This window comes from Lissotriton helveticus, chromosome 9, assembly GCF_964261635.1.
Source record: "Lissotriton helveticus chromosome 9, aLisHel1.1, whole genome shotgun sequence".
NCBI classification, from domain to species: domain Eukaryota; kingdom Metazoa; phylum Chordata; class Amphibia; order Caudata; family Salamandridae; genus Lissotriton; species Lissotriton helveticus.
Window position 1 is genome coordinate 355,599,558 of NC_136070.1, and position 288,358 is coordinate 355,887,915.

General features: G+C 44.8%; 1 protein-coding gene across 2 annotated transcripts; it reads left to right on the forward strand.

Moving 5' to 3' along the window:
• Positions 1-6,556: 6,556 nt before the first annotated feature.
• On the forward strand, positions 6,557-193,050 carry OTUB2 (OTU deubiquitinase, ubiquitin aldehyde binding 2). 2 transcript variants are annotated; one of them, XM_078660093.1, is made up of 6 exons: positions 6,558-6,715; positions 63,203-63,298; positions 109,960-110,078; positions 141,518-141,602; positions 145,135-145,329; positions 192,184-193,050. In XM_078660093.1, exons 1-6 carry the CDS (start codon positions 6,713-6,715, stop codon positions 192,382-192,384), a joined length of 699 nt encoding a protein of 232 aa, XP_078516219.1. In that variant the 5' UTR covers positions 6,558-6,712; the 3' UTR covers positions 192,385-193,050. The 2 variants fall into 2 exon arrangements, with proteins under 2 accessions (XP_078516220.1, XP_078516219.1); XM_078660094.1 differs by lacking the exon at positions 63,203-63,298 and having other exon boundaries at positions 6,557-6,715.
• Positions 193,051-288,358: the final 95,308 nt, after the last annotated feature.

A 288,358-nucleotide genomic window follows, 5' to 3' on the forward strand; every position in this document is an offset into this window, starting at 1 on the left:
CTGGCCAATAGTGGTGGGGTCCAGGAGTCATGTGTAAGCACCAATAAATAGGGGCCCAGGCAGATGTGACGTCAGGGATGCACTTGAGCCGGGACTCCGTGAGCACAAACACCCTATATGTGGTTTATTATCTACGCGCCGTGGTAACAGCGACCCCCTGGGCAGAGCAATACATTTTTCGGTGTCTCGGACGCAAGGTGCATTCACGACACAACACTGGCACGGGGACGTGGGTGGAGCACCACTACAACTGCTACGTGGCTGCAGCAAGTGCTGAGTGAACGCACGTGGTGCTCGAGCCACGAAACTTGAATGTGAGCGGCTCTGGAACAGTCCTGTGCAACACTCCACTGCCGCCAAGAAAGCTAGAAGACTGGTGGCCTCAGGGCTGCCCAGTTACTGGAGTCATCTCACCAGTGGCATTGTGCTGGAAAGCCAGAGCACGTGGCAGAGTGAACGTAAGTGCCTGTCTCACACGTGCAGGGCCCCACTGAAGCAGGTGGCCTCTCCTACACAGGAGTGCACATCAGCTCCCCCATCGGCTAAAGGCACTCAGAGATAATCACACAGTCGGAGCTGCCATTAGAATCCCAGGGGTGTGGACCTGCTCAGTGCCATCGGCAGTGTGAGCACCTTGCTGCCCCAATCCCCTGGCACAGAACTGCGCAGCGGGACACCAGAGAGGGTTCACCATCCACGTTGCGGCACGTCCCGCCACCACTGTGAGTGGGCGCAGGAGGGGTATCATGGCCACAATACTGCCCATTGAGCCGTTCCTGGTGGAGGGGCCACCCTCTGCCCAAGCATCCATATGGAAAGAATGGGTAGAGCGGATCCTCTGGTTCTTCGAGGGCACTAAGGTGGCTAATGACTAGAAGAGGGCCATGCTCCTGCATCTAGGGGGAAAGGACATCTACAAGATCGCCAAGTCAATAAACGAAGCAGCCCCCAAGACGCAGCTCACCTTAATTGCCACCCTTTCAGCACACCTCGAGCCCATGACAAACCAAGATTACGAACGTTTTTGTTTTTCGTGAAGTGCGCCTACAAGCAGGCGAGTCCTTTGATGCGTTCCATGCTCACCTGAAGGACTTAGCAAGCACAGGCGGATTTCGCGATGAAGGGGAGGAGAAAAGGGGACAAATAAAACAAGGATGCGCTTCCACCAAATTCTTAGAGAGAATACTAGAAGAGTCCAGAAAGTCACTGGCAAACATCCTGACCCTAGGACGAACCAAGGAATTGCCACAGGCCAGGGTGGCCCACATGGAGGCGGCCCTACAAACTTCAGTGAAGATGGAACCGGTCAATGCTGTTGTGACACGCCCGTGACCAAGCCAAGCCGGAAGGACAACGTAAATGCCCCAAGGTGTGGGTACTGCGGAGGAAGCCCTCATGGGCCGGCAGAATGCCCAGCGCGCGGAAAGAGATGCACAGGATGTGGAAAAATGATTAATTGCGAGCGAGTATGTCGATCCCGGAAGAATCGTGGATCCTGGCCCACCGTCAAGATGATCCCTGAAGCACGGAGCGGGGACAGTGATATGGATGATGATGAAGTGGAAGAGCACACCGTTCATTCAGCATATATGATGGGCACAGCCACACAAGCATTGCGACGACTCCCACAATGTCGGGTGCTTGTTGGCGACCAAAACACCACGGCTATCGTGGACATGGGAGCATCAATATCATGTCCCAGGCCCTCGTCAGCAGCAGGTTGGACTAGGGGAACGCCCTCTACGCAGGAGCCTCGGCTAAACTCCTGAAACGGCTTCAACACATCCAGAATGCCTCTGCACTCCTGATCCTCGACATCCCTCGCTGCAGCCAAGTCACACCCCACCTGAGAGACCTGCACTGGCTCCCCGTCAACAAGAGGATAACCTTCAAGCTCCTCACCCACGCACACAAGGCACTCCACAACACCGGACCAGCGTACCTCAATAGCCGACTCAGCTTCTACACCCCCACCCGCCAGCTCCGTTCCGCCGACCTCGCCCTCGCCTCAGTCCCCCGCATCAGAAGAGTGACCTCCGGTGGCAGATCGTTCCCCACCTCGCCGCCAACACCTGGAACACCCTCCCCATCCACCTACGGCAGACCCAAGACCTGCTGACCTTCTTCAGACTCCTCAAGACCTGGCTTTTCGCGCAGTAGCAGCCTTCCCCACCCCCCAGCGCCTTGAAACCCGCACAGGTAAGTAGTGCGCTTTACAAATGCTATGATTGATTGATTGATTCTCCGCGGAAGCTTATGAGACGTTGAAGCAGGCTCCCTTTCTGAACGCTGCAACCATAAAAGTATTTGCATATGGGCAAGATCAGCCACTGGTAATGCAGGGAAAGTTGAAAACGACCCTGTCATACGGCTACAACTCCATACGGTCAAAAATGTACGTTGCTGAGGATGGGCATGGCATGCTGCTAGGATGCAGGGCACCGGAAGACCTAGGAATCGTAACGTTTGCCTTGGGAGTTCACCAGGAAACGGTTTAACACATTTTGGCTGAATTCCCGGCAGTCTTTGAAGGGATCGTACGACTGAAGGGGAAAGCAGTACATCTACACATAGACCCCACGGTACAGCCTGTAGCCCTGCGCCATAGATGCATCGCCTTTCATCTGAGGATATTGGTCGAGAAGGAGCTGGCCAAACTAGAGGCCGCCGGAATCATGGAGAAGGTGACGGGACCAACAACGTGGCTGTCCCCCATCGTCTTCACCCGAAAGCCGAAGCAGCCTGGAGGGGTACAGATCTGTGTCGATATGAGACTGCCTAATGCTGCCATAAAAAGGGAAAGACACCTCAATCCCACGATAGATGGTCTTATCGGGGAGCTGAGCGGAGCGTGCCGGTTCGCGAAGCTCGACCTCCGATCCGGATACCATCAAAGAGTGCTAGACGAAGAGTCACGATACATCACTACCATTTCCACCCATGTGGGGCTGCGGAGGTGCACCCGGATGAGCTTTGGTGTGTCAAGCGTGGCAGAGGGGTTTCAAAACATCTTTCGAGAGCTGTTGATGGATTTCCCCGGAGTCGTGAACGTCTGTGATGACAATCTCATCTATGCTAGAACTATCGCTGAGCACAACACAAGATTGACCAAAGTACTCCAGAGAATTCAAGAGACCTGCCTCACCCTTCAATGCAACAAATGTGAGTTTCTCAAACAATGACTCCAATTCTTTGGATATGTCTTCTCGGCATCAGGTGTCACCCCAGATCCTGACAAGGTACGAGACATAAAAATGGCACCTGCTCCTACCACTGTCTCCGAAGTGAGGAGCTTTCTGGGCATGGTCAACTACTCTGTGGGCGGTTCATCTGAGACCTCACCACACTCACCAAGCCTCTAAGGGAGCTCACCAAAGGTTCTGTTCCGTGGACCTGGGGTCCAGAACATGAGACTGCATTTCAGGCGATCAAAGATGCTCTGCCCTCCAACACCACATTGGCCTACTTCGACCTGCAAAAGTTTACCATGGTTGCTGTGGATGCTGGCCCCCAGGGGCTAGGAGCCGTTCTGCTGCAGAGAAGGCAGGCGGAGGAAGATTGGGCTCCCGTGGCTTTAGCTAGTCGATCCTTGACGGACACAGAGCAGAGATATTCACAAATCGAAAAGGAAGCAATAGCTATTCATTGGGAGTGTCGCCACTTCCACTTGTATGTGTATGGACATCCTTTTTCGTGGCAACCGACAAGCCTCTCCTCCCACTGTTTGCAGGTACAGAGGCCAAACCACCACCTCAAATCGAAAAATAGATGCTGCAGTTGCAGGAGTGCAATTGCTGAGTAGAATACCATCCCAGGGCACTGAATCCAGCAGACTACCTGTCGCGCTACCCACAAGCGGCCATGCCGGAGCAAGAAGCTGAAGCAGAGGAGACGGAGGAATATGTTCAATGCGTGACAGCAAGGTCATGCTCTCTGCCATTGTCCATCTAGGTGTTGGGGCAAGAAACATGCTGCAATGAGTGTCTCCAACAAGCAATACGGATCATGAAGCACGGTCGCTGGTAGAACGCCAAGAAGGAATGGAGTATGCTCACCATGGAAGTGAGACGGATCATGGAGAGTTTGTATCATGTCCGACAGGAGCTGACTGAAAATTCCACGGGGTGTCTTCTCAGAGCCCATCGCCTAGTCATCCTACTGCTTTGACAGAACGAGTCATCCAACTTGCACATGCCGGACATCAAGTGATGTTAAAGACCAAGAGTCGCCTGAAAACCAAGGTGTGGTTTCCTCTGATGGACAAAAAGGTAGAGGAGGCGGTGAGATCCTGTTAGTGGTGCAAGGCCACCGGGGAAGTCAGCCAGCCGGCTCCTGTAATAACAGAACCCAGACCGCGCCGTCCGAGGTCATATGTCAGCTTCGACTCCCGGAGTCTCCCGGACGGGAGGTACACCTTCGTACTAATTGACGATCATTCGAAGTATCCTGAAGTGGAAATAGTCTTGTCATTGAGTGCGGGTGATGTCATCCCCAAACTGGAGAAAGTGATGGGCATTCACGGGCTGATCAAGGAACTGAGAACTGAAAATGGTCCTCCCTTCCTCACTCGGCATCACCCTCAAGAAAATCACACCCAGGTGGCCTCAGGCCAATGGTGAGGCTGAGAGGTTCATGCGTACTTTAAACAAAGTAATTTGCAATGCCCATGACTGCCACCAATGCCTGGAACTGGCGATCTTTTCATTTCTTCAAGTGTACCGCCAAATACCACACTCCAGAACGCTCCAGGACATCTGTCCATGGGACAAGTGGTCGCTGATTCTATTCCGCATCACCGACTGTGGCGGCCGGAGGCACTAGATGAGAACAAGGTTCAGGCCCTCCGGCAACTTTAAAATGATCAGGCCAGTTGACGACGAGGAGCCCTACCCTCTGATCTCAAGGTGGAGGAACCTGTACTCTTGCAGAATTGCAACACTGGTAGCAAATTTAGACTGCCTTATGAAAGAGAACCCTGGGTCATCACTCACCACAGGATGACTGCGCAGTGAGGTTGTGAGACTGTCACAAAGAACGTGTAATTTTTCATGAGATTCCACCCTTCAGGGGAAGTGCTGAGAGACTTGGCAGTGGCAGGACTCACCATAGATGACACCCAAGACCCGGAGGAGTGGGGTGTTTCGGAACCGGACTCACCTGTTACTGCTGCTCCTGCACCTGAAGCTCCTTTGACTAGCCCGGGTTCCACAGTAAGTTCCACTGTGGCACCCTCTAACAGTGTACAGGGGTGTCTTGCCTGCACCCGGTATCGCCTGCGAAGGAACCCAGAGCCCTCCTGTAGACTGAGAGTTCACTTCATGTAGGACTATTCCAGTTATTTTCAGAATGAGTGCGTGGCTCGCAGGTTCGAGTTTGATTTACAGTCCTTAAGTATGTTTGTGTGCCTATATTGGGCAGTTGGGTGGGTTTTCACTGTTTGTGTTGTTTGCTCCAGTATATTACATTTTTTAAATCTGTTTGGGGAGGAATGTAGTGTCGCCCCTGTGATGCAACAGGTGCGACACAGGACGAACCACTAGGAAGGCAGGTCAGAGGGAACTGTATGTGAACCACCCCTCTGGCCTGGCCAAGAATGGTAGGGTGCAGGAGCCATGTGTAAGCACCAATATATGGTAACCCAGGCGGATGTGACGTCAGGGATGCACATAAGCCGGGACTCCTTAAGCACAAACACTGTGTCAGCGCTTTTTATTATCTATGCGCCGTAGTAACAGTGACCCCCTAGGCAGCGCAATACATTTTCCTGTGTGTCAGAAGCAGGGCGCGTTCTCTACACAACAGTCAGTTCCGGGACCGCGCTTCCAGAGAATTTGCGTGTGTCCTTTTATTTTAACTGCAGCGTCACCTGTACAATACACCTGCCACATTATTTGGTCCTCTACTGCAAAATAAACCCAGTAGACAATTTTTACTGGTTTGTCACCTTTCAGAAGTGATTTACCAGTAATCTTCATTGCAATTAAGGGATAGTTATAATGAGAACACCCTCTTTTGTGGGGAGGTGTGGCGTTCTTTTATGAAAATAGGGACACAGTCAGTTTCGACTCTTTATTGAGCTGAACACTTCGCAATCGTGAATCGCGGCAGCCATCTTTGAATAACATACCATTCACCCCAACTCGCCAGAAATTCGAAAGAATAATACAAGGTAACTAACTGCCTAGAAGAGACGCAATTGAAGCGTGCCTGTTAGGAATAATGATATGCACACAGAAAAAAACATTCCAAATACAATATTTACGGTTTGCTTTTTCCTACATTCCACGGTATTTAATATCCAGTAAGCGGGTCAGTTAACTCGTGCGGTATTCACGGTTTCCTAAAAGCAAACATACCGTTGTTTTGATTAAAATATACGTTAAGCATGACCAGTTTGCGTGCAAACGCCTAAAAGGCGGAAGTAAAGAGTCCTGCAGTTTACAGAACATTAGCTTATATGAGGCCTCAACAAGGGAGAGACTTGTGCGTGTTCGATATGCAACGTTCAGCATGATCTTTTCTCCCCCCTGCGGTAACAGTATGAACAATCACCTTCTTTCCACACCTAATATGGCCGCGACTTGAGTTCAGCACTCGAAATGCAACTCGGGTGTAGAAACTTCTTTCGCTGTTTCTTAGAGAGGATACCGTGAATCAGAGGTTTGCCTAGTGACGCAGTGGCTTCCACTTCTGACACAGGGGGAACGACACCATGGTTAGTGTGCGTTTTGTATAATCCGATGTGTTAACGGGGCAGTTTCTTGTCTCCCAGGGTTACGTAGGAACTAGCCAATCTGGGCGGTGCACGCGCAACAGGGTACCAACCATCTCGCGAGATTTATCCGGTTAGGCAACTAACAATACTTTTGCAAAGTCTTCCTGAAATAGTTCACCTTAAATAAAATTTAAAAAAAGTAGTGCATTGGTGCTAATATGAAGATGTTATTTCTCCTGCGATGATAGTTGTATTCCAGAAGTTAACTTTATTAATCTTCTATGCAGGAATGTTTGCACAAATTCTTTATAAACGATGAAGTTTCTCAGTATCTCAAATAGCGAAGCAAGGTGTGCGTTGAGTAATAATGGTGAGAGTAGGGAACCTGCGTCGCCTCCCCAGGGACATAGCAGCTAAGTTTTCATATTGCTTAAGTGTGACATTTCTAAGATTTTAGTGTGGTTATGTATGACATTCTACTGCCAAATGTGTGACACTTGTCACTAAATTAAATCAATGACTAATATTTGGTGCTAAAGCAGTAGATAATTTACTGGCATACTTCCTTTACTGTACTATGGCTAAGGTCAAGGAAAGATTAAGCATTACTACAGAAGTTCGAATATTCTCCGCTAAAGCCTATCCTGAAATCATGCCCCATAGACTGCTGTCTTGCAGCAAGTTCAGGCTCGGCTGCCAGAGATGAAAAGTACAATTCAGGGGACTGAGAACAACACATAGTAGCTTTAGCCCAGTCGCTCGGGCTGCTGTTTAATTTTATACTCCACCCTTGCAGTTTCGCACACGGGGACGTCGAAGTTTTAATGCGTGACTAATGCATTTTGGTGTGGTGATGTGGACAACAGTATTAAAATGCTTTAGACTAACCCCTGATGCGTGATACTTGGCAGGGCTGCCGGGGATCTTAACTGGTCGGCTGGAGTAGAGGTCAGCTGGAATAGAGGTGAAAGAGCTCAATTTGATCAAGTGTTGCCTGCTGGGTAGAAAGAAGTTAAACTATTTGCTTCCAACACTGTAGCCAGTCTCACTAAGAGAATAGGATGGTCCATGGGTTTGAACGTGGCTGGTAGGCAGGGCACAAGTCCTAAAAAAAGAGGTGGGGGGGACTAACCAAGTTAAACAGTATGCAAGCGACATCACAGTGCCTGACATCACAGCATGTGTCATCACATGAAGTAGCATCACATTCCATGACCTCAAAGGAAGTAAAGTCACAAGAAGTACCATCAGATCTTAAGACCTCACATATATGTTTAGCAGGTCTATCATGAGTACATTTGAGCGCATTAAAATAGTTAACAAATTAGATTTTGCGTTGTGCCAAAAAAGTGACGCAATCCTGACGCAAAATCTGGGCATCAACTTACACATTTATTTTGAAAAACTCTGCCACAAAGAAATTGGCAACAAGGGAAACACATATCTGTTCTTCTTAATTAGTTGCGAAGACTGCATTTTAAAATATCTTATGGGGTTAAATTATCTGTTGCAGAGATCTTTTATTTTTTTCTCGGAGTTTTATATAACGTGAACTTGACCCGAAGGTATCAGAGTGCTTTACATGAGTACCAGTTATGTTACATAAGGACAAATTCATTTTTGTTAAGCACTAGGAGATTAAGTGATTTGCCCATAATCACAGGATGTTGAACATTGTTGCTTAGACTCAAACCCAGTTCCCCAGATTTGAGGTCGACCACCCTAGCCGTTAGGCCACACCCTCTCCCCTTTGTGTGTCCAGTAAATCTCTGGGAATAATAATAATGGTAAGATAACTCTGGAAGTTAACATATTTTCTGGAGAGATCTGTGTTTAGTCTAGTTCCAATTTTGAATCACAGTAGCATAGAGTGTTTATGTGTCTCCTGCTAAGCACACTATGTAATTTACAGATGACAACATTTTATTGTATGTAGATATGTAAGTGGGTTACTGCTTTCAACACAGAGTTCCTTATGTTTTGCAGTTCATAATTGTAATCATTTTAATATAGCACAGTGAGCTATGAAGGACATGTGACTCCTATACCTTGCAACACTCACTGTCTAATGTAACACATCCTGTACATTGATTTACACACTGATATGATTCATTGTCAATGTTAATGTGTATGGTTGATGTACAGCGCTCTGACACTATGCTTTGCGATGAGTAGCGCTTTAAAAGAAATAAAACCCCATGGTGGTATTCTAATTGTTATTTGAGTAAATACTGGGACAGACCTACACATCAGACACCTTACAATGCATGCATATCTCCCATATATATATATATATATATATATATATATATATATATATATATATATATATATATATATATATATAAATATATATATATATATATATACAGGGACTGAAGAAAGTCAAAAGAATGCTTCTCAAGTACTTGTGAAGTAATGTTAAGGTGTGTGTCTTTGGCTCCCCTCCATTGCATTTGCATCTAGGTATGAGGGTCCAGATAGATCCCAGCCAGAACACAATAACAAAAGGAGGCGAGATTGCTCCTCAAATTTGTCCTTTGTTTTGGGCCAAGCTCATATTTAAAATAAAAAAGCCCCTTCACTGCCTGTTTATTGCTGCTCGGAACAAAAGCAGACAATGTGCAGGCACTGTTGAATGTGTCCTGGTGTCTGCAAATTTCCCTGGGAGGAGTTAATTATATTTCTTTGGGGCACAATGTCTTTGTGAAAAGAGTGGGTAGACGTCGTCTACCCACGTGTTCCCTCGACTTGTGCCCTGATGGTAGGTACAGTGTGAACTGGGGAGCCAGGTTTGAGTCTCTGCGTCATTTCATGGTCCCGTGATTCTGGGCAAATCACTTAATCTCCCCATGCCTAAAAACAAAAAAACAAAAAAAATGATTGCATCCTTGTGTAACATAACTAGTACTCATGTAAAGCGGGTCGAGTTTATGCTATATGAAACTGGGGGAAAAAATCCAAGAACTAATAAAGCAGACTTCATTACATGCTTTGGTTGAAATCAAGTTTGTAGCGTAGACAAATGACAGTGGGAAATTCAAAAGCAGTTGTTGTACCATAGCTATCATGTTTTTGGGGACCCTATGTGTGAAATATCCAAGGGTTTAGTGTTGTTATGTGTGACATTTCCATGAGTTTAATGTGTGACATGTCAATGCATTTTGTGTGGCACTTATCTCCAGGTCTTGAAATCAATTTAAGTTATTAGTACCTTGTGCAGTATTGTGATCTGGAAAAGACATTAAAAACAATGCAACGCTCCCCAAATACTTATGTAAGATAAGTAACCTATGCCTCTTTCCTAACATGATCGTACCGCTTGCCTTCTGGAAATTAGGATGGGCTGAGATGTAAAAGCAACTGGCAGAATGCAAGTTCTTCTTGGTTAACCAGCCAATGTATGTCAAAGGTGTAAGTCATTCAAGAAACAACAGCTTGGAAGCAATTTCATGACCTTAACTCGTCAAACCCTGACAGCTCCCACAAAAACACTATATTGTTTATCTACAAGTATTTCAGTTGAATGATGGCCCCATCATAGCCCACAGCATGTATACATGGCAACATTTCACAAGAGGAAAGTGGGAGATTTTAAAAAACATAATCAGGAAAATAATCAAAACTTTTCGCCCTAAGTGGGATGGGTATGCTCAGACGTGGATCCCTTGCTCAGTGTGCCACTGGCTTCAAGCTAGCCTGGCTGGAGAAGGGTGACATACCCTGAAACCGGTCCCAGGATGCTTGTTTCCGGGCCAGGGAGGACCTGGCCTTGGAGTTCAGTCTGGACTGTCCCCATGGGGCACAGGGTCAAGAATGATTTGCATATGGCTGGCTCCAAACTGGGGTGGCGTAGTGGGCAAAAGAACAATGGATTTAACCCAAAACGTTTGACTGGGGGAGAATGTTTGCATTGTCAGCATTCCGTCCGTCCTTTGTTTGCTGTAACACTTTTCGCCCTAAGTGGGATGGGTATGCCCAGACATGGATCGCGTGCTCACTGTGCCACTGGATTCAAGCTAGCCTGGCTTAAGAAGGGTGACATACCCTGAAACTGGTCCTAGGATAGGATGCTTGTTTCTGGTCCAGGGAGGACCTGGCCTGGCAGTTCGGTCTGGACTATCCCCATGGGGCACAGGGTCAAGACTGATTTGCATATGGCTGGGTCCAAACTGGGGTGGTGTAGTGGGCAATATAATGATGGATTTAACCCAGATCTTTTGACTGGGGGAGATGTTTGCATTGTCAGCATTCTGTTCATTATTTGTTTGCTCTAACACTTTTCGCCCTAAGTGGGATGGGTATGCCCAGACGTGGGTCCTTTGCTCGCTGTGCCACTGAATTCAAGCTAGCCTGGCTGAAGAAGGGTGACATACCCTGAAACCGGTCCCAGGATGCTTGTATCCGGCCCAGGGAGGACCTGGCCTGGCAGTTCGGTCTGGGCTGTCCCCATGGGGTACAGGGTCAAGACTGATTGCATATGGCTGGGTCCAAACTGGGGTGGCGTAGTGGGCAAAAGAACGATGGATTTAACCCAGATCTTTTGACTGGGGGAGAATGTTTGCATTGTCAACATTCCGTCCATCATTTGTTTGCTGTAACACTTAGGTCACAAAACAGAGCCCGATAGAGACCTGATTCGAGGCCTCCTTTAAAAAACTGCTGTTGCTCAGCACCGGTGAGACCCGGCACACTTAAAGCCCTGCATTTAGCAATAACCAGTAAGCCTCACTTATAGTAGAAAATATATTGTGAAAATAAAGTGTTTAGTTTTACATGCAACTTGAGACAAAGTAATTTTTGGTTGACATAATTTATCAAACATCTGGAACACAGACCATGGTTTATGGGTGTCTTGATACATTTTATACCGAATTCTCTATTTTGGTAAGTGTTAGAATCCCCAAGATCCCTGATTGGCTGAGGTAGGTACCGCAGGCCAAGCAGGGACCCGTGAACCCCAACGTTAGGGAAAATACAGGTCGCCTCCAGAGTTGGCCCCCGCTCCACCCCCTTGGTAGCTTGGTACGAGCAGCCAGGCTTATCTTCTAGGCATAATATGTAAAGTAATTGCAATTACGCTCACAGCAATCCAATGATGACACTGCAAATAGATTCCAATAGAAAACAAGTATATGTTTATAAAACAATATACGATGCAACCACACAATACTAAACCAACATATTCGTCGGGGTAATGTTCCCCCTGGCCTATTATTATTGAGCTAAACTAAACAATCCTACATAATCCTAATGTCGTAATATGCAGTTCAATATGCAACAGTCAGGTACTTCACAACATAAGAGTAATGCAGATCGTAATACGGTTATCTGGCAATTTGTACTGTCACTGTAATGCAATGCAATGCGTAAAGCAACAACGTGGTAAACTGTTATGCCCCCGTAATGCAATGTGTACGGTCCCCCTTCAGGTACTCTGGTGGGAAAAAGCAATGCAACGTGTAATACAGTTGTCAGGCAATTCGTTATGCGAAACTAATGCAATGTGGAACACATGTATCCGGCAGTTCGGTATGCAACACCAATGCAATGTGTATTACGACAATATGGCAGATCGTCGTGCAGGATTCAAACAAGGCGTAACACATCTATCAGGCAGTTCATTATGCAAACATAGTGCAATGCATAACACACCTATGAGGCAGTTAGTTATGCAAACTAATACAATGGGCAATACTACAAAACAGGCAGTCCGTTGTGCAGAAATAAAGCATTGCGTTATACAATCATCAGATACTCCGCTACGCAGAAGTTATGCAATATGTAAGTTACTCCAGCACCGTTTACGGTGCCTCCTGTGGTCTCTCCGCCAGTCGCGCTGGCTTGCGGTAAATCTCCGGCCACAGTTGCCCCACACGGGTGTGGTAGAACACAGTAACTGAGGCTTCGCACTCAGGCCCTGGTGCTGCCACTCCCTTGGCACACAGGCCTCAATCTGAGCCGAAGCCGAGGCTTGCACTGCAGAACAGAGAGAGAGGCCGAAGCGTCTCCCTCCGAGCCCACACCCCACCTCAGATGTCGACACACGTTACCTAGGGGGCGCGAACCCACTCTCCTCTCCTCGTCCACCGACTTGGCCCTCTGATGCAATCTCTGACTTTCCGGGCAATGGGAAGATCCCAGGCTGCACACTACACCCGCACTCAGAGTCACTAAGACTCATGGGAACTTCGGGTGCACGTTAACCAGACAACTCCTCAGGCTACGCACAACACATGCACGCAGCATAGTTGAGGCACACTTGATCTTCTTGTGCCCACAATCAGAAGGTACAACTTGTGCAGGTCTCGGGTAGTAGAAAACACACGTACTCCGCGTCGCTGAGACACACTTTATCCTCTGGCGCCCCCGATCACAAGGCACCTCTTGCGTAGGTCTCAGGCAGTACAAGGTACTCACACACAGCGTCGCTTGAGACACACTTTATCTCCCGGTGCCCCCGATCACAGGGCACCTTCAGCGAGGGTCTCAGGCTGCGAACGCACAAGCACACAGCGTAGCTGAGGAACTCACTCTTCTGGTGTGCATGGTCATGGGCCAATCCACACGAAAGTCTCAGGCTGCCCCCTAGCACACTCACACAGCGTCGCTGAGACTTACTTGGTCTCGTTTGTAACTCCTGGTGCCCAAGATCACAGGGCATAACTTGCAAAGGTCTCAGGCTAGACAGAGCACACGTACCCACGGCGTATCTGAGAGTCTTCTCTGGAAATTTTTGTGTTCCTGTATTTCCAAACAGGGAGCCAGTTCACCTCAGGCCCTTGGGGATTGTTACTTCAGGACACAGCACACAGCACACAGCAAAGTCCTTCAAGCAGGGGGACATAGCACACAGCAAAGTCCCTACAGCCTTTCCTTGGTTAAAACAGCAAACTGCAGGCCAGCCCCAGATTACACAGCAAGAGCAGACCTATCTAGCAGTCTATTCAGTTGTTTCTTCCTTGGCAAAGGTTCCTCTTGATCCACAAAGTAACTCCAGGCTTGTTCACACTTGATCAAGCCATTCTCCAACGTTCAGGGACTTCAGTTCGCATAGTTATACCCCTCAATGGCTTTGCAGTCCTGGTGTTACAGGGGGCACTGACCCCTGCTCAAACCAGTTCTGGGTGCCTTCCTACCAGTGACACCTTCTACCTTTGATTAGCGGGGGTCTGGATTCTCAATCACTCAGCAGGAGATGGGATAATATTATTATAGCACCAGCCCAAGCCTATTCACATCTAGGCCAACTCCTCCTCCTACATACCAGATGCAGGTCAGCCTGTGCTGTCTCACTTCCTCCCCTGGGTCAAGACATTCCCCAGATCATATCACTTTCAAATCCAGCCAATCAACCCACAACCAGGCAGAGACACACAGAAATGTTTAAAGCACAAAAACCCAGAGCGTCTAAAAGAGTGGCTTACAAACACACAATGCAAAAACCATCTTAATAAAAAGATGTGTTATTGCACGGTGAGTTCAGGCACATAAAACGTCACCTTTCCATCTTAAGCCCTTGGGAGATAGGCTGGAAAACATATTACACAACCTCCCCATTCTATTCTAATGGGCAAGATGGCCTTTCAGCAGTGAAAACGAAATGGAGATTATTTCACTGCCAGGACATGGCACACACCATGGTACATGTCCCACTTTTCACATGCACTGCACCCTGTCCAGGGGGTACCCTAGACCTACCATAGGGGTGCCTGATGTGTATGGAAAGGGAAAGTCAGGGTCTGCTAAGTGCGTGCACTTGCCAGAACAACATGGCAGTTTAGGAAACTGCGCGCAGGCCTTGCAAGGCTACTTGAGTGGGTGGCACAATAAGTGCTGCAGGCCCACCAGTAGCATTTGCATTACTAGCTCTGGCACACATAGTGCACTTCACTAGGGACTTTACTAGTAAAGCAAATATGCCAATAATGGACAACCAATCACCATTACACTTTACACAGGGAACACTTGCACTTTGACACTGCTTAGCAGCCGCAAAGTGTCCAGAGCATCTAAGTTGGCAACACCATTTCCATTACAGTACCAAAAATAGAGGAGGTGGAGGCAAAAAGTCCGGGATATTCACGCTAAGAAATGCCTTGCCTAACAGTAAGGGTGATAGATTCTTTGTTAAAAGCTACAAGGTGTGTGTAGTGAGTTTTATCTTTACGCTGACTATGTGTAAATCGTTTACGTTTGGCTCCATGATACTGGTGTTTCAATGTTTCTAACTTTAAGGAATGTTATGGGTCAGGCCTTGTGAATTCCACGTGGGCTATACAGTGCATTGGGAGTGTTGAAAAGATGAGTTAAAATGTACTAATGCCTCTTCACATGTTCTGAAATGTAGGTGAAATTATACATTTTTAACAAATTGGATAAGACTAGAGTAAGATTAATTGGAGCTTTAGAACATGTAATGATAGTTGGGGGTTTCAGTTTTATTAGGGATGGTTGTTGTATGTTAGAGCAAAGCTAATCAGAAAGTAATGCAACCATATGACTTGTGTCACAGAGTGAAGTAACAGGTTGTGGTTAGAGTAGATGCCATGGCACCCCGCTCTTAACATACCCCACTGATGGCAACTTTCAGGTCTAACGTGAAAGGCCTTTTTGATTAAAGTCATGGTTCTTTATCATATAAGGAAAAGTTTGGACATAAATGAACGCCAGGAAGTTAATATTGCACTTCAATGAAATGTCTTTCCATCATCCTCCTTCCAGTTCTTTCTGAGGTGGACTCCACCTCCAGTAGAGGAGAAAATCATGACCGTGTCGTTATGAATACTGTTCCTAGTCCGGGGCATTTATTTAATAACCTAGTGCATTCTCGGTACTGTAGTCTTGTTATGACTCCATTGCACTAATTAGACTAACACATGCAGGTAAAAAACAACAGGACTAGAAGCACAATGTCTAAGATGGCCTGGAGCGATGTGGCGTTATATTATTGCTGTCAGGAATTTAACAGTGGCCAGTGAAACAGGTTCTAGATAAAATGTTCCATTCCTTTCTCTTAATGTCCCACCGGACTGGAAGAAGGAAGTAGTTTGGAGAGTATGTTGGGAGTAGTCAGCTGGCTCTGCATTGGTGATGGGATGACGGGGACATCGTGCAAAGGATGCTAGCCAGGTAGCACCACTGGTGGAAAGAGGCTGATGAGGACAACAACTGTGACCCAATAGTGTGCTGTGGTGCAGGAGCAGGATGGATGAAGTCTGCACTTGATGAAATTCAACAGGATAACACTGACCAGGTGGAGTCTCAAAGCTACAACCAATTGGCAGCAAAGGAGCAGGCTATTCTGCATTTGCGGGACATAAGAGGGCTGTAATGTACAGATAAGTGTGCATGCCATCTTCGTTCATGCTGCGCAACCTGAGCTTATGCAGCTCAGCAAGTGCTCTCTTGATATCTCTCTGAAAGCAGGATAAGGGCAGAGGTTCAGGAAGCAGTGATGACTGCACCGAAGGCAAATATCACAGAGGACGAACATCACTCTCCTTCAGCATTGCTCTTGTCATTAAGTAAAGGAAGGGGGCACATCAGTCATACAGGCTGTGGACAAGGGCTATAATATCAAGGAGGACACCCTCACTCATGTGCTGGCTCATGTGGATGATAACATTGACTTTAAAAAGAAAGGAGATTCAGTCTCATCAAAGCACCCAATCGTGTGGCAGTTACAGAATCCACAACAAATGAGATCTCCCCCTTCAGGGGGAAATCAGAAAAGTGATTCACAGAGAGGGGGAGAGACACTGAGAAAATGTCGCTTCACGACTCATGGCACAACAATACCATCTGCTGAGACTAGAAGTTTTGTGTCAGAAGATGGTCAACGTGAATTTATTTCAGACCGGTATCCAAGGATACCCATTCTTCATCTTAAAGGGTTACAGAACATAGCCTATAGTAATGAACTTTTTAGAACCTAGTCCCATTCAAACCTGTGTGTTATAGTACTGAATGATCAGCTTTCCTGGAAATGAGATAAAACAAGCACAGCTATTGTTGGATACTGTGTGATGGAAAGATTACCTAGCTTTGTGTTGGGGTGGTAAAAGACATGTGAACATTTGTGAATGGAAGACTATGAGCCAGAAACCGGCATCCCTTAAAATGCCTTTTTTGGAGGAACCTGTATCTTGGGGAAAAAAGTCTATAAGGAAAGTTAAAGAATGTGTATATGTCTATGCGAACCTGGATCATAATAGAGGATCATCCTCTATATGTAGACAAGCATCCTTTCGACAAGCATCCTTTCAACAACCATACACTGTCAGTCATCTTAGGGAACAGAGAGATCCAACTAGCAGGTGAAGCAGCCAGCACCTATTTTCCAATTCAGAGGACTGTCTCCAGCTCCCTGGAAGAAGACTCGGCCCTCCTATCCATGGAGCTTATAAACTTGAACAGACAAGGGGAAGGTCCCTTCTTTGAAGCAGTCTGGGAGATTTGGATCAATAGGCATTGAATATAGCCCATCAGGATTACCAAAAATAGTTCAAAGAACTTTTTCTTGGATCAGGGACGATTTTCTCTTGACTGAAGGTTCCCGAGAAAAGTGCAGCAATGTTGGATGATGTTAACAAATTGAAGGAAAAATGTAGCACGGCTTTGCTTCTGGATCGGGGACATGGAATGGCTGCAGGGTTCATACTAATCATCGATCTCTAGAGCTTGAAAAACAGGGTCGTATTGAATTCAGAACGTAGATGTTACAGCGAATTGTCTCTTTTGCAGATCCAGGATGCCTATTGTCGTAATTGGGTCTGTGGGATGCTTACTTACATATGCCACTCCATCAAGACGGTCAGAAGTTTGCACTGAAGAAAGGCCACTTCAAGGTTACATTGCCATTTGGATTGAAGACGTCACTAAGAGTCTTTACGGTAGTGCAGGATTCATTGATGGCTCCCTTGCACAAGCAACCGTTGTTTGTATCCTTAAATCCTGGGGTTTTTGCATTTCCAGGTTTCATCAGCAGAAGCAGCACACATAGCAGTGCTGACATTTTTCTGTGTGTTATGGGTGAAAGGCTTCATAATCAACTAAGAAAAATCCTGCTTGACTCCATCTCAACATCTTTTATATACATGGGCCAGATTTTGCACTGACCAAGGATTCATGATATCAAGAGGACTTTGGCTTTATAGCCATCTGATACTGCAGACGTCTGTGTTCATTAGAAGGAACAGCAGTGGCACAAGCTTACTAAAACCAGCAAATGGGGGACTCAAATTGAAAAAATAATTAGTGTTGACTTTGGGTAAGTGGTCTTAGCAATCTATTCTGTCTTGCAGTTGTTGACATCATGGACAGGTCTGTAGTAGAAAGCCCCAGAAAAGTGGTGTTTGCCAACAGCCTCGTACTGAGCTCATTGTTGTGTGTTAAGACCTGCAGGCCCTTTGGTACTCAGGTCTTGGGCTTCCTTGACCAGGTATCAACCAGGCTACTAATGACTTGCTTAAAATATTTATTGTGTAGATTTAGTAAATTATTATTATAATAGAAAAATAAATTAAAAAACAGACAGTAATTTCAATAAACAGCCTTAAAATACTAAGAATATAAAAACTAGGACAATGGATCTAAAACAGCTCAAACAATTCAAAAACAGCAATATATACGATCCACATTTTTGTGAGTTTCCCAAGGAATGTCAGTCATTCGACAAAAAGCAGTATCTAATAGCATCATGTATTGTTCTGTAGTTTGCTTTAATAAAGCCAGACTTCAATTATTTTTTTCTTAATACCTTATTAGCTTGAGGTATATATGAAAAATATGTTCTATGGATTGAAGCCAACATGATTTCGTTGGAAGGAACTTACTATTCCACAAGTCTTCTACTGGGCGATTGGGATATACATATGGCAAAATATTAAATATCTGGTTTTGCAACCTGGGTTTAAAGTGTCAGACAATTATTTCTGGTATTTTTACATGTAGGTGTTAACAATGTAGTCGGAATGCTTGCATGGCTGTAAATAAATTGAGTCTAACTGTCTAAAAATTTCCCTCAGAGTCTGCCTTATTAGAACCTTCCGAGCTGAGCATGACAGGCTAGAGAGCAATGATTTGCTCCATCTTTCCAGAGTGTGGAGCATGGGGGTTTCACAGACTAGCATTTGTTTGGCCCTGCATTATGATGCATACATTTCTTCCAGTACACCTAATTCATTGGGGTCTCATCACAATAAGGGAAAAAAGGGCAGACGTTGCATACTACTGATTAAGGCGTGGGCAGCTTTAGGCCTTGACTCAGAAGGCAGTATCCACAGTTTTTTATTTTTTTTATTTTTTACGGAGTTTTATATAGCGTGAACTTGACCCGAAGGTATCAGAGCGCTTTACACGAGCACCATTTGTGTTTACATGAGGACCCATTCATCAGCATGGGGAGATTAAGTGATTTGACCAGAATCACAGGATGTTGGCGTCCTTGCCGAGACTAGAACCTGGTTCCCCAAGATTTGAGGTCGACCTCCGTAGCAGTTAGGCCAACTCCTCTTCCCCTTACTTTTCTCCAGACTACTCATACTGGCTGGAGTATGAAAGTTGTGCTGGGAGGGTTGCAAATAATGGGACTACGCAGACATTGAGGAGGTTATAACACAGTCCCAGGGATGCTCCACTGTGAAGGTCCACTGCAACGGCTAGAAGATTTCCCACAACTGGGATCTCGAATGATCTTTCAGCCCCATGTACTATCCAGTATTTGATGTTTTCAATTCCTGAAGCATGATCGTATATTAAGGATTTTCCTGGCTTCGCTGCAGCTGCAGTGAGTAGTGTTGCATACAGTAAAGATGAACCTGGAGACGCTGGTCTGAGTGTGAGAATGTGGTGGGCATTTTTATTATGGTGTTATGCTATGTCTACCCTTCACATAGATCCTTGATCTCCTCTGGAATATCTAGAGTTGGGGATGCTGAAGGTCCCCCCATTGAGCTACTTGATGGTATTGGCTTGAAATAAATGTATGGCCAGGCTGGTTTTTTTTTCTAGGCTTCTTCACTTCAGCTGATAATTTGGGAGAACTATGGGCCATTCTTATTAGGAAGCCGCCTTTGGCAATCTGATGAGGCCCTTAATGTAGGATTGGATCCAGTCTTCTTCCCAAGTTCTTGTCGAAATGTCATGGTTCCTCAGTCTGTGAATAATGAGGGAACTTCTCATGGAGAACTGTAATTTCAGATTCTGGATGTGTTTCTTCCTGTCTGTATTTATTTGGCAGGGCCATCTTCATACAGACTGCCTCAGCATCACTTTCTGACTCTCTGTATGTACATCTAGGTCAGAATGACAGGCTTAAATAGTGTCAAATAGTAAAAAAAATTGAACTATGACAAATTTAGCATATATCCTGGCTCAAGTCCCTTGGCTGGCAAGGATCCTGGAACCATGTAATTGGTGTGTGTGACATGGAGCAAGATGGAAACCCAAGATATTGAAGATAGCTGCCGCATGACAGCCAGGGAATAGAAGGGCAAGAGGCTAAATGTACGAAAAGAGGAGATGCCCTGGGCAGAGAAATGGGGTACTTCCATGGTGGCGGATAGAAGAACAGATAGTCATGAGAGAAGTAGCGCAGGGAGCTACCAGGGACAAAAAAGTGGGAGAAGAAGACAGATCTACTAGAGGTGCAGAACACAGAAGGAGATGACATCGGAGAACCCAAGCAGCCAACTGCGCGATGAGACGGAGTTCATACCCAGAGTTCGGAGAAGGGGAGAGAACTACAATGGAGACAGTCCCAGCCATGCGCAGGGCTCCAGAGCAAGGTCTTGCAGGGACCAGGAGGACCACAGACCTCCTTTAATACCGGTGTGCGAAGCCAGTTGCCAGAAGGGAGCATGAGTTGTGTTCCCGATTGCCACTGTACCTGTTTAACCATTTGTTTTTTACTGTTTCCATTGGTGGGATTAAGGAACTGGGTTAATGGGCAAGGATAAACCAAGCATTTGTTTGCATTACCTATCTCAGCTGTGATCAGCCAGGTTGAGGATAGAGATCCCAACCACATGTGTGTACACAAGGGTGTAAGGTGACGGTATCAATAATGGCAGAAACAGAGGGCAGTATTCCACAAGACTTTTTTTATGAATACAAATCCCTCTTATAAACTATTCAGACTCCTGCCCTGTTTATGGAAGGCGATATAGGGTGGCTCAGCCTCATTTGGGGGAGGCCACACAGGCTTCTTTGATAAACATTTGTAGAGCAGCAACCAAGGCCAGTCTTAACACTTTGTGCAATATATCTGATTCTCAGTAGGTAGGTCATGGGACTTTACTTTTGGTGTTAATGTTCTTAATGCTTGTCCACGATGACTTCATGGTGTTGGGGATAAATACATAGGGTATTTTATAGCACTTCAGCGCGTAGTGTGTTTTCATCCAAGGTCTGCAAATCACGTGGTAGCTTGGGTAGACCTCAATTAGTATGGACTAGGATGGAGGAAGGAGGCACACAAGCAATTCTTACATTACTTAGGGAAATTCAGTTTTACAACTCTGCCTACATATGCTGCCCCATAAGCTTCTTTACAACAGCCCTTACATTTTCTGCTACAACTTGGTGTCTTATTGGGTATATATTTTCAAGATAATTCTGAGTATTGCCGGTATGCATCCTCACCCCAGAGGATGGTTGGCTCTGTTTGGATATGAAACCTTTGGCATTGGAAAGTGTTGGCACTTTGCTGGCAGTGGAACCCACCTAAATTAGTGCAGACTGGGACGAAGAGGGGTATGACTAAGGGCTATAAGATTATCATAAATAATGAAGGTATATTATGGTTAGGATGCATATATTAGGGTCAGCTGGTAACTTTGCATAGAAGAGGTTTTAAATTACTGATGCCTTGGCATTAAAATAGAGACTGCTTAATGTTAACTAGACATGTTGGGCTAACAATATTCAATGGCTCTGAAATAGGCATATTGTATGTACAATAACGCACTGTGTGACCTTGCATGTATTCCCTAAGAAAGTGAATCAGCAGACTTGTATGCTTTCCAATTAAAGTCCAAGTTTTCTATTTCCACCTGTAGAGTTGCTGCATGGAAGTTTAAGCACACTTTGTTTGGCTTTTAGAGCTCATCTTGGAGTAAAGCATGTGCTGGCCTATGTGAGGGATGATGTGGTTACAGTAATGACTGCATGCCAGGCCTTTTCCCCAGATCTGTAAAGTTTTAGATACCTCCTGCCAGTATCAAAGACAGGACTGCATATGCTGCCTTTTTGACCAGGATGCTGAGCACCTGGTCTGAGATAAAAAAAAACCCACAATATTGGCTTTTAAAGCTTTTTTATATCTCATATAGATATAGCTTAGATGAACAGTCAAGTACCTCGCTAAAATTAAGATGGGCGATGTTAGATTTGGGGGTCTCTAGTTGGCACAGGTAGGTACTTCTGACAAATAGGGACCCTTGCCTCTAGTCAGGATAAGGGGATTACACTCCTAAAAGCATTTGTGACCACATACAGTAACCCAGTGACAACACTACAGTTTTATATAAAAAATAAGTATACTTTATATAGAGTTACCACAAGACCATAAACGACAAAAATACACAATACTGTTACTTTAAGATTGTAGATTTAGCTTAGTTCAGTTTAGTTCTTAAGATGCGACACTTTGCGTCAATGTACCTTATGATGCTTTGCGCTTCCACGACAAGCAATGTCGCAGCGAGGGAAATGCGGCAAAGCTCAGGTGCAAAGAAATAAAGACGTGAAGATCTTCCAGATGTGGTACGCTTCTCCGGGGATGCTAGAAGTTCTCGGTTCGATGCGTGGACTGCAGCAGCGACACCCTTGTTCAGAAGTGCAACAGCTTCAGCTGCGACACTCTTCTCCCTCGCTTGCGTGAAGCTTCTGCACGATGCGACAACTAAAGCGGCGACATCCTTGTTCAGAAATGCGACGGCAGCAGCTCCGATGGCGGCGCACTTCTCGGGGGATGCGAGGCACTTTCCTCGATGCGGTGCAATGCGACAGTTCCAGCGGCGACACTCTTGTTCAGAAGTGCAACGTCAGCAACAGCGATGGCGACACGCTTCTTCCTCGTTGCGAGACTCTTCTCTCGATGCGGTGCAGTGCGACAACTCCAGCGGCGACACCCTTGTTCAAAAGTGCAACGGCAGGCAGCAGCAACAGCGACACGCTCCCTCTTCATTACGAGATGCTTCTCTCGATGCGGTGCAGTGCGACAACTCCCGCGGCGACACCCTTTGCAGAAGTGCGGCAGCAGCGACGGCGACACGCTTTGGCTTTGTTGAGTCGCGCTTCCAGCTCCTTGCGATACGCAGTCCCTCAGAAGGCCCAAAACAGCAGCAGGCACTTCCAACGAACTCTGGGGATCTGGGAGTTGAAGTCTGTTGTCCCTGAGACTTCAGCAGAAGGCAAGCTCTTTTCCAAGCCCTTGGAGATCCTTCACAAGTTGAAAGCAAAGTACACAAAGTTCCTTTCTCCTTCCTTTAAAAGTAAGGCAACCACTGCAGGCTAATCCCCTAAGCAGCACATCAGCTTAGGAATAGTCTCTCCTCAGTTTCTTCAGGTTCTTCTTCTCAGTACAGGTTTCTTCTTGTAGTCCAAAAGTGATCTTATTCCGTGGAATTAGGGTCCCTATATTTATACCCCAAAATCCTTTGTTCTTTGAGAGGAGAGGGGCATTTGCCCAGTCCAAACCAGTTCTGAAGCACTCTGTTTACCAGACTTCTCCTTTCCTTTCACAGTGCAGGGCAGAAACATCAGACACCCACAGGAGGTGGAGCCAGCATTGTGGAAGGCAAGTACAATCCTGGAGCACTTTGTTGACAGGACTCCTTCTCTTCTTTCAGTGTGCAGGGCAGAGACATCAGCCGCACCACAGGAGGTGGAGCCAGCATTGTGGAAGGCAGGCACAGCGCTATTCAAGGTTCAGGTGCAACTCCTCCCTCCCATCTAGATGCAGATCTCTCTATTCACCACTGGGCTGACTCATCCTGTCTCTTGTAATCCCCCACCCTGTCACTCACAAAATCAGACAAAGGAATACACAGCCTAGCAGAGGCAGGCTTTGGATAGTTAGACAAGAAAATACCTACTTTCTAAAAGTGGTATTTTCAAACAGAGAATGTTAAAACCAACTTCACTAAAAGATGTATTTTATCATTCTGAGTCCAGGCATACTGAACTCAAATTTCTACCATGTTCTCTGAGTCCGTGAGGATTATATAATGTAATAATCTAACAGCCCATTCTGGCCTATGGAGAACAGGTAGCCTTGCAATAGTGAAAAACGAAAATGGCTGTAATTCACTATTAGGACATGCCACACACATCAGGGCTTGTCCTACCTTATACTTACAATGCACCCTTCCCTTGGGCCTACCATAGGGATGTCTGATATGAAGAAAAGGGAAGGTTTAGGGACTGGCAAGTGGGTGCACTTGCCCAGTCAGCATGACAGTACCAGACTGCACGCAGGCTCTGCAATGGCAGACCTTAGACACATTTTACAAGGCTGCTTCTCTGGGTGGCACAACCAGTGCTGCAGGCCCACCAGCAGCATTTGGATTTACATGCCCTGGGCACACTCCATGCACTGTACTAGGGTCTGACAAGTAAACCAAACATCCAATCATGGAATCACTAATCCATACATCAATTTACAACAGGGAGCACACTCACTGCGGCACTGGTCAGCAGTGGCACAGTGCCCAAAGCATCTGACACCAGCAAAAATACGAGGCTACAGCAAAAATGGAAGGGAGACCCACGCCAATGGTGCCAGGTCTAACAGGCGATGAATGAAATTACTTACTGTATAACACATTTATTAAAATGCATCATCAATTCATGTCATTAGCCACCACATCCTAGGTATCATTTGCACAATGAAGTCATGATTTCCATATTGATATCAGGATTGCTGCTCATTAGAGGACACACTATAGTCAGTTCTCGTCTTTGTACCTCATGTAGCCGTCCCACAGTCTACCCTGTTTCCGGGGTCAACCTCTAGCCTCTATACAGTCTATTTGAGTGTGCAGCACTTGGCTATGCTCGCTCTCCATCTCGCTGCTGACAGGATATGGGGGGATCTTCTAGTTATTACAATGTTAATGAAGATGGAAAGTCAAATGAGAGTTTTTACTTAGTTAAATTAATGCTTTAACAACACCATGTAATATATAAACAGTAAAAAGGAAACCAAATAGTAAGAAATTGCATACCAAGCTAAACATTCAAAATGTCAACAAGGAACACAAAAGGTCAACAACTAGTATCCAGGTTAGAGTCACAGTGTATTGTTTATGATCATTACAGTGCTCATGGTCACTGTGCTGTCAGCGTTCTGGGGTTCTCCCATCATTAGGATCACATCCTCATAAGTTACATTTACCAATGTTTTCCTATAGGATGAGCTTGGATGACCCATCCCACTCCCAAAAAGTCTAAGTCTCACTATGCTGGTAGCAATCACGCAAATGATTGTTCAACACTTCACAGTGTGTAGACTGCAATCTACTCTCATAGCAGACAACAATGGACTTAAGTTATCCTCTGGGAGGAGATCTGAGTATGCGATCTGCCTGCCAGACCTGATCCATATTACTCTACTCTTCATTACTATTACATTTATAACAGATTAAATACACTTGATGCAACCTGCTGAAAAACCTAAAACCCATGATAATATTTGTATCTTTGGTTTCAGGGTTCTCAATTTAGTTTCCACAGCAGACCTTTGATCAGAAGGCACCAGACCTTTTCTCTGTGGCCCGTAGCAACAGGTACCGACAGTCACTGTAAAAGTGAGAATGATTGGGTCCCTAGAAACCAGGGCTCTGGATAACTGGTCCACATCTGAAATATAACCACACTATGCCTCCTTGACTTGTAAGGTAGACGAGGGCAAGTAGTCAAAACCTTATTTATGGGAGCGGATGTAGAGCAGGCTTCTCCAACAAGTAGCTCAAGATACTTATAACTCTCCAACTACCTATAAGTAGCTCTCCTGTACATGCCAGCCTACTAAGCTGAAACATTTGACTTGGATAAATTCATGTATGTATGCCGAATTGCATATTCAAGACGAAAATGTGTGTATTTTCAGAACTCATAAGCTGATGTTTGAAGAAAAATGGCTGAATTTCCCCAATATTTTTTAATCTGTTTTTTTGCGTGATAAATCACGCTGGTAAACATATAACTATTATTATTACTTTTGTGCTGGGACACTGCGCTGCGGCTGGCATATATTACCTGCGTAGAGGCATTCCAAACAGACAAAGCAATTTTAAGATTACTCTTAAATAAAGTTGCAGTAAAGTGCATGACAAATAGGCCACAGAACATTATAGTCAATTGATTAAGTTTACCACAGTGCATCAAACCTAGATACAAACCTCATATATATCTAATACGATGGCCCAATGGGGGTGAGGGAAGTGAGCATAGTACACAGGCCTCCCAATTCCAGTGTCTGGCCGCGTATAAGAAAGGTTGTAATAGCCTTAAGGAAAATGAGGGCACCTGGGGCACTAGGCCCAAATTGCCTCCCAGCAGCCCTACTAAAATCTGATTTGAGTCTTTGGATGGCCATCTTAAACCCCATTTTCTCAGATTGCTATGCTACGGCCACAGTTCCCGATAGCTGGAGGGGTTCAATCTTGATATCTATACATAAAAAATTAAATGGAGCCTCACCCGAGAACCACAGAATGATAGCGCTATGGTATGTGGAAGGAAAGTGCTACACAAGGTTACTGTACGAAGAGCTGGAAACCTGGGCAAAAGAGAAGAAACTGATCCCAAGATTTCATACTAGTTTTCAAAGGCATAGTAACATTGAGGATAATCTCCTCACCTTAGCCTGCTTAATCGATGAAGCTATGCTCCCCAAGACCCGACCTCTTAATGTAGTGTTAATCAAGTTTGCAAACGTCTTTGATAATATCCCACAAGGCCGGCTCTGGGCAAATTTAAGGAAGTGGGAGATACTATCTTACTTCCTGAAGGCCAGAGAATCACTATACAGTAACATGTGGGTGAAAGTTAAACTATCATCTAACTGGGTAACCTCAGTGAAAATCTTTAAAAACAAAGGATTGAAACATGGCTGTATCCTTGCGCCCTTCCCCTAGTTTTTACTTGTATATGGCAGACATAGAAAGCCATCTAGCAGTCCCAAGGATCTGCCCACTCCATTTGATGAAGCAAAAAATACAAATCCTGCAATACGCAGATGACATGATGGTACTTAATAGCAGCCAAATTGCCCCCAGAGGTCGCTTGAATTGCTTGCACAGTACTATGCACTAAATAATATTTCCATCAATCTAAAGGAGACAAAAAGTGATCTTTGGTAGAAACCTCACAAAAAAGGGTGCTTGGTTCATTGGAGGCTCAAGATTAAAAAGAGTACCAAGCTTTAAATATCTTTGCATTACGCTCAATGAAAGTGGGGGCAGGAAAACTCAGTCAGGCTCCCTGAAATCGATGGCGAAACATTTGATATGCAGAATGGGCCAACTCAAGAGAAGTCTTGCATGCCAAAACACTATTCATTAAACTACTGATGATGGTGGCAACTGAGTTGATGTCCACAATAACTTGTGGTGCAATGGTGTTTAAGGATCAACTCTATGAGTGGCTAGATAAATAACAATATATCTGCTATCGCCGTCTATTTGCACTCTCATCCTGCGTTAGCCAACCACAAATAAGACTGGAACTTAAAATTACAAAAAGCATAATTTGTTACTGTGTGCCAAATTTGTCTCATGCAGTAAAAATTTAAAAATGGTGCCAATTGGCTCAATAAAACACCTTCAGCGGGAGAAATTCCAGGCGTCCGGCTCTACATGGGGCTTGCACTTTGTGACCTCTATTAAGGCCCTGAGCCTGAAGGAACTAATAAATAACACCTTATCGTGGAGAACAACAGCAAAGCTATTCATTTTCATGGGATCAGGACCTCGGGAATCTAAAAGCTACATTTCACAGCAGCTGGGCTGTGACTCTCTACACCCCAAGCACCCAACCTGAATATCTGAATCTGCCCCTCCCAAACCATGCAAAGTTTACAGTTATGAGAATGCGTTTTGGCCTTATTCCCCTAAGGTGCTTGTTGGGATCTAGTCTGTGAACCTGGGTGCATGAACTTTCCCTGCGTGGAACATTGTGTGTGTAGAGTTCTTATTTCGGGAGTTGCTGCCGGGGAGTCCCTGCATCTGGCACGAATAAAGTATCCTCCGACTTACCTTTGTGTGGAGCTCTTCTTCTCTTCACTGGCGACGATTGATGCCAGATTCAGCTTCCCCATCGTCTATTTGAAGTACTCCAGTCTACAATTCTTCGTGTTTGACTTCTTGGGATCACAGAATTCTGCGCTTCGTTTGTCACCTCTAAGGGGTGATCCCTGCTTCTCTTCTACAATCCTGGTGATCTCCTTTCACTTTGGCTAGCCAAGAGTCTGCATGGTCTGCATGGTCTGCATTTGAAGGTACTTTTTTTTGGAATTATCCTTATACGCGGTTGAGCCGTTTCTGCTCTCGCGTCACCGCGCTTGCCTGACTTTTGTCCCGCAAGTCCGCCTGACCTTCACGCGATGTTCTCACGTTGCGTGCAGCCATTTTAGGTTGCCGATTCCATAGCAACCTCGCTGACGAGCACAGCTTTCAATTCAGCGCGATCAGCCGACGAAAGTGTCTGTCACATTAGTCTTCCGCTGATGCGCACAGCTCTTTTCTCGTGTGCTTATCAACGGCAGCATCTCATTCTGCTGTTGTGCACTGCTGCTGCATCTGTAATACCAATTTATATTGCTTTTCACCGCTGACGTGCACAGCATTCATTATTGTGCACACCATTATGTATTTCCTTGTTGTTTGATTGCACTGTTTAATTTTTCAGGGTTCGTTTTCTCATTTTTAGTATTAGTGTGGGGCAGCAACTCGCCCCGTGCCACTATGGATCACGTTTTAGCACCTCCACCCTTTTTACAGACTGCTGGCACGCCTCCTGTGAAGTGGGACGATTGGAAGGACACGTTTGAGGCGTATTTGTAGGCAATTGATGGAGATACTTTTACTTAAAAAAAAAAAGAAAGCCTTATTGATTTATAATCTTGGGGCTGAAGGCAGGAGTGTCTTAAAAACTCTTCCCATGGAAACTGTGAGCACTTTAGTGACTGGTGGGGATAGTGGTGATTCCATGTTGGTGGATGATTATGCCACAGTCATCAAAACTTTGGACAAGCGTTTTAGTCCGAAAAGGAACATTGTTCTTGAACGACACAAATTTCTTCAGCGAGCTCAAATTCCAGGTGAATCGATCGATGATTTTGTGGCCGGGCTTAGAATTCTTGCAGTTAATTGCAATTACAGGGAATTTAGAGATGAAATCATCCGGGATCAATTAATTGAGAAGACCTCCAACAAGAAAATTCAAGAGAAATTACTATCGTCTGATGATCCTGATTTAGAAACTGCTCTAACTCTTGCTAGATCTATCGAACATTCCCAGTTTTGTGTGAAAGAGATGAGCAATCCTACCTCCACCGAGGTTAAACTTTTGAAATCCACTTCCAAACCCTCCAAGTCTCCTCCTTCTGGGATTTCACGTTCCTCCGTTGTGACTTCTAACCAATCCAAGGCTATACCAAAGGATGTAATATGTTTCCGTTGTGGTAGTACTACTCATCTTGGAAATGCTAAGTTCTGTTTTGCATTAAATCAGACCTGTTACAATTGTGGAAAGAAGGGCCACTATTCTAGGATGTGCAAAGTTGCTTCCACCAAGAGAACTCTAGATCAAACTGTAAAAACTATTACTGATGACTCTGATGAAGAGAGCTATGAATTGCTTATGCTGTCCTCCTCTGCATTTCTTGGGGATGGTGTGGTAAAATTAGCTGCCTTGGGGGGTGTCCACAAAAGAAAATCACCTTCCTGCAATATTTCTGTAAATGATACCTGTCTGACCTTTTTAGCTGATTCTGGTTCTCCTTTTACCTTAATTAATGCTGCGGATTATGACAAGATAGGTAATGTGCAACTGGGGGAATCCTGTATAAAAATCTTTGCGTATGGTGGTAAGCGGGTTGAAGTTTTAGAGAAATTTGTTGCTAATCTCAGATTTCATTCTGATCTTGCTTCTGGTACTGTATTCGTGGTCAAGGAGGGAGCCAATCTTTTAGGTTGGGATGATCAGGGAAATTTAAACATTGTGCTGGATCCCAATCATCCTGATATGGTGATTTCCCGTAGCAAATTTTATAAATCTGTTCCTGCTTCTTCTCATATTGTGACCCAATTGTCTGGTGTCAAGTGGGAACATATGTTTCCTGAAGTTTTCGATGGGAAGCTTGGGAAACTCATAGGTTTCCAACACCAGATTGTTCTCAAGGATGATGCTAAGGCTGTTGCGCATAAGGTTCGTAGGGTGCCTTTGAGTCTTCGTCCTAAGCTCAAAAAAGAAATGGAACGGTTGTGTGCGGCCGGGGTAATTGAGCTCATTGAGGGTTCTGAGTGGCTCGCACCAATTGTTTTGGCACGAAAATCAGACAATTGTCTGAGGATGTGTGTTGATTTGCGTGAGCTCAACGCTAACATCTGGGTCGACCGTCAACCCCTCCCTAATATCAATGAATTGTTGACCACTTTAGACAGTGCCAGATTCTTTACTTCCCTTGATATTTCTTCTGCGTACCATCAGATTGAACTTAGCAAAGAGTCTAGGCATTTGACTTCCTTTGTTACTCCTGAAGGCGCTTACCGTTACATTCGAATGCCCTTCGGCCTTGCCTCAGCTTCGGCTGTTTATCAACGATTAATGAAAAACCTATTTAAGGATATTCCTGGAGTTGTTTTTTTTCAGGATGACATCCTTATTCATGGGAAAACTGAACTTGGGCATGATGAGAGAGTTAAACATGTTTTGAGCATCATTAAGGCGAGCGGGTTTACATTGAGGGCTGACAAATGTACGTTTTTGCAAGATGGCGTTGATTACTTGGGTCACCACATTTCTCACAAAGGTATCGAACCTAAATTTAAGATCATTGATGCTATTCAAAACGCATCCACGCCTACGAATAGGGATCAGCTGCGTTCATATGTGGAGTTAGTAGAATATTATTCGAAATTTGTCAGCAATTTTTCCAACAAGACTGCTTCTATGCGCAATTTGCTTAAAAAGAATGTGAAATTTGTATGGGATGAGGATTGTCAGAATAACTTTGTATCGATTAAGAATGAGATTGTACAAGCTGGTCCACTCAAACTGTTCAATATTAATAACGTATGCATTATTTCAACTGATGCTAGCAATGTGGGTCTAGGTGCTGTTCTTCTTCAAAAAAGAAGTGATGGGCGTGAGGAAACAATTGCTTTTGTTTCCAGATCCTTGAGGGGTGCAGAGGGGACTTATCCTACTATTGAAAGGAGGCTTTGGGTTTGTGGTGGGGTGTGCAACATTTCAAAAACTTTCTATGGGGTAATGAATTCATTTTGAGGACCGACCACAAACCCTTAGTTGACTTATTCACTACAAAGGGCGGTGGTAGGGCCACACCTCGGGTTGCCAAATTGCAAGAGTTCCGTTATTGTCTTGAGTATGTGTCTGGTGTTAAAAATCATGTTGCGGATTGCCTGTCAAGGTTGCCCCTTTGTTCTGAGAATGATGTTCCTGTGCGTGATGATTTGGAGATGGTGTGTGCTGTGTGTTCTTTAACCGACACTGTTGGCTGTGCACTTTCTGAGCGGGAGTGGTTGGATGGTGTAACCGAAGATGACGTTGTCTTGAAGGTCATTGACTGTTTATCCGGTGTGTGGCCGTGTGATAAGGATTGTCCATCTGAATTGGTTCCTTTTAAAAGAGTCAAAGATGAATAGTCTGTTGTGGATGGTTTGTTACGTAGGGGTGGTTTACTCGTGGTTCCTTTTTCCATTAGGAACAGAATTCTTAATTTGGCTCACGAAGGCCATCTTGGCATCCGCGCTATGATGCGTAGGGTTAGACAAGATTTTTGGTGGCCGGCACTTGATAAGGATGTGGAACATTTTGTTCGAGATTGTTGTACATGTGTCACTAGTGACAAGTCTCAAGTGACAAGACCTTCTCCTGTTGAACCTATTGTTGTAAAGAATATACCTTGGTCTAAACTGGCTTTTGATATTGCTGGTCCTTTTGGTCTCATTGGTTGCTCTCCCAAGTATGCTCTGGTTCTTGTTGATTTCATTTCTAACTGGCCTGAAGTGAGGTTTGTTGGCAATGCCAACTCGTCATCCATCATTGATTTCTTTCTTGATGTTTTTCTTAGGGAGGGTTTTCCGGATGAACTAGTTTCTGATATTGGCACTCAGTTAACTTCGTTTGAAATGCAGGGATTTTTTAAGGATGCGGGGATTAAGCATATTTGTACTTCCCTTTATCACCCGCGGAGTAACGGTTTGGTTGAACGGTTCAACCGTGTGGTCAAGGAACATGTGCAACTTGCTTTGGTGAATGGGTTGCATTGGCGCAAGGCACTTTGTGATCACCGGAGTTGCCCCGTTCACTTTGCTTCGGGGTAGAGTCGCGGGTTCCAAACTTAACAAAGAATGGATGTCTAGGAGAATAGTTGATTCTAGTAAATTGTCTGGGGTGACTGATGTCAGAGCTGCTGTACAATTGAAGTATGATACTAGGTCTGGTGTGCGTCATTCCCTGGATGTTAAGGTGGGTGATTGGGTGAGATTAAAAAAACCCGGTTTTCTCCGCAAAGGTGAATCTCGTTTTTCGTCTCAGAAAAGGGTGTCTCTGGTGAAAGAACGGGTGGTGGTATTGATGGATGGTAGTGTGTGGAATAAATCTTGCATTACCATTGTTCCTAAACCTATGATTGATGAGGTCGACAGAAGAATGGGCACTCATTTTCCTTCTATGTCCACTGATGTTTCTGGGAGGGATGACATTGTTCTTCCAAGTCGTGCTTCTCCCATGAGAGTGTCATCCAGGACAAAACGTTTACCTGTCAAGTTCCATGATTATAATATGCAGTAATTGGAAGAGTGTCATCCTGGTTTATACGTCTTTATCAAATTCATGTTATATTGTGCTGAAGTCTGCGGTCATTATTTCTCTGTCTTTTCTTCATGGCTTCCGTATCTTTGTTTTCTTCTTCCTCCTATTTATCTCACTTGTTTCTTTTATCTTCTTTTCTGTCTTTTTTTCTTTGCTTATTTTATTGAAGGAGGAGAGGTGTTTTGGGATCTAGTCTGTGAACCTGGGCGCATGAACGTTCCCTGCGTGGAACATTGTGTGTGTAGAGTTCTTATTTCGGCAGTTGCTGCCGGGGAGTCCCTGCATCTGACACGAATAAAGTATCCTCCGACTTACCTTTGTGTGGAGCTCTTCTTCTCTTCAGTGCTATTGGTAGGGTCGCAAGGATGGTGACGGTGATACGCAGTGCATACGGTGCGGACCAACAGAAGAGCCTATAATACATGTGACTTGCATAAGTGCACTCTTTAACACCTGTGAAATGCCGTTGACTTCAACCAATATTTCAAACTCTAAATGTGAGGCCATTTTGGGAATCTGTTTTAACTTGCTTAAAGGGATTATCATGTCCTGGATGCGGACTGGCTATAACCTGTTTAAAAGGAGAATCCTGCCAGCTAGCCGGGCGTTTTTATTTCTAAAATCTATGAACGCTGCATTTGGTAATTTTAAAATGCGTATGATTGTTTTTGCACTGACCATTGTGTATTTCCACAGAGCACTTTCAGTCCTGGGGTCACACCCGCCTATCAAGGAGCACTTTAATCAGTGGTCTCCGTAACTAATGTTCCTTGTGAGGCGAAGGTAGAAGAGTCATGTCGGACTATTGGGGATGGGTGCTTGCAGCTCCGAAAGGGGACCACAAACTGGAAACCTTTTCCCTTCTGAAAACAGTGTATTAATCATGTTGAATATCTATTTGTGTTGAGATGTAATTATTTTAATTAATCGAACATCAATAAACTTAATTCATTCAATAACAGCAACAAAGAACAGCAAAACCGGGGTTCTTCTTTAGGTACACTATGTATTGTCTGTGATCACTACAAGGTCTTTGACAGAACCTTCCAATGAAAAGCTGAGTACTGCAAAGAATGCAGTTATGGAACAGTGGAGAAGTTAAACAGTGTTTGCAAATAATGGCAGCTGGGACTCACTAGCTGACTGCTATGGTAAACAGAGGTTTCACAATCTTCCTGTCAAAAGGCTACTTTGTTACAAATAGGTTACGTTTTACTGTTCTTAAAGTCACGTTTTTAAAGGCATAAAACAAAGCAAAAGCAATTAAAAAATATAAGGTCTAATCTTAACAAGCTGTCATTATAGTTATTGTTTAAATATATTTTTTATTGCAAGCATTTGCAACTAAAAAATGAAAACATTCCTCTAACTAAATGCGGCTGTTCTATCCTTTCATTAAAAAATATAAATTAAAAAAGAATAACTTTGGATATATTTATTAACATATGAGTGCTTCGTAGCAGGCAGGAGTACTTAGAACAGGTTCAAAAAACTATTTTTGCTTTAATGCACGTTACAGGAAAATATAAATGTTTTTTGTGCAAAGAAATAGTAGTGCTGACTTTGCATCATTGTAACCTAGAGACATGGGGCTAGATGTAGGTAACTTCAATTTACCGACTCATAAATACCGAATTTTACCGATTCGGTATTTATGAATCGGTAAATTAGAAGGAGGGAGATGTAGGAAAATTATTTTTTAGAATTACTGAATCTGTAAAAATCGGTATTTACCGATTCGGTAAATACCGATTCGGTATTGCCCATTGATTCAATCAATGGGCATCAATGGGCATTACCGAACCGATTTCTGCAAGGGTGCAGGGGGTATCACTTTGACACCCTCTAGCACCCCAAATGCAGGCACGTCTAACATGTGGCACACATACATGCCCTAAGGGCATGTCTGTGTGTCACATTGCACAGGTGTGCATGCACAGATGTTCATGCACACCTGTATTCGGTATTTTACCACCCAATAGGATTGGGTGGTAAAATACCGACTCTTAAGGGCCTGTTGCACTTTCTGAAGTGCCACCTACATCTCATTTACAGAATCGGTAAATTTACAGAATCGGTATTTTACCGATTCTGTATATTTACCGAATCGGTAAATTTACCGATTCTGTGAATGACATGACCCCTACATGCCAAATCCTAAATACCGGTCGGTAACGGCCGAAATCGGCCGTTACCGACCGGTATTTTGGCTCCTACATCTGGCCCATGGTCTTTATTTAGTTGACATGAGGGATAGATTGTAAGTGCTATTGGCTATAAGGTACTTGTAACATGTTGGGCACAGTGTGTGCCTCATCTGTGTCATAGTGTGCTCCTTTTGGAAAACTTTCATTAAAAACATGCATTTTAGCTTCTCAATAGTAGTGTCATTTTCACATAATTTGCATACATACATGTATTAGTATAATTATGCTGCAAACTTGCTAGGAAGCAGTAGAACGCCTCATATTACATTGGGGAGTTAGGAGACGATCAACAAGATTGTGTACATTAAGTGCGGATTACACAAATACATTTCACAAATTACATTTCACATTTTTTAGACACAGGGAGATTAAGTGATTTGGTACTCAGATGTGTTGAAAAGAGGAAATCCATAGAAGTATAGTATAAATATGTTTACAGCAGCACCACAGCATCCACAGATTGACAGTCTGAACATCTACTACACAAGTGATCCTAAGGATTCTACATACTAAATCGTAAACTCAGCTATAGTTCAGAACATGCAAAAAGAACAATTGATGGACAGAACGCAGAACAATGTCATACATTCACCCCCGTACAGAGATCTGGGCCTAAATCCATAGTTTTTTGGCTCACAATGCCATTCCAGTTTGGACCCAGCCATATGCAAATCAGTCTTGACCCTTCGCCCAATGGGAACAGTCCAGCCCGAACTGCCAGGCCAGATCCTCCCTGGACTGGAAACAAGCATCCTAGGACCGGTTTCGGGCTTTCAGGCCTCATCAGCCAGAATAGCTTGACTCCAGTGGTATGGGGAGCACGGGACCCAGGTCAGGGTATACCCTTCCCACTCGGGGTGACAAATGCAAAAAGAACAATTGATGAACAGAATGCAGAACAATGTCATACATTCACCCCAGTACAGAGATCTGGGCCTAAATCCATAATTTGTTTGCTCACCATGCCATTCGCCCGAAGTGGGATGGGTATGCCCAGACATGGGTCCCTTACACACTGTGCCACTAGATTCAAGCTAGCCTGGCTGATGAAGGGTAATAGCCAAGAAACCGGTCCCACGATGCTTGTTTCCGGTCCAGGGAGGACTTGGCTTGGCAGTTCGGTCTGGACTGTTCCCATGAGGCACAGGGTCAAGACTGATTTTCATATGGTTGGGTCTAAACTGGGGTGGCACGGGGAGCAAACAAACAATGGATTTAACCCAGATCTCTTGACTGGGGGTGAAAGTTTGAATCATTCAGCATTCCGTCCATCATTCGGTCCATCATTTGTTTGCGTAGAATACTTCAGAACATAGTCAAACATAAACAATACAACAACTATGTCTAATACATGCATAATAATCACAACCTAAATATACAACAAGAGGTTAATCAAGCAATGTGTGACCAAAGAGCTTCTTTCACTGGCAGTTTATAAGCCATTCAAGGCAGCAGCAAGCCATGGCAGACATCACGACTAGGTGGCACACGATTAGTCACAGGTGTTAAATAAAGGTCTACCTTAAATATACAATGACCATTTATTTGAGTTATTAGTTCAATTTGAAGTTTGTTATATTTAAACTTGTTCCATATATTCCCACGAGTAATTCTCTGTTACCCGCATACTGGTATTTATATTGTCTTTTGAACAAATGCTTAAGTTTGAACTGATAAGCCTTTATGAATTTTAAATTGCTACCTGCCGAAAACCTTTTCAACAGCTAATCAGGTGTAACAAGCTCTATGTAAATGCAAACCCTTCCCTCTTCTATCCCTCCACTATTCTTTTCAATCCAAATAACAGACTGACCTGTCCACCGCTCAAATTAATTTAATATCTCTCTATACTAATTCACCACTAATCCTTTTTGGGTCCCGGAGTAGCGTGCTACTTACCGGAAAAGTGCTTTGAAGCCTCGTCAGGGGTAGTAAGTGCTATATAAATGCAATTACTTTATATAGAATTGAATGGATACATTCATACAGACAAAAACCTGTGGGAAAGGATGCAATTTGAAAACCACGACAGCGCCGAGGGAAGAGAGATTGTTCACCATGCACTGTGTTTGGGGCTACGATGGCTGTTATCTCACAAAGGACAGTGTGGGTTTGCTTGAATGTAAGCCACATTTTGAACATTTCGTTTTTTACCCTATGCAAGTATTAATATTGCACTGTCTATGAGAGACTTATAAACTTAAACTTTAAAAGTCTTTTTTTGCTTGCCATTTTTTTACGTTGCACCAATTAAATCACTTTTGCAGCAATTTAAACGTGTTACTCTCAATAAAGTTTGAACCACTTTTATGCACCCTTCTGAAGGTTAATGGATGTCTAATAAACAAAATCTTTAATTTGTTAAAAGGCTCTAGGCATTGTATTGATTCCCATATAACATTGTCAAGTGCAAAGGCATCAGATATTATGAGCAATGTAGGTTACCAAATAAGATATTGGATAAGCTATTAAATATCTTTTGGGAAGATATGGAACAACTTTGTATATATGACGTATTTTAAATCAAGCTAATAACTCGGATAGTCCTTGCCATTTGTGAATGGCCTTCTCTTGAGCTGTATTAAAAAATGGTCACATGAAACTAAGGTAAATTGCATTGATATTGTATTGTATTGTCTTTTAATTGCTTTTATATAGCGCTTACTACCCCTGACGAGGTGTTGAAGCGCTTTTTTTGCAAAAGCACACTCCTCCGGAACTCATTAAGGCTTAGTGGTGAATTAGTATAGTGAAATATGAAAGTAATTTGAGTGGTGGATATGTTAGTCAGTTACTTGGATTGAGAAGGATAGTGGAGGGATAGAGGGAAAATGGTTTGCATTTATATAGCGCTTACTACCCCAGACAAGACGTCAAAGTGCTTTTTCTGGGGGTAGCATGCTACTCCAGAACCCATAATGGATTAGTAGTGAAGTAGTATCGTGAAAATATGAAAGTAATTTGAGTGGTGGAAATGTTAGTTAGTTATTGGAGGGATAGAAGAGGGAAAAAAGTTTGCATTTACATAGCGCTTGCTACTCCTGATAAGGAGTTGAAGTGCTTTTTTGGCGAGTAGCACGCTACTCTGGAACCTATAATGGACTAGAGGTGAATTAGTATAGTGAAAATATGAAAAGTAATTTGAGTGGTGGCTATGTTAGTGATTTGGATTGGGAAGGATAGTGGAGGGAAAAGATTTTCATTTATATAGCGCTTACTACCCCTAACAAGGCATCAAATCACTTTTTCTGCGAGTAGCACGCTACTCCAGAACCCTTAAAAGATTAGATGCGAATTAGTATAGTGAAATATGAAAGTAATTTGATTGGTGGATGTGTTAGTTAGTTATTTGAATTGAGAAGGATAGTGGAGCGATAGAAGAGGAAAAAAGGTTTGCATTTATATTGCACTTACTACCCCTGACAAAGCATTGAAGCGCTTTTTCTGAGAGTGGCATGGTACTCCGGAACCCATAAAAGATTAGGAGTGAATTAGTATAGTGAAAATAGGAAAGTAAATTGAGTGGTGGATAAATTAGTCAGTTATTTGGATTGAGAAGGATAGTGGAGGGTTAGAGGGAAAAAGGTTTGCATTTATATAGTGCTTGCTACCCCTGATAAGGTGTTGAAGTGTTTTTTTTGCGAGTAGTACGCTACTCCAGAACCCATAAAGGATTAGTAGTGAACTAGTATAGTGAAAATATGAAAGTAATTTGAGTGGTGGATATGTTGTCAACAATTCTGAACCACATTCAGAGAGGATTTCTTCAAAATTTCCTTTAAAATATGTTATGATAAAAAAAAGTTTAAACAGCATGTGCACACTAAATAGATTTTCTCATTGTTTCCTTTTTGATGAAGACAGATAGGAAACATGATGCTGGTATTTATAACAATGTAAGTTTTTAATACTTTGTGCAAAAGTAGAATTTGTGGGTGTTATGACTGTTATTATCGTTTGGGTTTTTACCCATTACCATGGATTGTACGTATTAAATTTTTTTATGAAATGTATGCATTTTAATATATATTCACAATCAAATGTGGCTACGGATTAACAGGAAATCATTTTGTAAGATACTGTGTTTATCCTTTTTGTGTCTGATCAGTTATAGCCCTGAAGTTACTCCCAGTCTGTGAAACGAAACACCTAATATGATTTGCAACGGAATTGAAATTTGCCTAGCGGCGTAACGGTAAGTTTCAATTCTATTAAGGACTCGGAGGCGAGGATTATGCTTTTCTCTCTTCGCTTTAATTTCATTAACAAACACAGCAGCCAGAAAAGCAATAACAGCGACTTTTTTCCTCACAAAAGCCAAGAAAAAAACGCCATGAACCCAAAACTTTCAACAACGGAGTCCATGAACCACAAGTCCCATCAGTCTCTGCCATCTCGCAGCGTAGTCCTTTCACATTGTCCATGGCCTTCCAGTGAAAAGGTCCTCCATCTTATGCAGCCCTCCTCTTTCTTCGCGTAAGGCACGCTTGAATCTTACTGATCTTGTTTTGCGCCGTCATTGCCTGCAAAACAAGGAACGTCGAGGAGTTAATCTGTCCGCAAACAGACGACCACCACAGCATATTGTCAAAATGTAACCATGCCAGAATCATAACAGAGTCAAAACTAGTTTACTTACGTCCATACGGGTGGGTTCGCACCAACGGTGCCGTGGGAGGGATAATCCTCGCCTCCGAGTCTTTAATAGAATTGAAACTTACCGTTATGCCGCTAGGTAAATTTCGATTCTACGTCAGGACCGGAGGCTCGGATTATGCTTGTTCAAAGCTTACTTACCACCAACTGTGCTACATCCACCACTGGTTTGAAATAAAACCGTTTGAAGGTGGAATCCGAGGACCAATCCGCCGCGCGCATAAGGTCCTCCAGACGGGCGCCCAGGGAGAACACCTTAGATGCCATTGCGCCCCTAGCCGAATGTGCCCCAAACTGCTTGGTATTAATACCCGCCTCCTGCATGATCCATCTCACCCATCTGGCAATTGTGGGGGACGAAACTGCTTTATGCGGTTTCCGTAAAGCAATCAGAAGTTGCCTTTCGCCCGGAGGGCGTAATTCAATCGTCATATCCTCGTATGACTTCAAACAATTCACCACACACAATTTGGGCACATCGGAGAACTCCGGGTATGAGATCGTCCTTGATGCTGACTTGGTTCGACGACCAAGTGTGAATGTAACCCCATCAGGAGAAAAAACCCTCGCCGTAATGTCCAAGGCGCGTACATCCAATACTCTACGACATGAGACTAAACAGCATGGCCAGCTTAGCAGAAATTTCTTTCAGAGAGAGATACCTGATATGTTGCCAAGATAAGAAAAGATTTAGCACCAAATTGACGTCCCAAAGGACAGAATATCATGGCTCTGGAGGCAAAGAAAGGCGAATTCCCCGAAGGAGACGGCAGATTAGCGGGTATTCCCCAATCGGGGCACCCTCCACCGGACCGTGTCCTGCCGAGATCGCCGACCGAATCGCATTGATGGAACGGTAAGCCAGCCCATCCTTAGCCAATTCAGCTAGGAAATTTAGCACGGGAACCACTCCGGCGACCACGGGATCGAAGTCCCTTCGAAGACACCAACGCAGCCACTTGGTCCACGCGGAGCGGTATCGCTTTGTCGTGCTGTCTGCCCAGGCCTTTGAAAACAGGTCCTGAGCCGGTCCCGAAAGCCCTGGGAGCGTCCAGCGTCTCCGGAAAGCCTCCATGCCATGAGGCGGAGAGACCCCAGAAGGATGAGTGGGTGTTGCTCCCCGTCCGGGTTCCGAAGAAGATGAGGAAATGGGGGGGCGGGGGGGTGGGGGGGAGTAGGATCGGTAAATCCCAGGAAAGTTCCAGAAGAACTGGAAACCACACTTGAGAACTCCAAAACGGCGTCACCGCCACCACCTCTGATACCAGAAGCCGGATCCGAGCCGCCATCCTCACCACCATCGAGAACAGGGGAAAGGCATACCCCGTCTCCTGGCTCCAATCCTGCAGGAAGGCATCCGTGGCCTCCTGCAAGGGATCCGGCCTCCAGCTGAAAAAGCGCGGGAGCTGGTGATCGAGGCGTGACGCGAAGAGGTCCATCGAAAACGGACCCCAGAGGTTGTTCAACCACCGGAAGACCTGAGCATCCAGCTTCCACAGGCTGGAATCCCGCAGGTGTCGTGAGTGCCAATCCGCCACTTGGTTGGCCTGCCCCGGCAGGTACTCCGCTGTCACTGAGATCTGGTGCGCCAAGCAGTACTCCCAGAACTCTTTTGCTAGGTCTGCCAAGGCCCGAGAGCGAGGACCCCCTAGGCGATTGACATAGCGGACTGCCGAAACGTTGTCCATTTTCAACAGGACGCACGCATTCGCCCGCTGCCCCGTCCATCAGCGCAAGGAGCCCGCCAGAAGCTCTAAACAGTTGATGTGTAGTCTTTGCTCCTCTAATGACCAAACGTCGCCTGTGGAGAACTCCCCACAACATGCCCCCCACCCTGACCTGCTGGCGTCTGACTCTATGACCAAGTCCGGGACGGAACCGAAAATCGCACGCCCTTTCCAGGCCTCATATGTGTCAACCACCAAGCCATCTCCTCTTTCGCCTCCACCGATAGGGGGACCGACTGGTCGTAGGACAGACCCTTCCGGAGATGTTGCGCTTTGAGGCGCTGCAAGGCCCGGTAATGCAAGGGCCCGGGAAAAATCGCCTGAATGGACGAAGACAGGAGGCCCACCACCCGGGCTAGCTGACACAGAGAAGTCTGCGGCCTGGAAAGCGTTTGACGCAGGACATGCCGAATCTTTGCCACTTTCCATGGCGGAAGGCTCAGAGAAGCTTGAACCGAGTCCATGACGAACCCCAGAAAAATCAAGCTCTGAGTGGGGCAAAGGACCGATTTTGGCCCGTTGATGGCGAATCCCAGAGTCTCCAATAGGGACACCGTGCGCTGTAACTGGTCCATCAGGACCTGGGGACACTTGGCCATAAGAAGGATATCGTCCAAGTACACAATCATTCTTATTCCCTGTCCCTTCAAAGTCTCCACTACTGGGTGAAGCACCTTCATGAAACACCAAGGCGCTGAAGACAGACCGAAAGGAAGAGCCACGAATTCGTAAATCTGACCCCACCAGAGAAACTGGAGGAAGCGACGATGGGGGGGTGGATTGGAACCACCAGATACGCGTCCTTGAGGTCCAATCTGACCATCCAATCGCGCGCCAGGAGGACATCCCGAAGAAGATGAATCCCCTCCATTTTGAAGTGGCGGTAAACCAGCCAACCATTGAATTCCTTCAGATTTATCACCGGGCGACGACCGCCGTCTGTCTTCTCCACCAAGAAGACGTTGCTGAGGAAACCGCTTGGATGTCGAGTGGATCGACAAATGGCCCCCTTCTCCAGGAGATTGGCTACCTCTTCGTCGATCAACTGGGCATCGACAACAGAAAAGGAAATTGGTCTTGGATCTGCCACCTGAACGGGTTGGTTGTAAAATTCTATGTGGAACCCCTTGACTGTCTGCAAGACCCATGCGTCTGATGTCAGCCGCTGCCATGCAGGCAGAAAAGACGTCAAACGACCCCCAATGTGAACCTGCTCCGCAGGCCTGACACTTACCGTCAGAGCGGCCACCTCCGGCACCATTCTTGTAGCCACCTCGGCCGCGGAACCGCTGCCCTCGGGTCGGGTAAAAGTTAGTGAAGTTTGCTGAGGAATTGTACTGTCCCCATCCGGAGCCTTGTCCTCTGCCACCAGATTGCTGGCCGCCACCACGGCCGGTCGCGCGGCCCCTACCGCGACCGGCCCCTTGGGAGAAACTTGTCTCGAACACCTTTTTAATGCTCGATTGGGCTTTGTCTAAAGACGTAAAGGTGGCAACAAATTTGCCGAGTTCCTTCACAAAAGGCTCCCCAAATAGGCCTCCTTGGGCCACGGCGCCCGCCTCCGAAGAGGCCAAATCGCCAAGCTTTGGATCCAACTTTATCAGTAAGGACCGCCTGCGCTCCGTAGAGCGAGCGCAGTTGGCATTCCCCAAGAAAATTATAGCCCTCTGCGCCCAATTGGACAAGACCTCCGGGGAAATGACTGAACCAGTGACCTTAGCCTCCTCCGCCATGACCAGGATTTTCATCATGGGACCAACGGCGTCGAGGAGTTTGTCCTGGCATGAGCGCCAGGACCTATCTATCCCCTTCCGTGGATCCTTGACATACTTGGCCACAAAAGTGGCCATCTTAGAGTCCAACTCTGGTGTTAGGGCTACTTTACCCTGGAGCGTTGGACGCGGACATTCCGCCCGGAGACACCCCCGCGCCTCCTTCTCCAGCGGTTTTCGAAGGCGCCCTGCCACAAACTTGGCCACCTTGTCTCCGGGTGCCCAGGCAGCGGAGCGCGGATGTATACATTCATCCGGGTCCAGCATGCCTGACTCATCCTGAGGCAATGCGGACGAAGAACCGGCCGGACGCCAAGAACGAGAAGACCCCTCCTCATCGGTGTCTGTCTGCGAACCCCCGTCATGAGACGGGGACGGAGGCGCCGTGGACATAGCCGGGTCGGGGTGCTGAGGGGGGGACGACACGGGTGGTGTGGTAAATAAATAAATAAATAATACCTCTATTTTTGACTGGATATACAATAACAGATAGCTCAATAAATAAGAGTCAAGATTCGAGGTAACTGGAGTTTGCAGGTTTAATACAGCATAAAGGACAGGAACAGGACAACCTGCACGGGAATAGGATGGCAGCGCTGCACGGGGCAGCGACAAAGGAATGGCATGGCGGCTTTTAATAACAGTGCACAAGTATATATACTTAAACAAAATACATGGTATTCAATACAATAGGCGTAGCAGTGGGCAGGGCCTGTAGCAGTCGCGAAAGATAAGGCAGAAAGTAGGTGTAACAAGAGGCGTATACATAGACATGTGATGTAAACGTAACGGAATATGTCACAAATGGGGCGGAAACATGGAGGGGGCTACCGAAGGAGCCGGGACCTCTAACCTAGTGGTGCGCGCAAGCTGGCAATGACGTGTTACTAGGAGGAACTGGGGGCTATGACTTCTGAGCTAGAAGAGAGACGAAAGTCTGGAGAGTCAGAGCGACATGTACCTAAACACTATCTAGTATCTGATGTTTAGAGAACATGTTGATAGAATCCAAAAGTTATCAGGGCAAAGGCTAACAGACACTAAGACTGGTGCATGCATTATTCTACATGTAGTGTGTGTTGAGGAATATTAAATGACCATAAATACAGTATTTCTCTTACATGGAGACGTAAAGGCTAGACGATGACTGAAACTATTGATGCGATTCAGTAGCTTAGGAATGCAGAGAAGGAGGAATGCAGAGAAGGAGAGCTGGACTGATAACTAGAATCATAACATACTCTTGGCAGACTGGCAGGCAGAGCCAGGCCGAGCCGGGCACTGTGAGGCAGGAAATAAGTGAAGGGTCAGGGATACAGGTGGGGGCTGTATCGCTCCTCGGAGAGGGTTCAGGAAACGAGCTGAATCTGAGTCCGGGCCCTTTTGAGGCCTAGAAACGGGGATAATTCAATGAAATAACGTGCACACTGAGAAACGTGGCAACGTAGATTTACATAGACCTAACACTCGTAGCTTTCACGAGAACTGGAAACTGGCATACTAGAGATGGACACAACTGTAATTGCGTCTTTAATCGATCATGGGGAAGTACATATGCATATTAATCATGCACATACAACATAACATGGGGAACACGTAGGGACACAGAACATGGCAAAATTTACTTTTCCACATTCCCTCCTTGTGCCCTACGTTTCCATCAGGAAACATCAATATTCATGATACCATCTATCATTTCATACAGTATCATTTGCTCGTCTCGAATTGTCTTGGAACGGGATCTAGGACGGGACTTGGGACTAGGAATACAAGAGGTAGCACAAATGCTGCAAATCGCAGGGCCACATTGTATACAGAGGCAGCAACTGAATATGATCGCTACTGCAATACCTAGAAATGACAATACTTTCCATCCCCAGGCAGAAATTATACTCCAAAACCAACCGGACCATGTCCAGGTGCCTGGATTCTGGTGTAACTGATGGGCAATTTTATGAAGTCTGGTTATAGCTGAATAAACAGACGGCGCGTTATTAGGAATGAAAATGCAGCAACTAGATCCGATGACTTTACATGCTCCTCCTCTATCGGCCAGTATGACGTCAAGAACGAGACGATTTTGGAGCACGACAAATCTCATAGCAGATTGCTCTTCGGTTAAGTTACCTAGGGCAGAGGCAGTCTCATTCACTACTGCTTCAAGGGTTCTGGTTAGTCTACGTATTAACTTACTATTCTGGATAGGTCCTATAAAGAAAAAGAAACCTTTATTGAAATCTGTATACTGTTCTAGAGCAGTTTCAGTTTGATCGACAATTGGGGACTCAATCTCCCTTCTATGTCTAATGTGTACTAGATGTGTGTTTCTGTGATAATCAGATGGGGCTAGAAAAACTGGTGGCAGTAGGAAGGCAATGTAACATGTTCCATCCCAATCGAGGGGCAGACGAACATATGCGGTCTGACCACAAACAAAATAAGAATGACGTGAGGCTTTGAAAATAGATTTCCCACTGTCACTATACTCGACAGTAGTAGTACAATCACTATGTCCTACATGTGCGGAACCATTCTTTCTGACACATAATTCGCCTTTGACTGGTAGTACTGAAATAGCAGGTAAGTCTGGAGTAGTATCAGACTGAACATTCAGGACCATAACATTCGAAGAATAATTACCCAAATTATAAACTTCATTTTCTAGGTCTAACCCTGTTCTGTGGGGAAGACCTTGCTTGTCTGGAAAACATGTACTGTTCAGAAGGGACATATCATTGGAGGATGACGTTAACATGGACCAGGCTCCACACGAACCATTATGTGAAAATGGATAAGGAAACAGTGGCAGCACTCCCTTCGGTGTCTGGAAAGGGGGGAGTCGACCACACACCCAACAATTAGTGGCATTGCTGGTCTGGTGTGAATAATGTAACATACGGATAAACGTATTATTGCGCATAGCAAGACGATAGGATAGCTCGTGAGGAGGCAGATCACTAAATGTGTGCTCTACTGTAGCATTAGAAAACTTATTTACATGAGAAATTGGAAAACATAAATAAAATGCATAACTTGTGCAGGTAACCATCAAAGTTAAAAACAAAATAAAACTTAGAAAAGTGATACATCGGATTGAGTTTTGACTAACTCTCTCACTATGGGGGTCTATCTCATACATGTCAGATACCTGTCTAACCGTTTCACCCAGGGGGACTTAGACAATTAAACTGGCTGACTTATTTTACTAGACCGGAGCTTACTTTTATACTCCTGCTGTGGAGTTTTCTCTAACAGGGAATCCTTTGAATCAGAGTCAATAGCGGGACAGTCCTTGATAATAGTATCTTGGCAGTCTTTAAAATCTTGACAATCCTTGGAAATGTTCTTGGAAACAGTTTTTAGTCGGAGTCCGTGAAATTTCTTGACATGCGACAGGTGCACCCACCCCTTCCTGCCTTCCAACTTGACGGCAGTGTGGGTGGTCAAAAGGACTAACTTCGGCTCCTTCCAGCGAGGCTCCAGCGGACTTGAACGATCGAAATTCCGGACAAGCACTAGACTTCCTGGAACGATTTCATGCGGTTTCACCTCGGTATTGTCTGGAAATGCGGCGGCAACCTGTGAACGACAAGAGTGTAGGGCAGACATCAAGGAAGCTAGGTAATCTGTCAGCATATTACTGGAAACATCTGTAATACTGCGGGGCCTAGGTGTACCCCACATATTTGGGGGGCGGCCGAATACGACCTCATAAGGGGACAGACCTGATCTGGAATGTGCGACCATGCGCATATAAAATAGGGCGACTGGCAGAGCTACTAGCCAGTCTACACCTTTCTCTTTACAAACTTTGGCGATGCGGATTTTTAGGGTCTGGTTATGTCTCTCTACGAGACCGGCTGCTTCTGGATGGCGTACACAATGGAACTTCCACTGGTACCCTAACAAAAGGGAAACATGCTTCATGAGTTCAGATGAGAATGGCTGGCCGTTATCAGAATACACGACCCTAGGGAGTCCATAGCGGGGGAAGAATTCACGAACCAACTGCTTGGCAGTGGTCGCGGCTGTATAATCTGGGACTGGGTATGCTTCTGTCCACCTGGACAAAGCGCATACAACTACAAGGACATACTTGAAACCTCGACATCGCTCCATCTGAATATAATCCATCTGGAGGACTTCAAAAGGGTGGTCAGGGGGCTGGAATCCACCTTGTTCCACCGGGACACTTTTACCTGGATTGAACTGGCAACATATCATACAGGTACGGACTTTCTGCTTGGCTGCAGCTCGTAAATGCTTGTTGAACCAAATGTTCTGGATACTGTCTAACATGGCTTTTTCTCCTAAATGTGCAGGACTATGTGCGGTATTAATAATGACTTGAACCATTGAGTCGGGGAGAAACCATGTGGCTTTTCCCTTCGTCAACCATCCCTGATCTGTCTGGACCCCTCCTTGTTCGGACCATTTCTTAATTTCCTCGGGAGTAGCGTGTGACTGGATATCTATGACATCTTGAGTAGGGTCCTTAACTGTCATACAGGTAGTCTGTTCTAGAGTGGATGTCGGTGTCTTGTTAACTGGTATGTCTGGTGTCTGTGCTGTAAGCTTGGCTGTTCGATCCGCTAGATCATTACCTTGGGAAATAATGTCAGTAACTTTAGTATGTGCTTTGCACTTCATGATAGCGATAGCTGTCGGTAAATGTATTGCATCTAACAGAGCTTGAATAAGGAAACCATGCTGAATCTTGGTTCCATGAGAAGTCATGAAACCTCTCTCTTGCCAGAGCACTCCAAAGTCGTGTACGACTCCGAATGCGTAGCGTGAATCTGTGTAGATATTAACTTTCAGGTTCTTGGCACGTATGCAGGCTTGGGTCAGAGCAACTAGCTCTGCTGCCTGAGCAGACAGGGTGTCAATACGGTGTGTTTCAATAACTTCAGTGTCAGTAGTCACTGCATACGCGGTTACTAGTTCTCCTGTACTTGTTCTCATACATGAACCATCCACATAAAGTGTCAGGTCCGGATCTGGTAACGGAATATCTGTCAGGTCTTGTCTTGGCTTTGTCATGGTGTTAACTACTTCCACACAGTCATGTGTGGCAGGATTTGAAGTAACTGACGGTAACAGTGTAGCAGGATTTAGAACGTTGCAGCGTCTGATTTCTATGTGTGGCTGGAACAGTGTCAATTCATAACCTGTTAAACGTGCAATTGTCAAGTGCTGAGTCTGTGTTCGGTTTAAAAGAACTTCCACGGAGTGTGGAACTTGTACTGTCAAGGAATGTCCTAATACTATAGAATCACTTTGTCTGATAGCTAGTGCTGTGGCTGCAACTGACTTGAGGCACGCAGGCAGAGCCTGGGCTACTGGATCTAGTGTGCTCGAAAAATAAGCACAGGGCTTGTATTGTCCTGCTTGATCTTGTGTGAGAACAGATAATGCTGTACCTTCGCGTTCTGTGACAAAAAGTGTAAAAGGCTTACTGTAGTTCGGTGTTGCTAGAACAGGAGCTTGACATAAGGCTTTCTTTAATTCATTAAAAGCAAGTGTATGTTCAGATGTCCAAGGGAGGACAGTCGATACGGCTGCCTCCTGTGTCGTTAACTGTATCAGTGGTTTGGCTAGAAATGCATACTGAGGAATCCATTGTCGGCAATAAGAAGTGAGGCCGATAAAAGCACGTACCTCCTTCTGTGTCTTGGGCTGAGGAAGACTCGCTATTAACTGGATACGGTCAGGTGTCAACTGCCTACCCCTCTTGGACAGTAAGTGGCCTAAGTAGATCACTTGCTGGACACAGAATTGAAGCTTTGAAGGGGACACCTTGTGCCCCATCTCGGCTAGGAAGTACAGAACTGTAAGTGACGCTCGCTCGCAGTCACGTTCAGAACGGGCTGTGATCAGTAGATCATCGACATATTGGAGCAGGGCAGTGTCAGTTGGCATGTGAATATTGTCTAGTTGTCTCTTAAGTGCTTGACTGTAAATACTAGGACTTCTGTGAAACCTTGAGGAGCTCGTGTAAATTTATAGCTCCTTCCATTTAAACAGAATCCGAAAAGAAACTGACTGTCTGGATGAATGGGGACACTGAAAAATGCGTTTTTGAGGTCTATGACTGTGAAAAATGTAGCTTCAGAATCAATGGCTGTCAATAGGGAAGAAATATCTGGAACAACTGGGTACTGGGGAATGATACATTTATTGAGTTCTCGAAGGTCAATCACTAATCGATATACTGGGGGTGCATTTGGATCAGTACGTTTCATGACTGGAATGATAGGAGAATTACATACATTGGAGTCAGTTTCTACAACCACTCCTTGAGCAATGAGCTCGTCAATAATTTTGGATAAGGCTGCTGCAGCCTCAGGTGGCAATCTGTACTGTCTGATTCGTGGTAACACTACACCTGGTTTGAGAGTCACACGATGGGGTGTGATTTGCATAAAACCAACATCAGTTGGACCTTGTGCCCATAGATGCTGCGGAACATTAGACAATCTCGGATCAAAATCTCGTAAAACATAGTGACCCTTGAAGTCACGTAAAAACAAACGTATTCCCTCTGGGGAACAACAAATAACTGCACCTAATTCTTTCAATGTCTTAATGCCTAACAAATTTTCTGGACATGACTTCGTAAGTAATAGATCAGTAGTTCGGGACAATGGACCTACTTCTAGAGTAACTGGTTTGGAAATCTCGTTAACTATTGGCTTTCCTGAAAATCCAAGGGAAACATTTCTAGAGCCTGAGAGCGGAGCCCCTGGAACCTCGTCATGACTAATAGTCGTCCTACTTGCCCCTGTATCAATCAGAAACTTTCTGTCTTTCCCTAATACTTGACTGTGAACATAGGGACCCTCTTGATCTACAGGAATCTCGATGAGAGGCAAGCCTACCTCCCTCTCTAGGCTGTTTCATGAATACGCTTGATACTCTGGATACTCGGATTGTGCATACTGGTACATCTGCTGTGTAACATGCTGTGTTGCAGCGATAGGCTGCGGTGCTGTAACTGTCTGTTGTGCATTCTGTGGCTGAGAAGTCTGTGAAACTTGTTCTTGTCTAGGCGGACGTGGTCTTTCTTTAGTCTTACCAGTGGCTATGTTGTGTTTCAGAACTGCACACTCGTTTATAAAATGACCTGGCTGTTTACAGTAATTGCATGTCCCTTTAACGGGAGCTGCAGGATGACTGGCTTGATTCGGACCCCTCTTCTGACTGTCTTGTGGAACAGATTGTGCAACTAGTACTTTCATTTTCGTGTCTTTCATACGTCTTCTCTCGTGTTCTTGCTCTTCCCTGATTCTATTCTGGTGATACTGGAGCATCTGGAGCATTTGGGACGGAGTATTAGCTTGCCAGGTACTCTCGACTTTCAAAACTCGATTTTTAACTTGTGGACTTGAATTCTCGACTAATTTAGTAACAAAAAGATGAGGGTATGACTCACTACTCGTCTTCAAACCACTGTTGATGCTAAAACATTTCTCGAATCTAGAATAGAAATCACTAGTATCTTCGTCTTGTTTCTGTTTACAGGCTGAGATTGCATCCCAGTCTTCCTTTTTAGTGGCTAATAATCTAGGCAAAACTTGTATTAACAGTTCAGGTAATTCTTTACATTTGTCTCCAAGACCGGTACCTGGTACTCGTATCTTATCTTCAGCTTCTAGAGCTGTCCAATCGATCTTTTTCTCTCCCACCTCCCAATCCTTTTCCTTGAGTTTTTCATATATGCCCGCAGGCAACAGGACTTTTAACATTTTAATTATATCTGGATACGTGTATTCTCCCATACGGAGCATGTCTTTTAATTCACGGTGGAACCCTGCTGGATCTTTGTCGTGACAGGGAATTAATTTCTTCATCTCTAAGAGTTCCATCTTTGTAACTGGGGTGTAAACAAATACTCGTTGCATTTCACCACCCGCTGTCCTAACTGGGTGTACTTCTCGTAACGGATGCTGTCTGTCTATGTAAAACGGTTTACTTTCTGGAGGTGAGACATGAACAAAATGTGGGTTCAAAAACGTTCTATATTTATGGCGCTGTTCTAGAATGACACTAATTAAATCGGTACCTAAACCTTTCCATCTATACTGGAGTAACTCGTTCAGGATATCATGTAACGGACCTGGATCAGAATGTTGACCCTCATACAGCGTAATGAGGTGCTGGATCATATACATACCCACCAGTCGCTGCTCGGCTGGGGGCAGTTTCAGAAACATTTGTGCCACTATTTCGTCTGGAAAAGTGGTAGAATCAGTAATCCATCGAACTGCTGATCGGGCTAGTTCTTGTTCATGCATGGTACTAAGTTCACTATAACCGATTCGTGATTTCAGAATGTGATCGGTAGCTTGAAATACTTGCTCTAGAGAACCTTGTTCTGGGGCTGGAAGAGGAACAGTTTTCTTGTGTTCTAGGCGTAAATGTCGGTCTGGAAATCTAGATTTACCTACATACGCTATTCTGGCGGTATTCTCGTCGTCTACCTCTTCAGTAGGAGAGTCATTTTCTTTCTCGCTTCCTAGAGCTTCTTTACGTTGTTCGTGTAACCTTATTATTTCTTTACGTATTTTCTTGTACATACTCTCTATACTATTGAGTGTCTTGTGCTTACCCTCGGCTATATTATCACTCCACCTTGTCAGAATTTTCATTTCGGTCGGATCTTTAGTCGGGGAATCTTGTTCCCGTATTAAACAATTGATCAGAAACTTTAATAACATGAACTGGATCTCAGCTTTCCTGAGAGACATGACTTCACCAATACTTTCTGGATCTTGTCCTGTACGAATGAAACGATACATTCTGTCTAGATCTTCTTCCATATTTGGTAGGGTGTCCAAATACTCGGTCACCCGTCTTACACGTAATGAATATATAACCATACTATCATCACCTGGGACCGGATCATAACGGCATTCGGTAAGAGCTCGTCTGATATCTGCAACAGACTGATGTTTGGGCGTGCGCTGTAACGCACGTTCATGTAACTCGACTGACGTTACACGTTTGTGTGGCGGCGGGGTACCCGGAGGACCTCCTCCCGCGGCCCCTAAGCTGGAATTGTCGATTGATACTCTTCGTGCTGGCAGAGTGACTGATGTGGCGGGAATTTGTACTACGGGCTGGACCGGGGGTACCGTAACAGGTGCTGTAACAGGTGCCCCGGTGACTGGAGGACCATGAATTACATTATTTACAGGAGCTGGTGGAACAGGATTTGCATATTCTGGGACTGTGTCGTCCAAATAGGACGAGAGAAAAATATCAGCTGCGGTCGGTTTGTGACGTAGCTTGGTCAGAACTAAAGGTGGCGGAAAATTACTGGATGCCTCCGGGGTTGCCTTTGGCAAGCCCTCGGCAAGAAGAGGATACATACCCTTAATAAGGGCATTCCTCTGTCTGTCTGACTGTTCGGTTTTAACTCGTTCACCTATTTCGATTAGTTCCCTTTCTTGGGCTCTTTCTGAGGATTCTCTACTTAATTCTGACTGTCTGATTTCTTTTTCGGTTCTTTTATGAGATTCTTTGCGCCATAACTCGATGGCATCTTTCTGTGACTGTCTGGCTTTCTTTTTCCATAATGCTTCTTCTACTCGCATGATGCACTCGGCATCCCATGTACCCGATACGGGCCATCTATACTTTTCTTCTAACTGTTTGGTGTACTCCACCCATAAATCTAGATACAATATGGCACTTATGCCATGCTTTTGATACATAAAATGACCTGGACTGTCCCTAGACGGGACAGGAACTGCCTCTTCTAACAGACCTTTTCTAGTTTTTAACTGACGTAACTTGAAAAATAGAGGCATGACTGGGCTGGAGTCTAGACACAATACAATACACAATGAACACGATGATTACTGAACAACACATTCATACCACGACATTGAAATACATGAATGACATTTAAGATAACAGTTCGGACAAAATACTACCTGGAATACTGAAAACAGAATACATGAATTTCTCGAGAACAGAACGGGCTAGAACAGAAACTAGATGCACTGCTAAAACAGTACGAAACTTACCGGTCTCATAAAGAGACACGTCAGGACCCGCATCCACCTAAGTGAACACTTCGTGTTGGATCTGTGTACCCAAACCCACGGACCAGAGACAATGCAATTGACCCTGTCTAGATACTACCCCAGCAACGGTACTCACCGGGCAGCAAGAACGGAAGGCCTCGGACTGGACTGGACTGCTACGACGACGGACGGACTTCGGACTTCTGTTACGGGTGGGCCTCTGGATACCTCGGACCTTGGACTCTCGGCTTGGGCTCTGGTCGGGACTCGCCGCGTTCCTCCACCGCCTCGTCTGGATGCTGGACCGCAACCTCCGTCTCCTCCGTGGGCCTGAGGGATACTTGAAGCAGAAATATCTGCACGTGCACGGTATGGTTCCGTCACGGCTGCAGAGGATCAGGGGGCTTGCGTGGCTTCACCGGCGCGTGGGGAAAGGGCAAGTCCCTATTCGGGCGCCATTATGTGGTAAATAAATAAATAATACCTCTATTTTTGACTGGATATACAATAACAGATAGCTCAATAAATAAGAGTCAAGATTCGAGGTAACTGGAGTTTGCAGGTTTAATACAGCATAAAGGACAGGAACAGGACAACCTGCACGGGAATAGGATGGCAGCGCTGCACGGGGCAGGGACAAAGGAATGGCATGGCGGCTTTTAATAACAGTGCACAAGTATATATACTTAAACAAAATACATGGTATTCAATACAATAGGCGTAGCAGTGGGCAGGGCCTGTAGCAGTCGCGAAAGATAAGGCAGAAAGTAGGTGTAACAAGAGGCGTATACATAGACATGTGATGTAAACGTAACGGAATATGTCACAAATGGGGCGGAAACATGGAGGGGGCTACCGAAGGAGCCGGGACCTCTAACCTAGTGGTGCGCGCAAGCTGGCAATGACGTGTTACTAGGAGGAACTGGGGGCTATGACTTCTGAGCTAGAAGGAGAGACGAAAGTCTGGAGAGTCAGAGCGACATGTACCTAAACACTATCCAGTATCTGATGTTTAGAGAACATGTTGATAGAATCCAAAAGTTATCAGGGCAAAGGCTAACAGACACTAAGACTGGTGCATGCATTATTCTACATGTAGTGTGTGTTGAGGAATATTAAATGACCATAAATACAGTATTTCTCTTACATGGAGACGTAAAGGCTAGACGATGACTGAAACTATTGATGCGATTCAGTAGCTTAGGAATGCAGAGAAGGAGAGCTGGACTGATAACTAGAATCATAACATACTCTTGGCAGACTGGCAGGCAGAGCCAGGCCGAGCCGGGCACTGTGAGGCAGGAAATAAGTGAAGGGTCAGGGATACAGGTGGGGGCTGTATCGCTCCTCGGAGAGGGTTCAGGAAACAGGAGCTGAATCTGAGTCCGGGCCCTTTTGAGGCCTAGAAACGGGGATAATTCAATGAAATAACGTGCACACTGAGAAACGTGGCAACGTAGATTTACATAGACCTAACACTCGTAGCTTTCACGAGAACTGGAAACTGGCATACTAGAGATGGACACAACTGTAATTGCGTCTTTAATCGATCATGGGGAAGTACATATGCATATTAATCATGCACATACAACATAACATGGGGAACACGTAGGGACACAGAACATGGCAAAATTTACTTTTCCACAGTGGGACGGTCTTAGCCAAAAAAGCGCTCTTCAGGCGTTCAAAGGCGTCCGAGTCCACTCCGTGTGCCCCATCCGATGCCCCTTCCGCGCAAACCTTCTTATGGGGAGGGGGACCCCCTGCTGGAGCTGGTATCGGGGGAAGGGGGGGCCCCCGGGGAACCCTGAACTAATTTGGCGCACTCCGCAACAATGCGGTTCAAAAGTCGCTCTTCCATAGGGGCAACCACCTCCGTAACACACTTGTATATGGAGCTATCCACTGCCTCAAAGAAATCATCATCAAGAGGCAAATATTGCGTGGACTCCTCCACTTCATAGTAACCATTCTGCTCCATCCTGCCCAGGACCCTACCTGCTGACCGTATATGTCCCCAAACACCTACACCAACAACACCCTGGTGAGTGGGGTACAGGCTACAAGCGCCTGAGAATTTGGGGCAGACCAGAGGTTGCAAACTTCGAGCGCGGACAGGCCGCCGTGGGGGTGTACACGATCTCCCCAAAGCGCGCCGGTCCTCTTAATAGACCGGGCCAGCCACCACCCAGCGTGCTGTAAATGTGTGTGGCAAGGAAACAACCGCCCGTAGGCGCTCAGTGTACAAAAGAATAAAAAATTTGCTAGCATTCGCGACAAGAATTTTCAATTCTATTAAGGACACGGAGGCGAGGATTATGCTTCTCAATCTTTACTGCCTAAAACACAGCAGCCAATGAAAATGTGTATTTTCAGTAAACATTAACAACAAAACTTCATTACCCATGAACACCCATGAGTATAGGCACGCCCCCACAGTCCATAAGAACCCCTTGCGTGCTCCCATCATCCTCTTTCTTTGAGGCGAAACAAGTCCAACAAAACTTGAACGGTCACAATCCTCCAACGTGGAAGAACATCTTCAGGCGGAACATCCTGACCTCCGGAGTCGATCAGTCCGACTTCTTATCAGATCCTGAAATAAAGGAAATAACACCACCGTAATCCTTGCATAAAAGGGTGGGTAAGCTTAATACATACAGTACATTAAGCCGGGTGGGATAATCCTCGCCTCCGTGTCCTTAATAGAATTGAAAATTCGTGTCGCGAATGCTAGCAAATTTTTTATTCTATTACAGGACCGGAGGCTTCAGATTATGCTAGTTTAACGCTGATTAAATACCACTGAAGTAATATCTCCCACCGGCTTATAATAAAACGTCTTAAACGTTGAATCAGAGGACCAATCTGCACAACGCATGATATCTTGGATACTTGATCCTAAACCATATGACTTTGACGCCATCGCGCCTCTAACTGAATGAGCACCAAAAATGTTTGTATCAACACCTGCTTCCTTCATAATGAATCGAAGCCATCTAGCAATAGTGGCAGCCGCCACTGGTTTAAAGGGCTTTTGAATAGCAATCAATAATTGGGAACAGCCCTGCGGCCGCAAGGCCTTCGTACATTCCTCGTAGGTCTTTAAACATTGGACTACACACAGTTTTTCATTTTCAGGAAAAGCATTATAAGATATATGTCGAGACAATGTTTTAGTACGACCTGTAATATGAAAAGAAACCCCTTCCGGGGTAAACACTCTACCTGTTACGTCGAGTGCTCTGACATCCGAAGATCTTCTGCAAGATGATAAACAAAGCAACATGGCCAGCTTAGCCCACAATTGCTTCCTGGACAGGAGAGAATTAACCGGCCATCTGTTAAGCAAAGAAATTACAACTGAGACATCCCACAAACCCGTATACTTGGGTTTGGGAGGGTTGGCTACCCTGATGCCTTTCAACAACTTACAAACAACCGGATGCATGCCCACTGGCTTACCGTCCACCTGGGCATGCCCCGCTGAGATGGCTAAGCGAAAGTTGTTGACCGAACGATATGCTAGGCCTCCCGCCGCTTTTTCGGATAGAAAATTCAAGACTTGGGGTAACTCTGCCCCCACGGGATCCAGACGTCGTCCCACGCACCAATCCACCCAGTTCTTCCAGGCAGCGGAATATCGCTTCCTGGTGGAAGGTGCCCAAGCCTGTTTGATAAAGTCAGCAGTCTTGTCCGAAATTCCTGGCATCTGCCATTGTTCCCTGAAAGCCTCCATGCCATCAGGATTAACCTGCCCTCCAACAGCAACGGGTGCTGCTCCTGACGAGGGCCCTGCAACAACCACTTCAAATCCGGTAGTAGCCGGGGGCGGTCGCAGCTCCACTGCAACAATTTGGGAAACCACGCTTGTGATGTCCACCACGGAGTCACCATGACAATTTCCGCCTCTTGTCGTATCACTTGAGTCATTACTCTGGGGATCAACAGAAAGGGGGGAAAGGCATACTGGGTCCCCATCGACCAATCTTGGAGAAATGCATCCGTTGCCGTTGCCATCGGATCCGGTCTCCAACTGAAGAACCGGGGAAGTTGATACGTCAACCTGGAGGCGAGCAGGTCCGTCTGAAAAGGACCCCAAATCGCCTGCAACCAGAGAAAGACCTGGGGAAGCAGCTTCCAGTCGCTGTAATCCCTCAAGTGTCTGGAGTGCCAGTCTGCCACTTGGTTGGCCTGACCCGGGATGTACTCCGCTATGACTGATATCTGGTTCTGCAGACAGTAATGCCAGAAATCCTTGGCTATTTGGACAAGAAGAGACGACCTCGTGCCGCCCAACTTGTTGATATACCTCACTGCGGACACATTGTCCAGACGCAGGAGGATGCAACATGACGTCTGCTTCGGGGATAACGTGCGGACCGCGAACGATCCTGCCAGTAGCTCCAAACAATTTATGTGGAGTTCCAGATCCTGTGATGACCACCTGCCGCCTGTGGAAACATTTCCACAGCGCGCGCCCCAGCCCCATCTGCTGGCGTCCGACTCGATTACCACGTCCGGTCGCGACCCGAAGATCGCCCTGCCGTTCCAGGCATCCACGTGGCCTAGCCACCATTGGAGTTCGTGCCGAACCTCGTCCGTAAGCGGGACCGAGTCCGTATATGAGAGACCCCTCTGAAGGTGCCTGATCTTCAGGCGTTGGAGGGCTCTGTAGTGTAAAGGACCTGGGAATATCGCCTGGATTGATGACGCCAGGACCCCTACAATCCTGGCCAGGGTTCTGAGCGTGACCAATTGACTGTCCAGCAATTTCGTGATCTCTTTCTTCAGCTCCCTCAACTTCGCCTGTGGGAGACACAGTTGCGCCGTGAGGGAATTGATCGTGAATCCCAGAAAATCTATCACCTGAGACGGGATCATCACAGACTTCTTCAGATTGATCACAAATCCTAGGCGCTGCAACAGTGACGTAGTCATGGTCAGCTGTTGCTGTAAGACCGACCGGTCCTGCGCCATGATCAGGACGTCGTCTAGATAAATGATCAGACGCACTCCCCTCTCTCTGAGGTAGGCTACCACTGGCTTCATGACCTTGGTGAAACACCAGGGAGCCGAGGAGAGACCGAAAGGAAGAGCCAAGTACTCGTACCAACGGCCGTTCCAAAGAAACTGTAGGAACCTGCGGTGTGGCGGAAAAATTGGAATAGAAAGATACGCATCTTTCAAGTCCAAACGAACCATCCAGTCTCCTTCCTGTAACAAGTCTGCTAACATGTGAATACCTTCCATTTTGAAATGGTTGTATAACAGATACTGATTGAAATCTTTCAGGTTGAGCACTAGTCTGTTGCCACCTCCTTTCTTTTGAACTATAAAGACATTGCTGGAGAAGCCGCGAGGGCTTCGCTGACACTGAGCGATCGCGCCCTTCCTCAGCAAGTCTGCCACCTCTGCGTCTATGAAACTGTGATCTAGTTGGGAAAAACGGAGAGGTGGCGGGGGTAACGCTTGCGCAGGAGGAGAATAGAATTCCAGCTGGAACCCCTGAATTGTCTGCAAAACCCAAGCATCCTGAGTCAACACCTGCCAGTGTAGAAGACAATGCTGTGTGCGACCCCCCAATGGAAGAAGAGACACATCCGTGACACTCACCGGAACTTTGGTGGGCCTTGAAACTCGCCCTGTTGTTTCCCGACTGGAAACGTCCTTTGCTGAAGCCTCTCCGAGACGGATAGAAGGTGCCGCCGCGGGTCGAGTCCCACTCGCCCCGGCCTCGTCCAAAATCACCTCTCTGGGAGCCTCTCTGGAACCCACGGCCTGACGAGCGACCCCCGCCTCGCCCGGCCCTGTTGAAAACACCCTGCGTGAGCGCTCGCTTGATACCGCTCTGGGCCTTGTCCAATGCGGTGAAAGTACCAACATATTTGGTGACATCCTTAACGAAACGGTCACCGAAGAGACAACCACCCGCCAGGGGACCCGGCTCCGCTTCCGCAAGTTCTGTCAAATTGCCATCCATTCGTAGCAGCAAGGACTTGCGCCTCTCAGAAGAGACGGCGCAATTCGCGTTGCCTAGAAAGCAAATCGCGCGCTGAGTCCATTCAGCCAAGATGTCTGGGTCCACAGGTGTTGCCCCTTCCTTGGCCGCCAGGGCCATCTCTAAGATCTTGGCCAGGGGGCCAATAACATCAAGCATCTTGTCCTGACAGCCCCGCCAGGCCCTGTCAAGCCCTCTTTCGGGGTCTTTAGAAAACTTTTTCAAAAAGGTCAGCATACTGGCGTCAATTTCCGGAGTGTCGGCGACATTGTCCGGTATATCTGGACGCGGGCACTCCGACCGCAGCCGGTTGCGCACTTCCCTCGTGAAACTCTTCCGGAGGTGATCGTGAATGTACTCCGAAACCTCCGCTGGCGGGACCCAGTCCGAAGACCGAGGGTGAATTATGTCGGACGGATCAAAATGAAAGGCCCTGGGTGTCTTGTCCTCAGCCGCCTTGGGAGCCGGCTTGGCCTTCTTAGGGGGAGGAGGCTGCTCCTCCGATGAATCAGTGCCTGTACTGGTATCAGTATTGGAGGTGGTGGTATCTGTGTCCACTACTATTTGGCGCTTACTCTTCGCCTTACCACCAGAACGTGGCTGAGTTGGGGCGTCCCGATCTTGCAAGGAAGCCATGGACTGAGCATGCGGCCACAGGTGGCGGTCGTCCGAAACTGCTGTAGAGGTAGAGGGGATAGGCCGCTTCTGCTTCTTGTGCTTGCCATAGCCGTGGCGCTTAGCAAAGCCCTCCAATTGTTTTTTAATGGGGCGCAGGGCCACTGCGAGTGCTTGTTGCACAGTCTGGGGGACTTTCGTCTCCATGGCTCTATTCACGGAAGCCTGGACCGAGGCATTCAATGCTTCCACAATATTATCTTCTAGGACAGCGTCCTGCTGTCCTTCTGATGTTTCCTCCCCTTCTGCCTGTTCCTCCTCAGGGTACTTAGCCCAATTTTCCATGGTGCTATATAGCCAATCACACAAGGGATTAAACCCTGGCAGAACTGGGGGTGGTGGGGGGGGGTCAGCCCACTGCACACAAGTAATTAAGTAAACTTAAAACGATACCCAAACCCCCTCAGCAAAGCTGTATTCAACAGGGCCAGAGACCCAGGTCCACACAATACACAGAGCGTGTGCTCACTCAGGACCTCGTATTTTTTACAACCAGAACTGGCGGTGACACGAGAGGCAAGCCGGTGTGTGAAAACGCGCAAAACGCGCGTTCCTGTCAGCCTTGGTAACGTGCCGAGGCGCGCCGCCCAAAACGCTACCAAAATCCACTGAAAACAAGCCCAAATGGTCAGCGTTTTTGGGCGCGCGCGTCGGCCGTGAGCCACCCGGGCTGTACGCAGGGCGTATCAGGGAGCTCCTGCGCGCCCTCAGGCTGCCGGTAACGGGCTCATCTGGAAGACGCGGCGGCCCCTCGCCGGTCAAAGACCGTCGTGATCGCGCTGAAACGCGCACGCTCCCCAGCGGAAGCTGCCCCAGTGTCAAGACGGCCCAACAACGAGTGTGCAGCGAGGTGAGAGGACCCCTCGCGAGCAATACACAATTACCAGAAATAACCACATACACCAGAATGAACACCTATGTCCTCAATCAGGGAGCGGACCGAGCCGCAGCAACTCAAAACAATCGCAATAAACACAATCAATCGCAATAATCTCCCAAAGGACCCCCAAACCGACAAGCAGAGTGAGGGGACAGGGAAGGTGCACTTAACTCTGGCTTGTGAGCAGCAAAGAAAGAGGATGATGGGAGCACGCAAGGGGTTCTTATGGACTGTGGGGGCGTGCCTATACTCATGGGTGTTCATGGGTAATGAAGTTTTGTTGTTAATGTTTACTGAAAATACACATTTTCATTGGCTGCTGTGTTTTAGGCAGTAAAGATTGAGAAGCATAATCTGAAGCCTCCGGTCCTGTAATAGAATTTTACTGCCCAGCGGGCGTCACAGCACTCTCGGTGCTCAATACAGACCCGGGGGGGGGGGGCGTTCAAGGTGTGGTGGCAGGGGGACAGGCTCCGACGCGTCTAGCTCCCTCAGCGCGGTCTCCACAGAACGGAGATCCGCGCTGGGAGCAACGAGACGTGCGGGCGCCCCCTGGCGGGCAGACAGCGCCGCCGCAAAACGGGCCAGCCTCGAAAGGAGCTCGAAACGCTCCAGCGGCAACAAAACGGGGAATCTGCAGGAGAAAAACCTGCCTGCACAGCAAGAACCTACATCCCCACAATAACCGGCCCAAAACTGTAAATAACACAGAAATAGATAAGGGAAGAAAAATATAGCACTTATCTCCAGCTGCAGCAGCGAAGAAAAAGGAGGGCTGCATAAGATGGAGGACCTTATCACTGGAAGGCCATGGACAATGTGAAAGGACTACGCTGCGAGATGGCAGAGACTGGTGGGACTTGTGGTTCATGGACTCCGTTGTTGAAAGTTTTGGGTTTATGGCGTTTTTTTCTTGGCTTTTGTGAGGAAAAAAGTCGCTGTTAATGCTTTTCTGGCTGCTGTGTTTGTTAATGAAATTAAAGTGAAGAGAGAAAAGCATAATCCAAGCCTCCGGTCCTGACATAGAATTTGAGGCTATTTTTTGCACAAGCAAGCAGTTGAGCTCAGATTTCTTGGAGCCACTGTGGATTCCTGTACTATGATTTATTGATGCTGCTTATGCTAATACAATTATGTGTAATGGTGCATGTAAGAGCGCCACCGCAGCACCCTAGCCAACTGATTTTTGTAACATATAATAAGACAGCAGTGCCCAAACGTGCCAAAGAAAAATAGATGAATATTGCTGAATAACAAATTAAAGACAATGCTTAATTTGAGCTGGTGGTTGCAGGTGGGCCCTTATATTTATCATCAATGGACATGAATCCAAAGCAAGAGAGAGAACAACACGAAAGAGGGAGGTAGAGAAAGATGACAAACCGATTCCAAAGGGAGAGAGCATGGATGAAAATCCCCAAGAGTGAGATAACGAGCCAGAGGGTCTCTTATGATGGATTAAAGAGGCACGTGGTAAAATCAAGAATTTGCATTCTTGGCATTCGGCATACCAACCTTCGATAGCACTGGCCGCGGACTTCTAGGATAAAGCTTTGGGCACCACCCCACAAATTAAGCACTGCTTTGATTCCATATGTTTCCAAGGTGAACTAGCTCAGCATTTTCTGTTGCATATGGCACTGTCGAAAACCACTTGATCCGACCTTGGACTTTTCCAAATAATGTCCTGGGTGTCCTGCGGACCGCAGAATAGTAGGAAGTGACCAAGCATGTTGCAGACTACTGAGAGGCCTATAGGTATTAAAGAGGCAAGTAATATATCCCAGCAACTTCACACACACTTTGAACATGAGTAATCAGCAATTAGGCTTTTAGACTCTGAAAGTCATATGCAAAGGCTTGACACACGGAAAACACTGCTGCACAATGTGTAATAGTTTAGTGTAGAAAGAATCCAATAGACCGCAGTTCCTTTCACCCCTGATATTAAAAGTGATTACATATCCAGACATAGGGCCTTCAAGTGTGGCCGCGAGAGAGTCCGAGATCAACCCTCTGTCCTGAAATGAGCTCTGAGGCCAAAATAAGTCATTTCGGATCACGGCCATTTACAAGTTAAGTTGAGGCAACAAACAGAGTCTCTCTGTTCTGTCGACAGTGGAAGATACTTCTCTGGCAAGTCCATGTGTAATGCAGATTTCAATAGTGACGTGCAGTGTTATTGTAAGAAAGAAATGGAAACGTCATTTAAATGAGTCCGAAACCAAAAGTCCTTATACAGGGAGGGTTGTCCATGCTGGGTGTGGTCAGATATACTCACATAATGGACGATTCTATTTTTGATGTTAAGACGCCAATTCAAAAATTATAAGATCAAACACTCTGCCAGTTTTTGACGTTAGTAGCCTCTTTAATGCATAAAGTTGTGGCCTAGTTAATATAATATATCAGTATGAGAGACGCATCTCTAAAAGTCGTGTTTTTGTTGTTGTTTTTTTTAATAGGGCGACTGTGCCTTCCACCTAATATCAGAAAAGGTCGATATTTTATCAATTCTGAATGATCACCCTGAAGATGGAATTTACCAAAGAAAAATAAGGGTAAACTGTTGATTTTTTTTTACAAGAGATATTAACATAACACCGGTTTTATTGGTATTAAATGTAACCGATTAATTCCAGATATGTTGGGAAGTCTTGAAAAAGAAACAGGGTAACAGCAATCTGCCCCACTTATTATGCACAGTACTTGCGTAGGGTCGTCATATATCTGTCAAACCGCGAAACACGAGTTTTGTGACCCTGACAAACAAATAATTATTTTACCCAAGCATTAACATGACCGTTTGTCTAATCTTCCCCGTTAGGAAGAAATGCTATGATTACTTTAGGTAATCCCCATTACTCTTAGTCCTACTCATCCTCGACCCAGTCATCACACATGAGTTATTCCACAAGACAGGAAATAAAACAAGAAACGCTTTTTAGACTCCACCCACCCTCCTGCCAGTGCTATAACATACCTTACCACTAGAAGCACATCCTGACATACCAAGCAACAAAGGACTGGAAAGGGAGGGAGGGCGGGCGGGAGGGAAGTATGACTGGGTCAAGCACAAGTAGGACTAAGAGTAATGGGGATTACCTAAAGTAATCATAGCATTACCTCTACGTCCCTCGTCCTCGACCCAGTCATCACACATGAGGCATACCAAAGCAACCCCCCACGAAGGACTTTGGCATACCACAAAACTGAAACAGACCAGACACCAAGGAGTGCAGCAAGTGAAATGTTTAATAACAAACAGAATCAGACAGAGGGGGGAACCCCCACATCTTGCAACACACCGGAACCAAAATTTGTCCGACCAGACAGAGCACAATTCAAGCGATAATGCCTCACAAAGGTGGACTCGGACGCCCAAGTCCCCGTCCGACAAATCTCCTCAAGGGGAACCCCATGGAAAGCAACCCACGAAGCAGACACACCCCTGGTGAACCTCGCCTGAACCCCCGAAGGGCATACCAAATCAGAGCCCTGATAGGCCAACAAGATCACCGCTTTAATCCAGCGACCCAAAGTGAGACGAGAGGCAGCCTTACCCCTACCAGCCAAACCAAAGGTCACAAAGAGGGAGTCAGAAGACCGAAACTCAGCAGATCGAGCAACATAGACAGACAAGGCACGCCTCACATCCAAAGAATGGAGCAAGAGGTCAGGAGGAAGGAGATGGACAGAGAGAAGGAAGAACAAACTCCTGAGAAGAATGGGAACGAGAACGAATCTTAGACAGAAACCCGGGATCCAAAGAGAGGACCACCGCGTCGTCCAGAAAACACAAAAAGGGGGGAGAGCAACGCAAGGCCGTAAGCTCCCCCAACCTCCTCGCAGAAGTAACAGCAACCAAAAACGCCACTTTGAAAGACAGGAACTTGAGGTCCACGGACTCCAAAGGCTCAAAAGGAGAGGACTGCAAAGCACCCAAAACCAAAGAAAGATCACAAGGAGGAACCGGAGAGCGGACAGAAGGAGCAGAGAGAGAGAAACTCCGAAACGGACGGAAAACCAACAACCCATCCGAAGGCAGTAGAGAAGCCGGATCCCGAAAAGCCCGAATAGCAGTCCACTGTCCCTTCAAGGTGGACAGAGCATAGCGCTTCTGAAAGCCATCCAAAAAAAATTGAAGTACAGGAGAAACAGCACAAGAGGCAGGAGACAGGCCCAGGGCAGCACGCCAAGAAGAAAAAGAAGCCCAGTGCTTGGAATATGAGGCCAAAGTGGACTTCCGACGAGAAGCCTGCATCACAGTGATGAGGTGGTCGGGCAAACCCCGGACCCCAAGAGACAGCTGTTCAACCTCCAGACTGCCAAGGTGAAAGGAACCAACAGGGAGGGAGACGGGGACCCCAGTGGAGACGGGCTGCGGGGCAGAATCCATGGAGGGCCCACCGCCAGACTCAACAGCAGAGGAAACTAGGACCGGCGTGGCCAATAAGGGAGAACAGCCACTACCTGAGCCCCCACCCGCTGAACCTTCAGCAAGAAAGCAGGAATCAGAGGAAAAGGAGGGAAGGCATAAAAGAACCAAGGGGGCCAGAGGACAGACAATGCATCCACCCCCCAAGCCCCTCTCTCCGGAGACCGGGAGCAGAACAGGGGAAGCAGGGCATTGGACTAGGAGGCAAACAGGTCCAGCACTGGAGTCCCGAACCTCCGGCAGATCAACCTGAAAATCCAAGGGGCGAGACACAGGGAGAGAGAGGACGGAACCTCTGACTCAAGGAATCCGCCACCAGGTTGTCCACACCCCAAATGTGCAGAGCAGAGAGGGCCAAAAGATGACGTTCCGCCTAACTTGCAATCGCACATGCCACCAGGTTCAGGGAAAGACAGCGGGTACTGCCCTGGTGGTTGATGTAGGCCACAGTCACAGTGTTGTCCGATCTCACCAAGACGTTACACCCCTGAAGACGATCCAGGAAGAAGCGAAGCGCCCTCTCCACAGTGGACAGTTCCTTCCAATTGGACGACCGGCGCGACTCTGACGGAAGCCAACGAGACTGCACCGCCCAAGGACCCAAATTTGCACCCCAGCCTGGTGTGCTGGCATCCGTTGTCAACACCAAAGGGGGTGGGGGATGGAACCACATTCCCTTCGACAGATTTGAAGAATCCAGCCACCACTGCAGAGCAGACACCAACTCCAGAGACACAAGCACCAGAACCGAGAAGTCCTGGACAGGAAAGCGCACCCAACGCTGAACATGCCACAACAGCGGCTGAAGATGAACCCTGGCCCAGGGCACCGTGAAGACAGTGGCAGACATGTGACCTTGAACCACCAGCCACTGCAGGAGAGGAGCAGAATCCCAGGAAAGCAACCTCCTCAGCAACGACTGAAGACGCAGAATCCTGGACTCCGGGAGAAACAGTTTGCCCAGAGTGGAGTAAAAAACGGCCCAATGAAGGCCCTCCCCTCCGAGTGGCAGGCACGAGGTGACACTTTGGTAAATTGATGAGGAAACCATGATCCTCGAGCGTACGCATGGTCAAGGAAAGGTGGCGAGACATGACCTCCGGAGATGGAGCCTGGAGCAGCCAGTCGTCCAGATATGGAAACACAGACACCCCCAGGAGATGGAGGTGAGCCACCAAGGGAGTCGCCACCTTGGGGAACACCTTGGGGGCGGACCGGAGACCAAAGGGAAGGACGCAGAACTGCCAGTGACGACCCTCCAGGCAGAAGCGCAGGAACCGGTGATCCCCCAATGCCATTGGTACATGGAGGTAAGCATCTTGGAGATCGAGCGAGGTGAACACCCAGCCCTCCTGGATCAAGGGAATCACCTTCTGCAAAGTCTCCATTTTGAACAGGATTTTCTGCACAAACAAGTTCAGGGCCCGAAGATTGATGACCACCCGGTAACCCCCCGTGACCTTCGGGACCAAAAAGATGATGGAATAGGACCCCAACCCATGCTCCAAGGGGGGGACAGGGACAATCGCCAGCTTTTCGGACAGAAACCGAACACCCTCCAGTAACGCCAGACGGCGAGATGGGTCCAAAGGCATCGGGGTCACCACAACACCGGTGGGAGGAGGAGGAGACAGAAACTCTATCCTGTAACCCCTGGAAAGAACATCCAGCACCCACTGGTCGGAGGTCGTCAACAGCCAAGCAGGGAGGAACAGCCGCAGTCTCCCACCAACCGCAGGCGGACCACCAACGAGACCGGGCACCGGAACGGCATAGTCAGGAACGCTGTGTGCCAGACCTTCCCATCCGGCGGGGGCTTCTTCTGGAACCTCCTCGGAAAGGACCTACCAGCACCCCGCTGGCCCTTAAACGAGGACTGCTGAAATCTGGAAGGCTGGCGAAAGGACCTGGCATTCGAGAAGGAGGCACTCTTCTGAGAAGGATGATGACGGAACGACAAATAATGCTTCCTCGCCTTAAAGACCTTAAGCAGCCAATCCTCCAGAGCGTCCCCAAAAAGATGAGTACCAGAAAATGGCAACCTCAATGCCATGGAACGCTGAGCCGCATCCCTCTTCCAACCCCGCAGCAGCAAGTTCCGACGGGCAGCAACATAGGAACCACAAGACAGAGCAGAAGCCCTGACAGAGTCAAAGGCGATGTCAGAAAGGAACTCGGTCTGACGCTCCATAGATTTCAGCAACTCCGGACAACTGCCCCCCTCCTGCATCGTGGAAAACAAAGTCTTAAAGTTAGCCAGCAAAGACTGAGCAACGTAGGCACCATACACCCTTGAACGAATAGCCCGGTGAGAGCTAGCATAGGATTTCTTCAGAACAGAGTATATCTTCTTATCCACGCCATCCTTCAGGATATTATCTTCCGCCATAGAAGGCCGACCCACCAGAGAAGCAACAATCGAATCCACCTGCACAGAATCGGACAAGGCAACCTCCATATCCTGTAAAGGATAGAGCTTCGACATAAACCTGGGCATCGCAATATGGTCCGGATCCTTCCATTCTTTCAGGAGAACATCCATCACAAAGGGGTGGATAGGCATGGAAGAAGCAACAGGCTTCCGAAACTGCGGCAGAACAGTGTCCCGGGAGGTGCTGGGCACAGAGTCATCAGGGAAACCCATATTCACCCGAACATGGGAAAGAAGGTCAGGCAACAGTTCCCTGGAAATGTACTTGCCCTTGAGATCCACCGCACCCAAGGAAGACTCATCAGAGGAACCAGATGAAGAAATATCAGAATAAAGGTCAGCAGCAGGCTCAGAGCTACCCCCAGCTCCCTTCTTGGAAGCCCGAATATCAGACAATGTCTCCAAAATCAGGCGTTTCAAACGCTTGGTATCATCCAAACTGGCATGCTTAGCAGATGGAACAGAATCCCCACTGTCCGGGGAAGAAGAGGAAGACCGAACAGGAGAGACATGCTTTCTCTTCCTGTGGTGTTTCCCCATAGCGAAGGAGATCCTCAGCAAACAAGCAAACAGAGCAGACTTGGGACGCACAGCCTGCACCACAAGCAACTCCACAGTAAATGAAACAACCACCAGACTCCCGCCAAAATAAAGGAAAGCAGCACTCACCCATCAGCTGATTCCGAGCGGCAAAAGGAACGAGGAAGAAGGAGGGGCCGAAGACGAGCCCTCAATCAGCGGCCGCCGAAGGACAAAAGCGGAAGGCAGATTCCGATAGCAAAACAATGACGTCACAGCGCCAAAAACCCTCGTCCAATCAGGCAGGAAAGATGAGCACCCGGATCCCAACCAGGTGCCCGAACAGGCGAAAGGGAGCAGAGGAGCCATTGAAGCAAAGCGTCCGGTCCCTCTGGATCCGGGAGCAAAGAGCCGAATGAGCCCAGAATCGTCGACCACAGGGAAGAAACAGGAATCCTTGCATTCATTGTGGCCATCCAGGAAGAAAACCTGTGGACCCGAGAAGCCCCGCAACCCAGGTCCCCCGCATCCAGGGGAAGTCCAGGAGGCCCAGCAGCCCGACTCCCAAATCCCACGAAGGTCCACGAGCACCCCCAGAGCTCGGCAGAGGAGGAAACCACAGGACAGGGGTAGCAGGTAAGTGCCCGGCACTCACCCAAGCGTCACCCATCAGCATCCACCGTCAGGAAACAAAACAGGATGTGCTTCTAGTGGTAAGGTATGTTATAGCACCTGGCAGGAGGGTGAGTGGAGTCGAAAAAGCGTTTCCTGTCTTGTGGAATACCTCATGTGTGATGACTGGGTCGAGGACGAGGGACGTAGAGGTAATGACCTAGCCCAACTACGCGCATTCCTTCCAACACACGAGTCCTTTCTCCATGTTTACATTAGGACAGTGGACTTGAGTCAAAAAGTGCAAACATCAGGTCACACTGAATTGGATTCCACCCTGCTTGCTACAATACCGATATCCAATACACGCTGAATGGCATTGCCAGTAGAAGGAAATGATTCAGTGAGTCTTGGGACAGTGGTGTAACATAAGCCCCTGCACGGAAGAGGGCCCCCATGCTCTAGGGCCCCCCTCAACAAAAGTGCTAGGTAGTGGGCCAGGGAGGGGGCGGGGACCTCCATGCACTTTGCAGGAGGCCCCCCTCAAGTTTCGTTACACCACTGGCTTGGGAAAAATGATTGTGTCTGTGCCTTTGCCTCATTCCTGTTCACTCAAACGTGCGGCCTTTTAACTAGGATAAAATGGGACCGTAATATGGCTGACGGCATATCCTTCACATTTGTGACAGAGTATTCCCCGCCACCAAGATCTAAATTAGGTCTTAAGTCTGAACATAGGAATCTTCACCCATCTTCATCCAGCTGCTCCCTGACAACGATGCCTCCTTCTTGGACACCACTATATGTCTTAACCCGCTGAACTTTACATTCTCAGACATTTTTTCTTGAAATTTCCTTCTAAGTCCGAAGGAAAGTGAAGACCGGTCCCAATCCACTTTGTGTAGCTGAACCGCAGTCTCCCATAACTTGTGATTTTACCCTGGTCTAGTGCAAACAAATAACGATGAGCGACTGTATGTGCTTTTTGGCTCTATTTTCACCTGAAAAGTTAAAAACTCATAACTCCGGTTCTAGTGATCAGATCTTTCTCATTTTGGTGTAATTTTATTTGTTCAATTTTTCTCTATTCAGACCACCCAGGATATTGTGGCATGGATTGGCAAATTTAACGGCACAAATACTTTAGTGTACTCATAATCATTCATTTTCAGCCTTAAATCAATGGAAACTGATTTAGCAGAGTATTCCACTTTGAAGTAGGCAACCAGTGATATGGAACAGAGGAAGCAGCCCACAGGTGAAGGCTGTTATTCCTTGGAAATGCAGTCCTCCATTTGCTTTAGTATAGGTTCTGAGAAGCCCATCAAAGATGATCTGGTAGAATCCCATAGGAAATGACATTCTAGAACCTACCTTAGTGTATGCTCTTGGGGGCCAGATTGGAGGGACAGGGAGCTACCCAAAGAAATTGGAAATTATGCAACCAGTCACAGTATGTGACCTGTGGAATCTACTTGGGAGCAGCAGAGGAGAAACTCATAATAAAGGCACTATACAACTGTGCAATACTTCAAAGCAAATTACTACACATGGATTAAATATCTTGGCATATGACATACTGTCCAGTGCAACGAACAATGGATTGTGATGCTCCCCTTTAGAATGGCGTGCACTGCACCCTGTATCAATAGCTATTATGTACTTTCTGTGAACCAGTAAGCACATTACATTTTTTGTGTTACTGATCAGAGTGGAAGTTGAGCTCTGGATTTTCCTGAGCTTGAGATTTAGGGATAGCCCATTGGAAGAGTAGTGAGAACAGCCTGGGAAGGCGCTGTAGCGGGTTGTAGAAATCACAAGACTGAATAGAGCAGCGGTCTCCAACCTTTTGTGTAGTCAGAGCTACTTCTGGCCAGTGAAAATCGCCGTGAGCTACTGAACCTGAATCAACTCGCGCATTTTTCCAAGTGACCCCACACGCCCAGTTTCATTGACTTTAAGCCTAATTTCATCAGAGCCCATACTGTGGTTTGAACAAAATACCCAAGACAAGCCTGACTTAGGAGTTCCCTAGAACACCAAAAGGAATGACTTTGGATTTGTGACGCATTTGACACAATCTCACCCCCCATCCTCATCAGGCACCTGCATGAGATTGGCTTCAAAGGACCCGCTCTCCACTGGATCTGCTCCTTCTTAACACAGCTGTATGCCTGACATCTTACTCATCTGTGGAGTGCCTCAAGGCTCCTCGCTCACCCCCCACCCTCTTCAATGGAAACATGATCCCTCTGGCCAAAATAATTCAAGCACACATCAACATACTCTCCTGCACAGACGACACGCAACCCATACTCTTTTTCTCGGACAAGACCATTAACAAAAGAAACAAGCTTGTGGCCTGCATGACTGAAGTCGGTAACAGGATGAAACCCAACTGCCTCTAACTCAACACCAACAAGACAGAAGTAGTTGTTTTCGGCAAGAACACTTCACAATGAGATTCCAACTGGTGGCCAGCCGTACTTTGACCTACTCCCAGCACGCACGCAGGAACCTCGGAATAATTATCAACGCCAAACTGAACTGACCGCACCAGTAAACGACGTCACTGCATCCTGCTTACAGACCCTGAAGATGCTTTGGAAGTTCTTCAAATGGCTCACAAGCAACACTTAAAACACTCTCGAGCCCTGGACCCCAGCTAGGACTGCAGGAACACCCTCTACACTGGCAGGGGAGAGGTGTGGTGCAGCGGCCAGGGCAGCTGACTTCGGAGCACAGGGTTCGCGATCCGAGACCTGCCTCCAGCTGCAACTCAGCTCAGCACCATGTGACGCTGGGCAATAGCTCATTTAATTTCCACAACGGCCCCAGCGCCTTGAGATCTGTAAGGGGGAGTGTTAGACCTGTCTGATTTTTTTGCGTAGTCCCTCCAATTTATTTATTTTGTCCCCTTTTTGCCCCTCATGCCTTTATTAATTTTTGTGTCCACTAGCTTTTTCAAGGTGTTGGTCAAGGGGATAGGTGTTCTTTCACCCTCATAGTTTTTTACCTCAGGCCTAGAGGCCTTTCCTGATAGGGAAATAGTTGGAGTCACAAAATGGTGGCTACCAACTGTCCCAACTGACAAACCTAGAATCTGTCCCATAGGATAGAGTAGGGCATTCCAGAACCTTCTGGTCCCTTCTGGACCTCTGAGGGTCAGCCTATAAAAGGCGGAATGCTGGTCAGCCATTTTGTCTTACTAGAGAGAGTCAGCTGGAGGACAGGCTGTAGCTGAAGGTGGGGGTAGGATAGTCAAAGGGTTGACCTATTGATTCACCACCCTTCCTCCCTTGGGTTATTTGTCCTGACCCTGCTGCTTTGGAAGGCTGGAGACCCTGGGCGCCTGACCAACCCCTAGTCTAGAAATACAGGGGTGTGAAAAGGAGAAGGAGACTGCAGCACTGCGGAGCGCAGTCCTCTGCCCAGTAGAGGGACTTTAGAGAGACTAATGCTGAGAGTTGTCCAGTAGGTGAGGGGTTAATCTTGGTGCCCCCCCCCCTTGTTCAGCTCGTCAATTGAATTATGTCTCCGGTTGCCGTGGCTTCCCCCTAGTAACAAAATCCCACAGAGTGTCATCTCTTACTTGCTGTGGCCGATTTCTGGTTGTGGAGAGGAGCCAGCGCTGAGGGAGCGGAAGCGAGGTGAGGCTGAACCGGTCTACCCCCGAACCAGCGCGTGGTGAGCAGCGCAGGAGCAGAGCTGTGGCCACCGGTACCGTGGAGAGGGGAGAGGTGAAGCGAGGAAGTCGCTTATTGCAGGAGCAGCCCTGTGTGTTTTTCCCCGGTCCCGGAGTGAGAGGAGCGGAAGGGGAGGCGCCGTCAGTAGAGCGCGATCTCCGCTGAGGAGACACTGCACCCCTGCGCATGACCGGTGGAGCCGACGGGCTCTGAGAGGAGGAGTCGGCCGGAAACGAGGGCACGGTATAGAGCGGCTCCTGTCAGCGGAGGCGCGCCCTGCCTGCGCCAGCCCAGAGAGCGAGTGGCTGAGGAGGCGGAAAGACTTCAATCGTCCCTGGGAAGAGGGGAATTGGCATTACCGCTTCTCCCCGCGCCAGCACCGAGTTGAGCAGCTGGCTGGGCGGGAAGTAGCGGACTCGACAGCTGCCGGCTGGGACCTCTAAAGAGCCGTCTGTCAGCCCAGATACCTGAAGACTCGGGCAGTACAGCCCCCACAAGACAGTAAGGAGTGAGTGGGTGAAGGGGAAAACTGAGCACTCCCAGGGATTAATCACCTTGTGAGTTAGAGGAGTGGGGTTCAAGAAAAGGTCTTCCCCTTCTGGGGGAAAATTAGTTCTAGTGCATATGAAAAGTGCCCTGGCTCACTGTTCGTTTTTCCTTCCACTGTGTTCCATGAGGTGGGGAGTAGCTTGATGGCGCAAACCTAAACAATTGCCAGTCCAGGGAAAAGAAGCCACTTAATCAGAACCTGGGAGTAAAAGCAACTGCCAATGTGGTGTTGAGAGTACCTTTGGTCTAAGGAAAATTATAAGATCCTCATAGAAGTTTTTGGTGAAAACATAGAACTTGTGTATTTCCTACACTTCTCACTGGGTGTGCACCCTCTTTGTGGTTAAAGGTACAGAGGGGGGGGTAAAGGTATAAGCACTTCAGAGAAGTCAAAGTCAGTAAAGTTTGGAGTCTAATGTAATGTAATGTACTGTTGATGCTGGGTGATGATATGATTTAGCAGCTTTAAAAGTATTATTATTATTTTCAAGACAAACTGTAATGTACTAAACTGTGATTTCCAAAAGATAAAAGAGCAAATACTATTTTTATAAACAAGCTCGTATTTTTCCAACATTGGTGTAGCGTCCTTTTTGAGTGAAATTGCGTTAATTTATTGCTGGGTGGTTTGCAACCTTTACACATGTGCCTCTAATGATTGTGTCTTACCCTAGGCCAGGCTACCCTAGGTGACCTGACAAAGTTTGGTTCCAACAAGTTGGTGTCTAGCGGTGGGATCCTGACTGTGGTTGCAGCTACTCAGTAGTAATTGAACGTAATTCACTAGCCTACACCAGGAGTTCTCTCCTAGCGGCCCTCCTAATTTGTCCTTTTGTTTTTCAAAATTTGTTCCTGGTGGTGGGGTGGAGGTAGCTTCAGGTTGCCCTTGCAACTCAAATTTCCTGGTGTGTATAACTTGGTATTGCCTATTGTAAAATGGAGTTTGCACTAGAAAACCTAGACACCTATTCTGTGGCTCAGCTGAAAGATTTCTGCCAGAAAATGGGGGTATTTTTTAAGCATGGTGCCAGGAAGGGGGAACTCCAGACCAGTCTAAGGGCTTGGGTGGAGGCACACAAAGAAGGAAAGGAGGAGGATGAAGGGACAGACCGGGACACGGTTGTGGAGATAGAAGGATTATTCCACTTAGAGGGGGAAAACCTACTCCCAGGACCAGTGTCCTACTCCAGGAAAAGCAGTAGTGTCTCCGGGGGAGGCTTAACCGAAGCAGAGCTCGCTGACAGGAGGGAAAAGAGGAAATTAAAATGGGAGTTGGCTAAGCTGGAGCAGGAGAAGGAAGAAAAGAGGATGGTTCATGAGTTCAGGTTGAAAGAGTTGGAACTCCAGGCCCTGCAACGGGGGCCCTCTCCTGTAATAAATGGTGGCAGCGAATCCAAAGAACCAGCCAGGGAGTCCAGACCCTATTTACCAAAAGATCTCATTGCCAGCTTTAGTCAGGGAGATGACATAGCCAAGTGGTTGGCTGCCTATGAGGTCTCCTTAAGAGCCCATGGGGTGCAGGAGAAGCACTGGGGGGGTGGTTTGTATAGGTACATGCCTCCCGCTGGTCGGGACACCTTGCTGGCCCTGGAACCAGAGGAGCAAACCAACTACCCCACCATGAAGCTAGCATTGGTAAGGAAGTTTGGGCTTACCCCAGAAAGGTACCGTCAGAAGTTCAGGGGGAGCCACAAGTTGAGCACCCAGAACTGGATGGACTTCCTTGATTACGCAAGAAAGGCGTTAGAGGGCTGGGTCAAGGGCAGTGAGGTGAAGGATTATGAGGGGTTGTATGATCTATTTTTGAAAGAGCACCTCCTCGAGAAATGTTTTCCCGAGCTGCGCCAACACCTGGTGGACAGCAAGCTGACCAATCCCCGGAAGCTTGCAGAGGAGGCGGACATCTGGGCAAGTACCCGGGTGTCCTCAAAGGGGACTGGAGGGGATTCCCAAAAGGCCGGACAGGGCGCCCCCCAGAAGAAGGAGGGGGGAGACAAAAAGAGGGAGTTCTCTAAAGGTCCCCAAAACAATATCCAAGGAAAGGGAACAGGTTCCACCCCTAAGGCAAACCCGCCCAGAAACCCTAATCCTGGCCAAAGCCAGCAGCCAAGGGTTCTCCACTGTTTTCAGTGTGGTGGTGTTGGACATTATAAGGGAGATGTCAGATGCCCAAAGAGACCACCCCCTCCCACCGGAGGAAAACCACCGGGAGTAGCTAGTGTAGCGCTCGGGGAGGAGTTGCCCTTAGATAAGGGGGGTGAGTGGGCGGGTGTCACCTTAGTGTCCCTGGGAGAACGGGAGATGGTTCCAAAGATCCAGGTGCCCCCAAATACTGTTAAGTATGGGCAATGGGTCACCATCAATGGCCAGAGAGGTGAGGCTCTGAGAGATACAGGAGCCAGTATGACTATGGTGAGAAGTCGACTGGTGTCTCCAGAGCAGGTGATTCCCAATGTACTCCACCCCGCCGCGATGGCTGACGGCAGAATGGGCCACTATCCAGTGGCTGAGGTTCCCTTTGAGTGGGAAGGGGTTGCAGGTTCACTTCGAGTTGCCGTAAGCCCTGCCGTGCCAGTTGATTGTCTGCTGGGAAATGATATGGAGCACAACACTTGGAGAGAGGTGGAATACCGGACGCACTCTGCGATGCTGGGTACACCTGACTGGGCCTGTGTGAGCACACGGTCTGCGACTGCCCGGAGAGGGAGTTTGCCTGGGTTGGAGCCTGGAACAATGGCCCAACCCACTGCCAAAAAGGGACAGACCCGAAGACAGGAAGAGCCTGCTTCGGCTTCCACCCCCCATGTGACAGATCGGCCACCGGCGGTGGTGGACCAGGAGTCCGTGGAGGGGGAAGTAGACTCTCTGGAGGATTTACCCATCCCTCCTGAGTGGCATGTGGAGGGAGGACCTACCAGAGAGGAATTCTGTAAGGGGCAGAGGGAGTGCCCTACCCTTGAGGGACTGAGGCGACAGGCTGAAGCCCAGGCAGCAGGTGATGTTACGGGACACTACCATATTTACTGGGAGGATGGACTCCTCTACAGTGAACCCAAGGTACCCTTACCTGGTTCATCAAGGGCCTTGGTAGTCCCGCAACAATACCGAGCCTTTCTGCTGGAATTGGCTCATGCTATACCCTTGGCAGGACACTTAGGTCAGGACAAGACCTTTGCTCGGCTTGTCCTCCACTTTTACTGGCCTCAGATGAAAGTGGCGTCCAACACCTACTGTCGGACATGTGTATCCTGCCAGGCCAGTGGGAAAACAGGGGTGAAGCTGAAGGCTCCCCTGGAACCACTCCCAGTCGTTAGCACCCCCTTTGAAAGGGTGGGCATCGACATTGTAGGGCCTTTAGATCCACCAACAACAGCTGGTCACAGGTTCATCCTGGTCCTGGTGGATCATGCCACACGGTACCCAGAGGCAATTCCTCTGAGGACAGTCACTGCACCTGTAGTGGCTAGAGCCCTAATGGGGATCTTTACCCGAGTGGGTTTCCCCAAAGAAGTTGTGTCTGACAGGGGGACCAACTTTATGTCAGCTTATATGCGGGCAATGTGGAAGGAGTGTGGAGTGACCTACCGGTTCACCACTCCTTATCACCCCCAGTCAAATGGACTGGTTGAGAGGTTCAACAAAACCTTGAAGGGCATGATCAGAAGTCTGCCCGAAAGCCTGCGGAGGAAATGGGACGTCCTCCTACCCTGTTTGCTATTCTCTTACAGGGAAGTGCCACAGAAGGGAGTGGGCTTCAGCCCCTTTGAACTTCTGTATGGGCACCCTGTACGCGGTCCTCTCAGCCTGGTGAAGGATGGTTGGGAGAAGTCTCCCAGGAAACCCCCCCAGGATGTGGTGAGCTACATGCTGGCCTTCAGGAGCCAAATGGCGAAGTTGTGGAAGCAAGCTTCTGACAACTTGGAGGCCAGCCAGGCATTCATGAAAGAGTGGTATGACCACAATGCTCACCAGGTGGAATTGGAGCCTGGCCAGAAAGTGTGGGTGATGGAACCTGGGGAGCTTAGTGCCCTCCAGGATCGTTGGACAGGCCCATTTGAAGTGTTGGAAAAGAAGGGTAAGGCCACATACCTGGTAGACCTTAAGACCCCTCGACAGCCCCTACGGGTGCTGCATGCCAACCGACTCAAACCCCACCATGAGAGGCCCGAGGTCATTTTGATGATGGTGACTGATGGGGAAGAGGAAGCGGAAAGCGAACCTCTCCCGGACTTGTTCTCGTCTCAAGAGAAGGATGGGTCAGTGGAGGGAGTGATTCTCTCTACCACTCTAGCTCCTGAGCAGCGGGAGGACTGCCGCCAGATACTGGAGCAGTACTCTACGTTGTTCTCCCTTGTCCCGGGAAGGACTCACCTGTGTACCCATGATGTGGACACAGGGGACAGCCCACCAGTGAAGTCAAAGACCTACCGGCTGTCCGACAAGGTGAAGGCTAGCATCCATGGAGAGGTTGCCAAGATGCTAGAGCTGGGAGTTATAGAACCTTCCAACAGCCCTTGGTCCAGTCCGGTGGTGCTAGTGCCAAAAGCCGCTCCACCAGGCACCACACCAGAACTGAGGTTCTGTGTGGATTACCGGGGACTGAACTCAGTTACAAAGACTGATGCGCATCCGATCCCTAGGGCGGATGAATTAATCGACCGGCTAGGAGCTGCCCAATACCTAAGTACCTTTGACCTCACTTCAGGGTACTGGCAGATCTCCTTGACAGATGGAGCAAAGGAAAGGTCAGCCTTCTCCACGCCTGAGGGACACTTCCAATTTTGTGTAATGCCCTTTGGGCTCAAAAATGCCCCTGCCACATTTCAGCGGCTGGTGAACCAGGTCCTCTCTGGAATGGAGAGTTTCTCTGCTGCTTACCTGGATGACATTGCTGTCTTCAGTAGCAGTTGGGAGGACCATTTGCAACATTTGCAAGCAGTTCTCCAGGCCCTGAAACAAGCTGGACTGACAATCAAGGCCAGCAAATGCCAGATTGGGCAGGGATCGGTTGTGTACCTTCGACACTTGGTGGGTAGGGGGACTGTGCAGCCCCTGCAGGCAAAGATTGAGGCAATCATGGCCTGGGAACCCCCCAAGACACAGACTGAGGTCCGAGCTTTCCTGGGCCTCACAGGCTACTACCGTCGCTTTGTGAAGGGGTATGGCACTATTGTAGCGCCCCTCACAGAGCTCACCTCCAAGAAACAACCTCGACGGGTAGTTTGGACGAATGCTTGTCAGCAAGCTTTTGAGAAACTGAAGCAGGCAATGTGTGCAGCACCAGTCCTGAGAGCTCCAGACTTCTCCAAGGAGTTCATTGTCCAGACAGATGCATCAGAACATGGCATTGGGGCAGTGTTATCGCAACTAAATGAAGAGGGCCTGGATCAGCCTGTGGTCTTCCTATCCAGGAGACTGCTTCCCCGGGAACAGAAGTGGAGTGCAATTGAGAGGGAAGCTTTTGCGGTGGTGTGGGCTCTGAAGAAGCTGCGGCCATACCTGTTTGGCTCGTACTTCCTGGTTCAGACTGACCACCGACCCCTTCGTTGGCTAATGCAGATGAAGGGGGAGAATCCCAAGCTGTTGAGGTGGTCCATCTCCCTACAGGGAATGGACTTCCGGGTGGAACATCGACCTGGAGTTGACCACACCAATGCAGACGGTCTCTCCAGGTATTTCCGCCTTAGTGATGAGGACTCCCAAGGGGTTGGGTAGTTCTCCCCACTTTCAGCTGGGGGGGACGCGTGTTAGACATGTCTGATTTTTTTGCGTAGTCCCTCCAATTTATTATTTATTTTGTCCCCTTTGTGCCCCTCATGCCTTTATTAATTTTTGTGTCCACTAGCTTTTTCAAGGTGTTGGTCAAGGGGATAGGTGTTCTTTCACCCTCATAGTTTTTTACCTCAGGCCTAGAGGCCTTTCCTGATAGGGAAATAGTTGGAGTCACAAAATGGTGGCTACCAACTGTCCCAACTGACAAACCTAGAATCTGTCCCATAGGATAGAGTAGGGCATTCCAGAACCTTCTGGTCCCTTCTGGACCTCTGAGGGTCAGCCTATAAAAGGCGGAATGCTGGTCAGCCATTTTGTCTTACTAGAGAGAGTCAGCTGGAGGACAGGCTGTAGCTGAAGGTGGGGGTAGGATAGTCAAAGAGTTGACCTATTGATTCACCACCCTTCCTCCCTTGGGTTATTTGTCCTGACCCTGCTGCTTTGGATGGCTGGAGACCCTGGGCGCCTGACCAACCCCTAGTCTAGAAATACAGGGGTGTGAAAAGGAGAAGGAGACTGCAGCACTGCGGAGCGCAGTCCTCTGCCCAGTAGAGGGACTTTAGAGAGACTAATGCTGAGAGTTGTCCAGTAGGTGAGGGGTTAATCTTGGTGCCCCCCCCCCTTGTTCAGCTCGTCAATCGAATTATGTCTCCGGTTGCCGTGGCTTCCCCCTAGTAACAAAATCCCACAGAGTGTCATCTCTTACTTGCTGTGGCCGATTTCTGGTTGTGGAGAGGAGCCAGCGCTGAGGGAGCGGAAGCGAGGTGAGGCTGAACCGGTCTACCCCCGAACCAGCGCGTGGTGAGCAGCGCAGGAGCAGAGCTGTGGCCACCGGTACCGTGGAGAGGGGAGAGGTGAAGCGAGGAAGTCGCTTATTGCTGGAGCAGCCCTGTGTGTTTTTCCCCGGTCCCGGAGTGAGAGGAGCGGAAGGGGAGGCGCCGTCAGTAGAGCGCGATCTCCGCTGAGGAGACACTGCACCCCTGCGCATGACCGGTGGAGCCGACGGGCTCTGAGAGGAGGAGTCGGCCGGAAACGAGGGCACGGTATAGAGCGGCTCCTGTCAGCGGAGGCGCGCCCTGCCTGCGCCAGCCCAGAGAGCGAGTGGCTGAGGAGGCGGAAAGACTTCAATCGTCCCTGGGAAGAGGGGAATTGGCATTACCGCTTCTCCCCGCGCCAGCACCGAGTTGAGCAGCTGGCTGGGCGGGAAGTAGCGGACTCGACAGCTGCCGGCTGGGACCTCTAAAGAGCCGTCTGTCAGCCCAGATACCTGAAGACTCGGGCAGTACAGCCCCCACAAGACAGTAAGGAGTGAGTGGGTGAAGGGGAAAACTGAGCACTCCCAGGGATTAATCACCTTGTGAGTTAGAGGAGTGGGGTTCAAGAAAAGGTCTTCCCCTTCTGGGGGAAAATTAGTTCTAGTGCATATGAAAAGTGCCCTGGCTCCCTGTTCGTTTTTCCTTCCACTGTGTTCCATGAGGTGGGGAGTAGCTTGATGGCGCAAACCTAAACAATTGCCAGTCCAGGGAAAAGAAGCCACTTAATCAGAACCTGGGAGTAAAAGCAACTGCCAATGGGGTGTTGAGAGTACCTTTGGTCTAAGGAAAATTATAAGATCCTCATAGAAGTTTTTGGTGAAAACATAGAACTTGTGTATTTCCTACACTTCTCACTGGGTGTGCACCCTCTTTGTGGTTAAAGGTACAGAGGGGGGGGGGTAAAGGTATAAGCACTTCAGAGAAGTCAAAGTCAGTAAAGTTTGGAGTCTAATGTAATGTAATGTACTGTTGATGCTGGGTGATGATATGCTTTAGCAGCTTTAAAAGTATTATTATTATTTTCAAGACAAACTGTAATGTACTAAACTGTGATTTCTAAAAGATAAAAGAGCAAATACTATTTTTATAAACAAGCTCGTATTTTTCCAACATTGGTGTAGCGTCCTTTTTGAGTGAAATTTCGTTAATTTATTGCTGGGTGGTTTGCAACCTTTACACATGTGCCTCTAATGATTGTGTCTTACCCTAGGCCAGGCTACCCTAGGTGACCTGACAAAGTTTGGTTCCAACAGGGAGTAGTTACAAATACAGATTTACTGGCATCACCAAGCAACTCACTAGAAGAAAACAAATTGCCCAGAACAAGGGTTGCAGCAGTTGCCGGATTGTGCCTGATGTGGGTTATCACAATGGTGCAACAGCAAGAATATAACTGTTAGTGAGAAGCCTGAAAAAAGGTGGCTCACTGAGGTAAGCACTTCCTCCTGACCTGCATAAATAACTTAGTGCTTCACTCCCTTCTTGGGCACCAGGCACACTTAAGAAAAATTACTCATTCATCCTTTCAGGGTCAATATGAGCATTACTAGTACAATGAGCTATAATAGTACTAGTTACTTACAGTGTGGTGAGATGACCGATGCGACAGCAAGACGTACATCAAAAAAAGCTAAATGTTCCCATTTATATTATCCAAAAGGATAAAAATACATAAATGGTGATGGATACAGAGCCAAGAAGCAAACGATTCAAGAGAAACGCATGCGCCGGGACACACAAGTAGAGGAAACATCACGTGAACGAGAAGGCTTATTATGCAGGAGGCAGTGGCAGTAATTAAGCACAGTTTTTAATTATTGCTCTGCACTCCCCATCTAAGCCTTCACAGCAGGCAGAGGAGTGTTCTTGCTCGGAGCACCCACGGGCCCTGCAGAATTCCTTGCTCCCATGTCAATTCTATGGTAACACTCCCCATTCCACACAGATCCTTCCCTGAGAATGCCCAAGAGACCTGCAGCTCCGATTCTAGCTCTCAACAACAGCTCCTAGCCCAGGTACACACAGCCTTTTTTATTGTTTTATATAGCGCGAACTCGACCCGAAGGAATAACAGCGATTTACATGAGCACCAGTTGCATTACACAAGGACACATTCATCTTTGGTAGGCCTGGGAGATAAGTGATTTGCCCAGAATCACAGGATGTTGAGCTTCTCGGCCGAGACTCGAACCTGGTTCTGCACAGGAAGGCAGAGAGAAGTGGTATTTTTATAGACCAGATATTTCCGTCTTAAACCCACTACAGTGATGTTTCTCTGCAGAGAGATAATTGTTGGAAGATCTAAAATGTGTGTTACATCAATTCCTAAAATACAAGAAACTTCGAAGAACACACTTGGCAACCAAACTGCTTCTGTCTGAAAGTGCGTTGCCAGACAGCACGTTTGGTGCTGTCACCCACGCACACCCGAGACACTCAGAGCAGCCTGTGCGGGAAGTGTCAGAAGTCTCCCCACAGAGGAGCGGAGGCAAGGAGGAGGCCAAAACAGCAGCCCGGGCTGGGGCAGAGGGAGGGGGCCCTGGCTACTGGGGAGGGAGCGGGGCAGGAAAGCAGCCCGAGCGGGGGTCAGCAGGAGGGGCCTTGGCTGCTGGAGCCCAGAGGGTCACCAGATGTGAGGCACGAAAAACGGCACAATCAGGGGGAAGAGAGACACGAAAAAAACGAGCCTACCTGCAGTGGCTGCTTCTGGTGGAAGTCACGTCTCCTACTGCTCCGCGCTGGCACCCCTCGCACAATGGCAGACAGTGCGATGCCAGCGCGGTTTCAGTACATAATGACGTCAGACTCTCACGAGAGAAGTCGGAAGCTCCAGGAGAGGAGCGTCATCGCGTCATCCTCTTCTTCCGGCCCGCTATCCACAGATCTCCTCCAGTCAGAGCAAGGGCTAGGCGAGCTACTCCCGGGGTCTCCGCGAGCTACCGGTAGCTCGCGATCGACCGGTTGGAGACCCCGGGAATAGAGTCTGTGGACACTTTTATTGCCAACTTTAACAACATTGTAAATCAAAGTCTCTTCCTTTCCCGGGGAATAGCACTTTTCTTCTTTGGTATTTTTCTCCACCAAATGTGTCCAGGGTATGCGGGTCAGGTTGCAGAGAAAGAAAAGAAAAGAAACAGGTGTCAGCGCCACACTCTATGCCACTTTCAATAAAGGGAAGGGAGTGGGGGAATATATACACCCTTCATGCAGACGCTTACTTGTATTTTGTCCAGGAGACCACCACCGAGAGTGAAGAAAACGGAAAGGGTGCCAATGAAACACCCGGACGAGGGTTTTTAAGGCTTCCCCCTAGAAAGGACCGGGTCCTTTCTTCTACCCGCCGCCCGCTCCATAGGAATCGAGCACGCACCTGTGCGAGCCACGCTCCTCCTGGAACGCGGCTGGGCGGCTTGTGGGGTCGTTGGCCTCCAGATGTTGCCGTCTGTACTTCGCGGCTGGACTCCGTCTTCCTGGAACCGTGCTCGGCGTCTTTCTCACCTCAGGACTGCTCTGCAGCGACCTCGGTTCTTGGTTTGTGTGCTTCCACACCCTGTTCCAGACAGTAACTCTATTTTTCTTCCTTTTCATCCAGCACTCCTCCTCCCGGCTCAAGTGATCCCCTCCTCCAGGGAGCATGGCTCCCTTCTTCGTTGGTGGCCGGTAGCCGGGTTTTAAAGGGCCCATAACAATCAAACTCCGGGTCCTCTGCTAAGTACATTACAAATGTCTGATTGCACTTACTGATGCTGGGTGGCAGTCATGATGGTTGTTGCCGCAAACGTACATGATCGGGGCTCGACAAATCCACTCGCATTTGCAAGTAGAATTAATGAGGATGAGCTATCTTTAGGTCCTACTTGCCCTTTCTGGCGATTAGGAAGACAAACTAACTTTTGTCCTATGTCTCTGAAAACGGAGCAAATGTGACAAGATAACAAGATATAAAGGCATTTTTATTGGTCACAAAGTGACTGAGCAATAAAGAGACCTTTAAATCTTGTCACATTTGTCACATTTGCTCCGCTTTCAGAGATGGAGGTCAAGTAAGTTGCAGTTAGGTCGAGGAGACTTTTCAAGGTACTAGATCTGCAGGACTAGTACCATTTTCGGATTTTTCAAGCCCCAATGATCAGTCTTGGATGCTGTGAGTGAGGAAGCAGGTTCATATTTAAGAGCAGATTATCACGACAGGTGTCAGTCAATGCCATCAGTATCATTGAAACCGTCAGAAGTGGGATAGATTTTTCTCCTCCACACATAAGCACGCATTCCTATGTGTGAAGAGCAGCTGAGTCACCAGATCATATTATCAGCATAAATGTTTTCAAATCAGACTTTGGCCAGCATGTGAGAATCCCCTACGTGCATCCAAGACCACCATATAAGACTCCTCATAAATGTCCTAGTACCTTCTGTGTTTTTTGTTTATATAGTTTTAGGTCTGGGTTTTGTTAGTGCAGCTATTACTAACAATATACCAATGAGGAACCCTTGCATCCAGCCCTTTCAACCACTGGCTTTGGTCAGGCTTTACACTACATTTATCGCCTGCGTCTCTGGGGAGAATGTCTGAGGCCTGTTGCAGTTGGATCTAGTGCCGTTTTAGTTTGTCTCGCATTCCTTCAATTTCGCGGGTACTTTTGTAAAAATCGCAGCATTCTTACAAAAGTGCAGATTTCGCTGCAAATTACAAAATCCTGAAAGTTTTGTCTATTGTTCGAAACTGGGTTGAGATATTTTGTGTGTTGTGTTTTCACTATATTACTGTTTGAGTGCTGCAAAAATACTTTGCCCATTGCCTCTAAGTTAAGCATGCCAAGTGCATCTCTAAGGGTATTATACAGCAGCGAAGTTTGAGCAAAATGGCCCATAAGATTCAACTCGCAGAATATATGTTTTTAGGACGTATTTTGCGGGTTCCACAAAGTACCCCATCCTTCCCTGTTCAAAAGGAGCTGGGTGTTGGATACATCAGCGACTTTGTTGCTCTCAGGCCTTTGCTATGCTGGATTTAGATATGTACTGAGGAGGGCTCTAAGTTGAATAGATTGATTTTATCGAATTGCTTATCCTATCATATGTATAAAATCCCTTGGGTTGCCTACATGAAAGCAACTTTTATTAGCTTACGGAGTATGGATATGTTTTACAACTATCACTCTCTGCGCCCCTTGGAGCATAAAAGGGTGAAGGACGTGTTCTCTGAACGTGCCTTAACACAGCGTGTACATATAAAGCTTGTGAAACCAATGGTACTGGGTCATCTACTGCTTAGAACTGTTGATAGATATTGAGCCATACCTTTCTCGCCTATGCAATGAAAGGGACAGATTTGTGGTGGAACGATTCAGGTTTAACTTGTTACATCCTCTTTTAACCAGCCCGAAGGATTGGTCTCACCCAGGCACTCTAGGGCCCTGTGGCTGTGACAAGTTGCCTCCACAGGATACCTTGCATTTTATGGTGTTGTGCAAATATTTTAGTGTGCCCAGGAAGCAATTCCTCCTCCCATTACTGAAAGCTCAAAACTTATGTATCTGCAGCACCTGTCGAACGAGCACATTCTTTTTGCTGTTTCAAGTTTTCTACGTGCTGCTTTGAGATATAGATGATCTAGGCCGGACAAACTCTGACGTGGTACCAGACATCATCTAATGCATTTTACTGTTGATATTATTTTATTTTTTTAACCTGGTATATGAATGTATGTGTGGTTGTTTCTATTGTGTTAACAAATGTGTGATCTTGTAACGTTAAGATGTTTTATGATGGTATCTACAATCGAATAAAGATTTGGATGATGATGATGAAGCCGGCCTGCTTTTGTGCCAAGCTACGGAAGGGTTAAGCCCAGGTTTTTTTAGTGACTTTTGTGGTTTAACCTGACAAAGTTTGTTTATTTGAGTGGGCTTCCACCCTCTCAATTAATCATTTTTTACAGGTTATATTTGGGTTTCCCAAACTATTGCTATTCTTTCCTTGTGCAGTCCATCAGTTTTCCCTCTTCACTCAAGTTAAGTTATCTGCCTCCCTTTACATCAAACCAACTGCTATCTGTAACAAATGGAGCTCAGTACCCATTCCACTTCTTGGTATTTAAGTTTGGTCCTCCCATATCTGTTAGAAACCTTCTCTTGTCACGGCTTCGTCCTCTCCTGTCACGTGCCAGCCAAAGAGTATCCCTGTTACCAAACCCTCCTGTGCACAATCTCACTGTCACTTCCTCCACCTTCTTCAACCGCTTTATTTGAGTTCCCTCCACATCACCATCTGGACCGTACCATCCCTTCTTGTTTTTATAACCACCTTCAAGACACATCTGACTAACGGTGAGCCTCTCCTGCTGATTTTCTATGGTGTATATTTTTAGATGTGCAAGCATTTGTGAACTGTGCACAATGCCCTGAACTTTATCAGCATGAGAATAGGGAGCCATTGAAAGTAAACTAATGCTGAAGTAATTTGAGCTTGTTGGCACAGGCCAGGTAAGTGAGTTGGCAGTTTAAGTCAGAAGATCGAGCTAGTCTCAAGCATATAACATCACCTTATGAGGAATGAAAAAAAGAGGGTTCCTCTTATCATCGGCAGTAGGATGAAATAGCAGGTGCGACGGAGTATACACAGCACCAAGATATAATTGCGTCTCTTTCTTAGACACCGTGGGGTTAAAGTGAAGTCAAGTATAAGCATGGATGCAAAGATCAGTGCTGTTAACTTGCACCTTCTTTTTCAACTTCAACCGTATGATGATAAACTCTTTAATGTATATATGACCATATTATTGCAATGAATAGCATCTCTATCTTTCAAAAACTTCATTACATAGACTTCAACTCATGCTAAGCACAGATGCTAGTCTCCTCCCTGGCCTGTGTCAACAAGCTCACATTAGTTTACTTTTACAGGCTTTCGATTCTCAAGCAGATAAAGTTCGGGGCATTGTGCCTAGTCCACAAATATTTGCACATCTAAACTGATCCAATCACTTGAATTGTATCAGGAATATAATCTGTATTTGTAATGGGGTGGGTGTTATTATAAGGCATATTCCTACACCCAAAGGCATCTCGGCGCTACAAAGTCTAAGAGCTTAAGAGCAAAGGCTGTGTAGAATACAAATAATGTCCGAGATTCTATGGTCACTTCCTTCTTTGCGTTCCTAAATAGAAATGTGTTAGTATGGGTGGCAGAGTCTTCTCCATTATAGCTGCCGCACTCTGGAACGCATTCATTCTGTCTCTGAACATGATCCTCATTATGAGGACCCTGGCAGTCCTGATTCGTTCAGTATCTGCAGTTACCAGATTAATTAGATTAGAAGATTTGTGTTAATTTAGCACTTCAGGAATATTTCACCCAGGGGTACAACCTGCTAAAAGGATGTGGGCTTTACCATTGAGATACTGGGTGAAAAATTAGGAAAGACCGCGGCAATTGTGATCAAAATTATTAATTTCTCCTGTAATTTCTAATTTCTAACAGGACTTTAACAGGCCCCTTGGTCATGCTCGGTAACTCCAATCCCCAGATTTACTGATTCTCCTGGTATTAGTAATTCCTGGGGTGGAGTTTCTTGGCATAACTAAGGGGCCCTATTACTGATGACCTGAGTGAAGTGTACGACAGCCTTAAATTCATGGCTGGATACATCATTTGTATTATGCGCCGCCTTTGTTTTTCAATTCTCAGACACTCTGTAGCACCAAGATTCCTTTGGGTGTAAGAATATCACTTATAATACACCCTTTCCCCTATTACAAATAAAAGTTAGGTTCAACCATATGGCTGTATGTGACCACTCACTCAATATTGATGTTATATAAAGTTTTGGTTTTGAGGTAAAACGCTTCCTGGTGAAAAACTATTGCTCACTGTAGTGTTGCTGTGCCTGACCTGGCATGCTACGTCAGGGTCAGACACGGCCGGAAGGGGAGGAAAAAGGGCGGGGGGAACGGAACGGCAGATAGGGCTGCAAAAGCAAGCAATAAAGACGCGTTGAAGCGTAGCTGATGTCGGCGTCTTTCTTTCCAGCCCCGACACAAAACCTGGCGACGAGGGTGGGATGCGAGACACCCACCTCGAATTTGCCTACACCGACGATGCGCTGCAGTTCCTGCAGTGAACAGGTCGTCATTTTGTGCCAACGCGAATGCGCGCTGTGGATCACGCGGAAGCTGAGCGCCGCCCCACCCTACATTGCCTGCCACTCAAGCGCTGACAGATACTCCAGCGCTCAGAAGAAGGAAATGCCACCTCGAGCAGGGCTAAGCTTTAATGCTCAATGCAGCATGCAGCCATTGCGCCCGGCGGCCATCTTAATGTCAGGCCACAACACTGAAGAGGCCTAGTCACTAGTTTGGTGGCCATTTTAAAGTCAGGCCACAGCACTCAAGAGGCCTAGTCACCAATCCGGCGGCCATCTTAAAGTCAGCTAAAGATTGCCTGCGATCTCATGGTGATCTACTGCACCTCTCCACCATCAGACGCCCCACTGACCGCCAAGACAGGAAAGGGGAAGCGGAGTCAGTTGCACATCATCATGCCCACACTACCAGTTTCTTCGCAAAATGTACGACCCGGTCCCGCGCAAGGTACACAGCCAGTACCAGTGCTGATGGGGGTATCATTCCTGTGTCCCCCTGAACCCCTGTTGCTGACTTCCGGAACCAGCATGGGCTGGAAGTGGCAAAGCTGGCTAGGAGATTTTGAGGACTTCATGAAGGGCTCGCAGGTCAGTAACCCTGATCAGCAACTCATTGTTTTGCAGAACTTAGTGGGCAAGGACGTCAGACAGATCATTAAATCCTACCGTCGGCCAATTCTGCGTCATACGCAGATGTGAGGGAAGCACTAAACAGGATATTGCTCCACAAACGAAACCTGGACTATGAGCGCTACACCTTCAATCTCGCGTCTCAAGAAAAAGACGAATGAATGGGTGATTTTATCTCGCGCCTCAAGTGTTTAGCCCGATACTGTGAATTCAACAATCTTAGCACTGAAGATGCACTTCGGTTACGAAGCATTGAAGGGTGCAAGTCGGAGTCACTGCTGCTGAAGAAGCACTACTCACTTGATGACATTTAGGAGCTCACACGAATAAACGACCAAGCAGAAGAACACGCATAGAAGATGGAAACTAGTAAGACAGAGAAATGCGAACAAGCCTTCCGAATACAGACTTGAGCAGATTCAAAACGTCAATCGGATTGCCCAAAACCCTTACAACTCACAAATTCACCCCGCAGTGGAAACAAGAACCGCAACTCCCGGAAACAAGTGCCACAATGCTATCGCTGCGGCCAGGACTACTCCCATACGGGTCCATGCTCAGCCATCGGACAACAGTGTCACAGATGTGGGAAAGACAACCACTTCGAAGCGATATGCCAAACCCGCAGCGAAGAGTCTGGTTCGAGCTAGCGAATAACCGGGCCCGTTACCATGCAAGGGCAGTACAAGAGAGAAGAGATTTCTCAACAAGCTCGTCGAGGTTTAGCACCCAGTTGCGAGGTTCATATCGGTCTCGACGATCGTCCTCAAGAGAATCGTCTGCTCTTACTCCCATATCACAAGACAGTTACTAGTACGTATGCATGGTAGCAGACCCCGACCGACTAAAGAAGTATCCCCAGCTACACATTCAAATGGGAAATTACCCAGCGGAGTTCATTCTGGATACCAGACCATCACTTAATTACGTATGCATGACTGAGTACAAGAAGATGACGCCAAAGCCCAAGCTAGAACCGGCTGCTGTACGTGTATACACATGGATGTCCAAAGAACCCCTGCCGTGCCTGGGTCAATTTCGCACATCTCTGACTTACAAGGACAGGACAGTTCATGCGCAAATCCATGTGATAGAAGGCCCGAAGCAGCTGATTGTCTCCTCAGCTTATCTACAGCTGAACGTCTGAAACTAGTGGAAATTCTATATAAAGTTGACGACTCACCTGATATCATCAGCAAGTTGCCAAAACTGTTTTCTGGTCCAGGAAAACTAGCTCACTTCAAAGTATGACTACATATCAATGTACAAGTGACGCCTGTGGCCCAGCACCACCGGAAAGCACTGTTCCACCTCCAACAGGCAGTGGACGAAGAGCTACAGGACTTACTGAGAGCTGACATCATAGAGAGGTCAACGGGACCCACTCCCTGGATATCACCAGTTATGGTTGTGCCCCTATAAGGACTATAAAACAAAGTGCGCCTGTGTGTGGACATGCAAGCCCCAAAGACAGCCATCGAGCGGGAGCGGCATCCAGGCCCCCATATCAGCGACATGATCACTCGCCTAAATGGAGCCAAGTTCTTCTCAAAACTAGACTTGAACAAAGGGTACCACCAACTTGAGCTCCACAAGAAGTCTCAATACATTACCACTTTCACCACACATCAAGGACTCTTCAGATGCAAGCGCCTCAATTTCAGAATTTCCACGGCAGCGGAAATCTTTCAAGAAGCGGTACGGCGCGTCATCCAGCATATCCTGAACTCATTCAATTACAGCTACGATATCTTGGTATTTGGTGAAACTCGCAAGGACCACGACAAAGCACTGGATCGAGTATGTCATGCCCTCCTCAATGCCAATCTCACACTCAACCAAGACAAGTTCCACAAGTCCACTCTAAAATTCTATGGTCACATCTCCAAAGATGGAATGAGACCGCATCCTGAAAAAGTCTCGGTGCTAGCTGACACGCCACAGCCCCGAGATGTCAGTGACATACAATTCTTCCTAGGCATGGCTAGCTACTGTGCACATTACATTAAAGACTATGCGACCTTTAGCTATCCTCTGCGAGAACTCACAAGACAAGGTCAAAGTTTCCACTGGCCAGCCAAGTGTGAGCACGCCTTCAATCAAATCAAAACAGCAGTGCGTTCCGCCATCAACCTAGCATACTTCAACCCCCGGAAAAAGACGGAGATCACAGTAGATGCGAGTCCTGTCAGACTCGGGGCTATTTTAGCCCAGTATGATGATGAAGGAAAACAACGTCACATCGTGGCATACGCTAGACGCAGCCTCACCGACACAGACAAAGCATACTCGCAGCCCGAAAAGGATAGCCTGGCGGCAGTATGGGCGTATGAGCACTTCCATCTGTTTGTCTACGGGAAACACTTTACACTCATCACTGATCATCAGGCCCTAATAACAATCTTCGGAAACCGCTGTGCGAAGATGCCACCACGGGTCAAAAGGTGGGGAATTTGCCTTCAAGACTACACGTACACCATCATTCACAAACCGGGTAAGTCGGAAAACCGGGCAGATTACATATCGCGACATCTGCAAGCCTCGACGCAGAAAAGGTGCTAGCTGGCAGAAGAATATCTCCATTTTGTCATTAATCAAGCACGACCACCTGCTGCCCCACTCGATGCCATCATAAAAGCTACGGCCAAGGATGCCACACTCCAAAACATCATGCATCGAATCCGCATGGATTCTTGGAGGCATCTAGAGAGCTCGTCCTGTGATAACACGGTCAACATGCAAGGCCTTATATCATTCAGACACGTCAAAGACTATTTCACGATCAGTGCCAATGGGCTATTACTGAGAGACAGGAGAATAGTCATCCCTCAACAACTGAGACAAGGAACTGTCAATTTAGCATATGAAGGACACTGAGGCGTTGTGGCAAGAAAGAAAGCATTGTGGAGCGAGTCTGGTTCCCATCCCTTGACCAGATGGTAGAAGCCACACTCCAAGACTGCCCTCAATGTCAACTTGTAGGATGTGAAGAACCGCATCCTCCACTGCAAATATCCGACCTCCCAAACCAGGTGTGGCAACAAGTAGCTGTCGACTCCTTTGGCCCACTGAAGTGTGGGAAATACATCATCGTCTTCATGGATGAATATTCCAGATTTCGCTACACATCTCATTCACTAGAGCAGCTGCAGTCATACCAGTCATTGATGAAGTGTTTGCTGCATGGGGAATCCCAACAGTAGTGAAGACGGACAATGGGCCACCATTCAACAGGCACAAGTTTGCAAATCACCTGAACTTCAAACACAGAAAGATCACTCCCGTGTGGCCGAAAAGCCAATGGGATGGTTGAAAGGATCATGGCAACCATAAACAAAACAATACAACAAGCCAAACTGACTCAACGCGACATACAACCAGCGCTGAATAAAGTATTACGAGCGTACAGGACCACAGCACACAACACCACCAACAGGTGCCCTGCCACTCTGATGCTTGGAAGAACACCATGCACCAGAATACTAACTGTGGACGTTGCCATGCAACCCAGATCCCCGACCTCGGACCACGAAATTCTAGTGAACATTGACAAGACCAAGAAAGCAAAAATGAGTATGCAGACGATCGTTGACATGCCAAGGTATCCGACTTCCGAGAAGGAGACTGGGTACTAGTAAGACAGGAGTGGAAGACCAAGGCTGACAGTCGATATGGTGTCCAACCATTGCAAGTGATGAGGCAGAAAGGAACCATGATCACAGCCGCCTCTGGGACCAAGAGAACAACACGAAACGTGTCACACTTCAAGAAATGCAATCCTGTGGCGTACACCTGAACAAACGAACCTGAATGGGATACAGACAAATCAAACACAGAAAGCAAAAAGCAAGAAGAATATTAACCGATGGTGAATCTGAGTGAGCTGAGAGAAGGGCGCCTCTCTCACCGCCCACGAAGAACCATCCGGAGACCCACCTGGCTTATCGAAGAACTGTAAGAAAGCATGTGAGAAGTTGGCCTGGTATATGATGTCCACAGTTCTGTGGGCACCTTGTATCAGTCCAAACAATCCCTTATGGTGGTGGTTGTAAGTAAACCTTATAGACAAGCTATCCTAGGGGTAGCATGGACTAAGCAGCCTTAAAGGCTTAACTCCAAAGGACATGTGAAGCCAGCTGTTTTACCATATGCAATCCTGTAATATCAAATGAAAGGACACCACACAAGTTATATATTATCAAAATATATGTATTTATTCTTATAATAATCCCCACTACTCTTTATGAGCAATGAAGCACAAGCGTTTAAATAAAAGCACAGTTAAACATAGACAAGTTGCACGTTTTGGATGAGGCCGGTGGCCACTCAAACCATATATCACAAAAGTGGTATAACAATCACTAATCGATCTGGGGTAAGGCCTAGGGCCTTGTGAATCGCTTGGACTACGGGGCACTAACAGCAGTTAGGGCGGGAGTAGCCCGCGGGATTCGGGTGCAGTGCGGGAAGCACGGCTTGCACCAATGCAAAGTCAATGGTGCGTAAAAGTTACAATGTTATTGCAAAAGGAGTCTTCCGACTGGACTAGGACTACCAAACTTTAGACTTAGACACTAGAGGTGTGTACCAGTGTGGGAACACCGGCGCTAGTAAGTTACCTCACCCACAGGACGCGGGTGCACAGGTGCCAACCTGTGTCAGGTTTCGTCACGCAGTTCGATGGTGCCTGAGGATGAAGATGCTGCAGGCGTCCAGAAGAGAAGTGTCCGGTGCGATCCAAGGGTGGATCGAAGTTGAAGGGTATCTGAAAACAGAGGGGACATAGTCTGGGTCACTAGCCAGTGACCAGGAAGGAACCAGGCGATGTCGGGCGCAGTCAGGTCCGTTGTCGGGTGCCTTGTCTCCGCTGCCACGTGGAATCTGGGGCACCGAGGATGTCCTGGAGTGGATCACGAGCTGTCCCACGAAGGCTCTCGCTGTCGGCGGTGTCGGCTTCCGGATCGGAGTCAACAAGCCTTGGCAAAGGCAACCCACGCAGGATTCGAAGAAGGCTTAACACTCGGACCAGCAAGGTCTGAGCGGGTGCTCCTTTTCAGGGGAGCGAGTGCCAATCTGGAGCAACCAGATCAGCTGTTCAAATTCGTAGGTTCGTCGGTTCTGGGGTCACTAGCCAAGGGGCAAGCGACCGGACCAACGCGTCGAGCAGGACAATGCAAAAGGGCCCCACGCAGCACTCGTCGAGTGTGGAGGGGTGAGCTTCGGTGCACAAGCTGCTCGGGGCTGGAGCTTCTCAGACTCCAATGCACAGCTTCGAGGGAGCCTCGGGTGCTGCACGGTCAGCGCTTCGTTGTTCCTCCAAGATAGCCGCTCCCACGCTTCAGGTCGCCTCCACGGGTCTCAGCTCTGCATAGACTGTGGATCGGGCTGTTGGAAGGCAGGAAAGCTGGCTCTTGTCGATCTCTGTCGCTCGAGTTCCAGTGGGAACTGCAACAAAGCAAACGTCGAGGTGCTGGATGGTGCCTGTTTGCACAGGGTGGTCAATCCTTGACCACAAGGGAGATTCTTCAGTCTTCCACGTTGAGTGGGATGTCGAAGGGTCCAGAGTTTCGTTTCATAAGTTTCAGTCAGGATAATCTGATGTGCATTGGCACTGCTCCCACCTATATTCCAAATCTGGGGGCTGGATTACCTGCTAGGTCCCTCCTATGGGTGGGACCCAGGAAGGGGGTGGTTACACCCCTTTCCTTTGTCCAGTTTCGCGCCAGGACTGGGGCTGGATGGCCCCAGAACCGGTTTGACTGGAATCTGCCCAGGGACACCTTGTGCGCCCCAGGCAGTGTCTAGTTTCTTTCAAACCTCCCTGCTACAATCCACTATCTCCTGTCTGGGGTGGTGTGACACCTCCCTGTGACAGGAAACTCTTTGTCCAGGCGTCCTCTGCCAGGTTTCGGCCAGCAGCAGGAGGTTAGACATGTGTCTGTGGCAGCAGCATGCATTTTGTGATGCTGGGGCTCTGGTTAGGATTAACTGCGTTTTCAGTAATGTAACATGTCTTCTCCCTCTAGAAGGGTGGAATGCAACCCCCGTCGCCAGAACTGGCGAGGGGGTAGTATTCCAAAATGTATGACACCAAACACGACATGTTTTGATAAAGCCAAACCAAAGTTAGCAATAACCGCGAGGATTATAATGCACTTAAGAGTATATGGTATGGCAGTATCACTGGAACAGCAGTAAGGAAATGGTTCCGAACACTGCAGACAGGCTCAGCTCATGCTAGAGCACCATCTCACATAAAACCAAGCACTCTGCCTCCGGGATTGTAAAGACCTGCCATAGGAGTGACTTATAGGTATATATGTGCCAGATATAGGTTTAGACATAGGTATACTATATCTAAGCAAGGGGTGATTACACCACATTGCCCCAGCTGTGTTGAACAGCCAGTTGTGTTGATTTAAGTACCAGCCAGGGGTGGCAAAAGATATGCTGCAGCCCCTGGTAGGCCTTGGATGCACCTATGCCCTTGGCACCTATAGTGCACTGTATAGGAGCTGACAAGGTGTTCAGTACCAATTTGGTTATGCACCTAGGGTGCATGGAGTCCATTTTAAGAGAGAGCAGATAGCCTGGGGCCCTGATTAGCAGGATCCCAGGCCAACTAAGTCGAAAACCAGCTAAACACAAGGCAAACAAAATCACCATAGTCCGGTATCCACCTTCCTACAAAGCACAACTTGGAACACTTAAAATAAAAAGGAGGGAGATGTAGTGTCGCTGTGCCTGACCTGGCATGCTACGTCAGGGTCAGGCACAGCCGGAAGGGGAGGAAAAAGGGCGGGGGAACAGAACGGCAGATAGGGCTGCAGAAGCAAGCAATAAGGACACGTTGAAGCGCAGCTGGTGTAGGCGCCTTTCTTTCCAGCCCCTACACGAAACTCACAAATAAATTAAGTTGCTATTCTTTAATATAAGAACTCTCCACTCTCCTCTCTCTCTTTGAAAATGTTTGCGTCGGTCAGACAGACCTCTATATCCCTATATCCCTGAAAGGCTGCTCCCAACCCCTTCTTGACCAAAACTTAGTAAGGCCGCTGAGTTGTGCTAATACAGTAATTTTATGTCTGTATGCAGACGCCATGCTCTACAGATCTTCTTTTTAATGGCGTTCACAGGATCGATTTACAAAGAGAAATGATTACTAGTTTTTAATATTGGCAAAAAAGAGGGAAGTGCAGTGGAAAACCAAGCTGGCAGATCAGTAAGGAGTTGGCGCACCACCGCAGTAACATTCCAACTTTATGAACGCCTCCTGCAATTTTAGCTTTAGTTCTGCCATTTTCTTCAATGTTAAAATTCCCAATCATTTAATTGAGCCGGTGGTACTGTTTGTAGTGTACTAAATGTCTGCTATACCTTTAGGTAGCACTGAATCCAAATAGGTTCTCAAAATAAAGAGAAGGCATTAATGCAGAGTGGGTTGGACTGGTGCTGTGTATCTCCAGAGGATTGAGACGACGGAAGAATTGCCTGCATTTCCCTTTACTGCCCCTGGGTAGCAGGGGCGTTTCATATACATATCTGCACCGTGGTTTTTCACTTGAAGTTCGAGTCTGGTCATTGTTAACCTTTGTTTAGGTCTCCAGGCATAATGTATGTTACAGCTGCCAGTTGCTGGTGCTCCACATGGGTGATGTGAATTAGAGAATGAGATTTATGTTCCTTGGGGGTTTATTGTTTATGTTTCGGATGGTGATGTTGGTGTTGTTTGTGGCTGGTCTTCTCCATGTATCACTTCCCTCTCTGTTGGAGCTCAGTGTGAAGAAAGAGTAGTTCTGCATCATATTTCTTTCAAATCTGTTTATTGAATATACTTTGAACAAAGAAGATCAAAGGAGGATATAAAGTAAAAAACATCCCAAAAAGCATAACACACTATTGAGTTCTTGCAAAAAACAGACAATAAAGCAAATACCAAATCAGGGTATGAGGGCACTAAAAAGTAGAAGGGAGGGAATAAAACGCTGACACCTTATCTTAAGTTGCAACTAAACATCGTTTTTGAAAGGAAAAGGTACATAAAACACAATTTTAAGGGGATATCATGTGCCCAACCCCAGTGGCTAGGTGAAACGAGTGGCGTTCATACATGTCTAAGTAATGCTTCACTTCTGTATACACCGCTCCGCATTTTAATTAGCTGGTTTTGGGCAAAGGCTGTGTATAGCCCAACCAACAAACAGGGGAGTAATGAACGGACCCCCAAGAAAGGGGACAGATGATTAAATCCTCCTAGCGGGGTGATGAGGACACATCCCTTTACGGGTCCGGTGGGGCAGGAGAAGTCGGCTGTGCACCTCTAGCATAGGGAACGAGGGGGTCGTCCAAGAGCTGTAAATCTCACAAGCCAAGAGGAACCAAACGGGAATGCTCTGCCTGAGAGAGATGCCGAATTAAAGGCTGCCAAGTGCGAGCAAATATAGTGTCCATATGATTAATATCTCAAGTAGCGCTGCTCAAGAGCCAGAACGTGCCATTGGCGGAGGAACCACGTGCCAATGGGTGGGGGTTTGGGTTTCTTCCTGTATAAAGCTATGGATTGCCGAGCTGCTCCTAGCATTTGTGTTATTAATCGCCAGTCCGAGTGAGTCATGGCTACCAACAGGGCTGCTCCTAGCATTTGTGTTATTAATCGCCAGTCCGAGTGAGTCATGGCTACCAATGTTGAAGGTCTGATGACTGACAGGGTCACTAGTGGAGAGCTAGGAATAGGGAAACGCACGTGTCCTTGATATGACTAAGGATTTCTTTCAAAAATAGAGTCAGCCTGGGGCAGGTCCACCAGATGTGGGTGAGGTCCCCTCTTTCTCCCTGACACCTCCAACAAGTTGGGGGAAAGCCCGGTCTCATCCGCTGGATACGGGCGGGGGTAAAGTACCAGCGTGTCATAAGCTTATAGGCCGACTCCCGCTGTGGAATGCTCTGGAAGATTTTTGGGATGTCTCGCCTGACGGTCCCAGCTGTCTGAGAGAGTCTCCTCACAAAGTTCTATATTGCACTGTTTTTGATATGTATGGGGTTGTAGCTGTTGCACGTGTTGCAATACCTTGTAAGTGTAAGAGATCAATCCCTTCCAGCCCTCAAAGTTACGAACTAGAGTCTCAAAGGCAGTAAGTTGCCTAGTTCTCCTTGCGTATAGGTGGGGGAGAGTAACCAGTGACGAAGTTGATAGTATTGCATGTGTGCTCTGTCGGTTAGGTGAAATGCTTTTTTGCACTGGTCAAACGTGATATATTTGTTACCCTGAAACAAACCCTGTATTATGCGACACTCGCCATCCGTCCAGGCACTAAAGACTCGTGGTTGCAAGGCAGGGGGAAAGGTCGGGTTGGGTGCCATGGGGGTGTTACGGGAAAGAAAGAAGAACAGGCACTGGGATATCGCCAATTTGTCCCATAAGTCTAAGACCGTTCTTGTGGGAGTGGATATGTATGCACTATGGGGGCGAGCCCCACGAGGAAGGCAGGCTAGGTCCCACAGGGGTCTGCATGCTACCGCCCGGTCCATATGGAACCAGTTTTTTTCATTCTCCAGAACCACCCATTCTGAGATGTATCTAAGGAGGCAAGCCCAATAGTACCCTAGAAGGTTAGGACACGCTAGCCCCCCCCAGTCTCATGGCAGCATCAGGACCTTATTGGAAAAGCGGGCTGGGACTTGCCCCAGATACAATTGGTAAAATCACATTGAAGGGACAAAATGTCTTTTCGTGGAATTGGGAAGGAAGGGATTGGAATAAATATAGTATATTTGGAAGGAGTGACATTTTAACAATGTTAATGCGTCCTATCCAGGAAAGAGGGAGGTTACGCCATCTGTGAAACTCTTCCCGTATGGCGCATCTATATGTCAGCCAGTTAGCCTGAGTCCAGGAAGACAGCGAAGGTGTCAAGTCCAGACCTAAATATTGTATCGTCTTTTCAGACCATTTCAAGGGAATCAGGTTTAGTAGATCTTGTATCTCCGAGTTTGGTAAGGTGAGATTCAGGGCATGAGATTTAGCTAGGTTGATCTTAAAGCCCGAGGTGCTCTCAAAAGAGCTCAGGGGTGCAGCCAGTGCTGGAAGGGATGAGGACGGATTAGTAAGCAATAGGAGGAGGTCATCCGCAAACAAAGAAATCTTGTGTTCGCATCCTCCAAGGAGAATGGCCAAGATAACGGGCAAACGGTGAACTGCGATCGCCAGTGGTTCCACCACTAGAGCAAATAAGAGTAGAGACTGCGGGCACCCCTGCCTGGTGCCACAATATATGGCGATGGGGGAGGCAAGATGGCCATTAATGCGAATGCGCGTGGTCGGCTGTGTGTATGAGGCCTTCAACCTGGAAATCTTGCTAAGGCCTAGTCCTATGCATCTCAGGACCTCCTTAAGAAAGTGCCAATCTACCCGATCAAAGGCTTTCTCTGCGTCTAGTGACACCAGGCAAGCCGGGATGTCTCTATAGTGGACCTTTTCAATGCGATGGGCGGTGCGGCGAACGTTGTTCGCACCCTGGCGATGTTGGATAAAGTCAACCTGGTCTGGGTCTACGATGCCTGGCAGATGGGGTTCCAAGTGATTCGCAAGGATCTTTGTGTAGGTCTTCGCGTCTGTATTTAGGAGGGCAATGGGATGGAACGAAGTACAAAGGGAGGGGTCTTTCCCTGGCTTCGGGACTTCCACAATCTCAGCTTCAGACATAGTTGGAGTAAGGCCAGTGACGTCCGTGAAATTATTCAAGAGGCGAAGAAGATTATCTTGGGGCTGCGGATAAAAAGTGCGATAGAAGATAACAGGAAGACTGTCAGGGCCAGGAGCCTTCCCTATCGGAAGCTGTTTCAGGGCTTTTTGCTATTTCCCCTTGTGAAATTGGTTCTTCTAAGAGATTCATGTGGTGGGGACTAATAGGGTCCCAGGGGCAGAAATCAAGAAAGGCCGTGATAGCCTCCAGAGGGCAGGCTTTATCCGCGTATAACTCCCAGTAAAAATCCGAAAGAGTTAAGCTCTTGTTGAGTTCCGATATGGCCCAAGTGCCGTCTGTTCGCAGGAGTTTAGAGATATGAGCGCGCGTGGTTTGGGACCGTAAGTGCCTCGCTAGGCTCGACCCACCCTTATCACCCCCTGTATAAAACTTTTGTTTGAGAGTGAGCAAGAGGCGTTCTGCTTTATTCGTACGGTGTAACCTAGCTGGCTTTGCAACACAGCCAGCTGCTGTTTATTATGAAGGGAAGGTTGTTCATGATCCATTCGCTCTAGGGCTTTAAAATTGGCCGTGAGGGTCGATTCTAAAAGACGGGCTTCCTGAGATTGGGCTATTGCTATAGAGGATATGACTCCCCGGATGGTTGCCTTAAAAGTGTCTCATCTGACCACTTCCGGTGTTGCAGATATCTTTTGTGATGAAGAAGGCCTCCATTTCTGTATGGATGTTTGCTAGGTCGACTGGATCGCGGAGAACCTGGGAAGGTACTCTCCAAAGGGGTTGAGTGGTACGCTGAGGATTGAGAGGCTGAAGTGATGTTGAAATGTGGGCATGGTCAGATAATGAGATGTTGGATATCTCTGCCTTAACTAGTGATTGAAGCAAGGGGAAGGGAAGGAAAGTAAGAGTCAAATCGAGAATATGAACGGTGTGCGTGAGAGAAAAATGAGAATTCTTTAGAGTCAGGGTGCAAATATCTCATAGCATCCACGAGCCCTAAGTCAATTATGGCGTTTTAAGAGCTGCACATGTGGCACCAGAGCCCGGGTACACCTGTGCACTATGGTCCCAGTCAGGGTCCCAGACCAGATTAAAGTCACCCCCAAGAATGATGGTTTTAGCAGATCACTAAGATGAAAGCTGAGTAATACATCCTGGACCTGGTTAGGGGTGCACATATTTAAGAGAGTCAGAGTTCTCGTGCCCCAGTGTATTTGAATTTTAAAATAGCACCCTCCAGTGTCTCTTATCGCCTTAGAGACTTTTCCAGCCAGACCAGCCTTAAGGAATATGGCTACTCCAGCAGTTTTAGTAGAAGAACAGGCCCAGTATTGCATTGGATATTTAGGATGTGACATGAGGCAAGTGTCAGTAGAGAGAAGGTGGGTCTCCTGGAGGAATATAATATCAGGGTCCTGAAGAAGATGATGTTGCCAGATTTGGCGTATCTTATTAAGAGAGTTAAGACCCTTAACATTGAGAGAAAGGAGTTTATAGTGATTACTCATCATCGGCCCAGTGTGAAGACCCTTTTATCAAGCCCTTCAAATGTAACAGTGGAAGGCCAACCACCCCCAGCCTGAGGATCCCTGGTACACTTAGGTAGATAATAACATGTGTGGAGCATTTGGATCACCAGGGTGTTCCCCAACGACGTCCAAACTACCAAGGCTGGGAGCACCCGGCCAAGTTTCCCCCAGAAGTAGTGCATCCAAGGGATCAGTGACAGGGAAGGAAGAGGAAGGTAGGGTAATGTTTCCAAGAAGGGGCGGCCAACTGGTCCAAACAAAGTCAATGTCTAACAGGAACAGCCCATTGTCCAAAGGACGAGCCATTCTGAAGAAGTCACTCTTTAAGGGGACACTGTAAATGTGGGGTAGATGGCAGGCGCAGGTAGATCTTCACGTCTCCTCTGCCGTCGACCCGCTGCAATGAGACACTCAAAAGTCACCCACTGCCGGAATGCCTCAGAGAGGGCTGAGAGCCTGCGAGAAAGCGGGCAGAGCCGAAGTCAAAAAGCTCAGATCTATGCCGCCATTGTCCGTGTAACAGTTTCAGGGAACCCACTGTTCCCCAGTGCGCTAGGGCGATTCGGCATATTATAGGTAGTGGAGTTTCCCCTGTCATGTCGAGGCCCTACGGAGTCAAGTGAAATTTGAGAAGCTTAAAGATCTCAGCCCTCCATATTTGGATCATTCCTTTTGCTCAGGGGATCGAGAATGCAGGGAAGAATCGCTCAATGTCCGGATGTGGTTGATGATGTCCTGTTTCACCTGGGAGGAGTCCTGTTCCTGGAGACATCTCCTATGCTTGGGCGACGGGACAGCAGACCATTCCAGGCAGAAAGGTTTTCCAGAGCTCCCATGTGGGGAGGGAGGACCCCATCCTCCCAGGTGAAGATCAGCGCGAATGGATGGCACCACTGGTATTTAATATTGAGTTTGCGAAGCTTGTCTGTGACTGGCTTAAAGTCTTTTCGCCTCCGTAGAGTAGCAGGGGCCAAGTCTTGGAAGACTTGAATCGAATACCCATTATAGAAGTGGGACTTGGCTCCCTGAATCTCTTTCAGCAAAGAAGTGGACCGGTGTGAGAATGTCCAGGATGAAATCTGTGCAGGCTCTAGGGCAGAGAACACAATGTGCTCTGTCCAGCACAGGTGGAGATGCTTCGTCATTCTCTTGGATCGCCTGTAGAAGGTCCGCCGTGAAGGTCATGATGCCTTTGCCTTCCGCCCCATGAGCAACCCCTCTAATGCGTAGATTATTATGCCGCCTTCGATTCTCCAGGTCTTCCTGTTTGCGCTGAAGGCTGAAGTTTTGATCTTCCAGCTCCGCCATCCGTCGCCATAGGCTTTCGTGGTCCTCCGCTCTAGCATCCATGGTGCGCTTGAGATCGTCTACGCGTCCACCGATTTCCGTGACTTCCCTCTGGTTATTCTGCAAGCCAGACTTAAAATCTTGTTTAAGTGACCCTATTTCGGCCTTGATTTCTTGCAGGAAAGAAGTCTTAAAGGCCTGTGTAATCGGTGTATTGGTCCCTTTCCATCGCAGACTCCAAAGAGGCGCATGTAGACTGTGACTGTGTCTGTGGGTTGGAATTTAACCAGAGAGAGGTTACTGAATTATCTCTAGACACAGAGGGTTCCTGCTCCTTGTTCATTTTGTTTTTAGGAGGCATACTTGAAAATTGGTCTCTGGCGGCGCCTCGACGGCTCCGAGTGAGGTAACGCTTCAGCATAGTAGGAAAAGGCAGCCAAGAATCGGTCCGGGCCAGCTGTGGCCCAGCCTAGACCGAATCCCCTTAGAGGCAAGCTATAGGCAATGGAGGGAGGGGTGTTAGCGGTTTTTCAAGCCGAAGCGCCAGGTCCAGGTCACTCCACTAACCTGTCAACTAGTAGACGCAGGCCACTGAAGTCACCATTAGGGGGTACTGTCTCACCAATAGGTCCCATACGTCCTCCTGGATAAATTCAGGCTAGGCCAGCGACCGGAGCAGGGGGAGCAGCACGTGAGGCAGTCTAGTAAGAATAATGTCCACAGCTCACGGCAAGATCAGTAGGGGGCCCCCAGTGGATAGGTAAGGGACAAAAGAGGTGAGGAGTTCCCAGCACCTAAGTCCCGACCAACCTGCACCAGCCAAGCCTCGCTCATGGCGGTCCATGCCTCCCTTAGTCCAACGGGCTATGTTTCACAGTATTCAAGAGCAAGGGGGCTCCCACCATCTCCAAGCAGCTAATCTCGAGGCTCCAGAAATGATTGGCCCACCAGGCAATCACATGGGCACGTCATCAACACGCCCCCTTAGCTGTACAGATCCACTCCAGTAAAGGGGAAGAGCACACCCCTCCAGCACCCAGGTGACAGCCGGGGGTTCACTAGCTCTCCAATTGGGCCGTTATTGACACATAACATCCAGGGTGTCTGTCGCACAGCTCAAGCCCCTCTCACGGGGAAGCCAGCCCAGCAGGCGGTCCAGGCATCCGCCGCAGTCCACGCCACTTCAAAGATGTAAAGCCCTGGATTTAAGGCTCGGGGGCAAAGATTATCCACCTTTAGTGGCCCTTCCAATGATCTCCCAGAGCACCGGGCTGAGATAATAGGGACCCCAATGGGGCGGTACAATCCGCAGGAGCTCCACTCAGCGGGAGGCCCAAACCCCCCGGCAACCAAGGGATGAAGCTGGCCTCAGCAAACAATGCTCACCTACTTCGCGGCGTGGCAGAGGATCAAGGCTGCTATGTCCAGGAGGCACCTCAGATCGCCTCGGGCTCCGGCACCTTGCAAACAGCTACGTAGATGGCTCCACTGGCTCGCCCGCCTCCACTCGCCGCAGGAGCTACAGATTCCAGATCAAGGTCCCGGGGGTTCACAGCTCCCCCGGAGGTTTACCCAGCGGTTTAAGTACCCTCAAGTCCCTCTGGGCGAGACAACAAGGCAGCGAGCCCAGGGGCAAGGATGAGGGACAGGATTCTTCTTGCCACACCCAAAGCAAGATGGCGGCGGCCCAGCTGGCGACAGCTCCCTCCAAGGGCGATCTGCAGCCCCCTCGATGTTCAGGCAGTTTACATGTAGGCGAGGGCACCCCTTATCCGTCTGACAACAGACTAGACCCCCCGTGTAGAACGGCGTGTCAGGCGGACGGGTTACAAAGTTTAGCAGGCCGCGGTGGAACAAACTCAGCAAAACACGTCTCACTCCATTCGCGTCCTGGCCACACCCCTCTGCATCATATTTGGCATCTGCTCTGTGTATGTTACAGCGATATAAAACATGTGCGTTCCCGACACTGTGAGCTGGGTTTAATTGTTCCTCACGCCGAGCTAAAGAAACACATCTGCTCCAGGATAGTTTTCCTGCTTACTCCCTACTACTTATCTTCCTCCTGTTGCTGGGTCTGCTTGTACATAACGAGTGCTGTTGTTTTTGTGCTTACTGGAGTCCAGAGCTTCATTCCTGCAAATCAACCCACTTTGTTACAATCAACCCACTTTGTTACACATTCCATTTTATGAGAAAGACGTTTACTCAGAAATCAGAATCTAATAAACTGCACCTAGAACAACAACAACTGAATGGCCAGGGAAACCACACAGATATATCAATTGGCATAGAGTTCCAATGAACTCTATGCCAATTGCTCTATGCGGCTAGTGTGGGTGGTGGCAGCCCCCATACGGATCCGTTTTTGATGCACTGAGGCGACTGCTTTGTTCTTTTAAAATTGTACTGTATTTTATAACATTCGGTGCATGAGTCTTGCACGGAAGCGCAGAGACGCTTTTTGCCTATTTTTTAAAAAACGCTTTGCTCAGTCTAAATCTTTGGGGGATATACACTTACCTGTTTTGTTCTGTTCTGTCACCTGGTGTGCCTTGCCTGCCCCGTTCCACCGTGGCTGGTGTGCCGTTTGAGTGGAGGGCGGGCGGCCATCTTGGGTGTAGCCCCGGACCCCTGTTAGACCAGTGGCAGCGTTCTAGCTGGGGGAGGGAGGTGCACCCATAAATTGAGCCTGGGTGTGCGATCCTGGCGGCTAGTGTGGGTGGTGGCAGCTCCCATATGGATGCGTTTTTGATGCACTGAGGCGACTGCTTTGTTCTTTTAAAATTGTACTGTATTTTATAACATTCGGTGCACAAGTCTTGCACAGAAGCGCAGAGACGCTTTTTACCTATTTTTTTAAAAAACCTTTGCTCAGTCTAAATCTTTGGGGGATATACGCTACCTGTTTTGTTCTGTACTGTCACCTGGTGTGCCTTGCCTGGCCCGTTCCACCGCGGCTGGTGTGCCGTTTGAGTGGAGGGCGTGTGGCCATCTGGGGTATAACCCCGGACCCCTGCAAGACCAGTGGCAGCGTTCTAGCTGGGGGAGGGAGGTGCACCCATAAATTGAACATGCCGTTTCGAGCGCGCAGCGTTCGCGGGCCGCAGGCACGCCACAGGCGCGCCGAAGGTAAGCCAAAGGTCTGCCCGTCTGCGCCCGTCCGCGCCGCTGGTGCGCCCAGCGCGGGGCATGCTGTCTGTGATTTCTACGATCCCAAAGACATTGCAATAAGGTACTCGCGTGAAGAATTAATTGCTCTCAATACGGTGGAGTGCAGGGGCATGTCTCCGTGGGTTCTCTCGGATGGCTTACTTAGCCTTTGCCCCTTATGTGAGTTTGGCCCTTCACCAACCATTGCGGGTCCCATAAACGTTTCTAGCCATCCACAGGGGATTGGGGCTTCTCTTATAAATGCCCAATCTATGAGCAAACACACCCCTGACATATTTGAGCTCCTGTCGGACGGCTGCTTGGATATCCTGTTCATAACAGAAACATGGCTTAATAATCCCAGTGCCCCGGTTGTGGAGCTTGCCATCCCGAGAGGTTTTAAAATCATCCGGGCTGATCGAGGAACGGGGAGAGGGGGGGGGGGGGGGGGGGGGTGGCCATTGTTTTTAAAGACACATGGTCTTTTAAAATTGACTCCTCCTATTAGTTAGGTGATAGCGAGGTCCTTCATTTTTCTCTCACCCTCTCACCGCATTTTACGCTGGGAGGCACGCTGGTTTATCGTCCCCCGGGTCCCGCTGGATCTTTCCTTAAAGCACTGGTTGACGTCATTCTGCCACACGCTCTGCGGTTCCCCAGATTCCTGCTCTTAGGCGACCTTAACATCCACACAGAGGTGGGTGAATCATCAGACTCCAAAAATCTGTTGGAATCGCTTGACCTGGCCCAACTAACTCAATGGGTCTTGATGCCCACACACTCCGGGGGTCATACCCTGGATGTGGTGTGCTTCAATTTTTCTTCAGCAGTATCTGACCCTGAAATTCTTACTTGGTCGGATCATAGATTGATCAGGTTTTCTTGGCCCTTAGAAAAACCCCCTTCTAAACATAAGTTTATTTCCTGTCCCAGGAAGATCAACTTGTCTGCCCTCTCCAATGCCCTTTGTATCGATCGTCCTATGTTAGGCCAGGATGTGACCACCGCTGTGCAGACCTTTAACACCTGGATCTGCTCGGGGGTGGAATCCTCTTCTAAAGGGAGTAGTAGATCCAGAATGCGGTCTACCCCCTCTAAGCCCTGGTTTTCATGGACTTAGCGAGAGCTCCAATTAGGCCGGAAAAGACTGGAAAAACGATGGCGGCTTGCCTATTGCCCTGCTGCTAAGGTGTTACTCCGATCTGCTCATAGGGAGTACTATGCTAGCATCAGGTTGGCTAAGAGTGAATATTTCGCGGGTAGGATCTCTAAGGCCAAGAACAACAGTAGGGAAATGTTTGCTATTGTTAACAGCTGTCTTGCCCCTTGCGCCGAGCAACCAGTATTGCCTTCTTCTGGGCGCTGGTGTGAGGATTTGTCGTCATTCTTTGAAAACAAAATAGCAGTGATTCAGGCGAGCCTGCGGACGATTTGCCTTGGTCAGAGCCTCTTAGCGCCGGTCTATTCCTCTCCTTCCTCTTCTACGGCCTTCACCTTTGAGGAATTTGTTCCACCCTCTGAAGCTGACATCTTAGCAGTTTTAAAATCCTTGAAATCGGGATCTCCTACTGACCCTTGTCCCGCTCGTGTTCTCGGCGGTGTGGCCGAGGTGGTTTGTCATGAGGTTACTGAAATTGACAGTCTTTCTTTTAAATCGGCGATAGTGCCGGAATGCTGGTAGCAAGCTAAACTTTTGACACTGCTGAAGAAAGCAGGTCTGGATTCCGAAGTTCCAGCCAACTACCGGCCAGTTTCCTTGCTGCCAGTGTTGGCCAAAGTTGGGGAAAAGATCGCCTTCCGCCAATTGAACACCTTTGTAGAAACATCTAATGCCCTCCATCCGGCTCAGTCAGGTTTTCGTGCTGCTCACAGCACTGAATCGGCTTTGGTGGAAATTTCTGAGGCCATCAGGGACTGTTTGGACGCAGGCAGTAGAGCGACCTTAACATCCACACAGAGGTGGGTGAATCATCAGACTCCAAAAATCTGTTGGAATCGCTTGACCTGGCCCAACTAACTCAATGGGTCTTGATGCCCACACACTCCGGGGGTCATACCCTGGATGTGGTGTGCTTCAATTTTTCTTCAGCAGTATCTGACCCTGAAATTCTTACTTGGTCGGATCATAGATTGATCAGGTTTTCTTGGCCCTTAGAAAAACCCCCTTCTAAACATAAGTTTATTTCCTGTCCCAGGAAGATCAACTTGTCTGCCCTCTCCAATGCCCTTTGTATCGATCGTCCTATGTTAGGCCAGGATGTGACCACCGCTGTGCAGACCTTTAACACCTGGATCTGCTCGGGGGTGGAATCCTCTTCTAAAGGGAGTAGTAGATCCAGAATGCGGTCTACCCCCTCTAAGCCCTGGTTTTCATGGACTTAGCGAGAGCTCCAATTAGGCCGGAAAAGACTGGAAAAACGATGGCGGCTTGCCTATTGCCCTGCTGCTAAGGTGTTACTCCGATCTGCTCATAGGGAGTACTATGCTAGCATCAGGTTGGCTAAGAGTGAATATTTCGCGGGTAGGATCTCAAAGGCCAAGAACAACAGTAGGGAAATGTTTGCTATTGTTAACAGCTGTCTTGCCCCTTGCGCCGAGCAACCAGTATTGCCTTCTTCTGGGCGCTGGTGTGAGGATTTGTCGTCATTCTTTGAAAACAAAATAGCAGTGATTCAGGCGAGCCTGCGGACGATTTGCCTTGGTCAGAGCCTCTTAGCGCCGGTCTATTCCTCTCCTTCCTCTTCTACGGCCTTCACCTTTGAGGAATTTGTTCCACCCTCTGAAGCTGACATCTTAGCAGTTTTAAAATCCTTGAAATCGGGATCTCCTACTGACCCTTGTCCCGCTCGTGTTCTCGGCGGTGTGGCCGAGGTGGTTTGTCATGAGGTTACTGAAATTGACAGTCTTTCTTTTAAATCGGCGATAGTGCCGGAATGCTGGTAGCAAGCTAAACTTTTGACACTGCTGAAGAAAGCAGGTCTGGATTCCGAAGTTCCAGCCAACTACCGGCCAGTTTCCTTGCTGCCAGTGTTGGCCAAAGTTGGGGAAAAGATCGCCTTCCGCCAATTGAACACCTTTGTAGAAACATCTAATGCCCTCCATCCGGCTCAGTCAGGTTTTCGTGCTGCTCACAGCACTGAATCGGCTTTGGTGGAAATTTCTGAGGCCATCAGGGACTGTTTGGACGCAGGCAGTAGAGCGGCTCTAATATTATTGGACCTTTTAGCCGCGTTCGACAAGGTTTCCCATCAGCTTATTCTTGCACGACTATCAGCTATTGGGGTCTCTTGAGTGGATGACTTCTTTTCTTTCTTTTCGGACTCAGCAGGTTTGGATGCCTCTGTTTGAGTCAATGGCCAAGCTTCTTGCCACCGGGGTGCCCCAGGGATCAACTTTGAGCCCATTATTGTTTAACGAATATGTGACACCTCTGATCATTTTGGCTGAACAGCTGGACGCCAAAATAATAGCCTATGCCGATGACACACAGCTGTTGTTCACCTTGCCGGCTACGGACTTGGATGTCGCCCCTGCCCAGACTTGTCTCTCCTCAGTTTTCACCTGGTTAGCTGCCGCCCAGTTAAAATGCAATGAAGATAAAACCGAAATTCTTCTGTACGGGCAGTTTCCTTCAGACTTTAAAGAATCCCTGTGGCCCGTGGACTCTCCCTTTCCTAGTTCCATGGGTAACCCTTCAAAAAATCTCGGGGTGTGGTTTGGGGAGGACTTAAAATTTGAAGCCCTTATTAAAAAACGGACCCGCGGGTGCTTCGCCAGCCTTGTGGCTCTTCGGAAATTGTTTCCTCTTCTACCTAGAACGGCGAGAGAAACAGTGGCGAGAACACTTATTCTCTCTCACCTGGACTACGCCAACTCCCTGTTTTGTGGCTCAACGGCATATCTGACTAATCGTCTTCAGATAATCCAAAATGCGACAGCCAGACTCCTTTTTCACATCTCAAGGAGGACTAGTGTCCGTCGCCACTTGCGGAGTCTACATTGGCTTCCAGTGGCTCAACGGATTATCTTTAAGACCCTTACTCTCGCCCACAGAGCCATCTATGATCAAGGTCCCCTGTATTTGAGGAAACGCTTTTCTTTCTACTTTCCCAATCGGTCCTTGCGCTCTGCCACCCAATTTCGGTTGGCGGTTCCACGATTAAAGCGTTCCCGTGTGGGTGGACTATCCATTGCGGTTAAAGCAGCTGTGGCCTGGAACTCTCTACCTTTGAACCTTCGGGCTAATCAGAACTATTCGCTCTTTAAAAAAGCACTTAAAACTCATCTGTTTAAAATGTCAGCTTAATTCTTTGTTTTCTTTTTTCTTAAGTAGCCTCAGCATCACCCCCCCGCGCCAGTATACTCCAGTAGTAATTGAGCGCGCTACAAAATTTTATATAACATAACATAACATAACATGGGGTACTTTTGTAGCACTCAAAATAACCCTAATCCGTTGATGTTCCAAAGTGAAAATCTGCTTATTCTTCCTATGTTATTGACATATGTTATTGAAATGTGTTATTGCCACATGGTATTGGCGCTTTAGATCTGTGGGGAATACTACTTGGTGGTAAACGTGTTTCAGTATGAATGAAAAGATTTTTGCAAGGGATGTAAATTGATAATATTCTTACCTGGCCAAGCCGTCATTCCAAGGGTCTCCCTGTATACTGCTTTTGACTGGCGCAGGCATCATATTGTAAAGGTGATTTGTAATTAACTGTACTGTGTTCTTTTTGAAGTGTCCTCGTCTCGCTCCCTCCCTACTTGCTATGGGTGCGCGGACCAAGTCCTCCCCAAACGTCTTTTCAGATCCTTAAGAGCTCTGCATGTATTTTGGACGACATTTTAATAGAATGGGGGAATCCTCCTTAATCCAAGTATAATATATGTATTACTTTATTATCACAAGTATGATGTAATTAAATACAATTATTGCTTTACTTCCCAAGGACCTCAGCCACAGATATAAATTTGTTAGAAGAACCAGAGGAGACGGAAATTGTTTTTATAGAGCGTTGGCATTTTCCTACTTGGAGTCAATTCTTGGCAATCACAGAGAGATAAACAGGTAGGTTATACGTTTTGTGTTGACTTTTATTGAATGAGAAATCTATTTTCACCATCATTAACATTTGCATATATTAAACAAATATATATATATACTACACAGTCCGAGTGGGTTTTTAATTCTGATGGGGAATTACCACCCCCATTGTAATTACGAGATATGTGGTACTACTGCATATCTCCTGTCTTTCTCCCAGAGATTCACTCGCTTTAAACAGGTGCATTTAGGCATTGACTTACCTCCCAAACAGCCCATGTCTTGTGTGAAAACTTCACATGGTCCTTACTTTTTGTCTAAGGGAAATTTACATTCTGAGCTTGCACTTTTTCTTTTGCAATTTTAAGCATGGAATAAAGCATCCTTGTGTTCAAGGCGTTCTTGCACAAAAAACCAGAATAGGCTGAAAGTTTCACACATGAAAGGGTAACTTGACTACTGCAGATGAGTGAATGGATTTTCATCTGCGAGTTCTGTGTGTGCTAGTATACCTGTCCCTGTGTCAGGACAAACGTGACCGACTGGCTGTGCAGCTGCCTCATCAATGCTATTTTTCCCTGCTGTCCCTGAAGTTCTTCTGCAGTTTCCACTTTTGACTACATTTGAATGGACCTTAATTTCGAGGAGCAGTCTAGCTATAAATAAAGTGCTCCCTAGGAAACCCTCGGCATACCCTAATATAAGAAGACCCTAAATTGATTCCCTACCCTGTAGCCTTGAGGGTGTAGCCCCCTTAATCCCCTTTTCCCAGGTCTGGCTTAGGCCGCATTTTTGGGTATGCTAGCTTCAGCCTGTGTGATGCCTGCTACCCTCTCAATCTAAATTAATTTCAGCTTAGATCAATTGAGCCTCTTCATTTTTAATATTTTTAATGATCACGAATGTTCACAAACAAAACCAGGATCGCTTTTGTACTCGTGATTGGATGACTGATCACAATCATCTTTGACACACATGACATAACATGTACCCTTAGATGACTGTGAACATAATTTTAGTATCAATATTGACTGGAAGATGGAAATCCTCAGTCAGCCTAAGGTGTGTGGGATGTATAAGCTGATACCGAGCATTAGGAAACCACTATGCCCCCTCACCAGCGACCTAAGGAGGGCTGTCTAAGAATCATTTATCTACAACCGTAGACATAGGTGTGCTTCCATTACTCTGACTTGCTCTTTACAAGTATTCAGTAGTCTCTGCTTTTCTTGATAAGAGCCCAAGTCCATCACTAGCTATTCCGTGAAACCATACATTCTATTACATACACAAGTACAAATCATTTCACATGTTATCATCAGCAAACTACCTACCATCTGCAAACCATCTACTCATACCAATGCACCCACCTTAAACCACATTTGTTGACCATTTACTGATTCACCATTGACCTAGTCAGTCACCTACCCATATATGCACCTACACATGCCCATCTACCTACTCACTTCATCTACCCTCTCAGCCATTCATGTATTTACTCACACACCGTCCACCACACATACCCAAATCTATAATTTCAGCCTCCACTCACATACTCATCCACTCACTTTATCACCACAGACACATTTGTACTCATTGACGGCACACTTAGCCAGTTCTCACTCAGTTATCCACCTTAACAGTCATCCATCCACCTGTACACTTGTCCACTCACTCAACTCCTAGTGTATCTATCCACCTACACAGGCACCTACTGACTCATTGATTTACAAACACATTCATCCACCTAGTTATCCATCCATCCACTTATTTATCCACCCACTAATCCATTGACCCAGTCATACACTCACCATTATTGCTTGCCTACCTCGTTCAGCCATACACACCCACAGTGCATGGTTGCTCATATCCATACCTGTTTCCTTACCAATTAAGGATTTGCTTGTCAGTAATTTACCCAAACATTTGATTGCTGTCCATGTTCCATTTTTCTATTGTCTAAAAAGTTCTTTATAGGCTGCCTTAATTGATATCTTCTGTAAGAAATTAGAGTATTAGTTGAGGAGTAGTGAGAACCCACCTCAAATAATAATTACAATCTTTGTCTGGGTGAACCACAAAAGTTAGCAAATAAATCAGTGCTTAAACCTTTGGTAGCTTGGCTCAAAGCACTCAGGCTTAACTTAGAAGCAATGTGTAAAATATTTACGCAGTACTAAAACAGTCAACATTCAAAACAATAAAAATCTAAAAATCAATTAGATAAATAGAGTGTAATTTGATAAACAAAATGACACGAAAAGAACATCAATCCAATAAAAGGATTACATACAAATAGGGCCAGTCAAGAAGCAAAAAGTACCAATAATACTCAATGGTCGTTGTAGAAAGGGAACTAGATGCAATTTTACGCTGACCGTGATCGCGAAGGAGACAGGTCAGATACACCAACCACATTTGTCATGATAGAAGATTTTACCTTCTGACTTTAGTCCTTTATGTCCCAATCCACCACATGAGTGCAATTCTATAGCCCCGAGCACCTCAGGAGAAGCACTTAAAGACTCGCAGGGTGGCAAGTAGGGGTCACAGCAGGGTCCAGCCTGATCATCTGGGCAGTTGTAGGAAAAGCCCTCTTGAAGCTTCTTATGTCCTTCTAGTTTTAAAATGAGGTCAGCCAGCTGACCCATGAAGTCACTTATGGGTTCAAGGCAAGCAAATGTGGGTCGGGGCAAAGCCTTTGTCTACCCTCTTAACTGGTTATGGTTAGTTTTTCCATTTTCTCTGGGTTTGGCTCCAGCCTAGCTTGTGAAACAAAGGCAGGGGCAGGCTGGGTGTCTGGCTTCTTTGTATGTGCTTTGACTGGTCCTTTTGCAGTGTGATCATGGCGGGGCACAGCTCCTCCCCAATCAGCCTGTCTGGAAGACCCACTTCCATCTACACCAATACCTTTGAAACTCTCTGGCTTCAATACACACTTCCCAGTGGGGGAGCCATCAACAGGCCAGGGCAGCTGGCTACTAACACAAATGTCCCCAGAAACGATTGGCAGGGAAATAACAACTTTCTAAAAGTGGCATTTCCAAAATAGTAATTTAAAATCCAACATTCCCATTACAGAGGATTTTAAGTTACAATTAGAATGAGTGGAAGAAGCTTTTTTATGCTGTTCTCAAACAACACTTAGCAATAATTAAATGTAATAATGCAAACTAGTGTTAGTCTATGGGAGGCCATCCTAGCCACAGTGAAAAACGACTTTGGAAGTCTTTCACTCCTGAAATTGTAAAACATTAAGTATACATGTCTATTTTTTAAATATCACGCACCCTGCCCTATAAGCCCTTATGGCCTGCTTTAGGGGTGACTTATAAGTATTAAAAAAGAAGGTTTAGGCATGGCAAAATGTTTATTTTGCCAGGACAAAATGGCAATTTTAAACTGCACTACAGGCTGCATTGGTAGGCCTGAGACATGTTTTTCAGTGCTACGTTGGTGGGTGGCACAATGAGTGCTGCAGCCAACTTGTAGAATTTAATTTACAGGCCTTAGGGAAATATAGTACCATATACTAAGGACATATAACTAAATGAAATGTGGCAATTCGGTATTTGCCAACTATACAATGTTTAAAAGGGAGAGCACAAGCACTGCACAACTGGTTAGCAGTGTACAGAATTTAAGGCCAACAAAAACGGGTTCAGCAAAAAGAAAGTAAAAACCTAGGAAGGGCAAATTTCCAACACCGCCCTTCGTGGCATGCTACATTTGTCTCTTTGGGTAAGAGGTATAATGTTACGAACAAAAACTTTTGGAATGGAATAATTGTGCACAGACTGTATACATCTATATTGTTTAGCAGTTTTGTGTAGGGTTACTGCACCCTAGAGTATTAGTGTGATTTGAATAGATGCAAGTGGTGAAAAAACAACACACCACACATAGAGTTAGTTATTAGATTGCAAGGATCAAATAAGCAAAAGCATAACGTTTTAACAAATAGTCAAATATATCGTTTACAGTGGGGAAAAAGTGCTCTGATTAGTTCAGGGATAGCCTGGAGAGAGGATTTTCAGTCCTTTCGTAATGAAGATTAAGAGAATTAAAAAAATGATTACCCATCACTGATAAAGTTTTAGTTTGTGCATGGGAGGCTTTATATTTCAGGATTTCCAAAATCCACTTAGTTCCAGAATGTCCTTACTTTGAAGTCCTCTTTGACCTCCTGAAATAGAGAGCACATTTTTAGATAGAATGGGCTCTTCAGCTGCATGGTTTTGAATATCAGGTATCCAGTCCTATATTTAATTCTGCATTTCATGGGTAGACACTATAAGTCTTTCAAAATACAAAAGATGTAGTCAAGTTTCTCTGTCACTGTTAAATGCCTGGCTAAGGAATGAAGAGATACTTTCAATGGTGCTAGTAATAGTACTTGTATATCTGTTAATATGGTCGTACGAAAGTAGAGTGTAGAAATTAACATTGGCATGTTCTGCAGTTCTTGTTCAGTGGTGGATGGAATTTGTTTTATCTTTTTAAATGAGCAAAAGTTAGAATTGCCATCCTTCGATATGTTGTAGGTATATGGCCAGAGAGGATGGAGACGACTAAACTCTAGTGCTTAGCAACTGGTGTTGGCTAAAACAGTTTCCTGAGAGTCCTAAGGGCATGGTAACTCTTAATTAGGGAGACATGTTGCCATTATGCATGCTGTTAAAATGAAAGCTAAAAATATTAGAATATTTGTACGTTCACTATAAGGCTGAATTAAATTTGTAATACCCATATTTCTTGTGTTTGGAATCCCAGTTTTGTCTCTACTCAATCAATCAATCAGGGGTTTAAAGCGCAGCTACTCACTGAAAGGGTCTCAAAGCACTGGGGACGGGGGTGGTGGTGGGGGGGGGGGGGGGGTTGCAGCTCCTAGGCACTCGCGGAGAATCGTAGAAGGCCAAGTGGGTTCAGAGGTCTGCCATGGTCCATCAGGGTATGTGCGGTGCCGGACGCTTATGGTGATTGGTCGAAGAGCCAGGTCTTGATGTCCTACAGGAACGTGGAGAGAGTTGGTGTCTGGCGGATGTGGAGAGGGAGGGTGTTCCCTGCCTTGGCTGCGAGGAAGGAGAATGAATGACCTCCTGTTCTGGTCTTCTTGATGCGTGGTACCATGGCGAGGGAAAGCTGGGCTGAGCGGAGGGATCTTTGGGGTGCGTGGAACGAGAGGCCATGGTTCATGTAGGCGGGGCCGGTGTTGTGGAGGGCTTTGTGGACGTGGGTGAGAAGCTTGAAGGTGATTCTCTTCTCGACAGGGAGCCAGTGTAGTGCCTAGAGGTGTTGGGTGATGCAGCAGTGGCGCGGTAGGTAAAGGACTAGTGTGGCGGTGGCATTCTGGATGTTCTGGAGTTTGCGGGTGAGGTTCTTGTTGATCCCGTTGTAGAGTGCATTGCGGTAGTCTAGTCTGCTGCTGATGAGGGCGTGGGTGGCGGTTTTCCTGTGTTCGAGGGGGATCCAGTTGAAAGTCTTACGTAGGGTGGGAAAATAGGAAGAGGTGACAGCGTTGATCTGGTGGTCCATTTTGAGTTCAGAGTTCAGGATGAATCCAAAGTTGCGTGCGTAGTCCATGGGTCAGGCTCTGAGGGCAGGGGGCCACCAGGTGTTGTTCCTGTCATCGGGATGAGGGCCTATGATGAGTACTTCAGTTTTGTCTGTGTTCAGTTGTAGGCAGCTGTTTTTCATCCACCTTGCGACTGGTTCCATTTCTTCTTGAAAGTTGTGTTTCGAGATGTTGGGTTAGTTGGTTAGTGAGAGGATGAGTTGTGTGTCGTCTGCGTACGATACGATGTTGAGTCTGTGTGCTCTGACAATGGAAGCGAGAGAGGTCATGTAGACTTTGAACAGGGTGGGGCTGAAAGGAGGATCCTTGGGGGATTCCGCAGGTGGTTGGCGTGGGCACTGGGATGAAGGGAGGGAGTCTGACCGGCTACATTCTGCCGGAAAGGAATAAGCGGGTCCAGTCGAGGGCTTTGTTCTGGATTCTTGCATTGTGGAGTCTGCGGGCTAGGGTGCGGCGTGAGACTGTGTCGAAGGCCGCGGAGAGGTGCAGGAGGATGAAGGTCACAGTCTCTCCTCTATCGAGGAGGAAGCGGATGTCGTCTGTCGCAGCGATGAGGACGGTCTCTGTGCTGTGGTTCTTCCTGAAGCCTGATTGGGAGGAGTCGAGGATGTTGTTCTCATCGATGAAGTAGGTGAGTTGGCTGTTGACAGCTTTTTCAATGACTTTTGCCAGATAGGGAAGTAGGGAGATCGGTCTGAAGTTCTTGTGGTCGGTAGGGTCCGCCGAGGGTTTCTTTAGGAGAGGGTTGACCTTGGTGTTTGTCCAGTCATCGGGGAAGGAGGCAGTCTCGAAGGATCGGTTGATGATTCATTGTAGTTCGTGGGCGATGATATCTGCGGCTCTGTGGTAGATGTGGTGGGGGCAGGGTCCGTGGGTTCCCCAGAGTTGGTGGTCCTCATTGTCTTTAGAGTTTCTTCGATGCTGAGGGCTGTCCAGCTGTCCAGTGTCAGCTGTGTGGTGCAGGAAGCGGTGAGTGTGGGTTCCGCGTGGAGGTTGTTGTTGCCGAAGTTGTCGTAGATGGTCTTGATTTTGTGATGGAAGAAGGCGCTGAGTTTGTCAAAGAGGTCCTGGGAGGGTGGGTTGTTGGTGGACTCACTGTTGGGTTGGGCAAATTCTTTGATGATCCCGAAGAGTTCCTTGCTGTGTGCATGGGTAGAGATTTTGGTGGGCAGTGGTGGCTGTTTTGTAGTTGTCGAGGTTCGCTGGGGTTTTGGAGTTCCTCCATAGTTTTTCGAGACAACTGCAGGATCGTCTGGATTCCCGGAGTTCGTAGAGAACCAGCTGGCCTTCTTGGCGTGAGGGTTGGAGGATTTCATCAGGGGGCAATTGTTTTGGCGCAGTTGGTGATCCATTTATGTAGGGTACAGGCGGCGGTGGTGGGGTCGTTGTCTGAGGCAGTGGAAGCGGAGTAGCTGAAGGTGGCAGTGAGCTGCTTGGCGGAGATCTTGTTCCAGTTCCTGCTTTGGAGCTGGGGTGGGCATCTGCGGGGGATGTTCGCTCTGTAGGTGAAGTGGATGCGGCGGTGGTCCGTACATGGGAGTTCGGAGGTGTGGCTGAAGGAGATGGAGTTTCCTGCTGTGTGCGTTGGTCCTGGTACGATCTGATTGAGTCCGATGACATGGATGTTTTCCAGGAGGGAGATGGTTTTGGGGTCTTGGCGGAAGTTGAGGTCTCCTAGCAAAATTTAGTTGTGGAGGTGATGGCATGCGGGGTGATAATGTCAGTGATGGAGTAAGAGAAAGGTGCACGGGGTCCGGGGTCGTAGATGAGGGTGGTGGTCGGATTGACCTGTATCTTGAAGTGGGGGTGTTCCATGAGGTCCATAGGCCCGTTGGTGTAGGTGCTAAGGTGGAGGGTGGCTTTGTGGGCGATGCCACCTCTGGGGCAGTTTGGGCGGTCCTTCCGGGGATGGCGATAGCAATGTCAGGTCCCAAGGTGGCGCTTGTCCAGGTTTTGGGGAGAAAATCGACATCGGGAGAGGTGTTGTCCAGGAGGTGCCAGATATCCGTAGCGTGTCTGTGGAGGGAGCGGACGTTGAGGAGGATGCATTGCAGGATTTGGGGTGCGGTGGGGATGTTGCTGGTCAGCGGAGGTGGGTCCTGGGTTTTGGTGAAGTTGAAGGAGTGGCAGCAATTTCGGCAGGTGAAATAACCTCAGGTGTTGAGAAGTGAGAAGAGCTTGAAGTTGTTATTCTTGCTGCCGTTGAGTGCGTGGACAGCCGGTGAACTGTAGCATTGGTAGGGTGGAGGACCAGGATTCCTGGCGCTGGTTGCGGACAGGCGCAGACGGTCTTGCCTTTGGCGCGCCGGTGGCGTGGCCGCACCATGGCCTCCATTAGGTAGAGGTCGGGAAAAATTGCAGGAGCGGGAAAAAACGCAGGAGCAGAAGGGGCCTCGGGGGCAGCAGTGGTGGGAAGCGGCAGAAGGGGTGGGACGCGGGGAGTAGGAAGGAAGCCCAGAGGAAGGAGGGCTAAAAGACTGAAACAAAAAATAATGCAAATAAAATAAAGCAAGCAACTGTCTGAAAAAACAAAACCTCAAAAAATAAAGTAAATAAAATGAAGCCGGCAACTGGCTAAAAAACTAACAGCTAAAGGCTAGAGGAGTCCAGGGGCGAGCCAGGGGCCTAGAACCGTGGTCTGAGATGGGCTGCTGACCGAGGCAGAGCACTGCCTGAGGGAGCTATGGAGCTGCGCGCTGGGAGAGGAGGAACCCAAGGGGTTTAGCTCTACTCTTACACTGCAAACATTTCTCCTTAACTAGACACATCAATCAGATGAGTCATACATAATTTCATAAAGCATTTCCAATGTAGCTGTCAGAACCATTTCTTCATATATGCAGAACCACGCTAGAACTTGGCAAGTATTTAAAAAAAAGTAAACATAAACCTCTTCAGACTCATCCAGCGTATAAAAAAGCCTTCAGTGTCTGAACCTCCTGGATTAGTCTCCAAATGAAAAAAGTTGCCAACTGAATGTTGAGACCTAGATGGGATCAACCCTTCCCTAAAGTGCTCCAACATTGCTGAAGTTTCACAGACAACTTTCTTATGACTATCCACTTACTCAAAGCTCTCAAATGAAGAGACTGCCAATCACATGCATCATTTTTAGGTATCACCCCTGAAACAGTGCATGTGGTCTCACTTGCGAGAGATATTGGATACAACCATGAGCTTGCAGCCTGCCCATTGCATTTCATGTGTTTGCTTGATTGTCACTGTTATTCGCTGCCTTCTGATTGGTCAGCACATGCTGACTTCATTTCCTCTTCTTTCGGCTAGAGCATGGACCAAATATTGAATGCTTCAGCTTGATTGCTGTCCTTCCGCTGATCGTGTTGTGATTGAGGCACTACTTTTATTTTTCTTCTTCCCTGTCAATCTCGTTGAACCTCTTTCTATTTGTAGTTATGTTTTATAATAGCACACACACTTCAAAGAAGCCCTTTTCTCTTTTGAAATGGATATTTATTGTAGCAACAGATGTTATCTGCTTTTATAGTGCCAACAGATGTTATCTGCTTCCAAATGTATTTTCAATAAGTCACGGACATAGATGCAATTGTTTTCTTTATGGTTGTAGTACTTTATTCGATAAAAAATTTATCATAAAAGTAGAAATATACTCCAAGTACAAACAACCCATAAAATTCATAAAAACAAGAATACAGATCATAAATACAATAAAAAAAGACTTATATACAATTAAAAGAAAAAGACCCCGAAGGCACATAAAACTAGTATGGCAATAGGGTTACGAACAATTAATCTGGATTATATTTTATTTGCCTCGCTCAGAATCTACTTTATCTGCTCTGTGCGTATCTGCCAGGCTTTTCCCAAAAATTTTGCAACCCCACATACAATAGTCAGAGATGTTACATCTGTTGTGATGATGGGCAGGGCCTTGTGATGTTGTCTAAAGCCCAACTCTCTACATATCGGCTTTAGCCATCGACTTCTGGCCCCATTATAGGCTTTACAAGCGAACAGAAAGTGGGATAAAGACTCTTTAGGGCATGGACAGCGTGGCATGTAGCATGATCATGCCGTAAAGTTTTCCAATTCCCAGTAAATGAGTTTATTGGTAATGTTTCATGCCTGAACTTTAAGAAAAGAGTTCTATCTCTGGGGGATTGGATAAAGTCCAAAAACGGTTCAAGCTTTCTAACAGACTTATGATCCAAAAATTGGTCGGTTAGAGACCCCCACTTTGGCCCCTGTAATTCCTCCTTCTGCACCCAGTCCCAGTATATTTTCTTGACAGTCTCTTTCGGTGGGGGGATTGGGACCGCCAAGACTCACCCAACCCCATGTGTATGACCAACTCCCTCAACTTGCTCAGCCACCGGATCTTGTTGCAGCTGTTCAAGTTGATAAGTTTGTCAAGCAACGCTGCATAGTTAGCCAGTTCTGGTGACCTTCTTAGATGCACCCAGAACAATAGTGGACGAAGGCGAACTATGCCATTGATTGAACGTCTACCCATATCAAAAAGAAGGGGCTTTAAAGGGGTTGAGACTGGAAGGGAGACTAAATCTCTGAAGAACTTGTTCTCAGCTTTAACCAGGTCCGAGGTGTTCTCGAACCCCCACAGTTCCGAACCATAGACTGCTGAGGCCAGTTCCTTCCCTTCATATACTGCGAGGGCCGGGGCTATAGGTCTACTAATGGAGCCTCGCTGGTCTCTTAGAATGGCTCCCGAAACTCTCTTGTGGTATAAAAGCATTTTCGATACATGGGAATTCCAGTTCATTTTGATATTAACTCTTATTCCCAGGTAATCGAATACCTCAACTACCTCCAAGGGCGACCCATTAAGGGAAATATTAAGCCTTTTTGATTTTTTGGATGAAGACAATGCCATCAGCTTTGTTTTGAAGGTGTTGATAGTTAATCCACTCTCTTCACAAAACAAGCTAAACCTGTCCAGGAGTTTTCTGGAGACCCATAGGTGTTTTGGACATCAGGAGGGTATCGTCTGCGAAGAGGAGGGTTGGTGTTTTCTCCCCCGCCAGGACTGGGGCGTCGGCCGGGTCCTCCCTCAAATGGTCCACCACCCCATTCACGAAGAGAGAGAACAAAGTCGGCGCCATCACACAGCCCTGTCGGACCCCTCTATTCACAGGAACACTCACTGTCAACTCTCCCTGACTCCCCCATCTCCTTTTGGCATAGTTGCCCTTGTGTAATCTCTTGATTAGGTCAAGGAGATAGCCCGGGAATTCCATATCGTGTAACACCTGCCACAATTTGTTGCGGGGCACCAGATCGAATGCGGTTTTCAAATCGATAAAGGCCAGGTAGAGGCAGCCTTTCCCGATGGACACAGATTTCTAGAATACCGCAAAGAATCTGAAAACCTGGTCCATCGTACCCACCCTCCGCCTGAAACATGCTTGGAAATGCAACAGGATATTCCCTTCTTCTAACCACGACCCCATTCTGGAAACAATGACCCTGCCAACTACCTTCTGAATTACATCGATTAAACTAATCAGTCAGTCAAAATACTCTTTATTCGATTTTTGTTAAAATCATAAAAGACATAAAGCAAACACAAATACAATTTCTTTAAAACATCACTCTGATTAAACTAATCGGTCTGTAGTTGCAGGGTCCTCTCTGTCACCTTTCTTGTAAATTGTTACCACTTTAGCCACCTGCCAGGACTCAGGGATATCTTGGCCCTGTACAATCAAGTTCAACAAGAGGCTGATGTAGTTAGCCCAAGGGGCAGGGTCATTTAGGAGTAAATCACCAGGCAGGCCGTCCGGACCTGCAGCCTTGCCTAGGTCTATGTTCTTAATGGCTAGTTCAATCTCTTTTAAAGTAAAGGGATCAGGTCCGGAAGAACTTTTAAAACCAGATTCTAGATGGGAACCAAGCGCTGGCTCTAGCTCTAATTCCGCCTCACCACAATACAACTTAAAAAAATGGTTATACCATTGTTGTTCCGTAATGTGGTTTACGATGGGGTCAGATCCTCTTCTTTTGGAAATGTTTATTAATTCCCAGAATGTGGTCGAGTCTTTTAATTGGGCCGCAGTTGTAAGGTCCTGCCAATGGTCTTCCTTCCATTCCCGCTTTGCTAGATTTATGGTCTGTTATAATCCTTTCTAGCCTCCCTTACAGCTAGCACATTTTTTTGCCGTAATGCTAAGTGACTTCTGCTGACTACGAGCAGGTATTTTAATTCATTCCGGTCCTGCTGATTGCAAGCAGCGACCTCTATTTTTAAACATCCTACCTTCCTCCGCTGAGCACAAGCGGGGACGCTCTTCTCCTGACTACATCGCCTCCCGCGTGGTGCCTGGCCGCCTGCTGTGGTTGCTCCGCCTAACGGGCTCCCCAGCGGCCGCGGGCGCCATCTTGTAACGGGTTGGCCGCGAGCTAGAGCCTCGCCACACCCCCTCGCCATCCTCCTATTTTAGGTCCCCCCCCCCGCTCCCCTGTGATTGCTAAGCAGCCCTGTGGCAGGGGGCTGACACGCAACTGCTGGTGCGCTGCCTTTTGTTATTTTATGTGACTTCTGCTGACTACGAGCAGGTATTTTAATTCATTCCGGTCCTGCTGATTGCAAGCAGCGACCTCTATTTTTAAACATCCTACCTTCCTCCGCTGAGCACAAGCGGGGACGCTCTTCTCCTGACTACATCGCCTCCCGCGTGGTGCCTGGCCGCCTGCTGTGGTTGCTCCGCCTAACGGGCTCCCCAGCGGCCGCGGGCGCCATCTTGTAACGGGTTGGCCGCGAGCTAGAGCCTCGCCACACCCCCTCGCCATCCTCCTATTTTAGGTCCCCCCCCCGCTCCCCTGTGATTGCTAAGCAGCCCTGTGGCAGGGGGCTGACACGCAACTGCTGGTGCGCTGCCTTTTGTTATTTTATGTGACTTCTGCTGACTACGAGCAGGTATTTTAATTCATTCCGGTCCTGCTGATTGCAAGCAGCGACCTCTATTTTTAAACATCCTACCTTCCTCCGCTGAGCACAAGCGGGGACGCTCTTCTCCTGACTACATCGCCTCCCGCGTGGTGCCTGGCCGCCTGCTGTGGTTGCTCCGCCTAACGGGCTCCCCAGCGGCCGCGGGCGCCATCTTGTAACGGGTTGGCCGCGAGCTAGAGCCTCGCCACACCCCCTCGCCATCCTCCTATTTTAATGGCCCCCATGTGTCAGCGCAGCGGACGAGCGCAGCGGGCGCGTCGTAGGCGCGCCGGAGTTGCGCCTGAGTTAAGCCCGTCTGCGCCCATCCGCGGCCGACCGGGGCTAGGGGCGCGTTACTCTGTCCCTCTTCTCACGTACACCCGCGCATCCCTCGTCTTATGTCATAATCCCGCGCTTCCCCCACCTGAGTCTGTTCCCAGGCTGGTCTCTTTAGGCCTGCTCACTACCCGCAGCTCTTTTCCCGAAATAACATGGCCATATTCTACTCCAAGGCCCCTGATCACAGACTCCAGACCTGCTACCCACTTATTGACAAAACCCGTCCATCATTCCCTCTCGGTCTTCTACCTTAATACCCGGTCTCTGGTCAGTCATCAACTCGACATCTTCCATCTCTTGGAGTCAGAACAACCTGACATCTTATTTTTGACCGAGACCTGGTTAACAGATGATTCTGCCCCCGATATCTTGGCCGCCACCCCCCCTGGTTATCACATACTACAAGCTAATCGTGCCCCCGGCAAAGTCGGAGGGGGAGTTGCCGCTATCTTTAAGCACCCGATCCGCTTTTCCATAGTGCCTACTACCAGCATTCCTTCGGTAGACTGCCTGGTAATCAGACTGGAACTGTCAGGATGCTCTCTTATATGTGCTCTGACCTACCGTCCCCCCTCATCTATGCCCAACTTTCCTGCCCAGTTTGGTGACCTCATCGCCCAGCTCACCATTAACAATTCTAACATCTTGGTTTTAGGCGATTTTAATTATTGGCCTTTGGACACCCCCGAATCTCCCAGCTCACAAGCCTTTTCTGACCTCATGTCAGGCCTGAATTGCATTCAGCATATCCATTCGCCCACGCATACAAAAGGGCACATCTTAGATCAGGTGTGGACATCTGGCTTGGACATTTCAGTCCCTCTCATCCTGCCATGCTTATGGTCAGACCATTTTTTAATCACATTTACGTTAGGGATCCCCTGCCCTACCGTTAAGCCTCAAGAGACGAACTTTCTGGCCCGTAATTGGAACAGGTCAGATTTAAACACTTTTCACTCTATTCTTAGCTCCTCCGTCCCTTCTACCCCTGATCCACCTGCCTCTATTGACACCCAGTCATTAAATCTTACTCGCTGGCTTACTTCTGCTGCTGACGCATTAGCTCCGCTAAAATTAGTTAGAGCCAGACGCTGCCACGACGCTCAAAGGTGGTTCACCGAGGACCTGAGAGCCCTTAAATTAGGCCTCCGCCAAGCAGAACGACGTTGGCGCCGAGGGTACTCCCCTGAGAATAAGGAGGTATTTTCCTCTTTACTTAAAAATTATAAAACCGCTATAGCCCTTGCCAAATCTACTTATTTTTCCACTAAAATTATGGATTCCACAAATAAGTCGAAGGACATATTTGCCATTGTGGAAGAACTATCCAACCCAGCCAGACTTACATTAGGGCCACTCCCCTCCCAAACTCTGTGCGATTCCTTGAACGCATTTTTTGTCGAAAAAATAGCAAAAATTAAATCCAGCATTGCTGCTCAAACTTCGTCTGCTCACCCCCTAACCACTGACCTCTCCAAATATTCCAATTTTCACACTCTTACTGCTATTCCTCCCATTTCGACGGCTATTTTTTCCTCGCTCCTGCACAAAATTTCCTCTGGCTCTCCTCGTGATTGCTGTCCTCCCTCGGTTCTTCGAGCAGCTTTCATCTCCTGCCCCGAGCCCCCTCTGGCCCTCATAAATAGCTCTCTGGCCACCGGGGCTGTTCCGTGCTCTTTTAAACAAGCCGAGGTGGTTGCCATTTTAAAAAAACCTTCAGCAGACCCCTCCATTCTGAGCAATTACCGCCCTATATCCCTCCTCCCTTTCCTCAGCAAAGTCCTGGAATCGCACGTGACCCACACACTCAGTTCCTTTATCGAGGACTCGTGTGTTTTAGATTCTAAGCAGGCAGGGTTCAGACCTGCGCACTCAACGGAGGCTGTCATTCTCTCCGTGATGGACGAACTGCGCAGAGGGGCTGATGTTAACACCCGACAAGCCCTTGTCCTTCTGGACTTATCGGCCGCCTTCGACACGGTCGACCACGGAATTTTGGTCGACCGTGTCGAAGAGGCCGGCATCCGAGGGACCGCCCTTGACTGGGTTCAGTCCTTCTTGACGGAACGACAACAAGCTGTCAGGCTGTCTCAGTTCTCCGCCACTCAGGTTGAGCTGTCCTGTGGCATCCCCCAGGGCTCTTCACTATCCCCTCTCCTTTTTAATTTGTACTTAGCCCCGTTACTTCGTGCTCTCCGCGGGTTGAGCATTACTGCATTCAACTACGCGGATGATATTCAATTGATTTTTAATATTGATTCTTCCGAGGACTCCACCTCTACTTTCCAAAATACACTCTGCTTCATCAGTGACTGGATGAGCCTAAACCACCTGAAGCTTAACCCCGACAAGACTGAATTAATTCTTGTCGGGGGAGCCTCCAACCCCTGGCAATCTTCCATCTGGCCTGCCAGTCTTGGAAGCTCTCCCTCTCCAGTCAACTCTGCCAAAAGTCTGGGTGTCATTATTAGTAATGACCTCTCAATGACTCCCCAGATCAGTGCAGTGGTGTCCGCCAGCCACTTCCAACTCAGGAAACTCCGGAAAATATCCCGCCTTCTTACCACCGAAGCGCTCACGTTAGCACTCCTGGCGTTAGTGATCAGTCGACTCGACTATGCTAACGCGCTGTACGTCGGCATCCCTGAGTACCAACAGAGAAGACTCCAGCTGATACAAAATCAGGCTGCTCGCCTGATTTTCCACCAGCCAAAAGATCAGCATGTCCGTCCACTCTTAAAGAGTCTTCACTGGCTGCCGGTATCCGCCCGCTGCAAATTTAAGCTAGGCTGCACTATCTTTAAATCTCTTTCTGGTCTAGGTCCCTCTTTTATTTCCTCCCTCCTCCATTCTTACACCCCGTCCCGCAACTTACGTTCATCCCAAATGGCCCTGCTATCCGTCCCCAGGTTCAAGAGGAAAAAACACGGGGGCCTGAGGTTTTCTCTTCTGGCCCCATCCCTCTGGAACTCCCTTCCACTTTCCCTCAGACTTGCACCTTCATACTCTGGTTTCAGATCACTTCTTAAAACCTTCCTCTTCACTATCTCATATCCTTAGATCCTGTTTCTTTTTCACTTCTTTTCACCACGCCCCAGCACAGCGCCAAGAAACCTAATGGTGTTAGCCGCGCTCTATACATTTTTTTCAAATCAAATATAGCCTGCCTCTTTTTCCTACAAAGAGCAGTGTACCATATATTGCCTTGCTTTAATCCTTTACTTTTGTGCCCTCTAGGATCCTTTATAGTAAAAACAAACCCAACTTCTCCACCATAGTCCTATAGAGATTACTCACATGTAAGCTCTGCTTGGTGCCTGGGACTGCATTAAAAGAAGCAAGTTCTGAATTTCCTAGCTCTACTAATTCTCTAATGCTGTCTAATGTATCCTCTTGGTAAACAATCGTATTCCATTTCAATCTGCGGTTGCAGTTGGAGAGGACTACTTCTTTTGATAATAAAATCGGGGCTTTAGATGCTTTTCTGATCAATCCCCATCTAAATTTCATACACAGTGGATTGTGGTCACTATCCTGTGATTGCTTGACCTCCATATCAACTAAGTCTCCCCATAAACGCATATCCAACAATAGATAGTCGATGCGCGATGGGCTACTGATTCTATTATATGTATTGGCACCATTTGGATCCGATGTTGTCCTGCCATTCAATGCTCGTAGATTAAATTCAATTGTCAGGGCGTTAATTTGTATTGCCCTGGATGACCACTTTTTAATTGGGGGCAAACTCAACGTGGGGATGGAGTATGTCACATCACTCTCGCTAATTCCCAAAAGATAGTCTTCACTTAAGGGTTCAAAGGTGCAATTTAAGTCTCCCCCCACAATAATTTTGGACAGGGGCCGGATACTCGCCAATGCTGTTTCTAGAAGTGATATAGTGGCTGAGGTTTGGGCCCCTGCCGTTCCTCGAGCATACACATTAAAGTGTTCCACCTTGTTACTATTATGGGAACCTTTAATTGATAGGTGTAAAATGTCTTCTGAACCATAGTCATTCATGGTGATGGCCCAATTTAGAGCCACATTAACCCATATAACAAGGCCCCCTGCTGGCCACCCCTTCCCTGAGCTTGTCGCCGGGATAAAGTAGGTGGTATACCCCGATTTATATAGGGGAGTCATACTCCAGGTTTCCTGGAACATGCAGACATCATAATTGGAGATGAAATCATTCCAATCAGGAATTGCCAATTTTTCTGAAGACCTGCTATGTTCCAGGAAAGGAGCTGAATTACCTTAGCAGTGCCACTCTTCAAATTAGATATACCCTGAACAACATGACCCTGGGCTACCCCACTGGAGGGACTTATGGTCATATGCACCGTGGGGAGCAGAGACTCGCGCTTCCCCGATGTGTGTGTTTCCACTGGGAGGATCTGGAAGATGTCATTAGATAGTCAATCTATTCTATTGAGCTCAGAATCATCCCGTTCCCTGTCTAAAGTCGTCCAGAGTGGCTGGCTTCTAATTTGGATATTTGAATGCTTAGGAGGACAAGTCCGAAACTCGAGGGCCAGCAAGTTCTCCGCAATTTCTTGATTGCATAGCTCAATTTTAATGCAATCAGTTAGGGAACGAAACAAGGACACTCTTTCGACACTAATCATATCTTCTCTAATAATTGATCTACACCCTCTCACGTGGCGGAGCCAGTGAATAGCTTTGTTCTTCATTGCTTCCCCACTTTCTTGGGCAGCACTTCTACTGAGCTTTGGCACTTTGGTCATATATACAACTGATGCCACATTTCTAGTGAGGATGTGGTGATTTGATGGAATGCCCTGATCAACTCCTACATTCATTCTTCCTGTCGTTGAGGACATGTTACTGTTACTTGCTTTGTTAATGTGGGGACCCTTGCGCTTGTCTACCTCAGTCCTGGATTTCATAATTCCCGCATAAGTACTAGGGGTGGGCTGCCCTGTTAAAGTGTTCTTACTAGAGGGCCTTTGTCCTAAACTCCCTTTCAATCCGGGCCCTCCTCCTGGCATTAGAGTGGTAGGAACAATTAGCCCACTCTTAACAGCTATGGGCGGTGGCATAGGTGTTTGGTGAAGGGGATCATTAATCTTGTCCAGTTCCCTCTTCTGTACAAACTCCTTCAGTGTGTTTTTAATGAAGGCCATTTCGCTCTCTAACTTCTCCATTTTCAGCACTAGTATCCTACTCAAATGGAGGCAATTAGAGCAACCTAGAACCCCAACGCCACTTGGCTCTGGCTCCCTGGTACCTTGAACTGGATTATCAAGTGGATCGCCTGAATCCCCCTCTAAGGAGGCAAATCTATTAAAACAGTTAATGCCTTTATCCGATAGTTTCGCACACCTCCCCTTGAAGCCCGGTCTCTGATATTTTATTCAGAGTAATCTTATCATTTGGGGACTCTGCTAACCCTTCGGAGGAACTGTGGACCTCACAAATGGGGGGTATATGGGGACTTTTTGCTAAAAATTGCAGGAATCACTCTTTTGCGAGGTTGCTTTAGGACGTCAGTGAGTGAGTCAGAAATCCCAACATCATTCACACTCATGTTTCCAGCTAATAAATCCTCACATTCACTAACAATGCTTTCGATTCTAGCGAGGGCACAGTTATACGCCGCATGTGGTGCTTTTCTACAATTTTTCCCTTTTTTTGCATGGACGAGTGTAAGTCCCCTTTCCGTCGACTTTCTTTTGCCCATTGTTTTAGCAACTTTATAGATGGACCACTCCCCTACAATTCGACACACAGGGGAACTATCTCGCTGCAATAATGCAGCACAAGCAACAGATGTGTCCTTACAAATCCCTCCCTCTTCGGAGCTCCACAGTACCTTGTTCCCTTCAAAGGGCTCTCTTTGTCCAGGTGTTAGAGAGGGGGCCCCGCCCTGCCTCTTCCTTCCGCTGACGGGCACGGGACGGGCCCGCCCTTGGCCCGGGCGAGCCCGCACGCGTCCCGCGGCGCGTTACCCCGTGGCGCGTTACCCAGCGCTGTATTTAAAGGTCCCTGGGGGGGGCGGGGCTACTGCCGAGCACCACACGCGAGACCGCGCTGCCCCCTGGATGTTGTGGTCGGGCAGCGTGCAGTCCGCGGCTGACGAGAGGCGCGTCTGGCAGTGTAGCTCACCAGGACAACAGGACCCCCAACAGTCTGGGGAGTGGTGGGCAGCAACAGAGGTAAAGACCCAGCAAAAGTTCTCCTTCCAAGGCGTCTTTATGTGATAGGATACTTTGCCCAATGTCATATGTTTTTCTTTGTCATACATGAGAAGATTAAGAGCTTAATTACGATGTCGGTCAGAGTTGCCTCCGGCCGACACCGATTCAGTGCATGAACCGCACGACCATAGGTCAGCAGTTACGCACACTGAATTTGGGTGGTCGGAAACTCCCATTTCTCAATGGGAGCTTGTGCAGCGGGCATAAACCGCCCATAGAACACGCTTCCATTGAAAAATGGGAGTTTGTGAACATCCCTGCACCATGTGGCAGGCACCTCACGGACATTGCCTGCCACACGGTGCAGGGATGTTTAGAGGGCCACCGTAGAAGCCCTCCAGGCCCAGATATGGAGGGCCAGGGGGAAGGAGACCTTGAAAGGGGCCCCCAATGTCACTTTCTGACAGCCTTTAAATGTCAGCCTTTCTGACATGGAAAGGCTGTTGTAGAGCACATCATAATCCCCACGGTGGATACACCATTCTTAAGGGATTATGGTGAGTTTCTGACTGGAAAGCGTCAGTCTTTCCCTCCGACCGCACACATCTTAATGCGTCGGTCGGACCGCAGCAGTAGAATCGGTTCAGACTGCAACTGTCAAGCCCTTGGTTGCTGTCCGAACCGCATCATAATTAGGCCCTAACTGATTTTCTCAGAATTGCAGGGGTATTGTGTTGAGACTGAACAAGCATTGGTGGAGTCAAAAGGTCATACCTTTGAGACTATTGGCTTCGCCTTTGGTTCATGCTGTATAGCATGGGCATTGCCAAATTTGGCAATGATTTGTATCTATGCTATATAGCAGTGTCGCAAAAAATAATAACAAAAGAAGGAATATGATGCATCCAGCACTGATGCGCTATTCTTTTTTCTAAAGTGTATTGTTCGTTTCATAGTGCTTCTTTAAATGAGTTATAGTTATACTACAAAGCATCCGCTCTACTGTACAGCATGGATACAAAACATTGCCAAAGCCAATAGCTCTCGTAGGCGAAACCTATTGGCTTTTCCAATAGTTGTTTCATTCTGGCAAATGCTTGGGAAGCAAAACAATTCCCCTTTCTACACAGTTACCTTATCTTAACTCCTTTGCCATCACTACGAGTTCATTCTGACCTTTCAACTAGTTAACAACCTTTCCTAAGGAAGCAGTTTTCAGTGTCAATAAGGTGCAGCCATCCGCATGTTATGTGCTAAACACTTCACCCCAAAGCGCAAAGTCAAGAGACATTGACAATTAATTGATTTGTAGATTATTCTGAGCTCTAGACATTTGAAGGAAAATCTAGTTATAAACATTTCTGCTAGGCTGCCTGCTGCTTTATATCAAACAAATACTTTAATTTCATTCAACTGTTTATGGACTACATATAGATTATCTAAAGCCAAACTTTAGATACTCCTCATGCGGGCATTGCAAAATGATTGAAGGCTCTTTAAAACATGTATTTTTTGAATTTAGTATCATTTCAGATTATTGAAACGTTGTTTGGAATATTATTACATTACTCTAGTTTCAAGTTTAATGTTTATTGCTTGATTAATTAAAATCATCACAAACCCCCCCCCCCAACATGAAATGAATAAAAAGCATCTTCACAGGCAGCTAAGATTGTCATTATGCGAGCGATCGTATTACATCTGTGCTCTGTCTGCCGTACATTTCGAATGTATAAAATTCTGTTATTATAAAATCACACTAAAACTGTGTTAAACGTCAAGTTACAGCAAAAAAGTAAAAATATGTACCCCTAAGTAAAAGTGTGGGGATGTTTTACATGTGATTTTGATTAGTCATCATCCGCCTGCGCTAGGCAACTGTTCACAAGTTTCATATACTTGACTCCTCGGCAAGCCAGGATGCATGACGAGCCCTCCAGCCAGCTTATCACTGCTTGTCTGCTAGAACGGATGTTCAGGTTGATAAAAATTGCCTTTAGGTACTGTCTCCTTTGGCTTAACATGGCTGGACAGGCGCACAACAGATGGGTCAGGGTTTCTTTTTGGAATCCGCATAAATGACAAACTTCTGAATCAAAACCTGTCACCCATGAGGGGGATAAATCCTTGGAGATATGCACCGCCATCCTGAACTTTAAGAAGCACATCTTTAAGTACGAGCTAAAATGGGCAGATAAATAGGCTTGTGGCTTTGAAGTCCTATATGATTTTATAACTGTCCATCCGTGCCGCCTCTTTGTGAGCGCCAATTTATCTTCCAGTAGAGATTTCTTTTTGCTCGCAACGTTCACAATTTTGTTAAAAGAAACTCGATCCATCTTGTTGTCCCATGCTGGATGAAGTTCCAGCATGGCCAGAGATGTATTCAGGAAACCCCCCCAAGAATTTGGAATTTCTTGCTCCTTCTTGACCTAACTTCGTCCCAGCAGAGTCTATTCAAAGTGTCCGCTTCGGATAACCGGAGAGTGTGGCAGAATTTAATAAAGTTGCTTATTGCCCTGTATTTATAATCCTGGAGCCCAAATTCCAGTCTTACCTGGGCAGACGAGGCGCATTTTGGCAGTACAAAAACCGATTTGTAGATTTTTGACTGTAATTCATTCTGAAAATGCAAATCTTTGCCACACCAGGGGACAAGGCCGTAGGACAGACTGGGTTGGATTTGGGCAGCCATAACTTTTAACAGATGAAAGTAGTTTGGGCATTCCAATTTTCTGCGCAAGGATCTATAGGCATAGATCAAGGACTGGGTCTTTGCTCTAAGGGCCAGTTTGTGTTCTCTATGACTTGTGCCCTGCCCGATTATTACGCCCAGATATTTGTATGAGCTTTTTTCTTCTACGTGAGCCCCCTTAACCATTATTATTACATTACTCTGATTAGTTCTCTTATGAATTTCTTATTTGTAAATCCCTTGCCTTGTCTCAGATATTCATTGCAAACTATTTGACTTACTGCTATCCTTAAATAAATTACATAAAATTAGAAAATACTAATCTATTGTCAGGTCGTACTTGGTGGTCTTCGATCACCTCTACCAGACAAAGTGCCCATTTATCGTTTACTGATTCTTCTAGTAATAACCACTCTTTCAGCTGTTTTGGAAACCATTTGAAGATTATATTTCATTGTATATGTAACGTTTAATAATGTTGTATAAGGGTTGCTCATACTTCTCTTAAATTGTTCCTTATAAATGAAATGGCTTTTGTTTGTTTTCTTACTTTTAAATTCTTTAAACCCTATTTATAAGATCACTTAATTTTTACAGCTACATTCATATATGAATATTTTAAATTTTACTATCTCTTTGTATTATGCAGCTTTTCTCTATTATTTTTTTGTATATGTGCATCACTTTGAAAAAAAGGCATTTGAATATGCATTGTCTTCAACACCTGCCACTCCCTGAAATACTGCCTGAAGTGACTCAGCCTAAAGTGACACAAGTAACGCTTGATTCACCCTTTAATAGAGGAGATATACATTATATGCATAAGTATTAGTACCACGTGGGGTCAGTACTAAATGTCACACTGTTAATTCTTCTTCCCTTCTAAAATTATGTATACAAATTGACTATATTTAATGCTCTGCCTGAGGAAAAAAGCACATCTAAAAAAATTCGACCGATGCCAACCACATGTGATAGTATCCTCCAAGAAAGCCAGCTCTGCACAACAGTTCTTCTCAGATCCCTGCGAATCCTTCTCAATTTTTCTTTTGGTAATTGTAATAAACACTTCTATTTTTCTAGCATAAATTCCTAAAACAGAGTGCCATTGTTATATTGGATTCGCTGAGGTATTCCAGAAAACACAGATACTGTTAACCTGTCTGTCATCAAATTAAACACTGTTGTTCTTGCCATAATCAATATGCCAATCAGATAGCCAATCAAATTGATAACCTTTGGACACAAGCATTTCACAAATGCTTTGTGACCTTGAGATAGTGCATGAGGGCCGATGACAGCTTGAATTGAAGACCAGTCATCCTGAATTCTTCCTCTACGCACCCAAAGAACTTTGAGGTTATCATGATGCTGAAGCCAAATCATAACAGCCAGATACGCACACCACAACAAGTCTAAACTGGGTATCCTGTCTCCCTTTCAGTAAGTGACCTGGGGAGATGAATCGTGCATCCCCTTCATTCTAGAAGGACTTATGTTTCAACCAGCTGTTCAGTACAGGTCTCAAGCATTATAAATTTGGGACATCTTCCTTAACTTGAATTATTTTACCAATAACCATAGCCTTAAACATAGCATCTGCCTCATTAATAGATCCCACTCAATAAAACACTTTGCCCTAGCCTTCCCATAAACTCTCTGTGAAACCCCTACTCTGTTTCCGACCAAAGGATCTTGAAGTATTTTCAGTCATGACTGAGCCAGTCTCCCTCTCAGCTTTGGAGGTATTGATTTATGAAGTTAATTTATTTATAAATTATTCAACTCCTGCTCTCTTTCACGTATGAATGCTACTCCCAAAGTCTCTTTACCTTTCAAGAGAGAATTTTGTGGTCTCCTGATTGAAATTGGTTCTTTGCTTCTGTGAATATGGCCTATAGCTAATTCCTTGCCTTCTGCTAGAGAACCCAACCAGTGTCCTCTCAGCTCTGCGACAATTATATTCTAAAAACACACTCTGCATATAATGCTAAGCTTTTTGGTTTCTGGTGAATGCAACTATAAATGTCTCCATTTCTTTCAAATTTTCATTCCAGAAAAGCATTTGCTGAAGGGCTTCCCTCATTGCTCAGACAACATTGGCATTGTTTCAGTTGAGATACTCCTCCCTATTGCAGTTAAAATAAGGAACTGTATCTTGTTCAAATTGCATTTTCAAGAGACATGCAGCCCTATAAATCCAATGAGGCTTGCCAGCTGCCATACCAGACTTCTAAGCATTTACTGCGTCTCTTTAGTCACATTGTTTAAGAATCCAGTTGATATATTATTTTATCTTGACTATTCGTAAGCATTTTTCACATCCCCTAACAGGGTCTCTGCCATAAGTGTGCTAAAAGCACCCACTTCAGAATGTAAAATATGGTATTAAATCTCCATTCCTTCGATATCTGTCTTTGGTTCCAGAATGCTACATTTTGTGCCACGTGCTGGTCAGAAAGCCACTCAAATTCACTTTAGTGACCCTAGAAGCTGGGTTAAGGATATCAACTTGTAGTCCCACTAGAGATATAGTCTCCAGCTGCGGTTATTCTCTTTCATGCTTGTTTTTCTTAATGTGTTCTTCAGCCCTAGAAATTAATCTCAATCAAAATCAGAATAGGAGAGCAACCTAAGCGGCCTCTGGTTGACTCATTATGAATCAAACAAGAGTGGACCTTCTAAGGCTGCTCCATTTCTGCTTACTCTGCAGATTCGGTTGTCAACGAGCCTTTTCAAAATTAACTTTTATATCCTCGCACTGTTTATTCCCAGAGCAACTTGGTCCTGTGTGCACCACCATGAATCAACCTACTCTTTTTGCTCTGTGTGGTCACTTCTGCATATGCTTTCTTTTCGGAAAGTACTTTTGGTATTTTCTAGAGTCATCATGCTACAGCTCTTCTTACCATTTCCTGCTGCCAAAATACCTCTCAATCTATGCTATCCAAGGACATGTAACTCGATTATTCCTCTCTAGACTAGGTCTAGAACAAAGACATTAATATCCATTGCATTACCCAACCTGTTGCTCTTGAAAAACTCCTCATGCATAGATGTCTTAACAGATAATTCTCTAATTTTGTCAGAATTTCTATGCTATAATCATCCGTCCCAAATCTCTGACTCCATCATAATCCCATGTTTTATCCTAACTGCAAAGAAGACTTCTTCTTAACTTGCCATTTGCACCCTCATGAATTTGCTCTGGCTCTTTGCCAATTTCTGTTGAATACAGCTAGCCAGTAACTGTCAAAATGGACCAATTTCTAAAAAATGCTACTACTTAGAACCAATAATACAAGCATCTGAACCTTCCAAAATAGCTGCTACTCTTTTACACGTAACATCATGCAAGGCATTTAATATGGAAGCATATGGGGCACAACCACACTCCTCCAAAAGCCGCAAAATATGCATTCACAGAGAATGTTCTTGTCATGCACTCCCAAACCATTCTTATGTATACAACACCCACCGCATGCATCTGCTCTGACCCAGCTAGTCCCAGTTAGCCAAATAAATGCTTGATGACTGACCTGATACCTCACATCTGTAACCTAGAAAAGAGGCCCCATGCAACAATGCATCCTCATCTCTCTAGAGAACCATTAACATTCACCTGAAATACTAAAGCATTCATCATACATACAGCTGACCCGCCACCTCGAGGACAACAACATCCTAGACCCGTCGCAATCCGGATTCAGACGGAACCACAGCACCGGGACAGTCCTCATTGCCGCCACAGACGACATCCGACGCCAACTAGACAACGGCGAAACCTCAGCCCTCATCCTCCTGGACCTGTCAGCCGCCTTCGACACGGTCTGCCACCACACACTAAGAACACGCCTCCAAGAAGCCGGAATTCGGGACAAAGCCCTGGACTGGACCACTTCCTTCCTCTCTGGCAGAACCCAGAGTGTCCGCCTCCCACCCTACCGATCCGAAGCAACCAACCTCATCTGGGGCGTCCCCCAGGGCTCATCCCTCAGCCCGACGCTGTTCAACATCTACATGGCCCCCCTCGCACAAGTGGCCTGCCAACACGACCTGAACATCATCTTCTACACCGACGACACCGAGCTCATCCTCTCCCTTACCAAGGACCCGCATACCGCCAAAACCAACCTCCACGAGGGTATGAAGGCCGTCGCCGAGTGGATGAGGAGCAGCCGTCTGAAGCTGAACTCGGACAAGACGGAAGTCCTCATCCTCGGCCCTACCCTGTCTGCCTGGGACGACTCCTGGTGGCCGACAACACTAGGAACAGCACCCACGCCCGCGGACCACGCACGCAACTTGGATTCATCCTCGACTCCTCCCTCTCCATGTCCAAGCAGGTCAGTGCCGTCTCCTCCTCCTGCTACAATAACCTCTGTATGCTTCGCAGGATCTACAAGTGGATCCCGATCGAAACCAGAAGAATGGTGACCCAAGCCCTCGTCAGCAGCCGGCTGGACTACGGCAACGCACTCTACGCAGGAATCCTGACCAAACACCTACAGCGACCACAACGCATCCAGAACGCCTCGGCCCCCCTGATCCTCAACCTTCCCCAACGAGCCACATCACACCCCCGACTTCAGAGCCCTTCACTGGCTCCCCGTCAACAAGAGGATCACCTTCAAGCTCCGCACCCACACACACAAAGCACTCCCCAACTCCGGACCAGCCTACCTGAACAACAGACTCAACTTCTACACCCCCGCCCGCCAGCTCCGCTCCGCCAGCCTCGCCCTCGCTGCCGTCCCACGAATCCAGCGTACTACCTCCGGAGGCAGATCCTTCCTCGCTGCCAAGACCTGGAACACCCTCCCCACCCACCTGCGGCAGACCCAGGACCTGCTCACCTTCAGGAAGCTCCTCAAGACCTGGCTCTTCGAGCAGTAGCAGCAGCCCTCCCCCCCCCCCCCCCCCCACCCTCAGCGCCTTGAGACCCTCACGGGTGAGTAGTGCACTTTACAAGTTCTGTGATTGATTGATTGATTGATCAGTAGACAGACACAATTGATGTAAATGTCTTTAAATACCTTTGGGAAGTGCTGCGGTGAGTCGTGACAAGAAAGGATTACATATTGTTAAATGCTGTACCTTTACATTAAAGCACAGTCTCAATTGTTTCATTAGGAATCACAGCTTTTTTGTGTGTCCTGTAACTTTACCAGTAGGGAACTCGGGACTTACTGGATGTTTGTAAGTTAGTGATTTCCATTGTTTAGTATATTTATTTACTTATTTATGTAGCTTATGTGTAACACATTAACATGTTGACAAGCCCCCTTCACAGAAAAAGGTGAGCAGATGAAATTTCAGTTATATTTGTAAGGGAGTAGGAGCAAGTTTCAATTGAGGACAAATACAAAGGGAAAGTCTGAGATGTTTAAAGGGGCTTGAGTCCCATAAAAATTAATAATAAGAGTCTGATCAGTAGTCGATCGTTTCTCTGAAGAGCTTTGTTTTCAAAACATTTTTGAACATGTTAAGGTAGGTATCGGATTCAAATGAGGATCCAGTGAGTTCCATAAGGGGGTTCCTTTTACTTCGATGGAGCAAATTTGCGTTGCTCTATCTGAGGTCATGGGAAGGGTTGTAGAGGAGGTTCATGACTCAGAGGTACTTGGTACCTTCACCCCAGTCAGATTTTAAAACTAGACTCAGAACTTTCAATTTTAGCCTTTGTTTCACTGGGAGACAGTGATGTTTTGTTTATGACTGGAGTGATATAATCGTGTTTCCTCAGACTGAGCCTTGTAGCTTGGGTTTGCATACTTTGGAGTTTTGGAGTTTGCATACTTGCATACTGTTTGGGAGTTTTATATAGTTTTATATAGCTTGCATATGTATGTATATATTCTATATTGCAGTAGTTCCTTAAGATAGAACCAGGGCTGTTTAGAGTTAAATTTAGTGGTGTACATGCAACAAATAATGAGTTGAACGTTGGTGTCCTTTGCGACTACAATGCTCTGCAGAGTGGACAAGTGTTTGGAGTTTACCCAAACTTCCATTTTATTTACAGACCTTACTGGTGTTGGGTTTCTTCCATATCCTTTGTCTAGTTGAATGGTGGAACATAGTCTAGTGGGTTTCCTGTATTCTTTGGTGTGTTCAGACAAATATCGGAGAAATATGTCATGTGGACAAAATATCGTGTCGAGAATATAAATGACAAAAAATATTGTAAACATAAGTTTTTATAGGTAAGCAAAGTTTCACACAAATGTATCTTTCAATATATATGTTTCACACAAATGTATCTTTCAATATATATATATATATATATATATATATATATATATATATATATATATAGAACTCCACCTCCACACTCGACTTGAAGAGGAGAGGAGATGACGCAATGTGGTGCAATATAAATCCTTTATTGCCGCTTTCCAACGCGTTTCGCCTGACCCAGCAAGTTAGGTAGATGTGGAGTAAAGAATAGTAAATCTATACTTACCTACTTGCACTTACCTCATCATTATTTTTGTCCTTGATATTTTTCATACGATATTCTGTCCACGCAATATTTTTTGTTTCCAATATCCTGCCAGTAATCTGTAAACTTCATGTCTATTTTGGAATCATTCAAGCGCAAGAAGTTTTTTCTCATCCAGAAATATATATAAGTATATATGCTTTAGTTCATTTGAGAGACTACCACAACTCTGCTCTGCACTGGCATCCTGACATCATGCTGTCACACTCTCCCCATGCTATTGTCAATGATCACTGTATTACTTCACCCACACCCTTCCACTTACACCTTCCAACAAAACACTGTCAGTCCCTAGCTCCTTCTCACACAACACCCTCAATACCATCCGTTCATCTACATTGCCAAGAAACTACCATCACGTTTTTTAATATTGCTATCTTCAAACCACATTGATTCCCTCCATGCCACCCCACTAGCAACCTCCAGCATCGTGCCACTTTCAGCTCTTCACTACCACCAACATCACCACGTTCCTCTCTCCCACAACCCTTCCCATCTCCCACAACCCTTCCCGACAACAATTCAATATCAGACATGGTACCACACACATTTCACAATAACAGCCATGCTGCCTTCCCACAAATATACATAAAACACACCTTCATGTTCCAATACGAAAATCCCTCTCCCGTTGGATTTGTGAACATATGTTTCATCTGGCTGCAATCGGGACAGCACTAATGGGGTTAAAGTAAAAAAAAACGCAATTGACTGCTAGTAAGTGGCAGTCAAAATATGTAAGTAGAATCTTAAGTGCAACGTTTTGTGGCTGAAGTAGGGGCATGGAAGGTTGCTACTATTTACTGTTTCCTACATTTTTGCCAATTAATAACTACATTTACAGAATTTGGACAAGTACAAACGCCCATTGCTCACACTTAATAAGTTCTTTTTTCTCAATACTATCAATGATCCATTGGTTTATGTCACTCGCCGGTGAATTGTTGGTTGTGTATTTTCCTATGAATGCAGCATGCATTACGACTAAGAAAATGTACCTCAATAGTACCTCAGTAGCTACATTTCTGAGGAGGAGGAATATGGCAAAGACTGTTGAGTTATTTGTCTCTCTGCCCTTATTACTTGTCTTTTTCACTATTCTTGTTTTTCCTCAGATTTCCTTTTTTGCTGATTGTATGGTGTCAACCACTCCTTCATCAGGATCGCTCTTAAAGTTGTACCCAGAAACAAGGCGCTATAATTTGCGCCCATGTTTATTTGACACGAGTTATCAAAAATATTTCTCATTGCATTGCTGATAATCAGCTGTAAGGGTGTGGGACAAATTTCCAATTTCTCTCTCGCTGCAATTCTCGAGAACACATTTCTGCTTTTTAAGTGGATCTGCATACCTCGAAAATCTTTAAAAGATCCAGTTGCTGGCAGTAATATTCCCAACTCCTGTACTATTCCCACTTGGATTCCAATAATAAATGCATTTAGAATATTAATGTGTTACTGATTTTATTAACACTTCTATAGGAATAGTATTTAAAATTGTTTTATAAAAAGCTAATAATAAAAATGCTATATTTCTTATATTTTACATTAATTTTCATCGTCACATTTCAACTTTTAAAACCATTCTTATCTAGATTTTAGCACTTTCAAGACTGTGTGTCATTTATTAAAAAAATTATAAACCTGTTTCATTTTTAAAGCGATCGTTTCCTCACTCGGTTTTGTTGGCTTCTACTCTTTAACAGCTCCTACATAAATGTAATGACTTTTAGATGTGATAAAACCGAGAATGTGACTATGGATGTGAAAGCTAAATATTTTTAAAATAAATAGGTGCAACGACGTTTGGAAGTAAATAAACATTTCATATGGTTAGAAAAATATTCCAAGGCACTTGCTGTTGAAATAAGACTTCTGCTTTACCAAGAATTATCCATTATACAGATAAAAAAGACTGCAAGCCCTAATTTGTACAATTTGTTCCAGCAGAAAACTCCCCTTAAGGAATCTGAACTTTAATTAGAAAATATGTTTTTATCATTTAATGGAATGACTCAACATTTCGCTTCTTAGAGACAAGATTCGTCTGTAGTCAAGCCGCATGATGCCTCGATGCGCACTTAGCAGCGTTCCTAATGGATGGATTGACGAATGTTTGCACACAGGCATACTTTGCAAAGGAATAAAACAATAGCAGAACAGTGAAGGCAAGCATGATTAGACTGACATTTTGCCTATATCTTTGTTAAAGGAAATATGGGTCTGATGTACTGTATGTTTTGCAGTAGCAAATCCTGCATCTCGCATAACATCAGGCTTTGCACCTGCAAAACCACAAACCACAATGTACAAAAGAGAGTTTGCTAGCCGGAAATGTATTTTCATTGTGCAATGTGCACTTTGCAGGATGTTATGCTTTGTTTGGAGTGAAGAGTAGACATGTAAGTGGCATAACCCCTCCTTTTGAATCACAGTGACATGTATCAATGCTTTGTGACCACAACTGCAGCCATAAGCCAATCGCACCATTCTGCTCCTCCAAAGGAGGTGGTGTTGGAATTGCAAGTGTCCTCGAGGGACAGCTTCCATTTTGTGAACCTGTACTTAGGCATTGGGGAGGACCATCCATTGGTCCTTGTGGCCAATGCATGCTGCCAGCAATGCATTCCCAAAATATGTTTTTGTAGGTGTCTGTTGTAAACACTAATGTCATTAATACAGGGGCATGCAACATTGCTGCAGACAGACCCTTCATTTTTCGTTTTTTCCACACTTGGAATAATGATACCATCCTCTGTTTACTCGAGAGTATTAAAGATATACATTTCAGTGCAAGCCATATGTCATCGTCAAATCCTGATTTTTGTTGCAGAATGGTCATTTCAAGAGGCAGAGGCTCCAACCTGAAAAAAGTTTGCATTATGTGAATGAAGATATGGAGGTCTGTTGTCTCTTGCGAGGCTTGTCGCAGCATTCAGAACAGTCTTAAAAGAGTTGCAAGCTGATTTCAACCCTGTTAGCAGTAATGAGATGGGAGATGTACACATTTTTGTAACCTGTCCCTTTGCAGCACTAGTGCTTTATAGATCCTTAGCACCACAGATGCAGAGACAGGTTGCAGCACAACAGAGAAATTGTTCTGTGAGTAGCCTCTTTTGTACATATGGCCTATATATCTTTTTACTGAGAATGTGGTTGTTATAGTTGTATGATTTAGAGATCATAGAGATCTTTATATTTCTATACCATCATAGAAAACATTTTCATATATTAAGATTTACATATGCATCTTTTTTTAGGTTCAAAGACATTGTGTTGCAAAGCAAACATGAACTCACGTTAGCTGGATTTGAAGATCATGAATTTAGAAATGTGTTTAATCATGTGAGTAAGCCATGTTTATCTTATACCTTTATATGATTTTATGAATGTATGTGCATTTTATATAATAATTTATTTATATTAGTATCATTTCCTCTCTCATGGATTGACTTGTTTTGATTTTTGATATTTGTTCAATTAATGCATGGTTGATTGAAAAAGTCATAATTCAGTCTTGAACTCAATTATGGTGCTTTTGAGTCAATGGACCACCATCAAACATTAACAGTAATAGTTACATTTTCATTTTGCGAGAATGGTAAGCCATTATTTTCATTGTTACCAACATTCATGCCCTATGCAGCTCCCATATTCAGAAATTATGTTTGTAGCAAACTGTACAAAAGTTAGGGCTCTCAGATGAAAGTTACTCTGTCTGCTTGCTTTCTCTACCTTCTTTGTATTTTCCGCAAACAAACATTCTAAGAGGAGACTTATTAAAAAACTTCTTTAATCACTGAGTAGCATCTCCACAAAACAATGTATCTTGAATATGACTTTTCTATAGACTTTCTAAACCTACGGACATATAGTTTGATTTCTACCTCATTACTAAAGAGTGTAACCAAGAGTCAAGCCTTTCTGATCAACATCCAGACTTCCTTAAAAAAGAGCAATATCTGTGGTGCTCACAAATAAGTTTGTGTATTGATCCTACTCCTTTGTTTATGTAGTGAAAAAGTGGGAAGTAGGTGTATAGAATGTAGAGAGTAAGCAAGTTGGAAAGATATTATCTGTGTAAGACTTGATTTCGTCATTGCATCAGTTTGATCGTTTTTTCATGAACACAAAAAAGGGTATATTGGCTGCTTAAGAGAAAACGAAGTGGGGTGCTCTTTGCTTCGGTTTTAATTGATCCAGTACACCTCTCCAGACTTTGGAGGAACTGTAAACTTGGTCTCCTATCTGGAAAAGGTCACCCTTAATGGAAGAGGAAACCTCGCACACTTAATGGTGGCATGCTTCATCATGAGAATCCTCTCCCATCCCGGTGGGGCAGTACCTGGATTCCTGGCCATAGTGAATTCCCCAGTAGCAATCAGGGAAAAACTGCTTTTGTCTGTCTCAACACATAAGCCTTGATGAAGCTTGTGATCTATGACCAAAACGTGTTGGCTGCGTGGCAGTGTTTTATGTGAAGAATCAGAAGCACAATAAAGCATCCATTTTCACTAGCTCAATAAGTTTCCTAGAATTCTTTTTCTGTGAGTGAATGAACTGTCTTATGTTTGACGTTGCCTCTCCATTTTGTATCATTTCTGAAGTTTGGGTATCAGGTGACTAGCCCAGGGAGGTGGGCAACATGTATGTTTAATGAATGTAAGTAGCTGCTAAGTGCGGTTTGAGAGCCCTTCGCTGTCCAAAGGGAGTTTAATTTGGAAATTGGTCTCACCAGCAGTGATCAATTAGATCCACTTTACTATTACCATGTTTATTTGAAGGTTGGTGTTGCATTCCGTCCATCAGTAGAGGGCTGTTTCATAAGAGAGATGATTGGATTATACGGCTAAACTTCAAGAGGTCTTTGTGAATGGTATTTTTATGCTACCACCTCAGTGCCCCCTTTAATTCTTTTCCATCATCATAAACTTGCTATGAGCTATCGGCATTGAATGAAATCGAGGGCCAGATGTTCAAACATTAGGTATACCGATTTCCTAATTGCGATTTTATCCGAATTACAATTAGGAAATCGGTATTCCTGATGTATGAAACTCCTTTGAGTTTCATCAGTGATTCCTAGTGGGCCACAAATAGACCTACGTCGTGCATATTAATGAGGTAGATCAGAATTTTCGACCTACTAGAAATCTCAGCCATTACAGGGATGGTGGCCTGCTGGGGTTAGCAGACCACTATGTCTGTGATTGTTTTTATTAATCAATCAGGATTTATAAAGCTTGGCTATTAACCCAATAGGGTATACAGGCGCTTGCGGGTCCCCGAGGTGTATTTAAACAGCCAGGTCTTGAGGGCCATTCGGTATTCTGGAAGTGAGGTGATGGTCCGGAGGTGCGTGAGGAGGCTGTTCCAGGTCTTTGTTGTGATGTGAGTGAAGGAGCATCCTCCACTTCTGCTTCGGTAGATGTGGGAATATGGGAAAGTGAAAGGGAGGCAGAGTGTAGTCTTCTCAACAGCTGGTGGAAGTTCAGGCGGTGGTTAATGTATGCGGGTCCTTGGTTGTGTAGAGCCTAGTGCGGGGGTCACAGCTTGAATGGGCATCTCTTCTGTACAGGGAGCTACAGCAATCTTCTTTTTAAATGCTGCCCATTGGGGTGCGTTTTAAAAAGAAAAAGTGAAACCCTGCAGTTTCAAGAGTAGGCAGTGGTCTGTGGGACCACTAGCTGCTCTTAAAAATTATTCTTTTTTTAACATTGTCAAAGGGAAGGGGTCTCCAAGCGACCACGCCCCTTTTGCGAATGGGCGAATTGTATTACTATTTTGCAACCGGACTTCAGTCGCAAAACAGTGATATACACCATACCGATTCAATTTATGGACAGGACGTCCTAAACACGCCCCTTCCAAATACCGAATCACGTATTCATAATGTGATTTAGTAACAAGTTGCTGAATTGTATTTTGCAATCTGTACATTTAGAATCGAGTCATTTGCGAATGGAAACATGCTTTGTACATCTGGTCCTAAATTGTGTAATTCTGTCTCTTATTTTATGCCCTGACGTTCCAGAACATTAAATCTGATCAATAATAAAATATGCCGTAGCTGTGTTGCTATATTGTTGTCTGCCACCTGGTTTGGTAAATCTGAAAGTCAAAGAGTCAGTAATTCTAAAATATAATGGATGATTGTGCTTTGTATTTGGTTGTTTGATATTACACCTAAAGGAATGAACAAGGATTTTAGTAAGGAGCTTCATCACTGAAATAGAGACACTCAAGATACACTGCTAGCATGCTTCCTTTCACTCTCACTATGTCAAATAGAAGAAAACAAGAAAAAGAACAGTAACACAAGAACTGACAAAAAGGCACTGTTTTCAGTTGATGATTTTTTTGTAACATGAAGATGAGCCAGTACCTTTGCCAGTTTGCGCCCCAGTTAGTCACACTGTCTATTTGAATTAGAAACGTATACGGGTAGCCGTAGGAGACACACTCTTGATGGTACTCATGATTATGAAGGGCTGCTTCTGTCCCCACTTCAAGACTGTTAGACTGGAGACTGAACTGCTGGATAAATTACCATTTTACTGTCTGGATTGCAATCAGTTGTTCACCACTTAAAAAAGTAAGTTTAGACAAACCTTTATCCTACTGTTCATGGGTTATTATGTTTGACCTACTTAATAACCAACTGATTTCCACTTCATGTGATTGCTTGTACTTTTCTTTTCATCCTCTTGGTTGAGAGAGCATTGCGAGTGGTGTGCTTGAGCCAAGAGGTTGCTGCAGCCATCATTGATGTATGTGTTTTAACTTATGGACACATATTAAAAAATTGAGATTTGAATCTTCCTTATCAAAACTTTTTGAAGGCAACAAGTATTGTGTTCTTAGTTTGTGTTCTTAGTTTTTCAGTGTCATTGAACTGGTGGAGACTGATGGCTCGATTTCAGACCTCCTCAAAGCATTCAACGATGAGAGCTGCTCAGATGGCATCGTCCAGTACCTTCGGCTGCTGACTGCAGCAGTCCTTAAAAACCATGCAGAGTTTTTTCAACAATTCATGGAAGATGGATTTGACATCAAAGATTTTTGTGCTCAGGTTTGTGAGTAAGAGTTACTGAAGTTGGAATTAAAAATGTTCTTATACTAACCAGTTATGTTGTTTCCCCTTTCCAGGTCAGTTGATCAGGGCCGTCTTTAGAGCTGATGGCGCCCTGTTTGTTGGCACCCCCCAATGACCAGCTTTGTCACTGATTCCCCACTACCACTCTTTAACAGTGCTTCTCAAGTCTCCATAACCACTCTCTCACTCACTTAACATCACACAAACATTACAAAGAGTCAATTAATCATACGTGTGTAAATCAGTGTATAGGAATGTTACATAAGACAGAGGACTGCAAGGTGTAAGAGGCACATGTCATCCATACTGATTGACAGTATAGTTTAAGAGTGCTCGGTCTGGTGAAGCACAAACTCAGAATTTAAAACATAACACCATGGTTGGGGGGTTACATCTAATAAGCAGAATTGATATTTTATGCTTTTATTTTACCGAAATGAACCCCTTTTGCAAAATTAGAATAATAAATGACTGGGGGAAAATCATAACGCGCTAATCTATACCTTGCAGTTTGCCTGTAGCTCTTTGATGATAGTTATTAGCTCACTGTTCTATATTAGGATTTTAACTTATACGCTGTTAAGTAACAAAAGGATTTCTCAGACAAAAGCACTGACCTATTTACAATATATGCACTTTGTGATCTGCATGGTACAGGTCCTTTGCATCAGCCATATTAGACCTATGCACAAATAATAATCATGACAGTTTATTGTTGTATGAAAGTTGTTGGAGGCAAGGAAGGGTGCAGCAGGTGCTTTTAAAACTATAACACACTCGCAAAAAACATCATTCCCGATGTCAGCACCCGGTGCAGTGACACCGTTTACCCCGCCCTAGAGCCAGCCCTGTAGTTTATATTAGGCAGTACCTGTTCAAGGGGATCCGTAATTTCATTAATTGCGTTCATGGCAAAATTAGTGAGCAGTAACAATGCGAATGCCCAGAACTTGAGTTGTCATCGGAGGTACTTGTGTTTTTTATGCTCCTTTTTTAACACAACATGGGTCCTTGCATGAGACACAAGGACACATTTCATACTGAAATATTTCGTGTAATTAAACAAAAGCAAATGACACAAATATTGCACACCCTTATTGTGGGGCTGTTTTATATCATTTTTTGTGTACATATAAACTGGGCATACAATTCCAGAAGGACTCTGTGCGTGACGCAAACAGTGTCATTCCATTCCTAGTACAATTCAAATCAGTTAATAATGCATTCGAGGGCCTTCTGTTTTAAAACAAGTATTGGCAGAAGTTGAACCAAAAGGTACGTCTTCAAAGTTCCAACGCATGTGAACACATATATTCACAAATATTGGGTGCGCAAATGCTGTTACTCACGCAAATTACTTTCATATTTCACTGTACTAATTCATCGCTAATCCTTTGTAGTTTCGGAGTAGTGTGCTACTCGTAGAAAAAGCACTACGACGCCTCATCAGGGGTAGCAAGCGCTGTATAAATGCAAACCTTTTTCCCTCTTCTAACCCTCCACTATCCTTCTTAATCCAAATAACTGACTAACTAACTTATCCACCACTCAAATTACTTTCATATTTTCACTATACTAATTCACTACTAATCTTTTACGGGTTCTGGCGTAGCGTGCAACTCACCGAAATAGCACTTTAGCACTTTAAGCTCCATATAAATGCAAACCTTTTTCCCTCTTCTATCCCTCTACTGTGCTTCTCAATCCAAATGACTAACTAACATGTCCACCACCCAAATTAATTTCATATTTCACTATACTAATTCACCGTTAATCCTTTATGGGTTCCGGAGTAGCGTGATACTCGCAGAAAAAGCGCTTTGGCACCTCGTCAATGGTAGTAAGCGCTATATAAATGCAATTATAATACAATAGAGTGGCTTTGCTATGGTTGACAAAACAGTAGCAGAAATGTATTTCTTTTTAGGTTTCGCCTGGGGCACGGAGCTTTAGCTCCGCCCCCAGGAGAAATCTTTAGTTTTCAGTATGGGGGACTTGAATACGCCCTCTGTTCCATTGGCTAGCTCCATAAATGGAGGCTAGCCATTGGAACAGAGATCTGTCCATCATTCACGGACCAGATTCGTGGGCGTTCCCGCGATTTTTTCCCTGGGCGTTCCCTCTGTGTAGTCATGCGGCGGTGGGCGGAGTTGTTTTTTTTTTTTTTTGTCTCGGCATCCAGCTCATTCCGCGGCCGACCGCCGCCGCCAGAGGAAGTCCAGTTCCAGGTGAGTGCTTTTGATTCCGCCCCCCCTCCCGCTGTCCGTGTGCCCCTTCCCGCCCCACCTCCCGCTGTCCATTTGCCCGTTACCGCCCCCCCCTCCCGCTGTCCGTCCGTAAATGCTTGTTCCCTTGGTTTTCGAATTTTCTCTGTTAGCTTTTGGTATATGTTCATGTTTGTCTTTCTTGCTCCTGGTTCAGTTGTGGGGTGCACTTTTCCCTCCGTGGTCGTCTGGTGTGTTGGCGGCCCAGTGTTGGGGGGCAGAGCCACACCGATAGCCGCCTTTGATTGGCTACCTAATCCTATTTCCCTGCCAGCCTTTCATGGCCTGCTGCTCGGGCTTTGTCTGCGGTGGGAACCCTGCCGCTCTGGCTGGCAGTCCTGAAAAGGGATTTGCTCTTTTATCTCCGCGTCCCCTTCCTGCTCCGTCATCCTCTGTCCTCTGATCCAGCTTAGTGGGCGGCGGCGGCGGGATTTTGTAGCAGGGATTGCAGACCTCGCGACTCCAAGTCACGTCATTTACATGGCCACGCAAAGGCTCACTTGTTTTGGGGGGACCTTTCGCTCGTATAAGTTATTTGCCAACTCTTGTGTTGAAAAAACGAAACAAATGTCTTCCTCACATCCTCACCTTCTCTCCAGCCTGCTAGTGTGCAGAACAAACATCAGGAGCAGTGTTTGGAAGATTGGCTTCTGGTCTTCCCTTGAAGGTGCATGTAGGGGCAGCCGAGTGACTCCCCGTGCACTGACCGTCCCTGCAAGCGAGGGGTCCTTTGGAAAAGTAGCTGAGTCTGGTGAGGTATGAACTTTCCAAGCTCCCATCTCACTCACTGACCACTTCTGGGGGCTCCTCCTCAAGATGTTTAAGTAGCCTGTTGGCGGCCCAGTGTTGGGGGGCAGGGCCACACCGATAGCCGCCTTTGATTGGCTACCTAATCCTATTTCCCTGCCAGCCTTTCATGGCCTGCTGCTCGGGCTTTGTCTGCGGTGGGAACCCTGCCGCTCTGGCTGGCAGTCCTGAAAAGGGATTTGCTCTTTTATCTCCGCGTCCCCTTCCTGCTCCGTCATCCTCTGTCCTCTGATCCAGCTTAGTGGGCGGCGGCGGGATTTTGTAGCAGGGATTGCAGACCTCGCGACTCCAAGTCACGTCATTTACATGGCCACGCAAAGGCTCACTTGTTTTGGGGGGACCTTTCGCTCGTATAAGTTATTTGCCAACTCTTGTGTTGAAAAAACGAAACAAATGTCTTCCTCACATCCTCACCTTCTCTCCAGCCTGCTGGTGTGCAAAACAAACATCAGGAGCAGTGTTTGGAAGATTGGCTTCTGGTCTTCCCTTGAAAGTGCATGTAGGGGCAGCCGAGTGACTCCCCGTGCACTGACCGTCCCTGCAAGCGAGGGGTCCTTTGGAAAAGTAGCTGAGGCTGGTGAGGTATGAACTTTCCAAGCTCCCATCTCACTCACTGACCACTTCTGGGGGCACCTCCTCAAGATGTTTAAGTAGCCTTGCTCCCCCTAGCTTTGAGAGGATTCAGACATTTATCCTGTGATGCTGTTCAGTGACTGACACAAGCATCTTGTTGTGGGAAGTATTTGCCGCAAATGTAGTCTCTACACAGCTTTGTTTTACTTACATGTCCTCGGGGGTCTCAATGGCGATTTAGAGAAGAGACGAAAACCGTCATGCAAAAACAAGAGCCTGTAAAGCCAACATTGTCCACTATTACTCCTTTCAAGCTCCCAACATGTAAAGCGCTTTGAACCTTGTATATTTAATAATCCTCGAGTGTAAGCCTCAGTGTTACCACAGGAGGTCAGGCCCCTAAAGCTTTCTTCTACTTTCCTCTGATTTGCCTACTACCAGAGCCCAGATTAGACTGCCTTCTTGTAGGTGCTCGAGCAGGAACCCCAGCTGGTGTGCTGCTGTAGGGAATGAGAGGAAGGACATCTCCCAGGGATGCAGGGGGCAGCCCTAGCTGCTCCGTTCTCTGTCATATCTGTTCCTCCACAGGTTATGCAGCCAGCTGGGATCCGAGGTGTTGTGATCCTCCTGAGTTGCCCCTTAGTTAAGACTCCATAGTGCTTCCTCTCAGTGGGAGAAGTGCCACACTGAAAAACAAGCATTGGCATAGCCAACAGGTCTCGCCTTTGGGACCTTATAAGTGTTTAGCCAAAGGCGAGACCTATTGGGTATGCCAATGCTTGTTCTGTTGAATGCATCTAGGCAATTGAATGTACTTTTCAGATGTAAAATAGTACTATATGTATTCTAATGGAAACACTTCCGGGATTGCGGAATGATATACCAGACAGTTAATAAAATGAGTTGCAAGAGTAGTATTCCTCTCAGTGGAGCCAAAGCCCATCTATATATGTTTTAAAGAATTGTTAAACAATGTGTACTGCAAGCAGCTGTGCCGGGAAGCCAGACCTACACAGGTATTGATTGCCTTCTTTGCCCATCGAATGCAGTTTCTGATATACCTACTTTTGGTCTCGCTTAATTTGAATTCCTCCACCCGCATCTTGGCTCTTTTAATAAAGGAAGCTGAGCCCCCATTGTTGCAAGTCGTTAATGCATTTGAACTAGAGTGTTGAAGTTACTGGATTTAAGTACAGTATGATAACTCCTTCTTTGGGCATAGCTGAAGAAAAATGTTACCCGAAGTTTAGAGAATCAGTCTACTGGATCCAATTACAAAAAATACATTTCAGCAGCCCTGCTAATTACAGGGACTTGGCTCTGCTGGAAAAAGCAGCAAAACTGGGTTAGAGCAGAGAATCATATCTAGCTTGATAATAAACCTTACAGCACAAACACATCTTGAGCCAAAACTTAGCTTTGATGTGCTACAAAGTTTGATTGGCAAAATAATAATGTATGCCTACTGCAAGTCCGAAGCCACTGGTATTTGTAAATCCAAAAACTCTGAAACTGAAATATGGTTCAACTGTGTAGCTTAACGGTGATGGATCAAGCCCTGATCTTTGGACTGGGTAAGAGTGGTCTTCTTAATTCAGACACTCTGTTCATCACCACCCCCTTTTCTGTATCGTTTTTGGCCACTATAGGTGTGGCAGGGTATACTCAGACATGAGTCCCTTTCTCACTGCTCCATCAGGATTCAAGCAAGCCGGGCCGAAGAGGCTGAAATGCCAGAAACCGGTCCCCGGTAGCTTGTCTCCTTTCTGGTGAAGAATTGGCTTGGTAGTTTGGTCTGCCCTGTTCCCATGATGCACTGGGCCAGGGACAGACTAATTTGCATATAGCCAGGTTCTGAGCTGGGATGGGGCAGTGAGATAAATAACGGTGATGGATCAAGCCCTGATCTTTGGACTGGGTAAGAGTGGTCTTCTTAATTCAGACACTCTGTTCATCACCACCCCCTTTTCTGTATCGTTTTTGGCCACTATAGGTGTGGCAGGGTATACTCAGACATGAGTCCCTTTCTCACTGCTCCATCAGGATTCAAGCAAGCCGGGCCGAAGAGGCTGAAATGCCAGAAACCGGTCCCCGGTAGCTTGTCTCCTTTCTGGTGAAGAATTGGCTTGGTAGTTTGGTCTGCCCTGTTCCCATGATGCACTGGGCCAGGGACAGACTAATTTGCATATAGCCAGGTTCTGAGCTGGGATGGGGCAGTGAGATAAATAACGGTGATGGATCAAGCCCTGATCTTTGGACTGGGTAAGAGTGGTCTTCTTAATTCAGACACTCTGTTCATCACCACCCCCTTTTCTGTATCGTTTTTGGCCACTATAGGTGTGGCAGGGTATACTCAGACATGAGTCCCTTTCTCACTGCTCCATCAGGATTCAAGCAAGCCGGGCCGAAGAGGCTGAAATGCCAGAAACCGGTCCCCGGTAGCTTGTCTCCTTTCTGGTGAAGAATTGGCTTGGTAGTTTGGTCTGCCCTGTTCCCATGATGCACTGGGCCAGGGACAGACTAATTTGCATATAGCCAGGTTCTGAGCTGGGATGGGGCAGTGAGATAAATAACGGTGATGGATCAAGCCCTGATCTTTGGACTGGGTAAGAGTGGTCTTCTTAATTCAGACACTCTGTTCATCACCACCCCCTTTTCTGTATCGTTTTTGGCCACTATAGGTGTGGCAGGGTATACTCAGACATGAGTCCCTTTCTCACTGCTCCATCAGGATTCAAGCAAGCCGGGCCGAAGAGGCTGAAATGCCAGAAACCGGTCCCCGGTAGCTTGTCTCCTTTCTGGTGAAGAATTGGCTTGGTAGTTTGGTCTGCCCTGTTCCCATGATGCACTGGGCCAGGGACAGACTAATTTGCATATAGCCAGGTTCTGAGCTGGGATGGGGCAGTGAGATAAATAACGGTGATGGATCAAGCCCTGATCTTTGGACTGGGTAAGAGTGGTCTTCTTAATTCAGACACTCTGTTCATCACCACCCCCTTTTCTGTATCGTTTTTGGCCACTATAGGTGTGGCAGGGTATACTCAGACATGAGTCCCTTTCTCACTGCTCCATCAGGATTCAAGCAAGCCGGGCCGAAGAGGCTGAAATGCCAGAAACCGGTCCCCGGTAGCTTGTCTCCTTTCTGGTGAAGAATTGGCTTGGTAGTTTGGTCTGCCCTGTTCCCATGATGCACTGGGCCAGGGACAGACTAATTTGCATATAGCCAGGTTCTGAGCTGGGATGGGGCAGTGAGATAAATAACGGTGATGGATCAAGCCCTGATCTTTGGACTGGGTAAGAGTGGTCTTCTTAATTCAGACACTCTGTTCATCACCACCCCCTTTTCTGTATCGTTTTTGGCCACTATAGGTGTGGCAGGGTATACTCAGACATGAGTCCCTTTCTCACTGCTCCATCAGGATTCAAGCAAGCCGGGCCGAAGAGGCTGAAATGCCAGAAACCGGTCCCCGGTAGCTTGTCTCCTTTCTGGTGAAGAATTGGCTTGGTAGTTTGGTCTGCCCTGTTCCCATGATGCACTGGGCCAGGGACAGACTAATTTGCATATAGCCAGGTTCTGAGCTGGGATGGGGCAGTGAGATAAATAACGGTGATGGATCAAGCCCTGATCTTTGGACTGGGTAAGAGTGGTCTTCTTAATTCAGACACTCTGTTCATCACCACCCCCTTTTCTGTATCGTTTTTGGCCACTATAGGTGTGGCAGGGTATACTCAGACATGAGTCCCTTTCTCACTGCTCCATCAGGATTCAAGCAAGCCGGGCCGAAGAGGCTGAAATGCCAGAAACCGGTCCCCGGTAGCTTGTCTCCTTTCTGGTGAAGAATTGGCTTGGTAGTTTGGTCTGCCCTGTTCCCATGATGCACTGGGCCAGGGACAGACTAATTTGCATATAGCCAGGTTCTGAGCTGGGATGGGGCAGTGAGATAAATAACGGTGATGGATCAAGCCCTGATCTTTGGACTGGGTAAGAGTGGTCTTCTTAATTCAGACACTCTGTTCATCACCACCCCCTTTTCTGTATCGTTTTTGGCCACTATAGGTGTGGCAGGGTATACTCAGACATGAGTCCCTTTCTCACTGCTCCATCAGGATTCAAGCAAGCCGGGCCGAAGAGGCTGAAATGCCAGAAACCGGTCCCCAGTAGCTTGTCTCCTTTCTGGTGAAGAATTGGCTTGGTAGTTTGGTCTGCCCTGTTCCCATGATGCACTGGGCCAGGGACAGACTAATTTGCATATAGCCAGGTTCTGAGCTGGGATGGGGCAGTGAGATAAATAACGGTGATGGATCAAGCCCTGATCTTTGGACTGGGTAAGAGTGGTCTTCTTAATTCAGACACTCTGTTCATCACCACCCCCTTTTCTGTATCGTTTTTGGCCACTATAGGTGTGGCAGGGTATACTCAGACATGAGTCCCTTTCTCACTGCTCCATCAGGATTCAAGCAAGCCGGGCCGAAGAGGCTGAAATGCCAGAAACCGGTCCCCGGTAGCTTGTCTCCTTTCTGGTGAAGAATTGGCTTGGTAGTTTGGTCTGCCCTGTTCCCATGATGCACTGGGCCAGGGACAGACTAATTTGCATATAGCCAGGTTCTGAGCTGGGATGGGGCAGTGAGATAAATAACGGTGATGGATCAAGCCCTGATCTTTGGACTGGGTAAGAGTGGTCTTCTTAATTCAGACACTCTGTTCATCACCACCCCCTTTTCTGTATCGTTTTTGGCCACTATAGGTGTGGCAGGGTATACTCAGACATGAGTCCCTTTCTCACTGCTCCATCAGGATTCAAGCAAGCCGGGCCGAAGAGGCTGAAATGCCAGAAACCGGTCCCCGGTAGCTTGTCTCCTTTCTGGTGAAGAATTGGCTTGGTAGTTTGGTCTGCCCTGTTCCCATGATGCACTGGGCCAGGGACAGACTAATTTGCATATAGCCAGGTTCTGAGCTGGGATGGGGCAGTGAGATAAATAACGGTGATGGATCAAGCCCTGATCTTTGGACTGGGTAAGAGTGGTCTTCTTAATTCAGACACTCTGTTCATCACCACCCCCTTTTCTGTATCGTTTTTGGCCACTATAGGTGTGGCAGGGTATACTCAGACATGAGTCCCTTTCTCACTGCTCCATCAGGATTCAAGCAAGCCGGGCCGAAGAGGCTGAAATGCCAGAAACCGGTCCCCGGTAGCTTGTCTCCTTTCTGGTGAAGAATTGGCTTGGTAGTTTGGTCTGCCCTGTTCCCATGATGCACTGGGCCAGGGACAGACTAATTTGCATATAGCCAGGTTCTGAGCTGGGATGGGGCAGTGAGATTAATAACGGTGATGGATCAAGCCCTGATCTTTGGACTGGGTAAGAGTGGTCTTCTTAATTCAGACACTCTGTTCATCACCACCCCCTTTTCTGTATCGTTTTTGGCCACTATAGGTGTGGCAGGGTATACTCAGACATGAGTCCCTTTCTCACTGCTCCATCAGGATTCAAGCAAGCCGGGCCGAAGAGGCTGAAATGCCAGAAACCGGTCCCCGGTAGCTTGTCTCCTTTCTGGTGAAGAATTGGCTTGGTAGTTTGGTCTGCCCTGTTCCCATGATGCACTGGGCCAGGGACAGACTAATTTGCATATAGCCAGGTTCTGAGCTGGGATGGGGCAGTGAGATAAATAACGGTGATGGATCAAGCCCTGATCTTTGGACTGGGTAAGAGTGGTCTTCTTAATTCAGACACTCTGTTCATCACCACCCCCTTTTCTGTATCGTTTTTGGCCACTATAGGTGTGGCAGGGTATACTCAGACATGAGTCCCTTTCTCACTGCTCCATCAGGATTCAAGCAAGCCGGGCCGAAGAGGCTGAAATGCCAGAAACCGGTCCCCGGTAGCTTGTCTCCTTTCTGGTGAAGAATTGGCTTGGTAGTTTGGTCTGCCCTGTTCCCATGATGCACTGGGCCAGGGACAGACTAATTTGCATATAGCCAGGTTCTGAGCTGGGATGGGGCAGTGAGATAAATAACGGTGATGGATCAAGCCCTGATCTTTGGACTGGGTAAGAGTGGTCTTCTTAATTCAGACACTCTGTTCATCACCACCCCCTTTTCTGTATCGTTTTTGGCCACTATAGGTGTGGCAGGGTATACTCAGACATGAGTCCCTTTCTCACTGCTCCATCAGGATTCAAGCAAGCCGGGCCGAAGAGGCTGAAATGCCAGAAACCGGTCCCCGGTAGCTTGTCTCCTTTCTGGTGAAGAATTGGCTTGGTAGTTTGGTCTGCCCTGTTCCCATGATGCACTGGGCCAGGGACAGACTAATTTGCATATAGCCAGGTTCTGAGCTGGGATGGGGCAGTGAGATAAATAACGGTGATGGATCAAGCCCTGATCTTTGGACTGGGTAAGAGTGGTCTTCTTAATTCAGACACTCTGTTCATCACCACCCCCTTTTCTGTATCGTTTTTGGCCACTATAGGTGTGGCAGGGTATACTCAGACATGAGTCCCTTTCTCACTGCTCCATCAGGATTCAAGCAAGCCGGGCCGAAGAGGCTGAAATGCCAGAAACCGGTCCCCGGTAGCTTGTCTCCTTTCTGGTGAAGAATTGGCTTGGTAGTTTGGTCTGCCCTGTTCCCATGATGCACTGGGCCAGGGACAGACTAATTTGCATATAGCCAGGTTCTGAGCTGGGATGGGGCAGTGAGATATATAACGGTGATGGATCAAGCCCTGATCTTTGGACTGGGTAAGAGTGGTCTTCTTAATTCAGACACTCTGTTCATCACCACCCCCTTTTCTGTATCGTTTTTGGCCACTATAGGTGTGGCAGGGTATACTCAGACATGAGTCCCTTTCTCACTGCTCCATCAGGATTCAAGCAAGCCGGGCCGAAGAGGCTGAAATGCCAGAAACCGGTCCCCGGTAGCTTGTCTCCTTTCTGGTGAAGAATTGGCTTGGTAGTTTGGTCTGCCCTGTTCCCATGATGCACTGGGCCAGGGACAGACTAATTTGCATATAGCCAGGTTCTGAGCTGGGATGGGGCAGTGAGATAAATAACGGTGATGGATCAAGCCCTGATCTTTGGACTGGGTAAGAGTGGTCTTCTTAATTCAGACACTCTGTTCATCACCACCCCCTTTTCTGTATCGTTTTTGGCCACTATAGGTGTGGCAGGGTATACTCAGACATGAGTCCCTTTCTCACTGCTCCATCAGGATTCAAGCAAGCCGGGCCGAAGAGGCTGAAATGCCAGAAACCGGTCCCCGGTAGCTTGTCTCCTTTCTGGTGAAGAATTGGCTTGGTAGTTTGGTCTGCCCTGTTCCCATGATGCACTGGGCCAGGGACAGACTAATTTGCATATAGCCAGGTTCTGAGCTGGGATGGGGCAGTGAGATAAATAACGGTGATGGATCAAGCCCTGATCTTTGGACTGGGTAAGAGTGGTCTTCTTAATTCAGACACTCTGTTCATCACCACCCCCTTTTCTGTATCGTTTTTGGCCACTATAGGTGTGGCAGGGTATACTCAGACATGAGTCCCTTTCTCACTGCTCCATCAGGATTCAAGCAAGCCGGGCCGAAGAGGCTGAAATGCCAGAAACCGGTCCCCGGTAGCTTGTCTCCTTTCTGGTGAAGAATTGGCTTGGTAGTTTGGTCTGCCCTGTTCCCATGATGCACTGGGCCAGGGACAGACTAATTTGCATATAGCCAGGTTCTGAGCTGGGATGGGGCAGTGAGATATATAACGGTGATGGATCAAGCCCTGATCTTTGGACTGGGTAAGAGTGGTCTTCTTAATTCAGACACTCTGTTCATCACCACCCCCTTTTCTGTATCGTTTTTGGCCACTATAGGTGTGGCAGGGTATACTCAGACATGAGTCCCTTTCTCACTGCTCCATCAGGATTCAAGCAAGCCGGGCCGAAGAGGCTGAAATGCCAGAAACCGGTCCCCGGTAGCTTGTCTCCTTTCTGGTGAAGAATTGGCTTGGTAGTTTGGTCTGCCCTGTTCCCATGATGCACTGGGCCAGGGACAGACTAATTTGCATATAGCCAGGTTCTGAGCTGGGATGGGGCAGTGAGATAAATAACGGTGATGGATCAAGCCCTGATCTTTGGACTGGGTAAGAGTGGTCTTCTTAATTCAGACACTCTGTTCATCACCACCCCCTTTTCTGTATCGTTTTTGGCCACTATAGGTGTGGCAGGGTATACTCAGACATGAGTCCCTTTCTCACTGCTCCATCAGGATTCAAGCAAGCCGGGCCGAAGAGGCTGAAATGCCAGAAACCGGTCCCCGGTAGCTTGTCTCCTTTCTGGTGAAGAATTGGCTTGGTAGTTTGGTCTGCCCTGTTACCATGATGCACTGGGCCAGGGACAGACTAATTTGCATATAGCCAGGTTCTGAGCTGGGATGGGGCAGTGAGATAAATAACGGTGATGGATCAAGCCCTGATCTTTGGACTGGGTAAGAGTGGTCTTCTTAATTCAGACACTCTGTTCATCACCACCCCCTTTTCTGTATCGTTTTTGGCCACTATAGGTGTGGCAGGGTATACTCAGACATGAGTCCCTTTCTCACTGCTCCATCAGGATTCAAGCAAGCCGGGCCGAAGAGGCTGAAATGCCAGAAACCGGTCCCCGGTAGCTTGTCTCCTTTCTGGTGAAGAATTGGCTTGGTAGTTTGGTCTGCCCTGTTCCCATGATGCACTGGGCCAGGGACAGACTAATTTGCATATAGCCAGGTTCTGAGCTGGGATGGGGCAGTGAGATAAATAACGGTGATGGATCAAGCCCTGATCTTTGGACTGGGTAAGAGTCGTCTTCTTAATTCAGACACTCTGTTCATCACCACCCCCTTTTCTGTATCGTTTTTGGCCACTATAGGTGTGGCAGGGTATACTCAGACATGAGTCCCTTTCTCACTGCTCCATCAGGATTCAAGCAAGCCGGGCCGAAGAGGCTGAAATGCCAGAAACCGGTCCCCGGTAGCTTGTCTCCTTTCTGGTGAAGAATTGGCTTGGTAGTTTGGTCTGCCCTGTTCCCATGATGCACTGGGCCAGGGACAGACTAATTTGCATATAGCCAGGTTCTGAGCTGGGATGGGGCAGTGAGATAAATAACGGTGATGGATCAAGCCCTGATCTTTGGACTGGGTAAGAGTGGTCTTCTTAATTCAGACACTCTGTTCATCACCACCCCCTTTTCTGTATAGCTTAACAGGAAAGCAGCATTGCTGACCCGAGGCTTCAAAAGACTCTGCAATTAGCAAAGGCAGCTATTGTTAATTACTGTGGGCATGATTCTTAAAGAAAGTCATAAATCTGTCTTAGCATGCTTACTACCCAGTATCAAAAAGAACAATCCTGCACAATATCAATTCACCCCAGTGCAGAGATGTGGGCCTAAATCCATTGTTTCTTTGCTCCCCATGCCTTTCCAGTTCAGACCCAGCCATATGCAAATCAGTCTTGACCCTATTCCCCATGGGAACAGTCCAACCCGTACTGGCAGGCCAGTCCTTCCTGGACTGGAAAGCAAGCTCAACACTGCTGGGAAAAGGATTGTGATAGGGGCTAGCACCCAATGGAGGGTTACCAGCTCGGTCGCCTGCTTTCCAGGTACGATAGAGCCCATGGGATGAGATCCAAGAGCTCATCGAGCATTTTCCAGATGAGTATAGGAAAAGAGGGAAGAGTTGGTGGTGAAAGAAAAGACTATTTCCATTGCTACTATCCACTGCGGCCTAGACGCGGCTGACACAATGGGTTTAACACTAGAGTTCTGATTATACGCCATGCATTCTGCCGCATCGCGGTTTTTAAACCCAAGGTACAGTAGCATCTGCTCAACCTGCCTTTCGATGGCGAACACCTCTTTGGGCCGCAGTTGACCAGATGCTGGAAAAAAATAAAGAGGCCATGGACACTGCCAAGACCATGGGTGCCCTTCAGACTTCAACCTCTATTGGCTCCTTTCGGAGGCACCTTCCCTAGAACCTACTCCCTCCTACCAGAAGCAAAAGCACACTTTCCAGCAGCAGTCACCATGGACGAACACCAGGGGTGCCTACATGGTAAATGGCCATCATTACCAGTTCAAATTACCAATCGGCATCACCACTCCCTCAAGAGTCTTCACCAAGTGCCTGGCAGAGGTCACTGCCCACTTAAGGAGGAGAGGCATCCATGTCTTACCCTACCTCAACGACTGACTGATCAAGAGTGCAACCAGACAACAATGCCTAGCGCATACTCAGGCTACCATCTCACTCCCTGACAGTCTTGTGTTCACAATAACTGCCACCAAATCCCACCTACAGCCCCTTCAGAGCCAACTTTTCTTAGTGGCAGTACTCTATTCAGTCATGGGCAAATCCTGCCTCAGCCCTCCAGGGGTTTTCGGCAGCCAGAACTGTAATGCACCTCCTGAGCATGATAGCCTCATGTATGCCATTGTACCCCAGTTGCGGCTACACATGAGCCCACTGCAGCAGTGCCTCTCAGCATGATGGTCTTAGTCAGCGGGTCAGATGAAGTACCTAATGTTGGTAAAGGCCAGCATACAATGCTCCCTGCAGTGATGGAATGGCAAGTTTCAAGACCCTATTCCACAAGTCACCATTATCATGGACGCTTCTCAAGTGGAATGGGGAGCTCATCTCAATCAGACTGCAGTACAGGGAGCGTGGACCTCTCACCAACAGGACCCCCACATGAAGTACCTCAAGGTCTTGTCCATTTGCCTGGCTCTCAAGGCCTTCCTTCCAATCAGCCATGGGCAAAGTGATTCTAGTCAGGACAGACAACATGAGCTGCAGAAACAGGGTGGCTCTCTGTCTCTCCCCTCTCCCTGCTGGCGCAGACCATTTAGCATTTGGCACTGTGTCACTGCATCCACTTGATGGCAGTGCTTCCCCCGGGGATGGACAGCGACCTAGCGGACTTGCTCAGCAGGCTGCTTCAATAATTCCATGAAAGGGAACTCCACTCACAAGTCTTGCTCAACTACTTCCAGTGTTGGGGTATTCCACACATACACCTCTTTGCAACTCCAGAGAATACACAATGCCCAGGCTTTGCCCATAGGTAAACACACCCGCAATTTGTATCCAATGCTCTATAGATTAATTGTTCAATTACATTTGCTAATGCTTTTCCACCTCTCGTGCTCCATCCCTTTGTGGTCCACAAGATGCAACAAACCTCCCAGATCCTCATTTTCGTAGCCCCACCTGGTCCATATAGCCCTGGTACTTTGAAATCATGAGATGTCAAACATTCACATAAGAAGCTCCCCAACAGGCTGGAACTTCTCACCTAGAACCAGGGTCAGGGCAGGCACCCAGGCCGCAAAAAACTCTGTCTAGCAATCTAGAGTTTGGCTACTTATGCCTCCCACAGGTGCGCATGAACTTCCTTCGAGGATCCCACAGGCCACTGTTAACCAGTGCTAAAGTGCTTGTGCTGTCTGCTTGTAACAGGGTAACATTGTCTTATTCTAAATTAGCATATTTAATTTACTTATACGTCCCTATTAAAGTGCTCTACATCTTCCCAGGGCCTGTAAATTAAATGCTACTAGTAGACCTGTAGCACTGGCTGTGCCACCAACTTTAGTAGCCCTTTAAACGTGTCTCAGGCCTGCTATTGCATAGTCTGCATGTGCAGTTTAAACTGCCATGTCAAAGTGGCAAACTAAACCTTTTTGCCAGGCTCAACCCTCTCTTTTTGATACATAGAAGTCATCCCTAAGGTAAGCCTGGGACAGCCACATTTAGAAAGTTGCATTTTCTTGCCTTAGACGATTGGTGACTGCATCCTGTCTCTGGGTCACAGGACTGGGTGTGGGTGACAGTGGGCTTTGTGTATTTCTCCTAGACAGCCACACACAATGGTGTGACTGAATAGGCAATCCCTGGCAGGTTGGGAAGGAGGAGCTGGGCACACCCCACCTACACTTGAATAGGCTGTGTCCTGTCTCCACATGGGCTGCATAACCCTGTAGTTAATGTGGAGCCAGAGCAGGTAAGGCAGGGCATATGTACGCTTCAAAGTCATGCCTCTAGAAGCGTCTCCCACTTCAAAGGCACAACTGTACAAAAGGACCCCAGACAACACCACTTCAATACTCTTCTTGGCCGCTGAATACTCTGTCAGGAAGAAGGACTGCTGCGCTTCTACAAGGACTGCCACTCTGCTGGACTGCTGCTCTACTAGGGACTGCTGCCCTGCCATGCTACCTGCTGCCCGCTTGCTTGGGAAAGAAGAACTGGACCTCTAACTACATCTTGAATCCAGCACCCGAGATTGGCTCAAAGGGCTAGTCTGGAGGCCTCCTGATCTGAACCTCAGAGACATAAAAGCCTCCACAACAGCTCCTGGGCCTGTCTTTATCACGTTCCAGACCCGCAAGTGGTGCCTCCTAGGTTCTGGACCCTTGGTATGCTCTCGAGCTCTTGAAATCAAGCATTTGTGCTATTCACAACTGCAACTAGTCCCTTTCACACGGGTATTGCGCCGCCTGCACCGAAAATCAGCGCGAGCCGTTGCCAGCCTGGCTCTTCTCACAACAGTATCGATAGCCCACATGGGACCGCCAACACAAAACTCTAGCCTGCATGTCCATGATGCCCAGCCTGCTCTTCGTGCCACGCCGATCACCACCTGCCACTCTCTCCATGCTCTTTGTGGCCCTCTCCGAGGCAAAGGGGACTCTTGACACAAAACGTGAGAAGGTAAAACTTCAGCAGGAGTAATTTGAGACTATATCCTACACATGCTCCTTTGTGGTCGGCCTTAACTTTTGACTTTGGCACGGTCCAACGTGACCAGATAGCCACGGTTTGCACTTTATGCTTTTAGGAGTGGTCTTACAGTTTATTCTTTAAAAAATCATAATTCTGGTTCTACTAATTGGATTATTGTTGTTTTGGTCTTGTTTTATTCATTAAGTAGAGCTCAATTCTTCTAACCTGGTATTGGATCTTTTTGTGTTGTGTTTTTACTGTCTTACTATTTAAAGTTTAGTGCAAATACTTGCCTCCAAATTGCTCTGTGCCAAGCTACCGGGGGTTGAACACTGGTTAATTTGGGCTTTGCTTGTGCCTTACCCTGGCTTGGATTGTGGTTGCTGCTTGACCAGGGCTCACACCCCAGTCAACCAATGGCTGTATTTTTAACACAGAGCTACCCAGTGTGAGGCAGAATCCAGTTATTTTTACCAGGCTGGCAAATGTTCACATCATATAGAACTCACTACACGAGAAGGACAAAAAAACAGCTACCTTAGTAGAGGACAGGGAATATTGAGAATAAATATCATCAGAGGGTGCAGAGTGGCAAGGACGGAGATACCGCACCTTGATGAAAGTGTCACAATAGGGCGACCTTCCCACTGTGAACCCGAGTTTGGAGAAGTAATAATGATACTCAAGTACTCATCCTGAATGTGTCTACTAAAGGCAAGTATTGCCAAATACTTATCTCTATCATCTGGTTAATTAAACCAGGAGGGATTAGGACGGTAATAAGGGATCTGTATCCTGAAGAAGGCCAGTGACGCAGGAGGTCGTTTGGAATTGGCGTAAACATGTTGATACAAGCAGACAGGGTAATGGAGATGTAGCTCTTTCTATCTACCCGTTCACCATACTTTTAACCCTGTCAAGGGGGGGGGGGGCATAATGAAAAAAAATAAGAGCACCCACTTAAACAGTTTTAAATATCTTTTTCTCTGTGATAGGGATCCTTCTCATGAAAATATTATTTTCTATAAAAAATATGCACTCCTGAGGGATTTGATGGGACGCAAAGGTACGAGCACATGGCTGACACTGATTGGATAGGGCTACAGGACCCAGAGCTACGAACGTTGTGGACTTGGGCGAAACTGCTGGATGAACTATTGGAAATCAAACACTGTGTCAGGGAACAAGATATGGGAGGTGAGGGTGGGGGGGTTGGGAATGTGGGAGTGGTGCTTGATACTGACATGCTTATTGTTTGTTGTTATGCTGCAAAATGACAATAAAAATGTTTAAAATAAATAAATAAATATGTACTCCACTCAGCGTTGGTCTGCGCCAGGGTGTGTTAGTGGCCCTATGAAGAAAACTATGGGTTTTCCAGTAGGTTTTTCTTTATTCTCAATATTCCCAGTCATCTACTAGAGTAGCTGGTCTTTTGTCCTTCTCATGTAGTGAGTTCTGTAGTTTGGTTGGGAGAGTGAGGGAAGGCTCAATGATGTGCCTCAATCACGGTGTAAACCTTGCAAACTGAATGTTTGCAAGGTATACACCATGAGCCACTGATTGAGGGCCTTCTCTCCATTTTGAGGCAGAAAGTGAAGGTCCTTCTGGCCAAAGGGACTGTTTAGAGTGTGCCGGTGCCAGAAGTAGGGTGTGGTTGTCATTCCCGCTACTTTTTGATCCTAAGAAGGATGGGGATCTTCAGCCTATTCTAGATATGTGCCCTGACAATGCTTCCTCCAGAAAGTGAAATCAAAATGCTCACTCTGGCCCAGTTCTTGCCTGCCCTCAACCCTGAAGACTGGATGATACTATTGGACCTGCAGAACACCGAATTCCATATTACTGTCCTGTGGCCCATTGGCACTACCTGCAGTTTGTGGTGGGAGAGGAGCATGTTCAGTTTGCTGTGCTCCCCTTTCATCTCACCAGCGCCCCTTGGGTGTTCACAAAAGTGATAACAGTGGTGGCAGCACACCTTCGGAGGCCAGGGGTGCCAGTCTTTTCCTACCTCGACAACTGGCTGTTGAAGGCAGGCTCACCCCTGGTAGTCGTCAACCACTTTTAGTCTTTGGTGAACCTCCAGTAATTTTTGGGATCCAATAGCAACGTGCCAAAGTCACACCTGACTTATTCTTAGACTCTACCTTTCATCAGAACTATTCTGTGCACAATTTGGTTTTGTGCATTTTTCCCAGGAAAGAGAGTCTAGGCTATTATCCTGATCTTTCAGCCACAGTTCTGCATTTCAGTGAGGTTGACTCTGAGGCTGCTGGACTGATGGCCTCTTGCATCCTGGTGGTTGAGAATGCCAGATGGCATATGCAGGCTATGCAGTGGGTTCTGAAGTCCCAGTAAGCCCAACATCAAGGGGAGCTCTCCAACCACGTTCAGATTTCGGAGGAGACTGTGAAAAGATATCCAGTAGTGGTTACTGAATCGTGATTTGGTCAGTGGCAGGCTCCTCTTCCTTCCTCATCAAGAGCCGACAGTGGTGACGAATGCATTGCTTCTGGTTTGCAGCAGCCATTTGAGAGAGGTGGAGATCAGAGGCCTTTGGTAGAGACCTAGCCATACATCAGCCTTCTAGAGCTAAGGGCCAACCGATTTGCGTTGAAAGCCCTCCTTCCGTCTTAAAGGGGAGGCTGGTGCAGATGCTCATGAACAACCCCACTGCCATGTAGTACAGCAACAAACAGGGCAGGATGGGGGTGCCAGGAGACCTTGCGCCTCTGGAAATGGCTGGATGACCAAGACATTTTCCTTGTGGTGTACCATCTGGCAGGATCATTGAGTGCCAGGGCGGACGAGCTCAGCCGTTGACTACTGGCGGATCATAAATTGCAACAACACCCAGAGGTGGTGCATGGTCTCTTCCGTGAATGGAGAGAGCCCTGACTTGATCTTTTCACCTCCGCCGAGAACATGCTATTTCAGTGCATTGAAGTTTGCTAGGTGTCTCTCACTCTGAGACGCATTCCGCCTCAAGTGGAACTCGGGACTCCTGTATGCCTTTCTGCCAAAGATACTCTTGCTGCAGGTTCTCAAGAAGATTAGGACAGACCAGGCCCAAGTCATCCTAGTGGATCACGATTGACCAAAGAGACTATGGTATCGAAAACTACTGGGCTTGAGCATATGTCCTCCAATGAGACTGCCCCGCCAAGAAAACATGCTGTTGCAGCAACAGGGCAGGGTTCTGCACCTGGGTCTTCACAATCTCCGCCTCCATGCTTGGAGATTGAGTGGCAACAGCTGAACACCTTCAACCTTCCTCCAAATGTAATTTGTGCCATATTGGCAGCCAGGCATCCCTCAACAAACACTGTATATGCCTGTCGGCTCAGTGTGGCCCTCATTAGATTGCCCCCCTCAAGGCCAAGTTATCTGACATTCTGGTATTTGTTTTGACTCTTTCCCTGCAAGGTGTGCTTTAGGAACAGGTAAGGGTTATCTTTCGACCCTACAGCTTTCTAGGGTTGCCAGATCAGCGCTTGTTCTTTAAGTCACTGGTTGTAATGCAACAGGTTTCCCCCTTCTCCTTTTGTTATGCCCCAGTATGACCGTAATCTAGTCCTGATGTATCTAATGCATACTTTGTTTGAGCCACTTCACTGCTGTCCTTTACTGCTCCTTGCTATCAAGCAATCAAGTAACAATCATACACACGAGCTACATCTCTGTGACAGAAACCGACACCTTCAACTACAACACCTTTGAATATCTAGCCGCCAACATTAAGTCAAGAGACAACAAATCCCTACTCTGCCACCTCTTCTACCATCCGCCTGGCTACACCGCCGCATTCGGGGAACACCTATCTGACCTGATAACCCACAGTTCACTCCGGGACACCAACAACCTAATTTTAGGTGCACTCAACCTTCACTGGAATAAGGAAAACAACTCGCAAATCCAAAGCCTGAACGCGCTTCTACACAACAATAACCTTACTCAACACTGCGCAGAGGAAACCCACAATGGAGGATCAATCCTTGATGCCATTATTGCCCAACCCTCATCAAAGCATGAGAAATCTAACTCAGATTTCTAGGGCTGACCTGGAGGAAAGGATAAGCTCTCTCCTCCCCATCTCGACCGAGGATCTCACCACAATAGAACTCACTTCCCACTACAACACTACTATGACTGTCATTCTAGACGAAATAGCGCCACTGAAACAAAAACGTGTCAGAAACACCCCATCCAGATCCTGGTTCAACACAGACATAAACTCCGAAAGAAGACAACTAAGAGCTGCTGAATGACTACGGCGGAACAACCCGTCCTCAATCCTCCAAGACCAACTAAAAGCAATACGCGGGATGTACAAAAACCACATCAAGAATGAAAAAACGTATTTGTTTTCCAATGCCTTAGACAATGCAAAAAATAGGCCCAAGGAACTCTACAAGCTCATTCGGCAACACACCTCCTTACTCCCTGCATCCTTAGTTCTGGCCTCCAAAGACTTGTGTGAGAACTTTGCTATCTTCTTCAATGTCAAATTCACCAGGATTGAGCTTTCCCTAAACGTCAACCGCAGTCCCCTTACAGTAGTGCGTCCCCAGGGACAGTAGCTATCACACCCAAGCTCCCTCCAAAACACTGGAAATCCTTCAACCCCATCTCCGAAGCAGAGATAGCTAGAATGATCTCCACCTCCAAACCTTCATCACACGCCTCTGACCATATACTGGCCCAGTTGGCCAAAAAGCTCTATCTCTCCCTAGCCCCGCTCTGGACCAGGATCATCAACAGCTCCCTTACAACCAGCGTCATACCGGACTGCCTCAAAGTCGGCCAAGTCACGCCATTACTGAAAAAAACGGGCTTAGACACTAATGATCTGAATAACTTTAGACCCGTCTCTAATCTTCCTCTACTAGCTACAATCCTGGAAAGGGTTGTTCTCCTGCAACTGACTCAACACATAGACTGTACTAACCTCTTAGACACCAACCAATCAGGTTTCAGAAAAGGCTGCAGCACAGAGACTGCAATCCTCAATGTCATGGACGATATACACAAATCACTTGATGCAGACCAATGCTCCCTACTCATACTCCTGGACTTATCGGCTGCTTTCGACACAGTGGACCACAACCTACTGATCAAGGCACTTCAAGAAAGGGTAGGTGCAGAAGAGGTGGTTTTAAAGTGGTTCTCCTCCTTTCTCCAGACCCGCACCCAAAGAATAAAGTTCAGAAACTTCTCATCGGACCTACACCCTGTCAACAGAGTTGTCCCCCAAGGATCCGTTCTTTCCCCTTAACTGTTCAACATCTACATGGAAACCCTCCCGCCATACTCAAAAAGACAAACATCCCCTTCCACCTCTAGGCTGACGACACCCAGATCTACCTTGAAACCTCCTCCATTGATGACATTCACAGACTCAACCACACTCTAAGAGAAGTCCAACATTGGCTATCACTAAACCACCTGAAACTCAATAAAGACAAAACGGAAATCCTCCTCATTTCCAACAAAGAGGAGAACCCCCAAATCATAGAATGGTTAAAAGCAATTGATGCTCTAAACAGCAAAGAGTGCATTCCTCAACCTGAAGCTACTCAACAAAACAAAACCCTTCATCCCGCCAAACGACCTTAAACAAGCTACTTAATCCCTGGTGCTGTCCAGACTTGACTACGGGAATGCCTCTCTCACAGGTACAGCAAAATCCCACACAGCCCCCCTCAGATCAACTCTCTATGCAGCAGCTAGAATGGTCACCGGAGTTAAGAAGTATGATCACGTCTCGCCCGCACTCAGAGAGCTAAAATGTCTCCCAATTGAAATGCGTGCCAATTTCAGAATGGCTAGCCTCCCGCACAAAGCCCTGCACATAGGGAAACCCGCATACCTGGCTGCCAAACTCAAGAAGGCTGGGCAGTCTAGGATCCTCAGAAGTACCAACACTCTACTCCTCATCCCGCTGAAAATCAGAAAACAAAAAAACGCTTCCCGTTTCTTCTCTGGAAATGCGCCTAAAATCTGGAACTCAGTCCCAGTACAGATCAGGACTACTACTTCCTTTACACAATTCAAAAGACAGCTCAAAGACCTCTTCCTCAACCGTTCTCTCCCGAATGGATAGCCGCTGCCGCATCGCTTAAGCTGGCACTTTGCAGGACACAGTCACTCCATCACTAAGACTTCTACCTCACTCCCTTCCTGACCTCTCCCTCCCCCCCTAAGGAGGCTCGGCAAAAAGGCATTTCGCTCAATAATTTGATTTTCTCTGTCTTCCTTACCTGCAATTTTGTTCAGTGCGCCAAGACTGCCAATTGCGCCTTGAAACATTATGCTTACGACTGCCAAACTATGTGTTTTTACCCATGCTGTGAAGCGCTCCGATACCTTTGTGTCTGGCCACGCTATATAAAACTCTTCAATAAATAAATAAAAACTGTACTTCTTATTCCCATCAAATCGGAACAGAGTGTGAAGGAGTTTCAGGCTCTGTATGTTAATCCACATTACACTTCCTTTTTTCAGACAAACTGGTTCTGTGGACACAGGCATCCTTCCTGCTGTAAGTTGTGATGCTGTTCCAAATCAGTCAAACCATCATACTACCTGCATTCTATGCTCCTCCTAACCCCTCTAAGAAAGGAGAGGTAGGGTAAGGTAAGGTAAAATTTATTGTGCAGTTAATTAAAACCATTACAAACAATCTCCGTTTTTACATAGTTTCAAGCTAAGAAAGAAAAGACAACAAATTACAATAATAGTTCAACGCTAAAAGGCTATTTGTTCAGAATATAAGGTAAAAACTATGAAACATGCAGTTAATAATTTGTAAGCCTCAAATAAACATAAAGGCTAGCCCAGAAATTCCCCTATCAGAACCCTTTCTACTACAGGGAATGTTGGAAAGGGAATAAAGTACCATTCGTTCAGATTTTTAAGAGCTTTAATAAGGCAACCAGTGGGCCGTTGGAACGATTTCATTACTCAATGCCCATATGAGGCTATTCTGGTCTTGAGAGGAGTTAGCCAGATCTATATATGAGAGATTGCCTTGCATATAAATATGAGACAAAAAAAGCCAGTGCATGATTTAAGTTTGTGCTTAGATGCTTGATTTACATATATTTATGAGGTTAGTCGTCTTGATAGTCTCGGCCCTGCATGGGCCAAGAGATAGAGGGTACTTAATTCCCAAATTATCCTTGAAGGGGGATGCAGTGCCTCAAAAATTGGCATTTGGGGCTTAGCTCGGAATGAAAAGTATACTTAAGTTGCAGATATTTATAGAAACAGAGTACCTTGCCAGAATGGGCCTTATTACGAGAAAGGGCATTGACAGTTGTTGTAGTGGATCTAGGGTTAGCCCCCCCCCCGGAGTAAATTATGCTTGCTCGATCTCCCATTCCGCCCAGCTAATTATTAGAACCTTTGGTACAACAGAGCGGCATGAGATAACCCACCGCATGGTCTTAAGCTTAGGCTCTGTATGTTAAACCACCTTACACTTCCTTTTTCCAGACAAACTGGTTCTGTGGACACAGGCATCCTTCCTGCTGTAAGTTGTGATGTATTTCCACGTCAGTCAAACCATCATACTACCTGCATTCTATGCTCCTCCTAACCCCTCTAGGAAAGGAGAGAGACTTAATCGCTTGGACTCCAAGAGAATGCTGAGCTTCCCTATAGATCTACTAAAAGACCATGGGAGGATGATCTGCTCTGTGTGGAGTTCTCTCGAGCTACAATAAGTCAAAGCAGTGTAGAAGAGAACTATCTTCCACTGGAACAGGCTCTCCATTAAGATCTCCTATACATTGGAAAAAAACAGCCTCCGGAACGACTGTGTGCTAATTCCGCCAAGGCCAAGGCTGATATCACTGCGTTGGCATACGGAGTCCCTGTACTAGACTGATGCCAGGTGGCTACATAGCCATCCCTCCATACATTTGCAAAGCATTATTGCCTGGATAGTCAGTCTCACTGGGAGGGGAATTTGGTCCGCTCAGTCCTGCAGGAATTTCTAGTCCTCCAAATAGGTGTTGCTTTGATATCTATTCTAAAGGTGAGAAATCTGCGGCTAGAAGTCCCTATCAGAAGAAGTTACTTTCCTTTGGTAATGCTCTTTCTGGTAGAGTCTCTGTCTAGCTGCAGATTCCACACCGACCCTTCATCCTCCCTATTCTGTGATTATACTCTATCCATTATTAAGATCCAAAGTCTAGGAATGTGCACGCTGAATTTGTTTTTGGGACTCTGCGTCTAGCGGTTTGGACAGTCTTAAAAGCTGATGACGCCAGTGTGCTGGAGGGGTGCCTATGTAGCCCAGCACATCATTTGTGGAGCAAAACAGCATCAGTGCGATACTGTATCCTACCCAGAAACCACCTTCCAGCACTACTGCTCAAAAGTTTCCAGATCCAGTCTGACGCAAGGGGAATATTCAAAATGTGAGAAATCTGCAGCTATCTAGCATCTCTACCAGAAAGAGGGTTACCAAAGGTGAATAACTTCAGGGTAAACTTTTTCTTCCATGTGGAGTAACTGCTTTCCAAACATAATTTTTTAGGATGTTTCCTTCCCCATCCTTCCCTTGCCAGTGGTTCATTTTCAGGTTTAGAAGGTGGGTGTAAGCCGTATTACAATATCCTCAAACATACAAGTGTGAGGTCACCTTTTGTGAATACCTTTCTCTTGTAAATTGTCTCATTTGCATTTGTAGAACTAAGTAAAGTGGACTTCATCCTGACCAGTAGTTGTAGAGTAAAATTAACATGAAATTAAATATCTTAATGTGTAAGATCATGAGTAATTTTATTGCTGTCAGCTGACTACCGAGGCACAGTTGTGAATGAAGTTTAACTTACCCCCGTCAGTGCACAAGTTGATCAGGTTTGTGTCTCGTACGTTTGTAAAGTCTGAGTCTTTAAGACTTAAAATTTCTGTTGTAAAATTATGGATTAACACTGTCTGACCTTGGGCAATCAGTAAAACATCTGGTCCACTGCATGGTGGCATAAAGACCTGGGCCCAGAATCTGTCCCCAAACCCAAGGTCAAGAATCTTGGTGTTTGGTTTGATGAAAAAATATCTTTTGACAATCAAATCACTGCAGAAGCTTGAAATTGTTTTGGACTGCTTAAGATGCTGAGAGAAATCCTGTGCCTACTGCCAGAGTAAGCAAAAAAATATAGTAGTTTGTACCATGATCATGTCCAGGCTCGACTACGGTAATGTTTTGTATGTTGGAGTCACACAGGGGTGGATCAAGAGACTTCAGTGAGTGCAGAACTCTGCTGCATGTCTTCTATTGAAATTACCTAAGCGCACACTGATTGGGAGCCTCTTGAACCTGTCCCTGCCAGCGTGTGGATTTATGGATTGCTGCTCTATCTCCACGCCTTGCGGTACCCGCTGCGTGGGTCCCGCTTCGCCGAGGGGCGCTTGATGTACCTGGGAGCTGCTGTTGTTGGGTGCAATCAGGGCTGAGGGCTGCGAGCAGAAGGGCTGGACTCAGTCTCCCAAGAGACCCAGCACATCTCGCGCCCGTACCACCTGGGCCGCTCTCCCTCATCGCCCCGCCCCCAACAGAACCTGTGAAATATCTCGGACTGCCTCTACTTCCTGGGAGCCTCTTGAACCTGTCCCTGCCAGCGTGTGGATTTACGGATTGCTGCTCTATCTCCACGCCTTGCGGTACCCGCTGCGCGGGTCCCGCTTCGCCGAGGGGCGCTTGCTGTACCTGGGAGCTGCTGTTGTTGGGTGCAATCAGGGCTGAGGGCTGCGAGCAGAAGGGCTGGACTCAGTCTCCCAAGAGTCCCAGCACATCTCGCGCCCGTACCACCTGGGCCGCTCTCCCTCATCGCCCCGCCCCCAACAGAACCTGTGAAATATCTCGGACTGCCTCTACTTCCTGGGAGCCTCTTGAACCTGTCCCTGCCAGCGTGTGGATTTACGGATTGCTGCTCTATCTCCACGCCTTGCGGTACCCGCTGCGCGGGTCCCGCTTCGCCGAGGGGCGTTTGCTGTACCTGGGAGCTGCTGTTGTTGGGTGCAATCAGGGCTGAGGGCTGCGAGCAGAAGGGCTGGACTCAGTCTCCCAAGAGTCCCAGCACATCTCGCGCCCGTAACACCTGGGCCGCTCTCCCTCATCGCCCCGCCCCCAACATCTCTACCATCGACTCCACGGACATAAGTAAGTGCACGAATCCCGCTGCGCGGGAGTGCGCGGGAGGGTGCCGGGAGAAGCCCGGGACAAGGGCGGGACCGTCTGTGGCCGTCCGGGGCCGAAGGAGGCAGGGCTGGGCCCACTCTCTTCCGCCCGCTTTCCCTTGCTAGCAGCTGATCCAAGGATTAGATTACGGATATGCCCTCACCAACATTATGTGAAACCCCTTTAAGGGCAGGGGGAAGCAACACAGGGACTCTCGACAATTATTTTAAATCTACGAAAGGAGATGGGGGAAAAGAAAGTTCCTTAGAGAAGCGCAGGGCAGAGCGTCGCCGCTCCATTGAATCCATGAAAAATAGACCCCTCATTGAGATAATCCCCTATCCGACCTCCCAAGAGGAAGCCACCCCCATGGATAGCCAAGACCCATCAACTCAAGGGGATGTCCCACTATTGCTACGGGACACTCCCATCACGCCCGGTACATTGTCCGACAAGAGCACAGAGATTATTACTCCCCTAACACTCACTATTAGGGCTGTTGACTTGGTCACCCAAACTCCCCTGCCAAATAAAAGTAAGAAAAGTAAACCCAAGCAAACTGTCCGCGCAGAAATTCACGGCCCTCCACCTAATAAACGCAGTAGGTGCACAAGGGGTGGTCAGGGGAAAACCAAAATATCTCATCTAGATTTTGGTAAAAAACATAAGACCACACTATCCCCTGTTAGGGTGAGAGACAATGTGCAGACTGCCACCCCCCCCAAGGACACAAATGCTAGCACTGTAGTTACTAATAGTGACCCAGGGGTTAATCCGCCCAATTTAGCTCCCTCTCTCATATCTCTAGGGAGTATCGAATTTCTACTTCGTTCACTTTTGCTGCCTATCAGTGAAAGTATGAAAAAAGTCGAGATCAGGCTTACTATCTTAGAGGCAACCCTAACTACACTGAATACCTTAGTTAGTAAGCAATCCGACAATAAGGGGCCCAATTCATCTATAGGAACCTTATCAAACAAACAAAATCCCCCTCCCAACACAGGAGTTTTACGGGGTGCCAGTAAAGGAACCTCCCAGGGCACTCCCATCGCCTTGCCCCTGCAGCCACTTATGGCCATTTCTGTCCCGACCCCACGAAACATCATAACCAATATACCTTCACAGATAATAGATCATGACCCCTATAGCTTACAGTCTGGCATTAATCCTGAGCTCCCCAAAAACGCCAGTACTTCTTTTCCCCCCCCCGGACAGCCCGCCCAAAGAGCAGGGAGACCAGATCTGCCTCCGGATGTCAACAGTCTCATGGTGGTTTTAGCGGGTGCCCCCCCTTTACATAGAGGAGAAAATGAAGATTTCCAATCCCTTAAGAAGAAAGTCATCAAATGGCTGAATTGGAACAGACCCCTACCACCACAATTCAACAATGAGATTATAATGGTCAGAAGGGTACCTTGGCTGGGGAAGACGAGGAAAACAATTATAGGGGATTGCATATTGGTGACTTTTAGGGACCCAGGTACTGTTTTACATATTTGTGCAGGGATGAACCGATCATTGGATTCTACTATACAGACCCTGCCAGTCTCCTTCTTCTTTCCACCCATCCGTATGCATTATAACCCGTTTCATGAAGACTGGACTACGGTGGAACGGAGATCCAGACCAAAAGGATACGTCGAACGCCTCAATTATCAACCACCTGATACCCCCTACTCCCACTACAATCGCTTCAACTGTCTGAGTGGACTCGAGGGGGTTGATTGACTGCCCACCAACAACCCCGTGACCTTGGACATTGGTCCCTGTAGTCTCCCTGCTCCATCTAGTTCTACTGCTGAAAATGTCCCCGACGCAGTGTCTGGTCTAATATTTGAAACTGTTCTGTCCCACTCTTCTATCCCGGCAAATCCCACCCCTGATCATCTGAGATTAATCTGGTGGAATGTTCCGGCTTAGCCAACAAACTGGCCGCCGAAGATTGGGAAACCTATATTGAGACTGGGGACGTTTGTATGTTCCAGGAGACCTGGGCAAGAGAAGACATTGGGCACCAGGGATATCAGTCATTTTTTATTCCAGCGAGGTGGGAGGGCAAAGGTCGCCCTTCAGGCGGGCTCACAACCTGGGTTGCATCTCATCTAGGCTGTGAGGCAACACGACTACCAGTCACATCTGACGATATCCTTGTGGTGTTGCTGTCCTGGCCAAACCAAGCAAAGCTTGTCTTAATCAACATCTACTCCAGGCCAGTTGGAACTGCCAGGGAATCACCTACTATAGAGGAACTCACGAACTATTTATTTGAATTATCAAGTGACTTACCCTATGTAGTGGGAGGGGACTTAAACTCTCATTTTGAGCCATTGCCAGGTCTTTTGGAGGGTTTTCCAATGGAGGAAGAGGTTAGATGGTTAGTGCCTTCGACAGACGCCCCCCCCCCCCCGAAAGCATGGTCTCCCTTAGCATTACAGATCACAGCCCTCACCCTGAAATTTGGAATCAGAGCCTGTAATGGGCGTATTAGATCTGACATACCGAGCAGAACCACCTATAATAGAGTGGGAAGAGAATCTCGCTTGGTTATGTTCTGGTCCAAATAGCGAATTGGGCAGCCATCCGGGACATCAGGGTGAGGGAAAGGTTAGATAGTGACCATAATGCTCTTGAGCTTGACCTCACTCACCCCGGCCTCGGAATTTCCACAACATCCCATGAGGGGACCAAACCTGAACTCCTCCTGGAAAACAACAGGAGAAGAATCAGATGGGAACACCTGGTCTCAAGTAAGGAGAAATTGTCGAGGCTTTATGACGGGATAATTCCTATTTTGGAGGTTGTGGGAGATTTGGATATCGTAGCGGACAACAAAGATTCCCAGGCCAAACTACATCAGGCCCATGAGGATCTTATAAAGGCTGCGGCTCCCAACCTCCATAGTAACGTACAGAACTCAACCAGGGGGCGGCTATGCAAGTCGTCATGGTATAACTCAGCCTGTAGAAGGGCAAAAGGGGATCTTCTTAGATCCATTAAGGAGGGCCTAGGGGGGGATAAGATAAGAGAAAGCAGATGTGCCTATAAAAAACTCATCACTCATGCCAAAGCAGAATGGGAGGAAAAGCAATGGGAAGAGCTCACTAAGTCCCTAGCGATAAAAGATCACCGCTTGTTCTGGAGAATAGTGAGCGGGGGGTCGGAAAATCTCCATCCGGCGATTGAGCCAAATATTGCACCAGGGGTGTGGCAGGCACACTTTCAATCCCTATATAGCGCTGAGCCAGGAGAACTTACCACCGACATCGGCGCTGGTTGGCCGGACTATGAGGGGGATCCAATAAACTTGGGCGAGGTTACGGCCGCAATAGCAGGACTTACCTCGGGAAAGGCGCCTGGATTGGATGGCCTACCCGGGGACCTGTTTAAACAGGAGCCCGTTGTCTGGGTCCCCTACCTTGCCGCTCTGTTTAACGGAGTTCTTAGTGGCATGGAAATCCCTAACACTTGGCTGGGGGCGGAGGTGGTACCCATATTTAAAAAGGGCTCGCCTCTCCTCCCAGCCAACTACAGGCCTATCAGCCTGATTGATGTGGCACAGAAATTGTTCGGTAGGGTATTGCTGAATCGGCTCCAGGACTGGGCAGAAGAGGTGGGCGCCCTTAGCCCCTTTCAGGCGGGTTTCAGAAAGGGGGTCTCCACAGTGGATCAGGTCTTTCGACTGAACATCATATACTGGAGGACAGCACTACTCGAGGGCGGCAGCCTTTACACAATCTTTGTGGACTTGCGGGCCGCCTTCGACCTGGTGCCCAGAGGGAAACTTTGGAGCGTTCTGGCAGAGATGGGCGTCCCCCCGGACATTTTGATAATCCTGCAGAGATTACACCATAACAACTACGCTCGAGTAAGGTGCGGGCGGTCCGGGGCACTTACGGACAAATTCCCCGTTGACCGAGGGGTGAGACAGGGCTGTGTGCTGGCACCGACCCTGTTCTGCCTCTTCGTCAACGGGGTAATCGCCCACCTAAATGCCACTGAACACACTGACGCCCCCAGGTTGAACGGCAGCAGGGTGCCTGCAATTATGTTTGCAGATGACACCCTGCTGCTGTCCAAAACCCCAATGGGGATACAGAGGATCCTCGACTCATTTGTGGCCTTTTGCACTGATAGGGGGTTAGAAATCAATGCGGCCAAGACAAAGTTTATGGTTTTGAACCCAAGCCAAAAACTACGGCCGAATCCACTACTGGGCGCCTCACGGCTTGAGAGAGTGTCCACCTTCGAATAACTCGGTGTGACTCTCAATGAAACTATGTCCTGGGGAACACATCAGAACAGGGCTAACCTCAAACTGGTACAGACGACAGGGGGCATCGCGCGAATGATGAAGGGCTCTTCCTATCGTCCGCTGGGATCGCTTATACAGATCTACAAGGCACAGGCCAGGGGTGCGACCATGTATGGGGCGGAATTGTGGGGACATACATCTTGTCGTAGTCTGTCCCTAATGGAAAACAATTTCATCAGACAGATTGCCGCACTTCCGCCCAGCACCCCCCTCCTCCCTTTGAGGCTGGACCTGGGTCTGCGACCAATAGCGGACGAATTAGGTTTGAGACCCATAGCTTTCTGGCGGAGGCTATGGAGTAGTGATGATCTTTCTGTCTATAGGGCGGAATTGAGGGAGCTATTGACCCACCCGAACGTGCTCCGGATCCCCTGGATAAAATATATCCAAAATACCTGTACGACATTGGGGTTTCCTGACCTCTGGTCTAATTCCGCTAATGCCTCACTGATTATCTCCAAGAGAGCCCTGGCCAATGCATATCATGAACAGAAATTAGCTATGACAATAGACAGTCAGGGTGAAGGGTCATTAGCTTCTGTATTCGTACAAAGCAAGGACTTGTACAGGTTTGAGAGGGTTCTAGACGATATCTGCCCCGTGTTGTCCAGGAAGCTATTTCTCCAATGGAGATATGGCACGCTGCTCCTACGATCTTTTACTAGCTCCTGGTCAACACCCCCCTCCACTAAGCAGTGCCTGGCCTGTACTGCAGCGGAGGAAAGCGACTTGCATGTGGTCCTGTTTTGTCCAGCCTATAAAGCAGCGAGGAAGAATTGGCTCCTTCCATTGATTAGAAATCTGGGTGGTAGGGAGTACATCCCTATGTACAGAATTCTAAAAACTGATGCCACAAGCCTAACTGTGTTTGCACTTGCAAAATTCCTCACCAATGTCTGGCACACTCGCAACCGTATTTTGAAAATGCAGGCTCCCTTGCAATCGTAAGGTCCACAGCTTTTAAATGAAATTTTAGCATTAACAATCTGGAGGTTTTATATTGCTAACTGTGTATTGATTGATTATGAATGTTGATTTTATAGTAATTGTATGTGTTTTATTGCATATCTTTGATGGCCAATGGCCGAAATAAAGATTGAATAAGATAAGATTGGTGCCTGCACTTTAGAAGCTGTATTGGCTTCCGGTGAAGTAGAGATCCTCTTTCAAAGTCTTGTGTTATTGTCAGAAGGCTTTGGCGAACAAAGGGCCACATTACATTCAATCTTTGGTTAGACCATATGTACCATAGAGAAAACTAAGATCAATAGGGGAGATGTTCCCAAGGTAAAGAAAGTGCGCACAGGTGGCTATTCTTTCAGTTATTAGGCTCCAAAACTCTGAATGCTTTACCCCTGATGGTGCATCAGGCTCACTCAGAAAGATCTTTTTAGGAAACAAAACTCAAAACCTGGTTCTTTAGCTCAGACTTCATGAGGGTTTAATAGGTGCATGTAGGCTTGCTGACCTGTAACTAGCGCAAGGACACCTCGTGTGAGGTAGCTACATGCTTTATTAATTGCATTATAATCATGGAACAATCAAGATATGCGCCCAATGACTTTAAAACAAATGATGAAATATTCTTTGCAGAAGAGTTCTTTCGAGCCGGTTTGGTAAGCAGTGAAAAGATTAAATTCCATCAGTTATTCATATGAAATGCCCTAGGATCACAGGGACCCATGACATACTTTGTTTATATTCATTGCATGCTGGTCCCTCAAGTGGTGTCTTTTTCTACCAACAAGGTCCGCCGTGGGTAGAGCACTTGACTTGTTGAGCCAAGTGCTTATCGCACCGGCAACGGGAAACAGTTCTTGTGACCAATCTTTAATGACGGATTTGGTTATGCTTGTTCACAGTTTTAGTCAATTTTTGTTGGCTTGTTAGATGTGTGTCAGTGGGCTCCAGTACATTTCAAAATTTACTCAATTCAGGAATGTCTCCTCGCTTTCCAGTAAGTCATCAAGAAAGTACAGCCTGAAATACAGTGGCAGTTTCTGGTTAAGGGCGTCATCCCCCCAGCGTCGGCATTGCTAAAGTAAAAAAACTCTTTAAGGGAAGTCTATGATAAAAAAAATGTACACACATTTGTTGGGGGCAAGGCAGTTGATGTGCTAACACACTGCCAGCCAGTCCGATACATTCCTAAACTTTCTGCCTCTGGGCGAGCCCTGGCGCCTGAGTCTAATGTATTTGCCGGGCAGATGAGCTCACATCCCTGAGGTCTGTGAGGTCATCAGCTCGGCAAAGACATAGACTCGAGCTCCAGTCTCCACCCCCTGATGACGTGTGGGTAAAGTTTGGTCCGGGCACTTCAGGTTGAAGCCCTGAAGCACCGGGGATCCACGTCAGTCAGGGAGAGGAGATGATGGTTACCCCACCCTTTCTCGATTCGTCACAGGGGGTGGTACCTGCCCTATGACGAGTTGTGAAGGGGTGGGGTAGAGGCTGCAAGCAGGCGGGAAGCGCAAAAGTCGATTGTGCGCAGTTTGCCATAATGACTTCTGAAAAGACACTTTGCAGCCTCGAGGAGGTGTCGGTTGCCTGTGCTGCTAACTGCGGGACTTTATTGAGCCCGCCATTTGATCTCCAGCGCTTCAGCTCTGGACTCGGAGACAGGTCTGAATGGATTATTTCGGGCCTGTAGTCAGAGAGGGGACAGAAGCCATGCTGACAGGACAACTCCCCTGGAACCTAGCAGGGGTCACTCACACTGGCATTGTAGAACAAGCCCTCAGGAAGGTAAGCGCCATGGGAAAGTTTGGCAGTGAATACATTTGATTTAATTTGAAAAATAAGTATTTTTCTGTTTTTGTGCACGTCGTAATTGTATTTCAGAACACCTTTGTTGAAATGTTTTAAGGGAATGGCATGCTACTGGGACACAACATCCTAATTTAGTTTTGCAGGATTTGTATAAGAGGTCAACAGTAAAGTTTAAAAAGGAAGATATGCTTTTTACAACAGAGGTAATGAAATACTGCCTAAATGGTCTCTATTTAAAAAAAAAAACTGCATGCTTCATTGCCAAATGTAATGGTATTAGTTTACCCTTATCCGGACGATGGAAATTGAAGTACTTCTTGCTGGTATTCGTGCCATGCATTGAATGTTGTTGACAAAACCTGAAACTCTCACATCAATCTTGTTTTTTGTTTTTGCTAATACATATTTCCTCTATTCTGTACAGCTATTTTCAATTTATCATATAATTTAGGGGCCAATTATGATTGCGGATAATCCGCATCCTCCGGGCCGGCGGAATCCACCGCCGGCCCGGAGGATGCGGCTTACCTGCTTTTCCGCCGCGGTCGCCTTCCGACCGCGGCGGAAAAGCACTAACATGGCTGGCGGTGTCTATCAGACACCGCCAGCCATATTAGGATAGCTGCGGTCATATGCCTTTCCACGGCGGCATTTCTGCCGTGGAAAGGCATACGGTGTTGTCTTCGGGGGCCCGTTGCGGGCCCCCAAGGGTGAAGGGGGGGCGGGGGTGCACATGGGGGGTACCTATGGTACCCCCCTGCCTTTGCGTGCACGAAGCGGCAGGCACCACGCGGTGCCTGCAGCTTCGTGCATGCAAGGGTAAACATACATTTTTTAACAGGGAGGCTTCAAACAATGAGGGAAAAAGTGAAATAAGGAGCGAAAAAGGAAATTAAACACATTTCAGATTTGTAGAATGTGTGCCTTTCCACATATGCCTTAAGATTTGTTGCAGATGACAGTGAAGTTTTTTGATTCTTTGTCTCTGTAGTACTTGCTAGATTTGTTGGCCTTGGCAGAACTTTTTTCTTCCCTGAGTTGGTGTGCCTTAACCCTAGATTTTGAGGCACTGCTTTCCGAGCACTGCAGCACTGCCGCTCCAAGCCTTCCTCCAGGACTAGTATTGCGGCCAAAACCCATCTGTCTACATATATGGTTCTGGTCTGGCGGCCCCCTTCTGATCGTATGGCCAACTGTGGACATCCACAAACGACTGCCTGTGCACACCCCAACTTACTGCATCCGCTGCCACTGTTTCTTCTAGGCCTGCCTTTCCAGAACCAACACACAGTGCAATAATGGCTTATCTCTGGAGGCTCTAAACAGCACTACTTGTAAGGCTGCGCCTCTTGTTTCACACCTTTACGTTGCACATTGTCCTTATTTTTACAGTATTGTTGTTGCTAACTGAGCACTGCTCAATCCCCCCACCTTTCCACTCCCCTTTGGGGAAGCCAGGTGACAACAGAGGGCAGGTGGGAGGGCATGGGAGAGCAAACTGAAAACAGGGGGAAAGCAATCATGAGGTGTTGCCCAATAAGGAATGAAAAGATACATTTTGCCCCAAACGTTTGGTCCTTTTTTTCCAGTGGAGAAGCCTAAATGTAGGATTCCAAGTGAAGGCAGGGTGAAGAAGCAGTGGTAAGCATGAAGGATGCCTTAGAAGAGCCCCAGTCACCAGCTAAGGCTAGGCAGCATAGATCACAGCCCATATCAAGTTCCTAAAGGTGTTGTTGCACCAAGGATATTGTTAATGTTTTTCCTAGAGAGAGATCAGAGCTTTGTCTAATGGAAGTTTTGACTCATGGAAAGGTAGCACAGAAGGTTAATGTGCCTGCTGCAAAGAACATGTACTTGATGCATATCACAAAATGCACATGATATAAATAGGTCAGTGAGTCACTGCTTTTGTTAGAGAGATCCTTTTGTTACTTGCAGTTTGTAAGTTAAAATCCTAACATACAACTGCTAGCTAATAACGGTCATCTAAGAGCTGCATGCAAACTGCAAGGATAAAATTGGAGTGTTATGTATGAAGCTCTGTGGTTATACTGAATAAGCGGCTACCTATGTTATGACATCTATTAATGTAATAACTGCACGTTCACAATTGCTTTATTAACCTTCCTGCTTTCTCAAATTTGCTTGAAAATGCACCATTTGTCCACGCTTTTTTCAAAATTTTCTCGGGGGGAAATCCCCCCCAACCCTCCTTATTGGGTTTGAGCTCGCTCGCTGCGCTCGCTCGCTACTGTGCAGTATGGTGATCATTTTACGGCTCACCACTTTCAATTGTCACCAGCCACCACTGCTGAAAAAAATCAGCAGGTCCTTGATTTAGGTACAAGTTCCTGAGTTTTTAAACCCTTAAATACTATGGGATGTAAATGAGGCCCAGCTATTCATGTGTGTGCCTTGAAATTGCTTATGATTAACGCTCCCAGTTTTATAATATTTATTTATCCAGATTTGTTTATTGACCAACTAATTAGTATTTATCCATATATATTTTGTGATTGAATAAAATAAGTTGTAAAAATGTATATTTCCATATTGATTTTACTGATAAACGTGCGCACAAAATATACTATGGAAGCGTTTATATGTGCAAAAGTGGCTATATATTTGCTATGAGACCAAAAAGTATTAGGCACATTTGAACCCTAAAGTGTACACGTATTTCAGAAAAGATTACTGCATGTTTGTTGTTTTTGCTATTAATCCGGGTCAGTGTTTTAATGTTCAAAAGACTTTATGAATTTCAATATATACTGCATAACAGCAATACAAAGGAGCAACAATAACAATCTGAAGTGAAAATGCAGTATCAGATATCAATAAGAAAACCATAAGAGTCTTTATAATTATATGGGATAGGGGAGAAAATGGAGGGAAGGGAGGAAAGGGAGGGAGGGCAAGGAGAGATCCATAATAATTGCACATTATGAGAAGATGTACATTGTGTAGCATACATAGTAGCTAACTTTTGATGGGAACTCACCGAATCCCACCACATTTTACAGGATAATTTATCTTATGTTTTCCAGTTCATACAAATCTGGTGAAAGGCATTCGCTAATCAAATACCTAATAATTTATTTTTAAGGAAAGATGGAGTGAGCAAATTGGACAGTGAACGCAAAAAGAGATAAACAATATTAAAAGGGCTATCAAAATTAAAAATCCTCTTAATCTGAGCCCAAATTTTGTACCAGAAATTACGGATATTGGGACAATTACATAAGATATGCATTTAATCTGCATCAGCAAAAGCACAAGACTAACATTTAGCAGGACGATGAGAGGAGAATTTGGAGCATTGCAAAGGAGTAAAATATATGGGATGATAAACAAAAAATAGAGATTGTGTAATGCCAGCAGACCGTGAGATTTTATATATGCGTGCCCATACCTTATTCCAAAAAGAGCTTGTCCAAGAAACTCCCAGATCTCTCTTCCATAAAAGCTCAGACTTGGATTTGGTTCTAGAGGGATCAGGGATGGAGAAATTCTTATAAATAGCCGAAGCCCTAGGGCCAAAATTTCAGTAATGCCAGAAGAGGAAGGAATCTTTTTATTGAGGAAATCTGTAAAGAGGCATATACCTCAAGAATTACATTAATCAATAATAACAAGCATTAGAAATGCAATCGGGCTCGGATTTTTTGAGTTTGAGCTAATGGCATTGTAAATGCCAATGTATTGTTGCTATGTGTTATGGAGTGTGTTCATGTGGTGTGTACTGCCAGTGATCTCCTTGTGAGTGTGAGAATATTGCACCGTTACTGCCTGTGATGTCCTTCTTGTGAGTGTGAGGAGCTTGCACCTCTGCTGCCTGTGGTCTCCTTGTGAGTGCAAGAAGATTGCACTGCTGCTGCCTGTGATGTCGTTCTTGTGAGTGTGAGAAGCTTGCACCACTGCTGCTTGTGATGTCCTTGTGAGTGGGAGAAGCTTGCACCTCAGCTGCCTGTGGTCTCCTTGTGAGTGTAAGAAGCTTGCACAGCTGCTGCCTGTGATGTCCTTCGTACGAGTGTGAGAAGCTTGCACCGCTGCTGCCTGTGAGTATGAGAAGATTGCATTGAGCATCTCTGTGCTGTGCCTGTTCTTTGTAAGGGACTCTTGCTCTGTTGCTGCTGCTGCCTTGGCACAGTACCTGCTGTGAGTGTGTAAGGGAAGCTTGCACCACTGCTGCTTGTGATGTCGTTCTTGCGAGTGTGAGAAGCTTGCACCTCTGCTGCCTGTGGTCTCCTTGTGAGTGTAAGAAGCTTGCACTGCTGCTGCCTGTGATGTCGTTCTTGTGAGTGTGAGAAGCTTGCACCGCTGCTGCTTGTGATGTCCTTCTTGTGAGTGGGAGAAGCTTGCACCTCAGCTGCCTGTGGTCTCCTTGTGAGTGTAAGAAGCTTGCACAGCTGCTGCCTGTGATGTCCTTCTTGTGAGTGTGAGAAACTTGCACCGCTGCTGCCTGTGAGTATGAGAAGATTGCATTGTGCATCTCTGTGCTGTTCCTGTTCTTTGTAAGGGACTCTTGCTCTGTTGCTGCTGCTGCCTTGGCACAGTACCTGCTGTCAGTGTGTAAGGGAAGCTTGCACCACTGCTGCTTGTGATGTATTTCTTGCGAGTGTGAGAAGCTTGTACCTCTGCTGCTTGTGGTCTCCTTGTGAGTGTATGAAGCTTGCACTGCTGCTGCCTGTGATGTCGTTCTTGTGAGTGTGAGAAGCTTGCACCGCTGCTGCTTGTGATGTCCTTCTTGTGAGTGGGACAAGCTTGCACCTCAGCTGCCTGTGGTCTCCTTGTGAGTGTAAGATGCTTGCACAGCTGCTGCCTGTGATGTACTACTCACTACTCTACTCTACTCACTACTCTGCACTCACTACTCACTACTCTGCACTCACTACTCACTACTCTACTCACTACTCTAGTCACTACTCTGCACTCACTACTCTACTCACTACTCTACTCACTACTACCTACTCTACTCACTACTCTACTGACTACTCTACTCACTAGTCTACTCACTACTCACTACTCTGCACTCACTACTCACTACTCACTACTCTCCACTCACTACTCTACTCACTACTCACTACTCTACTCACTACTTTCTACTCACTACTCTACTCACTACTCATTACTCTGCACTCACTACTTTACTCACTACTCTACTCTACTCACCTCACTACTCTACTCACTACTCTACTCACTACTAACTACTCAACTCACTACTCTACTCACTACTCTGCACTCACTACTCACTACTCACCTCACTACACTACTCACTACTCTCTTCTCACTACTCACTACTCTGCACTCACTACTTTACTCACTACTCTACTCTACTCACCTCACTACTCTACTCACTACTCACTACTCTGCACTCACTACTCACTACTCACCTCACTACTCTATTCACTACTCACTACTCTACTCACTACTCACTACTCTACTCACTACTCTACTCACTACTCTACTCACTACTCACTACTCTACTCACTACTCTGCACTCACAACTCACTACTCTAGTCACTACTCTGCACTCACTACTCCACCTACATCTGGCCCTATGTGCACTAACACATAAAAACAAAGCCTTTACATACGGAAAGGCAAATAGATACCCATTTACTGGATTTGTACCGAATGAAACCAGGAAACCTCTTTTGAATTTGTCAGTTCAGGCTACTGGTTTTACAAAAATATTACTTTTAATAAGTACTTCTCTGTGCAGTGCTATATTGTGCCATGGTAATGTCTAAGTTACATCATATTGAAGACATCATTTTTTTCAACTTTGTAGTGACTTTAGCATACTTTATGTGGCTTGTTGTATGTTTATTTAACACACATTTACAGCGCTCGGCTCGTGCACACGCTCTACGATCCGAGCCAGACCCGTGGCTCGGCTCGACTCCCCCTGTTCATGTGTTGCCTCGCCCCCCTCTAGTTGAATGTACATTTAAGTTGTCCGGGATGGTTCAACAGCCCAAAATTTCAGAATTCTAAGCAGGATGTGAATTTGAAATGCAACATAGGCACAAATCAGACTGCACTATACAGAGTGGGGTGGGATCATTAGACGGCATCAAGGAGTCCAGCTCCATCGCTGTGCCTTGCACATGCCTCGGGAGGAGAGCAGCCCGGATCCTCGGTGCCTCTGCTCATTCTCGCGCACGCCCGTCATCTGCAGACTAGAGCGCCTCGCAGTTCGGTGCTTCTGCTGCCGCTGCCCTGCGCGTGCCCATTACCCAGTGCGGATGGGCTCGGGGGCCATACGGGAGCACAGCGGCGCTGCTGCTGCCACTTGCACGTCACCATACATAAACTGCAGAGAGCACCGCAGCACATCTACTGCTCCTGGCACGTGCCCATAAACTACAGACTAAATCAGGCGGGGAGACGGGGGGTGAGCCAGAGAGCGGCAGAGCAGCTCCCCGGGCCGCCAGGAAGGAGCCGCACACGGCGTCTATGCCTGTGTGCACGTGAGGAGGACGCGCGCCAGACAAACACACTGCTAGATGGTGAACGCGCGCACACCATCTGGAATGCATTACACGGCCACCCTGACAGCTCCTAATTATAATTAATGTACTTCTTTGCGCGAGCACGAACGAAATATGCCCAAAATGGCGGAACAAAACTACATTTACCCTATCACTTCAAGCCTATTAAAACGACAACACAACGAAGACGAATCACTGGCCAGATGACAGAACACGCTAAGGAATGTGTGGAATTTGTCTCGGCCAAAGCCCTAGGAGATACTTCTTTTTTTTCTTCTTTAACATTAGTTCTCGAAACTCCTCCCACTTTCAGTGGGGAGGAGTCCGAGCCCTAAAAAGCGAGTATAAAAGGATTTGGGGCAATGATAAATAAGGCAAAATTGAGGAAAAGAGATTGGGGAGCCGTTATAAGGTAAGCCATAAAAAGGGCCTAATATTTATCTTAAATATCTTAAATAAGGAGCTGTACCATATCAGCATTTTCAAAAATAAGACCATAGCCAGAGTGCCCAGAATAAAAGTCGATTTGAGCAGCGATATTGTGTTCCATAAAATAAGGGAATGAACAAACAACATCTTATAAATCAGAGATAAAACTTCTTTGAAGCTAAAAGGGAGAAGAGAAGTACGTACAATATCTAGCCATGATGGAGAAAAGGACGAGGATGAATCCTCAGTCCAAAGAGCTGCTTGGCTTAAGGAAAAATTTCTGTGATAACCAAAAAAATAAGGAAAATTAACCCATCCCGCCAATTTCGCTTTTTGTAAGGTAACTAACGTTACTCTCGTCTTTTTATGTCTCCAAATCATTTTAACGAGTAAAGTGTTAATTTAAAAAAAAAATGTTTAGGAATGTGTACTGTCAAGATAGAAAGAAGATATAACAATAAGGCGGAAATCATTATTTTAATAGACTCTAAATGACCTCACCATGATAAAAATAAAGGATTTCAGGAGGAAAGAATCTCATTAATTTTGATACTAAGTTCTGTAAAATTGATCTTAACCATATCTGGAACAGAATTTGAGAACCATATGCCCAAATACTTGATTTTTGCAGAAGTGGACCATTGATAACTGGTAAGAGAGTAAGAGCTACTAAAAGTGTATTTAGTTAGTGGGAGACTTTCCGTTTTATCCTTATGTATTTTATATTCATAGACAGAAGAAAATAGTGAAATTTCATGTAACAGAAAAGGTAGCGTATCCGCAGGAGAAGAGATAAATAGGAACATTTTGTCTGCATATGAACCCAAGAAAGAAAGGGCTCGAGAGCTAAAACGAATAACAAAGGCGAGAGAGGACAAACTTTTGTAACCCTCCTAGTGAGAGGAAAATATGAGTTAATCATGCCATTAACCATTACAGCAGGGGCGCAACTAGGTCTTAAGTTCGGGGGGGGCTGACATGGCATAAAAAGGGGCGTGGTTAACATTGTTAATGGGGCGGGGCTAAAATGGCAGACAATCAGGATCGGATAATGCTCAGGCCAAGCTAAGAAAAAGAAGTGGCAAATTCTGCATTCAAAACTGGACAACAATCAGTTTTATGAGAAGTAAATTGGAGAACAGAGGGTAATGTGAACCATTTATATAACAGACAAGGGATTTGTTCATCTTGCAATAAAGTGTCACTCAAATACATTATATTGTCTCACAACGATATTATGTAGACGGTTAAAATTACACCCTTTTTTCTAATGGAATGCCCATGAAACTGGGTCTAAAGAGCCCAGAACAACATGCTACTCTCTGAAAAACCTAGACTGTTCACAGATATAATTCACACAAAAAAGGGGATTCTGTCCACCCCCCAAAGACAAAGAAGGAATTTGAGATTTTGCAATGTGTACATTTGCAGTGTTGTTACAAACTACAGTATCAATAAACATTAATTTATTGGCAGTACAGACATTAAAGCATGGTGCTTTAATGTACAGGCATAATAATCATGCTGGAATTCAGAAGGTGCATGAGAAATAATTAAGCATTTACATTTTGATAATATCATGTTACATTTGCTGTTCTTCGCACTTACTACCCCATATGAGGTGTTGAAGCGATTTTTGGTGGGTAGCACACTACTCTGGAACCCAAACAGAATTAGTGGGGACTGATATAGGGAAATATGAAATTAATCTGAGTGGTGGAGATCTTAGTCTGTTATTTGTATTGAAAATGAATAGTGGAGCAATAGAAGAAAGAAGGAAGGGTCTGGAATGTTTTTTTTTGGGGGGGGGGTAACAGCAGTAGGAAGGGGTTTGGGATGGAGGTGGAAGAGTCAGAGTGAAAGGTTTAGAAAGGCTTATTTGGGCGATCTGAATACTAAAAGAGGTATGAGATGATGGAAGGAGGGGTAGAGGATAGAAGAGTATGGGGTTTAGGATGAATGAAAGAGTGTAGGTAGAGAATATACTGATAGAGGTATGGGGTTAAAAATAGGTCAGTGCATTGGAGAGAGTAGTAGAGTGAGGTTTGAGATGAGTCGGGTGGAGGTAGAGAATATATTGCAAGAGATATATGGTGACATCTAGGGTAGTGCAAAGTAATAAACATAAAGATACTTAAGTACATGAAAGGTATCTAAATGCATAAGGAAGGAAATCTATGTAGAATAAAGTTGCATTTAATAAACTAAGACTTTCAAATGTTGTTGTACTTGTGTGTTTGTGTAAGGTGTTAGATTATTCTGTACCATTACAGACCACTATCCCGCCTGAAATAAAGGAAAAAGCTAAAAACCTGTATTTTCACACTATAGTTCCTTCCACCAAGCTGAATCTGTTATAAGTTTCATATCTATAGCACCAAGAGGCTCCTAGCGTACATGTTTAACAAATGGCCAAATAATACCAAAGAATGAAGAAAATAACAAAATGAGACCACACACAAGCCAATTTATCTAGTAAACAAAATATGAAATGAAACTAATAAAAAGTAATTATCACAGTCTAGACTCATGGCCTGGGAACAAGCCTGGTGTTATATATCAGCTTAACACATTGGGCCTGGCTTCAGATGGAGGAAATTCTTACAAAGAACCAGTAGCGGTCGGTGGTGGGAGTGCTGCCGGGCGGTGATGTGGGGTGGGGCAGGGTGAGGGGTAGAAAACTATGGAATACGGCCAAATACAGGTAAGTAAACATAAAAATAAATAAAATGAATTTCATTGCACGCACTGCATCGCCAAATGCGATGCAGTGCGCACAACAAAATTTGTTTTATTTATTTTCATGTTCTTAAAATGTGTATTATGATGATGTAACAATTGAATTACTGCACAGTGAATATTTAAGATTGGCAGGTATTATCGGTCTTTATTGAGATAGAGGGTGAATCGAAGAAAAACAAGAAAATAAACTAAAAATACACAAATAAACTTACAAACCTGTCTACAATACACATACTCCCAATCCAAACCTAGGACATGGTAGACATATTCGGCCATCATCTGTTTTTACAGTACTGCAGACTTCTTTAAAAAGGCCGATCCTACTCCTTGACTGGATGTAGTAGAAGTGGGCCCCATATGCTTCAAACATCATCCCGGACAGGGACACCCCACCTGTGGCACCACTTGCCGGGGCCACTCTGCAGATAAGGGGGCGTGTTCTGCTTCACATCAGCATCACATCTCTTGCAAGGACATGCCAGGGCCACCACCGCCTCAAGGCCACTTGCTGAGAATGCGGCTACGATCTGCTTCGCAACAGCATTACTTGGAAGTACCACCCATCCATAGTACCTCTGCTTCGCAACAGCATCACTTGCAAGTACCACCCATCCATAGCACCTCTGCTTCGCAACAACATCACTTGTAAGTACCACCCATCCATAGTACCTCTGCTTCGCAACAGCATCACTTGCAAGTACCACCCATCCATAGCACCTCTGCTTCTCAACAGCATCACTTGCAAGTACCACCCATCCATAGTACCTCTGCTTCGCAACAGCATCACTTGCAAGTACCACCCATCCATAGCACCTCTGCTTCTCAACAGCATCACTTGCAAGTACCACCCATCCATAGCTCCTCTGCTTCGCAACAGCATCACTTGCAAGTACCACCCATCCATAGCACCTCTGCTTCTCAACAGCATCACTTGCAAGTACCACCCATCCATAGTACCTCTGCTTCGCAACAGCATCACTTGCAAGTACCACCCATCCATAGCACCTCTGCTTCTCAACAGCATCACTTGCAAGTACCACCCATCCATAGCTCCTCTGCTTCGCAACAGCATCACTTGCAAGTACCACCCATCCATAGTACCTCTGCTTCGCAACAGCATCACTTGCAAGTACCACCCATCCATAGCACCTCTGCTTCTCAACAGCATCACTTGCAAGTACCACCCATCCATAGTACCTCTGCTTCTCAACAGCATCACTTGCAAGTACCACCCATCCATAGTACCTCTGCTTCGCAACAGCATCACTTGCAAGTACCATCCATCCATAGCTCCTCTGCTTCGCAACAGCATCACTTGCAAGTAACACCCATCCATAGTACCACTGTCCGGCCCACTCAGCAGACACGGGGGCAGGTATGTGTGGCATCACTGCCCCAAGCCCACACAGCTGAACTGAGGCCTAGCACGCGCCCCTGACCACCACCTCCATCACACTTGTGGTGTAAGGTGAGGACACACCAGGTGTTGCAAAACTTCACAGCCATAATTCTCAACGCAGGATCTCTGCTCTCACTTCACCATGTTACCCTACAGCCCACCCAGGAGTGCAGAAACCAAATCAAAGCACCTACATCCATCGATAAAAACATTGTGGGGATCCAGGGCCTAACATTTTATTTCCAACCAAGTAACACCCTTCAGTGGCAAGATTTGTTAAAAATAATAAAATCGGATTGATCATAGAACGGACCAGTCAAGCATTAAATTGAAGAGTTGCTTTCCCCTCGGCTGCTAGCACCTTCCTATTAGAAGTTGGGCCACTGTTGACAGCATCTGGTGACAGCCCCACCCCAGGCACCAACTGTAGGTGCTTCCATTCTCCCTACCTCAATGTGCCGCTTTCATAGCCAGCACAAGCACTGAAACCAGTGCCAAAACCCACTAGGAGCTATATCCGTGCTTACGCACATTCACAGCTCCTCTCCACCCCAACAATCCCTTCCAACCAATGAAGGGGCCATAGGACGCAATGAGCAGCACTATCGTGCACCCCTATTCACTGTGTCCAGTCAGGAAACTGATAATGCTTGTAAACCTGGGATGTAATGGCGCACAGCGGCGGGTCGCATAAAGAATGACAGTACATTACCCACAGGACGCGAGTGTAGTGCTCTTCACAGAGCCCTCTAACATTTACCATTGCAATGTGTCTCCCCTCCTCACGTAGATCTGCGGTTTGAGCAACGCTCCAAGTACAGGCTGGATACAAGTAAGGACAGCTCCTAAGGAAAAAAAATCAGTTGAGGTGTTCCTCGAAAAGCTGTGTCCAAAATGCCCAGGGCAGGTGGGGCCTCACTTGAGAGAGTGTGAAGATGTGCTTAGCAGGGGTAAAGGGATGGCCAGTGCAGGTGACGCTTTTCCTTTGTAAAGGAATTCCTGCTGGCGTCATATCTCCCTGCTGTGCACATCTTCACACTCCATGATGCACAGCACATCAAACGTGCTTAAGTGAAATCTCCTGCTTCAGGCAAGGAAATCACCTCGGTGGCACCCCTCTGAAAGAGAACAAAAGGTAGGGGGCAGGGAGGGTTGCTGAAACCGTCAGAGGATAGCTGCCTCCGGCTGGTTCTGGGCCTCTCTGAAGGGGTCATTAAAATCACAATCTCGGATTCTAAACCATCCGAGAATAAATGTGGAGCCTTAATGCAAATGAAAGTGGGAAAACGGTTTTCATACTTTCCTTATTTTACATCATTGTAAATCAGGAAAGTATGTTGTGCTGTCATCTGAACCTTGGCAGCCCGGGCTGGAGATTACGACGGGGGGGGCTGAAGCCCGCTCAGCCCAATGGGTGTTGCGCGCCTGCATTACAGACACTAGGGGAGCATAGTATAAAAGGGAGGTAAAATCTATAATCTTAGGCCCAAACCCAAGCCATTTTAAAGAGTGAAATAAAAAATCCCATTTTACTCTATCAAATGTCTTCTCCGCATCAATTGTTGTAGCTGCAAGAGAAGACTTAAAAGAAGAAGCTTTACTGAGAACATTCATAATCAGTCTCACATTATCAGAAATAAGCCTTCCCTTGATAAACCCGGATTGTTCTTTTCCTAGAAGATGGGGAAGAAGAGGAAGGCTGGATTCTAACCAGAGGGCTGTGAGCTTAGCAATGGGGGGTCAGTGTTTTAAAACATTATAAAATGTCTAAATTGTGCATCTGTTGGGCGACTGTGTTTATTTTGATGGATTTTAAGATTTGTGATTTAAATTAGGGTGTTACGTTTTTAAATCGCTTTGTACTCAAACTATGACAAATGGCGGTTTGATATCTGCACGAGGAACAAGCAGTTTTTGGGTGTCGTTTTGCAAGGGGAGAGGGTATTTTATAATCCTAAACACCTTGCGTAATTTAAATGAAATGCCTTATTCCTGTTTTGTCTTTTGAGAAATTGTGTATGGTTTATTTTATGTAAACAATAAAATATGTAAACGACCATAGTGAGTGCATCCTGCTCCCTAAATTGATTTTTTTTCCCAACTAACATTTTCAGGAAGTGCAGCCCATGGCCATGGAATGTGATCATCCTCAGATCGTGGCTTTGACGCAAGCCCTGTGTATACCTCTACAAGTGGAATATGTTGACGATACGAACACTACTGTAAACCACCACAGGTTTCCAGAGGAGGCAAATCCGCAGGTGTTTATGCTCTTCAGAAGACAGCACTATAACATTCTTTATTATGCTTCCTAAGGCGATGTTCATGTTTTAATCTTCATTGAATACGGCAAAGCTTCAGAATAATGTCAAAAAGTGGCGTTCACACATATCTCTCAAATGTATTCAACAATCACAGACCTGTTCTGCCTATTTTGGTGCTCTTTGTTGGGATGCATTGGACATGCTTAGAGAGAAATTCTGCTCCAAACCACCTCAATGGGATTGTAAATAAATATTTTGGGGAGAAGGTCTTATCCTCCTTGTCAAATCAGCAAGTCATCAAATACGGTAGGTTAAGATGTAGCACTTTATAAAAGATTGAGCATCCTACCCAGTAACCACCTCGGTCACTTAGCACAGAATGTAAAGTTGCATTTGCTCTCAGGAACTGGTGTAATGGATATTATGCAGAGAGGAGCTACTGATAAAATATTTGTAAAGAACTCTGCAGTTTTTTCCTATGAAATTAAATCTGCTGCTATGGATATCAATATACCTTTTACTCAACTTTTTACAGTAGGTAATGAGCTGCTTTCACTTTTTTTAAATTGAAATCTTGGAGTTTCGTTTGAAGGATTTTAAAAATACATTCATTAACACAAAATGTAAATTGTTATGATGTCGGGCAGTGAATGTAAACAAACAGATATAAATTCAAACTCTTTAGCTCCACTTACAATAAAATGCTTAACAATTGTGTTTCATAATTGAGGAGTGTCGTTATTAATTTGTGTGTAGTTCAGTATTCCCTTGTCGAGCCAGAGTATAGTGGCTTCTCTACAGTAGCTGTCTAGGCAACCTAGGGTAATGTGTGGTACTCTGGCAGCCAAATCAGGTCACCCTAGGTTAGGGGGGTGCCAGAGAACGGCTTTCACCACCTGGAGGTGCTCTCTTTTTGACCATGATACGTCTGTACCCACCACCACCTGCTCGAGGTTAAAGCACTTAGGGAATGAAAGTGAGCGTATCTAGTAGTCCTAAGATCTAACTCTGGCGAGTTTCGTATTCATCTTATGGTCTCCATATGTACATTTGCACATAGGGAGATTCAGCTGGCTGAGTTCTGATTGCAGAATCGTTTATCTTTCTTTAACAAAAAGCTGTCAGCCTTTTGATCTTCTGGGTTGGACTTTTTCTGGGCCAAGTATCTCTAGGGGTGTGGCTTGGTTAGTAAGATTAGGGGGTGGGGTTGAGCTTCAGATTATCCAATGATCAGTATGGCATATATAAAGTTTAAATACCGTGTATGACAGGCAGCGTGCACAAATGAGGCCTAAGGAATAGTGGAAAGGGAAAGGAATGTGGATTGGTAGGAGCACTGAGAGAGAAAACACAATATTTGGTAAAATAACCAATATGTTTAAGGACTTTCAAAACAGAGAAGGCGAGTGTGTGTGTGCGTTTTTGTCTGTGTGTATGGAAAAATTTCTGGTGGAATCTGACAGACATCTCACCATACCCGACTGAATGCACCCGGACCCAACTATTTGTCGGAAAATATATTTACTAGGGGGGGTGTAACACCGCAAACATAGCTCCCCCCCCCCCCGAAGCTACGCCCCGGAGTATCTCTCCAAAAGGATACCTTGATTCATAATCTTCCTGACGGGCACAAATTCCACCACCAGGTCGTCATATACCCATAAGAAAACACGCTCATTCAGTCTCTATTTCTCTCTTTCTCCCCACCAGTCTACCACAACTGTCTTCAGGTCCTGATTCCTCTCTCCTGCACTGCCCTTTCCAGATCTCATTTGGATCTCATACCCTCATCCACTCCCTATTTCTTAGTTACCCAGCTTTCTCTTGACCCTTGATCTTCCATCTTTCTATATGCTGAACAGACACATATGTTTGTTGACTATTACACACCACTACTCCACCCCCACATGTGATATGAGCATTTTAGTCTTCCTCTCACCCTCCGAGTGCTTTGAAACAGTCTAAGGCCTGTAATTAGTGGCTTAGAAGCAATCAGAGCAAGATACCAAATTCGTTTTTCATATGCAATCAGAATAATATGCCAAATAAAGAATTAAAGACCTCCATGTATTGTTTTCCAGGCAACTTCATGTAACTGAAAAATCTGGAGTGTTAAGAGACTTATCATGCTTTTCTATTTCTTGTTTTTAAACTAGCATTTTCTCAGGTTATACACTTCTTTTACTTCTTTCTATGTGAACCTCTTTGATTCATAGTGATGTTCTTGTATTACATAGTAAGTAAACCAATAGAGGCCTTTCAGACAAATTGCACTTTGTAGTATGTTTAGTAGTACTACAGTAGTACTACTCCTGTATCATAAAATGCCATTCACAAACCAATGTGAAGGTTCTAAGCCTCCGCTTTGCTTATATCTTCTCTGCGGTGATCTCTACCCCGGTTGCGTAGATCTCTGCACAGGTAAACAAACGTTTCTGTAGTAAATGTGAGAGGGACAGAGTAGTGGCAGGAAAATGGGTAATACTTACTGCAAAATGAGAGGGGTTTAGGGATGGGTAAGGAGCGGTTTATATAAGTTTAAGAAAGGGATTGAGTATGGGGCAAACACCCACTCACTAAAGAGTAAACCATTGCAATTCACAAATGGCACTTCTAAAATTCCTACTGCCACGATTGCCTAAAACAGTAGTAATTGTACTCAAGCCCTCTCATGGAGTAAGTTCATCGAAACACATGGCCAACCACCAGTACTGCAACAGAATAATGGAACCACCAAATATAAAAGTATATTAGAAATTAAGCAAACCTTTAGTTTGTCTTTTTTTTAAATGCTTTATTGTTCAGTACATAGTTTACAAAAAAAGAGCAGATTATTTTCTTTGAGAATCATAGCATTAAGTCATTATTGTAGGAATATTGTACTCAGAAAACAAAAGAAATAATATACAAATATATAAGGCTCACTAGGACTTCATATTGACATCTTCATATGTTGTAAAATAGGCTGCCAAATTTTGAGCCCCAATTGTTTCTTCCGCATCGGTTTTGTACGATACAAACTGTATTCCAGATTAAAAACATTAAAGAACTTCGCACGCCATATTTCAAATGTTGGTGCCTCTGATTGAAGCCACATAGAAGCAACACAAAGTCTAGCAACAGCAGTAGCCATAAATAAAAGATAAAAAAACGGATAATAACTCTGGATAGAGTCAGAGCCTTCCCACACACCTAAAAGCATATTCTCCCTAGAGATACACACATTGACCCCAGTGATCTGTGACAAAAATTCTGAAATGTGCTTTATAAACAATTTTAAAGCTAAACAATCAAAAAATACATGCACTATGTCGGCTTTCTCCGCCGAGCACCTGAAGCATTTCCCGTCATGAAGCCCCCCCCATTCATCATTTTCACAGGAGTATGATAAAGATTAAACAAAGTTTTGTAGTGTTGAGTGCGTAAATTTGCTGTCAGCATGACTTTGGTAGCCGTATCAATTGATAATTGAACATAAAGACCACTCTTCCCAAAACGTTCACCCCACTTTGTATCTTGCAACACAATATCATCCAACAATATGCCATACAATGCCCCGATCTTAACTCTTTTTATCAGAGCCTCTATTAAATCATTAGATATTATTGGCGTGCATTTGCAATGTTTAACAAGGTAGTCGCGGATTTGCAAATATTTAGAAAAATCAGTTTTGGGCAACTTATATTTTCCAAAAAGATCAGTAAAAGAAACCATAACTCCTTCACTATACAGATCCCCTAGATGTTGTATCCCTCCAAGTAGCCATTTTTGTGTCCCAGAAAAACGCGGGAAATATTTCCGTAGAATTCAAAGGCGTGTAATAGTCTATACGACCTATAGATATAATTTTGCGTATCGACTTCCATGCTTTATATGCTGCAATTGCAATTTTAAATCGTGTCCTTTTAAAATAACTTGGTTCATAAAATTTAAGTAATGCCTTGCTCGCCTGGTTCCCCATCAACATTTGGTATATATTCGGAACTTCAAATGATCGTATTTCCGTCTTAATCACCAAATACTGCATACTATGCAGCAAACAAATTAAATAATAAAATGTAAAGTTCGACACACCCCACCCCCCACGTTCCAACGGTAATGACATAAACTTTGAAGCTCAGCGTGGTTGCTTCTGGCCCCATATGAATCTGTCTGCGAGAGACTGCAGCTGCAAAAGTTGATGTAGAGTCAGCTCGAGTGGTACTGTCCTAAAATAATACATAGCCCTAGGGAGAATGCACATTTTTAAAACATTACATCGCCCAACCATTGATAAATGAAGACATTCAACTTTTTCCAAACATCTTTTTGCAGAGGACAGTATATCCGCCCAATTGACTTAGACAATCTCTTGAAGTGACAGCCGAATCTTATTACCCAGTTACCTTGCTTCTGGCATAACTCGAGCTTCACCGGGGCAAAGCCCCTCGGTACATACAACCTGGGTCTTAGAAATATTCAACTTGTAGCCAGCGACTACCCCAAAAGTTTGCGTCAAATTTTCTATTTCCAACAAAGCTTGCTCAGGGTCAGGTGTCATCACCGCTATATCATCTGCATAGACAAGAACACAGGTTTGGTATTCCCCAACAACCATTGACTGTATGTTATTAGTTGTTTCCAACAATTCTATTAGCGGATTAATATAAATCGCAAATAATAGAGGCGAACATGGGCAACCTTGTTGAGTCCCCCTGGTTATATATACAAAGGGTGATTCCTGCCCCATTATGCAAATTCTCGACCATGGTTGTTTATACATAATTTGTAAAGCTTGGAAAAAATGAGATCCAACCCCCATTTTACGCATTGTGGCCCAAAGAAATGACCAAGACACACGATTAAATGCTTTTTCAGCATCTAAAAAAATTAGGCCAATGTGTTTTTGCTGCACAGTAGCATAGTCAAGCAATGCAATCACCCTATGTATATGATTAACAGTACTCCTACCAGGCAAAAAGCCATGCTGATGGCGAGATACCAGCAGAGATAAAACTTGCGCTAGTCGAGTTGCAAGAATTTTGGAATATACCTTGCTGTCAGCGTTAATTAAAGAAATAGGTCTGTATGACTCCGGCAGCCTAGAAGGTTTGTCCTTTAGTTCTAAAGCCCAAAAATTAGGTAAACTAAAGAAATCCTTTGTAATGTTAATTCAAGGTTTGTTTTAACATACAGTATTTTTTTACTGCAACTCCTTTGAATTTTCTAACAAGACTTACAACAAATAAGACTTACAACACTTTCAACACACATAGTAATGCAATGAATGATTGTTCTGAGCTCCAACACCCATCTGCAGGCGAAACACATTTCAATACAGTCACATTCAGGCTTACCACATGAATTAACTCACAAACCAAACATCTTCTTGTGCCTTCACTATGTTGGTGAATGTGTTTTTTGCACTGCCCTTTTACAGGCAAACAGCCAAAATCTTTGGAGTATCTAGGGAGTATCCAGAGAAGCAGTAATTGCCTATTACCTCTTCTCGCCTGAACTGATCCTTGACACGTTATGTTATTGTAGGAAGTTGGGTTACTGCTTGAGTGGGAGAAACCCTAATCAAACAGCAAGCACAATTCTTGTCTGGATGAAACGCAGGCAAACCCCAAATTAACCTGTGCTCAATCCTCTGGTAGCTTTGCACAAAACAGTCAGGATCAATTTAGAGGCAGTGTGTAAAGTATTTTTGCTGCTAGTTACTTTTATTAACTCCAAATCTACCCAACAAATGTGTTATATTACTTATTACAGTTTTCCATCTTTTGAGTAGCCTTTTCTGTTCTTGAGCTCCGATCAGGAGGCCAGCCAACAAGCCTCTTGTGGCCCGTGGTTCAAGATTCGGGTCCAGTCCTCACTCAGGCAGCAGGGCAGTCTTTGAAGCACAGCAGCACCGCAGTCCTTCTTCTGAGTCTTCCATTGGTCCAGAAGTGTACTGCAGAATTTGGTCTGAGGGTCCAAAACTTATACCTGGTGACCACATAGTCCTCTCCTTACAGAGGTGTCTGAAATTTCCTGCCTCCTGGTCCTGTGTCACAGCCACTGACTACCTCAGGATCTGAAAAATGAGATTAAATCCCACCTGCAGGCAGCTCCAACTCTAGCTATAATTGTGTTGAGGATTAAAGTCGATAACGGGAAGAAGGGCGTGGGAAGGGAGCAGCGTAGGAGATCTGAAAAGAAAATGGTTAGCAGGCAAACATATAATCATCAATCATAAATATAGATCGTGTCAGAAAATGCCTTTCTAGCATAAGCACTAAAAATGTGTCTCCATTAATGCACACTGCTTAACAGCAGATATAATACAGCTCATACCTCAGAGTATGTCACAGGCATTGCATAACGGCTGGTTGTGATATCCAGCAAAGAGCACACACACAGTTAAAGAAACTGTGAGACTGCTTGTTGGTCTTTGCTAACTTATGTTAAACAAATATTGTTTCACAGGAATGAGCAACTCAAAACCCTGAGGCTTCTATCTCGATGCAGTAACTGAAATAATGCTAAGCGTTAGAAGGCTACTCACACATAATGATTTTAACCAAGATTTGCACTCTGTACTTGATACACTGCTCAAATTAGCTCTGTTCTCGTACTAAGGATGTTTTTGACCAACAGTGAGCATCCTTTACATTTACACATGATGGTACAGCATATACATACCTCTGTTCTCACAACTGGGTGGGCACTGCAACCACCAGTGTTCCTAACTGGACAAATGCCCTTTCCCACAACAGCTTGTGCCACCTTGAGTACAGGAGCCAACCTATCAAACACTGCTCAGTTTAGGTGGAGCAGGCCCTAGACCGTGGGCTGCTGTTGCGCTGACACCTGGCCCCAGCTTGTTTGGGATGTTTTGAGGACATGTGGCTTATTGGTAAGAAACAATATCTCACATTAGGGCTAAATATGCATCTGGAGGTCACGTCTGAGATATACTCATTAGCTTCTATAACACAATACACAGACATTAACCAAATGCAAACGGCATGTATGGGTGCATGATGTATTACATTCAGAATAGAGCCTCCATTGAGGATATTATATATATGTGTGTGTGTATATATATATATATATATATATATATATATATATTCTCCCCACCACCGCTGGTTAGGGGTAGACTGGCATGGGCGGTCCCGTTGCAGCCACCAGCTGGCTGTGTCAATTCACTCCAACACCATCGAAAGTTACCGATGAAAAACGGGACACCCAGGGCTGCAATCATCAAGAAGTTTATTTGGCAGATGAAGAAAGTACAGCGACGCGTTTCGCCATTACGGCTTTGTCACCGTTTTTCATCGGTAACTTTCGATGGTGTTGGAGTGAATATATATATATATATGTATATATATATATATATATTACCTACTGGCGGTCGCCAGTAGGTAGTTATAGTTAGGACCTACTTTCCATAGGAAATCCACAACATTCTATTTGGAATAACTTTGGCGCTGGTGGACGAATCTTCGTGAATTTCTCCAAGAAAATGGCCTGCTCGGCTCCGCTCCTTCCCTGAAAGTTGGGGGCCGATTCATCAAGTGGGGGCCGAGAAATTAGGGGGGTCCCAAAACGTGTTTTCCCGATGCAATTTTCCATAGGGACCTTTAGCCAGGGCTACAGCCCGAACGGCTGAATGGAATTACACCAAATTTGGCAGAGAGGTAGAGTTTGGTTCGCAGATTGTGATTGTTGCTAAATGGTGTAAATCTGTTCAGTAAAATCATAGTGATATCTATAGATGAAGTACTGCTCGCGTACGGAGATCCGTTCAATTACGAGCACGAGCTGCATGCTGATTGGATTTCAACTGTCTGTCAACACTCCAAACCAGGAAGTGTTGGCAGCCATCTTGTGCCTCGGTAGAACCGAGCCACAAGAAAACAGTAAAAGAAAGTTGAAAAATAAGGAAAGGGGGCAGGGTAGAAACATCCTGACCCTCTAGGCCTGCTCAGGGGGTCCCACATGGATCTTTAGGCCCAAAATATATATTTTTTTTAAATAAGAAATCGCGGGGTACGTGTATCGTACGCATACGGGGTGGAAAAGGAAAAAACTAGAGCTATATTTCTATGATAGTATGTAAAACTTTCCGGTTTTTTTGGTGCACCAGTTGTACTCTCTACGCTTGCGCAGCCTCGTTTCCAAGCCCACGTTTCTTTCTTTTTCTTCAAGTTCGCCAAGCAAACCTCTCCTCGTTTCAGGTATTAAATTTGCCGCTTTCTTTTCCTGGGCCGTGTGTGTCATCCGCTTCTACACTTTTGTAATATATTAATAATTATATTCTATCTATATTTATTTGAAATGTATTGCCGAGGCGCCAAACGTTGATTACATACTCCGTCCACCGCCATTTTAGTAGTTTTCCTCCGTTATTTGTTTTGTACCTGTTACTTTCATTTTGTCCTCCGCCTATCTTCTCTGGGATCGTGAGATTTCCTACCACAGACACCACGGTGTTTGTCCTTGGCCTCTGATGTTATCAGACTTGGTCACACGCATACCTAAAAACTAATTTGAAGCACGTAAGCCACAGCCATTATAAAGCGTGTCCGTTACCACAAAGCCATTATCATGCTTATGGCTTTATCATGCGTGGTAAATGTATACTAGTTGTAAAAGCATGCATGTTAAAGGCATGCGTGGTAAAGCCATATGCGTGCTAATGTATTCGTGGTGACGATCACGTGTGGTTATGACCGCGTTGTAATGGCTGTTTTCCCCCAGGACACTGCAGGAACCGGGTCTGGGTGTGGCTGACTCCAGGGCATTATGCGGTGGGCCACGCAGCCTCCCTCACACTATATAGAAATCTCCGGGGGGTGGTCATTTTCGTGTTTTGAGGGGCGTCATTGAGGCCCACATAGTTAATTTTGTAGGGGGGTAGGTTTCCACGCGAAAATGTCGCAAGAGGTTTGTAAAGCGGTACACATTGTTTTTCTTTGATTTCCTTTCTATGTTGTAGTCCATTCAGAGAAAATATAATTTATTGTACAGCTAGTACTTTTCAACCCTACTGTCAAACATCTTACAATAGTATTTCAAATTATAAATATTTTTGTTGTGGGCCGTCCCCTCCCCCCCCCCCAAAAAAATAAAACAAGTATATAGTTTTTTTATTAACTTTTATTAAAACAACAATAACTGTAAACATAACTTAAATATAATGTAATAAACAACTAGAAAAATAACTTTAATAAAACCTTATTATAAACAAATTGTGATGTGGACTCCAAAAGACGTTGGGTAGGTAATCTGCAAAACAAAAAAGAAAAAAAGAGTTTAAAGTTATGTAGATCTGACTAAATAAGGTGAAGCATTACAAGTGAAGGTAACACTACATTTTACATGTGTAGTGTGTCTAGTACATTTCATTTCTGTTATAGTCCCGTGTTCAAGTGGTGTCTATATGGAAGTGCCTACTGCGTTACTGACACAAAAGTGGTACAACGGGATTGTATAAATACGCTGACTTATTTCTAATGCATTGCAATGGAGGCATTGTATATCTAGGCCGCTGTGCTTACCTTGTATATTCACTGCGGCCAAACACTGCGGGCAAACACTGCGGCCACCGGAGTTCACAACTTCAATACACCTCTGCTTCTACACATCAAAGTAGACAGCAGTGTCTATAACTTTAAAAGAGAAAGAGAAATAATGTCACAGAGAGTGAGAGAGAGAAAGAGAGAGAAAACAACATTAAAACTGTCTCGCAGAGTCTGGAGTTAAGATTTTTTCTTGAAAAGTCAGACACAGATTTACAAGCTCCTTGCGCCACTTTTCCCATGTTGTTTTGTACTGCTTTGGCCGCCATAAGTGTGGCAGGGTATGCTCAGACGTGAGTCCCTTGCTCACTTTGCCACTGGATTTAAGCAAGCCGGGCTGAAGACGGCTGGAATGCAAGAAACCGGTCCTCGGAAGCTTGTTTCCGGTCCAGGGAAGGCCTGGCTTGGCAGTTCGGGCTGGACTGTTCCCATGAGGCAAAGGGTCAGACTGATTTGCATATAGCCATGTCTGAACTGGGGTGGCAGAGTGGGCTAAAGAACGGTGATGGATCAAACCCAGATCTTTTGACTGGGTGTGAGTGTTTGATTGGTTCAGATGCTCCGTCCATCCCCACCCCCTTTTGTACCGCTTTGGCCGCCATAAGTGTGGCAGGGTATGCTCGGACGTGAGTCCCTTGCTCACTTTGCCACTGGATTCAAGCAAGCCGGGCTGAAGACGGCTGGAATGCCAGAAACCGGTCCTCTGAAGCTTGTTTCCGGTCCAGGGAAGGCATGGCTTGGCAGTTCGGGCTGGACTATTCACATGAGGCACAGGGTCAGACTGATTTGCATATAGCCATGTCTGAACTGGGGTGGCAGAGTGGGCTAAAGAACGGTGATGGATCAAACCCAGATCTTTTGACTAGGTGTGAGTGTTTGATTGGTTCAGATGCTTCGTCCATCACCACCCCCTTTTGTACCGCTTTGGCCGCCATAAGTGTGGCAGGGTATGCTCAGACGTGAGTCCCTTGCTCACTTTGCCACTGGATTCAAGCAAGCCGGGCTGAAGACGGCTGGAATACCAGAAACCGGTCCTTGGAAGCTTGTTTCCGGTCCAGTGAAGGCATGGCTTGGCAGTTCGGGCTGGACTGTTCCCATGAGGCACAGGGTCAGACTGATTTGCATATAGCCATGTCTGAACTGGGGTGGCAGAGTGGGCTAAAGAACGGTGATGGATCAAACCCAGATCTTTTGACTGGGTGTGAGTGTTTGATTGGTTCAGATGCTCCGTCCATCACCACCCCCTTTTGTACCACTTTTCCCATGTTAAAAGTGGCACAAAAGTGGCGCAATAAGCTTGTAGATCTGTTTCACAGACTTTTGTAACCTGTCTGTTGTCACTGCTCGGAGGTAATTATATATTTCTACATGGTGAAGCTGCTGCACAGTACTCAGTCTCTCTTTTTACAAATAATTTGTTGTTGTTTCGGAAACAAAATTCTTTGCTCACCTAGTGTCATTGGCGTGATTGAAAGAGGGTGCTCTACGTGTTGAAGAAGCCTTCACAGTAATCAAGAGAGTTCACCACTTCAACTCAGATAAGGTTGTATATAGTAGACTGGAGATAGCAGCGTACAAAACTTTAAAAAAGAAAGAGAAACGATGTGACAGAGTAAGAAAGAGAGAAAAAAGGACATTAAAACGTGGGAGAGACACACGTTTTATGGGGGGGGTGCCTGAAGCCAGAGGCGCAACCACAGTCAAAAATATCGGGGGTAGGGGCTAAAAAACACATTGGGGGGGCTTAACTTCTAGAAAAAAGAAGAGTGGAGCTGCAGGGGCTGTAAGCGGGGGGTGGAGGGGGGACATTAAAGTCTCACTAACAAGCAAAATGTCTTTAAAAGACCTGTGAAGTACTCGAGTGTGACTGTGTGTGGGCACAGGAACGTATCTGATCTTAGCTGAAGCCCTGTTAGCCCAATGTGTGCTTTGCACGCCTGCTGCATACTACACATTCTCTCGTTTCACAGATAATTTGTCGTTCTTTCGGAAACAAGCTGATTTGCTCACCTTGTGCCATTGCCGACGTCCTTGTTACATAATGCATCATGAAGCACTACATCTAAAAGATATTAAAAGAAAGATATTATGATTGGTAATTGTTACTATATTAATTTGGAGTTAGATAACATTGCGCTTTTATACACGTTCCTCTTCACATTTTTAGAACTGTTTGTATTGGTAATATTCCGGACATTTCAGCGATTATAAAAACGTTCCTGCTATTGGGAAAAAATGTATACATGTAAATTAATACTCTATGTAGGAGTGCGTTCGTCTAAAACGGTAAGTCGCGTTTTGTATCTAGTCTGCTACAATCGTGACTGTCTCCGATGCGTACTCAAGTCTCACTGCTCACCTTTTCAGGGAAAAGACACCTTCTGCATGATGTAGTCCCGATCTCCAACAAAGAAGTCTTATATATGGTGGCGAGACTTGATATCTCTATGGCTAACGACATACCCCTGCTCACATCATCAACATCGCAGGCTCTTCACCCGCTCAGTGCTTCGGGCACCACTAACTCAGTGACCAAAGAGGCTACCCATGTAGTAGTGGGCCCCTTGTTCGATTCTTTGGGAACAACTCCAAAATGGCGTACAACACGTGCGCTCCGTCTTTTTTATACATAGGGTCACGTGTGTAGTGACGAATTTGCTGGATGGGTGTGGTGTGGGTGTGTACCAGCCATGAGGGATTGTGTTTGCCGATTTGACAACTAGACCTGCAACTAAGAAATGAGTACAATGGAAATCTGGGCCTTATACTGTTGCTGTGTTTTCCTGGTAGCGTAAGAGTGGCCTGTACTAACGTATTCAGTCTTGATTAATTTACCATCTTCCCCGGGGCTTTCAAATGTTGGGAGAGGGGCCGCGTGGCTCCGGGACACTGCAGGAGCTGATCCTGAGGCGTGGCAGTCTCCAGAACCTTCGACTGCCCTGGGCAAAGTCACGCACTCTTCGTCATACAATACAGTAAAGAAGAAGACAAAGTGATGAGAGATGATTTATGACGTGTTTAGGTTGAGAACCTGGATAATCTTTAATTAGTGATAAAGGCTACTTTTTTTTACGGTCGATTTAGCGTACGCGTACTATGCACGTACGTATGACGTACGGTGCGAAGCCTGTAAGTCGTCCCATAAGCGTACGTAAGCTAGAAAAATAAAAATATTTTTTAGATATTTATCAAGTGTATGTGTTTACATGTTGGGTGGCTCTAAAAAGAGCCGTTGTGTTTATTGGGAGATTTTAGTACCTACACAAGTAAGTACTGATGCAGAGTCTTAAGTTTATGAGGAAGACTCTGTTTCCTTCTTCTGTAAAATGTACACCGTCTGTCCTATAGATGTTATGCATATTGAAACGCAGATTGTTGTGGTAGATGGACCCCATTCTATAGTCTCGGAGAAAGGCAGAAACAGATTCATTCACATGTTTCCTAGCTTTCTCAATCTGTGGACAATGGTGGTTGGACCAGTTCCATTTCTACCTTAGTATATATTAGAATAGACAAAGGCAGTTTTGGGGAAAAGTGTCATCAGTTGTCGAAAGGTGTCCTTCATAAGCATTTCCAGACCTACCCCTGTCAAAGTGCCTAGGTCATTGCCACCACAGTGCACAATTATGAGGTCAGGGTGTTGGATATGCAAAAAGAATTTCACCAATGGCATCAATTGGTGCCACTTTAACCCTCTCTGTCCAATCCATTTAATGTCTACGTCTGGTAAACCTAGGTCTTTGTGATGTCCTTTCTGTTCTGCGTACCTTTGGCTCCAGAAAATATAGCTGTGTCCCACAATCCACTCCTTAAACATCTTGAAGGGAGGTTTGGATGCACTCAGATGGTCTCTGTAAATGAAATGGCAGTTTGAAAAATAAGATTTTTCTAAAATGGTGGATAAGATGTAGTTTTGGAAAAAAAGAAAGAAATGATTGGATGTTTGAAAAAAATGTACACAGAAACTAGGGTGCAATTATCTGTTTTTTGAAAGCCTGAAATGTATTGGTTAAGAAAAAGTGATAGAAAAGAACGTTACTTTAAATAAGCTGCTATATTGACAACTCAAGCACACTTGCTGTTTTTATTTGCAACATTGTTTGATGAACTTGTCACCTGTGTTCTCAGTTAGGTGTTCCCTGAAGTGTTTCTATGGTAACTGGCAGAATGTGGAATGGGGGAAGGGTTGAAAGTTTTGTCAGTTGGAAAAAGGTTAAAAAGTTCAAGCAATATAAAAGTGTGTTTCATTTTGATTTAATGTGGGAATAGATGTGATTTGTTATTTATTTGTATTTGTGTGTAGATTGAGAGGAAAAGTTTGCTATTTGCTATAGGACTTCCTGATCCCCTAGGGCTGTTCTGTCTTTCAAGTATGAAAGCAGATCGCTTTTCGTGAGAGAGAGCAGCATGTAAGCTGCTCTCTCTGATGAAAAGCAATGCCGGCTCCTGAAGGAGGCATGGAGCTGGCTGAGATCGTGGGGGCTTTGGGGCTCCCCCCACGGTGCCCAACGTTATATTTGAGCCCCAGGGGATGGTGTTCCCGGGGATTATAAAAAATGAGTGATAGAGGCTATTTTTTTTTTTTACTGTAGATTTATCGTACGCGTACCATGAACGTACGGACAAAGTACAGTGCGAATTCTCTAAGTCGTTCCATAATCGTACGTAAGCAAGAAAAAATCAATTACAAATTATATATTTTACAGATATGTATCAAGTTTATGTGTTTATATGTTGGTGGTTGTAATAAGACCTTTTCTCTTTATTGGTACTTATAAGTAAATGCTTATTCATAGTGAAAAATTGTTGAGAAGCAGTGTTTTATAGAGTGCTGAACTTTTGACCCTTGTTTACAGTTGACTTTTGTATGATCTGTTGGGGGTAGGGTGGAAAGATATGTCAGTTGGAAATGTTTGAAATGTTGAACCAATAGAAATTTGTGTTTGGTTTTGAATTAATGTGTGGAGGATTTTGATTTGTTATTTAAAGGTATAGAACTGTAAATTGAGAGGGAAAATTTACCATTTCTTGGTTCTGCTGCAGACACCGAACTAGAGAGATTCTGTATAAGAATATCTAAGGTGAGATGATAAATTGTAAGGGAATATATGTGGCACATTTTGTTTTTAGTAGAGTAATGTATTCTCTGCATTTGGATAACTATTATGATAAAATAATTTGCTAAGTTAATTTGTTTGTGAGTCACCTTTGTACAATAAAATGCAGTACTAAAAGATGTAGAATGTGTGCAGTCACTTTTTTAGTTGTTGAGTAGGTAATAGTGTTGGTTGTTTAGAATTAGGTTTGTGTTCCTCAATCTACAATTTTGCAGTCAGTATACATACACTGCTGCATACACTTTTGGCAGATTTATAAGCCCTCTTTGACTGTTTGTTCTTGTATTCCTCTGTCCCTTTTTATATTCCTACTATCTCCTCATTTTCCCGCCTCTCTGTTCATACTTTATCTTTCTCTTTATACTTCCTAATCGGTACTCTTACTTTTCCTTCTCTCCTTTCATGTACTCTGGGGCAGATTTACTAGCCTCTTGTGCGTCTTTGTTGTTCCATTGTAGCACTTTTTTTATGGAATGTTGGACAAAGTAATGTAGTAAATTGCATATGTGTTTGCAAAATGAGTTAGGGTTGTTCACTGAAATGTAGTAGATATATACATGGAATGTGTATAGTTACTTAATCGTTTTACAGTAGTAAATGTGTTTGATTGAAATGCATGGTCTTATATTTTTTCTGTATATCACACTGTGCATCTGTGTACATTAAGGAATTATATTTGCCCCTTTCGAAACGTTTTACAGTAGTAAATGTGTTTTGATAAAATGCATGGTGTCATATGTTTTCTGTAATTTAACACTGTACATCTTTGTACATTAAGGAATTATATTTGCCCCTTTTGAAACGTTTTATAGTAGTAAATGTGTTTTGGTATAATGCATGGTCTCATATTTTTTCTGTAATATCACACTGTGCATCTGTGTACATTAAGGAATTATATTTGCTCCTTTTGAAACGTTTACAGTAGTAAATGTGTTTTGATAAAATGCATGGTGTCATATTTTTTCTGTAATATCACACTGCATCTGTGTACATTAAGGAATTATATTTGCCCCTTTTGAAACGTTTTACAGTAGTATATGTGTTTTGATAAAATGTATGGTCTCATATTTTTTCTGTAATATCACACTGTGCATCTGTGTACATTAAGGAATTATATTTGCCCCCTTTGAAACGTTTTACAGTAGTAAATGTGTTTTGGTATAATGCATGGTGTTATATTTTTTTTTAATATCACACTGTGCGTCTGTGTACAATAAGGATTTATATTTGCCCCTTTTTCCATATTTTCTACCCTCTCTTGTGATACTCCCCCTTCTCTCCTCTTATTCCTTCCTTTCTCATGGTACTACCCTCTTTTTGTTAAGTTCTCCTCTGTATTCATACTGCCCTTCATTGTGTTTATATTTCCCTGTGTCTCCTCATATTCTTTCTGTCTCCTTACTTTCGTCCCTGTCTCTTCATATTTCATTTTTCTCTGCATACTCCCTGATCTGTCTTCTTACAGTTTCCTTTCTCCCTTCATACATTCTGGGGCAGATTTACAAGCCCTCTGTGCGTGTTTGTTTTTCTATTGTGTCACTTTTTTTGATGTAATGTTGGCAAAAGTAATGTAGTAAATTGCATATGTATTTGCAAAATGAGTCAGAGTTGTTCACTGAAATGTAGTAGTTATATACATGGAATGTGTATACTTACTTAAAAGTTTTTCAGCCGTAAATGTGTTTTGGTATAATGTATGGTCTCATATTTTTTTGTCTAATATCACACTGTGCGTCTGTGTACATTAAGGAATTATATTTGCCCCTTTTTCAATATTTTCAAACGTCTCTTGTCATACTTCCCCCTCGCTACTCTTATTTCTTCCTCTTTCCTGGTGCTACCCTCTTCTTCTTATATTCTTCTCTGTCTTCATAATGCCCTTCTTTGTGTTTATTTTTCCATATCTCTGCTCATATTCCAGCTGTCTTCTCATTTTCTTCCCACTTGTTTTATACTTCATTTTTCTGTTCATAATCTCTGTTCTTTCTTCTTTTTCCTTTCTCTCTCTCTGTATATACTATGGGCAGATTTATAAGCCCTTTGTGCGTTTTTGTTATTTTATTGTGTCACTTTTTTTTTATGTAATGTTGGCGAAAATAATGTAAATTGCATATGTATTTGCAAAATGAGTCAGGGTTGTTTACTGAAGTGTAGCAATTCTATACATGGAATGTGTATAGTAAGTTAAATGTTTTTCAGTAGTAAATAGTAAAATGCATGGTCTGATATTTTTTTTGTCTAGTATCACACTGCATCTGTGTACATTAAGGAATTATATTCGCCTCTTTTTAAACGTTTTACAGTAGTAAATGTGTTGTGGTATAATGCATGGTGTTATATTTTTTGTTTAATATCACATTGTGCGTCTGTGTACATTAAGGAATTATATTTGACCCTTTTGACATATTTTCTACCCTCTCTCCTCTTACTTCTTCCTCTCCTGGTAGTACCCTCTTTATCTTATATACTCCTCTGTCCTCATATTGCCCTTCTTTGTGTTTATATTTCCTTGTCTCTTCTCATATTCCTTCTGTCTCCTCATTTTCTTCCCTCTCTCTTTATATTTCATTTTTCTGTTGATACTCCCTGTTCTGTCCTTTTTTTCCTTTCTCTCCCTCTGTATACACTGTGGGTAGATTTATAAGCCCCTTGTGCGTCTTTGTTGTTTTATTGTGTCCGTTTTTTTGATGAAATATTGGCAGAAATAATGTAGTGAATTGCATATGTATTTGCAAAATGAGTCAGGGTTGTTCACTGAAATGTAGTAATTATATATATTAAAAAAGTAATATGCATGGTCTCATATTTTTTTGTCTAATATCACACTGTGCGTCTGTGTACATTAAGGAATTATATTCACCTCTTTTTCCATATTTTCGACACTCTCTTGTCATACTCCCTCCTCTCTCCTCTTACTCCTTACTCTCTCATCATACTACCTCCTTTTTCTTATATTATCCTCTCTTTTTATACTTTTCTTTTCTCTTCATACGTGCTCCTCTTTTTGCATACTTCCCCTACTCTTTATATTCTTTCTTGTCTTTATATTCACCCCTGTCCTCATAGTTCTTACTGTCTCCTCATAGTACTCCCTGTCTCCTTATACACTAAGTCTTCTCTTATATTTGTCTTTTCTCCACATTTTTGTCTCTCTCTCTCTTTATATTCTTCCCTCTCTCTTCATATATACTCTTCTCTTCTTATATTCTCTTTTTCCTTTTATTCTCGCTCTACTTTTCACATACTCCCTATTCTTTTCTCATACTTTTCTTTTTCTTCTCATCCCCCCTCTCTCTGCTCACACTTTTTTTCTCTTTTCTTATACTTCCCACTCTCTACTGATATTGCCCTTTTTTCTTATTGTGACATTCCTCTACTAATTGCTCCCCTGTCCTTATAATCCCTACTGTTTTCATATTATCTTCTCTCTTCTCTTCCTTCTCCATGTCTCCTCATACTACTGCCTTTTTGTTTCATTCCCTTTTGTCCTATACTTCTACTCTCTGTGTTCATATTTTCCTTTTTCTCTTTATATTCCTTTTATGTTTTCATTTTCTGTTCTCTCTGTTTATACTTATTCTTTCTGTTGATAGTGCTTGCTCTCTTGTCTTACTCCTCCTTGACTCCCTGCATACACTCTGCAGCACTTTCCTCATACTTTCCGTCTTTTCATACTGACCTCTCTCTTTATATTTGTTTCTCATGTTATACTCCTGCCTCTTTCTTTATACACTTTTCACTCTTCATATTACTTCTTTTCTCTTTATAGTACTTCTCTCTTTTTTTATACTGCCCCCTCTCTGCTCACACTCTCTTTCTTTCTTCTTATACTCTTCCTTCTCTCCTTATACTTCCACCTTTCTCGTCATACTCCCTCTTACCTCTTCATACTTTCCAGTCTGTTCATACTCCCTTTATCTCTTTATATTGCCCTGTCTGCTTATACTCCCCTTTCTCCTCATATTTTCCCTTGTGTCATACTCCTTCTTCTTTTGTTGTAAGTCCTTCTATTTTCATAGTCCCACCTTTGTCCTTATAATCCTCCTTCTCTTCTTATAAGTAATATAGTAGTATATTTTATATATTTATTTTTGTAATGTTATATATATATTTATAATAGATTCTATTTATCAACACTGAAAAAAATTCATCATGCCTACAAAAGCTCAAAAGAGGAAATGACAAAAGAAAGGTGTTTATTTAAAGAGAAATCATCCTCAAAATTTACATGAAGAACAATGTGTTAAGAATAAGAAAAAAAGTCCTGGTAAGAGAACGAAGACTTTTCTCAGGAAATTATCAAACACTAAGAGTAGTGTGCACAATGTGAAAAATATAAATTGTGTAACTGCAAATAAAAAGAAAAACAAGAAGAAAGAGAACAGCCATGGAAATTCACCTTGTAGAAAAGAAGTGTATAGTAAAAGGAAGAAGAATCAATTTCAGGAAATTAGAAAAAGAATGTTTTATAATAGAGATTTGTTGAACTTGTTGAAAGAAGTCAAGAAATGTAAATTAAAACCCTGTTTTTTATAAGAAACACATATAGAACATGTAGTTGAGAAAGCTTTCGAATTGAAAAAAATGTGTTTATTTTATTAATCAATAGAATTCGATCACTAGATAAGCCAATCCATTTAATGAAGGCCAAAAGTAAGTGGAGAAGACTAATTAACAGAAGTAATTTTTCAGAGGTTTTTTGGGGTGAATGGAAACATAGTTCAAGTTCTGAGCCTTTTTCTAATGAAGAGAGTTATCTTCAAAGTAATGATTTGTTGCATGCAGTTGACACTAGTGGTCGTGCTTATGAGGTTAGAAATAGTTGTGCTATTGAGAAAGAGAAAATTGTTCCTAGAAATGCAGAAGAGGTGTTAGCTGATGAAGTTTTAGGGAGACCTCCTAAAGCTTCAGCGTACACTTGGAATTATAGTAGTATTTGAAGTGTAAGGCAAGAATCTATTGATTTTTTACGCAATTTCTTTTGTAACTATAGTAAGAAAAGTGTTAAACAAAAGATTAAGACGTTGCAAGGACTATACCCTTGCAGAGTGAGAGAAAATACTGGTTTGCAACGTCATTCTCTGGCTTGTCTTTATAAAAAAGTATGTCGAAGTGTTTCACCATTTCAGGATGTTGGCAGTTCATCATACTCAAATGAAGAAATTAGTCAGAACATTGTATTACGCAAAAAGTCCAGCACTAATGTTAAAAAAGTTGAACAGTGCTCTTTTGCTTGGATCTGTATCAGATGTAACAAATGTTTGTGATGAAATTCAGCTTAGTTACTTTGGTCCTCAGGAAGACAGTGCAGAAATGGAGATATTAATAGAAGAAAATGTGGAAGAGAATGTACAATCTTGTACTGTAGAAAATTTTGAGCAAGAAATTACAAAGTTTAAGGTGATTTCAGGTGAAAGGCCAAATTATTCTTGTATTTGTTTTCGACAAACTCTTTATAAAAATCAGACCAGGACTGTTGATCTGTATTTAAAAAGTGAAAAGGAAAATAATAATGAGTGGAAGGATTTTGCTACTTATTTGTTGGTAGAGAATTGTTTTGATATGGGTTCTGATCAGCGTATTTGTAAATAGTGTTATAACAAATTAGACGAGAACAAAATGCCTGCTAGAGCAGTGCATAATAATCCTGAGTTGGTAAGTATTCCTTCTGAACTGATGGATTAAAATACCTATGAGCCTATTCTTATTCAATGTGTGCATCCATTTCAGGCTATAGTCCGTATGGAACCTAAGAAGGGAAATTGCCTCCTTCAGATTTACAGAGAGGATTAAAGGGAAGAGTTGTATATTTGCCTCTAGATTTAAAGAAAATATTGAAACAATTGGTGTAGAAGATGAACTTCTAGTTATTCTTGTTAATGGCGTTCCTACAAAGAGTAAAAAAATCTGGCAAGAATTAGTGGATGTTAGGAAAGTGAAAAAGGCAATATTGTATCTGGTAAAAGATAATCAATATTATAAAAATGTGTATGTGAGAGAAGAAGAAATAACTGTAGAAGAAGATAGTGAGTCGCCATCTGGACAAATTGAAAAAGTGGATGTGTCCAGAACTGAAGAAATCTACGAACATTACAGTGTTCATCCACTTCATTCTAAAGAAGTGATGGGGAATACTATAGAGTTATTCCAAATGAAAGAAGCAAAAGGACGTCCCATTAGTGTATGGGAAAAAAGCTTGGAAGCAAGTTGTTTCCCTCAGTTGTTTCCCACAGGAAAAGGAGGACGACATGATGACCGACCTGTGCAGATTCCTGCATCTGAATACCGGACATCAAGATTATATGCAGAAGATCCAAGATTTCGACAATGTATTCCATATTTGTTTCATCTTTTGTTTGAGAGTGATTTGTCAGACTTTCTTATGCAGTAAACCATATATTGAAAACAGGTGTACATCTGCAAAATGTTTCGGCAAAGGAATTTATTAATAAAGTATTGCAGAAAGATAATGTTTTGGAATCTCAGCTGATTAATCTCATGGTATGTCACAGTGGTACTAATGAGTACTGGTACCGTCGTCATGGAGAACTGAAATGTATGCTAAGGAACTTAGGAACTCCTACATGGTTCCTTACTGTAAGCTGTGCTGAGTACGCTTGGGATGATTTACTTCAATTTCTTCAAGAGGCAAATCCAAATATACTAAATATTGAATACAAGACATCTGGAGAATTGTGCTCTTTGGATCCAGTTAATGTATACAGGTATTTCAATCATAGATTCAAAGCTATGATGTCAGTTATCACCAATAAAATAAATCCTCCTCTTGGATAGGTTCTGGATTTCTTTTGGAGAAAGGAGTAGCAAGCGAGAGGTGCTCCTCACATACATATGCTAATGTGGATCAAAGATGCTCCCAAATTTAGAACAGACTCAGATGATACAGTGTTGTCTTTTATTGAAGAATATGCTACATGTGATATACCCAAAAGAACACAAGATAAGGACTTAAGACAACAAGTCTTACGATTCCAAAGCCATCGTTGTGGGAAATACTGTAGTCGAAAGTACAAATCGAAGGACAAGTTCTACACCAAATGTCGTTTTGGATTTCCACGTCCTGTTATATCGAAAGGAAGAGTGAACAGTTTTGTCATCTTTGCGACATACTATCACAAGAAAGTCTCTCAAAAATACCTTCAACTTAAGAAGAAATGAAGAGTCAAAAAACATAAATGACTACAACCCAGTCATTTTGTCCATGTGGAATGCTAACATGGATATTCAATATGTTGCAGACAATTCAATTGCTGTTGCTCCATATGTAACATCCTACATAACAAAATCAGAAAAGACAGAATTGAAGGAGATGTGGGAAGAGATTTCCCACGAGAAGAGTCTAAGTAAGAAATTATATAGTTACAGTTTGAAGATGTTATCTCATCGCGAAATAAATTAGAGCGTATGAATGTTCAGATCGCTTATCATCTGCAAGTCTTTAATCCAAATCTAGAAGAATCATTTGGGTGAGTCCAGCTCTTGCTGCAACATGAAATCGAGGACTTAAATCTGTACAAGAAATTGAATATTTAGCTTAAAAAGAACCAGAAAGTACAGATATTGTGAAAACAAATATGTTGGATACATATTATCCAAATAGAAGTCATCATCTTGAGAACATGTGTCTCTATGAAGTGCTTCAAAACTATATTTTTAAACGGCATGTTACAGAAAACATCAATAATGGTACATATGCCGTGGTTGGTTCTGAAGGAAGTTTGGTGAAACAAAGAAAAGGACATTTGATTAATCATCGTAAACTGAGTTGTGAAACTCCTGACAAAAGGGAATTTTACTACTTAGCTCTTTTGCAACTTTTCAAACAGTGGCGTTCAGAATTGGAATTACTTGGAGATTTTAAGAGCTATGAAGATTCCTTCAACGCAAGTAAAGATACTATAGAATTTCCTGTTTTTGCTAATTATGTGAAAATGTTGAACGACTAAATTGAGCAGGAAGCTACAATTGCAGCTGAGATTGCTAGTGACAGTTCTCAAGACAGTCAAACTTCTGCTCCGTTGAGTCAGGACCCACTAGGAGAACCAATTGTTCAAAATGAAGCAGCAACTGCTATGGAAGAGGTGGAAACAGCAATGTATCAAGCAGAAGGAGATGTAACAAACTTAGGAAACTTGTAAGAACAACTAAATGAGCAGAAACAAATATATGAGCAAGTGAGAGAACAGATTCACCATGGATTACTTCATGAGAAGAAAGAGTGCTCTTGCTCATCATTTGAACCTATCCGAATGTACGTGAGTGGACAAGCTGGAACAGGGAAAAGTTTTTTAATTAAAGTAATCACAACTTTTCTACATAAAACAACTGAGTCGCATTTGTCTTGTGTTGTCACTGCTCCAACTGGATTAGCAGCCCACAATATTGAAGGAATTACTTTACATCGTTTATTAATGCTACCAGTAGAGCATAGAAACAAATTAGAATCTGGAGAAGCTTGTTGTGAAGTTTCAAGAGTCTTGAGGAAAATGAAACTTCTCATTATTGACGAGGTAAGCATGGTATCAAACTTAATGCTTGCCTTTGTGCATTTAAGAATGCAGCAAATTCTTAAAACAGAGTGTGTCGTATTATTTGGAGGAAAACACGTCATAGTTTTTGGAGATCTATTACAACTTACTCCTGTAAAAGGACAACCAGTGTTTAAAACACTGACGCATGAAGATACCAGAAAGTCTTTGTGGAGCATTGGAAATGTAAACATTTGGTCATATTTTGAATATAAGGAACTTATTACAAATATGCGACAGGCAAATGATGTTGATTATGGATCTATTCTTCAAGACATAAGAATTGGGAAAGTGACTACACATGGCAAAGAAGCTTTACAGAGAAGATTACTTTCTAATTTGTTTCCAAAGAATTCTCTACGGGTCTAATCAGCTCCGTACCTTGGTTTAGAATGAAGGAGGTCTTGTATCTCTCTCTCAGGACTCGATTTCCCAGCAACCCGCAAGGGTAGCCTGGAAACACTGGAGCTGTATTTCTCGGCAGGAGAAAAGACAGAGTCTCTCAGTGCGTCAGCTGGAGGGTCTGCTTCCTTCGGCACTTGCTGCTGCAGGGCGTCGGGCAAGTAGTTAGTCGATCTGCTCCAAACCACCGTGTGTTTGTCTGGGCAAATCTAGGCATATTTATACGTTGAAGGTGCCGAGTTTGACTTAATAACGTCATAAAAGACTCAGTTCTTCGAAAACTCCATGATTTCCTAGATAAATTAGTATTCAGGCAAGGGGATGTCCCTAGCTGCTGAAGGTGGGTTTTTCTAAGAAATCGTTGTTGATTCTTGGAACGTAGTGGAAGTAACCATGCCGTATTTGGGCTGCATAGGCTCAGTCTAAATATGGTAATGATTTCTATGCCTATATAAGGATTGGATAATGTATACCTATATAAGGGCATGAATCAGGAACATTTACACTAGGGTCCTAGATTCATTTACAACAAGGTTGTTGTAACTGGTATTGGTATCTCCATTGTTTTGAAAATTTTAGTTTCTATTTTTCAATGTGTTTATCAAAGGTTATATTACGGTGAGAGGAGGTCTGCCACTCTTTCACAAGGATGATGTCATCAGTGATGTAATCAGTGATGTCATTTGAGATGTCATCAGTGATGTCATGAGTGATGTCACTGACCATGTCATGAGTGATGTGATATGTGACGTCATCAGCAGTGCATTGCGGACGCGCGAGTTATAGTTACCTGAACTAACTATAACGGGGGAATTTCAATGGTTTTGTATGAGTGAAATGTCCAGCTAACTATAACATGTGTGAAACCTATGGTTTTTTCAATGAATATATATATATATATATATATATATATATATATATATATATATATATATATATATATATATATATTAAAAACGCACAATGTCCTGTCTTGAGAGGCTATATATATTAAACAATATCCCAACTGGTATGATTAAAGGACAAATATGAAGGATATGAAAACATTATCCAGGGAGGCACAAGGAGAATCTATGCATTCATTTTCAGTGCTAAAAGCATCAATTTAATTCAACATATTTAAGGAATAGGACAGGGGAGAATTACAGTTAAATATCAGCACTGCAATTGTGAATACAAAATTTAAATGACCCAAGTGTGTACAAGGTGCACGAGTGAAAAGAGAGTGACACTACGGCGACGCAAGTGACAGAGGGATCAGCGGGGGACGGCGCAATGTGTTAAGTGAAGAAGATATTTACAGTGACTTCGAACATAGGGATTTCAAAACACTTTCAACAATTGATTTAGTATTTCATTTTCACAGAAAATCGCTATGTAGGAAGCGCCTAAAATCAGGCTGAAGGGTCGACGACGTTTCGATCCGTGCAATTTGGGATCATCTTCAGGACTAGAAGGGTCGAGTGCAGTGCTGTAGGGGGAGAAAGGGGAGGTGTCAATGGGTATGAACACAGGGGAGGAAAGGGAAGGGTAAGTAAAGGAGAGGGCAAGAAAATTGGTAAAGAAATCTCACCCGGAGTAAAGGAATGAAGGACGGGCTCCTTAGGTAAATTCAAAGTTCCATGGGTCCCATGATTGTGAACCGATGATCACAAGGAACATCAAAGGTGGAGCTGAGGCAGGGAGTCTGGGAAGAGAGGGGAGGGAATAAGTAACAGAAGCGATATGTGAGCGAGGAGCGGGCTACTCACTAGAAGGGAGTTAAGGTAGTGAAGCCTACTCACCCTTTAAGTGTCAACTGTAGCTGTCGATTTAATTCTGGGAATTCCTGGTCACTTATGAACCGAGGGTCAGGCCGATGAAAGAAATGTCGGCGGATTCGGAAGCCGATCAGGATTGTGATCGGTTCTGTGCTAGGATTCAATCTGAAAGGAAGTGGAGGGATCGGTGAGACATGGGCACTGTGGGCGCAAGCTAACTAAGTGCGGGCAAAGATGAAAACGTACCTCTAGTTAGAGAAGCGATCGAGCGAATGAATCTCAGTATCGGCGTTGCTAGGGGAACCACATCGGGTTAGAAGGAGCTAAGTACTGATAGGGCTGCGCGGGAAGGGAGTTGACGTAGAGGGATGGAAATGAGAGCTGGACGTTGGTAGGACACTGACGGGAAAGGGGTGGGGCGAGGGGCGGGAACAAGCCGAGCCTGCAGGGAAGAGACGGATCATAGGGTCACGCACGGGATACTTAGACCTGGGCATGAATGTTTATAAGAATGGAAATATGGCCACACAGTGAACACAATTCAATAATTAAGCGAAATGGCTACAGCAGGCATCAAAACATAAGTAACAGTTGAGTATAGGTTTTGCCAGTGAGTAGTGTGTTTCATATGCAGTACGTATATCGTAAAGACAGTACGAGCAGTTTTAAAGCAACAAACAACTACAAAATCAATAAATAATAATAATGAATAGACAGATAACAGGGGTTACAATATCATGGTGTTTCGATGTCTTTTAAAGTCAGAGACTTAATAGGTAGTTCTGGTATACGACTAGTGGTGGGAGGACCGGTCTGATACATCGAAAGAGTTTCAAGGATGACAGTGGGTACTACACAGTAGTAAAGGGCTGGAATAAGCACAGAGTGGATACAGAAGTGTAGCAGGTCTAGAGGAGTCAGTTATAATGTACGAAAGGCCAGAATCAGAGTGTGATCATTAAATGGTGATGGTTCCATTTCGCTCATCAATGGTGTTTAATCCATTATTAACAGAATCGCAAAGTGACATCCATTTGCATTCGATCCTGTTTAGTAGTGATCTGATGTCGCCACCTCTGGTGGGCACTGTTACTTGTTTGACTACCTGCCATTTGATGTCTGTGTCTTTGTGTTCTTTCTCCAAAAAATGCGACACCAGGGGGGCTGTAACCACTTTGCAATTGATCCGGCTCTTGTGTTGTACAATCCTGTTTTTAACACTCTGGATAGTTTGGCCAATGTAGATCAGTTTACACGGACACTCGATGGCATATATCACGTTGGTGCATCTGCAGTTCATGTGATTTTGTCTTGAGAAGAGCACCTTCCCAGTTGGTGCATGCGGCGAGACCGGGACAGTGTCTTGCTGAAAATTCTCCCGCACAGATAACGCAGCACTCCTTTTGGCTTAACAAAATGATTTTTATTTCAGATGCAAACTCCTTCGAACTCTGTTCTTGTTCACGGTAGTATAAACTGGAAGTCCTTTTACAGTTTCTTATATATACAATTGCATGCTGATTGCCACAGTAGTGCATGTTGGGTAATGTAGTTTTTAGCACTACATTCAAAGAAACTTTATTGTTAATTTTTTATTGTATTGTTGTTTTGTTATATTGTTGTTAACTGTGTTTGTCGGTTTATTCCCATCTGCCTGGTCCTGTTTGCAATGCTCCAATGAAATATTTACATTGGATGTGGGCGTTTTACATTATAAACGGGCTGGATGTGTGTTAATAGTTGAAACACACACTTTATCAACCAATCTTGGACGATCATGCACCATGTTGTGATGGACTGAGTGTCTTAGGTTAGTTAGGGCTGAGTACCCATATGTGAGCGTTGCAAGCTTATCTCAGGCAGCAGGGTAGCGTGTCTCACACAGTTAAGATAAACAGAAGAGGGAGGGGTTATGTGATATGCACAATCCATAATTCCTGTAAGTAAAGAAGAGGGAGATGAGAATGGAATGATGGGTGGCCAGATGAATGAGGAATATAGGATTTATCTGATCATATAGCAATGTCCAGATCGACTTGCTATTTAGTTTTCATCAAAAGTCTATTAAGTTGTTACTTCTACTGTTATACATTATCCACAGTTTCGGACTTATAAAAGGTGTACATAAAGCTCTTCATCTCCGTTCAGGCCTGTAGGTTGTTTGGTTTTAAATCATATGATTAACCTGGATTCCAGTCTGAGTTTTTGTGTTCTGTTGCCGTTCATGCGGGGGGATCATCGTGAGTCCTGAGTATTTGATGTCTTGCCAGGTTTTTCTTGCATGGATGCCTAGATGTTTAGCCATGGCATAAGTATGGTCATGGTTTTGTATGGCTCTTGTGTGTTCAAATATGCGTTTTTAAGGGAGCAGGTGGTGCTTCCTATGTATCTTTTATCGCAGCAGCATTCTAATATGTATATTACGTAGGTGGAATTGCACGTGATTGTTTCTCTTACTTGGAACATTTTTCCACTTGGATCTTTCAAGGTTTTCAGGTTTTTACCAATTTTACAGGCCTTACAAGTCGTACACTTTGTAAAGCCTTTGGATTTTTGTTGTTACCACGTTTCTGTTTTTTTTTCTCTACAAAGCGACTGTTCACCAGTAGGTTGGACAAACTTGGAGATTTTCTGTATGTCACCAAGGGGCGATCACCGATGAGTTTACCAATGTCTTGATCTTTTTTTAGGACGTTCCAATACTTGGAGAGCGTTTTTTGGGTCTTAAAACTCTCTTTACTATACATGAGGATTAGCCGAGGTTGCTCGCCATCTCCTTTTTTGCCTTTCTTTTCGTTTTCTTGTGAGTTATCTGTTCTTTTCTCTTTGTTTATTAAGATTTCTGCTCTTGTTTTGTTCATCCCCTTTTCTTCTCCCAGTTTAACATCTGTGTTCCTATATCCCCTCTCCAGTGGTTCCGAGCAGTTTCTCTTCATTCGAAGAAATTCACCGTAAGGAATACTCTTTTTGAGTGATTGCGTATGGAAACTCTTTCCATGTAGAAGACTATTTGTAGCGTTTTTTTTACTATGGACAGTTGTGTGCAATTGATTATTTGTGACATAGATTTTAGTGTCAAGAAACTCGATCTCTTTCGGATTCAGGTTGTGGGTAAATGTCAAACCCACTTCATTTGTGTTGAGAACCGTCATGTAATCCAAGAATTCTTTTTCAGTTCCCTTCCACAATAGGAATAAGTCATCTATGTTCATAGTATGATGTTTGTTTTCTTCTCTCCAAGCTATGCTCCTCTCCCACCACCCCATCATGAGGTTAGCATAGCTTGGAGAGAAGGAAACTCCCATCACAGAACCACAGCATTGTGCATAAAACTTTTTGTTGAAGATGAAGATGTTGTTATAAAGGCACATTCTGATCATCTCAACTAGTATTTGCGTATGTCGTAACTCACTCATAGGTCTTTGATTTAGAAAGTATCGGACTGCATTGATTCCCTTGTCGTGATCTATTGAAGTGTACAATGACACCACGTCAATAGTTACCAACAGATAGTTCTTTATTTAATTACAGAGAGGCTATCTGTAATGAAAAAAGGAACATTTAGCACCTTGGAGCGTCCTGACTTCTCTTTCTGTATCAGAAGAACAAGCTGGTGATATGTATATATAATTTTTTTCTCACTGAAAAAATCAAAGTTTACAGGGACGTTATAGTTAGGAAATAGAATTTAAAAAACTTTAAATATTCCCTGAGAGAAACAAAGGTTACAGGGACTGTTGGAAATGGGGGTCTCTTGTTGGCAATGGTTTGCCCCTATGTCCAAATAAGGCCCCTTCCTACTAGTCAGGATAGGGAGGATCCACTTCTGAAATAACATCTGCTCACCCCCTTGGTGGCTGGGCACCAGCAGTCAGGCTCATCTCCGAGGCAGTGTGCGATGCATTTGCACATAAACAACAATAATATAGTAAAAACACTATAAAAGGACACCACACCACATAGAAAAATAACCAATATTTATCTGTGCAACCAAGACCAAAAAGATAAAGAACATACAGTAATCAGAAATAGGCACTTTGCAAAAATAACTTTAAAAATGCTGTTCCTCTGGGCTACAGCTGTGCTAAAAACAACAGAATCCAACAGTTCGGGCCAACCGCGTCGGTGCAGATCAGTGTTAGTGTCAGTAGACTTTTAAACAGTACTTTTGGTTCCGGCAGACCTCGTCACTGCGGGCCAGTTGTGGCAACTGTCACGATTATGATGTGAAGCATAGCAGTGCAGCGTGCGGTACCCTCAAGTTGCAGTGCAGGCAGCGGCTCAGTGGTGGTTGTCCAATGGCATCAGTGAGACCAGGGCTGCAGTGCAGAGTGAGGGGGTGCTTGTGACGGTGCTGACAGGTCATGGTGTAGACGACAGTCCTTGTTGATAGGAACTGCCATCTGTTGGCCTAGAATGTGTTCTGGGGTGGGGCGGTGCATTGCGTAATTTACAAGTAGTGCCCACAAGCCATGGTGCCGTCATGGGTGTCGTGGTCAGCGGGCAGCGGCATCGTCGGTGAGACCATGGTGGACTGAGTGAAGCGAGGTGGTGCGGAGTCGGTCCCCACAGATCGCTGTGCAAGCAGCGGCTCTGTGGTGGCTCTCAGTGAGACCATGGCTTCAGTGCAAAGTGTGGCGGTGCCCTTTGTGGTGCGTTCAGGACACGGAGCCCACAGTGACAGTGTCGGCTGCTTTCCTCCTCTGTTGCAACTAAAACTAAGGTTCCCTCGGCGGTACCCAGAGGTAGGTGAATACTTTGCTGTCCCTGAGACTTTGTGAGCAGGAGGCAAGCTCTATTTCAAGCCCTTGGAGTTACTCTGTGACAAGTTAAGAAAGTTCAGTCCAGTCCAAAGCAGAAGCAGCAACTGCAGGCCAACCCAACAAAGCAACAACACAGCAAAGGGGCAGTACTCCTCCTGGCAATTCTTCCAACTCTTCTTCTTGACAGGTTCCTTGATCCAAGCGAGTTATAAAGTTCTGGGTCTGGGCCCCAGTATTTATACTGCATTTCTCTTTGTTCTCTTTGGCAGAGAGTGTCTGTACTCAGTCCAAACCAGTTTGGTCCTCCCTGGCCCAGCTTCCCGGCGGGAGGTAGAGACAGCATTGTCCACGGCAGACCGGTCCCATTCAGGTGGAAAAAAAAACACTTTTCTAAATGCGTCCCAGGTCTATTCAGCCCAACCCTGACTCATCCAGGAAAGGCAGGACACAGCTTGACCCCCTGTGGCTGTCTGAAGAGAATGCACATCCCCAGCCCCTGTTACTCCAAAGCCAGTCAATCCACAACCCAGGAGAGGCACACAGTTTGGCAAAGCAAGAAAATGCCTACTTTCTAAAAGTGGTATTTTCAAACACAGAATATAAAAATCATCTTTACTAAAAGATGATTTTCTACATTCTGAGTTCAGGCATACACAACTACATTTCTCTATCTTGTCCCAATGGGAATATATACTCGCAAAATGTTACCAAGTATTCCCCATTCTATCCTTTAAGACAGATAACCTTTCAACAGTGAAAAACAGATTACACTGTAGTTCACCATCAGCACATGTCACACACACCAGGAAATGTCCTACCTTTCAAATACTTTGCACCCAGCCCATAGGGGTACCTTGGGCCGTTGTTTGGGTGACTCATACAATAAAAGGGAAGGTTAGGGCTTGACAAGTGGGTTGACTCGCCAACTCAACATTGCAGTAAAATGCACGCAGACACTGCAGTGGCTGGTCAGAGAACCCTTTGAAAGGCTGCTTGTGTGCGTGGCACAATTAGTGCTGCAAGCCCACTAGCAGCATTCAATTTACAGGCCCTGGCACTCTCAGTGCACTTTACTAGGGACTAACCAGTAAATCAAATATGCTAATCATGGAAACACCAGTCCGTAATATAATTTACAATAATGAGAAAGTGAACAGAGACAACAAACCAGTAAAACAGTCAAAACCAGGTGGTCAGAAAGCAAAAAGACAGGGGAAACCTGCCAAAAGATGCCAGGTCTAACAGGGACGTTTTAGGTTGGCTCAGATTTGACTCCACAGTAATTCAGTAGTTATAGTTACCTGAGCTAACTATAACTGACACCCCGCAATGCACTGCCTATGATCTTACATATTACATCACTCATGGCATGGTCAGTTACATCATTCATGACATCTCTGATGACATCTCAAATGAAATCACTGATGATATCATCAAGTGAGTGCAAGTGTTTTTAAGAATTTATGGGTGTTATACATACATGATAACCTACTACAACAGTTAAATTAGTATACTAGGTGCACTACTACTGAGTGATACTATTTCTAACATATATTATGTGAGTGGCTGTGTGACTGTATCCTTGTGTGTATGGGTGTGTAAGTGGCTACATGGGTGTGAAAGTGGGTGTGTGAGTAGCTGAATGAGTAGTGAGTGACGATGTGAGTGGCTCAACGGGTGGGTGGGTGGGTGTGTAGTTACTGTATGGGTGAGTGAGGGGTTGTCTAAATGGTTGGATGAGTGAATGACTCTGTGTGTAAGTGGCTGTATGGGTGAGTGAGTAGCTGTTATAGAAGGTGTTTGGTTAAGTGAGTTGGTGTGTGACTGGCTGTTTTGGAGAGTGTTTAAATGAATGTATGGGTGAGTGAGTGGATGTGTGAGTGCTTGTATGGATATGTAAATGGGTATTAAGTGGTTGTGTAGGAGTGTGTGTGACTGTATGGGTGAGTGACTGGCTGTATTGAGAGGCTTTATGGGTGAGTGAGTGGGTGTGTGACTGACTGTGTAGTTAAATAAGTGGATGTGTGAGTAGCTATATGGGTGGGTGTCTGGCTATATGAGTGGCTGTACAGGTGAGTGACTGGTATGGGTCTGTGAAGGGCTATGCGAGTGAGTGTGTGAGTGCATGAGAGGTTGTATGGGGGTATAAGTGGGTGTGAGTGATTCTGTGGATGATGTCATCAGTGATGTCATTTGAGATATACGTACGCAAGGTTGTATGTGGTTGTGAGTGGTTCTGTGGATAATGTCATCAGTTATGTCATTTGAGATGTCATCAGTTATGTCACTGACCATGTCATGCATGATGTATTATGGGAGGTCATAAGCAGTGCTTTGCGGGGGTGTACGTTAGCCCAGGTAACTATAACTGCTGAATTTCACTGGTTTTGTACGAGTGAAATCTGAACCTAACTATAACGTCCCTGTAACCTTTGTTTTTTTCAGTGAATTTCTAAGGTTTTTTAAATTCTATTCCTAACTATAACGTCTGTTGAGATTTAATTTCTGTGAAATGAGCATCGTGCTCAAATGAATTTTTCCTGGCGTCTGCCCTCATTGCAGTAGGTGTCACTCCAGCTGTTTCCTGCCTGAACCAGTGCTGCCTGCAACAGCGCGAGAGGGCCACGCCTCAAGACCTCCTCCCACCACCCAAGTTTTCCGGCCAGACCGAATTGCACTTCCCAAAACCTCCAGAGTCTGGGCCAGCTAGTAATCTCTTTTTCTTGACTACCGGTGCAGGATAAAGTTCACCTGCGGCACCCACATTGCAGGACACACGTGGGCATAGCCTGGTCCAAGGGCGGGTCCATCCGCACCCATCAGCGCCCGGTGGAAGTTGAGCTAGGCCATCCCTCTTCGCCTGACCCCTAGATCAAGGTACTATATCCCCTGCTCTGCCTCAGACATACCCGATAGAATTTGATTAAAACGTTCTATTAAAAAGTGTGCCAATTCAAAGAAAAACTCCTTGTAAACCTCTACTGGGCTTCCATCACTCTAATGCCATAAGGGATTTCTATACCTCCTTTGCAGTGACTTCAATTAGAAGACTTTATTTTGAGAGATTTAATATGGTTTGTTGTATTGTTAGAATAACCTGTTGCATATTTTACAGTGTTTGAGGTTTATGGAACGTTGCATTTATGGTTAAATTAAAGTTTTTAACGCAGAAGTACATTTAACAGTGGCAGTTTTGTTTTCAAGGGCTTACCGGTAGTTGGCAGCACGAAAAGGTGGTGCATGGGGGGCACAAGCTGAGGTTTGTGACGTAGAGGACGCAGGGGCTAGTCGATACAATTTCCCAGGTGCACACCGTGGGAGCTGCTGCGGTTTGTGGGTGGTGAAGGAAAGATTGTCAGAATAGGGCCATCATATGCATGTGTGAGAGGCAGCCATTTTAACAGATTGGGCAGACGTGTGTTTGTATATAGTTTACCAAAGGCAGCCATATTGTGGGAGTAGTGATCGCGGGCTGAGGTGATAGTTATTCTTCTGAGGTGAAATGCTTACAAGCTGTAAGGAGTGGAGTGTTGAGAGGAGAATAGCAGCAATGGCTTTTGTTGATAAAGTTGAATTGGAGGAATTAAACTATGGAGCAATATGGGGAAAGTGTTTTGTAAGAAAAGGTCAGGGAGTTCATGGAGAGGACGTTTGGAGAATTGGCAGAGGAGATGGATAAGAAGATTGACCGTTGCGCCTAGCGAGGCATATTAGAGAGGAAGGTGTTCAGAATTATGTAGAGGAGGTTGAGCCGGTAGCCAGCGGTTCTAATGTTGGAGGATCAAAGAGTGCATGTGAAAGAAGGCATGTGGAAGTGTTAAGAGAGAACAGAGGGTCTGGGCATAAGGCACCAGAAGCAGGAGATGCTATAAAGGTAAAAGGGATGCTATCAAGGTAAAAGGGAAGAGCTGTGGTGGCTTTTAACGAATCATCCACAATTGAGGATGTGGAATTGATATGTTCATCCTATTTTGATGAGTGAGAAGTGTAAGAAAAGGAAGTTAAAGCATAGGAAGATGAAGTTGGAGTTGGGTGATTTTGTAGATCCATTGGGAGAGGAGATGTTCTACCCTCTTTTGATTCAACACCCTTCAATTCAATTCAAATTCAGCTTTATTCGGTTATCAAATTCTCATACACAAAAACCATAAGAGCACAAATTTTCCAGTACCATAACGCAAATATTGCACAATAGTCATTAAACATTAGATTAAAAACATAGAAGCAGCTTTATAATTTCATATTGCCAATATTATACAATAATTATAAAAATAATATATTTGTTAGAGACAGATTAAAAACTCGATTTACAAATTCATGAATATATAAAAGGTTATACCTGACTACATATTTCATAGAGGGACCAAATTCATAGTTTCATATTGCCAATGTTATACAATAATTATAAAAATAATTAGGTAAAGAAAAGTTAAAAGATAGTTTACAAGTTTGTAAATACTTAGAGGATAGGACCAGAGTACATATTTTATTTAGGGACCAAGGTCAAAAAGATTTCCTACATCTGGTCATGGATTTAGAGGTTAAATTGACTTGTCTCACAAAATGTTCGTTATCTAAAATCTTCAATGCAAGGAGGGCCTGAAAACACTGCCTCATATCTCACATTCCCCAAAGGTCCCACAAGAATATTTTAGTAAGAAAATGTTCACAGATGTTTCCTGCATTGAATCGCTCGTTTTAAAAATACAACAATATTTCTTACAAAACATTCATTTTCCACAAATTGCAATGCGAGATAAGCCGGAGGGCATTGCCTCATACCCCAAATTTTCAAGATTGGTTTGATCCACCTCATTCTCAGCTCTCGATAAAGTTTGCAGAATAATACTATATGAATTGTTGATTGGGGTGAGACTCCGTCTCAAGGACAATTTGTTAAGGTTTTAGACCAATCATTTATGGTTGGAAAGCTTACCAAACGGTGGAATATGTCGAGACTGAAATGTGTCAGAACAAATCTTTCATAGTCTCTCATTACATATATTAGATATGGTTGAATAGTGAGGGTGGAGCACAGCAATTGATTCCTTTGGACAATAGGCTTTGATGCCTCACTGGCAAGTCTATTAGCCTCCATGTGATTCATACATTGTTTTTTAAAAGCCTTTTTAGGGATTGCTGGTGACCAGGTGTCTAGAGGAACACGGCGGAGGGCTGACGCCGTCCGTGGGAGCTCTGAACCGCCCGGGTGATCTCCCCCTGCGAATATGGTTTACAGAGGCATCTTACACGGTGAGTGGATGAGTACACTCCCCCCTCCCGTGTATAAACCTTGTTCCTAACCCCCGCGTTTCTTTTCTTTTTCTTTCGATTTATACCTTCACCCTCCGTCTCCTCGTTTTCAACCTGCTGCACTCTGGTATTGCGAGCCCTGCCTGCCTGTACGCCTGCATGAAGGAAACGCCCGGTGCTAGGACCACGGGACACCCGTGGGAAGCCCGCAGGAAGTCCAATCCAAATGCTCGCTGCAGCCTGCAGTAAATTTGCAGATTCGGTTGTGAGAGCGTCGGGAAGGAGCGGTACTGGCAACGACAGCAGCAGTGCTACAATCAAGGCACAGGCACGAGCTCGAGTACAAGCGAAGCCGCAAGATCTTGAGTGGAAGCGTGAGAACTGGTTATTTAATCGAGCAAAGCTCTGGCACAGGGTAAAGTCGGTTGCTTGCCAGGGTCAGCCATCGTACCCCTGCTGGAACTCACTCTTTAAGGTCAGATAAGCCAGGGAGGGGTGGTGTGCGGGGAGTCCCTGGCGGAGACAAATATGGCAATGGGATATCCCCAGGGTATTTTGATTTTGGGCTCCACATAAGTGAATTCATTAATAAACCCTCCCACGCTGTGCCTGCCCTAACCCCCCTGCAACTGGAATCACGGAAGGGGATGAGCTCGGACATTCCTCAACTCATTAGCTCACCACTATTGGCTCACCCCAGAGAGTTAGGTGATTCTCTATCTTTATCTGTGAGTAGCAGTAAGAAAGTAACAACTATACCCCCAGTCCCTACTGCCCCTAGAGCAGGGAGCACCAGGAATAGATATCAGCTCAGATCTAACTCGGAGCTGAATAAGGTGGTCTCCAGGCGCCAGGCGTTTCGTCAGAATCTGGGATAGCTGCGTTCTCACCTAAGGGGCGGAATAAGGAGAAGAAGGGAAAAAATTCAAAGGCTGGGACTGGGGAGCCCAAGCGGAGATTGCAGAAGATTTTACCTCTCCAAGGTAAACCAACTCCTTCATTGAAATCCTACTTCAAAATCTTGGAGCAGGCTATGGACTCTAAAGGAGGCAACCCATCTCCTCTATCTCACTCCCCCACGTCTACACCAAAGGGCTCTCCACCGGCTGTGCTCCCGGCCCCGGTCCAGTCATCAAAGGGCTCCACCCCTATCTTACAATCCTCTGCTCCTGCCCCAGTCCTGAGCTCAATACCTTTAACCAATAAATATTCTGTCTTGGGTAGTGATTTGGAAACAGAAGAGGCTCCCCCTGCTGTCGAGGTTGCCCCGCATGCTATAATGGATAGTTTGGCTGGTCCTGGGCTCTCTCAATTAGAATCCTTACTACATACTATGAGGGAGGACCTACTATTGAAATTTGAAATATCTGAGGGTAACCAGAAAAGCATACATGAACAATGTGCTAACCTAGAGGCCAAATTGGATGAAGTATCTAAGCAGACTGGTGTGCTAGAAGAAGAGGTGTCCCTGCTTACAGGGGCGTCCCAGCGGCATGAGAGGGACCTAGAGGCTCTTGGATCTCAAAACAAAAATCTTCAATTGAATATTGAGAGACTTGAGATACATTCCAGAAGGAATAATTTGAAATTTTTAAAGATTCCCGAGGGAGTTGAGAATGGAGATGTTAAATTATTCATCTGCAAACTTCTTAGAGATGGGATATTAAAGGATAGGCCGGATATAGACCTTGAGGCCAAAATCCAGAGAGCCCACAGGGACCCGTATACGCAACACAAGGAGAGGAAAGCGCCCAGGAAAATCCTTGTGAATTTTCGTACTTATACCGTAAAGGAGCTAATTTTGAGCAGAGCACTTTCTGACACAAATCTTCAGGTAGACTCCACCAAATATCTAATCCGGTCAGATGTAGGAAGGGCCACAGCGCAAAGGCAGTGGGAGCTGGGGCGCAGAATGCCAGACCTGAGGAGCCTGGGCGCCCAGGTTCAAATGAAATTTCCTGCGTTCTTAAAAGTTGTTTGAAGGAACAAAACTCATAACTTTCTATCGCCCCATGAAGTTGATTCCTTCATAACTTTAATGAGAGAGAACCCCCAGTAGTACTTCCTAGTGGAGTTAAATCTATCCAGTGGAAATAATATGAAACCAAAAGAGAGAAATTGAGAGAGAGGGAGGAAAGGGAGCGGGGAGGGGTCAAAAAGATTGCTTCTCCTGAAGCACTTTGGACGGAGAATAAGGAAAAATGAAATGTCTAAGATAAAAAGAGAAAGGGAAAAAAATATTTTGGAAAAATAATAATAAGACAATGACTAAACTCACACACACTTAATAAAAAAAAAAAAGAAATACATTTTATCAATAGGCATTAGACACGGTAGGGGTGATATTAGTTTCACACATAGGTGCCCGTCTTTCCCTTAGTAACCAGCGGGAGTGATCCAGGTCGGATCTATGGAGCCCCAACAGGCGACAAGATCGCCAATATAGGTATGGGAGGGGTTCCTCAGGGGTGGTGGTGTGGCTTCTAGGGTGGCAGGGTTAAAAAAGGAAAAAATAAATATTCCTCATGTACATATTAAAGAACATAGTAGATATGGAAGGGAGCTGGGCCCACTATCTTGGATTCAGTTGGTATGGTCAATATGAGTAATAAAATCAAGTTTATTAGTTGGAACGTCAACGGCCTAAGAGGCAGGAGGAAACTCTCCAGGGTTAATGAATATCTATTTAAGTCTGGGGCACATGTATGTTTGCTAGAGGAGACCCATTTAGAGAGAAGGGAGTGCCAATCTGAGCTGGGAAAGCGTAGATGGGTCCAAGAAATATTATGCTCCAACCAGAGTGGTAGCACGAGAGGGGTGGCAATATTGATTACAGCAAATACAGGCATCAGGGTCGTTAAATTTGAAACTGATCAGTCATGAAGGTGGTTGGTGGCGTCCCTACAGTGTCAGAGCACCAATTTTGTATATGCTGTATTCTATGGCCCCAATCAAGATCTACCAGGGGCACTTCTGAAGCTTAGAGCCACTCTTTTAGACCACCCAGGGCCTGTTATTTTAGGGGGCGATTTTAATTTAATTCTTGACGATAAGCTGGATCGTACATCCAGAGTTAAGTTTACGCCCCCATTGAAATCCCGTAGGGAGCTAAAGAACCTAATTAAAGACCACAACCTCATGGATGTTTGGAGAGTCAAAAACAGCACGAAAAGGGACTTCTCTTTTTATAGTCACAGACATGGTCATCACTCCAGAATCGATTTCTTCCTTATTGATCAGTCGCTATTCGCCTCAGTAGACAGGTCCGCGTATATTCCAGCTATTCTGTCGGACAACTCGACGGTTGAGTTAGTAAGTAACTTTAAAGTAAAAGAACTAGTCAAGAGGTGGACTCTAGATAGAGCTATACTATTAGAGGAACAGATGAGGACGGAACTGATGACTCTGATTGAGGATTTTTTTAAAAACAATAACGGCTCAGCTACCCAGCAAGTGATCTGGGAAACATTTAAAGCTTTACTGCGAGGCATGCTGACTACATTGTCGATCGGAAAGAACAAGATGAATAAAAAGAAAAACGAAGAAGAGCTCCTCAAAATTAAATTAAAAGAGTTGGAGCTTCAGGCAGCCTCAGCTAATCAATCTAGCACTAAATCTCTCCTGCGAAAAGAGCTAGATGGCCTGCGGGCAGACTACCAAGCTAGTCTGGATAAGGTTCTCAAAAGAAGATGGGATGCTAGTAAGCTCCAAAGTTTTTCATATGGAGAGAAATGCGGTTGTCTCCTCGCATGGAAATCCCAGATATATAGATATAAAAATCAGATCAGTAGTTTACTCCTGCGAAGCTCTGGTATAATCTCACACGATGACGAGCAAATCAAGGAGGAAGCTGAATCCTTCTTTCAAACGCTATGCACCGCCAAAATAAATCATTCCTCTCAGTTGATAAAAAACTGGTTGAGCAAAATACAGCTTCCCTGTCCGTCCGAAGATAATAACACCTATCTCTCCTCTGATGTAAAAGAAGGCGAGGTAAGAAACCAGTTAATGAAAATGGCTAAAGGGAAGGCTGCTGGGCCCGATGGACTGCCTGTAGAAATCTATAGTATAGTTATTGATCACATAGCACCTGTCCTTACAACCCTGTGTAATAAAATCTACATAGAGGGGGAGAATGCTCCCGATTCATGGGCAGAGGCTACGGTATCTTTAATCCTGAAACCAAATAAGGACCCCTCTAAAATCGAATCCTATAGACCCATTTCTCTGTTAAATACAGACTACAAAGTATTCGCTGGGGTGTTAGCAGCCAGATTGGCCAAAATAGCAAAAACAGTTATCCATCAAGATCAGAGGGGCTTCATTCCGGACAGATAACCTAATGAATTGACATTTCAAGCCATTGCAGCGATAGATGTCGCAGTCAGTAAAAAGCTCCCATTGACCCTGGCGGCGGTAGAAGGCATTTGACCAGGTGGACTGGCTGTACCTATGGAAGGTTCTGGCTGCTTTTGGCTTTCCAAACAACTTCATAAACGCTATGAGGTCTTTATACCATTCCCCACGTGCAAAGATCCTAATTAATGGTTTCCTAACTAGGTGGGTACCCATTGCGCGCGGGACTAGGCAGGGCTGTCCTTTGTCGCCCCTGTTGTTTGATTTGTACATAGAGCCTTTTGTTTGTTTACTTAGATCCGATTTGGCGTTTAAACCTTTTAAGATTTCTGATTTAGAGCTTAAATTTGCGTTATATGCAGACGACCTTCTTATGTTCACCGTAAACCCGGGGGTCGCACTGCCAAAATTTGTAGTCCTAGCCGAAGAATTTGGGAAGGTCTCTGGCTATTCCATTAATAAAGATAAAACCAAAATCATAGAGTGGAACCAAGAGGTTAGCACTGTGGGAGCTAAGTTAAAAATGAGGTACTTGGGGGTCCTTCTGGCCCATAAAATCGAATACATTACTAAAATCAACCTGGATAAGGTCTCTAAGGATGTTTCTGCCCTATTGCAAAGATGGTCATCCCTCCCTTTAAACATCATAGGGAGGGTAAACCTAATTAAGATGATCATCCTTCCTAAACTCACTTTTTTATTTAATTCTATCCCCTTATCTTTTTATACTCCATCTATTAAAAAGCTGCAAGGGAAACTCTGTTCCTTTATTTGGAATTCAAAATCGCCAAGAATATCTTGGAAAAAGCTTAGAAGAACTCTGAAAACAGGAGGACTGGCCTTCCCAGATTTATTGGTGTATTGTCATGCTTTCCAATTTAAAAATTGTAGATTTTTGGAGGGTAAGATCGAGACAACGCCCTTAGGCTTATTATTCCAAGCACTGTTGCGGGATGTACCACAGGGTCAACCAAACTTTCTTTTTAAGTATGGAGACCCAAAATTAAAAAAAAAAGACTAAAGGTTCTGGGGACAGCTATAAGAAATTGGGGTTTTGTGAGGCAGAAGCTCGATATTCCCTATTATGCAGCGCAGGCCCGGATCTGGGAATCTCCCGGAACACCGGCCTGCCTTGACGACCAACTATCCCGGCCTCTTTGGGCAGCTGGGATTGAGTGCTGGGGAGATGTTCAGGAAGACTCACAGCTTTTAAGCTGGGAGGTGTTATCCAGTCTCACCGGGGGTACCCTCACAAGATTCAAATATCATCAGTTGTCCAGATGGTGGTTAACTAAGCCCTGGAATCTCAATAAACCAAATACCAAATTTGACCTAATATTTAGGCATGATAGGTGGAAAAACCAAATCTCGTACTGGTACGCAGCCATGCTAGAAGCTGAGAATATCACAGAATTGGAGTTACAAAAATTATGGAACAATGCACCAACATCAGACAGTGGAATTTCTGTGGGCCTTTGGATTGATTCCTTTTCTATCTTACATGCTGTAGTAAAGCCGGCCACTTTGAAGCGGAACCACCTATACACCATGTATAGGGCATATATTACTCCGAAAAAACTTATGAAGCTCTCTAACTTAGAATATCATTGCCCAAGATGTAGACTTCTGGCCGCTGATGACATGCATATGCTGGCTGTTTGTCCAGAGATAAGAAATTATTGGGATATGGTCCAGGGTCTTGGAAGATGTTCTCCAAACATCGATGGAAATAACCACCAGCACCATTCTTTTCGGCCTGCGATCTACCTATAACACAAATGACCCCCACACAAGGCTTATTTTTTATGTTATACTTCTTGCCAGGCGCGAAATCTGTAGAGCTTGGAAGGATCCAATATCCCCTTCCTTCTCAAAATGCCTTAACCATGTCATTCTCACTAGCAAATCAGACATGGCATGTGACCCTATAGTTTTGAAAAAATTTGGAAGCCCCTAGTAGAATGGCAAGACAGGTGAAAGGTAATTTTGTCTTCCTATGATTTATCCTGGGCCCTGCCGGTTCCTATATCTCCCTAGTAACGCAGGGCCCCAGATACGGCGTGAACAGGAGTGGATTGGGAAATCAGTGGCAGCTTGAGGGATCAGGCACTGCTTTTTATGAACTTGGTCGTTTAACATCAGGGATTGACCATCTCATTTTTGAGCTGCCTAAGTTCCCGTCAAGATCTCCATAATGGTATATGAGGAAAACCACAAAAAAAAAAAGCCTTCGTAGGGATTAAACTCGGCGAAGAAGGATTATGATAGTATTTAGGCTGGCCTAGATCAATCATAAAATCTTTTATGTTTTTGAACCACCTGATCTCTAAGGCGTGTTCTAGGTTAAGGCTGTCACTTAACACTTGCCGACAGAATATCGTTTTTGTCAAAGTGCCACAATCAAACCAGTTGCACCTTTATTATATCTGTGATAAATGGTAGGCCCAACTCTGTGTGGCAAATGTATGTTGAAGTAGATCGTGGAACAGCCAATAAATACCTTAAGAATGCGTTCTCGACCCTCTGTATATCATTTATGTCACTATAGCCCCATATTCCCGCCCCGTAGACAGCTGTGCTAACGCACTTAACTTGGCCAATTTTAATCAGCTCTACTGGGGGCCTTTTTCCTAACTTTTGTGTGAAGTTAACTAGGGCTGTCGTTGTCCTCATAAAGTGAAGTTTCCTAGTTTTAATGGCCTGGGACCATGATCCCTTGTGATCGATTAAAACTCCTAAGTATGAGTATGTTGTAGTGGTTTCTACTTTTTTGTTATCTATGAAAATGTCCCTCTGCTTCCTTCCACCCCTCCCACAATTCATTATAAAAGTTTTAGTAGAATTTATTTTTAGGTCTAGGTTTTTCATAAAATCATTATAGAAGCTGACCGGCCGCTGTAGGCCTATAGGAGTTTGGGCCATAATTACAGCGTCGTCCTTGTAGAGTAGGGCGGGTATTGGACGTTTTTGCAGCTGAGGTAGGTCCTGACACCCTTCCAGCATGGCTTTCTCCAGACCATTTGTATACATTGTAAACAAGAAAGGTGCTGGGACGCAACCTTGTCTGACCCCCCTCTCCACTTGTGCATTCTTCATTGGGTCCATAACGTACCCACGCTTTTGCATTTGTATATAATTCTCTTAAAAAATAAATTAAAGATGCCTCAACCCCCATTGCCTCTAAGATACCCCACCATTTTTCGTGGGATACGCAATCAAAAGCGGCGGTGAGGTTGACAAAAGCCAGGTACAATTTTCCCTTTCTGGCTTTTGTGTACTTCCCCATTAATATGGCTAAATTGAGACCCTGTTTTGTTGTACCTAGACCCTCCCTGAAACCAAATTGAAGATCTGAAATTATATTATTGTCCTCTGCCCATTGTTGGAGCCAATTGAGGACTATATGGCCCGCAACTTTGCCTACCGAATCCAGCAGAGAAATGGGGCGGTAACATGCCCAATTCTGCCTGTATCTTTTTTTTAAAAGTGAGACCATAATGGATTCTAACCATGTTTCTATAAGTTCAATTTTACAACAGGCGGTCAGTACTCGCGTGGGCCCCATAAATCTATGTTATATTTAAAAATGTCAACCGGTACTCCGTCTGGTCCCGGAGCCTTTCCCCCCTTACTTGCTTTTACAGCAGATTGTAAATCTTCTAATGTGACAGTTAGTTCTATTGGAAAGGGTGAGGGTGGAGGGCTGGAATTTACAACGCTTGCAGCTACATCAGCCTTTCTTGTCGGAATATTTTGGAAAAGTGTTCGACCCAATGGCCTTCGTCAATGGCAATTTCTATAGTTGGTGTAGTCTCTGTTGTCAGAAAAGTCGATTTGACCACGCGCCAAAAGGAAGTACTGTCCTTATTAATACTTGCCTTATGCAGGTCGGCCCAGTTTTTGTTCTTTAGTTCTATTTGACGTATTTTCATTGCCTGGTTATATCTCTTCCTACGCTGCTTATTTCGGTACTGTCCCTTTCCCTTTTGTGTAGTACACGTTTTAATTCTGTACATGCTTTTGTGCACCTACTATTGAACGACCCCTTATTTTTTCTGTTCCCCTTTTTTATTTCCACTTTCAATGTATTCTTGATTGTCTTTGTTATTTGCACATATGACTCCAGTACTTCCGCGGGTGATGTGGGTTCATTCAAACACTTCATTATTGATTCCAAGTTTTCTCGACCACTTTCTTAGTGATCTTATGTGGTTCTACCTTGTCCCATTTTAGGGAGTATCCATTTATTTTATTGATTACCAGGTTTTGGGCTGCGTATATCCTGCTATTAAGGCGACCATGAGTTTTTGATGGTAGTGATATGGTAACACTCCGGGGGAAATGGTCGCTTATTGAGTTCTTGTGCGTTTTATAATTCAGTAAGCGAGAAGCGAACCTAACCCGAATTAAAATGAAATCAATAATCAAACTCAGACCTCTCCTGTTCAAGGTCTGGGTAAATGGGATTGGTGGTGAGCTTAAAACATTTGCAAAACTCATGTCAAAAATAAATAATATTTGAGTTTAGTGGTTCCCGGTAGGTATTATGCGGGAAGTGGGGCAAGTTAGAGCTATCTTCATCCATAAGTTCGCATATTACATCATTGTTATCCAAACATGGAGCAGCAATAACCCCCCCATATAAATAGAACATTCTCTATGTTACCATTCTGAATTTCATGTAAGGAATTTCTGAGCTGTTTTAAAATGTCAGTCAGGCGGTCCTTTTGTGCACTATTATAAAAATTAATCAAGGCAATAGAGTTTTGTTTATCCATATTCAGAATCACAAGTTGATAGTTCGGCTCTGAGATAGTGAAGGATATTTTATCTATATTCAACAAATTTGAGACATATATACTCAACCCTCCCTTTGGACGTCTGTGTGTAGATGGTATGGCTAGTGTGTAGTATGTCTTATATCCCGCAATATGTATTTCATTCGGAGACCATGTCTCTTGTAAGCAAAAGATGTTACATTTCTTCACAAAATCATGCCAAAGATGATTAGTTAATTTGGATCGTAGCTGCGCTATGTTCCAAAATAAAATCATCATATTGTTCCCATTATCTCTCAGTTTGTTTTATGTGTCACTATTTGAATCAGTAAGTGGGATGTTATCTGAGCTCCTATCCTTGGATATTACTAGGCCTATCTCTGGTCTAATAGTTGGCAAGTCAACAGATCCTGAGACGTTATCCTCAAGATCGTCAGCCTGTTTTTGTGGCCTACCTTCCTTTTCTAGGAGTACACTATTTATAGTTGGATCATTGATGTCTGGCTCATTTAGGTTTTGGGTCAGCAAAATAATAAGAATAGCTTTAGGTGTCTGATTCAGTCAATCTATCTCATCTAGGGAAAGGAGTAATGCAAAACAATTTGTCACTGGTACATTGTATGTATACTGGTTTCTTGTCTCAATACCCCTACTATTACCACCTCTCTTTAACGCAAGGGGAGGTTGGTAAAAATAACCAAGGGGTAATATATTAATAACCCCCATGATTATAGTATTATTCCCTGCCTTCCATAGAATGTTCTCCACTAGCTGGGGTGTTTTAAACGTCAACACTACACAGTCGCCTAATAGAGTTTTTCGGTCTTTAACAACCCGTTTAATCCTACGAGCCATCTTAAACTGCATGAAGAGTGGTTCCGTGAAGCCAACCCTTAAGCTTAACCAATGGAGAGCCTTATTTCTTAGGGTTTCCCAAGATTCATTCTCATCGGCCTTTAGCCTAGGTACGTTTGCAAGTACTGTGTAGTGTGGCTGTAGGAGGTAAATCTAAAAAAGACGGTTCACTAAAAGTGGTTTTGCCTATTCTGGGCGTAATGGGTTGGTAACAAGGGATCTGATTGGGACGGTGTACATGCTGGTTGACAGGGAATCTGATTGATGAGATTTAGTAGTTTTAGGTCTGTCTAATTCACTATCATGATTAATCTGATGTTGATTGTTCTGCAGGTCTGACCTCCTACGTGATTCAAATTCACCATGACCGTCTTGCCTACAATCGCTAGGAGTACATCGAACAGATTTCCCCTTTTCTAGAAAGTTTTGCAAGTTACCTCTATCTTATCTACTCTTTCCTCTATCTTGGCTAATGTGTCTCTCCGAAAGAGGTCTAGCTTTTAGACTAACATAGTTAGATTCTTTAGCTCATTGTCCTGAGTCATTGGTTTTTATCTTATTATCTTTCTGTATTGTACTTTTCACTGTAGCTGTTTTTACTTCAGGTACTTTTATACCATATCTCGCAGATTTAGGTATGGTTGTCGCGATGTGCTTAGTAGTTGATTTACTCCCCCCCCCCCTTCTAATACCTCGGATATCTTATCCATATGTGTTGGGTTTATTGCCCCTTTTGTGGGGGTTGTGTAAACGAGTCATGGTCACCAAGTATTATTTGATCTGTCGTGAATTGAATACAACCATTTTGTGGTGCGGTGTCGTATAAACCCTCGTGTAAACCCTCCCCGGGAGAGGTTACTGCCTCTATATTAGTCCCTACGGTTACTTTGTGTGGTGCTTCGCGTGTTCCCACCTTGCCTGACACTAATGATTCTTCAACCGAAGATATCTGCTTCTCTATTGCTCCCATTGCCCCTGTCAGGTAATTCAGCAATGTCTGCTTTGTATCGCCCGGTGCCTTTTTCTGATGCGAAGACTGAGCAGTTACTGCCTTCCTTTTCAACACCCACTATCACCTCAGTGGGCGCCAGCTGAGTATTTGGCTCAGTATATATCATATTGGATTTGGAGGGAGATTCCAAAGGAGATTCAGACTCTGGTATGTTCCGAAATTCCAAGATCAACCTTGCAATCAAAAGTAGCCTACACTACAGAGTTAGACTCCAATGTGTTGAGTTTCCTTAACAAAGGCAGGATATCCAAGAAGAGGGTTGGATAAAGGATCGAAGAGGTGTCAGGATTGGATTTTGGATATCTTAGGACCCCTTATAAAGGTACTTGATATGTGTGAGGAGGTGCACACGGGTAACACTGGCGTGGATGTGGTGAAATTACCCCAGTGAATCAAGTGAGTGATTTTCCTTTTAGGCAATACAAATGCTGCTTTGTATAAGGAAAGACGTAAGAGTATATTAATAAAGATAGACCCCCAAGTTGGTGGAATGGCGAGCAAAGAATTTGGAATTAGAGAATAATAGGATGTTGTTTGGAAAGGAATTCTTCAAGGATATGTCCAGATATGTGGGCACGTTCAATTTGTTGCAGAAGATCCAGAAGGACATACATAAGGTTTTTGGTGGAGCCGGGAGGATGTGGGCTGATTCCCCGGCTGTGAACAGAGAACCAATCATGTCTCTTTCACACGAGGATTCAGGCCCTGTAGTTATGGGTACAGGACAGAGCAAGGTGGGTTCAATCTACAGAGACAGAACACAAGGTCACGAGAAATATGGAGTGAAATGAGAGCAAGAGGTAGAACAGGTGAGTTTAAGAAACTACCTTATATGTACACGTGTAACACTGGGCGGGTGACTAGCTCAGTTTGTTTCAAGATGGAGAGAGATCATGGAAGGCCCTTGGGTGTTGAGGACGGTACAGGTGTATCAAATAGATTTTGTAGGATACCAGTGCAGGAGGTTTGCCCAAGGTTGTTGTGTTTTTCAAAGAAACAAGAACAATTGGTAACTCAGGAAGATGAGGTTCCATTGAATAAGGGGCCATAGAGAGGGCAAAGGAGAGTCTGGCTTGTTTTGTAAGAATATTTTGTTGGTCAAAAAAAGAACAGGGATGAGGCCTGTGATCAATCTGAGAGAACTGAATTATTGAGTGTGTTACAATCATTTCAAAATGGAAGGTATACAGATGTTAAGGGATTTGTTAAGAAAAGGAGATTGGTTGATAAGGTTGGACCTAAAGGATGCTTATTTGGCAATTTCATGTGTGTGGGGAACAGGGATTTTCTTCAGTTCTCTTGGAAGGGTTTGAGCTGGAGGTTCAAGAGTCTACCATTCGGGCTAATGTCAGCGCAATGGTGTTTTACGAAGGTCATGAAACCAGTGATGGCATTGTTGAGATCAAGGGGAGTGCGTTTCATAGTGTATCTGAACAATTTGTTGATTATGGCAGAGGAATGAATGAATGAAAGGAGTTTTCTAAAGCGCAACTTAGCCCAAGGGCGTCAAGGTGCATAAGCAGGTCAAGAAGAGAGAAATAACCAGGGAAGATCTTGCAGATACGCTGAGAGACAGGTGGCATTGGAACAGACAGAGTAGGCTGTGCAGATACTAGAGGATTTAGGAGTTGTAGTAAGCAGGGAGATGTCTTGCTTGACGCCAGCACCGCAGCTGGATTTTTTAGATTTTCAGAAACAGACCTTGGTGCAAGTGTTTAAGTTACCTACCGAGAAAGTGAAGAAAATTTGCAAGGAGTTGAAGAGAGTGAAGCAATCAGAATGGATTTCTTTGCATCAGATATCAAGGTTGTAAGGTCTTCTGTCAGCGTCCATTCAAGCGATCTTTCCTTTGGTGGTTAATGAATATGGAAGCATGGAATTGAAGGGCAATTTTTGGGGAAGTGCCGGAGGTGGTAATTGAATCAGATGCAAGTCTGTATGTTTGGGGGGCCAGATGTAGGCCAGTGACAACAGGGGGCCTTTGGTCAGTCATGGAGGGAGTGATGCATATCAATTATCTGGAGTTGCTCTCAGTGTCATTTGCAGTGAGGAGATTTGTGAAGGATCAAGTGAAATGTGTTCTCCTTAAAATGGACAATGTGTCAGTGGCTCAGGATGTCAAGAAGTTGGTGGTCCTCGGTCGATGGCATTAGCAGAGTTGGCAAAGGGATTTTGGAGTTTTTGTTTGGACAGGGATATTATGCTACAGTCACAGCATATTCCAGGGAAGTACAATGTAGTGGCAGATTGTAATTCAAGGAATTTAAGGGAAGCAAGCAATTGGAGGTTGACCAGACAGGCCATCCCGAGTCTGGACAGGAGATGGGGTCCTTTGGAGGTGGATCTAGTTGGAGACTGGATCCCAAAGCAAAAGTGGTGGATGGGGGAAAGGTAGGTTGTATGCATTTAACGGGGTGCCTGGACAGGTAGAAGAGATGGTCCCATATGTAGAATGGTGGGTTGCTGACTCTACTGCCCCTCCCTCTCTCCACCTAAACCAGAACGAGTGGACTGCGGACACACAGCCGCTGTGGACTACACAAAACGAGATTATACCAGATGGTTCATTTAACTGCGCATATACGGGAGAAGAAGACACGCCCCCAGATGACGCTCATTCGACCGGATTGGCCAAAAGGGAGGAAGTGCAGAAACCGACGTGTGACATCACCCAGGAGGAGTTAGAGGTGTGTTGTGGAGATTGAGTGGAGTATGGAGAAGAGGAAGATTACCCGAGCAGGAAGAGGGAAGGAGAACCACCGGAGGGAGGTGCAGCGCCAGGAGGCTACCGTCCCTACGAGTCGCTGAGCCACACTCTCGGAGGAGTGTGGCTTAAGCAGGTACGTCAGCGGGTATCGGGCTGGGTTGAGAGGCGGGGAGACTCGTCTCTGTAGTAACTCGTCCGACCTACTGCTACCTGCGGCTTAACCAGTGTATATTGTCTTTCTTTCCCTCCCTTTCCTTCTCACCCCTATTAATTTTCCTCCCAAACCGATCACCAAACGCCTTGTGTATACAGTTTAAAGTGTATATACACCTTGTCAGCGGTGCTCCTCTCACTCCGTGGTACCCCTCGGGCATTATAAGGTCAGAAGTGAGTTCTGACGGCCAATATATATTTCTTTTTCATGACCCGCGGTGACGTAACCGAGGAGAAGCAGAATCCTTTGGGCGAAGCGAAAGGAGCCAGAACCCCAAGACTCCCTAGTGGGCACCAGAAACGACGGATCCAGCCGTATACTCTCGGGAAAGACTCACTATTTTTTTTGTTTAATGTTTATATTTTCTGCAATGATCAGCATGACATGTACAACAATACACTTCAAAATGGATTACAGTACTTTGTACATTGTATGTTCGTATCAGACCATATGGATGACATTGCATTTTCTCTTACGTAACATCCCGAAATTCTTAAACCCCCTACCCTCAACTACCCTAGCACTTCTACATCTTCTGCATGTATTACAAGTTGCACTGAGTCATCATCACTTCTTGCAATAGTGTCTATTGATCCTCCTGCCTACAACACTCCCGGCACATTCCCATGTACATCTTAGGTTGTAACATCTGCACCCTGGTGTGCGATTTCTTCCTGTTCTTTCAGCTTCCAAAAACCCCTCCCGTTCCCTCAGTAATGCCTTGTAGTCTGTAGCAACTGTACCGTACCGTGCATTTCTGCTTCAACCACTTGGGGGGGGAACCAGGGGTGGGGAGGAAAGGGGGGAGGGACACACAGGGGGATTGGGGCGAGACCGGGGAGGGGGAAAGCAGGGATAGGGGGGGAGGGAAAACAACAGGTGGGGGGGGAGGGGAGAAGTGCGGATGCCTTGGGGTGAAAGGGAAAGACTCACTACTCGTAGAAAGAGAACCTTTGTAAAAATAAAACCTTAATTACCCAGATCCAGTCTCCGACCCCTCTCTACGACCCCGCCACAATGCGCTTCCTTTTCTCTCTTTGATTCTGAGAGTAACCATGAACGCCAGGAGAGAGAGAGTGGAGTTGGTGTTGATCATTCTGTTTTTGGCAGTCACTGGTGTGGTTTCCATATGAGAAGAGTCTGTTAATAGACGATCGGGTGTTGGTACCATGTTTTCTGCAGTTGCCGGTGGATGCCCAGGGAGGTTGCCTGGAAATTGTAGAAGGTGACAGTTGGTGTTGATGGGTTGGATGATTTCAGGAGAGTGTGGCAAGTATCTGGGTTATTGGCAGAGGCTTTGGAACTTATTAAGAAATCCTGGGATCCAGGAACAACAAAGGCGTACAGGACGCTATGAAGAAGATGGCGTAATTGGTGAGCTGCAAAAGCTTTGTATCACATATCAACACCTGTAGTGGGTTTGTGAATCATTTGAGAGAATTGTTTAAGAAAGGCTTGGCTTACAGTTCGGTGAATTTGAGCAGATCAGCAATTTCAGCGGGTCATGAGTTGATGAATAGGATTCCGGTAGGACAACAATGCTTTGGTGAAAAGATTTATTAAGAGTGTTTGATTGGAGATTCCTCCTAAGGCAAAGTATGCATATGCTTCTTTATGGGATGTGTCGCAGGTGTTGAAGGAAGTTGAAAGATGGGGAAAAAATTGGTTTATACCTTTAAAGCTGATTTTTTCAGAAGATGGCAATTCTACTGTGTTTGGTGTCGTTTAGGAGAGTTTCTGATATAATAGCTTTGGGGTGACCTCTATGAGTTTTCATCCTGAGGATGTGTATTTTGATCTATGGAGAAATACAAATACTCTGTCCAGGATGATTGTTTTACCCTAGGATGGTGGGACATGATAAAATGTGTGTGGTGTGATGTTTGAGGGAGAATGAGAAAAGGACTGTGAGGTAGAGAGAACAGGGATGTTCTCAGTTGCTGATTAATTTTAGGCAATGTCTGCACCTACTGTGGCCACATGTGTTAAGGAGGTAATGAAGATGGTAGATGTGAGTGTTTTTGGAACATATTCGGCAAGAGGGGCTATGGCAAGTAAAGCTTTTTTGCCAGGAGGCAGTCTTAGTAGCATTATAAAGGCCGCAGATTGGTCAAGTGATTCTACAGTTACAAGTTTTTATTTTAAACCTGTGGAAAATGCTGTACAAAGAGTAATGGATGAACTTTGAGCATGCATAATATTAGCCTCCATGCCTGTTATGGCAAGGCACAGAGGCCAATATTATGCATATCCACTTTATTGCCAGCTCACAGCAGCAACGTGAACAAACACTTAGAACTTAGATTAAGATTTTTAAGAATATTCGAATCTACTATATAATCCCCTGCCAGGCAGCCATCTTCCTTTTTTGTTGCTTCTCACTTATAAGATAAACACAGTGATTTTTGATCAATGAAAGTGTGGTGTAACATTTGTTTGAATAATACATGTTTTTGTGGAAAACGGGTCAGCTGAGAGAATGTTGGCAGTGCGAGAATAATGTAGAAATGTTTTTTAATTTAGTAAGCGGGAGCGTCTGAAGTAGTCTTTGGGCTGTTCAACCTGGTAGGGTTCAAATAATTGGAGTTTGGAACACAATGTGGCTAGAAATATATGCAACTAACAAGGGTCATAACATTTTTAAGGACTGCGGCTGTTTTATCCCAGGGTGTCAATTTAGCGTTGTATGACTTGGGCGGTTATGGCTAGCTTGGTTTGAAAGGTGGGATTGTGTTGGGCACGTACAAAGGTCGCATGAGGAAGCAGCATTTAGCAGTGCTGCTTAACAGTCCAAGAAATGCTCCACAGCTCAGGTACGTGTTTGGTGTGTGCAAGGAGCACATGAGGAAGTGGCATTATTGACGCACACTTTACCTGCAGTATGTTTTTCAGGGCAGAGCTTTAAGTTTAGAAGTGTTCTGCAGGCTTAGGCGTATGCTTGTCCTGTGGTTGCGATACCACAAGGACTAGAGCGTTGTTGAGCTGGTCCCATTGTAAGAGTCCAAAGTTGACATGCATCGAGGAGCAGCAGCTATTTTAGATTGGGAGGTGGAGGCTTTTGTTTAAGGCACAGATGGGGCCCATATTTAGGGCTAGAATGAACAAGCGTTTTCTTGTCAGTATTTTGATCACGCAGTGCAAGACAGTTGACACTGGGAATGCGAGGCTTTGATGTTTTGTGGTGAAGTGACAGAAATTAAGATATGTTTTTGTTGAAATTTGCAGGAGAAGATTTTGTTAGGATTGGATAAGTTGGCATTTATAAGGAATATTAAAAGTGGTAGTGCTTCAGAGAAGAGTTTAGATGAGAAGGTACAGGAATGTGTGAATAAAGCGGTTTCTTCTTTGGCATTCAAGTGGGGAAAAAGTTAGACAAATGTATGGAGAGATTAAAAGGGAAATATAGTAGAAATAAAGCGGAAGAGGAAGTTTTGGTCTGTGGAAGAGGCGGCTTTTAAGGCTGGAGGGTCAAATGGGGGTCGGAAGTTGAATCAGAAAAGGAAGCATTTCCAAAAAGAAAAGGGCTATAAGGCAAACGGATAGTAAGGTCCAAAAGAAAAACAAAGGGCAACTCTGATGGAGTAGGATGAGAAGGCTAGAGAAAGAGGGGTCAGGGATCGCTGACCTGCGATGAGTCTTTCAGTAGTGGAGACATAGTGATATTGTGTTCTTCAGATGTGGGAGACATGGTGGATGAGGAGCTAGGAAGCAAAATATTAAGAGAGAAGTGAGGTTAAAGATCAGGTTGATCAGGTGAAGGATACCTTGGGGGACTTTATATGTGGCCCACATTCCATTCAACACCCTCTGTCACCTCAGTGGAATGTGGTGGAACGTGTGGAGTTCTGGATTAGGCGAGAGATGCCTAAAGAGGTGGGAACTAGACTACGATCAGAATGCCCAAGGCCGTCTTTATCTAATGAGGTGTCTTTTACACCTGAGCTAGACTCCAGGATGTTGACGTTCCTGAATACGTCAGGAAGAGTTTCCAGAAGGTCCTGGACAATGGTTTGAATGTTTGTCAGGATCACCTATTAGATGTCTTTGGTCCCATAACAAAGATTTTTGACATGTGTGAGGAGGTGTATTAACAGTAGACTGCTGTGCATGTTTTGAAGCTGCAGCAATGAGTGCAGTGGGCTGTGTGTTTGTTGGGAAACAGAAATGCAGCTTTGTGCGCAGAGCATAGGAAATGTCTCTTAATGAAGACAGATCCAAAGTTAGCAGAACTCGCTAATAAGGAGTCTGCCCAAGAGGCAAAGGGCCTGCTATTTGGAGATGAGTGAATGAAGAGGATGGCAAAGTATGTCGGGTGTTTAATTCCACCCAAAAATTGTAGCAGGATGTAAAGAAGGCTTTCGGTGAGGTCGGAAGAATGCAGGATTGATTCCCCAGCTGTGGTTTTGGAATAAGACAACTGGTTTCTATCCCCAGAGACAAAGGGGAAGAGGATGATCTAGAGGAGACAGAGCAAGAGGGCAACAAGGTATGTTTGGAAAGAGACCCTTTGTGTATCCCTATAAAACTGGGTGGCAGACTCTCCCATGATTTAGAGAGATGGAAAAAGATTACAGACAGCGTAAGGGTACGGGATAGATTTTATCAACGTTCCGGTGCAGGCGAGTTGGCAAAGGGTTCTAAGATTCTCAAAGGAAGAAGAGATGATGGTAGATCAGGAAGTAAAAGGGCTGGAGATCACAGAGACTACAGAGAAAGTAGAAAATGTGAATCCAGGGTTTGTAAGCAACATAGTTTTGGTGGAGAAGGACAAAGGGATGAGAGTTGAACGAGTGGGTTCAGTACAATCACTTCAAGATGGAAGGTATTCATTTGCTGAGAGATCTGTTAAGGTAGGGAGATTGGTAAATACATCTAGATTTGAAGGACGCGTACTTGACTGTCCTGGTTTGCAGGAGACAGAGAGATTTTCTGAGATTACTGTGGCAAGGGGTAATGTGGAGGTTCAGAAGCCTTCCATTTGGTTTGATTTCGGCTCCCTGGTGTTTTACCAAGGTGCAGAGGCAAATTTGGACTTGGCTTCGGACAAGAGTTGGCGGTTTAATAGTGTACTTGGACAACATTTTGATGATGTCAGAGAGCAAGGAGTTAGCTCAGGAGCATACTGAGTTAGCAGTGTGAGTGTTAAAAGATCTTGGGTTTATAGTGAACAGAAAGAAATCATATCTGGAGCCATCACGAAAGATGGTGCTTTTAGGCTTTCAGTTTTGAATGTCGGAATATATGTTGAAGTTACAGCTGAAGAAAGTGATGACAATTTGTAGAGAGAAAAAGAGGATGTTATTAAGCGAATGGGTAACGTTATGCCAGATAGCAAGGATTTAGGGTTGGGTATCATCATCAATTCAGACTGTGTTTCCAGCCCAGTTGCATTATCAAGCATTGTAGAGGTTGAAGGCCAGGAGTCTGCACAAAGGGGTGAGATTTTTCCAGAAGGTGCAGGTGGATGCAGAGGCGACAGGGGAGCTAGAGTAGTGGCTAGGAAATTTGGAGGCCTGAAATGGAAGAGTGACTTTTGCTGACATTCCGGATATGGTGATGGAATTGGATGCCAGCTGTCAGGGTTGGGGAGTAAGGTGTGGTTCCCTGGCTATAGGGGGAAAAGTGGACAGTGCAAGAGAAGGAGATGCATATCAACTACCAGGAGTTGTTGGTAGAATCTTTTGCGGTAAAGAATATTGTCAGAAATCAGGTGAAGTGTCATGTTTTATTAAAGATGGACAATGTTTCGGCCTAAGGGTATGTCAACAAGTTGGACGGCCTGGATATAAAGCTTTAGCAGATTTATCAAAGGAGTTTTGGTATTTTTGATTAATTAAGGAGATTATAATTCAGACTCAGTACATACCGGGAATGAGCAACATGGTGGCAGATTGGAATTCCAGAAGATTGAAGGATTTCATTGACTGAATCTGAACGGGGAAGTGTTCAGAGTGGTGGAAAAATGGTGGGGTCAGATTATGTTGGATTGGTTTGCTAATAGGATGAATGCTCAGGTGAACAGGTTTTACAGTTGGAGACCGGATCCAGAGGTGGAAGCAGTGGATGCATCGTTGGGAAGGTCCCCACAGTTATGCATTTCGACAATTTGCGTTGATTCAGAGGTAAATGTTGAAAGTGAGGCAAGAGTTTGCGGAACTGATGCTAGTTGCTCCCTTTTGGCCACCCCAAGTATGGTATCTGGATGTCACAGAGTTGTTAATAGACAATCAGGTTCTTCTGCCGGAGGATTCGGGTCTGTTAGTGAATACAATGGGAGAGAGACACAAGTTAGTTCTGCAGGTACAGTTGCGATTGATGGTTTGGTTGAGCTTGGGAGTGCTTGGAAAATGTCAGGCTTATCATCGAAGGCTTCTTAGCTCATCAATGAGTCCTGGAATCAAGAAACATTTAAGGCATACAGGTTTGCATGGAAGAGATGGTTTTGTTGGTGTGTTTCACAGAGTTTGGCTCCTTTATCAGTGCCTGTGGTAGAGGTGGAAACCGTTTTGACAGAGGTTATTTGAAAGAAAATTCATACAGCTTGCTGAATCACAGTAGTTGGCAATTCCTGCAGGTCATGGGTTGGTGAATAGCTTGCACGTGGGACAGCATGATGTAGTTAAAAGGTCGTTGAGAAGTGTATGGATAAGGATACCCTTGGCTCCAAAGTATTTGTCTTTGTGGGATGTAGATCTGGTTTTAAGGGAGTCAATTGGTTGAACGAAAAATACATTTTTGAATCTTAAGAAGTTTGTCATTCAAGTTGGTCATGCTGCTTTGTTGTTTCTTTTCGGAGGGTGTCGGATGATAAGGCTTTAGAGGTAACATCACAAAGCTTTTTACCAGAAGGACTCTGTTTCATTGTCTGGAAAAGGACTAAAACTATGTCTCAAACTTTTTTTTATCCTACTCTGGATGAAAACAGGAAGTTATGTGTGGTTAGGTGTTTGAGTAAGCATGAGAGAAGAACACAGAGCTTGAGAGTTGAAGGAGAAATGCAGTTGTTGGTTTCTTTCAGGTTCCCCTATAAACATGTCTCTAGCCCTACCTTGGCTTCGTGGGTGAAAGTGATCATGATAAAAAGCAGGACTAGATGTTGCAAGATTTGGAGCGCATTCAGCAAGGGTGGCAATGGCTTCTAAGGCTTTTTTGACAGGCGGTGGTTTGAATAGTATCTTAGCAGCAGTGGATTGGTCATCAGATTCTGTATATAAGACAATTTATTTTAACCCAGTAGAACATTCTGTGAGGAATATTATGGCAAGGCTTTAAACGTGCATACTATTGGCCTCTGTGACTTGCCATAAAATGCAGATTTTCCACAGCAGGGATGAGTAGAAAACTATGATTTTATTTAAGACACAGAGGCTAATATTATCCCTCTCTGTGCGTTGCCCACCCTATAATTTGTCCTTTATGTTCTAGGAGGAGGTGACTACCAGAAGTAGAGAAGAAGATTGTGGATTTTGGAAGAAAGTTCATTTCCATTTTGGGATGATTCAAGTTTGCAATGTAACTGTATTATTTCGAGTTGCAGCAAAAAAGAAGAAAGATGACTGCCTGGCAGGGAAGTATATAGTAGATTAGAATGTTCTTAAAATTCTTATTCTAAGTTCTAAGTGTTTGTTCAAGTTGCTGCTGCGAGTAGGCAATAAAGAGGATATGCATAATATTAGGCTCCATATCTTTAATAAAATCATGATTTTCTACCCACACCTGCTGTGGAAAATCTGGATTTTCCACAGGTTTAATGGTTAAAAATCACCATTTTATTAAAGACAAGGAGGGTAATAAAATCAAACCCATCAATAGGGCTGGACATAACATAGGGCTAGGCGAAACTTGGGGATATGGGGAACATTTGTGCAACTATGATAATTGCATTTTTAAAAGTTTTTCCTGACTATTAGTTATTATGCAGCAAAATAACTGGAAGATGGCTGTGGGCTTGGTGGTTATATGCATGTTCTAAAGAGAATGTTTTAAGATATACTATTCTAAATCTATGTTCTTTATTGCTGCTAAATACGAGGGCAATAAAGGAGATGGTGCATAATATTAACTGATTTGTTACATATTGCATTGCTCCAGTTGATATGCCTCTATGAGTGAGTTATATCTGTTTAGTTGTCTGAAAGAATTGGTGTCTTTGAATTATAAGTGCCCAAAGGGAATTTATATTTGACATAAAGTCAGTTCTGGTACCCCATCCCTTTGGTGTTGGGTCCCTCTCTCTTTTATTAGAGCATAATATTAACCTCCATGTGTTTAATAAAATCAATGATTTTCTCCCCATTAAAACTGTAAAAAATCTGCATTAATAGAGTAATCTTTCTACAGTCTCCTATGAGATCCAAACTAATGTCTGGTGGAGACCTTTATAATGTTTAAGGAAGATTTTATTAATATCTTCGATCTGACTAAACTCCTGATTTGCCTCCTGATTGATTTCCTCTTGTATAGAATTCTTATTTGCTCTTACATTGGAATACCCAGTGAGAAGTGTACCTATCTGGTGACACTCCTCATATTTTTGTGCTGAAAGGTCTTTTTATTACATAGCTCCCTGGCAAAAAGAAATTCCTAATATTCTGACACGCTTGGGACAATCTTTTGTCTTGAACTTTCCCTCTCTCACTAACTTGCTTTACTGCATAATCGACTGCCCTTTGTAATTCCTTAGGCTATGCGTGCTCACCCAACCTCTAAAACTTGCCTTCAATACTTCCCACACTGAGAAGATTTATGTATAGTTAATGTATAGTTTACACACCATAAGTCAATCACAGCATAATCTTGCTGAAACTGTAGCAAAAAAAAGCAGCTGTTTTCAGGTTAATGATCTTTTCCACCTTTCTTGAGGTGTCTAGCTTCGTGTTTGATATACAGTTAAAATTACCACACAAGATTATAAGCCCATTGCATCAATGGTGATCTTTTAGAGGTGTGGTAAAGCCCCACATCAGCCTCAATGGGTCCATGGTAATTATAAAAATAAAAATGTGATCCTTCCACTGCTGCTTTAACCCATTTTCATTTCCCTAGTTCTTCCCTCTTAGCTTCTCCTATTTGCCAATTTATGTTAGAGAAACAATAAATCGCCACTCCCCTCATAGCTGCCCAAAAGAGGTGAAAAAGCATGGGAAAAGTATTGAGGATTTACTGACTTTGCATTGTTTTATTTTAGAAGGGCTTCCTTCAAATAGATCACATTTAGTTCAAAAGTACTCCACCAATTCATAATCGAGCCACGTTAAAGCTTATCCAATATGCCATTCACATTGCACATTTTATCCTTAATAAATTTCTGCTGTCATTATAAAAAAAATTCAAGAGCATTAAAGCAATCCCTTGAATAATCTTAAGCCCCAATTTCTACACTAGATTCTGCAATTAATGAAACTTTTCCCCGATTAGATGTACTACCAAAAAACAAAAAAACAAAGAAATAGATGCACATCTATGTACTCACTGTTGGAAGGTAGAGTATTAGTAGGGACGTACCACTAGTAATAAGGCCACAATCACAATAAAAGGTCCAGTCATGGTTTCATAAATTATTCTCTTGCTCCGTCCTTGGTAGCTGGAAATGAGCAGGCAGGATTAAATTAGGAGACCAGTGTCTAAAGCATTTAAAAAAAGCAATACATTAAATAAGTAAGACACAACACACAATAAAAATCCAACACCTTTTTATAAAATCAGGTTATATTTATATGAACAAATAGACTCCAAACCAACAAAATTCCAATGTAGGGAACAAGAGAAATGAATTATTAAAAAATTAACAGTTTCTAGTTCTTGAAAAACAATAGCACCAACTTGGTACATCTGGTCGCACTTGACTGGGACAAAGTCAAAGTTTGAGGGTGACCGAGCTGGAGCCATGGTCAGAAACACTTAGTATGAGGCCTCTGTCAACATTTTGCCATTGCACTTGCAAACTTTTTCGGAGATTTTCCTCTCATCGTCAAGCAAAGCACTTTGTCTGTCGATGACTTGGTTTAGTGCAAGGCCCCAGTCAACTCCTAGAAGTCTTGTTGAAGGATGGAACTCCTGAGCTTTCAGCTGGACAAGCCTGAATTCTAGGCCAGGTCACGGAACGACGTCAGCAGCTTGACTCTCGTCAATGCGTTGAACGCCTTCCAGAAGGTCCTTTTGGGATTCCAAAGTGTCCACAATAGAAATCCAAGGGACTAGAAGCTCTGAGATGGTCCTTGGGAGGATGGGACTATGCTTCCCACAATGCACCTGGCCAACTCCTTTTCAAGTCCACTGGACACACTCCATGCTGGGGACCTCTTGGTGGAGATGGTGAAGGTGAGCTTTGTTAACCTGTTACTGTCAGGGAGTCCACTCCTTACTCCTTGTGAAGCAAGGCAAAGTCCTTAGGGCTGTACTTCCAGGTTGTGCAGCAGGTGCAGTGCCTTGGAGTGCAATCCTTTGGGTGCAGATCGGTGTTCCAGCAGGAAAGTCCTTCTTCTCCTTGTTGTTTCAGGCAGGGGACCTGAGTTGCCATGCAACTCTCCCATATTTATTCAGTGTTCCTGAATGTCAAGCGAGGAGAATCCCTGACCAATGGGTTGCAGGCTGCCACCCTTAGGTATGCCCACTTCCTTCAAAGTATGGCATATTCTTGTCCCAGATAGCATTATTCTTCAAAAATCCAAAATGGAGAAACTCTCTCCTGGAGGGTTAGATCTGGCTAAGCCAACCCACTGGTGTGACTAAGATTCCATAACACTCCCCTTCTAATCCCTTCAGCAATAGAATTACTTGGGCTCCTGTCTGGCTGGGGTTACAGGATGTGGGCGAGCCTGTGCTACACTAAACTGTCATTCCATCTTTGAAGACCAGTTTGGCTACTCAACCCCAATCCTGGCGGTTGCTTTGCAGCTTGCAATTCTCCTCTCACAGGAAATCCTTTGTTTCTAGTCACACCACATTAAAGACAGCTTGGTTCAGCCTGGCAGAGGCTGACCCATTAGGGATGCTGGAAGGAAGGATGTTGGTCTACAGAAAAGAAAGTTCTATAACTTAATTTTTGTAATATTTATATGAAACCTAACCGTGGCAACTTGTTGGGTGTATTCTAACTATCATTTCGATACTTTGAGTATCTGTTTAGCTGGATGTATGACGTTACAACGCATACTTTTACAACGACTACCATTACAACGAATTTTTTACAACACAAAAACTTTTACAACGCATACCATTACAACGCAAGATTTTACAACGCAAGTACCTTTACAACGCATACCATTACAACGTAAATATTGGTAAGTATATAATATTTTTTTTAATATATATTATTTTAAATTATTAAAATATAATTAAATTTTATGTAATTTTATTTAATTAATTTAATTTAAATATCATTTTTATTTATTTTTACAAATTAACCCTGTACCCCAAAAACCCAAAACTGACCCTGAACCCTAAAAATATTTTTTTTAATTTAAATTAATTTAAATTATTAAAATATAAATAATTTTTATTTAATTACATTTAATTAATTTAATTTAAATATAATTTTATTTTATTTTTACAAATTAACCCTGTACCCCAAAAACTGAAAACTGACCCTGAACTCTAAAAATACCCCTTTACCCAAAAACTGAAAACTGACCCTGAACCCTAAAAATACCCCTTTACCCAAAAACTGAAAACTGACCCTGAACCCTAAAAATACCCCTTTACCCAAAAACTGAAAACTGACCCTGAACCCTAAAAATGCCCCTTTACTCAAAAACTGAAAACTGACCCTGAACTCTAAAAATACCCCTTTACCCAAAAACTGAAAACTGACCCTGAACCCTAAAAATACCCCTTTACCCAAAAACTGAAAACTGACCCTGAACCCTAAAAATATCCCTTTACCCAAAAACTGAAAACTGACCCTGAACCCTAAAAATACCCCTTTACCCAAAAACTGAAAACTGACCCTGAACCCTAAAAATACCCCTTTACCCAAAAACTGAAAACTAACCCTACCCAAAAACTGAAAACTGACCCTGAACCCTAAAAATACCCCTTTACCCAAAAACCCAAACATATAATATTTTAAAAATAATTATATACTTACCAATACTTACGTTGTAATGGTATGCGTTGTAAAGGTACTTGCGTTGTAAAATCCTGCGTTGTAATGATATGCGTTGTAAAAGTTTTTGCGTTGTAAAAGTTTCGTTGTAATGGTAGTTCGTTGTAAAAGTTGCGTTGTAAATGTTGTTTCCCGTTTAGCTCCTTTCCTTCAATAGTTATACTTTAATAAAAATATTCCCATGTTAGCCTAGGGAGCCATTGTGCTACAATGGGGAAAAACGAAATTGACAGTTTGTTCCTCACCAGGGCATATAAAACATATTTTATCATGTCCATGTTAATTGTTACAAAGCACTCGACCCCTGGGGCACCTACTGGAGACCTTAAAGTGTGACATATGAAAACATAAGGTTATTTAAATCTTTGGAAGAATCTTATTTGCAGAGTCGAGTTTGCACATAATTGTAATGTAAAGGCAGCCTGAAAGGCAGGGCTGCCTTTAAAATGACAGCAGGGAACACAGTAGTGAACACATAAGTGCATTAAGTCTACTGGGCCTCTAAACCTACTTGCCCTATTATATACTATGGACCTCCAGCTAGGCTGTCCGTACCAATTGTAATTCAATCGAATTACGATATACCTTATTCTGTATCTGGTTTCAAACTTCCTCTCACAAGGAGAATGAGAGTACCATTTTACCCACGCCTCTGCAGCCTTGGACCCTTTCTTAATCAATCCAAAAAAGGACCAACACAAAAAGATGAAGGAACATCTAATCTAGACCTAGTCTAGACCCTTTATGTAAAAAACATGAATCCATTATATACAATATGCCAAAATTGGGCATGTCTAATCATAAGCCTTATCATTCTGTCTGTTTCTGGATCTTTTTCAAATGTGCTTGAGCTTCTTCCACAAATGACAAAATCTGAAACCGTTCCTTAAATAAGACTTTCAGTTTTCATTGCTAAATTAGGGAAGCCTGCCTGAGCACCTCTGGTCTTAAAACAATCCAATAAGCGGATAAACTCTCACAGACGGCAAGCAGCTGAGATTTACATATTCAAAAAACGTGATCTTTTTTCCCATCATGAGTTGTTAAGGGTTTTTGTTATTTAGCCATCGACAGAACCTGTTCCTTGACATGATAATCTGCAAAGTTCACAAGGATCATATGTGCCCATTTCATATTTGTTGATCGCTCACTGAGCACCCTGTATGCCTTCATAATCAATAAGTCTTTTGGTAAATTAGGCTATATATGTGACCTTACCAAGTTTTTGATAAGTTGAATTGGCCTAACGTGGCCCTTCTGAATTTTACAACCCACAGGGATGCCAACAAAGTGTAAATTCAACCTACTAGAGTTATTTTCCAAATCCTCAATTTTATTTACTAGGAAGTTCACTTCTTTTTGCATTTCCACTACCGTTTTAACATGAGTAGGCAACTTATTTTCAATATCTGACACTGTTTATCCTACTGCTTAGAATCGCCCTGAAATCTGGATCAGACTCATCTATTTTAGCTAATTTCTCTTGAAGGGACATCATTTCCTGGGCTTGAAGTCTTTTCATATTCCTAATCTCCTGTAGTATCAATTCTAACAGGTGATTTATAGTTTTTGTCTGTGATTGTTCTTCCTCCAGCTGCCCCGAGAATGTTGAAAAAGCTTAGAGGAAACCTTGACTGGCTCGGGCATAGAGTTTGAGTAAAGGGTTGCAGCTGTCTCAAGAGCCAGACTGAATATGTTCTGCACTGGAACAGCCTCATTTACTAGTTGCTGACTATATTTTGGCTAATCTGACTAGTTTGACTGTTTCTGGTTTCTGCCTCAGCCTGAGGTGAAAACGCCTCCAATTTCAAAGTAGCAGATATACATGATAAAGTGTTTTTCTGGATCACATTTATTTACCAGAACACACAGATGCCATTCTTATTCTTCCTTTTTGATCCTCTGCAAACTCTATGAGCACTGTTTTCCACCACTCTGAATCTTACCTTCTTCAACGTCAGTATATCACCACTCATGAAGCTTATTCGATCTTATGATTTCTCTCTTACTACTTACACTGAGGACATGCAACATTCCGTTATTTAACAATTCCCAAGAACAGTACCAAATTGAAAGCGCATCTTTAATGAGTGGTAGCTCACTAAAATGAAATAAATATAAAACAGAGGTATTAAGTGCAGGTATGTGCACCCTGCTTGGCTAAATGGTTGGGGCCCATCCCTGTTCTACAGTCTTCAGTCCTCTCCACAGACTTTTTCTTTGATCATTTTCTCTTTTTCCACCCAGTTCAGCAAGATATCTTCATCATATGTGTTCCACAGTCACACTTTTCTCAGACATGTTTCATTCTATAACTATCCTCCCAACAGCCTGTGGTCCATGCTTTTATTCTATCCTGCCCGTATTACTATAATTAACTGTCTTTTGGTCTTCCATTCTACTTACTAGCTAGACCTCCAAGCACGGCAGCTTTACTTTTCCTTAGCTTTCAACACCATTCACACATTTCTTTTCCTCTCGGTCAACGGTCAAAACTGTCCAAACATCTTTAAAAGTATGTGGCTAGTAAACCAAACCTTTTAACTGTGGCCTGCACTATTACAGTCACGCTTCAAGCACTACTCTCCGAGCCATGCTCTTAGACCATCTCATTGTCACATGGTGTCTCCTTCAGTAAACACATCTCATGTAGGGGACTGCTCCTACCTAAGTCAAACACTGGTATATTCATCTAGCTGCCCTACTTCCGATTGATGACCTCCTGGTATTTTGCAAAGCTCCTAAAACTTGGCTTTTCTACTCTAACTAGTTTATATTTTCTGTACTATCTGAGCGTCGAATTCCACAAAACCAGGATACGATTGTGGATGAAACCACTCTTTATTGATTCTATCAGCATTTAATGTATAATATGCATTAAAGACACAATGTTACATGCATTTGAATTCCAAATACCACTGGAATTCATATTTGGGCTTTGTTGTCTTTGGTATACATTACTCTGCATAGGCTATGGTTTGGACCAAAAGAATGTCTGCACCTACCACCACACAACTATCCCTGTAGATTCTGGAAGTGATTGACCACATGTAGGTTTCGTAGGGCCCAGGGTTTGGTGTTTTGATTTTGGAGTAAGATTTGCATGGTACAATATGTTGTTTAGGTGGCTACCAGGATATTGGGATAATGGTGGCCAGTGCTTAGGAGCATAGCCAATTTCACCTACACATAGTAGTTGCAGAAAAAAGTTGAACCTTTGTTGTCCAGATGCATGGAGTTGTAGTTGTAGCTATCTGACACTCCCCATCTGATCTCAAGGTGCACAATGACCACTCTGTGAATCCCAGTCGATGTCAGAAAGTGCCTGGTTTTGCTTTTGCTTTTGCTTTCACACAATGCAAATTATATTGTGGGAAATTTACCGTCCGCCAAATCTAATGCTGCAGAATTAAATAACATAACTCGACATATTTTACCCAGACTACATGGTTTAGCCTAGTGCACTCGCTACATATGTGCATTTGATGTGTTTTTGTTATGTTATGGAACGTGATTGGTGTCAAAGGGGAAAGGGAGGGAGGGAAAAGATAACACAAGGAAAATATAGTGTTATAACTGATCGATTCAATGTGCAAACTATACATTTTTTGCAGTCACTAAATAACTAAGAACGATAAAGTACTCCTAAAAGAGATACATATGTAATTCCATACATTTACTGTTTCAGGACATGCAGATGATGCTGCCCTAAACATATATTTTTTGCAAAGATTTACCATTTGTTAAGCTCTTAAGTGCTGATGTTTGGCCCTCGCCCCCAGTCCTGAGCCCTCTTTTCTATTTGTTTTTAAGCGTTTATACCTTTTTTTGCACATAATATATCCAAGCCAAATGTGTGTCCTTTTTCCCACATGTGGAGATTCTAAAAGTATCCAGGGTATGTGGAATCCCCTGGATGAAAAAAAGAAAAAAGAGCCAAAATATAGCAATTTTGTTTAAAGTGCTCTGGGCAAAATCTGTGTTGGTGTGGAGTGGATTCCTGTTAATGGCATGAAGAATAGGGTTGCTGTGCTAAGATTGTCCTCTTCCTCACTTTCAGGAACATGCATAGTTGTAAAAAAAATTATTTAGCACAGTTTTGCAATATGCTCAGTGGTAGTCAATATTTCCTATGTTTGTGGTTTTGGGGAACAGAGGTGTGAAAGCCATGGGTAATAGCGGACAGCTGTACATTTGTGAAATTCTGAATTCATAAAGGATTAAGTGGTGTAGCCAATTCATGGTTGTGCAAACTGAACTAATCATTGAAATCAAGAAGTAATGAATGTAGGTAGGAGAAAGCAGAAATAGGAGACAATATTTCCACCAATATATTTTTTCATGGTGGGCAATCTACAAAAATAATATACTGTTATGTCCATCAGACTCTGGGATATATAGGGGCTGTTTACGATGTTGGGCCGCCGGCAACCAACAGGCCATCGGTTGCGGACCTCACACCTCATTACGATGCGGTGGGCGGAGGCATCGGGTGAAGGGACCGTACGCTGCTGTTCCAACGGGCTCAAGGAGCCCTTCAGAATATCGGAAAGAGTTACAATCCCATAATGATGGCAGAACCATTTTCGGCTCCTCCATCGGGATTATGATGTCACTCTCCGTCAGGCTTTTCATGTTGGCATTTCCTACATGGAAAGGCTGTCGGAAAGTGACTTTGGGAGCCCCTAGCAGGGCCCCGTCCCTCCACGGCCTCCTGTATGGGGCCAGGGGGCACCTATGGTGTCCCCCTAAACATTCCTTCACCGTTTGGCAGCCAGTGCATGGTGCCTGCCACACAGTGCAGGTATGTTTAAAAACATAAAAATTTGAATGGCAGCTTGTACTGGGGGCCTATTCCCCTGGCTGCACAAGCTGCCATTGGAAAATTGATGTTTCTGACTGCCCATATGGTGGTTGCATCGAAATTGTGCAGTCAGAACCGCCGACTTATGGTCTGGTGGTTTCAATCCGCAACGGTGTTGGTGGACGCGGTTCTGACCGACATCGTAATCAGGCCCATAGTGTTTGTGGGTTTTCTAAAAACATGCAATACCCAAAGCCTTCAAATGAGCTGCAGATTATAATGTTTTTAGTGTGTACTAGCAGGGCAGCAATTTCTAAGGTAAAATCTTATAATAGTAGTTGTATCAAAAAATCCTTTATTAGTTGTAATTCAGTTTTCTCCCTTTCCAATTAAAAACACCACATGATTGCTTTGCCGCCAATGTGTTTCATCCCTCTTGGGACTTCTTCAGGGCTTATTATGGCACTGAGTCTTATATTGTTGATGAGTATTACTACATGTCAACCTTAACAGCAACGTTGGTAAAGAAAGGGGTATTAGTAATAGCAATTCCAGTGAGTCATAGGGATTCCATAATCAGAGTTTCTTTGTCCTAATATTAGATCCACCTAAAGTAATGGGTGCTCACGCCTTATATATAGTCTTCCTGGAGGGTGGATTGTCCCCAATAGTCAGTTCACGTTGACCCCTCCAAGTGTTCCAATTTATAAATTGAGTTCTGGTAAAATCACCGTCAGCGTACCGGAACAACCCACGCCAGTCCGCAGTGTGAGAGAAATTGAATAAATAACAAATGTTCTACTATTTTGTATTCCCACTCTTCTCTGCTAGGGTGGGTTGGCCTATCACCCTGCAAGAGGAAATACGCCACATCTGGGATGTGGGTACCTATGGTATTTCAGCCCAGACTCTACCTATACCCAGGAGAACTTTGCAGACCTAGGAAATTCTGAAATGTAGACACTCAGGATAGTCCAGGTATAGTGGCTTGCATGGATTTCAGTAATTGTTCATAGCCAGAAGTCCCTAAGTATATGATATGTTTGGTTGGAATGACTGAACTTCTGAAGTTTGTGTGAGAAATTTCAGGAACCTGCTGGGATCCAAAAAAGCCCTACCAACTTGTGTTCCCACCCATCTCCCAATAAAAATCGTACCCCAATTTTGTGGGTCGGCCTATCACCTGTAACAGGAAGGTCTTCAAAATGCAACATGGAGCATGAAGATTTTACCTCTGATTTTCAATCTTTCTGGAAAGGTAGGTAGCTGGCTTGTTTGGGCTTGGGTCAGTCTTCCCCCAGGGGAACCTCCCAACCCTAGCCATTTCTGAAAACTAGACACCTGGGAACCTCCATGGTGGTACGGCTTGTGTGTATCCGCTGCTTTTACTTTCCCTAAATGCCCTGCAAACATCAACTTTTGGCTAAAATTTCAGATTTATCTAACATTTCTGTGAAGGAAAGTGCTGGAATCTGTGAAATCAACAGAAGTCCTACCGCCCAGTATTTCCACATTCCATATAAAAATAGTCACCCATTTCTCTGTGTAGGCCTATCACCGGAAACAGGAAAGTCCCTAAAATTCAACGTGGAGACACTGATTCTACAATTGAATTTCAATATTTCTGGAGATGTCAGAAGCTGTGGCATTTGGGCGAGCAGGAATTCACTAGGGGGAGATACAGTTAGAAAGGGGACATTCTGCCTTTTCCAACTGTACTTTTCCCTCTAGCCATTTTCATGAGAAGATTCAACACATTTATTGCAACGTTAAACCTCAATATCCCTCCGACTCTTTAGCTTTCATCAACCTGGCCTCTACAACCTCCAATGGGGCATTTTGACACGCTTTTTTACCATTAAGCACTGAGGAAGTGTTCTCTGTTAAATGTGATCACCTAACAACACCTGCCCCATCACATTTCTCTGGGACACAAGCCCATTTGTGCTGCCCTCACCATCCTTTTTAATCTTCCACTTGTCTCTACTTCCTAGCCTACAGAATGTAAACATGCCATGGTTCGGTTATTACTGAAGAAGCCATCTGCTGATCCAAAGATCTTGGCCAGCTACAGACACATCTCTTTGCTCCCCTACCTGGCTAAAGTACTAAAAAAATAATCAACCAACAACTTACCTGTTACCTCAAGTCCCACCACCTTGATCCCTCACAGTTCGTTTTCAAGGCCAACCCCAGACCTAACACTGCCCTTGTCGCTGCCACTGATAACATTTCCTCTTCAATGACAAGAGAGCCACATGTCCTTATAATTCTTGACCTTCTGTAGAAAAGGTTTTATTCCTGCCTTCATCAGAAGAACTTTTCTAATTTTTCCAGCCTTTTTTAGGGATTTGAGAGAAGTTGGTGAATACCTTTAAACATAAGTCTTTATGTGCGCACAGACTCACAGTTTTCTTCATTGTCAGAGACGAGAGTACCTTGAAATTCGTGAGTTCTGGATGTGAGCTATACAAGAATCCTCTCTTTTGTTTACTTCTATAGACTATGGAGTTACTCCATGTATAATAATTGCAAAGGCAACAAATAGGGTGCACATAACAAATGACTTGCCTCTGATTTTACTATCTTATTTTCATTACGTTGAGAGAGAGGAATGTGTCTAAGTTCATGTTTGAAAACCCTTTTAGTAAATTCCTCGCAATGCTCTGATAAAATCTGATATAATATGGTGTAAGCCTTCTGCTTTGTAAACAAATGTGTTTTTTTGTTTAATTTTGAAGAGGCTTTCCCACATTTTTACATGATGTTTGTTGTATTATTTGCATGCCAAATATTTTCATGGCTTGACTTGTGCACAGGCTCTTAAAGCCAAGTCAGACCTCTGGTTCAGTTCTCCCTGTTAATTAGTTGACTCGTCCAACTTGTTTTGGTATACTTACTGCTTATTGGTCTATATGTGGTGTTAACTTAAAACTCTCCCATCACATTGGGGAAAAAAATATTCAGCTCTCCATGGTGCTTAGAAGCCCAGAGAGTAATACATAAAAAGATTTTACATTTGAGACTTTTTTTAAAAATCATTTAGCTTCAATGTTATATTTTAAAAGAATTAGTCAGAAAAATGTTTGGAGAATTTTAAAATTGAATTAAATATGCGGCATAAGGTTTAGGTGACCTGAAATAAAAAAGAATATTTAAAAAATGATTAAAGGTGTAGAAGCTCTTTGAATTGGGGTTGCTTTACGTTTAAGAAGTGCTCTTGCTTATCGATGGTTTTTGATTTTCCCAAAAAGTTTGTAAAACCATATTGCCACTTATTTAACAGCCATTCCCCTAAACCCTCTGGAGTACACAGGCCAGTAGGCTCTCATCACAGCTTGAGTTGAGCCCATCACACACACATACTGATGGAGCGAGGTGGTAAAAACAAAATTTTGTGTACCCCTCTCAAAGTCAATGTTCCATAACATTAACATTTACTAATCGAATGTGTTTGTAAATTAATCAACCATAGTATAAGATGCACACATTTCTTACACACGGGAGTACTAATTTTGCCTGCATGTTGCAATAAAATTAACTAATATATATTGTGATCGTGTTGTGAATTAATGCACAGCCTAGAAATAAACAAACGCAGTTTAAATCTGCTTATTGTATATGTTTTGTATTAAAAAGTGGTCGAATATCTAAGTATAAAACGCATTTGTGTGGCTTATTTGCTAGGTAACAACTAATGGGGAAACATTAGTATGGTGGGAGGTAAACAGAAGGGCTTTAGTTCTATATTTAACATGAATTTGTGTTTGTTTCTATGATAGTGCCGAAAAGTTGCCTCTGAGGCCTACTAGAAAAATGGCTGTTCGAGTAAACGGTGAGCAAAAGCTGGACAGCGCAGGTGCGCCAAAAGCCTGCAAGTCAGAGTGGACTGCCTGTGCTCGAGGAGGTTCAAGGCTACCTTGCCCGGAACCTAGGATGGGTGCCAAACATAGAAGCTTGAATGTTGTGATCATGGGAAAAGGTCCTGATGTTGCCACTCAAGAGACACACAGAGACTGTCTATTGAGAAGTAAACCTAAGACAGAAGTGAACAAACTAGTTTGCATCACACGTCATTCAACAGTCAACGCGAAAGTGAAACAAGTCATTAACTCTTCATGGCATATCTTGAATAGCAATGGAGCAATCAAATTGGAAAAACCTCTTTTCGCCCATAGGCGAAACAAAAATATTAAAGATCACATTGTCCATTCTAGAATTAAAAGATCCATCGATTCTGATCATATGGCACAGAAATCCCTGACTGGAGATGACCCTGTAAAAGGTACGTTCCCTTGCTCGAGTTGTAAATCTTGTGTAAACATACACACAGGAGTTACCTTCACCCATAATGGATATACAACTAGTGCCAAGGAGATGTACAATTGCAGAACTTCAAATGTCATATATTTCTTGGAATGCCCATGCCCGCAAGGGTATGTGGGCGAAACGTCGCGTGCAATACAGACAAGATTGACAGAACATCGCTCTGCAGTTAAAACCAAAAAAGTGACTGCACCAATAGTGAAACATTTTCTAGATCATGGCCATGGTCCGAATGATTTCACTTGGCGCATATTAGAAAAAATAAACACTGCTGATGACAAAGGAGGTGAGGCAATACGCAAAAAACGCGAAGTCTTCTGGATTTTTTCTCTCAACACATTCCGTGAGGGGTTGAACAGTGAAATCCCATGGGAGAACGCAATTTTTTAAATATACAGCAATAGAAGAATAGAGGAACATATTTAGATGTGCTCCTTTCCAGTGACCCAGGAAAATATCTTCCGTCCGGTGTATTGACAATTTATATATTTCTTTATATTCAATTCAGCTTATTTATTAATTTGATTCACATCAGTAAGTAAAGTTTAATATATAGTAGCACAGACTGATGATAGCATGTTATGTGTGCCCTTTAAATAGCGATAGCTTGTGACTACCCGTTTCTGTCACTAGATCATAGTCTCTCCTCGCGTTCTATGCACTCTAGTTACGTCAGAACTAGTCTAATTACCTGCAGCTGTGGAAACATAAATACGCGCGAACTAAGCCACATTTTCACTCTATTCCGGGATCACGTCCGAGTCAGACGTTCGCCTCCACGCGGCTGCAACTTCAAGAATCCAAGGTACGTTAACTCCGGATACTGAGTATGACTAATTGCACGCTTCGAACTTAGCAGTCGGGCGTGTTATATTTTACCACAGAAATGACTATGATAAATTATAACGCAGGAGTGTTTGTCGTCCTGCAGGAATTTGCCAAGCTGCATAAATCACAACCATACGTTTGAACTTCATCTCGCCATATCGCGGAGAAGTTCCAAGCTAACAATATAGGTACGTAATGTGTACATGTTAGTCTAATCCCCAGATAGGACAGCCTTAAATATAAGCTCCTGTATAAAACTATAATAGGTATCGTTCTCGTTTTAGGGAATCAGGCGTGTTAATACGTATGGTCATCAAATACACATCAAGCAGTAATCGGTCATTGACCCTTCACCAGCGACGTTCGGCATTTAACAAAAAGCCCGGTAAGAAATCAACAGGGCACTTCAGAGAAAATCTGTCGTTTATACACATAATCACAGATTTAATTCACTGATTTTTTTATTTAATTCTTCCATTTGCTAGATAACGCTGGTATTCTAGATCTCTAGAATCATTTAGCAAGCAATTATAGTGTGGAGGCGGACGCAATTTAAAGCTCTATTACGGGTAAGAAATGCATTTAAGATGATACATCTCTTTAATAGTCCTTCAATTTATCAGACACAGCCACAAACATAGACTGTCTTGAATGGTATATTTTATATTATTATTTAGGCAGGTTTTATCCGGGTGACACAGACTGAAATATCCAACCATTCGTCACAGAACATAAGAATTGAAGATTCCTTAGAATAGGTCAGTTGTCCATTTTAGAAAGGAATTCATCTATGTGAGCCATGCACTCCTGCTACATTAATCGTTCTCTATTTTTGTTAACAACATTACAGAATCCATTCTGAAAACAGCATCATGAGTTCCGGTTCAGAATAATAGATGGACCTTCTCTAGCGTCAAATTTATTACTTATATGCGAAATTCATTTTTACCTGGGGTAAGTGTAAACCAGATGCGTGATCTTAATCTATGGAAACGTATTATAATCTGCTAGTGATCAACTTAACGTAAGAAACAGTAGGTTTTCTATATGGAAATTCACAAATAGGACAAATAGCTATATTACAGATATTACAGTTAGAACAGAGAATTCAAGGTGGTCTAATTAACCAACAGTCCAACAATAACAGTGGAGAGTAGAATGGTGTCGTAGTATAGAATACAGAACGATCAGACTTATTCTCTCCTTTTCTCCATCTAAATTCGATCTTACATCTGTCCTTTTCTGAATTAAACTCATAGTTCTACTCCTGCCATTTTTGACCGATGTCAACCTTGGGTATTCTTTTTTGACACTTAAACTGATGAACTGAGTTTGACACCATCATGCATTAGAAATGATTCATAGTGATATAATGTGTATAGAACATTAGAGAATGAAATAATAATACTACGGACTAATATGTCATCAAGTCATCAGACTCGTTCTTGTTTTTCCATCTAAAATTCTATTTTAGATCTGTCACTTAGCTTTGTCTTTATCATTCATGATAGATGCTATCACTGATAATTCTTTTTGACACGTAAGCTGTTGTATTTAGTTTGAGACTATCATGTTTCAGAAATGATTGACTGTGATACAATGTTTATTAAATATTGGAGAACGAAATAATGAGATCATGGACCTACAAGTCATCAAGCCACTAATAAACTGTGGTATTAAATAAAATAGTAGCAGGCTACGAGAGAGGTTATGTCATGTGATTTATGCTTTGCTATTTTTCGAATTATCGGTTGTGTTTTGATTAAATTAGGACCCGAGTTCCCTGAACAGTGTTTCCTTGTTGTATTAGCTATCTTTTATAAGTATTCAGATGTATGTTTAAATAATAATGTAATAACTGAGAATGGTAAAATTAAACTATACATTATTTTATTTTCAGAAAGTTGTACATTGTCTTGAGAAAGGCGCTGGTCGCCGAAACGCGTCGACACACAACTTACTCTTCTATGCTCAAGAATGTTTTAAGTTATGATTGATGTATATTCAATTTTTATGAAATGTATATTTTTTAGCCTATGATTATATGATTGCAATAAACTTTTGTAACTAATTGGAAACTGTTCACGCTCATTGTTGGTCCTTTCACTATTGTGTTTTTATATTAGAATTACCGCCTAGGTAGTTTTCTCCATTGATTTATTCCCTGACCTAGGGGTTGATTGTTATCTTTCATACAGGGAACCCTTGTTGTTTACAAATAATTTACCCACAGCTTGTCTGTGCAGGGTTGACATTTCTCATTCTACGTATGATAGTGTGATCCTAACCTCTACGTGCATTGGTAGCCTTCTTTAGTACCTGTTATCAATATAGTTGCCACTCTCTTCCATATTTTCCATCTAGAACTCTCTCTTTTTGCTTCATTCTTTTAGTAAATCAACATCAACATCAGAATCAAATTTAAGAAATGGCACAGATTCAAACGTTTGGCTTCTCTGATGCAGAATTTGCATTATTAATAGGTACATCAAATTCCTCCTCAGAAGCTTCAAACTCCTCGTCTAATACCCAGAGAGGACAAGATGATTACAATAAACTATTTGACCTCAAAAAGAAATTAAGACGAATGGAAGCCCATGGGGAATTTATGTTAGCTTATCTTAAATCAGGCATAATCCCCATGGGTTTGCGAGTAAGAAATATCCCAGGTTTATTTGTACATCACCGGAGCTTTATAGAAAAATGGAGCATGATCGCGAGTCGTTGCTCGCGAGACTTAATGATGCTCATAGTAGAGACTGCCAAAGAATTAGCATTAGATATTAAAAAAGAAATAGAGACTTTAGAAGAAGCCATCAAACAACTAGGTAATCTAGAAGAGACTATGAAAAAATTAGAAGATCTTAATAAAGAAGTGGAATCGTTTGTAAACTATTTAGAAAAACGTAAAAATGACAAACTCACGAAAGAGAAAAGATTTTATTCGATAGAACTAGCTTATCCTTATCTTAGACCTGACTTTTATAAACAAAATCATTATCTGGATACAAATAGAAATCAACAACAGAGGGTTAACAATTTCTCTGCCTCATCAGAATCAGGAGGAGAAGGAGAAGATGCCTTCTATGAGTCAGATAGCAACTACAACTCTGCTCAAGCTAAACGAAATCAAAATCAGACTCCTTTTTTAGGGAACCGCGGTGGTCGCCGCGGACGACCCAGAGTGAGGTTCCAAACACAGACCAGGGGGGGATACAAACCCCAGCACCATTACCAACAAGACCCCAATTATCAACAAGACCCTCAGAACCATTATCAACAGCAGGAGCCCCAGTTTGTCAGAGAGACAAGAAACAGACAATACTGGAAACCGGGAATGTAATTCCCATATTTAATCTTTCCAGTACCCCTCTAAATGAATCCAGTGTCAATGTTCTATCGAAAGGATTGTCATTTGTTCCCCATTGTAACACTAATGTTTTTGAGTTATATAGTGACATAATATCTTTCTTTCGGAAGATCCGATTAAAAAAGTTCTTCCAAAATGAAGCAGCTGATTCGTTACCATCAGAACCTTCCACTCTCAGACTTCCATCGACATTTAGCCCTTCCCTTGATCAGATTGGACCAGAGGTAGCAGCATTTGAGTTGGTTGTTCTTAAAAAACTTGAAAAAACCATTCGTTTTATTCCGAAACCTATTTACAATATGGACAAATCGGAACATGCTGCCTTACATGAACTTGCCTCAGATACATCAATCACAATTAAAAGTTGTGATAAGGGAGGGGGAATAGCAGTACTCGATTCCAAAGTCTATCAGACCAATATGCTAAAAATGCTGGAAAACCAAACTTTTTACCAGCCAGAAAGATATAATCCAATCAACAAAATAACTAAAGATATTCGTCAAATAACTACCAGGGCCTTACAAAATGGTGAAATAAATGCTAAAGAGTTTGATTATTTAAATACCAATGCGGGCAAGACTGCTTGCATATATGGACAACCGAAGATTCACAAGGATGAAAAAAATCCCCCTTATAGACCCATCGTCTCGACGATAGGCACACCCACTGAGGCACTTTCTAAATATGTGGACAGTTTCTTATGTCCCTGTATACCTAATGTTCCATCATACATTAAAGATACTAGTGCCATGATCAACAAAGTGGAGAGTATTAGTTTTAACCCGTCACGAGATCTTCTCGTTACTCTTGACATAGAGTCTCTCTATAGTAATATTCCCATTAGAGAGGCTCTGACAGCAGTAGAATGGTTTATTGACCTCTACTCTGTACCTTGCCCCAAAACCTTTTTGCTACAATGTCTCCGTATGGTACTTACAGAGAACATATTTGAATTTGGACAAAAACTCTACCGACAAACAAAAGGAGTTAGCATGGGGGCTTCGGTGGCACCTTCTGTAGCAAATATTTATATGGCCGAATTTGAGGCACGCCACATTTACAATGAAGTAGCGCCCTTCTCCGAGTCCGTCTCCCATTGGTCTAGATATATAGACGATATCTTCTTTGTCTGGACTGATGGGAGAGGGCCGTTGGATGATTTCCTGGCATGGCTTAATGCATGCGACCCCAATCTTAAATTCACCTCCCATATTAGTTCGGAGAAGCTGGAATTTTTGGATATCTGGATTCTCCATGAGGAAGGAAAACTGAAAGTAGATCTTTTTATAAAACCAACGGCCAGGAACACTCTCCTGCATTTTCGAAGTTTCCATCCTAGGAATCAGAGACAGAGCATTCCGTTCTCTCAATTCCTGAGAGTAAGGAGGAATTGCACCAACCTCCAAGACTTCGATATACAGGCAGCAGGGATGAAACAAAAATTCTTAGACCGTGGCTACCCACACAGACTAGTGCGAGATTCGTACAAAAGAGCACGGTACTATGACAGAGACTGTCTATTGAGAAGTAAACCTAAGACAGAAGTGAACAAACTAGTTTGCATCACACGTCATTCAACAGTCAACGCGAAAGTGAAACAAGTCATTAACTCTTCATGGCATATCTTGAATAGCAATGGAGCAATCAAATTGGAAAAACCTCTTTTCGCCCATAGGCGAAACAAAAATATTAAAGATCACATTGTCCATTCTAGAATTAAAAGATCCATCGATTCTGATCATATGGCCCAGAAATCCCTGACTGGAGATAACCCTGTAAAAGGTACGTTCCCTTGCTCGAGTTGTAAATCTTGTGTAAACATACACACAGGAGTTACCTTCACCCATAATGGATATACAACTAGTGCCAAGGAGATGTACAATTGCAGAACTTCAAATGTCATATATTTCTTGGAATGCCCATGCCCGCAAGGGTATGTGGGCCAAACATCGCGTGCAATACAGACAAGATTGACAGAACATCGCTCTGCAGTTAAAACCAAAAAAGTGACTGCACCAATAGTGAAACATTTTCTAGATCATGGCCATGGTCCGAATGATTTCACTTGGCGCATATTAGAAAAAATAAACACTGCTGATGACAAAGGAGGTGAGGCAATACGCAAAAAACGCGAAGTCTTCTGGATTTTTTCTCTCAACACATTCCGTGAGGGGTTGAACAGTGAAATCCCATGGGAGAACGCAATTTTTTAAATATACAGCAATAGAAGAATAGAGGAACATATTTAGATGTGCTCCTTTCCAGTGACCCAGGAAAATATCTTCCGTCCGGTGTATTGACAATTTATATATTTCTTTATATTCAATTCAGCTTATTTATTAATTTGATTCACATCAGTAAGTAAAGTTTAATATATAGTAGCACAGACTGATGATAGCATGTTATGTGTGCCCTTTAAATAGCGATAGCTTGTGACTACCCGTTTCTGTCACTAGATCATAGTCTCTCCTCGCGTTCTATGCACTCTAGTTACGTCAGAACTAGTCTAATTACCTGCAGCTGTGGAAACATAAATACGCGCGAACTAAGCCACATTTTCACTCTATTCCGGGATCACGTCCGAGTCAGACGTTCGCCTCCACGCGGCTGCAACTTCAAGAATCCAAGGTACGTTAACTCCGGATACTGAGTATGACTAATTGCACGCTTCGAACTTAGCAGTCGGGCGTGTTATATTTTACCACAGAAATGACTATGATAAATTATAACGCAGGAGTGTTTGTCGTCCTGCAGGAATTTGCCAAGCTGCATAAATCACAACCATACGTTTGAACTTCATCTCGCCATATCGCGGAGAAGTTCCAAGCTAACAATATAGGTACGTAATGTGTACATGTTAGTCTAATCCCCAGATAGGACAGCCTTAAATATAAGCTCCTGTATAAAACTATAATAGGTATCGTTCTCGTTTTAGGGAATCAGGCGTGTTAATACGTATGGTCATCAAATACACATCAAGCAGTAATCGGTCATTCACCCTTCACCAGCGACGTTCGGCATTTAACAAAAAGCCCGGTAAGAAATCAACAGGGCACTTCAGAGAAAATCTGTCGTTTATACACATAATCACAGATTTAATTCACTGATTTTTTTATTTAATTCTTCCATTTGCTAGATAACGCTGGTATTCTAGATCTCTAGAATCATTTAGCAAGCAATTATAGTGTGGAGGCGGACGCAATTTAAAGCTCTATTACGGGTAAGAAATGCATTTAAGATGATACATCTCTTTAATAGTCCTTCAATTTATCAGACACAGCCACAAACATAGACTGTCTTGAATGGTATATTTTATATTATTATTTAGGCAGGTTTTATCCGGGTGACACAGACTGAAATATCCAACCATTCGTCACAGAACATAAGAATTGAAGATTCCTTAGAATAGGTCAGTTGTCCATTTTAGAAAGGAATTCATCTATGTGAGCCATGCACTCCTGCTACATTAATCGTTCTCTATTTTTGTTAACAACATTACAGAATCCATTCTGAAAACAGCATCATGATTTCCGGTTCAGAATAATAGAAGGACTTTCTCTAGCGTCAAATTTATTACTTATATGCGAAATTCATTTTTACCTGGGGTAAGTGTAAACCAGATGCGTGATCTTAATCTATGGAAACGTATTATAATCTGCTAGTGATCAACTTAACGTAAGAAACAGTAGGTTTTCTATATGGAAATTCACAAATAGGACAAATAGCTATATTACAGATATTACAGTTAGAACAGAGAATTCAAGGTGGTCTAATTAACCAACAGTCCAACAATAACAGTGGAGAGTAGAATGGTGTCGTAGTATATAATAAAGAACGATCAGACTTATTCTCTCCTTTTCTCCATCTAAATTCGATCTTACATCTGTCCTTTTCTGAATTAAACTCATAGTTCTACTCCTGCCATTTTTGACCGATGTCAACCTTGGGTATTCTTTTTTGACACTTAAACTGATGAACTGAGTTTGACACCATCATGCATTAGAAATGATTCATAGTGATATAATGTGTATAGAACATTAGAGAATGAAATAATAATACTACGGACTAATATGTCATCAAGTCATCAGACTCGTTCTTGTTTTTCCATCTAAAATTCTATTTTAGATCTGTCACTTAGCTTTGTCTTTATCATTCATGATAGATGCTATCACTGATAATTCTTTTTGACACGTAAGCTGTTGTATTTAGTTTGAGACTATCATGTTTCAGAAATGATTGACTGTGATACAATGTTTATTAAATATTGGAGAACGAAATAATGAGATCATGGACCTACAAGTCATCAAGCCACTAATAAACTGTGGTATTAAATAAAATAGTAGCAGGCTACGAGAGAGGTTATGTCATGTGATTTATGCTTTGCTATTTTTCGAATTATCGGTTGTGTTTTGATTAAATTAGGACCCGAGTTCCCTGAACAGTGTTTCCTTGTTGTATTAGCTATCTTTTATAAGTATTCAGATGTATGTTTAAATAATAATGTAATAACTGAGAATGGTAAAATTAAACTATACATTATTTTATTTTCAGAAAGTTGTACATTGTCTTGAGAAAGGCGCTGGTCGCCGAAACGCGTCGACACACAACTTACTCTTCTATGCTCAAGAATGTTTTAAGTTATGATTGATGTATATTCAATTTTTATGAAATGTATATTTTTTAGCCTATGATTATATGATTGCAATAAACTTTTGTAACTAATTGGAAACTGTTCACGCTCATTGTTGGTCCTTTCACTATTGTGTTTTTATATTAGAATTACCGCCTAGGTAGTTTTCTCCATTGCCACTCAAGGAAACGACTGTGCTAAAGACTGTCTTAAACAAAGCCCCTTTATTTTTCTGCTGATTCATTGTGAATACGATGCTGTAATGGTGAGGAGATGCTCACCCATCCCGATTTTGTCCAATCAGAATCTGAATAAGTAGTAGTAGATACTTTTTAGATAGATTAAGTTAGGAAATTAGTGTATAAAAACCCCTGGATTCGTCTAGAGGGGGTTGCTTTTTCGATTTCCACTTGAAGTGCTGCCTGACTGAGCATTGACTCCTGGATGTAAGAACTCTTTGAAATTATTTTGTTTGCTTTACAGGATTGAAGGATAAGATGAGGGTGGTAGTTAGGGATGTTAGGAGAGAATGAATTTGGAACTATCTGTTCTTTGCTAAACTTTTACGGATTTCTGAATACGCGATTTTTCCTGAGCTCTAAATAAAATGATCATTTTGAAATAAAGTTTTAAGATTTTTAATGAATAAAGAATTAATTAATGCATAAATGTCAGACAATATAAAGTTTTGCTTTTAATAAAATTGGGAAAATGTGTCACCACATACAACACCATCTCCAACGATGTAACAAAGATAATAGGGAAACATTGGGGCATCCTCAATACCGGCAACCTGAGATGGGAAAAGCCCCTTTTCTCATACAGAAGGGCACGGAGCATCAGAGATGCAGTGGTGAACACTAGACCCAGAATGAACGCGGTGGAGAATGAGACAGTTCTTAATAAGTGGGGGCTACCAAAAGTGACAGGCCACTACAAATGCGGCAACTGTAGCGTATGCCCTTTCACTCACAACACCAAGACCCTACAACTGGAGCCCAACAAAACCTGGACGATCAGAGGGCATACTAACTGCAACAGTGAAAACTTTGTGTACTTGTTAACATGCCCCTGTGATCTACGCTACGTGGGGATGACCAGCAGAAAAATAAAAACACGTATTGGTGAGCACAGGAGCACTATCAGGTGCAGAAAGGCCAATACTAGACTTACCGAACACTACCTGACGGTAGGGCATAACCCTGATGAAATACAATGGACCATAATTGAGCAAATAAAATCAGGAGCCAACATGAACCAACGCCTTTTTGAAAAAGAACAAAGGTGGGTTTACAGACTTGCAACACATAAGACTGGCCTCAACGACAATATTCCATGGAACACAGTAATGGGTTAATTTCTCCCACTATACCCTGCTCTGAGACAGATGGTCTCATAGTGGCCATACCTCTGGTGAAAATCCTGACACTAAATATGTCTAATAATATGTCCAAGACTTACTCCTAAGCTGACCCCTTGAGATGGTTATATATATTTATATCTTTTTCGCTTAGTATATCCTGCACTGAGATATGAAATGAATAGGGGTAACTTTTTTCCTGTTCATAACATCTAGACACTTGTTAAAACAAAATATCTAGACGCCGACCAAGTCCATGACCACCATCTGGCTTGCCCAGTTTGCAAAATATTTCCTTTCGGTTCACTCTCTTTCCCTAATGTTTTAATGAAGGAATGACCAGACCCGTCTTTTCCTTTGGGACGCGGCCCCTTCAAGAGCCCCGTCCGCTCAGCAGTTGCTGTGACAACCGCGATAACAAAACCCACATGACCAGAACGTCAGACGGAGTGTCAGTGGGTACAGCCCCTGAGCTTTGCTCTGATTGGCCCGCGTGGAGCCTCTGATCGGAGCCACGCCCAGCCAGGAAGTAGCGAAGAGTTTACTTCACGGCGTTGCTGCCACATCGGAACACTCCACGGGGCATTCACGAGTGAGAACCAAGTAGGTTTGTACGCAAGGCGAGCAGAAGCCGCAAGTAAGTGCTCTGTGATCAGACGTACGATGCATACCATGCGTCCCTGACCTATATGCATCTGAGAGAGGCAATTTTTTAATTGTATGCGCGCCTTTCATTTTTCGCAAATTACAGGTGACGGATACTTGCCGTCTTGGATAACTCGATGCCCATGAAGCGCTAATTACCGCTTCAAGTGTAAGCAATGCTACAATTCTATGTACTGTATTTTTCACAAAAGCGACCCGCTTTTCTGCGGCACAATTCCATAGTTGCCGATCACTTTCAATAGTGCCTGGGCGTGTGTGACGCCGCACCAGTAGTGGCGATTGCTCTCCCACACCTCCTCCTCCCTTTCACCTGTCCCAACAATTAGAATACGAACTAGATGCTGGGCTCTTTCTTTTTGCACATCCACGCTCCGGTAATCACCGCTTGAGCACTGCTGTCTTGTACTATAGACAGACCACGGGTACGACCTGATACATAAGGTGTTCTACCACCACCTTAGTCTTGGTGAACCCACCAAGCACATTATTAATTAAATGTGTACCCTTGTTTTGTCCACCCCAGTACGTAAACCCAACCCTATATGTTTTTCTCTTACAGGTTTTTCCCCTGAACCAGGAAAAAACACTCTTTTACACCAGACCACAATTTGTGATCTGTATTTGAACGAGGGCTGGGCGCGCCTTAGCGTGTGCGGACCACCCCGCTCAAAACACACGGTCCTGACGAAAACCAAAACATTCTTTTTTATATGGTTGAAACATGTAGACCTACTTTTAACTAATTCACATAGCACACTATGCTATTTTTAGATTTAACACACTTCTCGAGACACCAAAGTCTTCCTAAATAGGCACTGGTGCCACACACATTTTTTTTTAACAGGGATCAATCACTCAAGAATAAAGTCTTGGTGTGAGTAGTCTTGGCCCGTTTTTAACACACGTATCACAATTACTTTTCGCACATATAATAAAACAAGAAACCCGCTCCACTGTAACCAGGTGTCGTAGCACACCCTATGGGCATTTGGCCTATGGGGTGGGACCCCAATGATGAAGCATGTCACCAACCAGGTTGGTGAGTGAGGGGTCTTCTCTAAGGACAACTACTGTCCGTTTAAGGGTTGGGGCAAATTAATGCTAACCTGAGCCTTAAGCTCCAGATACAGAAGAATTCCTTCTTTGTATTTCTCGCTTATAGTGGGTACTCCTCCATTGTTGTTAAAACCTATCCCAGGGGACCAGGAGTTCCCACCACACCTAGCCTGTGCAATCTCCCTTACTCTCTCTTTTGATTTATACACATTAGGCAGCGCACAGCTGCGAGAGCGACACATAATTAGATCTCATTCTTGACAACCATGGCCGAAAACCAAGGTCTTTCCTACACCTCTGAAGAGGTTGAGGAGGTGATGAGCGATCTCTCTATTTTTGCGGACCCCAGCATTGCTCAAAGCATATCTGCAACTAAAGATTGGGAAAACTTAACTGAGCTAAAAAGTAACAGAATTAGGACGATCCTACATGGGACCATCCTAAAACAATATCTGGGCAAGAACATGGCGCCGAAAGGGCTACTAGTCCCCAATGCTCCACGCATCTTTTTAGAAGATGAAATCTTTCGAAAAGATTGGGCCGCCATAGCATGGCACTGTACCCACGACTGGATAGTCTTGATTTAAAAAACAGCTTTAAGACTATCCGAGAAAATCCAAGTGGAAATTCAAGTAGCGGAAGGCAATATGAAAACCACAATTACTGGCTTTAAGAAAAAGCTAGATGAGCTGAACAAAGAAATGACAGATTACAAAGACAATCTGACGCAACAAAAAGTGCAAAAATTTCAATAAGATTTAAAAAGATTCACTATGGTGAAGGCATACCCCTACTCTGATCCGGAATACGTACCACCATCCAAAGGGGATGACAACTCCGATGCTTCAAGCAATGCATTCGGCCTATGGGGTGGGACCCCAATGATGAAGCATGTCACCAACCAGGTTGGTGAGTGAGGGGTCTTCTCTAAGGACAACTACTGTCCGTTTAAGGGTTGGGGCAAATTAATGCTAACCTGAGCCTTAAGCTCCAGATACAGAAGAATTCCTTCTTTGTATTTCTCGCTTATAGTGGGTACTCCTCCATTGTTGTTAAAACCTATCCCAGGGGACCAGGAGTTCCCACCACACATAGCCTGTGCAATCTCCCTTACTCTCTCTTTTGATTTATACACATTAGGCAGCGCACAGCTGCGAGAGCGACACATAATTAGATCTCATTCTTGACAACCATGGCCGAAAACCAAGGTCTTTCCTACACCTCTGAAGAGGTTGAGGAGGTGATGAGCGATCTCTCTATTTTTGCAGACCCCAGCATTGCTCAAAGCATATCTGCAACTAAAGATTGGGAAAACTTAACTGAGCTAAAAAGGAACAGAATTAGGACGATCCTACATGGGACCATCCTAAAACAATATCTGGGCAAGAACATGGCGCCGAAAGGGCTACTAGTCTCCAATGCTCCACGCATCTTTTTAGAAGATGAAATCTTTCGAAAAGATTGGGCCGCCATAGCATGGCACTGTACCCACGACTGGATAGTCTTGATTTAAAAAACAGCTTTAAGACTATCCGAGAAAATCCAAGTGGAAATTCAAGTAGCGGAAGGCAATATGAAAACCACAATTACTGGCTTTAAGAAAAAGCTAGATGAGCTGAACAAAGAAATGACAGATTACAAAGACAATCTGACGCAACAAAAAGTGCAAAAATTTCAAAAAGATTTAAAAAGATTCACTATGGTGAAGGCATACCCCTACTCTGATCCGGAATACGTACCACCATCCAAAGGGGATGACAACTCCGATGCTTCAAGCAATGCATCTAGCAATACCTCCAACTCCAGTGGTAACTCCAGTAACGGGAGCACAAAACCAAGAGGCAGAGGACGAGGCAGAGGGAGGAGCAACTGGCAGACATTTAATCCAATGCCAATGCAGCCTTTTCTGGATGTATATAATCATCCACCTAACTTTTCCATGTATGGGTGGCAACCACCCTTCCAGCAACCTTTTCTTCCTCAAAACCCCTACATGCCCCCTTTTTTAAACCGGGGCGGGAGAGGACGGGGAAGGAGAAAAAATGCCAGTCAGGGCAACCAAGTCCACTGGGCACCGGAAGATCCGAGCACCAACCAGAGCAGGAACAAAGCTCAACAGGCAGGACCGAGCAATCGGAGAACCTAATAACTAACCTCTCTACTAGACCCCTCAGCAAAGACGAGGAATCAGTGCTTAACAAAGGGTTAGGTTTCGTACCAACCGCAAATCTGGACAAATTTAAGCTCCACTGTGAACTAGCTTCTTTCTTCAGAAAATTGAGACTTAAAGCCTTTTTTGAAAAGAAAACCACCACAGAGGAAAGTACTGATACCAATGAGACAGGGCTACGGAACAAATCCACATTTATGCCACCACCACATACGGTTCCAGTTGAAGTCTCTACTTTTGAGCAGGTGGTCTTCAACGAGGTGGAAAAAGTGGCCCCTAAAAAATCCTTTATGAACCTTACCAAACGTGAGAGAATTGCACTTGATAATCTACAGAATTCGGACACCATTATCATCAAACCCGCTGATAAGGGCGGAGGGATAGTCATACTTGAAAAATCAGCTTACCAGACCGAATGTCTCAGACTACTGGGGGATTACAGGAATTATCGAAGACTACCAGTGGATCCCACAGATGACCTCAGAGATGAGATCACTTCACTTGTGGAACATGGAGAAGCAGAAGGATACCTCTCAAAACAAGAGGCCGATTTCTTATGTAAAAGTGAGGGGAGGATTCCCTTCTTTTACACGCTCCCAAAGATGCACAAAAACAAAATACCACCGCCTGGCAGACCTATTGTCTCAGGGATAGGTTCACTTCTCGAACCCCTATCCTGTTTTTGTGATGTTTTCTTCAAAACCATGGTACAAAAAACAAGTACTTATTTGCAGGATACCAAAAGCGTACTACGACTCCTGGACCAACTTACCATAGATGATGACACCATCTTGGTAAGTTTTGATATTGAGAGCCTATATACTAGCATCCCTCAGGATGCTACCCTGGAGGTGCTCAAAAGGGCTCTGGATAAAGAAGAATGGACTTCTAGAACCCCAAGAGAGTTCATCTTGGAATGTGCAAGACTGGCCCTAAAGAGAAACTACTTCCAGTATGAGGATAAGATCTTTCTCCAGACTGGGGGTACATCTATGGGCAGTACATTTGCTCCTAGTGTAGCAGGCCTGTATGTACACGATTTCGAGGAGAAGTACATCCTCAGCCAGCATAACCCCTACAGCTCTAATATCTTACTTTGGAGAAGGTATATAGACGATGTGCTGACCATTTGGAAAGGCAGCGAAGATACCTTAGTATCCTTCTTCAACTGGATCAACACACTGGATGATCATTTGAAATTTACTTACGTGAAGGACCAAAACTCTTTGGTCTTCCTGGATCTCACCATAACAAAAACTAATGGAAAGTTGTCTACAGTCACTCACTACAAACCCACCGCAAAAAACAACCTACTCCGGTTTGAAAGCTTCCATCCGAGACCACTGCGGGAGAATTTACCGTATGGACAATACCTACGGCTGCGCAGAAACTGCAGCGAGCTTGACGACTATAAACAACAGGCTCAAGACCTTACAACTAAACTGAAAAACCAGGGATACCCCGAGAAGATCTTAAACAAAAGTCAGAAACGAGCCCAAAACCAACATCGAGCTACTCTTCTGGAGGACCCAACTAGGACGGCGGAGGAAACCCCCCTAACATGTGTCACCACATACAACACCATCTCCAACGATGTAACAAAGATAATAGGGAAACATTGGGGCATCCTCAATACCGGCAACCTGAAATGGGAAAAGCCCCTTTTCTCATACAGAAGGGCACGGAGCATCAGAGATGCAGTGGTGAACACTAGACCCAGAATGAACGCGGTGGAGAATGAGACAGTTCTTAATAAGTGGGGGCTACCAAAAGTGACAGGCCACTACAAATGCGGCAACTGTAGCGTATGCCCTTTCACTCACAACACCAAGACCCTACAACTGGAGCCCAACAAAACCTGGACGATCGGAGGGCATACTAACTGCAACAGTGAAAACGTTGTGTACTTGTTAACATGCCCCTGTGATCTACGCTACGTGGGGATGACCAGCAGAAAAATAAAAACACGTATTGGTGAGCACAGGAGCACTATCAGGTGCAGAAAGGCCAATACTAGACTTACCGAACACTACCTGACAGTAGGGCATAACCCTGATGAAATACAATGGACCATAATTGAGCAAATAAAATCAGGAGCCAACATGAACCAACGCCTTTTTGAAAAAGAACAAAGGTGGGTTTACAGACTTGCAACACATAAGACTGGCCTCAATGACAATATTCCATGGAACACAGTAATGGGTTAATTTCTCCCACTGTACCCTGCTCTGAGACAGATGGTCTCATAGTGGCCATACCTCTAGTGAAAATCCTGACACTAAATATGTCTAATAATATGTCCAGAACTGACTCCTAAGCTGACCCCTTGAGATGGTTATATATATTTATATCTTTTTCGCTTAGTATATCCTGCACTGAGATATGAAATGAATAGGGGTAACTTTTTTCCTGTTCATAACATCTAGACACTTGTTAAAACAAAATATCTAGACGCCGACAAAGTCCATGACCACCATCTGGCTTGCCCAGTTTGCAAAATATTTCCTTTCGGTTCACTCTCTTTCCCTAATGTTTTAATGAAGGAATGACCAGACCCGTCTTTTCCTTTGGGACGCGGCCCCTTCAAGAGCCCCGTCCGCTCAGCAGTTGCTGTGACAACCGCGATAACAAAACCCACATGACCAGAACGTCAGACGGAGCGTCAGCGGGTACAGCCCCTGAGCTTCGCTCTGATTGGCCCGCGTGGAGCCTCTGATCGGAGCCACGCCCAGCCAGGAAGTAGCGAAGAGTTTACTTCACGGCGTTGCTGCCACATCGGAACACTCCACGGGGCATTCACGAGTGAGAACCAAGTAGGTTTGTACGCAAGACGAGCAGAAGCCGCAAGTAAGTGCTCTATGATCAGACGTACGATGCATACCATGCGTCCCTGACCTATATGCATCTGAGAGAGGCAATTTTTTAATTGTATGCGCGCCTTTCATTTTTCGCAAATTACAGGTGACGGATACTTGCCGTCTTGGATAACTCGATGCCCATGAAGCGCTAATTACCGCTTTCAGTGTAAGCAATGCTACAATTCTATGTACTGTATTTTTCACAAAAGCGACCCGCTTTTCTGCGGCACAATTCCATAGTTGCCGATCACTTTCAATAGTGCCTGGGCGTGTGTGACGCCGCACCAGTAGTGGCGATTGCTCTCCCACACCTCCTCCTCCCTTTCACCTGTCCCAACAATTAGCATACGAACTAGATGCTGGGCTCTTTCTTTTTGCACATCCACGCTCCGGTAATCACCGCTTGAGCACTGCTGTCTTGTACTATAGACAGACCACGGGTACGACCTGATACATAAGGTGTTCTACCACCACCTTAGTCTTGGTGAACCCACCAAGCACATTATTAATTAAATGTGTACCCTTGTTTTGTCCACCCCAGTACGTAAACCCAACCCTATATGTTTTTCTCTTACAGGTTTTTCCCCTGAACCAGGAAAAAACACTCTTTTACACCAGACCACAATTTGTGATCTGTATTTGAACGAGGGCTGGGCGCGCCTTAGCGTGTGCGGACCACCCCGCTCAAAACACACGGTCCTGACGAAAACCAAAAAATTCTTTTTTATATGGTTGAAACATGTAGACCTACTTTTAACTAATTCACATAGCACACTACGCTATTTTTAGATTTAACACACTTCTCGAGACACCAAAGTCTTCCTAAATAGGCACTGGTGCCACACAATTTTTTTTTTAACAGGGATCAATCACTCAAGAATAAAGTCTTGGTGTGAGTAGTCTTGGCCCCTTTTTAACACACGTATCACAATTACTTTTTGCACATATAATAAAACAAGAAACCCGCTCCACTGTAACCAGGTGTCGTAGCACACCCTATGGGCATTCGGCCTATGGGGTGGGACCCCAATGATGAAGCATGTCACCAACCAGGTTGGTGAGTGAGGGGTCTTCTCTAAGGACAACTACTGTCCGTTTAAGGGTTGGGGCAAATTAATGCTAACCTGAGCCTTAAGCTCCAGATACAGAAGAATTCCTTCTTTGTATTTCTCGCTTATAGTGGGTACTCCTCCATTGTTGTTAAAACCTATCCCAGGGGACCAGGAGTTCCCACCACACATAGCCTGTGCAATCTCCCTTACTCTCTCTTTTGATTTATACACATTAGGCAGCGCACAGCTGCGAGAGCGACACATAATTAGATCTCATTCTTGACAACCATGGCCGAAAACCAAGGTCTTTCCTACACCTCTGAAGAGGTTGAGGAGGTGATGAGCGATCTCTCTATTTTTGCAGACCCCAGCATTGCTCAAAGCATATCTGCAACTAAAGATTGGGAAAACTTAACTGAGCTAAAAAGGAACAGAATTAGGACGATCCTACATGGGACCATCCTAAAACAATATCTGGGCAAGAACATGGCGCCGAAAGGGCTACTAGTCTCCAATGCTCCACGCATCTTTTTAGAAGATGAAATCTTTCGAAAAGATTGGGCCGCCATAGCATGGCACTGTACCCACGACTGGATAGTCTTGATTTAAAAAACAGCTTTAAGACTATCCGAGAAAATCCAAGTGGAAATTCAAGTAGCGGAAGGCAATATGAAAACCACAATTACTGGCTTTAAGAAAAAGCTAGATGAGCTGAACAAAGAAATGACAGATTACAAAGACAATCTGACGCAACAAAAAGTGCAAAAATTTCAAAAAGATTTAAAAAGATTCACTATGGTGAAGGCATACCCCTACTCTGATCCGGAATACGTACCACCATCCAAAGGGGATGACAACTCCGATGCTTCAAGCAATGCATCTAGCAATACCTCCAACTCCAGTGGTAACTCCAGTAACGGGAGCACAAAACCAAGAGGCAGAGGACGAGGCAGAGGGAGGAGCAACTGGCAGACATTTAATCCAATGCCAATGCAGCCTTTTCCGGATGTATATAATCATCCACCTAACTTTTCCATGTATGGGTGGCAACCACCCTTCCAGCAACCTTTTTTTCCTCAAAACCCCTACATGCCCCCTTTTTTAAACCGGGGCGGGAGAGGACGGGGAAGGAGAAAAAATGCCAGTCAGGGCAACCAAGTCCACTGGGCACCGGAAGATCCGAGCACCAACCAGAGCAGGAACAAAGCTCAACAGGCAGGACCGAGCAATCGGAGAACCTAATAACTAACCTCTCTACTAGACCCCTCAGCAAAGACGAGGAATCAGTGCTTAACAAAGGGTTAGGTTTCGTACCAACCGCAAATCTGGACAAATTTAAGCTCCACTGTGAACTAGCTTCTTTCTTCAGAAAATTGAGACTTAAAGCCTTTTTTGAAAAGAAAACCACCACAGAGGAAAGTACTGATACCAATGAGACAGGGCTACGGAACAAATCCACATTTATGCCACCACCACATACGGTTCCAGTTGAAGTCTCTACTTTTGAGCAGGCGGTCTTCAACGAGGTGGAAAAAGTGTCCCCTAAAAAATCCTTTATGAACCTTACCAAACGTGAGAGAATTGCACTTGATAATCTACAGAATTCGGACACCATTATCATCAAACCCGCTGATAAGGGCGGAGGGATAGTCATACTTGAAAAATCAGCTTACCAGACCGAATGTCTCAGACTACTGGGGGATCACAGGAATTATCGAAGACTAACAGTGGATCCCACAGATGACCTCAGAGATGAGATCACTTCACTTGTGGAACATGGAGAAGCAGAAGGATACCTCTCAAAATAAGAGGCCGATTTCTTATGTAAAAGTGAGGGGAGGATTCCCTACTTTTACACGCTCCCAAAGATGCACAAAAACAAAATACCACCGCCTGGCAGACCTATTGTCTCAGGGATAGGTTCACTTCTCGAACCCCTATCCTGTTTTGTGATGTTTTCTTCAAAACCATGGTACAAAAAACAAGTACTTATTTGCAGGATACCAAAAGCGTACTACGACTCCTGGACCAACTTACCATAGATGATGACACCATCTTGGTAAGTTTTGATATTGAGAGCCTATATACTAGCATCCCTCAGGATGCTACCCTGGAGGTGCTCAAAAGGGCTCTGGATAAAGAAGAATGGACTTCTAGAACCCCAAGAGAGTTCATCTTGGAATGTGCAAGACTGGCCCTAAAGAGAAACTACTTCCAGTATGAGGATAAGATCTTTCTCCAGACTGGGGGTACATCTATGGGCAGTACATTTGCTCCTAGTGTAGCAGGCCTGTATGTACACGATTTCGAGGAGAAGTACATCCTCAGCCAGCATAACCCCTACAGCTCTAATATCTTACTTTGGAGAAGGTATATAGACGATGTGCTGACCATTTGGAAAGGCAGCGAAGATACCTTAGTATCCTTCTTCAACTGGATCAACACACTGGATGATCATTTGAAATTTACTTACGTGAAGGACCAAAACTCTTTGGTCTTCCTGGATCTCACCATAACAAAAACTAATGGAAAGTTGTCTACAGTCACTCACTACAAACCCACCGCAAAAAACAACCTACTCCGGTTTGAAAGCTTCCATCCGAGACCACTGCGGGAGAATTTACCGTATGGACAATACCTACGGCTGCGCAGAAACTGCAGCGAACTTGACGACTATAAACAACAGGCTCAAGACCTTACAACTAAACTGAAAAACCGGGGATACCCCGAGAAGATCTTAAACAAAAGTCAGAAACGAGCCCGAAACCAACATCGAGCTACTCTTCTGGAGGACCCAACTAGGACGGCGGAGGAAACCCCCCTAACATGTGTCACCACATACAACACCATCTCCAACGATGTAACAAAGATAATAGGGAAACATTGGGGCATCCTCAATACCGGCAACCTGAGATGGGAAAAGCCCCTTTTCTCATACAGAAGGGCACGGAGCATCAGAGATGCAGTGGTGAACACTAGACCGAGAATGAACGCGGTGGAGAATGAGACAGTTCTTAATAAGTGGGGGCTACCAAAAGTGACAGGCCACTACAAATGCGGCAACTGTAGCGTATGCCCTTTCACTCACAACACCAAGACCCTACAACTGGAGCCCAACAAAACCTGGACGATCAGAGGGCATACTAACTGCAACAGTGAAAACGTTGTGTACTTGTTAACATGCCCCTGTGATCTACGCTACGTGGGGATGACCAGCAGAAAAATAAAAACACGTATTGGTGAGCACAGGAGCACTATCAGGTGCAGAAAGGCCAATACTAGACTTACCGAACACTACCTGACGGTAGGGCATAACCCTGATGAAATACAATGGACCATAATTGAGCAAATAAAATCAGGAGCCAACATGAACCAACGCCTTTTTGAAAAAGAACAAAGGTGGGTTTACAGACTTGCAACACATAAGACTGGCCTCAATGACAATATTCCATGGAACACAGTAATGGGTTAATTTCTCCCACTGTACCCTGCTCTGAGACAGATGGTCTCATAGTGGCCATACCTCTAGTGAAAATCCTGACACTAAATATGTCTAATAATATGTCCACGACTGACTCCTAAGCTGACCCCTTGAGATGGTTATATATATTTATATCTTTTTCGCTTAGTATATCCTGCACTGAGATATGAAATGAATAGGGGTAACTTTTTTCCTGTTCATAACATCTAGACACTTGTTAAAACAAAATATCTAGACGCCGACCAAGTCCATGACCACCATCTGGCTTGCCCAGTTTGCAAAATATTTCCTTTCGGTTCACTCTCTTTCCCTAATGTTTTAATGAAGGAATGACCAGACCCGTCTTTTCCTTTGGGACGCGGCCCCTTCAAGAGCCCCGTCCGCTCAGCAGTTGCTGTGACAACCGCGATAACAAAACCCACATGACCAGAACGTCAGACGGAGCGTCAGCGGGTACAGCCCCTGAGCTTCGCTCTGATTGGCCCGCGTGGAGCCTCTGATCGGAGCCACGCCCAGCCAGGAAGTAGCGAAGAGTTTACTTCACGGCGTTGCTGCCACATCGGAACACTCCACGGGGCATTCACGAGTGAGAACCAAGTAGGTTTGTACACAAGACGAGCAGAAGCCGCAAGTAAGTGCTCTGTGATCAGACGTACGATGCATACCATGCGTCCCTGACCTATATGCATCTGAGAGAGGCAATTTTTTAATTGTATGCGCGCCTTTCATTTTTCGCAAATTACAGGTGACGGATACTTGCCGTCTTGGATAACTCGATGCCCATGAAGCGCTAATTACCGCTTCAAGTGTAAGCAACGCTAGCATAACGAGTCTCTGTCAGACGAAACCTACGCCAGGGTCAATTACAGCAGTTTCTTCCACCATCTGCTGCTCATAGCAGGATTGGCTGCTCTGTTCCTCACTCACAGCTAGGATGTCTTGACAAATTTGACAGTCCATAGTTCCTCCTACATATCTGACTCCTGGAAACGTTCCTGCATTCAAGGGAGTTAGCTGTCAGTATGACACCAAATCTTGGCTGCATAGTAAGTAGTCCCATGGTACTTTGTGGAGTATTCCATCCTCGGTAGATGAGACCACGACAACGAACAACAATGTTGAGCTCCTATCATTATACCACTTTCTTAGGTGGAGAATGTGTATTCTCCAGTTTGGGTCGGTTCCCCTTGCTTGTGTCCTGGCCAAGCTACCTTCCAGGCCTGGCCTTTGTCTGCCAGAATGCCCTGCCAGCCCATATTTGCTCCAGGTACACACCACAGAAGTATAAAGGGGTGAGAGCAGGCTGAACCCAGATATTTACGAGCTCCCCTCCTATAGATCAGGAAGAGAGACAAGAATCTCTGCCCCTTCAAAGGACTCCTTTCCCTAACAACAGATACTGCAGGCCTCACCCTGTACTCCCTGCCATCTACCTAATGGCAGGTACAGTCATTTGCAGCCCCATGTGTCAGGAAGGGCCCTAGCACTTCTAAATAAAGCCTGTCTTCTCTTTGCTCACCATAGAGTTGTGTTGCCACTTCCTTCTATTAAATTACAACAATACCCATATGCTGTCCCGAGAAAGCAACTTCTACTCTATCTTTTCCTTTGGTCCAGGCTGTTGGCTTCCAAAAATAAAGCTGCAGGCCTGTATCTCTTGTGCAAGTTTACTACTAACTTCAGCACACAAGCACACGGACAACATATAGGATGTCACGTTCAGAATTCTGTATTCATCATGAGCAGCAAAATGTTTAGATGAAAGGCCCAGTAGGTGTGTATACATGTCTCATTGGTAAAAAGGCTTGCTACTATAATTCACTCACATGTTAACTGTCACCACCATGCTCCATAATACAGTATTACAGTATATAGTATAGTAGTACTATAAGGGTTTGCTTGGTGTGACACTTCTAGTTGTGGGTTATGTCCCGAACCTATCGTTGTCAATGATCAGGCATACGTCAGTGAGCACATACAGGTTTAGTGTGTGGTATGACCACGAATCAAAAAAACAAGATCAGCAGTCTGTAGCCCAAGGAACATAGCGAATGGGACACTACTGGATATCATGCAGGGGACATTCCTGTTCCAACAATGAGCAGTTCTTTGTTTAATTGTGTTGCAAAGACACTCTGTCTCTCATTTACAATAACTTATAACTTGTCCTTTTATACAACACTTCATGTTGCACTTATGTTGTTGCTATGAGTAACAGGTGTTACTTTTATCCAGTTTAATGGATTTAATTTACTGACCTCGGAAGGATGGAAAGAGGGCTCTGCCTTTCTTGCATTTGAGGTTGTGACTGCTACTCTGTTTCTTGGGTGTGGTTGGGAGAGGATGGGGTATAGCATGGCATGTATAGGTTGAGATTTGGTGTTGTGCAGGAGCAAAGAGCGGTGAGGGATACAGTCATAGAAGCTGATACATGTAATTGCTGTCTTTGGTTAGAAGAGTGTAATTTTATAATATAACGTGTGAGGGAAGACTTTTGGCTTCATCGTAAAGATGCAATGAGGTACTCCTATCATATTCTGAGAAAAATGTATCTGTGCCTATTTGTGGAGGGAAGCATTGGAGAAGGAGAGAAAGTTACTTGTCTTGATATTTGCCATCTTTGTGAGGGTAACTATTTGACTTGCGACTGTTTACTGTAACTGGGCCATTTGTGTGATAACATCCAGGTCTTTACTGTCTTCCAGAATTCCAGCTGTTTGAGATGGTTTCTTATCTTTACCATCAATAACTTTCAGAGGTCAGGTGCCTGAATAAGCAAAGATTTACTATCAATGCATGTATTGATGAATGATGTTTCCAGTGTTGAGTGCAAGCTCATCATTTTGATGTATCACTAAGGTTTCACTTGTGTGATGGGTGGTCCTGTGCCTGCGAAGGCCCTGAGGGCACAGTAGAGTGCCATGAAGAAGAAGGTTCTCATCTTGGGGTACCCATCAGAAGAACATGCAATGGTAGTGAGTGAAATAGTTGTGTAGGCATAGTGGTTCTTGGCTGCTGCATTTTGAATTCTGAACCTTAATGGTGAAACATAGAAGATGGAAAAGGGAGGACAAGTTTTGCATAGCGAGGGCCACCTTGCTAGTTTCATGAATCATTTGCAGCACTAGGATAGGACTGCTGCCAGATGGCTTTTGGGAAGTCATTCTCACTGTTCCTGCTGGTGAGGATCATAATTTATTATGAGTTTAATTTGATAGGGTTAATTAACACCATTAATTAGACTCTGAAGTAGTGATCTCAGCCAGAGCAGTCTATAGGTTTAGGCTTTCAGGCTTGAGAATGATTCATGTGACATCTGTGTAACGCTACATTGAAGGACATGAGTTCCAGTAGTAAGCTGAAGAATAAGCACTGAAGAGGATTTGAGAGATGATGTAATCTTGCAGCACACCAGGGTCAGAGCTGTCAGAATTGAAGAGTATGGTAGAATGTCATTGATGTTTGAACTGTCGAATTTTGGTTCACTGAGGTCCTCTAGACTCAGGGTGGGGAGATGCACTGTTATTTTCTTTGTTGAAGATCTGGGGGAATTCATATCATTCATTGGAGACTGATTGTTAGTTCACTGCTTCTGCTGGATTGAGGTTATTTTTCTTCAAGTTGGGTTTGATGAAAGAGGTCTTGAAGACATTTGGAAATATGTCTGAGGTTTATGTCAGTAATAGAATGGGACCGTTTTCTGCAGTTCAAATGGAAGCAGTTTGAAAAGTAAATATACAAAATGAAAATGTATGATAATTTAAAGCCTAATACAGTGTACAACGGTGAATGCAATACTCATTCCAATATGCTTGTCAGTACAGCTTCCTCATTATAAAAATCATTTATTGTTGTTCTAAAATATATTGTTTACAGTGGTTTATGTGTGACCCTGGGCGTAGGACTACGCTACGCTTGTGTAGTTTGCGCAACTAGGCGCTACGCGAATTGCACATAGCACAGTGCAAAAACGCGTAGCGTGGCGAGCATTTTTGCTTGCT

Coding starts and splice junctions, on each gene's coding strand:
- OTUB2 (XM_078660093.1), top strand. Junction 63,299..109,959: donor TTTACCAAAGAAAAATAAGG/GTAAACTGTTGA, acceptor TTACTTCCCAAG/GACCTCAGCCACAGATATAA. Junction 110,079..141,517: donor AATCACAGAGAGATAAACAG/GTAGGTTATACG, acceptor ATCTTTTTTTAG/GTTCAAAGACATTGTGTTGC.